Source organism: Saccopteryx leptura, chromosome 2, assembly GCF_036850995.1.
Source record: "Saccopteryx leptura isolate mSacLep1 chromosome 2, mSacLep1_pri_phased_curated, whole genome shotgun sequence".
Classification (NCBI taxonomy): Eukaryota; Metazoa; Chordata; class Mammalia; order Chiroptera; family Emballonuridae; genus Saccopteryx; species Saccopteryx leptura.
In genome coordinates this window covers 111,749,965-112,035,241 of record NC_089504.1, presented here as the reverse complement: position 1 = coordinate 112,035,241, position 285,277 = coordinate 111,749,965, and the positions used below count along the sequence as shown (strand labels likewise).

Here is a 285,277-nt window from a genome sequence, read left to right as displayed (position 1 = left end):
CTTAAATAAGTTTTATTGGTTTTTGTCAGGTATTATTTAATATTTTTTCATTAATATTTTAAAACTCTTATAATTTGGTTTTGTGTACCTCTTTTATTCTTATGCATGAAATAAACTACTGTTCTGTATATATTTTTTTATACTTAAAACAGTCCTTACAGCAGAGAACCAGTTGTTAAATTATTTGAAACCCATCACTGCCTCCACCCTATCACATCAGAGTGGTTAACTCTCACAGGACTGGCAGTTGAAAACCCCAGCTCTAGAGAAACTTTCAGAGTTAAAATGGTAAAGGTAGCATCCCCTCCTTCTCTCAGAAATTACCTAGTAACAAGGATAAGACAGATAAAAAAGGCAAAATCCACTTTCACCAAAAACAAGACACCTAAAACCCTGAACTAAAGTATATGCCAAGTATAATAAAGGGAAAGAAGACTTTGATTAAAGATGTTGGTGCTACAGATGTCAGAAAACATGGACAAAACACAGTTCACACAATTAAGAGACTTATCTTAAGGACAAAATCAACAATTCATTTGAAACAAGGGAATCAAGTACTCAGATTGACAGCACTGCCTCCCCTCAACCTGATTCATTGTAATATTTATTATAAAAGAGAGGTTGAAATAGGAATGTTCAAACATGGCCTGTATACGGGAAGCACTCTACTTTAGAATAAATGTTGAAAACTTGGCTATAATAGACTCTGCAACATGGGCAGCCCTGCAACTCCCAGTCTGTCTCAGAAGTAGACGCTGATGGAGCTCATCCACACAGCCTTTGTGTCACGAGGAAAATTCCTGTGAGGCTGGAACAAGATCCAGCCTCTCCTCTGCAGAAAACTTCAGCAAATACTATACAGGGGTCCTCAGGTTATGACAGTCTTGACATATGATGTTTCAAGTTGACAACACTCACTCCCATAAAAAAAACTTTAAAAAATTGAGGTGTGTTTCAGCTTATGCTGTTAATATCGTACTTACAGACTACGTGGGCAAACTAGTTCTAGACTAGCCTGTGGAGCATCCTGCAACAGATCCTGTACCCTCTACATCAGCTACTTCTCGGGATGAAACACCTATAGTACAGATAGAATCATGTCCAGCATCTCCTGCATGTTCCTTAGGCAACCCTGATTCACCTGACCCAGTATCTCCAGCACCTTCTGCAGCTTTCTCCTCCCAATAGGTCACTCCCTCCTACATTGCAATGCCCCTTCCAGTGTGCAAGCCAACCACAGGAATAAAGGTAAGGAGGGTTTTTTTACATTCATTTTTTTCTGTTACTACAGTACAGTGTACAGTACAGTATATTTACGTCCTTTTCCTTTTTCTGTGGCTTAGTTGTGTTTTAATGATCTAGATTATGATTTACAACTGTGTTAGGATAGGTAAGTGACTAGGTTAGGGTATGTTTTGACCTACACCAAAATTTAGGTTATGTCACTGTCATAGGAATTGTGTCATAACCTGAGGAGTCCCTGTATTTTGGAAAATCTCTCCTCCTTCAAAGATGAGTAGTTCATCAAAAAGGAACCATTATACAAAGGTAAAAAAAAAAAAAAGAAGACAAGGATGGGGGGGGGGGGATTGGCATATTAAATTCTCACAAAAAAATTGTTGCCAAAGGAAGGCCTATTAGATTATCATCGGATTTCTCAGCAGAAACTCTACAAACTAGAAGAGGGTGGACCCCAATATTTAAAGTTCTGAAAGAGAGGAACTTCCAGCCAAGAATACTATACCCATCAAAGCTATCCTTCAAATACGAAGGAGAAATAAAAACATTCACAGATACAGAAAAGATGAAGGAATTGATCATCAGAAAACCCCCACTTCAGGATATACTAAAGGGCGTTTTCCAACCAGATACAAAGAACAAAACAAAACAAAACCACAAGTAAAAGCTCCACCAAGAACACAATAAAACCAAATTTAAACTGTGACAAAAACAAAAAAAAGGGGGGGGGGAGGCCCTGGCTGGTTGGCTCAGTGGTAGAGGGCCGGCCTGGCATGCAGGAGTCCTGGGTTTGATTCCTGGCCAGGGCACACAGGAGAAGCACCTATCTGCTTCTCCACCTCTCCCCCTCTCCTTCCTCTCTGTCTCTCTCTTTCCCTCCCACAGCCAAGGCTCCATTGGAGCAAAGTTGGCTCAGGTGCTGAGGATGGCTCTGTGGCCTCTGCCTCAGGCGCTAGAATGGCTCTGGTTGCAACAGAGCAATGCCCCAGATGGGCAGAGCATCACCCCCTGGTGGGTGTGCTGGGTGGATCCTGGTTGGGTGCATACGGGAGTCTGTATGACTGCCTCCCCATTTCCAACTTCAGAAAAATACAAAAAGAAAAAAAAAGGGGGGGAGAGGATGGAGATTAACAGTAGCAAAGGATGATGGAGTGCAAAAGCACTCAAGATAGTGTAAAACAATGAACATGGTAGGTACCCTTTTCATTACTTAATGGTAACCACCCCTGAAAAAACCACCACAGAAGCACATGACTTAAAAAAGGTACTAACAGAGGAAAGAAGTATGAATTGCAACCAAACAAAAACAAATGATAGAAAAACAAAAGAGAAGAATCAAACAAGATATAAAACTAACAGAAAGCAATTTATAAAATGGCAATAGGGAATCCTCAATTGTCAATAATTACACTAAATGTAAATGGATTAAACTCACCAATAAAATGACACAGAGTAGCAGAATGCATTAAAAAAGAAAATCCAACTGTATGCTGCCTACAAGAAACACATCTAAGCAACAAGGATAAAAACAAATTCAAACTGAAAGGCTGGAAAACAATATTCCAAACAAATAACATCCAAAAAAAAGCAGGTGGAGCAATACTCATATCTAATAATGCTGACTACAAGGCAGCAAAAGTAATCAGAGACAAAAATGGTCATTTCATAATGATTAAGGGGACACTGAATCAAGAAGACATAACAATTCTTAATATATATGTACCAAACCAAGAAGCACCAAAATATATAAGACACCTACTGATTGACCTAAAAACAAAAACTGACAAAAATACAATCATACTTGGAGACCTCAATACACCGCTGACGGCTCTAGATCATTCATCCAAACAGAAAATCAATAAAGATATATTGGCCTTAAACAAAACACTAGAGTACCTGGATATGATAGACATCTACAGGACACTTCATCCCACAGTGACAGAGTATACATTTTTCTCTAGTGTACATGGATCATTCTCAAGAATTGGCCATATATTGGGCCACAAAAATAATATCAGCAAATTCAGAAAAATTAAAATTGTACCAAGCATATTTTCTGATCATAAAGCCTTGAAACTAGAATTCAACTGCAAAAAAGAGGAGAAAAAATGCACAAAAATGTGGAAACTAAACAACATACTTTTAAAAAATGAGTGGGTCAAAGAAGAAATAAGTACAGAGATCAAAAGATATATGAAGACAAATGAAAATGACAATACCACATATCAGAATCTCTGAGATGCAGCAAAAGCAGTAATAAGAGAGAAGTTCATATCACTTCAGGCCTATATGAACAAACAAGAGAGAGCCCAAGTAAATCACTTAACTTCACACCTTAAGGAACTAGAAAAAGAAGAACAAAGACAACCCAAAACCAGCTGAAGAAAGGAAATAATAAAAATCAGAGCAGAAATAAATGAAATAGAGAACAGAACAACTATAGAAAAAAGTAATAAAACAAGGAACTGGTTCTTTGAAAAGATCAACAAAATTGACAAACCCTTGGCAAGACTTACCAAGGAAAAAAGAGAAAGGACTCATATAAACAAAATCCAAAATGAAAGAGGAGAAATCACCACAGACATCATAGATATACAAAGAATTATTGTAGAACACTATGAAAAACTATATGTCACCAAATTCAACAATCTAGAAGAAATGGATAAATTCCTAAAACAATACAACCTTCCTAGACTGAGTCATGAAGAAGCAGAAAGCCTAAACAGACCAATTAGCAGAGAGGAAATAGAGAAAGCTATTAAAAAACCTCCCAAAAAATAAAAGTCCTGGCCCAGACAGTTATACTAGTGAATTCTCTCAAACATTCAAAGAAGACTTGGTTCCTATTCTACTCAAAGTCTTCCAAAAAATTGAAGAAGCAATAATTTCAAACATATTTTATGAGGCCAACATAACCCTCATACCAAAACCTGGCAAGGACGGCACAAAAAAAGAAAACTACAGACCAATATCTCTAATGAATACAGATGCTAAAATACTAATAAAAATACTAGCAAATCGAATACAACAACATATTAAAAAATAATACATCATGATCAAGTGGGATTCATTCCAGAATCTCAAGGATGGTTCAACATATGTAAAACAGTTAACATAATACACCATATCAACAAAACAAAGAACAAAAACCACGTGATCTTATCAATAGATGCAGAAAAGGCATTCAATAAAATACAACACAATTTTAAAACACTCAACAAAATGGGTATAGAAGGAAAATATCTCAACATGATAAAGGCCATATATGATAAACCATCAGCTAACATCATATTAAATGGCATAAAACTGAGGACTTTCTCCCTTAAATCAGGAACAAGACAGGGTTGTCCACTCTCTCCACTTTTATTTAATGTGGTGCTAGAAGTTCTAGCCCGAGCAATCAGACAAGATAAAGAAATAAAAGGCATCCATATTGGAAAAGAAGTAAAGGTTTCACTTTTTGCAGATGATATGATCCTATACATTGAAAACCCCAAAGACTCCACAAAAAGATTACTAGAAACAATAAACCAATACAGTAAGGTCACAGAATACAAAATTAATAAACAAAAGTTCATAGCCTTTCTATATGCCAACAACAAAACATTAGAAAATGAACTCAAAAAAAAATCCCCTTCACGATTGCAACAACAACAACAAAAATACCTAGGAATAAACATAACAAAGAATGTAAAGGACCTATATACTGAAAAATACAAAGCATTGTTAAGGGAAATCAAAAAAGATACAATGAAATGGAAAAATATTCCCTGTTCTTGGATAGGAAGAATAAATATAATCAAAATTACCATATTACCCAAAGCAACATACAAATTTAATGCAATTCCCATCAAAATTCCAATGACATTTTTTAAAGAAATGGAAAAAAAGTAATCAGATTTATATGGAACTATAAAAAACCCCGAATAGCCAAAGCAATTCTAAGGAAAAAGAATGAAGCTGGGGGCATTACAATACCTGACTTCAAATTATATTATAGAGCCACGACAATCAAAACAGCATGGTACAGTACTGGCAGAAAAATAAACACTCAGAGCAATGGAACAGAATAGAAAGTCTGTTTTATTTCCAGAAATAAAACCATATATATATGGTCAAATAATTTTCGATAAATGGGCCAACAACACATAATAGAGAAAAGAAAGCCTCTTCAACAAATGGTGCTGGGAAAACTGGAAAGCCACATGCAAAAGAATGAAACTCGACTACAGTTTGTCCCCTTGTACTAAAATTAATTCAAAATGGATCAAAGACCTAAATATAAGACCTGAAACAATAAAGTACATAGAAGAAAACATAGTTACTAAACTCATGGACCTTGGTTTTAAAGAGCATTTTATGAATTTGACTCCAAAGGCAAGAGAAGTGAAGGCAAAGATAAATGAATGGGACTACATCAGACTAAGAAGTTTTGCTCAGCAAGAGAAACTGACAACAAAATAAACAGATAGCCAACTAAATGGGAAATGATATTTTCAAACAACAGCTCAGATAAGGACTTAATATCCAAAATATACAAAGAACTCATAAAACTCAACAACAAACAAACAAACAATCCAATAAAAAAATGGGAAGAGGACATGAACAGACACTACTCCCAGGAAGAAATACAAATGGCCAACAGATATATGAAAAGATGCTCATCTTCATTAGTTATTAGAGAAATGCAAATCAAAACTACAATGAGATACCACCTCATACCCGTTAGATTAGCTATTATCAACAGGACACTTAATAGTAAGTGTTGGAGAGGCTGTGGAGAAAAAGGAACCCTAATCCACTGTTGATGGGAATGTAAAGTAACACAACCATTATGGAAGAAAGTAGGGTTGTTCCTCAAAAAACTGAAAATGGAACTACCTTATGACCCAGCAATCCCTCTGGGTATATACCCCCAATACTCAGAGATATTGATACATAAAGACACATGTAGCCCCATGTTCATTGCAGCATTGTTCACAGTGGCCAAGACATGGAAACAACCAAAAAGCCCTTCAATAGATGATTGGATAAAGAAGAAGTGGTACATATATACTATGGGATACTACTCAGCCATAAGAAATGATGACATCGGATCATTTACAACAAAACGGATGGATCTTGATAACATTATACAGAGTGAAATAAGTAAATCAGAAAAAACTAAGAACTGCATGATTCCATACATAGGTGGGACATAAAAACAAGACTAAGAGTCATGGACAAGAGTGTGGTGGTTATGGGGGGGTGAGAGGGAGGGAGAGGGGAAGGAGCACAAAGAAAACCAGATAGAAGGTGATGGAGGACAATCTGACTTTGGGTGATGGGTATGAAACATAATTGAATGACAAGATAACCTGGAGATGTTTTCTTTGAACATATGTACCCTGATTTTTTATGTCACCCCATTAAAATTAATAAAAATTTATTTAAAAAATTGTTGCCATTAAGCAAAAGAATTTTATTTTATTATTTTATTTTATTAATGTTATTTTATTTATTTTATCTTATTACTGGGTTGACATGGTTCACCAAACTACACATTTTTCAAGTGTACCACTCAATATAACACCATCTACACCCCACATCATGCCCCCACCACCTACCCCAAGCAGTCTCTTTCTGCCTCCTTCCCCTTTTTTCTCCTCCCTCTACATCTACCCTCTCTTTCCCTCTGGCTATTACTACTCTTTTGTCTGTATCTATGTGTTCTGTGTATATGTTTCTTAGCTAGTCTTTTTACTTTCCTTGATCCCATCCCCTCTTCCCCTTTCTTCTAAGAACTGACCATCTGTTCCCTGTGACCCTGCCTCTGTTTTTATTTTGTTCCTCAGTTTATTGTGTTCTTTTGATTCCCCATATAAAGGGGATCATATGGTATTTGTCTTTCTCTGCCTGGCTTATTTCACTTAGCATAATAATCTCCAGGTCCATCCAGGCTGTTGCAAAGTTATGTTTCCTTCATTTTTAAGGCTGTGTAGTATTCCATTGTGTATATGTACTATAGTTTTTTTATCCACACATTCACTGATGGACATTTGGGCTGTTTCCAGATCTTGGCTCTTTTATTTTTTTTACTTTTTTTTAGGGAGATGCCGCGGACCAGTGCTGCTCCTAATAACAGTGCGGAATTAAGGAAACACACTTATCAAAACAAAAATGATGGGACTGGGAGGGCTCTTCAAAATGCCTGGCAGTATCCGAGTGCCCCATAGCCCCAGTTTGCTTTATTATATAGCCATATGCGAATCAAGGACCTTGATACAAAGTTGCACATCCAAGGCTAAGACAGGAACTCTCCCAAGGCAAAAACAGGATACATTAGTGAAATCTACCAACATCTGAAACAAACAAAAAGTCAGAGGAAGGGCATGTATATTGCTTCCAGCAACCCAAGGAAGCAAGTAGAGTGGGTGCAAATACTCAGCATCATAGCCAAATATGGAGATGGACGGGGGAGAACTTAGCCTTTTGCTAAGCCTCGAATCTACAATGGCTTTTTGCCATTTACGGTCCACAACAGGGAGATCTTGGCTCTTTTAAATAACACTTTAGCAAAAGAAAATTTTAACTCCACATGTAGCCATAAACTTCAAAAGTTAAGGGTGTAAACTGGAAGAGGACTGTCCCCAGAACCCAACCATGCTGGCACCTGACCTTAGACTTCCAGCCTCCAGAATTGTGAGAAATAAATTTGTTTTTTATAAGCTACCCAGTCTGTGGTGTTCTGCTAGAGCAGTCAGAATGGACTTAGACTTCAGGGTTAACTGTAGTTGCCAAAAGTTAGAAGCATTCTGGGTGTCTACCTCTAGGAAAGTGAATACGAGGATTATGCATATTCTTAGTGACTGATGAGAGGGCCACAGAGCAATGAAGATGGATCTTAAGCACAGTGTCAGGTGAAAAGGAATTAGCCATATGATCAATAAATATCGTGAATATATATAAAAAAGTATATACATTAAAACGTACACATTTTACAAAAACAAAAAATGGTCCACATTTACCATATTTAAAAGGTTGCCTGAAATGTTGGAGAGGCTGTGGAGAAAAAGGAACCCTCATACACTGTTGGTGGGAATGTAAAGTAGTACAACCATTATGGAAGAAAGTATGGTGGTTCCTCAAAAAACTGAAAATAGAACTACTTTATGACCCAGCAATCCCTCTACTGGGTATATACCCCCAAAACTCAGAAACATTGATACGTAAAGACACATGCAGCCCCATGTTTAGTGCAGCATTGTTCACAGTGGCCAGGACATGGAAACAACCAAAAAGCCCGTCAATAGATGACTGGATAAAGAAGATATGGCACATATACACTATGGAATACTACTCAGCCATAAGAAATGATGACATCGGAACATTTACAGCAAAATGGTGGGATCTTGATAACATGATACGAAGCGAAATAAGTAAATCAGAAAAAACCAGGAACTGCATTATTCCATACGTAGGTGGGACATAAAAGTGAAACTAAGAGACATTGATAAGAGTGTGGAAACAAGATAGAAGGTGACAGAGGACAATCTGACTTTGGGTGATGGGTATGCAACATAATTGAATGACAAGATAACCTGGACTTGTTATCTTTGAATATATGTATCCTGATTTATTGATGTCACCCCATTAAAAAAATAAAATTATTATAAAAAGAAAAAAAAAAAGGTTGCCTGTAAAGAAGAGAAGAAGACAATAAGAAGGAAAAATAATAATAACTAAAGCTAGCCCAGCTGATAATGTGGCAAGCACTGATGAGTATGATTAAGTCAACTTTCTTAATTCTCTAAACTTGAAATTTTTTTTAAAAAAATCACAAAGGAGCTCAAATATAAATTGAAAGAAGTGGGAGGGAAAAATTAAGCTATTTTAAAAGTGAAGGAAGATCTGGAAATGGCACAGAGGAGAATAAACCATTGTTAAGGAAAAAACAAAAAATATTTTAAGAGTCATGGAATACTTAAGAAAAGCAAGTAAAATGAAATAAAAATGAACAAATTATGTAAAAGAATGATAGAAAACTATGTAAATGAGAGACAAAAGGCATCCAATATATACACAATCAAAACAGAAAACCAAGAAAAGAATCTAGATATTGGAACAAAACAAAAGCTGAAATATATATTTTGAGAGACTTTCCAGAAATAAAGGAAGACCTAAATCTATAGATATAAAGGACATATAAGATCCCCAAAGAAAATGATGGCACAGAATAGTTCAACTAAGACCTGTTCTAGTAAAGCTACTGGATTTTCAAAGCTAATACAAATCTTTTGGGTATCTAGATTAAAATGATTAAGATATTTGTAAGGGGCCCTGGCTGGTTGGCTCAGCGGTAGAGCGTCGGCCTGGCGTGCGGGGGACCCGGGTTCGATTCCTGGCCAGGGCACATAGGAGAAGTGCCCATTTGCTTCTCCACCCCCCCCTCCTTCCTCTCTGTCTCTCTCTTCCCCTCCCGCAGCCGAGGCTCCATTGGAGCAAAGATGGCCCGGGCACTGGGGATGGTTCCTTGGCCCCTGCCCCAGGCACTAGAGTGGCTCTAGTCGCGGCAGAGCAATGCCCCGGAGGGGCAGAGCATCGCCCCCTGGTGGGCAGAGCGTCACCCCTGGTGGGCGTGCAGGGTGGATCCCGGTCGAGCGCATGCAGGAGTCTGTCTGACTGTCTCTCCCCATTTCCAGCTTCAGAAAAATGCAAAAAAAAAAAAAGATATTTGTAAGGGAAAAAATATCAAAACATAACCCAAAGAAATTTATACCCAAGAATTTTATACCAGAAAAACTTGAAGTACAAATGGAATAAGGAACATTTTTGAATGTGCAAGTAATATGGTTTTCATGAACCTATTTTAGGACATAAGTTGAGAATGAACTTCAACCAATCAAGAAATTTAGGGGGGAAAAATAACAGTGATTATTTATTTCATTTATTTATAGAAGTAAGTATAAAACAAATGTGAGAATTATGGTCATAGAACAGAGAATAAATGTTATGAAATCCTGTCAATATAACAATGAAACAAGCAATAGAAATTGAAGGAGAAAAGAAATAAGATAAACATTGCAGAAAATGATATTAGGGAATAAAGAGGGGAGGAGCAGGAAACTGCTTTAAACAATACCTAAGAATAGTTATAAAGTTATTAAAGTATCCACTAAAACAAAAATACATGCCTTTCAAGTTAAAAAAATAGCCTACATAAAGAATATCTTGACAATATAGTGAAAAAAGTTAAATGAGCAATATAAACTTAAAAGCATAATAAAATAGACTAAAAACATAACTTTCATTTTAATAAGTGTGGAAAAATTAAACTTGCCAATTGGAAAATTTTCTCAAATGGAATTTCTAATCAAAGGAAATTTCTAATCAACCCCCAAGTTTATGCTATATAAATAAGATAATGAAAACAAAATGATTTAGAATGAAAATAAAGGATAGATCAGGGGTCCCCAAACTATGGCCCGCAGGCCGCATGCAGCCCCCTGAGGCCATTTATCCGTCCCCACCGCACTTCCAGAAGGGGCACCTCTTTCATTGGTGGTAAGTGAGAGGAGCACATTGACCATCTCATTAGCCAATAGCAGGCCCATAGTTCCCATTGAAATACTGGTCAGTATGTTGATTTAAATTTACTTGTTCTTTATTTTAAATATTGTATTTGTTCCCGTTTTGTTTTTTTACTTTAAAATAAGATATGTGCAGTGTGCATAGGGATTTGTTCATAGTTTTTTTATAGTCTGGCCCTCCAACGATCTGAGGGACAGTGAACTGGCCCCCTGTGTAAAAAGTTTGAGGACCCCTGGGATAGATGAAGGCATACCAAGCAAATGACAATTTTTATCTCCAAGCATAATTCAAGAAAATGAAAACATTAAATAAGACAAAGACAAGTGCTTTATAACAATAAAGTATGATGCAAAATTAAGATCTCACACTATGAATATGCACACACCAAATAACATAGCATTTAAATTCCTAAAGCAAAAACTACAAGAAATTTAGTGAGAAATCTACAGAATCCATGACTAATTAATTGACCTCTCACACAGAACAGATCATGTGGTCAAAAATAATAAAATAAGGACAGAGAAGACCTAAATAACATAATTAATAAGGTAGATTATATGTATATATGTTTATATAGTTATAAATGTATATAGATATATGAGAAAATGGGAACATATCTTCTTTTCAAACACTCATAGACGAATCACAGAAATTGACTATACATCAAAATGGGCATCAAACAGGCCTGGGGATATGACGTCTCACAGGCGAGGGAAGTGCTCCTCCATTATCAGCCTCCTTTTAGTATAGCTGGCTTTTCTTTGACATCCTTTATGTATTGAACTTCCAGATATAAAGGAAAAAAAATTGAAAATCACTGTGACACACATGCTTCAACAACAATGTACAATTATTTATTTTAAAGAGGTAAGCCCATGTGCCAAATGTATGGAATGAAATGCTATAAAGCAGAAGTATCTAGTAGATGACCTAAGTAATCTTGATTAGCTAGAACACAGAAACGTTTCAAGGGCTATCTCTGCCAGCAAGGAATTTGAGAAATGAGGTATAAACATGGATATTTGCTGTAGGGGGGGTCCAGCAGTGAAAGAAGGGGAAATACTTCAATACTAATAATTCAAAACAAAAGAGAAGTCTGATGCTCCCGGCATCAGGCCAGTTTGTGATTCTAGCTGAGTAAGATTCTTATCCTCATGTAAGAATGGAAGTTAGTGTGGTTATCAACGTTTTCCATGCCTGTGCCGCTTACCATCACCAGATTGGACAAAGACAAAGCAGTGTGTGCAGTTTGGGTTTATTTTAATGTAGTCTAAATTATGAGGACTCGTTTGAGAGAATTTTATTGTTGTTTGTTTGTTTTGTTGAAGAGATGTTTGAAGTCAGGGATTTGGGAGGTTAAAAGGCTTTCAGAAGCCCAATTTATTCAATACTAAACACACGGGGGCCTAAGAGATTGTGCTTTCTTGCTGGTCCGATGAAACCTCTGAATAGACTAAGCTTGAAATCCGAGGGGAAAGGAACTTTTGTTGCAGGAAATAAAAATTTCAGGCTTGTACCAGGCATATGAATGGAGTTCATGGCAATTTTTTTAAGCTTAATGGAGTTAAAGATTTTGAGGAATTGCCATACTGTTTTGGTAGAAATAAAGTCTAAATTTCAAAAGACATATTTTGATGAATATGAAGCATACTTTTAAGTTTCTGAGGCTGTTTTTGGTGTGCAAAACTCAAGATATGTTTTAATTACCAAAAATCTCTTCTACCTGTGCAGCTTGGTTAATTTCAAAGACCTGAAAGGAATTGTGCTATTAAAAAAGACACAATTTAATTAGAATTTGAGAAGTGTCATATGAATCACAAAATTGTCCTAAATTTCATCCACACTGCCTCGCTTTCACGGAGCTGCTTAAATACAGGCTGATGGCAACTGTCAATAACAAAAATTTGGAGCAGAAATTCAGCTATTTATTGCTTGAATACAATCCAGATGTCTCAAGAATTGCTCAGTTGAATATGTAACTGTTTTGTCATTGACAATCAAAATTAATCAATGAGTTTTTGCTTTAGATAAGTACCTTTCAGGACCAGAAATACTCTGACATCATCTGCATGTGAAATCTTGCCAGACAGGCAGACACTTTTGGCTGCAAGGAATGGGCATCTGTCCCCAATTCAATGCCAGCAATGCCAGCTCAAAGCCCAGCTGATTCAGATAATTGTAGAATCTGACCTTGAAGCAAAGAACTGGAAGCAGTGTGGGAAATACCTAAATATTGCTTAGCATAATATTTTATAAGGAGTAAATGAACAATACAAACTCTTAATTATTAGTCTGTCCCTTAGGGCCTTGAAATTTCTAGCATATTATAACAACAAGGCCTTCGAGTTAAGCCTAACCAAAAGATATGAGTCTTCCCGACTTTTGGTAGGCTATATGTGCATTTTTTATTTATAGTTGAATAAATTATTTTGAAGAACTATGTATGTTATTCTAAAAAAAATTCATAGTTTGGAATATCACTAGGAGAGTATTCAGACTGTATACATATGGGATTCTGATTACCCATAAAATGTGGACATCACTATTATGAAGAATTAGGAAAGACTTCTCGTGTGAACATGACTAGCTATAGTAGTATTTTTTCTTTTTGTCTTTAAAATTATTTAAGAGCTACAAGAATAAAAACACAACCTACATCCTCAACCCCACCCCCCAAATCACAAACTATTTTCTTTCTTTTGAAAACTAGGATACAAATATGCTTCTCAGATTCTAAAACATCCATAAAATTTGCCAAAAGTAGCAGAGATAGAATAGAAATTGTGTGGGAGAAAGAAGAAATAGAGATAGAACTGAATAGCAAGAAGGCCCAGCTAGACAGTGTTAGCAAAAGGATAACTCCTGAAGGTAAGGAACACACTCTGAGTTACAAAAACTTTATTCTTTGTTTGTAAAAGAGGATGTGGAAATGGGGCAAGCAAGCCATGCTGGCAACAAGAGACCCTGTATCCCATTTGATTCAAAAAGACAGTGCAAAAGAGGCTGCACAAAGGGCACACAGGAGAAGCAGATCTGCTTCTCCACTCCTCCCCCCCTCCTTTCTCTTACTCTCTCTCTCTCTCTTCTTCTCCCACAGCCATGGCTGGATTGAAGCAAGTTGGCCCCAGGTGTTGGGGATGGTTCATGGCCTTGCCTCAGCTGCTAAAATAGCTCAGTTGCCAAGCAATGGAGCAACGCCCCAGATGGGCAGAGCATTGCCCCCTGGTGGGCCTAATGGGTGGATTCCTATCAGGATGCATGCGGGAGTCTGTCTCTCTGCCTCCCCACTTCTCACTTAAGGGGAAAAAAAAGAATCACACAGATAATTCATATCTGCAAGAAGCGATCTGTTCTGTGGCAGCAGAGAAGAGACCCCTGATCTTGGTGAAAACTAGCTCCTTCCCACCTATGCTAGAGCAGGGCCAGGAAAACACACTCCATTCAATGATGAGATATAAGAAAGGAAGTAGGTAGCACAGCACCAATATAAAACAACCACAAGAGAAATTTGGGGGGAAAGTGGACAAAATTTAGCATATAAAGAACACTTTCTTTACCAATAAAATGTTGCTGTGGCAGATAAATTTTTTGAAAAGTCTATTTCCTTGAATTGGGGGAGGGGGTGGATGAGGCAATCACCTGTATAAAAAGAAAATTATAAAACAAATGCAGTAATTTAAGGAAGATACAGTAAGATAACTGGAGGTAGTGAAATGAAAGAAGAATTCAGAAGAGAAACAGTAGAAAAAAAAACCCATCATGGAAATGAATACAAAATTAGAAGGAAAGTGAGAAAGAAAAGACACTTGAGGAAAAATAGTAATTAACATGGAGAAAAGAAATGAGAAAAACAAGCAAAATAAAATGAAAAATCAAGTAAAAGGGGTAAGAAACAAAATAATATAGAAAACAGGCAAAGGAGGATTTTTTTTTTCAACTTATAATTGGTGCCCCTAAAAAAAAGATGCAAAATAATGGAATAAAACAAATATTTAAAAATATAATTGAAAAAAACTTTGCTCAATTAGAAGAAAACCTACTTCTCTTTATTGAAAGAACATATTCTATGCCAGGGACATTTTACCAGGTATAGCTACTAACTACAAAGAGAAGAAAATAATCTTTGGGAGAAGGTTACAAATAATAAGTTACTTATGGCCCTAGCTGGTTGGCTCAGTTGTAGAACATTGACCCGGCGTGTGGATGTCCAAGGTTGGATTCCTGGTCAGGGCACACAGGTGAAGTGCCCATCTGCTTCTCCCCCACCCCTTCTCTCTCTCTCTCTCTCTTCTCCTCCCAGTCATGGATGGATTGATCCGAACACATTGCCCTGGGCTCTGAGGATGGCTCTGTGGAGCCTTTACCTCAGGTGCTAAAAATAGTTCAGTTGCACACATGGACCCCCAGAAGGACAGAGTACTGGCCCCAAATGGAGGTTGCTAGATAGATCACCGTCAGGGCACATGCAGGAATCTGTCTCTGTATCTCCCCTCCTCTGACTTAATTTTTTTTTAAATCACTTATGAAGGGGAAATGGGCTCTCAGATTTTTGCACAGCAACACTCATTACAAGGAGACCCTGGAGTAACATATACAAGATACTCCAATAAAAAAAATGAACACAAAGACTTTATGTCTAGCCAACTGGCTTTCAATATAATTCAACAGACAGTTTTTAATATGCAAAACCCCAGGTAACATTGTACCTATTAGCTTTTCTTAAGAAAACTACTAAAAGATGAACTTTAGACTAAAAAAAATGGCAAAGCTACAGCAAAAGGATTGCAAGTGAACATTGTAAAGTCAAATGGAACCCTTCCATTGAGCCCTCTGAAATTCATCCACAGTCAGCCAAATTCCCTATACCCTCAACCCGAATATTTCATTCACCTTCTTGCTCCAGAAACCTGGCTCTCTCCCCTGAGGATACTGCTTCCCCTGCAACCATGTTGTGTAGTGGCTATTTCTTCTCCCAGAGTCCTCATACACCGGGGCCCATGGGTGGGGTAGGTCACCTCTTTGCTCTTAAACTGTCACTTTCAGACTTTTCTCACTCTCCCCTCAAAATTCTCCACCTTTAAATCTCATGTTATCAGATTAGTTCACCCAGTGATACTCATTTATGCTGCCTTCTATTGGCCTTGGTTCATGCTCTCTTGTTTTTTGTGGGGTTTTTTTTTGGTATATGTTTATTTTTATTAATAATTATTAATTCCATCACTTAAATTTTTTCTTTAATTTACTTTTCAATTATAGTTGACATAAAATATTATGTTAGTTTCAAGTGTATTAAATAGTGATTAGACATTTACATACCTAACAAAGTGATCACCCCAATAAGTCTACCATACATAGTTATTACAGCATTATTGACTATATTCCTTATGATGTTTTTTAAATTTTTTAATTTTTAAAATTAATTTTAGAAATGAGAGGGTTGGGGGAGACCAGAAGGGAGAAAGAAAAGGAAGGAGAAACAGTGAGAAACATCACTTTAGTTGTTCATTGACTGCTTCCTATATGTGCCTTGACCAGGGATCTAAGCTGAGCCAGTGAGTGATTCCTTGCTCAAGCCAGAGACCTTGGGCTCAAGCCAGTGACCTTACGATCTTGTTAATGATCTCACGCTCAAGTCAACAAACCCACAAGCTTAGCACCAGCAACCTTGGGGTTTCAAACTAGGGCCCTCAGCATTCTGGATTGACGCATAATCCACTGTGCCACCACTGGTCAGACCCCATGACTATTTTTATACCTGGCAATTTGTACTTCTAAATCCCTTTCACCCTTTCACCCATCCCTCCAGTACCTCTCCCATCTGGATACTGTCAGTTTGTTTTCTTAATCTATGAGTGTTTCTGTTTTGTTTGTTTGCTTTGTTTTTTAGATTTACATATAGGTGAAATCATATGGTACTTGCCTTTGTCTTATTTCACTTAGCATAATACCCTCTAGGTCCCATTTGTTGTCACAAATGGTGAGTTTTCATTCTTTTTTATGGCTAATAATCCATTGTGTGTATGTACCAATCATCTTTACCCATTTGTCTATCGATAGACACTTAGACTGCTTCCATATCTTGACTATTGTAAATAATGCTGCCTTGTTTTTCAATGATATTAAATCCAGTCTAATTATCTCACTTTAGTCTTAATTATTGATGATTGCAATAAATATTTTAGGTAATACTTCCAACACCATACTCTCTCAGTTTTTTTTAACTCCTCTACTCAAATGATGTTCTTCAGGATATGTCGGTCACTCACCCCATAGTCACGATCTAGACCTTGTCATTATCAACAGCTTCATAATCTTAATTTCATCATTTTATTTTCTTGTGTGTGTGTGTGTGTATGTGTGTGTGTGTAAGAGAGAGAGAGAGAGAGACAGGAAAGGAGAGAGATGAGAAGCATCAATTCATAGTTGTGGTACTTTAGTTATTCCTGATTGCTTCTCATATGAGTCTTGACTGGGGGTGGGGGTGGGTCCAACCAAACCAGTGACCCCTTGCTCCTCATGCTAGTGACCTTGGGCTCAAGCCAGTGACCTTGGGCTTCAAGCCAGCAACCTTTGGGCTCAAGCCAGTAACCATTGGGTCATGTTGATGATCTCACACTCAAGGCGGTGCCCTCAGGGTTTTGAACCTGGATCCTCGGTATCCCAGGTCAATGCTCTTATCCACTGAACCACCACCAGTCAGGCATCATCATGCTATTTTCAGACATCTCACTTATTATCTTTCAAATTTACTTTCTTTCATAGCCCAACTCCAACAATCCTTTGATCCCTAATCAAGGGGAAAAATGACACATATAAACAGTTATTCATTTTGGCATTGTTCTCAACAGATGAATATTAGAAACAAACTACATGTACATCTTTAAAGGCCTGGTTCAACAAGTTATTTCAGGAAAGGGGCAGTTACTGGAAACAGGAAACAGGTAACTGTATGGAGAGGACTGTCTGATGGGAGCTGCCACCTTCAGACCAGAGGCAACCAGCCTCTGCAGACTCAGCATTAGGGAACCATGGAAATAAGTTCCAAATCTCTCTTTCCACTCTCTCCTGTTTTGGATAAGAAAATGGCAAAAATAAGTTGTGGCAAATCTAATCTCTAGAACAGGGGTCGGGAACATTTTTGGCTGAGAGAGCCATGAACACCACATATTGTAAATATAATTCCATGAGAGCCATACAACGACCCGTGTACGTTACACATTATCCAATAAAAGTTTTGTGTTGTCCCAAGTACAGCTGTGATTGGCTCCAGCCACCCACAACCATGAACACGAGCGGTGGGAAATGAACAGATTGTAATACATGAGAATGTTTTATATTTTTAACATTTTTTTTTATTAAAGATTTGTCTGCGAGTCAGATGCAGCCATCAAAAGAGCCACATCTGGCTCGTGAGCCATAGGTTCCCGACCCCTGCTCTAGAATCTTCAAAATTTGTTATAAAGAATAAATTTGATCTCAAAATGCTTACAGGGAAAAATGGCTACATTTTTGTTTTGTCTTGTTCTTTTGTTCTAGGGGTTTGTTTTGTTTTGTTTTTACAGAACAATGTGTATACTATTCCATTTTGCAAAGCTGCTGTATTGGATGAAATCTTTGAGCACCTTCTCAGACCACGACCACTCCTTTGATGAGCTCCTTGAGTTGGCCAAAGTTGAAACCCTGGGCCTACATGGCCTTTACTCCCTCCACAATGAGCCCTATTGGCAGTGAACCGTCACTCTAGAGTTGGATGGAATGCCGCACTGTGGAGCATGGGATCAGCGTCCTGAGTGGCTTCTAAGGGCTGAAAATATAGGGAGTTTCTGCCTGTGGGGTGAAACTTAGCCAGAGGGAAATGAGTGGCAGGAGGGATCTGAGCAGAAAAATTCCCTCCTTCCCTTCCTTCCTACTCTGGGTGTGGGTTCTTCTTTCAGCCTTTCCAGAGGAGCCTTGCATGCCAAGTGGGCACACTTGCCTTGCCAATCCAGCTGTGAAATGGTGGCCAGTACGGTGACACATCACATTGCACATTGCTTTGCCTCTTTATTACCTTTCATCAATTGTTTCCTCGTTGTCAGCATCTGCAGCTTGCACTTCCCAAATAAAGTGGCTATACTTTAATCCTTGTGTCTGGTTCTCCTGTCTAGAGGATCCAAGCCAAGAACATGAGCAAACTAGATATTGAGGCTATATCTGCATTTTTGGTGAATTTGTATACACCTAAGCCAGTGGTAGTCAACCTGGTCCCTACTGCCCACTAGTGGGCATTCTAGCTTTCACGGTGGGTGGTAGTGGAGCAACCAAAGTATATATAAAAAGATAGATTTAACTATAGTAAGTTTTTTAATAAAGATTTATTCTGCCAAACTTAGCGAAAATCCAACATAAAGTACTTGGTAAGTAATTATTATTATATGCTTTAACTTGCTGTAACTCTGCTTTATAAATTTTATAAAGTAAAGTTACTTCCCTACTTTATAAATCACCATTACTATGGAACCAGTGGGTGGTTAGAAAATTTTACTACTAACAGAGATACAAAAGTGGGCGGTAGGTATAAAAAGGTTGACTACCCCTGACCTAAGCCCTTGTTTGGAAATGCATAGAAATGTAGCAAAGATACACATCAGACCTTAAACAGTGGTCTGCTTCAGCAGCTTACATTTTTTACTGATCGTGTGTTACTTTTGTATATTGAACTATATACCATAAAATCATGAAATATCAATATATTACCAACCCTAGCGTTTGCTTCCCTGCTTTGCTCTTTTGCAGGCTTTAGTGTATTAACAAATCATTGTATTTCTCAGGCAAAATTAGTCTATAACAGTCCTAAATTTTTCAATCTGGGTGTGACAGTTGATCACTCCCCCTACTCAGAGGCTGTCCGACACAGCCACCGCCACCACGCCAGCACCCCCTCACACTTCCTCCTTGCTGGCAGACCCCATTATGTCTGTATTTACCCTTCCAGTGGTTTCCCTTGTCATCTTGGGAGTGTGAGGAGCAGCCCTCTCTGCACTCAAAAAGGTACAGAAAAGCCAACCAGAGCTATGATATCATCAAGGCGACCGTGAGATCCCCCCCCCCAAAGTCTTGATCTGTGAATAAAAAATGAGCTCACTGTTTGACATTTTTAATTAGGTATTTATTAATTGTCTTCAAAAGCATCCTTGGCTGACTGTATGTATATGTATGTATGTGTGTGCGTATCTAATTTTATACACACTACTGTATACATACATTCATGTATAATCTGGTGTCGTGTATCTCACTAGAGGCTGAGGTAGTATTTATCTTATTTCTCTCCCTACTCTCAACCCCTAACATGATACCTGCTCATGGTAGGCACTCAACAAACATTTCTAGAATTGAACTGATTAGATCCATTCATCTCAATCTACAATTTACATATTACACATCTGGTAGTAATTTAAGTAGTATCAGAGAAGGGAGGGTACACAAAATAAAAATCAAATCACTTTTTATCCAAAAAGTTTAAGGCTATCCATAAAGTTACTGTCAGAAACCATCATCGAACTGCATTATTTAAATCCTTATCATATTGCCTTGGATATTCTAGAAGATAGCAACAAACTTGAATGCAAATTGAAAGATTACACTCCTGTTTCCAAATATTTCCAGAAATCACCAATTAAATACAACTTTAAAAAGAATTCTCTTCTTAATATGGTAATCTTAGTGTGTGACGTGTGTAAGGCAGATATTACAACAACAGAAACTGACAAGTCACCAACAAAGAATGAAGGTTGGTGGTGGAAGTAGCAGTTGCCACATGTGAGAGCCATGACCTAGATCAAAGCTTTCCTCCTAACCCTGGTCCGACAGCCTCCCCTTGTAGGAGCCCCAGACTGCAGTGACAAACCGCCAGCTGTAAATTACAGGCATGAATGGGTCGACACAGCCAGATGACGTTCATTTACACAATTTTTTTTTGTCTTGGGACCTGTGTGCCAGGATATGTTCTATGTGCTTGGAATTCAGCAGTGAATCAAAGGGATCAAGACCTCCGGCCATATGGAGTTTATGTTCTAGAACTGGGGGAAGTGGCTGGGAGGGGCAGTTACCAAAATTTTCAAAAATTCATTTTAGCCGTTAGTTTTCTAGCAAGACTAACTCTGAAAAATAAATAAATAAATAAATAGAACTTGTCAAAGCAACAAAGTTCTGTTATTTCCTTCCCCCATCACTCTTTCTAGTCCTGCCTGGTCCTGTTTCCATTGTACGTGACAGGTTTCTCACCCTTCACCCCGAACGAATCTCAAGCTCTTGGGATGGAGTCCTCTAATCTATTTTCTTTTTGTTGTTGTTATTTCCTTTTTAAAAAAAAATTATTGGTTGATTTTAGAGAGAGAGAGAAATATTAATCCCTTCCTATAAGTGCCCTGACCAGGCGGCGGGGGGGGGGGGGTGGGGGTGGTACTGGCAGCCTCTGTGCATTGGAATGATACTCTAACCAACTGAGCTATCTGGCCAGGACTGCTGTTGTTATTTTCTAAAAAGCGAAAGGCAGAAACCGTGGGCCAAACTGAAAACATGAGGTTAGTGTGTTCCAAAGGAAAATTTATTTTAAATTGCCTAGGTGCAGGGGGGCTGAGACCAGCAAAGGGTGTCAGCCCCGAGGGATGGATTGAGAAGGGTTTATAGGGATTAGTCAAAGGGAATTTGGCAAAGGCAGCTGCATCTGACTCAACCGTCCCTTATCAGCATCCAGCTGCAAGGGAGGTCTGAGTCGGATTACTGAGTAAGCAAGTCCTTCTTCCTCCTTCAGGCCTGCATTGTTCTTAAGAAAGATGGTGGCTAAGTAGCCTATTTATCTATGAAAAAGCTCTCCAGATGGTTCAGATAATGAGCCAGCCTGCTTCGGTCCTTTCTCTCTTCCTTGTTCCCACCTATCAAAATCTAACTGATTTGTGTCTTTGTCTCCGGGACATGGTCACTGCTAATGTGTTACCTTATTGTAATAACTTCATAATACACTAGTACTCTTTCATATTTGCAGAGTGCTTTTGTGTTAACAGTTTCAGATGTATTAACAGAGTGTATTCACATACAGTAACAATTTTGTTTACATCGCTACCTCAGGAGACAGCAGGTTTTATTTTCCTTTTTGTACTCCTAAAGAGACTGAACCTCAGTGAAGTTGAATCCTTTGCCCAGGATTGCTCAGCAGAGTCTGCACGCGAATCCTTCCAGCTTCGTAACTGGGCTATTTCCCCTGTCTTTTTGTGCTGTTCTCTTCAGATAAGAGTTGGGATTGTTTTTATAACAGTTCATTATAACTCTAATATTGGAAATGCCAGGTACCAGAGTGGGCTGATGGAAAAGATTCCTGTACTGAGTCTATCTTTAGTGTCTTAAGTCAACTAGATAGATTTTCTGTTCCACCTTAAGGTAGAGCCAGTGCCACCAGACTTATTATCAAGTAATTGAGGACTAATTTCGGCTAACTAATACAGTCTATGCGCCAGTGCACCTGGGCTAGTTCTGTCCCAGTGCTGCTGCTGTCTCCCATCTGAACATTCTAGCTGTGGCGAGCCAATTGCTCCTCCCACACGCAGCCCTCCATGCAAAAGTCAGCATCCAGATGGTCCCACTCCTTCCTCCCCTCTTCTCATATCTGATATTGGTAGGGCGACCATATAACGTATTGTCTGAGCCAGAGCAATTTTGAGAGAAAAAGAGGACATTGTTAATAGTTATGGCAGCAAAGCTGCTGTAAACCAGGACTGCGCTGCGTAACGCAGGACCCTGCTTTTCACTCCCAAGTAAAAGGGGAAGACTTTTAAAGAAACAATTGACCGAATTGTTGTTCTTCCTTGGTCTGTTCCTAATAAAGGTTCCAGCACATACAAGTGTCTTCTTACATCACACCAAAAGCAAATATTCCTGAGAAGTTGCATGCTGTCGAATGCACAGGAACATTTGCTAATTAAGAAAACTGGCCCTGGCCGGTTGGCTCAGCGGTAGAGCGTCTGCCTAGCGAGCGGAGGACCCGGGTTCGATTCCCGGCCAGGGCACACAGGAGAAGCGCCCATTTGCTTCTCCACCCCTCCGCCGCGCTTTCCTCTCTGTCTCTCTCTTCCCCTCCCGCAGCCAAGGCTCCATTGGAGCAAAGATGGCCCGGGAGCTGGGGATGGCTCTGTGGCCTCTGCCTCAGGCGCTAGAGTGGCTCTGGTCGCAACATGGCGACGCCCAGGATGGGCAGAGCATCGCCCCCTGGTGGGCAGAGCGTCGCCCCTGGTGGGCGTGCCGGGTGGATCCCGGTCGGGCGCATGCGGGAGTCTGTCTGACTGTCTCTCCCTGTTTCCAGCTTCAGAAAAATGAAAAAAAAAAAAAAAAAAAGAAAGAAAACTGAATTTTTTGGAAAGATTAAAAAAACCCACCTTCTCATCTCTTATGTAAGGTTGTAGAATTTAAATTTTCTCTAACAGTTTCTTACTAGATAGTAATCTACACTGGTCCTGGTTGCAGGTAGTAGAATATTGCATTCTCACAGAACCCTGTGGGTGGAGCCAAGTCACACAGAGACACCTGATGGGATTCCGCCTCCTTAAGGCACGGAACTACACAGAATGATACTCACCCTGGCAACAAACCCATACAGAACATTTACCATGTGTTTTAATATTATAAAATGACATACACTCATTGTGAAAAAAAATGGAAAAATATAGAAAAGTTAAAAGCAGGAATGCAAATCATCCATAATCATCAGCTCACAAATAACTATTACTAAAATTCTGGTATATTTATTTGAAAATATCTGTACTTATATAGCTTTGTTTACTTCTTGTGGTCATAATATAATAAAATATATTTTGCCTTTCACAAATTATATTACATGTATGTCCTCGTGTTATAAAAGTTTTTCAGCGTAATTTTAAGTAACTGCGCAGTTATCCATAATGTAGAGAACTTGTTTATGTAACTATTACCAACGTGTAGGCCATTGAGGTTGTTTCCAACATCTTTTATAAATAATGCTACAATGAACACTTTATATTACAAGTTTTTCTGTACTTCATGTTATTTCTTGAAGCAAGAAATTATCTTAAAATATATTAACGTTTATAAGATTCTTCTTAAATATTACAAAATGCCTTCCTGCAGGTTTTTAGCCAGTTTATACATCCATAAACAATGAACATGACCTTCACCAGCACAGAATATTTTTATATGTGAAACATCATATGTTTTTCTTATTGCATTTTCTTGTTTTTTATTCATATACTGAATAACTGATTATATTTTTTATCCCATAAATTATTTGTTTGTATCATTTTTACACCACAATTTTTACTAATAACACAAGTTAGAAATATGTATAGCACCCTGGCCGGTTGGCTCAGTGGTAGAGCGTCGGCCTGGCGTGCAGAAGTCCCAGGATCGATTCCCGGCCAGGGCACATAGGAGAAGCGCACATCTGCTTCTCCACCCCTCCCCCTCTCCTTCCTCTCTGTCTCTCTCTTCCCCTCCCGCAGCCAAGGCTCCATTGGAGCAAAGATGGCCTGGGCGCTGGGGATGGCTCCTTGGCCTCTGCCCCAGGCATTAGAATGGCTCTGGTCGCAACAGAGCGACGCCCCGGAGGGGCAGAGCATCACTCCCTGGTGGGCAGAGCCGTCGCCCCCTGGTGGGCGTGCCGGGTGGATCCCGGTCAGGCGCATGCGGGAGTCTGTCCGACTGTCTCTCCCTGTTTCCAGCTTCAGAAAAATACAAAAAAAAAAAAAAAAAGAAATATGTATAGCATACTTCAGAAAGTTCTTGATGTTCATATTTTATAAAACTTACAAAATGATACACTAAGAATTATTTCATGAATTATGGAATAAGAACAATATACAATTTTCTACAGAAATAATTTAAAACATAAGTATATAAGCAACAAAATAATGAAAACCAGTTGATCCTAATATCAATTTCCATTCTAGGCAAGAATTGGCAAAACTGAGTAAGGGAGGCAGCTAAGTCAGTGCTCTCGGTCCTCGTGTGTGTGTGTGTCAAATTCTGTAGTCACTGGTTAGTTTTCTAAATGTCTTCCTTAGTGTATGAATATTTAATCATTATGCCTCCTGCTGTCAGAGCTGAAGCAGGTATTATTGTGATCTTTACAGATAAGAAAACGAGTTCAGTAAGACACATAACTTGCTCAAGATCACAAATCTGGTAAGGAATCAAGCCCTTTTCTGATTCAAAACTTCACATTCTTTCCATTAACATGCTTTTTACCTGAATCAGATGTTTAAAAAGCATTTAGGAAAAGGAGGAAGCAAGAGACCTGAAAAATTTACTAAATTAGCAGCCATTAAGTATTAGAGATGCTTTAGCCAGACTACGCTGTGTGTCAGTAACATGAAAATGTTCATTTCATATGCTCTAGATTATAATTTTCAATTTTTATAAAAATTCCCACCCATCCACAGCCTGATTCTTTTAGCTACTGTTTTACCTGAAAAGCAGTAGAGCACAATGGTTAGGAGTGCAGGTTCTGGAATCCATCTGCTTTAATCCATCCTGAGCTTTAATCCCAGCTCTTCTGTTTGCCACCCTGTAACCAAGGAACATTACTCAAATGTTCGGTGCCCTCAGTTTTCTCATTTATATGAAAATAAAAGAGGGGGGATATGATCATAGTACCACATAGAGTTGTAGGGAGGAATAGGTGAGATAATACAGATAAAGCACTTGAAGCGCTGCATGGCACAAAATAATCAAGTAATGCTGGTTGTTTTTGTCATTATATGTATTCATTTGTTTAAACTCTTGAAAACCCTGTGACCCAATGACAGTCCTACTGTGATTCCCCTTTATGATGAAAAAAAAAACACACACAAAAAAGTGATACTGATTATGAAAACATGACATATGATACTGTTCAAACCTAAAATAGAAAAATAGATTCCTGGCTATAGGTGTTAACCGGATTTGGAAAACATAAAACAATGTGTTTCCACATCAGTGAAATATAAAAATATAAAAAGTTAATAAAAATAAATTACATGTCACTGTCAAAGTACAAAAATAAGTAACATCAGACACTAACATGAAGTTTTTGTCAACATGAAATGTGAAAGAAATATTGTAGAGATCTTTAATGGTTTTCTTTGTATCGTAAAGTCTCAGGAAAAAGACTGTCACCAAACCTAGAGGAGTGACAGGGATGCTGACAAGTTGCAGTCATTGTCTTTTGTGCTATTTAAATACAATTCATCTCTATTCTTAACAGGCCTGAATGGTTGATCTCAGATACCTGTCACTCGTATTGGTAAATAATAAATACATTTAAAAGTTTTTCTGCAACAATATACATCTTCAAAAGTGCACACACATCCACTTTTTTTTAATCAATCTTTATCCTGAGAACAGCATAAATCAAAATCCTAGAGGAAGTCAGTATAACTAAATTATTTTTATGAGTGCTGTCTTTAAGAAATAAGACATTGGGGGAAATAGTAGTTATACTCATCTTCTTCCACCTCCTTCCCTAAGATAGGGAAGACCTTAGCTAAGCCCTGTCCTTGGAACCCCCAGGCCTGGCTCAGAAAGGAAAGTGAGTGGGAGCTAAAGACTGTTGCAATGTGGAGAACTAGAAGAACTTACCAATGAATGGCAATCCATCTGTGAGATGCCTAGAGAAAGAGGAGATGGTGGTCAATGAGGGAAGAGGAAAAATGCAGATGTTGGGGGGGGGGGAATACGAGGGATGGATATAAATAGAGAGCTAAAATGTATGCAAGCCACAGCAGATAGGTAAGATACACCTATTTCAAAAGGAAATTATACTACTGAAGATCCCTGCGTTATGATGGAAACGAATAAAATGGCTTTTTTTTTTTTAGCATAAGAGAGACAGAGACAGAGAGAAAGACAGGAAAGGAGAGAGATGAGAAGCATCAACTTGTAGTTGCAGCACTTTTGTTGTTTATTGATTGCTTCTCATACATGCCTTGACCAGAAGGTTCCAACTAAGCCAGTGACGCCCTTGCTCAAGCCAGCAACCCTGGGCTCCAGCCAGCAACCTTGGGCTTCAAGCCAGTGACCATGGGGTCATGACAATGATCCCAGTCTCAAGCTGGTGACCCCATGCTCAAGATGATGATGCTGCGCTCAAGCTGGCAACCTTAGGGTTTCAAACGTAGGACCTCAGCATCCCAGATTGACTCTCTAACCACTGCACCAGCACGAGTCAGGCTCTTTTTTTTTTTTTTTTTATATAATTTTATTTTTTTAATGGGGTGACATCAATAAATCAGGATACATATATTCAAAGATAACAAGTCCAGGTTATCTTGTCGTTCAATTATGTTGCATACCCACCACCCAAAGTCAGATTGTCCTCTGTCACCTTCTATCTTGTTTTCTTTGTGCCCCTCCCCACCCCCTATCCCTCTCCCATTCCCCCCTCCCCCCCGTAACCACCACACTCTTATAAATGTCTCTTAGTTTCACTATTATGTCCCACCTACGTATGGAATAATACAGTTCCTGGTTTTTTCTGATTTACTTATTTCGCTTCGTATCATGTTATCAAGATCCCACCATTTTGCTGTAAATGTTCCGATGTCATCATTTCTTATGGCTGAGTAGTATTCCATAGTGTATATGTGCCACATCTTCTTTATCCAGTCATCTATTGATGGGCTTTTTGGTTGTTTCCATGTCCTGGCCACTGTGAACAATGCTGCAATAAACATGGGGCTGCATGTGTCTTTAAGTATCAATGTTTCTGAGTTTTTGGGATATATACCCAGTAGAGGGATTGCTGGGTCATAAGGTAGTTCTATTTTCAGTTTTTTGAGGAACCACCATACTTTCTTCCATAATGGTTGTACTACTTTACATTCCCACCAACAGTGTATGAGGGTTCCTTTTTCTCCACAGCCTCTCCAACATTTGCTGTTACCTGACTTGCTAGTAACAGCTAATCGAACAGGTGTGAGGTGGTATCTCATTGCCGTTTTGATTTGCATTTCTCTAATAGCTAAAGAAGATGAGCATCTTTTCATATATCTGTTGGCCATTTGTATTTCTTCCTGGGAGAAGTGTCTATTCATATCCTCTTCCCATTTTTTTATTGGATTGTTTGTTTGTTTGTTGTTGAGTTTTATGAGTTCTTTGTATATTTTGGATATTAGGCCCTTATCTGAGCTGTCGTTTGAAAAAATCATTTCCCATTTAGTTGGCTTTCTGTTTATTTTGTTATCAGTTTCTCTTGCTGAGAAAAAACTTCTTAGTCTGATGTAGTCCCATTCATTAATTTTTGCCTTCACTTCTCTTGCCATTGGAGTCAAATTCATAAAATGCTCTTTAAAACCCAGGTCCCTGAGTTGAGTACCTATGTCTTCTTCTATGTACTTAATTGTTTCAGGTCTTATGTTTAGATCTTTGATCCATTTTGAGTTAATTTTTGTACAGGGGGAGAGACTGTAGTCCAGTTTCATTCTTTTGCATGTGGCTTTCCAGTTTTCCCAGCACCATTTATTGAAGAGGCTTTCTTTTCTCCATTGTGTGTTGTTGGCCCCTTTTTCAAAAATTATTTGACTATATATATGTGGTTTTATTTCTGGACTTTCTATTCTGTTCCATTGGTCTGAGTGTCTATTTTTCTGCCAATACCATGCTGTTTTGATTGTCGTGGCCCTATAATAGAGTTTGAAGTCAGGTATTGAAATGCCCCCAGCTTCATTCTTTTTCTTTAGGATTGCTTTGGCTATTCGGGGTTTTTTATAGTTCCATATAAATCTGATGATTTTTTGCTCTATTTCTTTAAAAAATGTCATTGGAAGTTTGATGGGAATTGCATTAAATTTGTATATTGCTTTGGGTAATATAGCCATCTTGATTATATTTATTCTTCCTAGCCAAGAACAAGGTATATTCTTCCATCTAATTATATCTTTTTCGATTTCCCTTAACAATGGTTTATGGTTTTCATTATATAAGTCCTTTACATTCTTTGTTATGTTTATTCCTAAGTATTTTATTTTTTTTGTTGCAATCGTGAAGGGGATTATTCTTTTGAGTTCCTTCTCAGTTGTTTCATTGTTGGCATATAGAAAGGCTATTGACTTCTGTATGTTAATTTTGTATCCTGCGACCTTACTGTATTGGCTTATTGTTTCTAGTAGTCTTTTTGTGGATTCTTTGGGGTTTTCGATGTATAGTATCATATCATCTGCAAAAAGTGATACCTTTACTTCTTCTTTTCCGATATGGATGCCTTTTATTTCTTTGTCTTGTCTGATTGCTCTGGCTAGAACCTCTAGTACCACATTAAATAAGAGTGGAGAGAGTGGACAACCCTGTCTTGTTCCTGATTTAAGGGGGAAAGCCTTCAGTTTAGTGCCATTTAATATGATGTTAGCTGATGGTTTATCATATATGGCCTTTATCATGTTGAGATATTTTCCTTCTATACCCATTTTGTTGAGAGTCTTAAACATAAAATTGTGTTGTATTTTATCGAAAGCCTTTTCTGCGTCTATTGATAAGATCATGTGGTTTTTGTTCTTTGTTTTGTTGATATGGTGTATTACATTAACCGTTTTACGTATGTTGAACCATCCTTGAGATTCTGGGATGAATCCCACTTGATCATGATGTATTATTTTTTTAATATGTTGTTGTATTCGATTTGCTAGTATTTTGTTTAGTATTTTAGCATCTGTATTTATTAGAGATATTGGTCTGTAGTTTTCTTTTTTTGTGCCATCCTTGCCTGGTTTTGGTATGAGGGTTATGTTGGCTTCGTAAAATGTGTTTGGAAGTATTGCTTCTTCTTCAATTTTTTGGAAGACTTTGAGTAGAATAGGAACCAAGTCTTCATTGAATGTTTGATAAAATTCACTGGTATAGCCGTCAGGGCCTGGACTTTTATTTTTGGGGAGGTTTTTAATGGTTTTTTCTATTTCTTCTCTACTGATAGGTCTGTTTAGGCTTTCTGCTTCTTCTTGACTCAGTCTAGGAAGGTTGTATTTTTCTAGGAATTTATCCATTTCTTCTAGGTTGTTGAATTTAGTAACATAAAGTTTTTCATAGTATTCTACAATAATTCTTTGTATATCTACGGTGTCCGTGGTGATTTCTCCTCTTTCATTTTGGATTTTGTTTATATGAGTTCTTTCTCTTTTTTCCTTGGTAAGTCTTGCCAAGGGTTTGTCAATTTTGTTGATCTTTTCAAAGAACCAGCTCCTTGTTCTATTAATTTTTTCTATAGTTTTTCTGTTCTCTAATTCATTTATTTCTGCTCTGATTTTTATTATCTCCTTTCTTCGGCTGGTTTTGGGTTGTCTTTGTTCTTCTTTTTCTAGTTCCTTAAGGTGGGAAGTTAAGTGGTTCACTTGGGCTCTCTCTTGTTTGTTCATATATGCCTGAAGTGATATGAACTTCCCTCTTATCACTGCTTTTGCTGCATCCCATAGATTCTGATATGTCGTATTGTCATTTTCATTAGTCTGTATATATCTTTTGATCTCTGCACTTATTTCTTCTTTGACCCATTCATTTTTTAAAAGTATGTTGTTTAGTTTCCACATTTTTGTGGGATTTTTTCCCTCTTTTTTGCAGTTGAATTCTAGTTTCAAGGCTTTATGATCAGAAAATATGCTTGGTACAACTTCAATTTTTCTGAGTTTGCTGATGTTGTTTTTGTGGCCCAACATATGGTCAATTCTTGAGAATGATCCATGTACACTGGAGAAAAATGTATACTCAGTCACTTTGGGATGAAATGTCCTGTAGATGTCTATCATATCCAGGTGCTCTAGTGTTTTGTTTAAGGCCACTATGTCTTTGTTGATTCTCTGTTTGGATGACCGATCTAGAGCCATCAGCGGTGTATTGAGGTCTCCAAGTATGATTGTATTTTTGTCAGTTTTTGTTTTAAGATCAATAAGTAGCTGTCTTATATATTTTGGTGCTCCTTGGTTTGGTGCATATATATTAAGAATTGTTATGTCTTCTTGATTCAGTGTCCCCTTAGCCATTATAAAATGGCCATTTTTGTCTCTGAGTGCTTTTCCTGTCTTGTAGTCAGCATTATCCGATATGAGTATTGCTACACCTGCTTTTTTTTGGATGTTATTTGCTTGGAGTATTGTTTTCCAGCCTTTCACTTTGAATTTATTTTTATCCTTGTTACTTAGATGAGTTTCCTGTAGGCAGCATACAGTTGGATTTTCTTTTTTAATCCATTCTGCTACTCTGTGCCTGCCTTTTTATTGGTGAGTTTAATCCGTTTACATTTAGTGTAATTATTGATACTTGTGAGTTCCCTATTGCCATTTTATATCTTGCTTTATGTTAGTTTTGTGTCTTGTTTGATCCTTCTCTTTTGTTTTTCTATCTTTTGTTTTTATTTGGTTGTATTCCATACATCTTTCCTCTGTTGCTATCTTTTTTATCTCATGTGCTTCTGTGGTGGTTTTTTCAATGGTGGTTACCTTTGAATAATGAAAAGGGTCCCTACCCTGTTCATTGTAGTGAACTATTTTGTAAGTACTTTTGCACTCCATCGTCCTTTGCTACTGTTAATCTCCATCTTCTCCCCCTCTTTCTTTTTGTTGTTGTCACAGTTTAAATTTGGTTTTATTGTGTTCTTCTTGGAGCTTTTACTTGTGGCTCTGTTTTTTTTTGTTCTTTGTATCTGATTGGAGAACCCCCTTTAGTAATTCCTGGAGTGGGGGTTTTCTGATGATAAATTCCCTCATCTTTTCTGTATCTGTGAATGTTTTTATTTCTCCTTCATATTTGAAGGATAGCTTTGATGGGTATAGTATTCGTGGCTGAAAGTTCCTCTCTTTCAGGACTTTAAATATTGGGGTCCACTCTCTTCTAGCTTGTAGAGTTTCTGCTGAGAAATCTGATGATAATCTAATGGGCCTTCCTTTATATGTTGTATTCTTCTTTTCCCTGGCTGCCTTGAGAATTTTTTCTTTGCTGTTGGTTTGTGTCAATTTCATTATGATATGCCTTGGAGTAGGTTTGTTGGGGTTAAGAAAACTTGGAGTTCTGTTTGCTTCTTGAACTTGAGGCTTTAGTTCTTTCCACAGGCTTGGGAAGTTCTCATCTATTATTTGTTTGAGTATGTTCTCCATTCCATTTTATCTCTCTTCTCCCTCTGATATACCTATTATTCTTATGTTATTCTTTTTGATGGAGTCAGATAATTCTTGTAGGGCTATCTCATTTTTTTTAATTTTTGAGTCTCTTTCTTCTTCTCTCTGTTGTGCCTCAAGTTGCTTGTCTTCTATTTCACTAATCCTCTCTTCTATCTGACCTGTTCTATTAGCTAAGCTTGTTACTTCGTTTTTCAGCTCGTGAAATGAGTTTTTCATCTCTGTTTGATTTGTTTTTATAGTTTCAATTTCCTTGGACATATATTCTTTGTGTTCATTGAGTTGTTTTCTGAGCTCCCTAAATTGCCTTTCTGTGTTTTCTTGTATATCTCGGAGGATTTTTAGGATTTCTATCTTGAATTCTCTGTCATTTAGCTCCAAGGTTTCCAATATATTAAATTTTTTCTCCATAGATTTTTCCTCATCTAGCTGTGTTACCTCTCTTTCTTTTGTATCCATGATATTCGATTTTCTCTTCCTTAATGGCATCTGAGGGTGGTTTTTTTGATAGTATTAATGAGATTTAATAAAGAATAAAAAGTTTAAAAAAAATAATAAAAAAAAAATCGAAAAGAGTTGTTTTTTTAAAAAAAATTAATAATGAAATAAAGAAAAATAAAATAAAATAAAAATTTAAAAAAAAAAAAGGAAATTATTTCCCCCCTCCTTTTTTCCTCTCCTCTCCTCTCCCCTCTTTCTTGATAAAATCTTGTGGTGGACTATGAATTATAACAAACAATGCCTGTGATGGAGGGCCTGAATTGGGGAAAAGTAATAAAGGGGCAAAAAAAAAAAAAAAAAAAAGAAAGAAAAAAGAAAAAAAAGAGAGTATGGACCCACAAAAAGCAAATAAGGAAAAAATTTGGGTCAAGAATAAAATGATTTGCTTTTAGGTGTTGGTTGTCTAAGAGTTATGATGAGAGGATTAAGAGGAAAACGGAAAAATGGGGGGAAAAATTAAAAAATTACTATTGTATTTAGTGGAACAAGAACTAGATAATATGGAGAGCCAGGGATGGGAGCACTGCTAGTGAGTTAAAAAGGTGAAGTAAAAACCCCCCAAAATGCCACAAACATAAGTTTGAGTCCCAGATAAGATAATTTTTTTGTTATTGAGGTTTGAATGAGAGGAGATGTAAAGGAAAAAGGAAGAAACTAATATAGAGGGAGAAAAGAAAGAGAGAGAGAGAAAAAAAAAAGAGGGAACCACTAAAAGAAGAAAAAAGAAAGGAGAGAGAGAGAGAGAGAGTTAAGGGTTTTGGAGTGCAACCCTCATAGAGAGAAAGGAAGAGAAGAGAAAAGATAATGGGAGATGTAACACTTATGGGTAGTGTAGTTCAAGGAGAGGAGAGAGTAAGACCGGTAGAGAGTTAATCGGCCAAATTGGAGGAGGAAAAAAAAAAGTATCAAGAATGAAGATAAGAGAAACAAACGAACAAATATAATAAAATGGGATAGGTTATAAAGTCTGCAGATTATTCTTGATTTTGAGAGGTTATCTTCTTGCTTTTTCTTTTCTCTCCCTCTTCCTGGTCGGTGACTCTGTACCCCGGGTTTTGCCCCTTTGCCACGCTCAGGTGGAGGTTTGCAGTTGATAAGTCTCTATGGCAATGTCATGTATTGTGCTTTAGTCTCGTTGGCAGTCGAGGCTATTAGCATTTATAGGCTCCGACAGTGAGAGAGTCCGTGTTCCTGGAGCCTTTCTCCTAGTCTTTCCTTCCTCAATTAGTAGCCTGATAATCCAGCTATGGGGTTGCTGCTGCCTCTGCCTGGATAGTAAGAGGCTCAAAGAGCTGGCAACTCCCCACTCTATTTCCACTCAGCACAGGGCTCTGGGTAAGGCTCAGTCAGTCAGAGCTGCTAGCTCAGTCAGTCAGGCGGGCTTTCCACCCACTCACAGACCTCTGGCTCTGCCACTCTGTCCGGTAACACAAGCGGGTGCCCACCTCCGGGGCGCTTGGAGAAAACTCTCACTCACTGGCTGCGCACGCAGACCAGGATATCTGGCCAGCAGTCTCACGCTCTGAGTGAAACCCCCGACCGCAGGGAAAAGTTGCAGCGTTGGAATTGAGTCTCGCTCCGTCCCCGTGCGCGGCTTTTGCAAGGCGCTGGGGCGGCCCGAGATTCCGCTTTGGCCCACACAAAGGCCCCTGACTCTGCTCCTCTGTGCGATGACACGGGCGCGCACTGCCGAGGCACTCGGAGGAATCGCTCACTCCTTATCTGCGCATGCAAACCAGGATATGAGGCCGGCCGCTTTCCCTCTGAGTGAAACACCCTCGGCAAGGAAAATCTCCACCATTGGAATTAGTTCTCACTCCCTCCCGTGCGTGGCTTTCCCAGGGCGCTGGGGCTGCCCAGAGACTCTGCCCTCGGCCCACAGAAAGGCCTCTGACCCTGCCTCTCCGTGGGGCAACACGGGCACTGACTCCCGGGGCCTAGGAAGAAATCTCTCGCCCACTAACTGCGCACCAACCAGGAGACCGGGTAAAATGGCCGCGCCGCTTGTCTTTCTTTGTTTGGGTTTGGCGCGAGTGTTAGCTTGTATTGCCCGGGTTGCCACAGGATCAGATTTTCCTCGGCTTGGATCTCCGTGCCACAGCCTGGTTCGGCCGTTTGTATTCACCCCCTTTGCCCGCCTCAGTTTCTATATTCACAGTTACCAGAGAAAGCCGCCCTGTTTAGGTTAGTGAGGAAGGCGGAGCATTTCTTACTCCCTATTTCCTTCGGGGTTTGGTTATATATTTAGCCAATTTTTCACTCAATCATACCTTTGGGTGTATTGCGAAGCATCTGGAAGCTCCAAGTATAGGTTTTTCTGTTTCTGGTTGAAGATCTTGTTGAGTTTTGGGGGAGATTTATCGGTATCGCTTCCTACCCCGCCATTACTCTGATGTCATCTCTTCTTTTTTTTTTTTTTTTAAGAGAGAGTGAAGAGAGAGTAAGAAGCATCAACTAATATTTGCTTCACTTTAGTTTCCTTTTGATTGCTTCTCTCATGTGCCTTGACCAAGGGGTTCAAGTCAGCAACCCCTTGCTCAAGCCAGTGACCTTGGGCTCAAGCCAGCAATCCTGGGCTTTGAGTCAGAGACCTTGGATTATGATGATCCCATGCTCAAACCAATGAGCCTGTGTTCAAGCTGGTGTCCTTGGGGTTTTGAACTGGGAACTTCAGCATCCTGGGTGGATGCCCTATCCACTGTAACACCACTGGCCAGGATGAAATGGCTTATTTCTAAAAGCACTGCACTATTAAGTATGAGACAAGAGAAATAGAGTATAGCAAAAAATACAAAAGTGAGATTCTTAGATAGCTTATTGTTTTGTGTTTCAATAATTACATGCTGCACAGCAAGCAATCTACTTATCTAAATATATGAACTTGACCTGTGGTTTCTCCTGCTTATGATCTACAGGAGTGATTTAAGAGCTAGGACATCTATAGTTGCAATCTGGAGAGGTGAGTGTTACCATCAAACAGCTTAGCTACTGTTCTTGGATGTGACCTCCATGTATCTAGAGGACCATTTCACTTCCTAAATTCACTTCAGCTGTCTTAAAGATTGTTGAATTTCAAGTTTGCATTGAGTCTCCCTGAGAAGTGAAATATTGTCTATAGAGAAGGAAAGAAGATGGGATGAGTGAGGATGAAGAATGGACCATGTGAGAGAGTAGATTTGCTAATACAGCTTAGAGAGACTGACTTGTTCCTCCTGATGGAGACTCGTCAGTGACCTGACCCCCTGAAGTGCCCTGAGTACCACACGATTTCAAACTTTCAGATATAGCACAGTGTAATAGCTCCCTGCATAGCAAGAACTTGTTTGTCTCCCCTTCCAGACAGTGAACTTCTGTTTTGTGTGCACGAGAGAGAGAGAGAGAGAGAGAACAAGAGACAGAACAAGAGAGAGAGAGAGGGAGAGAGAGAGAGAGAGGAAAGATGAGAAATATCACCGCGTTGTTGCTTGACTTTAGTTGTTCATTGGTTGCTTCTCCAGACAATGAATTTCCTGAAGGAAGTAATAGAGTCTTCTCTGTCTTGTATTCCTAGCTCCTAGCACCGAGCCTGGCACATCACCCTTAATATCTATTTACTAAATAAAGGAACAAAATGCTCAGATATATTTTTTTAATGTATGAAATTATTTTGCTTATGAAACTTTCTGAAGACCTATAAGTAAAGTGAAATGCACATTTTTGTGCTCAAAATCTCTTCCACCCCCATTGTCAGTCAGTGGAAATTTATGTAATCTGATTATTTACTATGTCACCAAATCTCCAGAGTTGGACACAGACTGGAGGGTTGAATCCATTAAAAGAGACAGAGGGGGATTGTAATACTTTACACAAGTGATAAATTAATACAAATAAAGGTAAAGGCTATTAAAAAGTCACATCTTGGAATTAACCCTGAAGTAGGCATTCTTAACTGGGGTGCATGGATTAGCAAGTCTGAGGATGGACGTGAGCCACAGGAAAAAATCACAGTCAAATGAAGTATATGAATACAGGGGTAGGCAAAAGTAAGTTTACAGTTGTTCACATGGAAAAAGACATGTAAGTTATGATTGTTACAATAGCTTTATTAACTCTATTTTGCATAGTTACAATTCTAAACCTACTTTTGCTCACCCGTATGTGCGTTTTGAAAGGTAGGCAGTCCATATCTCTCAGTAGATTCTCAAAGGTGTTATGACCCAAAAATAATACAGTTCATTAATGCAGGGAAACACTGGCAGAAACATGAAAAGAAATGAACACACAGATGTCCACCACAGCATTGTTTGAAAGTGAAAAATTGGAAACAGTCTAAATGGACTTCAATTAAGGGAGTGTCAGTCATGTACATAAAACATGTGATATGCAGCATACATTGCACAGCATATTGTCTAGGGGAAGAACAGATGAACACACAGCATGTATCATATGTTCTCATTTATAGAAAATAATATACATCTATCCAGGCATGAAAAATGTCTGGAAAGACAGTCACCAGATGATAACAGTTATTGTTGATAGTGAATGTTTTTGTTTTTTGTTTTTACACGATCTGAATTGTTTAATATTTTCGAGTGAGGCTGTTGTCATTTTAACAAACCAATAATACTGTTTTCAAGAATTGGATGGGTTAGTCAGAGTAGCAAGTTTCAATCTTTTTCAACTCATGGCACACATAAACTAATTACTAAAATTCTGTGCAACACCAAAAAAATATATTTTTTGTAGATCTGACCAAAAAATATATATACAATTTTTATTCATTGACACCAGATGGCTATGTTGTCTTGGCTGTTTTTTGTCATCCTTTTATTTGACACTCTAAGGGAAAAGAAGTCAGTGTTCCTGACTAAATAGTCAGGTATTGCATGTTTTAAAAACTCTTGTCCCTGGCCAGTGGCTCAGTCGATAGAGTTTTGGTCCAGCATATGGACGTCCCAGGTTCAATTCCCAGTCAGGGCACACAGGAGAAGTGACCATCTGCTTCTCCCACCTCCCTCTCTCCCTTCTCTCCCTCTCCCCCTCCTGCAGCTAGTGACTCAATATGTTTGAGCATGGCTCCAGGCACTGAGGATAACTCCGTTGGAGCACATCAGCCTCAGGTACTAAAAATAGCTCAGTATTTGAGCATCAACCCCGGATGGGGTTGTTGGGTGGATCCTGATCAGGACACATGCCGGAGTCTGCATCACTATCTCCCCTCCTCTCATCTAAAAAAAAAAAAAAATTCTTGCAGTAGAATGGTAAAAAATCACTGAGTTAGAGAAATGTAAGAAAGGCAGAAGCATGATTGGCAACTAACAGAAACTTGGAAATTATTAATCTTAAAAGTCAGCTTCAGAGAGGTCCCTGCTGCCTTCCAAGTAGACGACAGAGTGGGAGGAATCATAAGACTGACGCAGCATGACAATTCCTATGGCTGGGTTCAGGCACATTCAAAAGAAGTAGTGACTGGCCTTGGAAGTTCCCAACTCTGTACAGCTCACTGTGAGCTGGTCTTCCTGTGAAGACACAAGAGCTCCATACAAGAATTAAATAAACCATGTGTGTCAGAGTTAGAGACAATTGCGTATCATCACATGTGGCCGTGCCAGTCAGCCTGGCATGTGGCATAACCAGTTCCTGCAAGGACTCACGCTGCTCATCCTCTGAAGCAGGTTAGGCTCTTCTTTCCTCCTAAGTGGACAAAGACCTGCTTTCAAACTTATGTTTGAAAGGTTCACTGTGAGTGAGATTCAAACTCTTCTCAGAAAGTCTACCTACGGATGTATATTTGCCAGAACTAGGTGCGACCCTCTCAATGTCTCTCATTGAAGCTCTCTGGTTTGCTGTCACAGGAATCTGCCCCCAAAGCTATGCATTTTTAAAATGTTCCTTTGCTTGGTGTGCCCAAGCTTGTACATCCTGGAGTAATATTTGAGATGGGTGAGAAAAATGCTTTTCTTTTGCCAAGTGAGAGTACAATTATGAAAGGGAAAACAGTTTGAGGAGAAAATCTGTATTAGAAAGTTGTGGATCTGGAAAAATTATTCAGTTAATCTCTTTACTTCCTTTAATTCTCATTTGTACCCCAGTTTGAAGACTATTGCTTTAGCCTACCTCATTCATTCATAGATATGGAAACTAAGGCCCAGTGCAGCAGCCCAGCCAAGACTAGAACCTAAGTCTTCCAACGTGCAGACCAATGGGTTTTCAGCTCTACCACACTGCCTTTCATTGTAACCTTGGATAAATCCATTCCCTTGTCAATGCTTATTTTTCTCATGTGCAAATGAGAGGGACAGACTAGTTGATTTCAATGCTGTATACCTTTCCTTTTCTCTTCCTGATCGGCTCTCCAGGCTTCACTCTGCTCTGGGCCCCTCAAGGTAGATATGTTTAAACTTCATCACACTGGGGCCCTAGACCTCTAGCTGCTGGTTGGGTGCAGCCAAAGGGAGGACCTGGCAGGACCTTGGAAAGCAGATGGGGAGTAAGATTGGACCATTTGTTCACCTGGCCCCTTGCTTGTTACTGTGCGATGCCTGTGACCTGCTCTTGATGGCCACAAACCCGATCCAGCATTCTTTTCATTCAGCTACCCTCTCCAGGTGCTGCTACCTTCTTCCTCCCCTCTCTCATTCAGGCATAGGGACAGTAACATTTTCTCAGGTCATTCCACCCTCTGGTCCCCTCACTCACATCCTGTCCCATCAATTTCCTGTGTAGATTAAATCGTTTATGCAAGAAGGGAGAGGGACCAGAGGCAACTTAATATTCTCAATTTCCTTCCTTAATTCTTTAAAAGTTTTTTGAAAGGGCAAATCAATGATGTCACTCTGCACATATTTTCAAAATCTTGACCAAGCTAAATGTGAAAGCAAGCTATAAACAAAACAAAAAAAATTTTTTTAAGTGAGGAAGGATTTTTTTTAACTTATTCTTTTGAAAAATTTTAGACTTAGAGAAAAGTTGCAACAATAGTATAGAGTCCCCATATACTCTTCACTTAGCTTCTCATAACATCAACATCTTACCTAACCGCACGCAGTTCATGGTCTGCATTGATACAATACAATTAACTGTGTTCAGGCCTTATCCAAATCTTACCAGTTGTCCCATTAAATGCCCGTTTTCTGAACCAAGATCCAGTTATCATGTCTCCTTATTTTCATCCAATGTGTGACAGTTCCTCAATCTTTATCTTTTATGACCTTGACACTTTTGAAGAGTATTTGGTCAATTGTTTTTTAGAATGTACCTCAATGTATGTTTGTCTGTTTTCTCATGATTAGTTCAGGTTGTGCATTTGGAGCAAGAATATGATAGAAGTGAGGTTACGCTCTTCTCAGTGCATCATTGTAAGAGTCTTGATGTCACTATGACTTATTACTGGGGAATTTGATTTTGATCATTTGGTCGTACAGTGTTGGCCAAGTTTCAGCTCTATAAAGTTACTACTTTTCTCTTTGTAACTGAAACTATCTTGTGAGGAGATCCTTTGAGACAATTGTAGATATCTTATTTCTCAACATTTTTACCCTCACTACTTTTAGTGCCTTTTACTGATATTTGTCTTTGCCTTATGGTGATAATTTTATTTATTTATTTATTTATTTATTTATTTATTTATTTATTTATTGAGAGAAAGAGGGGGGAGAAGTGGAAAGCATTCACTCATAGTAGCAAGGATAAATACAGAAAAAAAAACCCACAATTAAACTTCTTCTAAAAGGATTTTCAGAAGGGAAGTCCAAGACAAAGGAACAACCACTTAGTTTTCTACCATAAGGGAAAGAAAATTTGTATAAAACTTAATTTTTTCTTTTATCTTTTTATAAAAAGATGATGCTATCTAAGGAATAGTAACCTTGTCAGCACACAAATACCCCTGTTACTAAAGGCAGGATTTATGTTTTTATAGCATGCCATGAGGCCTACTAGAAGTTGAGTGCTATGAGTATGCTGTTTACAATGCAATTTTGTGTCTAATTAAGAATCTGGGTGAAAGACAGCATGAGAGAGAACATGAGTCATCCCAAAACTATCAGGTAAGCAGGGGGTGGTAAGGAGTGAGGAAAGCATATGCTCAATTCTCAATTTACGTCAACTTTTATGTCGCAGAAATATTAAAGTATATCAGAATCGGCTCTATGATACTACTTTAACAATGGATCTGAAGAGCCACATCTCTCATGTACAACGCTACTGGGATTTAGTCATTAGAATGCTTTTTCAGGACTTTCATAATTTAATTTTTACCAAGAATCATATCCCCTATTTCAGAAGGGCATTCGAGGGCAAGAGCCCCAGGGCACCTTCTGAGACACAAAAGTAATATCATCATTTCCAAGATCATCACCGATGAACATTTCCTGTAGCCATCCTTTCGTTACACTGTTATTTTAAGGGTTGTGCAGTAAATGTGTTGCTAGCCAACTGAGTGCTCAGCACCATGCCTGGAACAATGTGATGCTTTGGAGTAGTCAACAGGAAGTAGAAGAAATCCATTTATAGCTGTCTCTATCCATTTTCAAGTATTTTGTTGCTATTTAATATGCCATAGTCTCCTACTCTAGATTTCCTTGAGATCAGTATAATAAAATAAAATGTGGGAGGTAATGTTACAGATAGATTGCCTGAAAGAACCATTCAAACCCTTACTCCAAGTCCTGAGTTAGTTAGCTAAGGACACTGAAACTCAGAAGAGGGGCGACCACACAGAATGCAAAGGTAGCATTCCACACTACAGACAGAATGCAAAGTTGGCACTCAGGGCTCCCTAAATGATATCTGTGCTCAGCTTTCTGGAATACTGAAAAAACTAAACCTCCCTAAGAATAATATGGAGCCCTTTTTTATTTTTTTACTCTATAAAAACCATTTATATAAAAAAAGATGGGCTAAACCTCTGAATCAAAATACATGTTTACTAACCTACTCCACAAATATTCATAGGATACCAGATTCTTCTCTAGGCATTGGATCCAGAGCAATGAACAAAACAGTCATGGAAGCTGTCTTCGTGACATTTATAATCATGAGAAAACGCGGAAGTCTCTCTGGTTTCTTATCAAATATATTCATTCAATATACAGTATATTTATTGAGCTGGCAGTCCTCTGTTTTCATCAGTGAACAAAACAGACAACCTGCTGCCCTCATGAAACTTCTAGTAAAGATAAATAGACAATGCACACAATAATTGTGTGAACAATATGATCTGCACGGTGGGACAAAAGTAGGTTTACCATTATGAATACATTAAACAGTTTTTTCTTGTATTATTTATTCATTATTGTATTATTTTCCACACAAACAACTGTGAACCTCTTTTGCCCCAGCCTGCATTCAAAGGAGATAAGTGATGCAGATGAAAAGCAGAAGTAGAGCAGAGTGTACGGGCCGGGTGTGCTATGGGGAGGGAGCACTCCATAAACGCAGAGTCAGCAGCAATTTTAAGTGGGGCAATCAGTTCATCCAGAAGATATTTGAGCAAGATTTGAAAGAGATGAGGGAGACAGCCCCTCAGAGACCTGGAGCAACAGCATTCCAGGCAGAAAGACTGGCTATTCTTAAGGCTTTGAAACGGGGCCATGTCTGATATATTCAAGGGAGAAAAGGAGACAAGTGTGGCTGCAATGGGGTCCATAGGTTAGGCGAGAAGAGTAGGAAATGAGCCCGGAGATGAAATGGGCACAGGTCCTGAAAGAGCTTGCAGACCTGAGCTCTTAGTCTGAGAGAAATCAAGAGCCATTGAGGGGTTTTGAGCGGAGGAGTGACTTGAGTCACCTGACTCACCTTTAATAGGACCACTCTGCCTTTTTGTCAGACAGACTGGAGGGAGCAAGTGGAGAAGCAGGGAGAGGCGCTTGGAGAAGGGGGGATGGTGGTTCTGACACAGTGGGAGTCGGGAGACAGGATGTGAGATGAACGTGAGGGCCCAGGGTCTGAGTGTGCTTTGAAGGGGACAGCCAACAGGATTTGCTGAAAGAGTGAGCTGTGGTATGAGAGAAAGAGGAGCTGGGGCTAACTCCAAAGCGTTCGGCCTTGTGGAAGGAAGGAGTGTTCAACTGAGATGAAAGATCGCAGGTAGAGCATATTCTAGGGAAAGGATCTGGAGCTGTAGGCATGTTGGGTTTGAGATGTTTATGTGAATATCAAGTGTTAGGTCTGTATTTGGGTAAATTATCTGAGCGGGGGCCTTAAATTTGGAAGTGACGTCAAATATAATTTTTATTGTATGTGATTAATATGAAAATATACTTTTTTTTTTGTATTTTTCTGAAGCTGGAAACGGGGATAGACAGTCAGACAGACTCCCGCATGCGCCCGACCTGGATCCACCCGGCACGCCCACCAGGGGACAACGCTCTGCCCCTCTGGGGCGTCGCTCTGTCGAGACCAGAGCCACTCCAGCGCCTGGGGCAGAGGCCAAGGAGCCATCCCCAGCGCCCGGGCCATCTTTGCTCCAATGGAGCCTCGCCGTGGGAGGGGAAGAGAGAGACAGAGAGGAAGGAGAGGGGAAGGGGTGGAGAAGCCGATGGGCTCCTCTCCTGTGTGCCCTGGCCAGGAATCGAACCCGGGACTTCTGCACGCCAGGCCGACGCTCTACCACTGAGCCAACCAGCCAGGGCCTATACATATTATTTTTTAAAAGAAAACATTATATAGAATAAAACTGAAGTTCTCCTTCACTCTCTTACTCCAAACCCACTACTGTCCCCAGTAGTAATCACTATTAAGGAGCAATTGTGCATTAAGAAACTAAAAAGACTCGATGCACCATACCTGAGAACCAGAACCAACCACTGTTTTTTATTTCCACATGTATTTTACCACATAAGAAAAAGAAAAAGTGTTTTAGAATTGCCTAAGTATTTATGAATAGAATTTTTCCTGTTTACCTGTATTCCCTTTACCTACATAGTACTGCAGTAATTTTCAGAATGGCTACTTTCTACCGTGATGGTGGTAAACAGTGGTGGGATTCAAATATTGTAATTTAACAACTAGTTCTCTGCCTTAATGACCGTTCTAAGTATAAAAAACAATATACCAAAGGTAGTTTATTATTTTGTGCATTTAATACTTAAATAAGAATAAAAGAGGTACACAATACTAGATTATGCTATAAGAGTTTTAAAATATTAATAAAAAAACTTAAATAATATCTGACAAAAAAACAATAAAAATGTTATTTAAGATATTTCCAGTGACAGTTTGTCACCCCCTGGTTGTTTGGCACCTTTTCTCTTTATGTTATATGTTTGTTTACTGAGGTAACAAACGCGAGGGAATTAAAATGTAGTAGTATTTCATCAAAGGTATAATGAGTTTTATTAAATGAATAAACATTACAAACATAGTTCCATCATATTTTGTTTACCTATGAATGGAATGAACTTTACTATGAGTGCTTACGCTGTTATGCAGATGAATGTTAAAAAAAGAGTAAAGAATGTAAATTTGTGATTTCCACATTGGGCCGCTTCCCAGGTGCCCACCTTAGAGAGAATGATTACAAGTGCCATTTTAACAACTGGTTTGCCGAACTCAACAAAAAAGTAGCTATCGGCTCTGCCGAACCAGTGCAAACCGGCTGAATCCCACCATTGTTGGTGAAGTAACAATATTATACAGCTGTTTGGAATAAACAATGTACTTAGATTTGCATGCCTTTACGTGTGAGATTAAACTGATTTTTAATTAGTTTTATATTGCATATTTTTAGAAATCTGGAATGTATCTGAGCTAAGCAGTACTCTCTATTTAAGGACTATTATTGATTATATAGTACAGGATACATTTTAAATGCCATAGTAATAATTTTCTAGCTCTAAGCTTTCATCCTAAAATAGCACAAAGTTTCTACACCTTCCATTAGAAAAAGATAACCTTCAGAATTTGAACTAATGCATTTCTGTTTTGTTGAGTTGGCAATTACTCTATGGAAGGAAAGTTATGATGACTCCTCAAATATCCATTTTCTTATGAGTTTAGAGCTTCAGCAGTAATAAAATGCAGTCTCCTTCCTAGGAGTTCACTATTTCTCCTCTGAAATCAAAGAGAAAAAAAGTGAGGAGCTTTTCTATCATTTTGTTTGATTTTTGGCAGAGTTCTCTCTGCAACACGTATCAGAAACCTCCACACGTCTGGATAGACAAATGACTTACCCCAGTCAGCTGCTGGTTATGCGGTCACTGAGCCATTAGGGAAACCAGGAAACAGGAAAAATCAGGAGAGAGTACAGCATGCATTCTCAAGAAACTTACAGTCCCACTGAGCTAATAAAAATTTACCTGTAGGAAAAAAATATCACTGTGAGTTGTTCTCAGACCAACAGAACCAAGGTATTTTGCTGTGAAAAAAAGAAATAATGAATGAATGTTCTCAACTGAAAGTTTACTCTATGAATTTTTCTTGAAACTTTCATACTAACTACTGTCTTTTTTTCTACAGAGATCCAGCACATAGCAAAGTAAATAAGTCCCAGAAACAAGTATTAACAGAAAAACTGAGGATCAGCTCATCATACTTAGTTCAACAACTTGATTTCGCAGGGCACATGAGTTCCTACTTGTGATTTTACTTTGCATCTATTTTTGCTGATAAAATATTCTTATTCACAAGATCAAATAAAATATATTAAGCCTGAGTGGTGGTGGTGCAGTGGATAGAATGTTGACCTAGAATGCTGAGGACTCAGGTTCGAGACATTGAGGTCGCTGGCTTGAGCACAGGCTCACCAGCTTGAGTGCAGGCTCACCAGCTTGAATAAGGGATCATAGACATGACCATGGTTGCAGGCTTGAGCCTGAAGGTCACTGGCTTGCAGCCTAAGGAAGGCACTGGCTTGAGCCAGGGGGTCACTGGCTCAGCTGGAACCCTCCATCAAGCACATAGAGAAAGCAATCAATGAACAACTAAAGTGCCAAAACTGCTCGTTAATGCTTCTCATCTCTATCCCTTCCTGTCTGTCTGTCCCTATGTGTCTGTCTGTCTCTCTAAATAAATAAATAAATAAATAAATAAATAAATAAATAAATAAAGTATATTAAAATGATTTGGCACATAACTGACCTGTGCTGGCTCAGTGGATAGAGCATTGACCTGGAATGCTGAGGTTGCTGGTTCAAGGAAGCCTGGTCAAGACACATGCAAGCCTGACCAGGCAGTAGCGCAGTGGATAGAACGTCAGACTGGGATGCGGAGACCCAGGTTCAAGGGTCCGAGGTCGCCAGCTTGAGCACAGGCTCATCTGGCATGAGCAAAAAAGCTCACCAGCTTGGACCCAAGATCGCTGGCTTGAGCAAGGGGTTACTCGGTCTGCTGTAGCCCCACAGTCAAGGCACATATGAGAAAGCAATCAATGAACAACTAAGGTGTCACAACAAAAAACTAATGATTGATGCTTCTCATCTCTCTCTGCTCCTGTCTGTTTGTCCCTCTCTCTGACTCTCTGTCTCTGTAGATTAAAAAAAAAAGACACATGCAAGAAGCAACTACTAGGAGTTTATGCTTCCCACTACTTCCCCACTACCTCTTTCTCTCTCTCTCTCCTCTCTAAGAAAAAAATAAAATGTATGTGGCACAGTCCAAAAAACTGTGTCGCCTGAAAAATTTGAAATCATATTCTGTAATTCTTATTTTCATAAGCAAATGGGCTCAAAGAGCAAAGCAAAGGTTATATCTAATGTCTCTTTCCTCCTCCTTCTCTCCCTCCCCCATCTTCCTCTTCTCCTCTACCCTCCAGTGGCAGTTTTCCTCTGGGTTCTCTTTCTCTCCATCCTTCTTCTGCATTCCATTCAGTCACCACCCCAGTTCATACCAGAGCAACCCCAATAACCTTCATACTGATTCCCTTCTTATAGTTCCTGAGCACTCAAATCTATCGGTCACCCTTCTCACGGACTCGCCTTTCTGCAACACAGATCTTTTTCAAGCCCTTTTCCTGTTCAAAATATTTACTGATTTCTTATTTCATTTAATAATGTCCAAAAGTCAGAGTCAAATTCTTTAAAATACAACAATGTCTGGTATTTGGTTAAATTTAAATGCAAAGTTTTGTATATACATAACTATGTACAACCAAGCACTCAAAAGAAATTTGGCAAAAGATCTCTCACATTAATGGCATCAGTAGATCACTTTAAAATGAATGTGGGCTTTTAAAATAATAGGCTCTCCTTTTGGAAATGGTGGGTGGTACTTACTTAAACTTGTTTTCTGTTCCCTTAAGGAACAAAGGTTGATTTATCTTGACATCTATGGATTGAATATCAGTATTCCCATCACTTAGAAATGATCAGCTTTTATTTTTCATGAATTGTCCTGCCATTGTAGGTTTACTAGAATCAAAAACAATTGTGTTTTAAAAGTGTGTTTGTTTATCAGGACTGTTGAAAATCAGAGCAATCAGGATCACATAACTGGATGCTTGCTGTCAAAAGAAAATATGACTGGTAGTGTTATTTCAAAGAGCCCTGAAATTGCCTAAGTGTTTATCATATTGTTTTGTTGTTAATTATAGAAGTTAAAATATGTTCTGCAGAAGTCAATAAAGAACTTCATACCAAATAATTATCACCCCTTTAGGGTAGCATGATAGAGTACCACTCTGCTCTGTATAGGTTGTTCTACTCATTTTTTAATAAGCATGGATACTTTTAGAATCTGGAAACACGTCTATTTTAAAAAATCAACTTCAAAGCATTCTTCTAAGAGTCATATGAACAGCTAACTTTGCAATTTGGTGTTTGTTAAATATTTTGAAAAATGACTATACCGGCTTGTCCCCGCTAATGAGTTAGTTTCTTTATTTATTTTAGAGAGAGAGGGAGGGAGAGAGAGAAAGAGACAGGAAAATAGATCTGTCCCTGTATGTGCCCTGACGGGATCAAACGGGCAACCTCTGTGCTTCAGGATGATGCTCTAACCCAGGGATCCCCAAACTATGCCTGCGGGCCGCATGCGGTTCCCTGAGGTCATTTATCCACCCCCGCCACACTTCCAGAAGGGGCACCTCTTTCATTGGTGGTCAGTGAGAGGAGCATAGTTCCCATTGAAATACAGGTCAGTTTGTTGATTTAAATTTACTTGTTCTTTATTTTACATATTGTATTTGTTCCCGTTTTGTTTTTTTACTTTAAAATAAGATATGTGCAGTGTGCATAGGGATTTGTTCATAGTTTTTTTTATAGTCCGGCCCTCCAATGGTCTGAGGGACAGTGAACTGGCCCCCCTGTGTAAAAAGTTTGGGGACCCCTGCTCTAACCAACTGAGCTATCTGGCTAAGGCATGAGTTAATTTCTAAATGACATTTTTCAGTACCTGTTTGAAATAGTCACCAGGCTCAGAGCTCAACAATGGAGAAGTTCATTCATTCAATCTAATGATTGTTGAATAATTTGAATTTAGAATATTATCTCAACCATTAATTAGTCATTCCTCAAAACAGCCTGATGGGAGAGGTGAACACAATCACCCCTGTCTCAAAGTGAAGCCAGCCCCAGTGCTCCACAGAAGAGTCAGATCTCCAGTTACGCGGTTATGACTGCCACATTTTCAGGGCTACGGCACGTCCAATAAAAGACGCAAGCATGAAAATTAAAAACAAAAACAGAAACAAAAAACCCAATGGTTCCATCTCATAAGCATTTGAGTTTAGATTTACTAAAATTGTATAGTATTGATAAGTCTTGAAAATCTTTATAAATGCAACATCAGGTCTATTGTACCACTTTTCATGGCAACCAAAATATAAAATACACAGCATTGTATCTATTCTTTTAAAATGTTCACAAGTCCCCCCAGATGTACTAACAGGAGTGTCATAGAGAATATGTATTATGCCCAGGGCTCCGTGCTGGAGCCATAAACTGGGGTGAGGCAAGAAATCAGACACCTGCAACTGTCTTTGCTCTGAGGGACGTACAGTTGGATAAAGAAACCAGCCCGATGCGTGTGAAACTTAAGAATACTATAGGAAAACGTTTAAATGTGTATATTCCCAACTTTAGAAGAAGCATTTTCTCTTACATCTTTCTCCACAAAAACATGTTTTATATAGTCATTTTATTTAAACTTAAGGTACACGGTACACATGTTACTTTAGAAGGTTGGAAATTGGTCCTGAAATTATTTCATTATTTAAAGAACATTCTCTTGAACTCTCCCTTTCAAGAAGAAAAATTTGGAGGCATAATCTAAGAGAAAACATCTTGAATGATTAAAAAATGTTCCTAGCTGACCACGGAAAGCTAACAAAGGTAATGAATCCGTGTGTAATCATTTTGCACTACACTAAGCCATCTCACATAATATTCTGTATGCTCTCCTAAAAGACTCTCTCAAACATGCACGGGTGCTGCTTTTAATGGGAAAACATTCTCAATACCTCTCCAATGAGTGTAAATCCTGTTCACATTCTTGTCTGCCCCAGTTTATGACTTCATAAGAATTTATTCTGCGTTTTAAGCACACACAGACTGTCCTGATTCCCTTTTTTGGCTGGTAGAGCCTCTTCAGAACTCTTTAGGGGGGAAATGGCTGTTTCTGTCTTGATCCCAGGGCAAAGTCAAAATGAAAATAACAAACATAAATGGCCCAACCTCCTTCACGTCACCTCCGACTTCTCATTCAAAGGGGTACTTGGGGCGGCAGGTGGAGTTATAATTATAGATTAGAAAAAAGCCACGTCAGCAGCTGCTGCCTCTGTCTGTTCCCAGCTATAACCGTCATCAGTGGGCAAACTGGCATAAACAGGCTTCCACAAGTGGAAAATCATTTAACCCCTGTACTTGTCTGAGTCCGCTCAGTAGCCAGAGAACAGAAAGAAAATCTGACTGTGCATGAGCGAAGGGTGAAACCGGGAGTGCACCCCAACCTGTCAGGGAAAGTCTGAAGATTTTCTTTCCTGTCGGAGACTCCAAATCAAACAAATAGGTTAGTACACAAAGAGTGTACCTCTGCGTTTTCATTCTGACCTTTCATCTATCTGGTCTTTGTTTTTCTGACAGAGCTTAACGAGGAGGCTGAACTGTTGTTCCATGATAGAAAGCTATTTGAGGATTGTTGTTTAAAACTACTATGAGAACAAATTATGAAATGCACTAAATTTATTATGGTTCTCTTGAAATTTTGGCTGTATTCACATTAGACAAATAGACAAGGTAAAGATGGAAATATGAAACCGGTTTTGTGGCATGAGTCCCATCCTTTCGTAATTCCACTTACTCATGCCAAGAGGCCTTGAATTTTGTTTTGTTTTTTTAATTAAAATCAGTAATGTTGAAGGCTTAAGTTTGTGATTACAAAAAAATAATAATAATACTGTGAATATAGTTCCAGAATTTTATTTCCTTGGGGAAATGTGCAAATTAGAGTTGGATTGTTTTCCAAACTCTGAATAAAAGCAGAACATTTTCTTATTTTTAGTAAAATGTGTCCTGTCGGCTACTTTATACAAGAAAATTGGCTAGAGGATTTATTCCTTGTGCCTCACACAATGCTACCTAAATCTCTATAATTTCCATCTACATTGCTCCATAAGACGCTCCTCATAAATCCCTTTGAGAAAACCGGAAGGTTTCAAAAAAATATCTTATTCTGTCTGTGTGTGCTCCATGTTAGAGAGTGGTTGAGCAGGATTTTCAAACAAAAATTAGCTTTGAGTCATCTTCTCAAAACTTAAATGTTTAATTTCTCAGTGGAAAGCAATGGAATTCCCGAGAACTCACTGAAAACTGACCGATGGGGCCCAGCTCTCATCCCCACATCCATGGAACAGATCCAAGTGGAAAGAGTCCTAAATAATGGCCTCATTTTCTTTTGTTCGGCTCCAAACTGAAAGTGAACCATCCCTAAGCATTCTGTGCTACACTCTTCAATGGGAAAGAGCACCTTTCTTAGAACCACTGCGGCCCAACATCCTGTCCACCTTTTGAAGTACCTAGAGTGTTAACTATGCCCTGGGTGCTCTATTTGAGAGGCACTCACATCCAACTAAAACCAGCAAAAATAACCCATCCATTAAGTCTCACAAGGGGCATGCTTCTTTCTAACAATATCTCCTGATTTCTGAGAGCCATAAATTCCCTTTAGGAAGTTTAAGGGTGAAATAAATACCTCTTTACATTCTTTAGCAAATAAAGACCCAAAGAATAAGTTTAGCCAATGCTTTTGAAAATGTCAGTCACTATAGCATATTAATACCCTAAATCTTCCTGTGGGTTAAGAAAGGAGAAAGTCTATGATAAGAAACATTATAACATATCCATATATCTCATTTACTCATTCAAATATTTATGGAGCAATAGCTATATAATCTAAAAATAATACTTAGAAATTAAGGCAAGCTTACAATATCTAATGTTACTCTTTCCAGAGGTGCTTTCCCTCTTTTATTTCACTAAACAATTTAGCACCAAAGTGGTGGTTATCTCTAAATCCAAATTGTACAAACCGAGAAAGGCATAAAAAGGGGAGATGGCTGACTGGTGGTTGGTGTGGGTTTCCTTTAAGATGCAGATTTATGCTGGGTCTTAAACATGGCTTCTTACTTGTATTTTGTCTTCTTGCTCTTCTAGAAAAACATTATCCAAGATGACTGTCACTTACTCCAGTAAAGTAGCCAATGCGACTTTTTTTGGATTTCATAGGTTACTCCTCAAATGGAGAGGCAGCATCTACAAACTACTATACAGGGAATTCATTGTTTTTGCTGTTTTTTACACAGCGATAAGTTTGGTGTACAGGTACTTTGCTTTGCATGCCTCCTACAGTGGCCATAAAATGTCACGTGAGAAGAATACAGTCTCAAAAATCTGAGCCCTGTGGTTACTGCTGACTTTTGCATATGTAACTTCCTTGGCAAGATTCTTTCTGTTGCCTTCTCCCTGGAGTAAGGTATTTTAATCCACACCAACCATTTTTAGGATGTTAAATAGACTCTAACCATCATGTTCAGGGGGTTCTCATTCGAGCCCCACACAAAGTGATCATGATGAGGTATTAGCCGTGTGTCAAGAATGTTGATATGGGCACAAAATGGAAGATTTTATACTTAGATCCTTGCTACATAATGATTTAGAATGACAAAGCCCAAACATGAATAATTATGTGTGCCTCTCTCAACTATGTCGCTCATAATTTAAATTGAGAGCTTGTACCAACTACCTATATAATTAACATGTTTGTGAATAGTGCCTACCAGGCATAGACACCTGGTACAGGAACTTTCCTTCCTTTTGCCTGGAATGCCTAGATCTTATCCACGATGGTGCACACCAACCTTACCAATACCTCAACCAAAGAAAAGACCTGGAAATGAATTTATTTTCTTTATATCTTCTAAGTTTGGAGCATGTTATATTTATAAAAGATGTTTATTCCTTTTAACTTCACAAACTATGTCAGATTGACAAAATTTGAGCACTATTATGTCCAAGAAATACTTTTATGACTAAAAATTATAGTCTGAATAAAATTTTATCAGCATTATAAAAGAGAAGTTTTATGAGTTTCTTTTTAATTTTTATTGTTTTTAGCAAGAGAGAAACGGAGAGAGAGAGAGAAAGAGAGAGAGAGAGAGAGAGAGAGACAGGAACATCATTCTGTTCCTGTATGTGCCCTGACTGAGGATCGAACTGGCAACCTCTGTACTTAGGGACGATGCTCCAACCAACCGAGCTATCCAGCCAGGGAGTGAGATTTTTAAAAATTAAATTGATCCCATACATTTTTTCTCTGAAGAGAATGAAAACTTAAAATAAAAATGCTAAAGGTTTTTGAGGCTGTATTTCCACCTTTTCTATGTACATCAGTTTGTTATTTTCCTTCTGCATACAAATGGACAAGTTTGTATAGCATTGCTCTCACCCATGTTCTTCCTTGCAGCAATGGGACCCCATTTAAAGAGGAGGGATATTAATTTGGTTGGCTGATAATTATCAAAAGTAGAATAAGAAGATCTATTTAGCTAAATATCCAACTTACTATTCCAAATAAACGTATATATTGGTATACATTTTGGAAAAATGTCTTTAAAGGGAATGTTTTATTTAAAATCTCTAAAATTTTTTAGATGTGTTTTATAATATTTTGACAAGTTATTTATGTGTCATCTAATCTTTTAGAATATGAGGTGGAGGAAGACACATGACGTTAATTGTCTCTGTTCATTTTTACTAATGTGAATTTATTGCTGCTACTGCTGCTTAGAATAGAACAGCCCTTAGAACAGTTGCATTGTAGCCAGAAATGCTCCATTATCTTATTTATACAAAATTATATGCATATATTTTCTTCTAAACACCAAAGAATTCTTACACTTATAACAATAAACATTGGTTCAGACATTATTTATTTTTTGAAGTCCAACTATAAATGTTTGTTAAAATAGATCCTTATATCTTGATCAAAGGTATACCAAGAACTATAGGCTGAATTTGTTAAGAAAGTCATATATTCATGTAGAAAAATATAGACATAGTTTTCTACTCATGTCTACTAATGACACTAAGTTCTTTTGATCTTATTAAAAACAAATAAATATACTTAGCAAAAATCATAAGACAGAACCAAAATTCATTAATTATATTATATCTCTTCCTATTTTTGTACGGATTTGACAAAATAATCACTGTTCTACTTTCTAACTAATAAAATTTCTAAGTGTCTATTACTTAAATATTTTTTCCTTTGGCCAATTATTAATATTAACAATTACTTTGTTATTGATGAAGTACAACACCATGTTATGTAGTCTTATATAATAGATATTCTTTAATCCTCATAATATCCCTGATGCATAGATTTTATTATCCCCATTTGCAAATGAGGAAACGGAGACTCAGAGAGATTTAAAAATATGCTCAAAGTCCAAACTTATAAATGGCAGATCTGGAATTCATAGCCGGCTATCCCTGACCCTATGGTCTGTGTTTTGCTCAATTAAATCCTTTTCTACCATTTCTATTTGAGTATCAGAAACCATTCTGGCTGAACCTTTCCATCAGCATGACCTTGATTGGACTGTGTAAACAGGTGATGCCTCTCTTGTCAGCTTTTCCTGACTTCAGAATTTCTGATACTTCCTCCAAAGCTGAGGCAAGAACTCCAGGCCCAGCCCACACCCCATACTCCACACCCCCTTTTTGTCAGCACCACCTCCCAGTTCTTCATCTGCAATCAATTGGTGACTCACTGTTACCTCATTAGTCCTCTGCATCCTTTATCAATATTCTACTGACCCAAACAGGCCTTTGAAGCATGTTAACATGGACATTTCCAAGGGACTTCTTTCTTCTGTGGAACAGATTTTGATCCTTATTATTAACCTGCCTTGAGACATTTCTTCTGACTCTGATTCTCCTCCCTACAACACAAATATTAAGAATAGTTCTATTAAGTGAATTATTTGTTTAATGATACTCTAAAATGGATTTGGGTCAGATCTATAATATAAATTTTGATATTTATATCATATATAATATATTATATAATATAATAAACCCACCAAATATAATAATAAAAATTCTACTTCTAATTGATAATTTTATTATTTCATATTTTACTTATATTTTAAATAATTGCAGACTTTAAAATAAAATTATAATATCCCTTGAATTACAACAGAGAAAATCAAGAATGTTCTGAGTAGCATATGCAGGAGAAAGTAAAATCAAGATGTCAAATTCAGGGTTATTATTTAATAAAAACTTAAAAACTATAATCCTCTGAATCAAGACATTCTTTTTTTCTCTTTGAGAACACCTGATAAATAGTTGAAAAACAATCTCTTTTATGAGTTATTGTGCTCCAAATCCAATGAATAAATCATCTAAAAGTTTAAATATATAAAGTATTTAAAAATGAAGTGTTTAATAAATCTAATGGCCAATAACATTTATGTACATTAGCACTTGAAATATTCAGCTTTTGAGGTACATCAGCTCAGGTAGTAAAGAAAAAGTTATTACTCCTTTTTTAAAAAATTGATTATTTGTGCTTAATTGTTTGCACTGAATATCACTTGCAAAGCAGGTGCAGAAGTATAATATCATAAAGGGCTGTGCATTTTATTTTTGCTCCAGATTGTTACTTACAGGAGCCCAAAAACGTTACTTTGAAAAATTATCAATTTACTGTGACAGATATGCTGAACAAATCCCAGTAACCTTTGTGCTTGGTAAGTATAGGTCACACGCAGAATGCAGCCACACAGCTGTCTCCGTTAGGATGACACCAATGACTCTGCATGGGAGTGTTTCCAAGCTGAGAGGCATGCCTGAAAAGCCACCGCTTGCAATAGAAGGAGAATCTTCCATAAGGGTCGCCTCCAGGGCTGCTTTCGCTAAATTAACACCAAACAAGTGTGAGGTAATGATCTGCTATTGGACATTGAAGCTTCCTGTTCACTAACCTTCCATTTTTGCTGTCAATATTGGAGTTCTAATACCCACTTACTGGGTGCTACAGCATTGCCAGGCACAAATTATATATTTTTTTTTCTGGAGGGCAAAATCATAAGGTATGGAATAGCAACATATAGTATTTTTACACCGCAGCCCCTAAAAAGGCTAAAATTCTGCTTAAAGCATCAGTGTTGACGTGTCTGCTCTGAGCAATTGCTTTATAGTTTCCTGTTATTCTACAGGGTTTTACGTTACTCTGGTAGTGAACCGATGGTGGAACCAGTTTGTGAATCTGCCCTGGCCAGACAGGCTGATGTTCCTCATCTCCAGCAGTGTTCACGGCAGCGACGAGCACGGGCGCCTGCTCAGACGGACGCTGATGCGCTATGTCAATCTCACATCCCTGCTCATCTTCCGCTCGGTGAGCACCGCCGTGTACAAACGCTTTCCGACCATGGACCACGTGGTGGAAGCAGGTATTGTGAATGGCTTTTCCTTCCATGGGCTCCTCTCAACCTAGATGGGAACCTTCAAAATTCCTTTGAAAATCCCTTTTACTTATTTACTCATTCAAGAAACATTTATTAACTACTATGTGTCAGAAAGAGTTTTTAGAGGCAAAAATGAATAAGACATGGTTCTTGCCCTCAAAGAGTTTCCTTGGGGGAGGGTAGAAGCAGCAGTCACATGGCCTTCAAGTAAATATAATAATTATAGTCATATTTATTTAGACCATATATAATATTACCTTACATTTTCTACCTCTTTACAGTTTATTCATTTTCATAAATACTATTCCCCCTTGGACCTTAAAAAGAGAGAGAGAAAGGTAAGAAACAGATCCAGAGAGATTATGACCTGCTCTGGATCACACAGCTCACAGTTCTAATTCCAGCTCCGAACTCCTAAGTTAATACTTTTCCTAAAACATAAGGAGATTCTGGTAGGAACCAGCAGTGGGTTTTTCAATCTAAGCAGACCCTGAGAGGCGGCTGTAAAAGGCCACCTTAGTGTGCATCTGTTATCTCTCCTGTTCCTCAGAGTAGATGCAATTATTCTGTCTGGGCTCCTAGCCATACTATGCTGAGTACAAATTATGTTGGAAGGATGGTTCTCCTTGGTGTGTTAATATTTAGCAAAAAAGTTGTTAGTTAAACCAGCTTTCAATGAAATGGGAATTAAATGAGATAATTCTCGGTACGTGCTAACATAAATTATTATTGGTTGTTGTGCTGCGTTCTTAATAGAACTAATAGGTTGTTAGAATGGATTAATGAATGTATAGAAGATAAAAGAATCATGAGATGACTCTATCCTTATATTGAGTAGGCTCTCAAATTAGGTTGCTGTGTCTATTCTCCTTCTCTGAAATGTCCTTGAAAATCAATTTTTCCAAGTGAGAGTGGGGGAGATACAGAGACAGACTTCTCTGCATGTGTGCCCACCAGGATCCACCCAGCAACCCCTGTCTGGGGCAGATGCTCTGCCGATCTGGAGCCATGCTCGCAACTGAGCTATCTTTAGTGCCTGAAGTGGAGGCTCGGCGGAGACATCCTCAGCACCTGGGGCCTATGCTCTCAAACCAATTGATCCATAACTGCAAAAGGGGAAGAGAGGAGAGAAGAGGGAGGGGGAAAAGTAGAGAAGCAGATGGCCACTTCTCTTCTGTGCCTTGACCAGAAATCGAACCTGGGACATCCACACGCTGGGCTGGTGCTTTACCACTGAGCAAACCAGCCAGTGCTTGAAAAATAGATTTTAAAAAAATTTTATTATTGATTTTAGAGAGAGAGAAAGGGAGAGAGACAGAAAGAGAGACGTCAATTTGTTGTTTCATTTATTTATGAATTCATTGGTTGATTTTTTTTTTAATGTGCTCTCCCAGAATATAGAACCTGCAAACTTGGCGTATCGGGTCCATACTCTAACCAACTAAGCTACCCAGCCAGGGGGAGAATTTTTTTTTTTAAGAATAGTATTTTTTGGCCCTGGCTGGTTGGTTCAGTGGTAGAGCGTCGGCCTGGCGTGCAGAAGTCCCGGGTTCGATTCCCGGCCAGGGCACACAGGAGAAGCGCCCATCCGCTTCTCCACCCCTCCCCCTCTCCTTCCTCTCTGTCTCTCTCTTCCCCTCCCGCAGCCGAGGCTCCATTGGAGCAAAGATGGCCCGGGCGCTGGGGATGGCTCCTTGGCCTCTGCCCCAGGCGCTAGAGTGGCTCTGGTCGCGACAGAGCGTCGCCCCTGGTGGGCGTGCCGGGTGGATCCCGGTCGGGCGCATGCGGGAGTCTGTCTGACTGTCTCTCCCCGTTTCCAGGTTCAGAAAAATACAAAAAAAAAAAAAAAAAGAATAGTATTTTTTGTTTGCTTTTAAAGGAGTTTTGTTTGTTTGTTTTGGCTTTGACTACTTGGATGGGCGGTGGCGCAGTGGATAGAGCGTTGGACTGGGATGCGGGGGACTCAGGTTCAAGACCCCGAGGTTCCCAGCTTGAGCGCGGGCTCATCTGGTTTGAGCAAAGCTCACCAGCTTGGACCCAAAGTCACCGGCTTGAGCAAGGGGTTACTCGGTTTGCTGAAGGCCCATGGTCAAGGCACATATGAGAAAGCAATCAATGAACAACTAAGGCAGGGGTCCCCAAACTACGTCCTGCGGGCCGCATGCGGCCCCATGAGGCCATTTATCCGGCCCCCACCGCACTTCCAGAAGGGGCACCTCTTTCATTGGTGGTCAGTGAGAGGAGCATAGTTCCCACTGAAATACTGGTCAGTTTGTTGATTTAAATTTACTCATTCTTTATTTTAAATATTGTATTTGTTCCCGTTTTGTTTTTTTACTTTAAAATAAGATATATGCAATGTGCACAGGGATTTGTTCATATTTTTTTTATAGTCTGACCCTCCAACAGTCTGAGGGACAGTGAACTGGCCCCCTGTGTAAAAAGTTTGGGGACCCCTGAACTAAGGTGTCGCAATGCACAACGAGAAACTAATGATTGATGCTTCTCATCTGTCTCCATTCCTGTCTATCTGTCCCTATCTATCCTTCTTTCTGACTCTCTCTGTCTTTGTAAAAAAAAAAAAAAACACAGAGTAAGAGTTCAAATTCTTACCCTTCCACTTACTTACTAGCTATATGATCTTGTGTGGCATACTTGCAATGCTTCAGTTTTATAATCTACAAAATAAGTTTTTATTACTTTATAATACCACCTATCTCATATACCTCATTGGCTTGTTGTGAGGAGTAACCAAGTTAACAGCTGCAAAGTGTTTAGAGCAATATCTGGTACATGGTAAATGTTACATGAGTTCTTGCTAGTAATGAAATAATTCTAGTACAACATTATAACATAGCCCTTTGGTAACTTCAGAAGACTCATTGATATGACAGCCCAAGTATTCCTGGACTAAATGACCAGGAGGTTGGGAAAGTCAAGGCAGAAATAAAGAAAAAGTGGTGCAGAAGATACTGGAGTTAGAGATGTGAGAAAGTAACAGGATGCAATGAGCTCATTAAGGATTCAGGTGGATGTTACTAATGGCCTGGCCAATGCACAAGTATATGTATTATGATGTAAAGCCAGTAGAAACTTCAAAAAACTTAACTACCACGCCTCTTCCAAATTTAAAAGTTGAGTGCTGCTTCAAAATAACCAAGTTGAAATTGCTAGTTGATAACTTAGTTTTCTTAGCTTAATATTTATAGGGTCAAATGCAATAAGAATGACCATATCTGAAGAAAGACCTAAAAATAAACAAGAAAAGTTTGATTCATTCCAATTTGATGAGTAAGAGCTAACGTTTACTTAGATGAATAAAGGTGATATTTCTGTAGTCCTGATGATCCTTGAAATGAAAAGAGTACATTCTGACAGAAACCCGATGCCAAGCCCAATTCTCAAAGCAAATCCCATCCTTTTAGCATCATCTTCTTATTAAAAGCAAATCAAGAGGAAGCCAGGATGGCTGGCAATGGAGAGGTGGGGGGGCCTCTGGTCAGACCTGAGAGCTTAAGAAGGTTGAGTTGGGCTCAGGTCTGAGGAGCAGGTAGACAGGAAGAAGTGAGTAGGAGAATGACAAGATTTCATTTCCTCTGGGTAGAGTTTTCATAATCCCAAAACTCACTCCTTGTCAGATTTGTGCAAATGCTTGTCACCTACTTGTGTCCACCCTTTTTTTGCTTTCTGAGGCATTGGGAATATTAGAATACCCCAACCCTTTCGAGGGAGTCTGAAAATTAGTCATTCCCGTTTTGAAGTACATTTGAAGAACGGTGTCTCAAGGGGTGAGCCACAGACCCACAGGCCCTTCACATCTTGACTAACTTGAGTTGTTTTTTAAAATGCACATTCCTGGGCCCCAGCTCAGACTGACTGAATCAGAACTGTTGGGTTTAAGGCCTAGGAAACCTACCTTTAAACATGCTCTTGTGCTGCTTTTTTATACACTGAAGTCTGAAAAGTACTGAGCCTTTTCTGGGATGCTTAGTTTTGAAAACCTTTTCTCACCCTTAGGGTAAAAAGGTCTTGGCAACCATCAAGTAATTCATTACTGTTAACAAAGTAGCAGCGATCAGGAATTCAAGGTTTGGGCCATGCTAGAGGCTCCAGAATTATAGAAGGGCTTGGGGTCAGCAATCTGGTCAGAAGCTACTGTCTGGGGGATTTGCATTAGACCTGATTAAACATACGAATATCATTCTGACTTGGTTTTGTTGGTTTGTGGGGAACTGCTGAAGGAGGAAGAGAACGGAGGGAGGTAGGAGGGAGCCAAAGCCTTTGCAAGCGCCCTCTGGGGGTACCCCTGATTACTGCAGGAAAAGGGCCCTAACTGCTCTCATTTCGTTCCTAAATGTTTTTTGAAATAGCGGGAAAAGTGGCAGTGAAACAGCTTGTGCTCCCAGGAGCAGAAGTTGTGTGCTATGTAGTGGGGCAAAAGTCCCAAGCCCCGGTTCCCGAATCTGGGGGAGACACTTCAGAGATGGGGTCCTTTCTGGCTGCCCCGGACAGCCACATGGGTGGGCACCTCTCTGTCCTCAGGCAGCAGTGACTCATTTCTCCATCAGAGAAGGCTGACTCAGTCTGCACGTGGGGTCAGTTTCCAAGCTCTCCCAACTGGACACATGCCTCCGCCACTCTCTGACTGTCTTTTGCCTATGCCAATGTTTCTGGGAAGGACAGGAAGTTCAAGGATGGCGGGAAATGTTTGGCAGGTCCCCTGAGCCCAGAGCCAGGGCACCTGCTCGGCTGGAGGGCAGAGAGAGCAGGGAAACAAAGCACAGGGGCCCAAAGGGGTGGGGCAAAGGCAGGACGCTACGCTAAGGGCTCGAAAAACACCTCTTGTCAAGTGACTCCCTCACAAAACAGCACCCGTCTCGGAAAGGACCTGTTCTCAAACTTCAGTGTGCATTAGATATTATTAAAAATCAATACTGCTAAAAATGCTGATTCCAAAATGCCCCCCAACCCCCGTAGAGACTCTGATTGAGTAGGTCTAGGGTGAGGTCCAGGAATGAGTAGTTAACACGCTTCTGGAGGCTCTTGAAGCAGGTGGTCCCTGGATCCCGCTCTGAGAAACACTGGGCTTTCAGATAATCAGGGTTTCTTTCCAACCTCTTCTGCTTGCTCCAGGGAGGGTCCCAGCCACAAAGGCTCAGGGCTGCCGGGGAGGAGGTGACTGGGGAGGTGGGGAGAAGGAGGACCAGCATCTCCTGCTGAAGCATCCAGCAATTGCCTGACTAAAGCCTGATGAGCGAGGCCACTCACCTGCTAATCCCTGAATTTACTTTGCTTGTAAATTGGAGAGTCATGTTATATCATTCTGGAAAATGAAAAGGACCAAAATGCGTATGACTCGAGAAATACCTATGCTTCAGTATTATTTTTGAAAAGTATTTTTTTATCAATTTTAATGGGGTGTCATTGATAAATCAGGGTACATATATTCAGAGAAAACATCTCCAGATTATTTTGACATTTGATTATGTTGCATACTCCTCACCCAAAGTCAAATTGTCTTCCGTCACCTTCTATCTGGTTTTCTTTGTGCCCCTCCCCTCCCCCCACGTTCTCCCTCTCCTTCCTCCCCCCCCCCCCCGCACCCTCCCCAGGTTACCATCACATTCTTGTTCATGTCTCTGAGTCTCATTTTTATTTCCCATCTATGTATGGAATCATATAGTTCTTACTTTTTTCTGATTTACTTATTTCACTCAGTATAATGTTATCAAGTTCCATCAATGTTATTGTAAATGATTCTATGTCATCCTTTCTTATGGCTGAGTAGTATTCCATAGTATATATGTACCAAAGCTTTTTTTTTTTTTTAATTTTATTTATTAATTTTTAGAGAGGGAGAGAGAGAAAGGGGGAGGAGCTGGAAGCATCAACTCCCATATGTGCCTTGACCAGGCAAGCCCGGGGTTTCGAACCGGTGACCTCAGCATTTCCAGGTCGATGCTTTATCCACTGCGCCACCACAGGTCAGGCAGTACCAAAGCTTTTTAATCCACTTGTCCACTGACGGACACCTGGGCTATTTCCAGATCTTCGCTATTGTGAACAATGCTGCCATAAACATGGGGGTGCATTTCTCCTTTTAGACCAGTGCTATGGTATTCTTAGGGTATATTCCTAAAAGTGGGATAGCTGGGTCAAAAGGCAGTTCGATTTTTAATTTTTTGAGGAGTCTCTATACTGTTTTCCACAGAGGCTGCACCAGTCTGCATTCCTACCAGCAGTGGGGGGTTCCCTTTTCTCCACACATTCTCGCCAGCACTTATTCTGTGTTGTTTTGTTGATGAGCGCCATTCTGACTGGAGTGAGGTGATATCTCATTGTGGTTTTAATTTGCAATTCTCTAATGATTAGTGATGTTGAACATTTTTTCATATGCCTATTGACCATCTGTATGTCCTCTTTGGAGAAGTGTCTATTCATTTCTTTTGTCCATTTTTTGATTGGATTGTTTGTCTTCCTGGTGTTGAGTTTTACAAGTTCTTTATAAATTTTGGTTATTAACCCCTTATCAGACATATTGTCAAATATGTTCTCCCATTGTGTAGTTTGTCTTTTTATTCTGTGCTTATTGTCTTTAGCTGTGCAAAAGCTTTTTAGTTTGATATAGTCTCATTTGTTTATCCTGTCTTTTATTTCATTTGCACGTGGAGATAAATCGGCAAATATATTGCTGCGAGAGATGTCAGAGAGCTTACTGCCTATGTCTTCTTCTAAGATGCTTATGGTTTCACGGCTTACATTTAAGTCTTTTATCCATTTTGAATTTATTTTTGTGAATGATGGAAGTTGGTGGTCTAGTTTCATTTTTTTGCAGGTAGATGTCCAATTTTCCCAACACCATTTATTAAAGAGGCTATCTTTACTCCATTGTATGCTCTTATCTCCTTTGTCAAATATCAGTTGTCTATAGAACTGTGGGTTTATTTCTGGGTTCTCTGTTCTGTTCCATTGATCTATATGCCTGTTCTTATGCCAGTACCAGGCTGTTTTGAGTACAATGGCCTTGTAGTATAACTTGATATCAGGAAGTGTGATATCTCCCACTTTATTCTTCCTTTTCAAGATTGCTGAGGCTATTCGTGTTCTCTTTTGGTTCCATATAAATTTTTGGAATATGTGTTCTATATCTTTGAAGTATGTCATTGGTATTTTAATTGGTATTGCATTGAATTTATAAATTGCTTTGGGTAATACAGACATTTTAATGATGTTTATTCTTCCTAACCATGAGCACAGTATATGCTTCCACTTGTTTGTATCTTCCTTGATTTCTTTTATGAATGTTTTATAATTTTCCGAGTACAAGTCTTTAATCTCCCTGGTTAAATTTACTCCTAGGTACTTTATTTTTTTGCTTGCAACAGCAAAGGGGATTGTTTCCTTAATTTTTCTTTCTGACAGTTCATTGTTGGTGTATAAAAATGCCTCTAATTTCTGAGTATTAATTTTATATCCTGCCACCTTGCTGAATTCATTTATCAGGTCCAGTAGTTTTTTGACTGAGACTTTAGGGTTTTCTATATACAATATTGTATCATCTGCAAATAATGATAGTTTTACTTCTTCTTTTCCAATTTGGATGCCTTTTATTTTTTCTTCTTGTCTGATTGTTGTGGCTAGAACTTCCAGAACTATGTTGAATAAGAGTGGTGAAAGGGGGTACCCCTGCCTTGTTCCTGATCTTAAGGAGATTGCTTTTAATTTGTGCCCATTGAGTAGGATATTGGCTGTGGGTTTTTCATAGATGGCCTTTATCCTGTTGAGGTATGTTCCCTGTATTCCCACTCTGCTGAGAGTTTTGATCGTGAATGGGTGCTGGATTTTATCAAATGCTTTTTCTGCATCTATTGAAATTATCACGTGGTTTTCCTCCTTCCCTTTGTTTATGTGATGAATCCCATTGATTGATTTGCGAATATTGTACCAGCCTTGCCTCCCCAGAATAAATCCCACTTGATCATGGTGTATGATTTTTTTCATATATTGCTGAATATAGTTTGCTAATATTTTGTTGAGGATTTTAGCATCTATATTCATCAGGAATATTGGCCTATAATTTTCTTTCTTTGTGTTCTCTTTGCCTGGTTTTATGCTTCAGTATTACAAGTTAAGTTTCTCAATTTTGTTTTTAAAGCAAGAGAGAGAGAGACAGAGACAGGGACAGAAAAGGAGAGAAGTGAGATGCATCAACTCATAGTGGCATCACTTTAGTTGCTCATTTCTTTTCTCATATATGCCTGGACTGGGGGGCTCAGGCAAAGCTAGTGGCCCCTTGTCCAGACTGGTGAGCTTGGGCTCAAGCTGCAACCTTGGGCTTCAAGCCAGTGACCTCTGGACTCAGGCCAGTGACTATAGGATCATGTCGATGATCCTAAGCTCAGGCTGGCGACCCTGAACTCAGGCTGAAGAGCCTGTGGTTAAGCCAGCAACCTCAGTTTTTCAAACCTGGGACCTCAGTGCACCACCACTGGTCAGACTAAATTTCTCAATTTAAAAATAAAGTTTTTCATTTATGCTCACACAAAAATAGAAATAATATAATTGAACACTAAATAATGTCTAGTATGATGAAAATTCCTTGAATTGGTCTGTTATCAAACAGTTATTTACCAGAGGAATGGCAATATAGTGTCTGTTATTTTGTCCATTGGCTACAAACCTGCCCTGGAAAAATCTGATAATTCCAGTCACCTGCCCTAGAAGGTGTCACTCATCCAAGTCAAGTCAGGTGCACAATTCCAGATCTTCACTGGTGCAATGAATGGACTTAACTGGGTGCTTACACTGTGGCGTGGTGCTAAATTCAAATATTTTATCTAGTGTTTCACAGTGATCAGGAGATAAAAATATTTCTCTTCCAAATTTACTCACCAGAGCACAAAGATAGACAATAGGGAATTATATCCATTCCTCTAAAAAAAAGTTACTAAAGCTGTTTCTAAATCTATATATGTGTTTGCTCGTTCAACAAAGGTTAGTGAGTGTATCCTGTATACCAGACACTGTGCTGAGCGCTGGGGCAGAGCTGTATGTGAGGATGGGTGGTGTGGCCTCGTCCTTGGAGGATCAGTAAAAAGTTTTACAAATCTTTCTTACATGAATCATTCTCAGAGACAAACACAAGTATAGTTACAGCTGAATTTCAAGTCTCTCTATTGCATTTCTATTTCTCTAAAATAATTTTCTTCTGTGCCCGTAAGACTGGCTGGAAGACAGTACAATCTGAGGGTAGGGCACTCTGTCGTTCTCTTAAAGCCCTGGAACCTTTACATGAAGCTCCTCATGCTTCTTCTGCATCCACAGAGAGCTTGATGAGACCTCTTGAGAATTTTTATTGGTGCTTATTGTTAACAGACACTAATACAACTAAGCAAGCTCTCAATTGTCAAGTGGCTACTGAGATAAAAACTCTCATTTTCGAGGCACTGATTGGATGGGTAGCCCCATTGAGTTTCTGGCATATTGAGATAATTTCTTCTGTGATCTTCTCTCACTAAGAAAAACCAAACGGATTTTGTGTAGTATGTACGTTCTGCCCTGTGGTCTCCTGTTCAAGTTTTCCCTGGCACATTATATGGCTCAGGGGCTTCTGGGCCTCTTTGGAACCTCCAACTGCTCTGTGTTACAGGAGAGAGGATGAGGGACAGTGTATTCACAGCTGCGCCAGTTTGTCCTCTGTTGGCTGAACTTTTACAGGCTGAGTCACTTTCCCTATAGTCTCACATGATGAGCCCAGAAGAGACAGAATGTCATCCTGTGAGTGAAACTCGACTCACCTCTACACTCTTGCATTACGTAAGTGAGAAAGTGCACAGTAGAACCAGCCCTCGATGTGATGCCATGCGTGGGCAGTCTCAGCTGGTCAGTGTTGGGAGGTTCCCTGCAGTTCTGTTTTAAGAGTTAAATCAAGGCTATCCTCTCGGTGTTTCTCAAAGTGTGACAGAAGACCATATTCACTGAATCATCAAGGCTACTTATTCCCATTGCAGGTTCCCAGGCAACCTATGGAATCAGAATCTCTGGGCTTTAGGACCTGGGCTTTGATCCAGAATCCACATTTTAAACAAGCTCCCCGGCAATACTGCCGGATTTTGGCCAGGACAAAAATGCTGACATGGCCAACTTGCCTGTGAGTCTATGCACAGGGTCATTGTTCCCAAACAAGTTGGAATCATTAGAGATCTTAAAAACACTAATGTCTGGCTCTCACTCCCAGAAAGTAGGTTCAATAAGAACAAGGTGCGTCATGGTTTTTAAAGGTCCCCAAACCATTCTAATATGCAGCAAGATTTAGGAACCACTGACTAGGTGCATCTATTAAACCCTCAGCTTTCTCTGCAAATTGGCTCAGATCTATTCACCGAGGATAAATGAAATTCCCGACACCCTGGGCAGGTGAGGCATTAAGAGCACTGATTTTGTGTATGGTGTTTCCTGTGTGTCTTGTGTAGAAAGCAATGAAGTGCCAAATAGGATGCCCTTTAGGAATGAATTATGATGGATTAGAGATGTTCTACTCACGTCAGGAAAATGGTGGCGTTTCCGTTTGTTCAGCACTGCTACTCCGAAAACTGATTTTACTCAACCATATCCTATTTTGAGCTTTTCAAACTGTGAGTTGTAACTTATTCTTGGTCTTTTACATCATTTTAATGGCTTAACCAGCATTTTTAAATTGATTGATTTTAGAGAGACAGAGAGAAGAAGGGAGAGAGACAGAAAAAGGGAAGCATTTACTTGTTGTTCCACTTAGTTGTGGCGTTCATAGGTCACTTCCCATTATGTGCCCTGACCAGGGATCAAACCTGCAACCTTGATGTTTCGGGACAACGCTGTAGTCTAACTGACTGAACTCACCAGTATTTTTAATGGGAGGGAATGGAATGGAGTGGAACAGAACACATCAGAAAGAACAACGTGTAGAAGAACCAGTCACTCTTTTGTGAGCCCCAGATATCTCACTGTGGTGCGTAGTAAACACTGACATACAGCCTTACACCAGGCTTCACAATGTGATTTTTATCTCTCAGTCGCATTTTGCCTCTTGATTTTCCCACCAGGCAGGGATTTCTAAATCTCTACCATTGACTTTAAGGGACAGCTGTAGTTGAATCCAGTGGCTTCATTCCATTCATTTGGAAAATACAAAGATGAAAATGATCCAGGCACAGTGCAGTGTTCCTGAAAAAGTCATCTCTCTGAGAAGGGCTCAGTGGCTGAACGCACAACTTTCCCTTTCAGAGAGAACTGGCAGCAAACCCATTCTGCCTCCAGATTTTGAGCTGCAGAGCTTTTAGTTCTTCTGGTAATAGAGCCTCATTTGCACACTCTGCTTTAAAGGCAAAAGACATCTGCCTTGGCTTCAGCTGAGAAAAAACAGATCAACTGCATAGACAAAATCTATGAGAAATGAAATATTATTTATCAATGGACTTAATTGGTCCTTTGGTTTACAGACAATAAAATTGCTCCATGAGGTAGCAGACCTCAAACCACAATTCAAATTGCAAGTAAATGCAAACATATGTATTGTGTGTGCGCATATATTTTTTTATTTATCTTGATTTGAAATATTAAGGAAGGTTTTTTGGGATGAGCTGTAGGAAAATTGCTGAGCAGAGCTGAACCAGCCAGAAAGCCAGAAGGAAAGATATAACAAGAGAAAGTCTAAGCAAACGCAATGACAAGATACAGTAGCAATGTTAGGGGTACGGCCAGGGCCAGGGGGAGTGTGGCATGAAGACAGACATGTGAAGGAGACAGGGCAATGTGAGGACCAGCCTACAGCTAATGCTGCCAAACTGTGGTTAACATAGCCTCAGAGATGAGGGTAATAACCACATTCTGAGAAAGATCACCGGTCTCTGGTTAAAATGGCCTGAAGTGCTGATGAGGATAACATTTTATTTGATAGCAAACACTCTTTGGATTGATTTCACCAATAAGCTAGAGGTTTTCTTTCAATCAACCAAAAACTTGATTTCCAAAGATGGGGTTACTTTGGATAAGAGGTGTGACTCTGCAGGGATATCAAAAAATATTTTGCCTATACACTCTTGGAGGACATATTGCTGCCTGCCTAGTTAATCACTCATCTTTCACAGCAAGGTGCTCAATAAATTTGGGCTAAAATTAAAAACCACCAGCTTCCCTTGCTCTGTACTGGTGAGTGTGCTACGTGGTGAGGAAGACCTAACTTTAGCTTTGGTGTTTGCACTAAATAAACCCTCACTTTTCATATTCGCTTTTGGTTAAGGAGCCAAGAGAAGACTTGCCAACACAATCTGATCCATACTCCTGAATAAACAATAACCAGAGGTAAAGTTATTCTTTGGTCAAATGACAAAGATTGCAGCCAGTATATAAATGGGGTTATTTTTGAAAATTGCACTGTAATTCCAAGAATATTACTGTTAGGTAATTTATATGAAATGCCCCAGAATAGGTTTCCTGGTAAAGAATGACGCGCTACAACAAGTCTTAAGCGTAGAGCCAAAAAAGGTAAAGTTTATCTATTAACTTCTCGTAATAAGAATTAATCATACTCTGCAAGTCTTTTTTTTTTTTTTTCCCAGAAACAGAGAGAGAGAGTCAGAGAGAGAGATAGACAGGAACGGAGAGAGAGATGAGAAGCATCAATCATCAGTTTTTTGTTGCGACACCTTAGTTGTTCATTGATTGCTTTCTCATATGTGCCTTGACCGTGGGGCTACAACAGACCGAGTAACCCCCTTGCTTGAGCCAGTGATCTTGGGTCCAAGTTGGTGAGCTTTGCTCAAACCAGATGAGCCCACGCTGAAGCTGGCGACCTCAGGGTCTCGAACCTGGGTCCTCCACATCCCAGTCAGACGCTTTACCCACTGTGCCACCGCCTGGTCAGGCATACTCTGCAAGTCTTTAAAAAATAAATACAATTATCTGACTCATACAACAATTTTGAAATGCACTGAGAAACGAGAAAAATATTGTCAGGCTCATTTTCATTTTTGACCTCCAAAGAAAGTCCCATTCGCCAGACAAGGGCAGAACCCCAACAAGCTAATATAAATAACATGACTATTATCTAAAACTAGTCTCCTGTCAGTAAATATTGGCTTCGTAGTTGCTAACTCTATTTACTTCTAATACAAATAAACAGAATCTTCAGTGGGCAGGGCAGTGGTTTTCAAGCATTGCTGAAGGTCAGAATTTCCTGCAGAGCTTGGTAAACAAGCAACTTCCTGAGCCCAGTTCCCCTAAATCATCCAAGAAGATTGAAAAGAATGCTGGTGCCTGGACCTCACTGAGTCTAGACCAAGTGAATCAGTCTCTGGGGATAATAAGATCAATGTATTGGTATTTTCTAAAAGTATCCACACGAGGCCCTAGGTGCAGGCCTGGGGTCAAAAGTCCTGCTCTATTGAGTGACTTGGTAGGTGAGGGTGGGGCCCAGCCTTCTCCGGGTATATGTGTCACATGTGTTTCTGATACCCATGATCCTTTGACCTCATTCTCAAACACACTGGCCTACATGGTGTGAAAAATCTAGGTAACGCCAAAGCTCTATGGGTTGGTGGCTTTCCAAAGGAGCAAGCCTCGCGTCTCTTTTGGCTTCTTCATGCCGTAGCAACACCTCTAAAGTAAAACTCAGTCTTCATGGTTAGGAGGGAGGATCACTTCCAACAAGATGGCCAGATTCATAAGCTGATTAAGATGCTTAAGAATAAAAAATGTGTTACCTTTGGACAAAAGTAGATTTTTATCTAAATATGTTTTCAGAGTTTCATAAATAAGTGATTGCTTTGCAAAGACAAAAGTAAGTCAAAATTATTATCTCATAAAAATTCAGTTTTAGAAATAATTTTTAATTCATAAAATATTATGTATACTAAATCATAATGAACATTTAAAAGTCCACTTAAAAAGTCAAAGGGGTAAGTATAAGTATAGTCATGGCAACATTATTTTTAATAACAAAAATTTTAAAACAGGTTAAATGTCTATTCCAAAGAGGGCCTAGTTAAATAAATATTGTACACAATTAACTAGTATGCAGCCATTAGGAAGAATGGTACTGCTCTCTACATATTTTAAAAAATAATATCTCCAAGATATAATTAAAAATAGAAGCAAATGATAGATAGGTATGTACTATAAAGCCATTTGTGTTTTTAAAAACTGGGCTGTCTGAAATTTGTGATACTTTTCTAGAGAGATAACAATTGACTGGTTGTAGTGATTTCTCTCAGCGAGGGAAACGGGCAGAAAAATGAGCCTCATTTTCCCCATTCATATTCCTTGGGCCCTTTTGGATTTTTGTACCATTTGAATTACTCAATCAAATTTTTTAAAATAAAAGGTTAAATGTAAACTGTAAGCTTTTTAAGTGAATCTTTGTAGGAACAAACCCTGGTACATACTAGTAGATATTCAATAAATGTTTGTTTATCAAATACACCTGCTACATTATTCCTTCTATTATCCTTTTCTTGGTGTGCAGGTGGGAGGGGGTGTAGATAGCTAAAGTTCCACATAATGCATTATGCCTTAGCACTTATTGAGTGCTAAGAATGTGCTAGGCATTGTTTTTGTTTGTTTGTTTGTTTTGGGGTTTTTTTTGTATTTTTCTGAAGCTGGAAACGGGGAGGCAGTCAGATAGACTCCTGCATGCGCCCAACCGGAATCCACCCGACACGCCCACCAGGGGAAAATGCTCTGCCCATCTGGGGCGTCGCTCTGTTGTGACCAGAGCCACTCTAGCACCTGAGGCAGAGGCCATGGAACCATCCCCAGCGCCCGGGCCATCTTTGCTCCAATGGAGCCTTGGCTGCTGGAGGGGAAGAGAGAGACAGAGAGGAAGGAGAGGAGGAGGGGTGGAGAAGCAGATGGGCGCTTCTCCTGTGTGCCCTGGCCGGAATCAAACCTGGGACTTCTGCACGCCAGGCCGACGCTCAACCACTGAGCCAAATGGCCAGGGTCGGCATTGTTAATCTCTTGACAGGTGTCCATCATCTCAGGTAATTCTGCAACATTCCAGGAAAGTACATATTATCATCTCTCTTCTACACACAAGAAAATGAGGCTTAGAAAGGTCTCTATAAACTCAAGAAAATTGTGTTATATGCACAAACAAATATATATCCACCCAGACTCACAAAAGTAAAGAAGCACCTTTCAAGTAGATGCAGAGTGTTGTGAGGGTTTTTAAAATAATGTGCTCTTTATCCTCCCCAAGGAACTTGGCAGGGGAAACATTTATGTATAATATACCATAATACAAAAGAAAACTCCATGGTGGGGGCTTTGAAGGAGAGAAATCTCAGGAAGGAAGGCTTCGCAGATGAGGAGCTGGTTGATTAGAACTTTTTTTTTTTTCTGTATTTTTCTGAAGCTGGAAACGGGGAGAGACAGTCAGACAGACTCCCGCATGCGCCCGACTGGGATCCACCTGGCACGCCCACCAGGGGCGACGCTCTGCCCACCAGGGGGCGATGCTCTGCCCCTCCGGGGCGTGGCTCTGCCGTAACCAGAGCCACTCTAGCGCCTGGGGCAGAGGCCAAGGAGCCATCCCCAGCGCCCAGGCCATCTTTGCTCCAATGGAGCCTTGGCTGTGGGAGGGGAAGAGAGAGACAGAGAGGAAGGGGGGGGGGTGGAGAAGCAAATGGGCGCTTCTCCTATGTGCCCTGGCCGGGAATCGAACCCGAGTCCCCCGCACGCCAGGCCGACGCTCTACCGCTGAGCCAACTGGCCAGGGCCATGATTAGAACTTTGAAGGTGGTGGTCAGGAGAAAAGCCATGTGGTTCCTGTGTTTCACTCTATACCACGTGCTTTCTATACATTCTCATTTTTATTCTTGTAATGCTAACAATTCTAAGTATTCTTGTTCCCAATTGTAGATGAATAAATCAAAACCTAAAAATGAAACCTTCCTCCGATGTTCTAGTCCACACTTAATGTCGCCTTCCTCCCTACCGGCCATCTCTATTAAGGATTGCCAACATGCATTGCCTCATATAGTGATATGTCAGTTGTGTGTTTATGCACTGTGTTTGTGTTTGTATGTGTGTGCTTATGTATACACATTCCTTATCTCTAATACAAGTATAAACTACTTGTCATGGGAATCTCAATACTTTTTCTTAATTCCCCTATTAGTCACTGACATAGTAGACAACGAATTATTCATGATAATGTATCAGTGCTTACCTAAGTCTGTACAATCCAGCTATTTTTATTTTGTGTAAAGGTTTTATGACATCAGATGAAAGAAAATTATTTGACCATCTCAAATCTCCTCACTTGAAATACTGGGTTCCCTTCGTCTGGTTTGGAAATCTGGCAGCTAAAGCCCGGAAGGAAGGTAGAATCAGAGACAGTGTTGATCTGCAATCACTGATGACTGTAAGTACATTGTAACTTGTCAAAAAAATAAGATGCTAATCAGAAACCAAGAGGGACCTGGAGTGACAGATTGCACCAGGATGAATCTGTTTTAATTCAGAACCTTCAACATGCAGGACAAGGACAGCACTCAGTTTTTAACTCAAATTGATTGGCAGTGGTTGCTTGGAAACTGTATTAAACAGAATTAGGTTTGTAATATGCTCTGTAAGAAAGTGTCCCTTGATTGATTAGCAATGTCTGCCAAGGGCTCTGAAGGATCTGGTGCACACACGGAGAATTTGCATCCCTGGCTCCGAGACCTCCCCAGTCACTTCCCCAGATTGAAACATTTCAAGGTTAAGCCAGCTTTTCAGATGCTCCAGGAAACAAAATTGTGTTTTCATTCAACAAAATAACCCTAAACTCACCTGAGAAACAAATTAGTGTAGGTAGCTTTGTGCCATGAAAGCCTCCTGCCTGGACTAAGCTAAGAGAATGAATGATCTAAAGATAGCTCCTAAATGAATGTGAACTCTTCTTCCCAGTCTCAGAAAATAATTTATGTGAAAAATAAGTCAATGGATTCCAGTCCTTCCTGCTCCAAAGAAAGATAGACTTCCTGTCAATAGAAGCATCCTCATTTGGAGTGGATTGGGGTTGGTTTACATTGATTGATTTCTTTTTTCTAAGATCTATAGCAAGCATGTTTTCAAAAGAGAGAAACAAACAAAAATATCTGCTCTCCTAATAATTTCTCAAAATGGCTAGAAATGACTTATTTAAAATATTAACCACTGTCTTCTCATCACCACTTTGGGCTAATGTCATGTTGGAAATTATGGATTCAATAAAGTAAGAGTTACTTCTATAAAGTCCTGATTTATCTTAATATGAAAATATATATTCAAATATAATATCATTATTGAATGATAAATATTCATTGCTTATTATTTTCTGAATTTTCCTTTTGGAGTGGCCTTCAGAACCAATTTATTAGCCTTACAAAGTCAGACTCAGCATTTTACAGACATAGTCATAAAAGACATGGCCACATTCTTAACTCTAGTAAACACTGGTTATCACACTTCATCTTAGTTACATGGTTTATCTGTTTCCGGTTTAGGAAATGAACCGATACCGCTCTTGGTGCAGCCTCTTGTTCGGTTATGACTGGGTTGGGATCCCACTGGTTTACACCCAGGTATCACTTACTGTGTGCATGACTTCCTTCTACTTGCCCACGTTGGCACCTCCTGTGGGCAGCCAGTGCTGTGTTCTCACTTGAGTTTCTCTCTATTCCAGGTTGTCACTCTGGCTGTCTACACCTTCTTCTTTGCGTGCCTGATTGGACGCCAGTTTTTGGATCCCACCGTAGGCTACGCGGGGCATGACTTAGATCTTTACATTCCAATCTTTACTCTCCTCCAATTCTTCTTCTATGCAGGATGGCTCAAGGTAGCTACCAGTCTCAGTGTCATGAGACCCACTCTGTAATCTCTGCCATGTTCCAAACTCTGCATGCTGATCCCTCACTCAGTGAAGAAAGTCATTTCTGAGTGAGTCAAAGGTAGATTTAATGTTTAGTAGCTCAGAGATACTATTGCTTTTAAACCAGGGATTAACCTGTCAGGGATGTGGTAAGTACCGTATTGCAGCAACTAAAGCCACTCATTTATGCAAGGAGATTACAAGAAGACTCTTTGATGGCTATTGATTTTTTAAACCTTGGTGTGCTCCCATTAAGATTACAATAGTGTAAGTAAAGTAATGACTGTACCTGCACTGATGTTATACCAGCGTATACCACAATAAGCAACTCAGTGGGAAAAGAGAGTAAATAAGAAGTCTTGCTTATTAGACTTAAGCATCAGTATTGTATGATCATCCTGGTTCTGCTCGACTCTCTCGTAGCTGCCAGTGCCTGAAACCCCAGTAGCTGTCCCACAACATTAAACACAGCCCATTTTCAAAACCAGGATGAGACTCAGAAAAGAATTTATGAAACTCAAAACCAGAAACACCAGAACTAATGATAATACCTAGTTCACCAGTAAATTAAAACCAGGTTAGAACAGTGAGGATGACTTGTCCAATGGTCAGTGTAAAATTTTATTTTTTCCCACCACCACCTCCTCTCATCACTCCCTAGATGTAAGTATAAATCAGAGGTCTGATTCTTCCATTGGGAACTTCCAAAAGTGAAGTACAGTCTGTGATAAAAAAAAAAAAAAAGGGATGGGGCCTTTGGCTCTATGAGGTTAATTGAAATCTAATGACAGTTTGAAGATGATAGTAATAACATAGAATTTCCAAATGTTTGACCTTCCAAACAGCTGCATGTTAGAGTGCACCTACCTGGAGGTTGTGGCATTTTCTTTGTAAATGCTTTCACTTTCATTGGTTTGATCTTAACCAGAAAAAAATAAATTATGTCAGAATTTCAAACTATGCTCCAAAGAGTAAAGGCATATCTTTTCCTTTTTCTTTTCTTTGTAACAGAGACAGAGAGAGGGACAGTAGAAAGGGAGAGAGATGAGAAGCATCAATTCTTTATTGTGGCACCTTAGTTGTTCATTGATTGCTTTCTCATATTCATTGTGACCGGGGGGCTACAGCAGACCGACTGACCCTTTGCTCAAACCAAATGAGCCCGTGCTCAAGCCAGTGACCTCGGGGTTTTGAACCTGGGTCCTCTGCATCCCAGTCCAACACTCTATCCACTGCACCACCGCCTGATCAGACTAAAGGAATATCTTTTACCAATGGTAAAAATACTTTTAACCAAGTGACAGTGATTCTTATTTTTGCTCAATGTTTAAGACAGAAAGAGCAAGAGAGACTAATGACTCTCATTTCCCATTAAAGAGCAAACTCAATTTTTATAAACAGGAAACTAAATCACCAAAATTGGCCCAAACGCTTAATCATTCTGGTCTTTTATTGCCCTTTGTCCTGACTCATGCTGAGCTTTCTTGTTTTTGCTTTGTGTCCACATGGGGTACTAGGCCAGCCTGTACGGAGCAGTTTGTTCCTGCCTTCTGACATGTGCCCTAACTATTAATGGTTTTTTATTTTGTACAATACTTTTAGAGAAAAAGTATGACAACATCATCTTTGCTCTGTTAAGAGATAGACAACCCCTAAGAGAAGTAAGTTTGTTTTACTATGGATTGTATCTCAGTTTCTAAACAACTGTTTTATCTTGACAATTATATTGTTTATAACTCTTTTCTTTTCCTTTTTTTTTTTTTTTTTTAGCAAGAGAGAAAGGTACAGACAGAGAGACAGAGACAGACAGACAGGAAGGGAAAAAGATAAAAAGCATCAACGCATAGTTTTGGCACCTTAGTTGTTCTTTGATTGCTTTCTCATACGTGCCTTGACCAGGGGCTCCAGCCAAGCCAGTGACCCTTTGCTCAAGCCAGCAACCTTGGGCTTCAAGCCAATAACCTTTAGGCTCAAGCCATCAACAATGGGGTCATGTCCATGATCCCATACTCAAGTTGGTGAGCCCATGCTCAAGCCAGCAACCTCGGGGTTTCCAATCTGAGTCTTCAGCATTCCAGACCAATGCTCTATGCACTGCGCCACCCCTGGTCAGGCTTTTTTTTTTAGGTAAGAGGAGGGGAGATAGTGAGGCAGACTTCCACATGCACCCCTACTAGGATCCAACCAGCAACCCCGTTTAGGGCCGATGCTCAAGTACTGGGTTATTTTTAGCACCTGAGGCTGCCATGCTTGGACCAACTGAGCTATTCTCAGTGCCCAGGGCCAGTACTCAAACCAATCAAGCCACTGGCTACAGAAGGGAAAGAGGAAAATAAGAGGGAGAGAGAAGGAGAGAGAGGAAGAGAGAAGCAGATTGTCACTTCTCCTGTGTGCCCTGACTGGAACTGAACCCAGGATCTCCATACACCAGGCTGACCTTCTATCCACTGAACCACTGGCCAGGGCCTATAACTCTTTTCAAAGTGTAGGAAATCCATCTAACCTTATGAACAGTATATTACTCAATTATTTGCTCGAAATGGAGCCTCCAAGAAAGTGAAAAAAAATTTTTTTGAGATAGTTAATTCAAAGACATAAATATCATTTTAGTAGTTACATGTAGACTCTACTATTATGCCATAAAAGTGAAATTCTGGATATAACAAAAATATTAACAAGCCCCATCCAGTGGCCCATATAATTTAAGGAAAACCCCAGGCAGGAAAGGATAGATGGCCCCTTGGAGCTTGCAGTAAAGGACTTTGACTGGACGTCACTGTGAAGTTGGTTCATTCAGGCCCTGACTAGAACTGTTTCTTAGAATAAGGGAGACGGTGGTTCTCAACCCTGGCCACTCACTAAAACTTCCACTACCCAACAGTAAGGCCTGGGTTAAAAATCACACCCTTTAAATCAGAATTTCTGGGGAAGGGATCCAGGTATCACTTATTTTAAAAACTCTCCAGGTGATTTTGATATTTGGCCAAAGTTAAAAACAACTGCTTTAAGTGGTCAGACTGAAATCCTAAAAAAATAAATAGGTAGATTTTCTACCAAATACTCTCAGAATCTAGAAACCACGAATCAATGGTGCCTTTATGTTATATATTTGTAAGATTTTCCCATTTAAACCCAATGAAAAACCACACACACACACACACACACACACACACACCCAAAGGGAATGACTCAAAAATGAGAACAACAGGTGAGTCATATTTGGCATAAAAATCTCTCATCAATAAGGCTATTCGGACCTGTGGTGGCGCAGTGGATAAAGCATCAACCTGGAAATGCTGAGGTCGCCGGTTCGAAACCCTGGGCTTGCCTGGTCAAGGCACATATGGGAGTTGATGCTTCCTGCTCCTCCCCCCTTCTCTCTCTCTCTCCTTTCTAAAATAAATAAACAAACAAAAAGAAGGCTATTCGATTCAGGAACATGGTAAGAACATAGAATATTGACCAACTCTTAGAAGATATATGATAAAAAGCTCCCTAAACTTTTTCCAGTGGGAAAACTAACTCATTAGATGACAGTAACTCTTTTAGGGTAAAACTAAAGACACTCCTGCTTTATAACTAACGAGCTCTTTGATTCATTCATTTAACAGTTGTGTCAAATACTTATGAAAACTCTTTGTATTATTTTCTTTAATTGTGATTTAAGTCTTCCTTTGCTATTTCAGCCTTTCCCACACTTACATTTTGTCTGGTCAGCTGGGCCTTTGTAAATTCCTTAGGAGCACAGAGTGTGTACTCCTCAAAATGCCTAGAGCAATGCCCCGTACATTGGCAGTGTGCCTTCAGTGTTCATTGGTTTGATGTGTTCCTGAAAGTCAACTATTTGACTCCTAACAGTACATGGCTTCTCTAGCATTGAAACTGCATTGTCACCAGCTAAAGAGACAGATCTCCCGGAGAGCCTGCCCGTGCAGGTGTATCACTCACTCATGGCCTGAGAGTCGAGACTGGTTTGCTGATCAATATCCATGTCCACAGAACAACCCGCTCCCCTCTAGGCTTCATATTATGAAAGTGACAAAAGAAAGCAGAGAGTGAAGCAGGAATCATCTTCAACCTCAGTCTTTGTCCGCACAAGCATCGTGACTGACTGATTCTGCATTCTCCACTGCAGGTAGCTGAGCAACTCATCAACCCTTTTGGAGAAGATGATGACGATTTTGAAACTAACTGGTGCATTGACAGAAATTTGCAGGTGAGATGAGATTTTCTTTCCTTTACAAACATCAGTAATCGATTACGTGTGATGCTTTAAATGTAAACAGACTCTGAATGCAGGGCCCTGAACTTCAGAGCTTTAGCTACAAATAAAGGAGGTTTGGCTCTGCTGTACATTGTCTACGGTCCTTTGGGAACCTCACAAGTCCTGGATCTTAGTTCCAGTGAAATTTAGCCCCTTTTAAATAGAACTTCAAGCCAGTTTTTTTTTTTTTTGTAAGTTTTATTAGTAGTGTTATACTAATAGACTCTTCCATCTCAGAACAGGACAATATTTTAATTCAGTCTTTTTTTTTTTTTTTTTTGACAGAGACAGAGAGAGAGAGGGACAAATAGGAACAAACAGGAAGGGAGAGAGATGAGAAGCATCAATTCTTTGTTACAGCTTCTTAGTTGTTCATTGATTGCATTCTCGTATGTGCCTTGACTGGGCGGCAACTGCAGAGCAGAGTGACCCCTTGCACGAGCCAGCAACCTTGGGCTCAAGTCAGCAACCTTAGGCTTCAAGCCAGCGACCTTTGGGCTCAAGCCAGCAACCCTGCGCTCAAGCTGGTGAACCTGCGCTCAAGCTGGTGAGCCCACACTCAAACCGGTGACCTCAGGGTTTCGAACCTGGGTCCTCCACGTCCTAATTCAATGCTCTATCCACTGTGCCACCTCCTGGTGAGGCTAATTCAGTCTTTAATCTTGTTTTCCATTGCCACCCAGAGTGGTTAACAATGATAGAAAATGACAGTAAGACATTATGTGATGTGAGTTCCCAAACTTATATCATATAGGTTCCTGCAGTCAGATGTCCAATAGCTGGACACTGGGAGCATGGGCCACATTGGCCTATATCTCAATTCTGCCTGAATTGCATCAAATGGACCTGAGGCCCTCACCCTGAGAGGATTTCCATTAAGAACCAGCATAATTTTCCTTTTAGGTAGGACTCTCCTCCAATCATTCTCTACCCTGAGAACCACAGACTGTGCAAAGGCCCCAGCTTGTCCATCTCTTTCAAGCCCTCACTCAGCTCTTAAACAGGTTCAAACATTTCACCCTTGGTCACTATTGGTTCACAACCTGGTCCGCCTACCCAGGGGGCAAGGAGAGACTGAAAAAAGAGGCGGGCCACTCCAGATTGATAAGAGGCAGGTTTAATAAGCAAGGGAACAACAGTATAAGGTGTGTGCTGGGCGACCACAAGGTGAGTAGATCGCTGTAACCACCTAACAGAAGCTTAAAAGTTTATATCGAGGCCTTCACTGGTGGGTTGAGTCATGTACAGTGTATCATTCCAATGGTCTCAACAACACATTGCTCTCTCAAGCCTGCGTCTGGGAAAATGACTCCCACTCTGCCCAGAGTATACGTTCTAAGGACAGGGCAGCGGGGCGAGCAATCTCCAATTGCCCAGACCCAGCTCCTGGGTCAGCTGGCAGTCATACCCTCTCCACACCTCCCTCAATAATCACACTGCCAGTCTGCTAGGGAGGAAGCATGACGCCTAGGCCACTCACTCTTCGTAAAAACTTAATTCCTGGGGGATTAATGATTCACTCATGCATCAGTTTGTCAAACCCGAGAGAAGAGACCACTATAGCCCCAAGCAAGATAGGGTATTGTAAACTTTCCAAGCAAACAAAAGCTCAAAGTACATAAGAAATTATGTGAAATATAAATGTGTTTATGGAAGCAACAGAATGGGATACTGAGAACCTTCAGCTCCCCGCACTATCCGGGATTTATGGCTGCTGTCAGGGTAGCCACTAGACAATAAGGTAACTTTGAGCAAAGAAGGAAAAGGTGCTTCTCATGCCTCCAGGTAAGAAGCAGCTCCACTTTGAGGCATGTGGCTTGATGAACCCAGTCTGGGCAGTTTTACAGCCCCACTGACCCCCCCCCCCCCATTGTCAAGTGCTCTCATGCAGTCAATGGCAAGTACAATTCTCTGCAGCGGCCCTGCTTGCAGCAAATAAGAACTACAGACATTTGTATATTCGCTCATCAGTCATTCCATCCTACTCCAAACTCCACCCACCCTCCAGAACTCAGTCTCTTCCTTTATACCAGGGGTCCCCAAACTTTTTACACAGGGGGCCAGTTCACTGTCCCTCAGACCGCTGGAGGGCTGGACTATAAAAATAACTATGAACAAATCCCTATGCACACTGCACATATCTTATTTTAAAATAAAAAAACAAAACGGGAACAAATACAATATTTAAAATAAAAAACAAGTAAATTTAAATCAACAAACTGACCAGTATTTCAATGGGAACTATGGGCCTGCTTTTGGCTAATGAGATGGCTAATGTGCTCCTCTCACTGACCACCAATGAAAGAGGTGCCCCTTCTGGAAGTGCGGTGGGGGCTAAATGGCCTTGGGGGTCGCATGTGGCCCACGGGCCGTAGTTTGGGGACCCCTGCTTTATACAATTCACATCTGAATTATTCTAACACTGTAACAATGAGTTTAGGTCTCTCTTTTGGCTGTGGATGAAATGCACATGAGCTTACCCAAGATGAAGAAGGATATTTACTGGGACGATTCTGCCGCTCGGCCACCATATACACTGGCAGCTGCTGACTACTGCATACCCTCATTTCTGGGGTCGACAGTCCAGATGGCGTAAGTACATTTAAAAAAAAAAAATCATCTATATTTTAAAAAGAATTAAGTCTGATCTTTTTTTTTTTGCCCTGTTCTTGAAGTGACTTTCATTACAACTTTCAATTATTAATATCTCATACATTTCAGATATAATTAATATGCCCAAGGGAGTTAGTAAAAAGATGTAGTTTCTGATTTAAATATGGTGTGTGTGTGTGTGCTTGTGTGTGTGTATGCATGCACACATGTGAGCGTGTTTGTTTTGGGGTAATTTGCATTTTATATTGCTTTATACCACAACAAACTTTTCCAATATTTATGAAACTATTCTTTTTACTTTACTTGCAATTTGAAGAGTAGTTTAATTACTTAATTATGCAGTCATTTATTGTTTAATTCTGGCTATCATAATTGAATGTATTTTTTAACAAGTATTTATTGGGTATGTGCCATGTGCAGGCACTGTGTTAGACTACTTGAAGACAAGAGAATCTTAAGGAATAAAATGAGTTTTATCAAAAGTTTTCCCTAAAATTATAATTCAATCCAGCTATGTTTAGCATACAAATAAGTCTCTGTTCCGTGATTTTAACATAACAGTCTGTCCCTATGTACAGCAAGCTTTAAATAAATGGGCAGAGGCCTGAAGTAAATCGTGCACAGTTCTTGAATAATTTTATTAAATCTGATCATGTATTTGATTTTGGAGAAATGTGTGAATATGGGGGAAGTTTAAGTATATCTCCTGAAGGCAGATGCTACAGTTTCCAAGTAAATTAAAAAGAATATAGACAAATTTAGAAAAGTAAAAGATGTCTTCCCCAAAATTACAGAAAAAGGAAAAACTGGTTCAATTTTTTTATAGCTTTCAGAAAAACAATGGCTTGTTGTTCCCTGAGCTCCACTCTTAGCAGATTTGTGAAACAAGTTTATATCCTGTAGTTGCTACTTGTGGCCCTTCTTTCCCTTCCCCCATAGTTTCCATCATCTTTCTCTACTGTTTAAAAAAAAATTCAACTGAGTAAATTTTAAAGATTTTATGTCTTTACTCAATGATTCATGAATCAGGCAACATTTAATCTTAGCAGAGAGAAAGAAACTCCAAGGAGCTGTACAAATTATAGGCAGAAGAGAGCAGGAACAAGGAAGTTGTATTGGGCAAATAAGCAGGTTCATTAGTGCAAGGTTACTTCCCTTTACGGAATAGCAGGGACCTATCAGCAGATTATCTAACTAGTGCTGTTTAGGTGATTCCTGATTGACTGGTTTAAGATTACATTCCTGGGAGAGCTAAAACAGTATTTAGTGCCTCCATTTGGTGATGTAGGGCTTACCATAAGCTCCCCTATTTGGCACTTGTTGCCTTGCTTTACAGTACTCTCAGGATATCTACCCCCAATCCCATTTCTGTAAGGCTTGACTCTTAGCTGAATGTCTCCTATGCCTCCTAAATAGCAATCTGTGGTGCTCATCTTCCAAAGGAGCCCCTGAGGCTGAAAACCCTTCAAGACCCAAAGAAAAGGATGACAAAGTACACTTGCAGGAGCTGTGGTATATAATAGGACAGTTTAGGAGCCAGGAAATTTGCCCTGTCCTCAAAAAAACCTTAGAGAACATCGCCTATTACAATCTAGACTTGCTTCTGCTTCTAGAGACTGCTGAGCCTGGACCTTCTTGTCCAGGGCTTCTTCCAGGTTAGGGAGCTCAGACCCACCCTGCCCCACCTCCAGCTGCTTGGTCAGTCTTCATGAACAGTAATTTCTGCTGTTTGTACTACTCAGCATTTTTAATGCATTCTGCAGTAGCAGTTTCATGGATGTCTGGCAACCTTCACAATTTTGAAAATTAATAGATGCTTCTCTGTGAATTTGTTTTATGCTTTAACCTTACCCTCCACTGATGTGAAGTATTTGAAGATCTTACTTGTCAAAGAAGAGAGACCAGCACCATTGATAGGGTCACGGGATTATTGTGATCTCTGTTTAGTCTGCAATGCTACGTGTGGTCCATTTCTAGTTCCGCTCAGTTGTTTTTGTGTAATGGTTAACATGATTTTTTTTTTTTTGGTCTCAAGATTTTTATCTTGATCCACATATTCACCCTAATTATCATAATTTTACATTCCTATGTAAGTGTTCACTTTCTTTAGTAAATATTAAAATGTGTATTTCTCTTATTTCTAAATATAGAAACATAAGAATTAGGGCTTTACAAGACTTTAGAGAAAATATATATCCCAAAAGGTTATTGGGAAAACTAAAAAAAATTATAATTACAAATACACTCTAGATATAACTATAGGGCATTATTACTGTCAACTAGTACAGGCCTCTTAATTATGAATGTCAAACTTAGGTACAGAAAGATTAAACAAAGATAAGCTATTTTTTATATTAAACTGTAACCCTGGAAATTTTGGACAGAAAATAAATGCTTGAGAGAAAATCAAGAGATACAGTATTTAAGAATGCAACAGCCTGACCAGGCAGTGGTGCATTGGACTAGGACCCAGGTTCGAAAGCCTGAGGTCACCAGCTTGAGCACGAGCTCATCCAGCCTGAACGCGGGCTCACCAGCTTGAGTGCGGGCTTACTGGCTGAGCATGGGATCATAGACATGACCCATGGTTGCTGGCTTGAAACCTAAGGTCACTGGCTTGAGCCCAATGTCACTGGCTTGAGCAAGGGGTCACTCAGTCTGCTGTAGCTCCCCAGTCAAGGCACATATGAGAAAGCAATCAATGAACAACTAAGGTGCCACAACTATGAGCTGATGTTTCTCATCTCTCTCCCTTCCTGTCTGTCTGTCCCTATCTGTCCCTCTCACTGACTCTTTCTCTGTCTCTGTCAAAAAAGAAAAGAATGCAACAAAAAGTTGTCAGTTGTCAGAGGGAGTCTTTTAATTAAGATGGCCTATTTGCTAGCATGAGAGAGACAGGCACAGGCAAAGACCAGAGCCTATTAAGAGAGGTTTTCATAAGACATTTAAATGAACTTCATTAAGTCCAATTGATCAAAGAAACCATTCGGCAAAAGCTCACTTGATCTCGACTTTTCTGTGTGAATGAGAACCACTGAAGGGCAGCCTTACAACCCAGGAAAAGTCCCTGCAGGAATATAGGCATTTGGAAGGCAGTGTTCACAGGAATGCCCTCTTTGATCTATTAATGTCAATTCTTTCCATGTTTGTGGTATTAGACAGAATGTCTCTGGTTGCCTGTGATGGAAAACCAACTCAAACTAACCTTAGCAAAAGGGGTTTCTTGACACATCCAGAGACTAACTTAGCTTTGAGTGGGGCTGAATCCAAAGGAAAGGATGTCACCAGGGCTTACTACTACCATCGCTGTCCCTCAGTTCTGCTATTCTCTTTACTGGGTTAGCTTTCAGGCAGCTGTCCCCTCTAGCTGGTAAAATGACATGGTGGCAGCCAGCAGTCCAGGTGTATACCTATCTTCTCAGCAAATCTTATGGAAACGCATAGCTCTTTTCCAACTCTCAAAACTAAAGTACTGGGTTCGCTGTGATTAGCTGGGCTTGGCTAACATGCTCATTCCTGAACCAATCACTATGGAGAGGGAGACTCAGGATTCTGATTAGCCAAGGCTGGCTTTACTGTCCATCTTAGGACCAAAGGGTGTCATCAGCCCTAACCAACTATATGGAATAGATAATATCTTAAGAAAAATCAGGGTGCTGTTACCAGGAAGGGGATGAATGGTTTGCTGGGCTAGCAAAACAATAAATATCTTCTAAAATCGTAAAAGATAATTCCCTAAGCATTGAATTTTTCACTCACCAAATACAAGGTCAATATCAAGTGATCCATCTGACTGAGGTTCAGGTGGAAGGGAAGATAAAAGTAAGGATTATGGTAGCACAGGTGGTTTTGCTGATGATGGCTGAGCCCCTGAGCTCTTCACATCAAGTGAAGACCAGGTGTCAGCACAGTGGATGCAGACATTTCAGAGAGGTGTTTTTTCTGCTTGGCGAACATATAAAATCCTTTCCTAGGTAAGATTTTTTATTATTATTATTATTATTCTCTTCAAGGTGTATGTTCCCAGTGTATTTAATTCAGAAATCAAATTTCTCTTATCTTTTCATACCAACATTTCAGGTTCGTAATTACAATTCCTATGACCCAGAAATCCTACCACCATGGCAATGCCCTTCAATAGCTGAGCAAATGTACTATCAAGGGCAACCTGAGAAATTACTCTGCCTCATTTTCTTTCACATTCAGTGCACTATTTATTTCCACATAACAAGGAAACTCCTTGGAGATAATATTTTTGTTCTCTGTGTTCAGGAACATGTTCAAAATATTGCCCTATTTTCTGTGCATATACCAAATATACATTACTGAAATAAGTTTAAGGTTTTTTTCCCTTTATTTTCTCAAGTACAAATTTAATACATCATATTTTCCCTTATATCTTCCCATATGAAATGCACTCATTCATTTAGACAAGTAAAAAAATTTTCAAGGTCTGTGATATGTTAGGTTCTATGCCAGATGTTCATGACAGACCAAAAATGAAGCTGCCTCTTAAGCTTACAGACATAACAAGGAGACGAGTTATAATGTGGGAAATGAGAAATGCACAGAGCTCTATGGGAGAATGAAGATACATTTCACCCAGCTGCGCGGGTCAGCAAAGGCTTTTTGGAGCATGTGTGTGTGTGTTGGGGGGCGGTGTCTAATATGCATCTATAAGAATTAATAAGGAGCTGACACACAAGTAGGAGTGTAGGCACTTAGCAGAGGGTACATTCCAGACCAATGTGATCCAAGACAGAAAGGAATGATAAATGATGTTTTTAGAGTAACAATTTTTTTTTCATTTCATTTATTGGAGCATTGTGGATAGATAACCTATAAGATATTTAAAGTATACCTTGTGGTAGTTTAATATTCATCTACACTGTGAAAGCATTTCCCCCATATAGTTAACTAATAATACATCTATCACCTCATATATTTAACTTTTTTTAGGGCAGGGTGAGAAAATTTATGTTCTACTCTCAGCATATTTCAATTATACAATACAATGTTTTCAACTATAGTCATGTTTTACATTAGATCATCAGGCCCTATTCATCTCATAGCTAAATTCTTATACAAATGTCTCCTTATTTCCCCACCCCTCACCCCAGGCCCTGGCAACTATTTTTCTACTCTCTGTTTTTATTAGAGTAACAATTTGATAGCAAAGCAGAAGAGCTGAGAGATGACTCTGGAGAGGGAGGTAAGGGCTGATTATGGAGGGTTTAATAGTCTGAATAAGCACTCTAACCTTTTCCCAAAACTATGAAGAGACATGGTCACATTTGTGTTTTAGATAGGTTAGCCTGGTAGGCGGCTACAAAATGGGTCACTAGAGGTAAGACGACAGCCAGAGAGACCTATCAGCAGACTGTGGGTCTAGTTTTGATGGGAGCAGATAAGGGCCTGAACTAGGCTGGCCTTACAAGGGATATAGACAATGGAGATGGTATAAAGGGAGGATTCAAGGAAGGAGTTCAGAACAACTGGGTGACTGGTAGTGAACAAAGGATGAGCGAGAGAAGAATATTAGGAGCTGCTCAGATGAAAAGATAATGAGCTCCCTTGTGTGTGTTTTGAACTTGAGGCATCTCTGGGCAATTCACAGATGGCCAGCAGGGAATGCATTTGAGTGTTGTCAGTACATGGGTGTCATCAGAACCATCAGAGTGAGTGGGAGCACCCAGGAACAGTGTCGAGTACAAAAGGTAGATTAATACCACTTAATGGGTGGTCAGAAAATAAGGAGTCCTTGAAAGAGTCAGTGTAGAAATGGTCAGTACGGATATAAGAGAAGAACCCAGAGAATCCCTTTTTCTAGAGGGAAAGAGTATGAAGTTTCAACATAAAACCTGAAAAACATCATAGGAATTTGCATTGTAAGGTCATGAGAGAGTTAAGTAGAGTTTTGAGCAGAAGCTAAACTGCAGTAAGGTGAGGAGTGATTGGGGGGTAAGGATATCAAGACTGCCAGTGTAAATTAGTCTTTAAAAATAATCGAGCCTGATCAGGTGGTGGCGCAGTGGATGGAGCATCAGACTGGGACGCGGAGGACCCAGGTGAGAGACCCTGAGGTTGCCAGCTTGAGCCCAAGGTCACTGGCTCAAGCAAGGGGTCACTCAGTCTGCAGTAGCCCCCAGTCAAGGCACTTATGAGAAAGCAATCAATGAACAACTAAGGTGCCGCAACAAGGAACTGATGCTTCTCATCTCTCTCCCTTCCTGTCTGTCTGTTCCTATCTGTCCCTCTCTCTGTCTGTGTCACACACAAAAAAAAAAATCTGATTGCACCTGGCCTGTGCTGGTGCAGTGGATAGAACGTCGGCCTGGAACGCTGAGGTCACCTGTTCAAAGCCCTGGGCTTGCCCTGTGAAGGCACATACGAGAAGCAATCAATGAACAACTAAAGTGAAGCAACTATGAATTGATACTTCTCACTCCCCCACCCTTCTCTTTCCTCTATCTGTAAAATCAATAAATGAAATCTTTAGAAAATATATAATTCTATTGTGGAAACATTCAAACATATATAAAAGTAGAGAACACACAAGTCATCATAAACCTTCATAGACCCGACTTCTATTTTCAAATTACGGCCAACCTTGTTCTAGCCATACTCCCACACACCTTGACCCTCTCTGCCGCTGGATCATGGTGAAGTAAATATAACCACAATTTCATTCACTAGAAGATAAAAATAAGACAAAATTTCAACCTCACAATAATTCCTTTATTCATTAAATACCATGTACTACTTTTTTTGAGAAGCCTCATTGTGGGAGGAGACAAATGACACAGTATCCAGTATAAGACATGAAGTAAAGGACAATGGCATAGTTTTATTTGTTTTATCACATTTAAGTATGGGAGCACCAAAAACATTTTTAAAGGGTAAGCTTCCCCCTCCACCCTGCTACCATTCCTTAGAATGACTTGAACCCTCTCTGCTGAATTTCACTGTATGCCCCGGTCTTGTTTGGACAGACCCACGAAGACTCCTTATGGTACTTGCTGGACAACTGTCCACTGTATGATTTGGCATAGCTTTCATCAGGGAAAAATTTATCTCAGACATCAGTGGTAAAAATAGAAAGATTTGCCTCTTCTGAGCAACTCTTACGCTATTTATCTTACAGACTGTGAGTTGTATCATTGCTGGTGATCTCCTTTTAATTGTGGCTGCTGAAAGCTAAAAATCAAATTTGGAGCCCACCTTTAGTAGGTCTGTTGAATTTGGGGGCATGTATTTCTAGGTACTGTGTCTGCTGGGCCTCATTTTGTCATTGTTTCTTATTGCAGCTCTCCTATAATAGTTTAATTTTACATATTATTGCACTGTGTGTATTTTTATAAGCCACCTCAAATCCTTTATAAGATGAAGCAAGATGTAATAAACAAAATGATAAATCTTCTTGCTCTGGAAAAGGAAGGGAAAAAGGCAGGCTGAGCAGAAGGAGCCCACTGAGGGTGAGAAAGGCACAGGAGCCAGGGAGGTTGACAGAGGGAGGTCCCAGAGACAACAGGGGAAGGCAGGGCTGGGCTGATGGCCAGGAGGGGTGCTCAGCACCTGAGCGGGAGGGCAGGCTTGGGGAGGGAGGTAGTCAGGGGCGGCGGGGAGATGGGGCCTGAGCAGCTCATGAGGCAGGCGGTGTTCACACCACATCTGTCATCACCATGCCTTAATCCAGAGGAAGCTCTAACCAGTCCCATCCTTATCTGTCCAATCTGAGACTAAAAAGCTTCTCTTTTAAAGCTATAGTTTATCTTTTTAACAATGAATGAGTGCTGAATTTCTATCTCCCAATCTTTGTATGGGCATATTAAAAATCAACTTTCAAATGAACACTTGAATGAAAAAGAAAGCCAGTTGAAAATCTGAATTTAGCACTCAAAATAGAAAATTATTTATAAAAGTAAATATATACCTGTCTTGAGCATTTAATAAATAGTGTTGATTATTGTATGGCCAGTCCTCTCCCCTTAAAAAACCATCCTATGGCCTGACAGGGTGGTGGCACAGTGGATAGAGCATCAGTCTGGGATGTGGAGGAACCATGTTCGAGACCCCGAGGTCACCAGCTTGAGCGTGGGCTCATCTGGTTTGAGCAAAAGCTCACCAGCTTGGACCCAAGGTCGCTGGTTTGAGCAGGGGGTTACTCGGTCTGCTGAAGGCCCACGGTCAAAGCACATATGAGGAAGCAATCAATGAACAACTAGAGTGTCACAATAAAAACCTAATGATTGATGCTTCTCATCTCTCTCTGTTCCTGTCTGTCTTTCCCTATCTATCCCTCTCTCTGAGTCTCTCTCTGTCACTGTAAAAAAACAAAAATAAAAAAACACCATTCTATGAATTAACTGAGCAATGAAAAAAAAAAATCTTTTCTATTTGAATTCTTTTCCCATTACACGACTGAGATTATTCCATTTGCATCTGATCATTGTGTTCTTTTATCAAACTGTGAAACATTTTCTGATCTGTTGTTGTTGTTTAAGATTTTATTTATTGACTTTAGAGAGAGTAAGGCCGGGCAGAGGGTCAGCAGGAAGCATCAACTCATAGTTGCTTCTTATATGTGTACTGGCCAGGCAAGCCCAGGGTTTTGAACTGGCAACCTCAGCATTCCAGGTCAGCGTTTTATCCACTGTGCCACCACAGGTCAGGCCTGATCTGCTGTTTTAATTAAGGCATCTTTTCATTTCTTTAACAATGGAGACACTGTCAACCAAAGTTAAAAAAGAAAAATACCTAAAAACAATCAATAGAAGAATTGTTTATAACAGTGGTCCCCAACCCCCGGGCCGTGGACCGGTACTGGTCCGTGGGCCATTTGGTACTGGTCCACAGAGAAAGAATAAATAACTTACATTATTTCCGTTTTATTTATATTTAAGTCTGAACGATGTTTTATTTTTAAAAAATGACCAGATTCCCTCTGTTACATCTGTCTAAGACTCACTCTTGATGCTCGTCTCGGTCACATGATACATTTATCCGTCCCACCCTAAAGGCCGGTCTGTGAAAATATTTTCTGACATTAAACTGGTCCATGGCCCAAAAAAGGTTGGGAACCACTGGTCTATAAGATGCACAAGAAAACACTCCCAAGCTCTAAAATGAAAATGTGTCTTCTTTGGGAAACAGTAAACACTTAAGCTTTATAAACCTCACTTCACCGAAACAAACTTAGAATGGTTAGACACAGACTATTATTGCTGACAATAAGTTTCTGTTTGAAACAAACAGCAAAAAATAATGTCCAGGCCTAGCCGACCACACACTGCAAGCTTGAGATAGAACACTTGTCTTCATATTATTCTGTCCTGAGTCACTCCAAGATTCTTACAATTTTTTAAGTTCTTGGAATTATTCATTAGCACAATTTGGTAAGTCTCTAAGTAATAGAATACATGGAAATTAAATACCTGAGGTCTCATAACTCCCTTTAATCCTGACTTGAAAATCAAAACAATCAACTGTAAAAAAAAAAAAAAAAAAAGAAGAGCAATAACCTTGAAAAGCACTAGAAACCCCCAATAACATGTCCATACATAGCTAGTGAAGAACTCCAGATTCTGGAAAGAAAGGCTGTAGCTGGTTATGAAGTGGATCCCTCAAGCCTGTCGTGAGGGTGTAGGTACACACATGGACTGTGCTCATTCTAACTGGACTAATCTGAAGGCACGCCTCTGCCTGTGAAACTGACACTGTTGACTACAACCCTGTTTAAAGAACACTGTTTTCTTGGGCCTTCTGCCATGATTCAAACATGTCAAAATTTCCTCACACTTATAGTGATCTTAAGGAATGTGTCCATGAAGGCAGTTAGGAACTCACTTAGTAAAGAGAAGAAATATTCAAATTTTTACAAGAGTTCCTTCTAGTTAGGAGTTGAGGAATTTATCTCGGAGTTATATGTTACTGTGAAACTATAGCCACTTACCCAGAAATAATAACTTTTACCTGTCTATCTTCATTCCAAAAGTTCAAAGACTAATAGCACTTATACAAAATATGTACTTAATGTGCACAAACATTTGAAATTATATAGATCAGAAGCATTCTTAGTGATATTAGTTAAAATATCCAAAAATATGTATTTTAGCGAGAAAAACTTTATTAAAATTTGGTTAGATATACTTCTAGATGAATTCAGTAATCCTTTCTTAGCCAACTATATTCAAATATTTTCACTTTACAAGACATAATATTGCATGTTTGTGCCATAAACAACCAAAAATGTCTTGAATTCTGAATTACTAACTTGATCAGAAATTTATTCTGGAAACATTGATTTTCACTTAATGTACCAGAGAGGAAGGAGAGACTAAACCTCCCAAAAAGATGAAAGTGCACTAAGTTTATAATTTTAGAACTTACTCAGGGGTTCTCTCGCCTGCCGACATGGGCTCAACGGTGGGACTCTCCTTCTGAATGGTATGAGAGGTAGAGATGGCTCAATTTTCTTTTCTAACTAAACTACAGAACACAACAGTATTGAAAAGTGGGGGACATTGAGTGAACCCCTGTTTGGGCCACAGTTTCTCCTCCCACCAGCCAGCGGAGTCCAGAAGAGCATCCCCAGAGTGGGAACGGGAGGCTAGATTTGCCTGTATAAACCAGATTTGCCATAGTGCTTGCTCCAAAGTAGCAGAGAGGTAACAAAGAGGCAGCATTAGGGCTGCCAGCTCCGAGCCAAGCACTCCTCTTATAATGCTCCACTGGCTTGACAGTGTCCCCAGCAAGGGAGTAGAGAGGAGGGATGGGAGGATACAACCTTCTGTCCACTAGGATTTTCCTCACAACACTTGGTCCCATGCCTCCCGGCTCAGTGTGAGGGTTACCTGGACTATCTTATAATCCTTGACCACAGTTTTGATAGTGATTCTGCAGTGCAGAAAGTTACAACAGCGTTTGCCTGTAATGGGTTTGAAGGGTACATTTTGCTTTGCCCATGAATAAATGCTCCTCCACGCATAGTGCCTTTTTGCTCTGATAGTAGATTTCCAGGCAAAATATCGGCTCCCTCCAAGGCAGTTGCCTAACTTGGAATACACTAGCAATTTGCAAACAATAAATCTGATGTGAGAATTTATATTAAATATAATTTTCCTAAATTTCTCATTTTAATCCTGTTAAAATGACCTCTTATTATTTGAATTTGAATTGTCAAAACACCACTTTCAAAGAGAAAAATGGCAAACATCATCCGGTTTTATCCCTAAATCTTTTGAAGCGCTATATTTATCTAATCACACTAGAGAAGACAGTTGCTTTGCAAAAAGCTTGCTTTGAAAAATATGCATTCGGTCTGTGAGTGTCATCCGAGCTGTTTTGGTCTTTCCATATTAGGCACACCCCAGGAAGTCTAAAAGTGGGCCACCATCTTCAGCCATCCTATCGCCTGCCTTCATTGTCATGGCAACAGGAGGCAAAAAGTATTCTTCAGCACCCCTTACCAGCCCAAGCATCTTTGCAAGAGCCCTTAATTTAATCATTGTGGCTGCTGCTCTGAGATGTATCATTGGCAAGGAAGACTGTGGCGCTGATGGTTTTGTAGGTGCTCAACAGATCATTTGAAAAATTGGGCAGTTGTTTTTTTTTAACACTTGAGATTAAATAAGAATACAGACACCAGTCCAGACAATAAGATGACCTGTAGAAATAATTCATGCTTTCTCTCCTTCTACACTAAACTATAACCAGCTAGCCTGACAAGCTTAACATAACCTATTCTCTCTCCTGAACCTACCCTTCTCCCTTTCAAAAATAGCCCAATGCATAACACAGCCTTTCTCATGCTCACTTTTTCTATATCTTTGTTGTGGGTGGTTTATAATGTGCAATAAATGTATACTACAAGGTTTTGTTATGTCTGCAAATGGCACAAGATACAATATTGAGAGGCAAGGTCAAGGCAGTCCCACCACCTGATCAGCCCTATCTTTCTTCCCTCGAGTAATCCAGCTGCCTGTCACCCTTCTGTTTCCTCTGCACTCACCCAGTGCCCTAGCCTTACATTAAATGGCTGTCAAAGTCAACCCTTCTAATGTGTCAGTTGTTAGGTGACAGCTTCAAGATGTAGTAAGTTTTTAAAGAACACTCCTGCAGGAGAGCAGGGAGTGACCTGGAGGCCAACCATGTGTAAGAAGTCAATGGTGATGTGAAAACCACCTCTGAAAGTTTGCCAGTCACTGAAAGAGTTCTTTTTATAGCCTTTCTGCTCTTCAAAGCTTTTCCACATATAGATTACTCCCTTTGAACTCCCAAAAACCTTGTAAGGCAGGTAGAGTAAAGGAAACTTGTCACCAGCTTACCAAGTATGATGCTAAGTCACAGAGAGGTTAAGTGGGCCTCCTAAGGTCACACAGCTGGTCAAGGTCAGCCTGGGCAGCAGTCCTAGATCCACAAGCTCCCAAAATAAATCATTTTTCTTACCACAGAGGTGATTCTCAAATTCCATCACTAATGGCTGCATGGCACTTTCCATGAATGTCCCCCTAGCTCTAATTACCTGACCGTCTCAGTCCAAGTGAATCCCAGAATATAAAACCCAGCTTTTCTGGCTGACCTTCTCTAATAGGTAGCAAGATAATGAGGGTGCTGGCATTCTATCATATAATATTTCTGCTATCATTGTTTGGGGGCATTTTAAGTGGTATTATATTTGGTCCTCAAAACCGTACTAACACTATATACTAAAGGTACACTTTTAAAGTCAACTAAGGAGAAGTAGAAAGTCTAAAAGGACCTAAAAGGTACACCCAAGCCTTCCAACTGGGAAATAAACAATCTTTTCAAGTACAGTAAGTCCTTGGGTAATGTCATCCCACTCAATAACATCATTTTATTTTAACACTTATGAGATGCTGTAAGAACTTAACTCTTGTTTATATCAATTAGCCTGTAGTAAAATGTGTTTTCTTATCTGTCATTTCACTTAAAGTCACAGAACCTATTGATGGCGTTAAGTAACTCACTGTCTCCCATTCAGTATGCTCTAAGCCAGGGGTAGTCAACCTTTTTATATCCACCACCCACTTTTGTATCTCTGTTAGTAGTAAAATTGTCTAACCGCCCACCAGTTCCACAGTAATGGTGATTTATAAAGTAGGGAAGTAACTTTACTTTATAAAATTTATAAAGCAGAGTTACAGCAAGTTAAAGCATAAAATAATAATTAGTTACCAAGTACTTTATGTCGGATTATCGCTAAGTTTGGAAGAATAAATCTTTATAAAACAACTTACTATAGTTAAATCTATCTTTTTATTTATACTTTGATTGCTCTGCTACCGCCCACCATGAAAGTTGAAACACCCACTAGTGGGCGGTAGGGACCAGGTTGACTACCATTGCTCTAAGCCTTAAAATATTTTGTTCTAAAACCACAGTTCTGCTGTCGTATTGGGAACCAAGACTATCAGAGGAAAGAGATGGGCATGGTGTGTTGGCGATGAGTCCTTCACAAAGGTTTCATTTAGGAGGAAGTTCATTGGGTTCATCATGGGGGCCGGGTTTGCACTGCTCTCTGGCAGCACAAAGACCAGAAGGCTTCCTTCAGCACTGCAGCATGAGATTCAGAAAACTGCTTCCCGATCACAGACCACCAAGTATTCTTCTAGAACCCTATTTTCTGACTAACAGTGTGGAAAGTTTCCAAGTCAAGTATCTTATTCTAAACATTTCTGTTTGACAATACTCATTAATGTTGCTTTCCATGTAGCTCATCCCTCTCGGACACTGCTCCCAGATGACACAACTCTAGCTATGCTCTCCATCTCAAAGACGACCCAGAGCTCTCCACTGCCTCCAGGACAGGGTCCAAACCCCTCAACCTGGCACATAAGACTTTTTGTACCATGATCTGAGGCTACCTTTCTAGCCTCCCGCCTGACACTAGCCTGTGTGTTTCATACAGACTCTAGTATTTTCTATTCCCCACAAACAACCCTAAACCATCTGCTTCCTTATTTGTTCAAATCATTTCTTTCACCTGGAGGACTCTGTCCTTTACCCATCCGACTCCTACTCAGTATCAGAGTCCAGCTCAAAAACTGTCTTTGTTCCAAATTTAGCTATTTGTATGCCATTGACCCTCTTGAGCAACCCAGGTTTAAATTGCGTAGGTCCACTTACGTGGCAATTGTATTTTCCTTATGATTTTCTTCATATTCTCTTTTCTCTAGCTTACTTTATTGTAAGAATAAAGTACATAATACACATAACATACAAAATATGTGTTAATGGAGTGTTTGTTACCAGTAAGGTTTCTGATCAACAGCAGACTATTAGTAGTTAAGTTTTAGTGATAGGAGGCTTTTCAGTGCCCCCAACCCCATGCTGTTCAAGGGTCAGCGGCACATGCCTTCTCCTTCCGTCTAAGTTGTGTTACACAGTACTTAACACAACAGATTGTTCGGGGCAGATGCTCAATACATTTGGTTGGGCAAGTGGATAGACGTCCTGCACCCACACCACTGTCTCACGAGGCAGGAAGATGCCACAGGGTTCAACGTCAGGTGGTGAACTGGTAGGTCATCGGCAAGGGCACTGGCCTTTTAGCAGTTCACTCTTTGCACCTGGTCTATTTTTGTCCAATGTGTGGCCCAGGGCATCACTGTTTTGCCTCAGTTGAATGTACACTGCTCACAAAAATTAGGGGATCAGGGAACGTGCAGATAGTCCAGTACTTTCAGCCTTTTGTATAGTGCATTTTCACCAATGAAATAAAAGTTGGTTTTGCATCTCTTCTGCATAATTGAACAACTTACTTTGACTTGTCATTTGCTTTTTTGATGTTGTTTAAAAAAAATGCTTCTTTTTTTTATCGTCACATATTCATTTTGAAATATCCCCTAATTTGTGAGCATTATACACATCGACCCCATCAGTGCATAGTGAGAAAGGTTTTTTTTGTTTTGGTATGTTGTTTTCTTATTCCTGAAGTTTTGAAGTAATACATTCTTCCTAGAAGGTTTTGTCATTCTTACAAGCTGTGTGGTTTAGAAGGAGCTAAGGAAAACACAGGATCCCAAACGGAGGGCAGAGGCCCGGCCCCCTGGGTTCCCAGAGCGTCTCCAGGGAAACGATCTCAGTGAACCCCTGCGCCTTCGCTCCTCGGTGTCCTCCCTCACCACATAGGCCCCTGAAGTGTGATTGCAGACCTGACCTAGTGAAACCCAACCAGCAGGGTCACTGGGGCCGCTGAAGCCTGAGTCTGCGTTTCTCACGTCCGTGTAACCGAGTCCGAGCAGTGCCGAGCGGAGAGTGGGCCAGCAGGCTATCTGGTAGCCAAGGGCACTGCTGGGGCTTTAGAATAACAGCACGAGGTTGTAATCGGATGCCATCCCAGGAAATTTAGCCAGTTAATCATCTCAATCACCCATCTTTTATTTATTAACACGAACACGAGGAACAACGTTTTCTTTTGATGGCTCCCACTGCCCTTCCCAGTTAACACCAGTATTACGCAGTCTTTACTTTTTCCTTATGTCACATAAAATGCACCTGGCCTAGTTAAAGCATTGTGTCACCGTGGATGTCAGTGTGAAAGTTGGACTGGGTCGGCCAGATCACTGTTGCTCCCAGAGCCAACAAGAGCGCTTGTGGTTGAAGAGCGAGACTTCGAGTAGCTCTTCAAACTTCATTATGGCTGTAACTCCGCAGAGAGGTGAGAAAAGTAACCGTGTAATCTGAGGCAGGAGTAACCTCACTACCCCATAGCCCTTCTCATTATCTCAAGTAGACATTTTATTTCAGCCTTAAAGGAGGAGATTAAAAATGGTAGGATATTTTTGTGTCTGAAATGTTAAAAATTCTCAGTAATAGCAGATCCATCAAACTTAATCACACTGGGAGCCCAACCATAGCGTGAGTCCACACCACCTCGATGTGTGTCCTTGTTCCACAAAGTTCACACTTAATATTTTAAACATTTTTTAATTGATTTTAGAGAGAGAAAAAAAAACATCAGTTTGTTATTCCACTTATTTATGCATTCATTGATTGATTCTTATATGTGCCCTGACTGGGGATCAAACCTGCAACCTTGGTATGTCAGGATGATGCTCTAACCTAGTGGTCCCCGACCTTTTTTGGGCCACGGACTGGTTTAATGTCAGAAAATATTTTCACTGAACGGCCTTTAGGGTGGGACAGATAAATGTATCACGTGACTGAGATAAGCGTCAAGAATGAATCTTAGACAGATGTAACAGAGGGAATCTGGTCATTTTTGAAAAATAAAATATCGTTCAGACTTAAATATAAATAAAACGGAAATAATGTAAGTTATTTATTTTTTCTCTGCGGACTGGTACCAAATGGCCCACGGACCGGTACTGGTCTGCGGCCTGGGGGTTGGGGACCACTGATCTGACCAACTGAGCTACTCAGCCAAGGCCAGGGTTCATGCTTCTTTTTCAGGCTTTGTATCAAGGTGATTAAAGACAAATGGCTTTGGATTCAGACATCTGGGTTTGGCTCTCACTAGCTACATAGCCTTTATAAGTTTCTCTGGACCTCAGTTTTCCTCATCTGTAAGATGTGCACAGTAATAACAATACCAACTCATATGATCACTGTGATCTTTAGATGAATTTAATGCATGGAAGGTCAGTAAATGTCAGCTCTTATTTGCACTGTCTTGAATTTAAGTATGATCCACTGTTTTGGCAGTTTTCTGTTTTTGTCCTCCATCCCTTCCTTCCCCCAAGTGAATCATGCCCCCTTCCCTGACCTGTTTTGGGAGTGTTATGGGTCCTGAAATACTAAAACCTTAATTTATCTGTAATAAGGGGAAAAGAACACTACTCCCTTATTAGATATGAAGAATACTTTATCTTTTCTTTTTCAATGTTCAAATCTCTAGATCAGTGAGTCTGAAAGGGGGGTTAGGAGACCACTACAGATCCCAAGATCCAAGTCCTTAAGGTCAAAACTATTATATTTTTATTGAGAAACAATTGGCATATATTACTGTGTAAGTTCAAAGCAGACAGCAGGATGTTCTGGTTTATAGTGTGAAATGACTACCACAACAGGTACAGCTGACAGTCACCTTCTCATATAAATAAAAAGAAAAATAAAAGAAGAAAAGAATAAAGGAAAAGAAACTTTCTCCTTGTGATGAGAACTCTCAGGAGTCACTCTCTTAACAGCCTCCCTGTGTATCAGACAGCAGTGCCGGCTGTTGCAAAGCCATTTAAAAATGTTATTTTCTTTTTTCACTCGTTCTTTCCTGAGTGTAGAGGGGAATTTCCCAGGGGCTACCTGCTATGTGATGATGGCCTCACTGAACAGTTAACGGAATGTGTGCTTGTACGTGCTTGTGTTATCTTATATCCCTGTTATCATTTATTTCTATTAGAGTAAATAGCAACAGCTGTAACCCACACAAAGATCTCTTTGGGATGCTCAATAATATTTTTAAGAGTTTAAAATGATTCTGTGACCAATAACTTTGAGAACCTCTGCTAGACTATTTCAGTCAAAGTGAACCTCCTTACCCATCTCAAAATCTGGAATGCAAACATACCAAACGTTGAGACTCTGCTTCCAAAGACAGGCAGGCCCCTGAGCGGCTCCACCTACCGTTTGTCCTTCTGTGTTCCAGGTTGTCCGAGTCCGACTTCCCCGGCGAGGAGTGGCTGTGGGACTCCGAGAAACACGGCCACCGCCATTCCATGATTAGACGAGTCAAGAGGTTCCTGAGCGCCCACGAGCACCCGTCCAGCCCGCGGGGCCGGCGCTTCGGGAGGCAGGCCAGCGAGAGCTCCACGCTCTTCCCCCCGTACGACCTCAGCCCGACCAGGGACCTGCTGGACGTGCCCGCCCTAAGCCCCCGCCGCGCCGCCGCCTCCCGCAGGCAGTTCTCCCCAGAGGGCAGCCTCAAGCTGCACTCCAGTCTGGGAGAACTGTCCACGATCAGGGAGACCAGCCGGACAAGCACCTTGCAGAGCCTGAGCCCACAGTCCAGTGTGAGGACCTCCCCCGTCAAAATGCCGCAGGTCCCCGAGGTACGGATCACAGCACCCGGGCCCACGTCAGATGACCACCATGATTCCACTGCCTCCATCCAGAGCTATGAGTTCACTGGGGTCCAGCCAAGCAGCGCTGGGCAGCAAGAAGACCCCGTGGGACTGATTCTGTTCCCCTCAGGGGAGGGGACACCTCCTCAAGGCCCCAGCCGCCAGACTGTTTCAGCCAAAGCTGAGACCGACATCTTCAGGTTTGCTTCTGAGCAAGACCCTTTTGAGGATGGCACGTTCCCGAAAAGGTGGAGCCTCCCGGGGTTCCTGGAGTCCAGCCATACCTCCCTGGCGGGCCAAGGTCTGGAGCCCACGAACCCTGAGCCAACTCTGTTACTTGACACAGAAACATCCTCAGAGGCCAGTGGAATCAACTTTGTGGCTAGCTCTCAAGCCTCTCCTGATGTGCTGTATCTAATGAAAACCCTAGACACCAAGGAAACGGATATCATAGAATTCACCAATGAGCAAACAAAGGAATCGCCCAGAGGAAAGCCAGAAAGTTCTAGGAACTCGTTCTAGTCTAAATTCTTTCCCAAAAGTTCAACATTGGTCCCAGAACATACTTGAGTGCTGGTCAATTTTTTAGGAAACAATCATACTGTATAAGCTATTTAAGACTTTGAAGGTCATAAGCATTATGACCCGGACATTTTCAGAACTAAGAAAATCAAGCACATTTACAAAGTGGCTTTTGTGGACATTACACAGACGTCAGTGATGTATCTTTACCAAATAAGGAATCTTAAACATATGTATGGTTTATCAATTCATAGAGTGCTGGCTTTGAAAAGCACCTTATGGATCATAATTCAGTCCCCTAGTTTTGCCAGTAGGGAGACAAAGGATACCCTATTTGTTTCTTCTTTTCTTTTTCCTTCTTCAATTATAAAGACAGGAAGGTGGATCATAAAATGCCTCAACTCAAAAGCCGCATTCTAATTATGATTTTTGTTTGCGACGTGCTAACCACTTCCCTCCCACTTTCTAAACTGCCACTTCCATCTTCTTCAGCTTCGTCCACATCAGAAAGCTGCATCTCTCTCCAATTTCCTGTTCTACTATCACGACTTCATTTTTCTCTCTTTCCCCTTTATTCTCCCATCCGCTCCTCCTTCCCTTCTTCCTAGCCTTGCTCCTTCTCTAATGACTCTAATCTAGCCCACCTTGAAGGTTATAATATTTTCTCTTACAAACTCTGTTGCTTACTTTCCATGGTGATTTTCAACATCTGAGGGATTGGCAAAGCCTCCTATAGAGTAACCAAAGATGTCAACAAATCCAAACTGGCACACTTGACCTCCCGATGGGAAGGAGGTAGGAGTTGCTAGTGCCTGCCACACCCTCGGCAGCCTTGGTCATTTCTTTCTGCATCTATTCCTAGGTCTTGAGCACTGGAGAAAACTAAAGCCAGAAGGGCATGAAACTTAAATAATCAAATGCTGTGGAACCAAAGAATAACAAAGCTTGAATGTGTTTAACCCAAACTCTTAAAGCAAAAGAATCACAACATGGGACCAGTCACTCTGTCTACCAGGTTGTTTGGGATGAGGTAGGCTATTCGAGCTGGAAGGCTAATGGGGTCCAGGACTGCACACTGAGGGTGGAACATGGACTAGCTCACTGCAAAGTGCTCTTGGGGTGGCTGTTTGTTGGGGGTTCTCATATCGTCTGGAAGGCCATGTCTTATGAGTACTGGTCTCACTATTTCTGTCATGCAGTGAAGCTAGGCTGCATGTGGTTTAAGAGATAAAATAACCCTAATAGCTACTATTTAAGTGCTCACAGTGTTCCAGGCAGCAGCGTGGAAGTTCACAGATGACCTCACTAATCCTCACAGGATCTTTTTTTGTTTATTTTGTTTCTTTGTTTTTTTTGTGTGTGTATGTGACAGAGACAGAGAGAGGGACAAATAAGGACAGACAGACAGGAATGTAGAGAGATAAGAAGCATCAATTCTTCACTGCGGCACCTTAGTTGTTCATTGATTGCCTTCTCATATGGGCCTTGAGGGGGGGGGTGCTACAGCAGACCGAGTGACCCCTTGCTCAAGCTACCAACCTTGGGCTTCATCTGGTGAGCCTTGCTCAAACCAGATGAGCTCATGCTTAAGCCAGCGACCTTAGGATTTCAAACCTGGGTCCTCTGCATCCCAGTCCAACACTCTATCCACTACGCCACCGCCTGGTCAGGCTCTTCACAGGATGCTATGAGTTGATATACTATTGTCTCTTACTCAAGAGGAAGAAAACAGAGGCTTTGGAGAGGTAAAGCAACTTAACTAAAACCACATCGCCAAGAGGTAACAGGGTTCAGATTCAAACCCAGGTTTATCTGACTCCAGAGCCCATACTCTTAGTCATATACTTCCTCACTGTCCTGAAGCTGCCAGCGATTTGCCTAGCATTCTGGAGAACGCCCTAGAGAACTATGCCCAAATTGTCCAGCTTTGGAGGCTTCCCTGAGTCCTCCTGTTAAAGAGTACCTGCAGCCTTTATGCATTCAGACAGAAGGGCATCGCTCTACCTTTGAACCCCAGCCAGCCTTGATCTTCTTCATTTTTCTGAAAGAAGAAAATTAGCAGGACCCTCCTTTCCCCTCCCCAACTCCTCCTGATATGCAATGTCATAATTAGCACATCCAATGGACCACCCCAGCTGCTTGACAGCAATGGCAATTACTTTAATTAGCCTTTCTGCAAGGACTGAGAGGAAATAGTATTGGAAAAAATACTATACATTGATGGTTTTCTATGTTGGTCAATACTGTTACTACCTGGGAAGGCCCTGCTAGTCCCAAAGCATCACATACAGACCATGGGCTCAAACCCCAATATGCACTTCTAAAAGGCCAGAACCTTAACCCTCTCCCAGCCTCTCACTGCTTCTCTTAGATGTTTCAACTTAAGTCCCTCTCCTCTCTTCTCTTCTCTTTGGCTTCTCTTTATCTATTGCTCAAATGCAAATGTTTCTACTGCACTGCTTTTGAAATGTAATCAGTGTTTGTGCTAAATCCAAGGTGATAAATTATACACAAATAGAATATACATTTTGTGGAGGACTAAGGGAGTGTTTGCTTATTTCTGCTTCTGTCCACCCCTCATGCACCTTTGTCTAGAGAATTATTTAATTTCTTTGATATCTCATCAAAAATCCATGGTGGCCTCCCATCTCTTCCTTGCGCTGAAAACTGAATGATTCTCTCAACGAGCCTATCACCTAGATTTCTAATTTTTCCACTGGAACAAGTGTAAAGTGACACGTAATTACTGTTTAATTGGCATTTATTTGCCAATTAAACATTACTGATTACTGTAGAAGGACATTATCTGATTTCTTAATGACACTTAGCATCCCCTTCATATACTTCTTAATTGTGTCGGGACTCTGCTTTTGAATATGCCTTTTCAAGTTCTTTGCCCTTTTTTATAGATTCCTCCTGTTGGTTTTCAGGAGTCCCCTCTATATTTTAGAGTAAGAATAGACCCTTGGCCCTGGCCGGTTGGCTCAGTGGTAGAGTGTCGGCCTGGCGTGCAGAAGTCCCGGGTTCGATTCCCGGCCAGGGCACACAGGAGAGGCGCCCATCTGCTTCTCCACCCCTCCCCCTCTCCTTCCTCTCTGTCTCTCTCTTCCCCTCCCGCAGCTAAGCCTCCATTGGAGCAAAGATGGCCCAGGCTCTGGGGATGGCTCTGTGGCCTCTGCCTCAGGCGCTAGAGTGGCTCTGGTCGCAACATAGCGACGCCCAGGATGGGCAGAGCATCACCCCCTGGTGGGCAGAGTGTCGCCCCTGATGGGCGTGCTGGGTGGATCCTGGTCGGGTGCATGCAGGAGTCTGTCTGACTGTCTCTCCCTGTTTCCAGCTTCAGAAAAATACAAAAAAAAAAAAAAAGAATAGACCCTTGATGGTTTTGACGTTGCATCAGTCTTTCCCAATCCTTTGGGTGCCTGGTAAATGTGTCCCTGGTGTTCTTTACTGAATAGGAATCCTTAATTTTTATATAATCAAGAGAAGTGGGGTAAGGAAGGGCAGTACTAATGCCTCTTGGGTACTTGGGTGTGCAGGCATTTCCATATATAACTTTAATCAATTTTCACAAAGTACTATCACCCATTGTATAGAAGGAAAGAGAGAAGTTTTGCTGAAAGTTTCACAACAGTTAAAATTTCAATCTGGGATTTGAACCCAGGTCTCTTATGTTCATTGCTGATTCTATGATTCTACACTGCATACAAAAACAACAACACAATGAACAACAGACTAGTCCCACTGCCTTAGCCTTGCAAGGCTGGTGGGGAAGCTCAGGAAGCCAGCATTTATTGGGCATCAATCGTGTGCCAAGTGCTATGCACACAAGATCACACTTACTTCTCGTAACAAAGTGTGAGGTGTCATTACGTCCATTTTACAGACAGGAAAACTAAGGTTCAGGGAAATGAAATAGTGTGCTCATGTCACAGAGCTGGTAACTGACAGAATTGGGATTCAAAATCAGGCCTGGGCCTGACCTGTAGTGGCGCAATGGATGGGGCATTGACCTGGAACACTGAGGTCGCTGGTTCAAACTCCGCGCTTGCCCGGTCAAGGCACATACAAGAAGCAATCAATGAACAACTAGAGTTAAGCAACTATGAGTTGATACTTCTCTCTTTTCCACTCTCCCTCTCTCTCTAAAATCAATAAGTAAAAATCTTAAAAAAAAATTTTTTTGGATAAAAAAAAAAAAATCAGGCCTGCACATAAACCATGAGGCAAATGCATCATTTCCCTGAAGGAAAGCCAAACACTAGAGGTCATTTCTCTATAAACATCTTCCTTGCAGTTACACCTGTTCTCCTGACCCCTTCCTTCATCAGAGACAGCTTAAACTCTTGGATATAACATAGGCTTGCATTCTGTCATTAGTCAAAGCATGTTTGGGTGCCTGAAGCAAGTCTGTGGACCCAGTGCAAGAACACCAATTCCTTTTCCTCTGTGCACTTATGAGGTACAGCCATGCATCCCTCAGGCCACTCGAGTCTTATTAAATGTGTGTCACCTGTAGGAATTCAACTGTGAGCTTGACCAAGGAAAGAGAAGCACTTACATACGTGCGTAAAGGAAAGACCCTCCCACGTCTACCCTTCTCCGAGGGAATATATACCTCAGAGTGAATGGGGGGTGGAAAGTGGAAATCCCACTCGGTCAGCCTCGATTCGGAGGTGCTGAGAGTGATTCTGGTGTTTAAAGCTACAGCACTATAATTTCTCAAACAACTTAGTTCTTAAACACAAGCCCACTACTTCCACTGCAGCTCCACTGAAAAGTCTTCACTAATTTTCAGCATCTAAGCTTGTGGACTTCCTGAGAAGTGCCCAACATAGTTCCTTTCTAAGAGACTTGCAAATGGTAATTTTCACTCTATTAATTTTCTCATTATGTGTGAATGTTGGGGCTAACTTTTACATAAGGTCACTGATATGCTCATAACCCCAGAGTTTGTAGGGGGGCATTCCAGAAGTACCAGTTTCCATGAAGAAAAAGTATAACAGTAGAAGTGATTAAAGCAATTTTACTGAATCTGTTTCTTTTGTCTTTTTTTTTTACATTGAGCAGAATAAGGTTTAGTTCAGAATAAGTTCCTTTACTTAGCAATCAGAGACAAAATTAGAGCTAAAACTTTGGTCTGCAGCAGGAAACTACTGGCTGGTATTTTGAATCTGATTTTCTGAATGTTCTTGCCTAGCCAGAATTCTCCAATATGCCACAGTCCCCACCACTCCCTACTCTCCTCCGTAAGGCCTGCTTTACTCAGTTGTGGCCTACTTGATCCTGGTGGGTCTCTTGAGTTTTCGATTTGTTTACTAAAGCATCACTAGCTCCATGGAGACCCCAACCACTGTCTGTTCTGTAAACTGTATAAGGAGGGAACAAAGGGGAGGCAAAGCCAAAGCCTCAGGTCACCTTTCCACTTCCTGCTCTGATCTCCCAGCAGCCCCTGCTGCCACTCAGGCTGTGAGAGCTGGATTCTCTTCTCTTTCTGACCTGCCTGTCTGGGTAAATGGTACAGTCTCAGTACTCGCCCTGGCTCGATGACAGTGCAAATCATGCAAGACGCAGGGACTCCCGGCACTGATCAACCTCGCTTGACCAGGCCCCATTGGCAGCAGGCCTTGCAGGGATGTCAGATCCCAGACGACCCAGAAACAGCCTGTCGTTTCTGTGTCATTCCCAGTGGAGTAACTCGAGCCTCTGCCGTCGGGTTCACACCGCCACAGCTGCTGTTCGCAGTAGCTGGCACCTGGTTGTCTCTTGCCATGGGTAAAGGCAGCCTGGAGCCTGCTATTTCCAGACGTCACCCTTGGGATCCAGCAGTCACTCTGAGGTCAGCTCCAGAGCAAGTGGCATGAAGCTCTGAATAGCACGGCCAGCTGCACAGAGTGGGGAGATGAAAAATATACGTTAGTAAGTAGAGGACGAAGAAAGAGCTAAGAGTTGGTGTAGGTAGGAGACAGCTGGGAAGGAGATCCAACTTGCTCAATGCTTGGGAAACAAAATATCTAAAAGCCACAAAGGATCAGAAGTTGATAAGAGACAGGATCTCAGGAGGAGCACCAAGCACAAGAGGCAAGGACATTCTTGTGTGGATGGACACTGGCTTTGTGTGGAGCCAACACCAAGTCCAGAGTCACTTTCCTCAGGATACACATCCAGAGATACTCAGCCTGTGGGAGAAACCCTATGAAGTCTGAACACACAGAGGAGGAAGCCTAGCCTCAGCCCAGAAATGACCCTCTCCTTCCTGACCAGGCGGTGGCACAGTGAATAGAGAGTCAGCCTGGGACGCCCAGGACCCAGGTTCAAAACCCTGAGGTCGCCAGCTTGAGTGCAGGCTCACCAGTTTGAGCATGGGATCATAGACATGACCCCATGGTCACTGGCTTGAGCCCGAAGGTCACTGAGTTGAGCAAGGGGTCACCAGCTCAGCTGCAGTCCCCCAGTCGAGGCACATGTGAGAAAGCAGTCAATGAGCAACTAAGGTACCACACAAAGATTTGATGCTTCTCATCTCTCTCCCTTCCTGTCCCTGTCTTTCTGTCTCTCTCTCTCTTAAAAAAAAATAAATAAATAAAGGAAATACACTCTCCCTCAGCTTCCCCTTGGCCTCTGTGGGGTCTGGCCGCAGCCACCAGGGCATTTCTCTGCAGCTGCTTTGCCTCTGTCACCTGAAGCCAACGGATCATGTGACCTCCGTGCACAGCCTTTGCAAACGCCACTCTGTTGTCACCCCATCAAACACACAGTAAAACTTGGATATGAACAGAGTTCCTAAGATCTGGAGCTGTCTGTAATGGATGGCGACCTCTAGAATTTGGAACTACTGATTCACACAATCCCATCCCTCCTGGAATCAAAAAAGAGCAGATGAGCATCACGTGGGCATCTCGCCCCCCTGTGTGATGCCAGCCGGGTGCCAGGAACACACCTTTCTAGGGAGTTTTTCAGCGATAGCATGTACTCTGTGGGTCAGTGGGGAAGGTTATGTAAGATACACCAACCACCTTCTGGTCCCCACAGTGCACCAGGGGTGCAGAGGGCAGACTGAGCCTACTTTCACTTTCTATCCCACACTTCAAACATGTCCTGGTCAACCGTTCTTAGGAAGAGACATTGCTGAACATAACGGGTAAAAATGTGAGCTCTTGGAATGAGATGGCTTGTCTGAAAATTCTGGCCCCACCACAGCTTCTGACAAGTTCCTTAAACTTTCTGTGACTTGGTTTTCTTGCAGATAAAGTGGAGATAATAATAATAGCTGTTACTGGGAGTATTTAATGAGCCATTCACACAAAACTCTCAGTGCATTGTCTGTCATATAGTAAGCACTTCGTGTCTGCTGTTGTTAGTAAATCACTATGTTATTTAATGGTATGGTGATTCTGACGCAGGCACTGGGTTCTACTGAGGCTCAGACACTTGCGAGCTGTGGCACCTAGGACGAGTTACCTGATGTGCCTCAGCCTCAATTTTATCAACAATAAAATTCATTGCCTGACCAAGCGGTGGCACAGTGGATAGAACATCGGACTGGTATGCGGAGGACCCAAGTTTGAAACCCCAAGGTCGCTGGCTTGAGCACAGGCTCATCTGGTTTGAGCAAAGCTCGCCATCTTGAGCCCAAGGTCGCTGGCTCAGGCAAGGTGTCACTCAGTCTGCTGTAGCCCCCCCCCCCATCAAGGCACATATCAAAAAGCAATCAATGAACAACTAAACTGCCGCAACGAAGAATTGATGTTTCTCATCTCTCTCCCTTCCTGTCTATCTGTCCCTATCTGTCCCTCTCTCTGACTCTCTCTGTCTCTGTCACAAAAAGAAAAAACAACACACACACACAAAAAAATAAAATTCATTTATGCTAGTTCCTTCTTCATCAGGTTGTTTTAAAGATTAAGTGAAATAGTGGGTGTAAAGCAATTAGCACTGTCTGATGCAAACTTGTAACTGCGTAATTGTTAATTATCTTTATTATTAGTTGTTGAGATGAGCCTGACTTTAGAGCAAAAGTAAATTTTGAGAATGTTTAATGCTGCTTCTTTGAAGGTATAAAAATGACTCCTTGCTGAACCAAGGATCTAGGTACAGAATTTCTTCAATATCCTGCTTTAGACCAATTTGACAAAACAGAATATAGCAAACTCTACTTGCAGAAGCAGAGGCCAAGGAGGAGAACAGAAATGGGGGAGGGGCTCCTCAAATGGCCCCGCCCCGCCCTCCTGGTGACAGCACTTGAGCATGTGGAGCAGAGAAAGCCCCAGGTCGGACATCCGGCTCCATCCATCTAAAACTGTGGGTGTCGTGATGTTCATCCTGCAGGGCTCCCAGATGGACTTGAAATTGCCTCCGAGGGGGAGATTTGAGTCATAGGCAGGGCTGGGGAGTAATCAGGACCACACCTACACTGTGTGGGGACCCTGTCTATGTAAACAATTTGTGACTTCAAATCAGCATGCCCTTTCTGGAGGCCCAATCTCTCTCTCTCTCTCTCTCTCTCTCTCTCTCTCTCTCTCTCACACACACACACACACACACACACACACACACACACACATAAATAAATAACCACACTGGTCCCCTGTTGTGATCCGCTCACCAGACAGGCCCCGCCTAGGACGAGGGCATGGTACAAGCTAAAGGACAACACTGTAAGCCTCAGAACATTCTGCTGGCGTGCCACTGCCAACCTCCATGAGTCCCAGTACCGGGGAGGGACCTGAATGTGTGAAACTTTAAAGGAAGGTGCTCCAAGAATGGAGGGGCTTGAGGGATGGGAGCAAAGCTTGCTAGAACTCTGAGTCTTACATCTAGGATGATAACAGGGAAAGTAAGAGAGGGAAGTATGGGTGGAGTAGGGGAGAGGTGGGAGGGTGTCCCACATAACCTCCGGTCTGAGCACAGCTGGGGAGCTTCAGCCTCACCACATCTGGGGGCCCCTCAGTGCCAGCTGGTCCTCTTGTTGAATCAACGTGAGATTATGGAGTAGAGAGTCTCTTCCCCAGCAGGACACTAGAAACAGACCTCAGAGGCTGCTGAAAGCCCCTCAGGCCAGTTACAGTAAATGTGTTCACTTTGGGTCTCCATGTCACTGATCAGCCAGTTCCTAGAACCTTGGGGTGGGAAGGAAATGTTGGTGTCACTTAGACCAGTGTCCCATCTTGTGAAAGAATTCTCTCTACGCTATCCCTGCCGAGACCCATCTAGCAGGACTCCCTCCAGTGAAAGACCATTCACCTGTCCCAAGGGGGCCCACTGGGAACTGGAACATCACACTCCAGACTGAGCTGAAAGCTGCCTTCTGGCAACCGGACCCCACTGGCTCTCGTTCTGCCTCAAAAGCTGCCTTCTGGCAACCAGATCCCACTGGCTCTCGTTCCGCCTGAGGGCCCAATCTGTAGCTCTTCCTTTCCCATGCTCGGGACCAGCCTCGGACAATTGAAAAATGCCATTATGCTGCTTCTAACACACACACACACACACACACACACACACACACACACACACACACTTATTTTCTTGAGACCAAATCTTGCCAAACCAAGACCCAAATCATATAAAGATCATGAGATTCTCTACATCTCATGATCTTGAAACTCTTCCCTGGCTGGATCTCGCTCTGCTGGGAGTGTCATGACTTCACAAAGGCCCTACTCAATGTGTACCCAGAAGCAAGCACAAGGCTCCCCACGTTTTTGTGTTTTGTTTTTTCGCCAGCGCACAGTGGAGCAGCATCACCAGCTTCCTTGTAAGGACACTCAGTTTCTATTCCTGTCTCCCCATCAGGAGGGACCGTGCCTGCTCCCGCACCACTGTTCCCCAGGGACTGGTCCACTGCCTGGCACTGGAGTACTTGTTTTACAAATGAGTGGCATTTTGAGAGTACAGGTTTATTTTTTTATTTGTTTTGGTTGTAATAGTTAATGTTGATGGAGAAATAGTTTTATTTTGGGTATATTAAACCCCATCCACGTAGAGATATGAAATAGACAACTGGATATTCAAACAAGTCGGGCTGAGAGGAAAGGTCAGGGCTCGAGAGAGATCACCAACCCACAGAGAATAAAGTCATGCTACTGCACGACCTTGCCTAGGAATTCACCTCTTTTCATGTGGCCTACCAGACAGAGCCAGCAACAGTGGAACAGAGAACATGGCCCCTCCGGCACCCTTACCTCCCACCCCGAGCAGCAGAGACCTCAGGCTCACTCACCTTCCTCTTCTCTCTCCCCGCCTGGGAGAGTCCCCGTCCCACACCCAAGGGAGAATGCCTGTGCTCCTTGCCCACGGGAACGCCAGAAGAAAGATTTGAATCAAATGTGCATTCCTGGTAACAACAAAGTCAGTGTCTGCTAGAGGAAGTCAGCAACTTCCAACCCTAAAGTTGATTTCTTTTTCAGCACATGGCTGGAAACTTAGAGGTCAGCAGCAAGGAAGAGGCATTTCTGCACTTTCTCCCCACATCTGTCTACCTGAAACACGAATCCTGCCGTCCCAAGGAATGGCAGACTCCCGGGGCCAGGAGTGCCCTCTGGTGGTCATGATAACACTGATGTTTGTGAGAATAACACCATCAGCGAGTTAGTGATCATGATAACTAACACTGTGAGCATTTACCATGGACCAGACTTGTCACAAAATTTCCCCTCGGATTATCCCATGTGGCGCTCATTCTAACTCTATAAAGTCCTGCTGTTCTTCTATTCTCCCCATTTTACAAATGAGGAATGTGATCAAGGCAGTGATGTGACACTCAAAATCACAAAGGAGAGAGGAGATTGGCTGGTCTCCTCCTTCTGGTCATCTGTCCCTGTCTAACTCCTCAACGTAGACTAAGAAATCCCAGAAGGAAAGGGGGAATTTAAATATACATGTTTTTCATTATAAAAGTAAACCCTTCGGAAAAATTGGAAAGAAAAATTACGTGCCCATTATCAAAACCACTGTTAGCATTTTGACATGCTTCCTTCCAATCCTTTTTTTATCCTTTCTCTTTTTCATAATTGCAATCCAAGTATCATATATATTCTCCATTGAAGAATATTTTTAAAGATGGTTTCCCTTTAAGAATTTTCTATTCTTAGATGTGATTTCCACATTCCTTTTTTAAGTCAAAACGACAGGAGTTTGTTTGCTTTGGGGACATCCAGGAAGAGTGTGGCCCATAGTTCCATGCCAGATTTGCAGACTCTCAGCCTGCCTCTGTGTGCTTCCCAGAGAGCCAGGGCTGTATGGTGGCTGAGTGTAGACTGCAGCCTCAGGACAGGTCACAGGGCCAGTTGAGTACACTGCCCTCGGGGCAGGTGTCCCAGAGAGAACATTTGTGGCTGACTCACTTCCAACAGAGGTTAGAACAGAGGCTCAAAGCAGGGAGGCCCCGGAGCAGCCACCCACAAAGGCCTAGGATTCTGGGGAGGCTTTCCTGTGACGGCCACAGGGACATGTCTATGTGGCAGCCCTCTCCATGAATGGGTCACTTTTCTGCACTCTCTCCTGGAAGACTGCCTCCCCTGCCAGAAGCCTCTGGCCCTCAACCTTAGCACTAAGACACCCGCCACCGATGCAATCCCTGCAGGGCTGCAGCCTCAGGACTCAGACTCCCAACCTTACCTCTCACAAGCTCTGTGGAGTTGTTAGGAGAGGTAAATGGACATTTAGGTGAGTACTGAGCACTTAGAAAGAGCTCGAAAGTGGTGGCTGTTGTTCTAGAAACCACCTGCATATAGAATGTTCTTGAAGAAAAGTGCGGAGCAGCCGTCCATGCGGCACGTAGCTAGAGGCCGCATGTAAACCACTGATCACCCCTCTGAAATGACTGAATTCCTGCATCCTCTGAGTTCTGAGCAGGTGCCAGGGGAGCAGAGAGACAGTCTGAGTTCTCCTGCTCCTCTGCCTCTCCCCCGTTCCCTGTGCTATTATTCCCCAAGAACACAAGAAGGACTATACCAGGCGTAGTACTCCAATTGTGTAAAGACTTGAACTGAAGCAATACGATGAAGCAATAGTACTGAAATAGGGCCCTGGCAGCTTCCTGTTGTACCAGGTGTTACCACCTTATTCCTGGATTGTGGAGAGGTCAGAAGTCCTAGGAGTGGGGCCAGGGAAGCTGGAGCAATGAGAAGCATACTCAGCAGTCTCTGGACAAGAGTTCTCACCAACTGGTGTGGAAGCATGTTGACATTTGAACAACCAATATGGCAAAACCACCATGTACCTCGGATTTATCAGCAGTTCAGACCCTGAGAAAGTCAGTGTGGGACCCCCATGAAGAATACAAAGGACCACAGAATGGATTAAATTTATTTGGTGCTCATGCCCTGTTCATAGGGTGATTGGGTTGAGCTTTAGAGCCCAGGAAGCTACTCAAGTGTTAAAACATCCCTATCCACATCATTCCTTACTGCTTGCCTTACTGGTGCAATAGGAGAAAGGGACCTAGAAATTGAACGATCCCAAGTTAAACACCATGGTGAATTCCTGAGATCAGAGCCAATGCTGAGATAGCCACAGTACTGAGCTCAGAAATGCACCAAACCCATTGTCACAGCCCAGCACTAGCCTTTCATGCCCAGTCATTCAGCCATTCATTCCAGTAATATCTGTTAAGCCCACATAGGTGCCAGGTGCTATTCTATGGGTTGGGCATACAACAGTGTGCAAGACCAAGGTTTCTGCACTCATATGGCTCAGCCTAGTGAGAAGCCAGACATAAAGTCACAATAAAGGGTGCTTGAGAAAAACGTCGTTTTGTTTTAGCGTGAATTCTGGAGTATTAAGTTGGCAAAGACCTTGACCTGGCCTTCCTCTTATGCAGCCCCCCGAGACAGTGAGAGGGGCCAGCATGACAAATGGAAAGAGAGTGCATGGGCTCTGGAAAGGCTAAGGTTGCATATCAGCTCTGCCATTCACTAGGGCAACAATTTCTCTAAGCCTCAGTTCACTTACTTGCAAAACGGCGATAATAACACCCAATGGCTGGGTTGTCCTGCGGCCTATAGGATACTGAGCTGAAAGTATCTTGCATGCAAAACATGCTTGAAAAATAGTTGCTATTATTATCCTTCTGTTATTGATGTTATTATTAGGTACTGGGCTGGGATTATTCCAGGGAGTCCTATTGGCTGCTCAAGTGAGTTGAGCCCTGAGCCAGCTCTGGAGCTGTTTCTCTCAATTCCTGGGGCCCATCTGGTCTCCTGGTTGGGTGTTGGGAGGGCCTAAAGCTGGCTAGGCCAACCCCATATCCTCTGGTTCACTGTCTTAACTCCTCCTCCACCTGATGGATAAAGACAGAATTTAATCCTGTGGAGGATCCCTCCCGTACAGGGATTTGCTTCCTTACAACAAAAATTGGCTTTTTTTTTAAATGGCTTTTTACTGACCTTGAATGGTATTCTTTGACATGCTGGCAAGACGTTCTTGTTTGAGCATGACAATGTCTCATGTTTTCTCTTCCAGTGAAGAGAGCAATCCCCTCACACTGGGTACCCCCAGCCGGGGAATGAACTAACACTTTATAAATCCTTTGGTCAAATGCATTGGTATATTTGTCCACAAACCCACAGATAATGAACTGTAAGTCAGGCAAATGAGCAGAGTGGCTAGGTGTGCACAGGCTGTGCCTTGGGACGGAGCTGGCTTGCTCCTTTGTCAAACTCAGGGCCTTAGAAAGAAAGAATGCTTCTCTAAAAATAGGACAGCTGGAGGCTGGCCACATCAGCAGATAGTCCTCCCAGCTTTGGGGCAGGCCAGCTGACGAAGCTTTCATCTGGCAGCCCCAGATTTCTTACAGCTGTTTTCCAGACCAAAGGCCCCTGGGGATGCTGGCCTCACGCCACACGTCAAGTGCTTTTCACCGAACACTGCACATGAGGCAGGAGTCGGCATAATCAGCCTCAGTCAAAGCCTTGCTGGGCTCCAGAAAGGATCAGCAAGGCTTGGAGGCCGTAACTGTAAGCACATGCCAACACCCAGCAATTTCCTCACTTCACTTTGCATGTATGTAAGTCTTTTCCTTTTTTATTTCTATTAAAAGTTGGATTTTCTCTCCCATTAGAAGCCAGGGATAGTATAGCATAGTGGTTAAAGGGGTGTGCTCTGGAACCCAACTTCTTGGGTTTAAAGCCTGGTGGGGTTTTATGTAATTAATAAATTTTATTTTTTAGGAGCAGTTCTACTTCCACAGAAAAATTGAGCAGAAAATACAGAGTTTCCATATAATCCCCCCACAACTCCTCCTACCGGGGTCATCCAGTGCCACAGTGGTACATTGTTACAATCAAACCTACATTCCCCCGGCCGGATAGCTTGGTTGGTTGGAGCATCATCCAGAAGTGCGGAGGTTGAGGGTTTGATCCCTGGTCAGGGCATGTACAAGAAGAGGTCAATGTTCCTATCTTTTCTCTCTCTTGCCCTTCCTCTCTCTCACTAAAATCGAGAAATAAAAATTCAAAAACCTACATTGACACATTGTTTTCTCCCAAAGTCCATGGTTTACTTTGCAGTTCACTCTTGGTGTTGTACACCTAAGACTTTGAACAAATGTATAATGACATGTATCCACCATTGCAGTATTTTACAGAGTAGCTTTAGTGCCTGAAAAATCCCCCGTGCTCTGCCTAATCATCTCTCCCTTTTCCCTAACAGGCAGTCGTGATCTTCTTACTGTCTCCATAGTTTTTTATTTTGCAGAATGTCATACTGTTGGAATCAGACAGTGTGTAGCCTTTTCAGATTGGCTCCTTTTACTTAGAAACAGGCATTTATGCTTCTTCCATGTCTTTTCATCGCTTACTTGCTAATTTCATTTTCTCATGCCGAATAATATTCCATTGTTTCGATGTACTACAGTTTATCCACTCACCTACTAAAAGACATCTTGGTTGCTTCCAAGTTTTGCCAATTATGAATAAAGAGGCTATACATATCTGTGCTCAGACTTTTGTGTGGACATAAGTGTTAAACTCCTTTGGGTAAATACAAAGGAGCACAATTGCTGGATCCAACAGAAGAGAATGTGTAGCTTTTAACAGACTGCCTTTCCTAGTAGCTGTGCCATTTACAGTCCCACCAAGAATGAGTGAGAGTTCCTGCTGCCTCCCAGCCTCATCAGCATTTGGTGTGGTCAGGGCACTGGATTTTTAAGACTACTTTTGCTTTCTCTTAGCTTTTGATGACCTGAGGCAAGTCACTAAACCTCTCCACCTTGGTTTTCTAGTTTGTGAAACCTGGAGAATAGTAGCACTTCCATTACTAGGTTGTTGTGAGCATTAAATAAAGTAACCCACGTAAGGTATGCAGGGCAGAGCTAGCATGTGCAAATTCTCAATATGCATTAGCTATGCTGTTTGGAGTAGGTTGGATTTCTTTTCTAAAAACACAATTCTTGGGTACCAAATAATGTTTAGGTTAGGGGTGGATTCCACAAATTTATTTTTTACTAAGAGTTGAGCCCACGCCATTTACCATCTTGATGACTTTATATAATAGTCTCATTTGAATATCACTATGGTGCTACAGGGTTGATACCAGAATTAGTATCGATTTTAAGATAAGAAAATAACAGCCCAGAGAGGTTGAATGGACTTATATCCAAGGTCACCCAGCTCAGAAGAGGCTGAGTTGGGACTTGAACCTGAGTTTATGTGATATGGAAGTCCAACACTTAGCCCCCTAGGACACTGCCAACCAGCATTTGTGCTTGGGAATGTAGATTCACAGGGTTAGAGTCTTTCCAAGCCATTCTCTAACTAAGCAAGAAGCCAGGCCTGTGTGCTAGTATTAATTGCACTTCACAGTTGCCATATCAAAATGATTATGTTAAAGTTCATGTCAACTGTTTTATTCTTCTGACGGCTCAGCCACCCTCTGGTCTTTGCATATGTCGCTCCACACTTCTTACCCCTTTTCACCTGGCCAGCTCACACAGAGCCTTCAGTTCCTGGCTTAGACATTATTTCCCGTGGTAAGACTTCTGGGTTGGGTGCCCTCCTTTGCTCACTTACACCCTGTTTTTCCCCACATTAGCCCAGTACCTAATAATAACATCAATAACAGAAGGATAATAATAGCAACCATTTTTCAAGCACGTTTTGCATGCAAGATACTTTCAGCTCAGTATCCTATAGGCCGCAGGACAACCCAGCCATTGGGGTGTTATTATCGCCGTTTTGCAAGTAAGTGAACTGAGGCTTAGAGAAATTGTTGCCCTAGTGAATGGCAGACCTGATGTGCAACCTCAGCCTTTCCGGAGCCCATGCATTCTCTTTCCATTTGTCATGCTGGCCCCTCTCACTGTCTTGGGGGGCTGCACAAAAGGAAGGCCTGGTCAAGGTCTTTGCCAACTTAGTACTGCAGAATTCACGCTAAAACAGAATGTTTTTCTCAAGCACGGCCTCCCCACCCACGTGCTTCACCCTCACATACATTTGTAGCTGAGTGACAGTCTCACAGTGGGAGGTCCTGTTGCAGGTCTGAGAACCCGAGGACTACCAAGTTGTGGGGCACACAACCCTGTTAGGCTTGCTCGCTGGCTTACCAGCTGCAAGCACTTTGTACAATTAGTGCATGAGCACATGACAGCACTCTTTTTTTTTAATTTATTGATTATTAGATAGATGAGACAGACAGAGGAGAAATGGGAAACATCAACTTACAGTAGCTGCTTCCCATATGTGCTTTGTGTGGGCAAGCCCAGGGTTTCCAACCGGCAACCTCAGCATTCCAGGTCGACACTTTGTCCACTGCGCCACTACAGGCCAGGCTAACAGCACTCTTATATGGATATGCATGCTTCCCCTCGGGGCGATGAGAGCAGATAGCGCCCCCGCCCCCCCCCCCCCCCCCCAGCTAGGCACGGTTTGTTTCCTGATCCCTTGCCCTCCATTGCAAAAAACAGTTTTCCTTTGTTCTGTTTTATTTTGTTTTCTTCTTTTGACTTGCCTGTTTTTGCAAGCCTCCAATGAATGGAAAGGCCCACCGTCCTCCAGCTCCACAGTTCCTTTACCATCTGCCCAAATTCAATGCAAATCTGCATGGCCACAACCACCAGCCTTACACAAGTCCAACCCTCCTGTCTCCAGATGAGGGAAAGGGGAGCTGGAGAGGTTCAGCATCTGGCCTGAGGTCACACTGCAATTAGGGAAAATCAAACACAGACCTTCAGAATCTAAATCTGGGGCACTTCCCATAATACCACCCCACTCATCAGTATGGCTTAATCTAAGCAAGATTCAGCACAGTGTTCAAACGGGACCCTACTGTCAGAAAGATACGTAAGATAAGGAAGTGTTGAAGCAATTCCACTCCTTCAAAAAACAGATGCGAGAAACTTTCCAACAAGAGAAAAACACAGAGCACATTGGACTTCTGGGGAGTCTGGTGGGTTTGTGGCCTTTCAGATCTCCAATCTACTCACATAATTCCATAACTTCTCTGTTGTCATTCTTTCCTATAAATCACTTCCTGAGGGAGCATTGCAGATGTTTACAAGCAAAACCTGCAGCTGGTGGTCTTTCATAAATTGCTCCAGAGCCCCGACTTCTCTAAGATGGCACCTGCTAGACTGAACTTGGATCAGAGAAATCCTGAAGATAGAGAGGGGTAAATGAGGGAAACGTATAGTGTCAGTCCCACCCCCAGTTTCAATTCATCTCATTCTGCTGTCAGCTCAGCAGTAGGTGGGGAATGAGAGATGATGTCAAAGAGAGACATGTCACAACCTCCGGCAAAGCCAAGGTACCCTTACCTCGTTTTGGTCTGAAGGCACACCAGGGCCACCAAAATAAACTTCACTGTCCTTGCTCAGTGGCTGCTCACTGCTCACCAGGCTTTCTGAAGGTTAATTAGCTATCGAAGGTGTGAGGTTGCTCCATCCATCCCAGAAGGTTCTAATTTGGCAGCAGTTTAATGGTGTGCCCTGGGCAAATAGTGACATTCATTAAAGATGTGAGTTGGTACCAAGCAACTACTGATAAGAGGAAGTTTGCAATGGGAGGGAGGAAACGTTGACACTATTGGGTTCCACGGTGCTCTGGGTATTTATTGTCATTTAATCCTCACCATGACATTGCTATTATCATCACTTGACAAATGTCAGAAGACTTTCTAAGAAATTCAGCAACGTCACCCCAAGGTCATACCGGCAGGAGACAGTAGCACTAAAATGCCACCTCAGCTCCACCTCCTGCCAGCCTGCGCACACCACATGTTCCTGGGCGGAACGGCTGGTTTTCCACTGAGCCTGCCCTGTCTTCCTTGCTGGCAGAACCCTGGTGGCATTGAGGCAGCAATGTGCTCAGCTCCTGGTGCCCCCGAGTTTGGTAGCATCTACCATCTGCTGAAATCACCTGCAGCTACTGGGCCTGATGCTTGAGCTGCAGTTCAGAATCTGTTATCTCATAGAAACCATTTTACACATAGCAGTCCGTCCGTAAGACTGTGATCACTGTTTATCACTGTTCCTCTGTTGTTCTCCAGGTTATGCCAACTCTTACAGATTATTAACCGGAGATACCACCAACAGCACTGTTTCTACTGAAAAATGTGCTATAATACCCACCCGCCCCCTGCTCCCTATCACTCCCCCACCAACAAAACCAGCAACTTCCAAGAGATTTCATGAGTCCTTTATAAGGTTTATAGTCAATTCAAATTTCACAGATTCAAACCCAAAGCTGCATTCACATTTATTATAATTATATATAATAACCATTTATTTGGAAGATCCAAGACTATCAAGAATCCCAAAGCAGCCTGATCAGGCAGTGGAGCAGTGGATAGAGCGTCGGACTGGGACACAGAGGACCCAGGTTCGAAACCCCGAGGTTGCCGGCTTTAATGTGAGTACATCTGGCTTGAGCACGGGGTCACTGGCTTTAGCTGGGTCACATGGTTGCTGGCTTGAGCCCAAAGGTTGCTGGTTTGAGCAAGGGGTCACTCAGTCTGCTGTAGCCCCCCAGTCAAGGCACATATGAGAAAGCAATCAATGAACATAAGGTGTCGCAATGAAGAATTGATGCTCCTGCCCTGGCCGGTTGGCTCAGCGGTAGAGCGTCGGCCTAGCGTGCGGAGGACCCGGGTTCGATTCCCGGCCAGGGCACACAGGAGAAGCGCCCATTTGCTTCTCCACCCCTCCGCCACGCTTTCCTCTCTGTCTCTCTCTTCCCCTCCCGCAGCCAAGGCTCCATTGGAGCAAAGATGGCCTGGGCGCTGGGGATGGCTCTGTGGCCTCTGCCTCAGGCGCTAGAGTGGCTCTGGTCGCAACATGGCGACCCCCAGGATGGGCAGAGCATCGCCCCCTGGTGGGCAGAGCATCGCCCCATGGTGGGCGTGCCAGTGGATCCCGGTCGGGCGCATGCGGGAGTCTGTCTGACTGTCTCTCCCTGTTTCCAGCTTCAGAAAAATGAAAAAAAATGAAAAAAAGAATTGATGCTCCTCATTTCTCTCCCTTCCTGTCTGTCTGTCCCTATCTGTCCCTCTCTCTGACTCTCTCTGTCTCTGTCAAAAAAAAAAGTCTTAAAAGTATAGTTAATATGAGGTATTTCTATATTATCCAATCTACTTTATCAAATTGAAAAAAATTTCCCTACAACTGAAAAAATTTGTATTCCAGCCAAGAAGATAAAACAGTAGCTGTAGCCACTTGACACGGACAGTGCTGCATCTTCCCAGAGGGGACTGCCAGGTGTCACGAGAGCCCAGACTTCCTCAACCTCGGCACTATTGACATTTTGGGCCAAATAATTTGCTGCGGGGTCTGTCCTGGGCACTACAGGGAGATAGTAGCATCCAGGCCCTATCCATAAGATGCCAGGGTCACTCCTAGTGTGACAACCAGAAACGTCTTCAGACTTGGGGCCAGCTCCCCCCCACACTGGTGAAGTACTGCGACAAAGGCTGGTGAGCTGGATAACCACTTACTGACGGGGCTCACTGCACCTGACAAAGCCATGACCCACTCCCGCGAAGTAAGTGGCACTGACCCGTGTTCTATGAGCAATTCTACCCACCCATTGCAGGGAGCAGACGGTCACTGAGATGGCCTTTGGCTGCAGTCATGGGCAAGGCCTATTCTCCGTGCCATGAAGAAGCTCAGCCTCCGAGAGGAGATCTTTCATTGCTGGGTGCTAGAGGTTGTGAGGCCGTGCCCCTGAAGGCCTTCTCCTGCCCGGGCTTGCTCTCCCTCACACACAGGCTACGGAAGGCTGTCAGCAGTCCCACTCCCGTCCGCCTTCCCCAGGCTCCCTGCGACGGCGCGAGAGTCAGTGGAGCTCCTGCAGGGTTTGTGTTTCATTTTGCTGCTCACTTTTGAAGCCCCTTCTCAGAATGACTGTCTTAGCACAGCTGTTGCTATTGAACAGTTTCCTGCAGTTCGGCATGAAAGAGAATCTAACTTCACAGAGCACTTTGGGAGACTTCTCTGGAATCTAGCTTGGGACATGCTGAGAGAGCGGACTCAGACCATTTCATAGTCGTAGGGTGAACTGGCATTGTGCCCTGGAAAGCACAAAATTGGAGCTTATCCTACAGGTTACCAAGTAGAGCAACTGCGAGTTTTTTCCTGGGTTCTTCCAACCAGATTAAATGTAGATATAGATATAGATATAGATATAGATATAGATATAGATATAGATATAGATATAGATATAGATATAGATATAGATATAGATAGAGGGGTGAGCAAAAGTAAGTTTATAGTAGTTTGTATGGAAAATAATATCACAGCCTGACCAGGTGGTGGTGCAGTGGATAGAGCATCAGACTGGGATGCAGAGGACCCAGATTCAAAACCCCAAGGTCACCAGCTTGAGCATAGGTTCATCTGGTTTGAGCAAGGCTCACCAACTTGAGCCCAAGGTCGCTGGCTTGAGCAAGGGGTCATTTAGTCTGCTCTAGCCCCCCCTGCCAAGGTACATATGAGAAATCAATCAATAAACAATTAAGTAACCGCAACAAAGAATTGATGCTTCTCATTTCTCTCCCTTCTGGTCTGTCTCTTCCTATCTGTCCCTCTCTCTGTCTCTCTCTGTCTCTGTCACAAAGAAAAAAGAAAGAAAGAAAATAATATAACAAACTTTGATGTACTCACAACTGTAAACCTACTTTTGCACATGCCTGTATACATATCTGTATACATATTTTGAGTCTTAGAACCACTCACTCTCTCTCTTTTTAAAATAAAGATGTTATTTATTCATTTTAGAGACAGTAGAGAGAGAGAAAGGGAAGGAGGAGCAGGAAACAGCAACTCGTAGTTGCTTCCTGTATGTGCCTTGACCAGGCAAGCCCAGGGCTTCGAACCAGTGACCTCAGGGTTCCAGGTCGATGCTTTATCCACTGCGCCACCACAGGTCAGGCCCCACTCATTCTCTGAACTCAATGATAATCAACAGTAGAAGAAAAATCTATATACTCATAAGTAATTATTAAGTCACTGGTTACCAGCAATTTGAGTTTCTCAAACTGAGAAAATCATTCATTCATTCATCCATCCATCCATTCATTCATTCATTCATTCATTCAAATACTCCAGAAGATCAGGTACATTTGTTTGTTGTTCACCACTTATTTGTTGAATAAATTAATGCCCACTTTGTTTGAGATGATATCACTAATGCTAAAAATACAGCAGTGAGCAGGAGTGGTATAATCCCTGGCCTCAGGGTCATGTTTATTGTCCATCAGGGGAGCAAGAGAAAAAAGAAATAAATAAAGCAATCACACATTGTGGAAAGAGCTAAAATGGAGAGAAGCTGGAGAAGAGAAGGGGGCGAGCAGACCTCTGAGCAAACACCTGTTTAGCAGGGACTTGAAGATGAGGAGCTGGCCTGAGAAAATGTGCAGAGCCCCCCCAACACACACACACCGTGCACACACACCGCACACGAGCACAAACCGCACACACATGCACACACATGCACACCTCATATGCACGCATACATGCATGCACGCATACACCCTCTGCTTCAAGGGAACATCTCAGAGCTGAGGGAAGACTTTAGTGAGAGGTTCTGAGACTTAATTGTTTACATTACTCTGTAAAAAGAAGGTAAGAAAACACTCTATTTCCCATAACAACTGTATCTGCCATAACACTGGGCAATACGTATGACAGAAGACCTGAACTACAGAGGATACTGGAGGTGATTGAGAAAGAAAAGCCTTCAGGGGCCTAACCCTGGGCTTACTCCCAAAAGTGCAGATTTTATGATGATGGGTATAGACATATTTTTTTAGATAGGAAGACAAAGAGCTTCATGATTAAAATACCATCTAGAAAGGTAACTTTATTATTGCTGATTCTATATCTGAAATTGTTCATCTCTACCACTGCGCTTTTCCCCAATGAAAGACAACTTTTCTGTGCAAAATTACATACATACTATATGTCATCTTGTAAATACATTACAAGTACAATCATCCACATAACACTCTGGGTTTTTACACAAGGTACTATCTGTAGCAGTACTAATAGAGGGTAAGTTAAATGTGTGTTCTTTCCTATATGTAGTGTGCTATCTTTAAGTATTTTTTAAAAATAATTGTACGTGTGCAAATAAATGCCTACTTCACTGGCCAACTAGCATCAGCTCATTTATTTCTTCTCACTGAACACCTATCAGGAGCCAAGCACTGAGGCAGAGACCAACAGCCCAGCAGGGAGCAGGGCCCAGGTGACCTCTGCCCTCATGGAGATGCTAGTCCAGTGGCGGCGGGGGGGGGGGGGGGGGGATGGACAGCAAACAAATGTTTACAGCGAGGAGTACTGACAGCACATTATGAAATCACTAACCCCATCTGAGAGGTCAGGAAACGACGTGTGAAGTGGGATGGCACAAATGAGTAAGAGTGAGAGAAGTTGGTGGTGGCAGTCAAGGGGGCTGGCTCCATGTGGGAAGGCCCTGATGGGGAGGCAGGTTGGCACGCTGGGTGACACAGCAGGAACCAGAGGAGGAGGACAGATCCCCTGGGGGTCCTGTAAGGCTCGCTGAGGAGTCTGGATTTCATTGTACGGGGAGTGACAACGCTTGCATGGCCCCAGAAGAGGCGCTGAAGCTGACAAATGAGAAATGAATAGAGCGGGGCCAGTGAGAGCACAATGGAGATGAAGAGGCCACTGCTCTTTTCCTGAAGCCACAAGGTCTCAGCCCTGTGCTGCCTGCCTGGATAGCTCGGTTGGGAGCATTGTCATCATATGCCAAGGTTGTGGGTTCAATCCCCGGTCAGGGTACATGCAGGAACAGATCAAAGTTTCTGTCTCTCTCTTTTCCTCTCTAAAATCAAATAAATATTAAAAAATAAATCTCAACCTTAGGAACCATGAACAAAGGAGGGGGTAGGGAGGGTGATGGGCACAGAGTCCTTTGGAAACCGGCTAGGGGCTCCATCTTTCATGTAAAAGGCCTTTCTCAACTCTGGTTCTCTTAGCTACCTGCTCCTATTTTAGGGGCTGGCATTAAAGTGCTAAATGAAAGTTCAGTGCACGAGGGCAAAGTTTATCAACTGGTGTGACCTAACTCCAGGAAGAGTGCCCACTACACATATACACACACCCTGATAGGATTGCACGCTCTTGTGAGATCAGGGTTCTATGTTCTTAGCAACCGGATTACCTGAACCTAGAACATACTAGGTGCTCAATCAGTGCTTGATGTTATTATTAAACCCCTCTGAGCCTCCATTTTTCTCATCTGTAAACCAGGGATGAAAATACTATTTACCTGGCATGTGTTGTGAGAAGAAAGAGTATATGTAAAGTAAAGCACCTGGCACAGTGCTTAGTTTCAGCAGATTAGTTATAAATAATGGGTAGCAATAATGATCATCATTATCATTTCTAGAGATGACAGTGGGGCAGTTGCTTCATAACCATTTGTGGTCACTACTGGCCACACTAAATATAGAGGCAAAGCACAGTGCCTTTTGAGAGGCTGGTTATTATAGTACAAATCAACAAAGCAAGGAGAGGATTCAAGATAATAGTCCTTGACGTTCACTGTGTAGAAAGCCCAAGGACACTGGCTTCAATGTGACTGGCTAGGAAGAAGGCAGGTAGTGACACTGCACCAAACAGCTCTGTAGGACAGCCATTCTCGTGGAATGTTCTTCTGCTGCTGGTCAGTAAAGGCAGCCGAGGACATTAGATGGTGTGCCACGCCTCCCCCCAAACCGGACACTATCCGGAGAGCAAGCAGGCTAATGGGTTGTTTCTTTTGGACTAGAGCTTTTACATTTAAAGAAATGTATGTCTATTATTTTTTAAAAACAGTATAAGGGGGTGTAAATAGAAAAGACAGTTTTCCTATCACCCCCAAGCCTTCGAGCAGATTCCCAAGAGATAATCACTGTTATTTCTTAGATACTTTTATGCATATACAAGAACATAGGCACATTTTCTACAGATGGGATTATAAACTGCTCTGAAACTTGTCCCCCCACCATTTTATCTTAAATATCTTTGCATATTAATATGTAGTTTTCCCTTCTGATTTTTTTAGTGAGAGAGACAGAGAGGGGGGACAGACAGAAAGGAAGAGAGATGAGAAGCATCAACTCATAGTTGTGGCACCTTAATTGTTCATTGATTGCTTTCTCATATGTATCTGGACCAGGGGGCTCCAGCCAAGCCAGTGACCCCTTGCTCAAGCCAGCAACCTTTGGGCTCAACGACCAAAGCATCATGTCTATGATCCCACACTTAAGCTGGTGAACCTGTGCGCAAGTGGATGAGCCTGTGCTCAAGCCAGTAACCTCGGGGTTTTGAACCTGGGTCCTCAGCATCCCAGGCTGATGCTCTATCTACTGCGCCACCACCTGGTCAGGCTTATCTCCTAATTTTTAACAACTGCTCAATAAAGATAATGTAATAAGCCATCAGATATGGATGGCTTACCATAATTTAATTTTATTTCTCACTTACCTAAATCCAATTGGTGCTAGGGAGTGTTTTGGGAGGCAAGAGGTGTTCTGATCCTAGCATTTATTCAGGAATCCGGGACCTGCCAGTTTCCACATGTGACGTCCACATACTTGATGTCTTCTAAGGTCACTGTGGGTGTCGATATCCAGCTAGCAGATGGGAACAGAGTGTAGAGGAAGGTGAGGTTTCTTTTAAATGAGCGAGGCCTAGACGTGACTTATATCACCTCTGCCCACATCCCACTGGCCAGAATTAGGCACCCTGCCTGAGATAGGTCCTAGAAAAGGTCCCAGCTGGGCAGCTGCTTCTGGCAATTCCAAACTGTGACCAGGAAACACAAGCCTTTGGCGTGGCAGCTACCTCCATCTGCCACAGATGCAATGAAGGGACTTGTCAGTCATTGAAGCTTTAGGAAGCTGGCTTTCCTCCTTTTTCTGCTTTTCTACTTGTCTTTTTACAAAGGCAATTTTTTTTATATCTTGTGACAGAGATAGAGAAGGACAGATAGGGAAAGATAGACAGGAAGGGAGAGAGATGAGAAGCATCAGTTCTTTGTTGCGGCTCCTTAGTTGTTCAGTGATTGCTTGTTCATTGATTGCTTTCTTTTTTTTTTTCTTTTTTTTTTTTTGTATTTTTCTGAAGCTGGAAACGGGGAGAGACAGTCAGACAGACTCCCGCATGCGCCCGACCGGGATCCACCCGGCACGCCCACCAGGGGGCGACGCTCTGCCCACCAGGGGGCGATGCTCTGCCCCTCCGGGGCGTCGCTCTGCCTCGACCAGAGCCACTCTAGCGCCTGGGGCAGAGGCCAAGGAGCCATCCCCAGCGCCCGGGCCATCTTTGCTCCAATGGAGCCTTGGCTGCGGGAGGGGAAGAGAGAGACAGAGAGGAAGGAGGGGGGGGTGGAGAAGCAAATGGGCGCTTCTCCTATGTGCCCTGGCCGGGAATCGAACCTGGGTCCCCCGCACGCCAGGCCGACGCTCTACCGCTGAGCCAACCAGCCAGGGCCTGATTGCTTTCTCATATCTGCCTTGACCGGGGGGCTACAGCAAAGGGAGCAAACCCTTGCTCAAGCCAGCAACCATGGGGTCATGTCTATGATCCCATGCTCAAGCCAGTGACCCTGCTTTCAAGCCAGCAACCTTGGGGTTTCAAATCTGGGTCATTTGTGTCCCAGTCCAATGCTCTAACCACTGCGCTGCCACCTGATCAGGCTATTACCTACCCCTTTGTTATATAAGTAAAAATACCTTTTGTAATTCTGGTTTTATTGAGACACAGTATAGGGCAGAGACTAAGGATAAGGGAAAACAATATAGATTTATCCCACTCAAATACGAGCAACACAGCATTCCACAGATGATCATTTAGTCAAACATTCCCCTATTAATGGACAGTAAGGTATGTTCCCATTATTTTGTCATTACAACTGATGGAGAAATAAGCAAATATATATTTATACACTAGTATTTTTTTTCTTCTTTTCCAAGTGAGAGGAGGGAAGACAGAGAGACAGACTCCTGCATGCACTCAAACCAGCATCCACCAAGCAGCCCCCATCTGGGGCCATGCTTGGAACCGAGCGATTTTTAGTGCCTGAGGTAGAGGCTCCACGGAGCCATCCTCAGTGCCCAGGGTCAATGCTCTCGAACCAGTCGAGCCATGGCTGCGAGAGGGGAAGACAGAGAGACAGAGAAGAGGGAGGAGGAGGGGTGGAGAAGCAGATGGTCACTTCTGTGTGCCCTGACTGGGAATCAAACCTGGGACATACACATGCCAGGCTGACACTGTACCACTGAGCCCACTGGCCAGGGCCAGTGTTATTTTTATAAGAGAGTGTAGTCCAAAGTTGAATTTCCAAGTCTACATGGAGGAATGTGGTATGGTGTGTGTGTTTTATTTATTTTTAAAGTTTTTATTAAGTGTATTGGAGTGCATTTGTTAATAAACTTACATAGGTTTCAGGTGTCAAAGGCAAATTGTAAAAGTATAGAGAACCATTACCGAGTAAGAATGAAGAAATGGATAGCTGTAGAGTATGTACACTGGTTCAGACTTGAACCAGACCTGGGGGGAGGGAGGAAATGAAAAGCCTTAAAAGGATACATGTCTTTGACCCAGAAATGCTTGTAAGGACATTTTTTAAAGAAATTAGTGGATTACTGCTCACATTGCATGCATGAGGATATTTCCAATAGTGACACACTGTAAGCAACCTAGATACCCAGCAATAGAGAACTGTTTGAATTATGGTACATCCATGTAACGGACTCTGCATATGTTTATAATTGTGTAGTACCTGCGAAAATAAAAAACATATCCATGCATTATGATAAAACATAATAATCCTAAACAGTATAAGTAAATTCATTTAAAAAACAAATTGATTACTTGTAGCAAAAAGGCTAGACGTCATAGATTAGATTGTTTACAGTAGTTATCCTTGAGTAGTGTGACTATAAATTTTCCCCCTTCTTCTTTTACACCTTTTATGTAAGGTCTCACTGTTTTATCATTTGGGAAAAAAAAACAACCATAAAGCTATTTTCAGCTTGAAACAAACAAAAAAATATAGATAAAGGAGATTGGGTTCTAAGGGATTGAAAGCAAGTATGTGAGTCAGACCTGGCCTCCTGGACCCTGCCTGTCTGTTGCGCCTGTCACCCGACACTCAGGTTGCTATCAGCAGCACTTTTCTCTGTTGAAGTGACTGGCTTTTGTCAAGCCCTCCCCAGGTTATAACTGGAGGGGAGGAGAGGCCTCAGGGCAGTGAGCAGCAGCCCCATCAGTTGGTGGCCTGGGGCTCTCCGTGCCTCCAGCCTCCTCATGGGGAACACCATCAGGGCCCTCCTGGCCTTCATTCCTGCTGACTGCTGCCAGAGCTATGTAGTCGGACACTTGCGGGAGATGCCACTGGACAAGATGGTGGATCTGAGTGGGAACCAGCTATGGCGCTTCCCCGTGCACGTGTGCTCCTTCCGGGAGCTGGTCAAGCTCTACCTGAGTGACAACCACCTCAGCAGCCTGCCCCTGGAGCTGGGGCAGCTACAAAATCTGCAGATCTTAGCTCTGGATTTCAACAACTTCAAGGCTCTGCCCCAGGTGGTGTGTACTCTGAAACAGCTCTGCATCCTCTACCTGGGCAACAACAAACTCTGCTATCTCCCCAGTGAACTGAGCCTGCTCCAGAATCTCCGGACCCTGTGGATCGAGGCCAACTGCCTCACCGAGCTGCCAGATGTGGTCTGCGAGCTCAGTCTCCTGAAGACTCTGCATGCCGGCTCCAATGCCCTGCGTCTGCTCCCAGGCCAGCTCCAGCGCCTCCGTGAGCTGAGGACCATCTGGCTCTCGGGCAACCTTCTGAGTGACTTCCCCCCTGTGCTTCTTCACATGCCCTTCCTGGAGGTGATTGATGTGGACCGGAACAGCATCCGCTATTTCCCCAGCCTGGCCCACCTGTCAAGTCTGAAGCTAGTTATCTATGACCACAATCCTTGCAGGAACGCACCCAAGGTGGCCAAAGGTGTACGCCGCGTGGGAAGATGGGCCGAGGAGACGCCAGAGCCTGACCGCAGGAAAATGAGGCGCTATGCTTTGGTCGAGGAAAGCCAGGACGCGCCAGCACCTGCCTTGCCTCCTCCACTTCCTCCTACCGACTTCTGAGCACCTTCAGCGGTAGGTCAATACCACCTCCAGCATCTTCTGGAGACTTCTCCAGTAGAGTGCCGATTGCTGTGGGACATTTAGGGTAGCTCTGCCAGTGAGGGCCTATAAAGTCAAATGAAATCCTTAAATCACCCCAAGAAGAAACAATTTCTTAAAAACATCTCTCCCAAAGACAAATTGTGAGCTATGAGCAGCATAACAACTCACTTGCCAAAAAATCAGTCGCTCTGATCAGGTGTTTTGACACAGTAAAGAACAAGAAGGACTGAGACACTGTGGCCTCCTCCACTCTCCAGAGAGGGCTGGTCATGAGGCTTGGAGCTGCTCAAATCAGGTATTTGTTATAGAACTCACCTAAAAGGACTGTCTCCAGGCCTTTGCAGGACTTGCTATGAGTGACCATAAACAGTATGAAAATGTTACTAATTCAGGTCACTTTAAAAGGACATTTCTCCCTAATCAGTCAGACTCACAGAAAGACCTTGTTGCTGCAAAGGCTCAAAGAGCTTTCTCCCTTTAGCGAAGGCTGTTGTAGATCCCGGATGGAGAATGCCTCCTGGTGGAGCCTAGCTGCCACTTTAAACTTGACTGTGGTTCATGCTGACTCAATTCATTTTCCCTGAAAGGTCTGACCCAAGGTTTGCTCTCAACTGTTGACTATCACTGACAATGCTAGAAGTCATCTAGAAAGTGGAACCTCTCTGTGTCAATATAGTTTCATTAAAATCAAGCTTAGTCTTACCTGACCTGTGGTGGCGCAGTGGATAGAGCGCTGACCTGGAACACTGAGGACACGGAGATTGCTTGGTTCAGAACCTGGTCAAGGCACATACGAATGCTTCTCGCTCCCTCTCTCTCTCTCCTCCCTGCCTCTCTAAAGTCAACAAATAAAATCTTTAAAAAAAGAATTGTAACCCTGGCTAAACAAGCTCTTGGAAATCTGAATTGTAGGTTGTGGTGTATATAGGAAGTGTCTGCCTCTTTAGCCTCAGTATCTCTGCCTTTGTTCTGATTTGTTTTGATTTTTGTAGATAGCACCTTTAATGATCAATGTAAAAACCTAGAAATTTTGGCCATTTTTAAAATTATGTAAATTGTGACCTTATTCCCATGAATACATCAGCTTTAAAGAAATTGCTGTCAAGTGGGTGTTTTGATAACAGTTCTTTATGTAAACTTTTTCAGCAATCAAGGACACAAAGTATCATATTAACTAAAACATACTATATAGTAATATTTAAAACATTACTTTTGCCATAAAAGCATCTTAACCCAGCCAAGTTTGGTTTTTTTTTGTTTGTTTGTTTTTTACAGAGTCAGAGAGAGGGATAGACAGGGACAGACAGACAGGAACAGAGAGATGAAAATCATCAATCATTAGTTTTTCGTTGCGAGATCTTAGTTGTTCATTGATTGCTTTCTCATATGTGCCTTGACCATGGGGGCCTTCAGCAGACTGAGTAACCCCTTGCTCAAGCCAGCGACCTTGGGTCCAAGCTGGTGAGCTTTTGCTCAAACCAGGTGAACCCGCGCTCAAGCTGGAGACCCCGGGGTCTCGAACCTGGGTCCTTCCGCATCTCAGTCCGGCGCTCTATCCACTGCGCCACCTCCTGGTCAGGCCAAGTTTGGTTCTAAAATGGCATTACTGCCCTGGCAAGGTAGCTCAGTTTGTTAGAGCATTGTCCTGATACACCAAGGTTGCAGGTTCAATTCCCGGTCAGGGCTCATCAACCAAGAGCCTGACTGGTGGTGGCACAGTAGATAGAGTATCAACCTGGTACGCTAAGGTCCCAACTTCAAAAGCCCAAGGTCACTGACTTAAGCAAGGGGTTACCTTACCTGGCTCAGCTGGAGCACCCCTGTCAAGGCAATCAATGAACAACTGAAGTGATGCAACTATGAGTTGATGCTTCTCATCTCTATCTCTGCCTCCCTCAAAAAAAAAATCAACCAACAAATGCATATATCAGTGGAACAAATCAATGTTTCTCTCTCTCTCCCTTTTCCCTACTTCTCTTCCTCCCTTCTTCTCTAAAATCAATAAAAAAAAGAAATCAAGCCCTGGCTGGATAGATAGCTCAGTTGGTTAGAGCAGTGGTCCCCCACCCCTAGGCCACAGACCAGTACTGGTCCGTGGGCCAATTGGTACCGGTCCGCAGAGAAAGAATAAATAACTTACATTATTTCCATTTTATTTATATTTAAGTCTGAACGATGTTTTGTTTTTAAAAAATGACCAAGTTCCCTCTGTTACATCAGTCTAAGACACACTCTTGACACTTGTCACGGTCACGTGATACATTTATCCGTCCCACCCTAAAGGCCGGTCCGTGAAAATATTTTCTGACATTAAACTGGTCCGTGGCCCAAAAAAGGTTGGGGACCACTGGGTTAGAGCATCATCCAGACATGCAAAGGTTGTGGGCTCAATCCCGTTAGAGCACATACGGGAACAGATCGATGTATCTATCTCACTCTCTTCCTTCTTCACTCTCTAAAATCAATTAAAAAATATTTTTCAATCAAATGACATTACACTGCAGACTATTTTCATGTTTTCCTACCACAAATATTTCTTGCTAAACCAGAGAAACTTTAATAACACATAATCGTGGGTTTTTTTTAGATTTTATTGATTTTAGAGAGAGGAGAGAGGAGTGAGAAGCATCAACTCATAGTTGCTTCTCATATGTGCCTTGATCAGGCAAGCCAAGGGTTTTGAACCGGCAACCTCAGCATTCCAGGTCAACATTCAACCCACTGCACCTCTACTATCTCCCAGTCTATAGAGTATCCGCAACCCATAGATTAGACTTTAATCATTAAATGTAATAGTTTGTCAAACATTTAACTCCTTTAGTGATGAGTCCAGATTTCTGTTAGCTAGGATTTAGAGTCTATTTTCTCATTCCTAATGATTGAAACTAAACTATACTCGGTTGATGCTAGAAACTTTATGCCAGCAGAACGGCCTTCTGCCCTGTATCAAAAACCAGCCTTGCCTGACCAGGTGGTGGCATAGTAGATAGAGCATCAGACTGGGATGCGGAAGACCCAAGTTCAAGACCTGCAGGTCGCTAGCTTGAGCACTGGTTCATCTGGTTTGAGCAAAGCTCACCAGCTTGGACTCAAGGTCGCCGGCTCAAGCAAGGGGTTTCTCGGTCTGTTGAAGGCCTACGGTCAAGGCACATATGCGAAAGCAATCAATGAACAACTAAGGTGTTGCCAACAAAAAACTGATGATTGATGCTTCTCATCTCTCTCCATTCCTGTCTGTCTGTCCCTATCTATCCCTCTCTCTGACTCTGTCTCTGTAAAAAAAAAAAAGAAAAACCAGCCTTATGATGGCTTTAACTTTCTTTTGATCCTGTCTTCCTCCTCCCAAGATGAACGGGGCCCACCTTCTCCAGGGTAGCCGCAAGCTACAGCCACAAAGCAAAGTGAAGCCACGTGATTTACGGAGTTCTCATCTAATGAGCTGTCTGAATCAAATGTCAAATTATAAACATTCTGGCACACAGTCAAGCTGTTTTCTTCTCAAATAATCAATACATAATAAACATTTCTCAAACAATATGGTTAAGAATTCACCATAGATTTTGCTGCCCCAAAATGTTTGCACTATAGGGTTTCAATTTTATCAAGTAACTATGTAAATGCACTTACATTTCTATTACCCTCTGATGTTTTCTTGAAATTCTGACAATTAGAAAGTTAAAAAGGGGAAAATGTTGAAGCACCAAATGTAGATTTACTTATAATTTTAAGTCCTGAAACTCAAAGTATTATGCATCAGAGGAAAATCTTTCAGAAGTTTGAATCGAACTTGAGCTTCCATAAATATGAACTAAAACCTTTAATATGCATTGTGTAAATGAAGCAAGTTGTTTTTCTCTTTTGTTAAAAAGCAGTATCACTGTAATTTCACACTTAAAAAGTGGGCTTGAAAAATAAATAAAAAGTGGGCTTGTGCCCTAAAAATCAACTAGACTTAAATTTTAACTAAAAGCAGTGTGGTGTGATAGTTAAGACAACGGCCTTTAAACTACCTGAGTTTAAATCCCAGGTTTGCCACTTAATGGTTAGTTACTGTCTGTGTACCTCAGTTTTCTCATCAATAAAATGGTAAGCTTCAACCTCTCAGGGTAATGATTAAACAAATTACTGTGTATAAAGTACATAGAAAAGTGTCTATCAGGTGATAGTTGATGTTTACATACAATGGTCTTTTATACCATGCAGCACAATACTTATATCTATCCTACAATCAGTATAATTCCTTGCTTGAAGAAGCATAAATGCACTAGAAGGAAAAAGCTTTTATTTTTCAATAAAATTCTCAACATTATTATTCCTTGGCACTACACCCTATGTGTCTCAAGGGGCAGGAGCCATAAGACTAAAGTCATATGTGTGTATCTGATTGACACTTTACTCTCTGGCTTTTGCCACTGTAAAAAGAAAAAATGCATACACCCTATAATCTCATACCATAGAAAGGATATTAATACTATTAAAAAACAACCAAATTTACATCTTCTTTCCTTCTGGACTGTCTACTTTTGGAGAACAGGAAGCAGGTGGTACTCATCTTTGAATCCCCAGTGCTTGGTACAATTCTATCAATTTACCTTAGTTTTGGAGATTTTTATCACGCACTCAGCCCACAGGCATAGTGCTACCCTCAGGGTCTTGTGTAAATTAATTCAAACAACATTTTCAATATTCGTTAATACTGTAGAGCTCACAATTTAAAATTGAGGAATCAGACCTGTGTTCTGCCTCCCAGGAGCACGCCTGTGCCTCCCCCTGCCCACGTTTACCAAGGACATGCATCTCCTAAGCTCTAAGGGACCCCACGAGACTCGCAACAGATGCTTGCAACTGGGGAGCAACAAGCAGCAGCTCCTCCTCCCAGGCTAACCCCCTGAGCCTGTCTCCAAGGCCCCCTTTTCTCAAACCTTCCTTTGAGCTGACTTCAGCCCCGCCCTGGCTTCTTTCCTTGAACACATCTAGGAGCCAAAGCAGCCCTGCCTAGCCTCTCCTGTTGCTTCTTCTAATCTAAGCCCTTCCTTATTTCACTGTTCCCAGCTTTAGTAAGCATACTCAACCATGAGTAATCTGAAATCAGGTTTGCTTTCTTTTTATTGAGAATCTGAAATGTTCTATAGTGATTCTAATTTTTAAAAAGGTTAAGTCCTCTCTACACTTCTGTTCTATGGATATTCTAACACACTGGAGCATTTACAAGACAAGGCTGACTTTTAGAAAATAATTCTATATGGAGAGCATTCTGTTGACTTTTTATCAGTCAGGGTCCTCTCACTAAAATCAATAGAAAGCCAGCCTGGCCTGCGGTGGCACTGTGGACAGGGCATCGACCTGGACTGCCCAGTCAAGGCACATATGACAGACAAGCAACGAACAACTGAGGTGCAGCAACTATGAGTTGATACTTCTCACTCCCTACCCACTTTCTCTCTCCGTAAAATCAATAAATTGTGACCTTTAAAAACAGATAAAATTCATAGGAATTAGAGGGGCCTAGGTTAGAATTTCACCTCTGAATCTAAAGATTTTAAAACTTGTTAACTTGGAATACTCTTTGGCCATGACACAATAAAATCTGTAAGGGCTTCAAAGGATATGACTTCAAAGAGAGAAAGGAGCATGGTTGTATTGCTGGATGTAACAATCAAGCTTCCAAGTTTTCTATCTTTAGATAAATTTTAATTGGTGTAACCGGTTTAAGACCTTTGGAGAAAATGTGCCCAAGTAAACTTTTAGATTAAAATTCTACTGCAGGTCATCTGGCCCCCCAGGAGAGGTTTAAACTTACCTCTCCCACTGAAACATCTGCAGGTTTTCTTGGGTCAGGATATGCTCACCTGCTCCACATGAGTTGTGGGATATAAATTAATGTTATCATGTGTGAGAAAGTACTGCTATTTTTTAAAAATTACACAGCGCCCTGGCCGAGTAGCTCAGTAAATAGAGCACTGTCCTAGTGTGCCAGGGTCGTGGGTTTGATCCTCATAGGTTAGGATATATACAAGAAGCAACTAATGAATGCACAACTAAATGGAACTAAGTGGAAGGAGTTGATTCTTCTTTCTCTTCCTTCTCCCCCATCAAATCAATGGGGGAAATTTTTTTTTAATTACACAGCAAACAATATTAATGTTCCTAAAAGTAAAAAAAAAAAAAAAAAAAAAATCAGTATGTCTCTCTTTAATGACCTCAACACTTTTCTCCATGTGAATGTTGGAAGACAAAAACTAGTATCACAACAAAGAACACCAATTTTTTTCCTTTTTAATAGCTTCTACAAAGTGTATTAAAATGTTGAAACAAACTTTCTGATAAAAACAAAACAAAAAAAATGTTGGCTTATCCATGTTTCTTTGAAAATCCTTTTGCTCCTCTCTGGGAATAAAATTCCTTCCATATTGCTAACACAGACAGCGAGTAAAAACTTGTAACCTATTGCTGTGCTTCTCATTTTATTACTTGCACATTCTGCTATACACTGATATAAATAACCTCTAAATCTAAATTAATCATTAAACTCAATACATACTTACACCCATTCTCATTCTTTCTCTACATTCCATTTGCCAAAAACAAAAACCCTAACAAAAACAATGCTTAAGTCTAACAATACCCATTTTCTTTAAAAGAACATTAACTTATAAAGCATCAGAGGTAAAAAGCAACTTGCAACATTAAAACTATGACTTTCAAACTTAAAAGTAACAGAAACAATCTTAACTTTTTCCTACGTAAGTACTAAAACTATACAAAATTAAATGAATACTAGACTGTATGTTCACTAATAGGTTAAGTTACATATAATTAAGACCATAAGATTAGTGTATGTTTATCACACTTGACTTGGATTTATATTAATCAACATAATTATTTCAACCTGACCAGGCGGTGGCACAATGGATAGAGCGTTGGCCTGGGATGCTGAGGACCCAGGTTTGAAAGCCCAAGGTTGCCGGCTTGAGTGCAGGCTCACTCAGCTTGAGCGCAGAGTCACCAGCTTGAGCATGGGATCACAGGCTCAGCTGCAGCCCCCCAGTCAAGGCATGTATGAGAAAGCAATCAATGAACAACTAAGGTGCCACAATGAAGAGCTGATGCTTCTCATCTCTCTCCCTTCCTGTCTATCTGTCCCTGTCTGTCCCTCTTGCTCTCTTGCTAAAAAAAAAAAAAAAAAAAAAAAAAAAAAAATCATAAATTTTTAAGGATAAGTAGTTAAGCTGAAACAACTCTATACTAAAGTACAATCATTCATACCCATTATGTTACAAGTAACAAGTCACTAAGAAAGGTATTGTTCAAAATTTTATTCTGATGCAGTATGAGAAGTGGTCTTTTAAATCACTGAATCTTATGGAAAATAAACAGCAAATAAATTAGCCCCATTAAAGTAAAAGGTCAGCTAATGTCCAAACTTAAGGATAGAAGAACCACAAATCAACTTCGATTCTACAATCTTCTTTAAGAAGTCGAAGTCTTTCAAACAACTGCAATGAACTGGTCCAGAGCATAACAGCATAAGGAATGCTTAACAGGGATGGTGATCAGGGACACGTTTCCTGCAAGAATTACACAACACAAACTTAAGAAAAAATCAATGGTAAAAATGAAAAGCATGTTTATAATCAAAAGTTTACATTAAATACAAACACAGCTAGAATCCTACCTAATTTTATTAAGACCATATAACCCAACTCTTTAATAGGTTTCTACCTCAGAATAACCCTTAATATCATTTTATTAATCTGTAAATTTGAGGATCTGCAGTAATTTAGCAGTTCTTGACTTCTTGTCCAAGCTATTTAACAAGTATGTTATTTCCCAGAAAATGGTTAAAATTCATGTTTCCAACTAGTAAGTTGTTAGGAAATTTTGTGTTAGGGCGTTTTACTAACTCAGTCAAAGACGGTTACTCCCAACCAAAAGTTGTAAAATGACAACAAGGCTTTGGGGCCTCCAGTTGAAAATCTCTGGATCACTCTTCTAAATGAAGGAGGCCAATGCCAAACAGGTAAGGTGGTGATGGGGTCAAGTATTTTGCCAACAGTCCCTTGCATCTTAGGTGTTAAAACTTTTATCCCCTGGTAATCATACAGTCAATGGCTCAGGAATGTGGCATGGTAGGGATACTAGTGCCATTTTTTACTTGATGCCTGTTAAAGAGGCTAGGGCCTAAGAAACACTGCTTCTAGAGGCAAGCACAACAGTTAAGAGAAGCAGGAAAGCATAAAAATAGACCCAAGGAGTACAGTACACTGGATCATATAAAGAAATAAACCATACCAACCTCAGTAGCTTATGGGAGTATGACTAGGATGCTAAAAGGTGCCAATACAGAAAAAGTAATCAAGTAACTGTCAAAGGGCACTGATCTGGAAGAGGTGTCCTCTGGATACCATTAATTAGTATGAAAAGAAATCCACAGCCTAGTATATCAGAATTTCTAATACATTTAATAGATACTTAAAACCTCTAAAATAAGTGTTACCAGATCAAGTAAGGTATTACAGTGTGCACTTCAAAGGTGTTTGAGGGAACTGAAATATTGTGAATATTTCTGAGTGAATGTGATTATGTAACCTTGACCCCAAGTCAGAAAGTTAAACTGAACTGTTTCCTCTTGCTATCATTCTGCTTAAAAGACAAAAGAATACATAACTTCATTTAGCCATCTTTGGTGGCACTATTTCCAAAAAGACTGTCAACTTCTCGTTCCCTCACCAATTTTCCATTTCAAAATATGGAAAGCTTGTAAGGGAAGTGCTCCTCATTATCCTATTCTCCCAACACCAGAAGCAGAGAATCTCTAGATTTTTTAGCCCAGTCCTCTTTCCACTACATTGCAAAAGACTTAATTACCATTTTATCTGTTCTCTCTATATCCAAATCACTATTTTCTACTCTTCTTCCTTTAATAGTATTAGGATAGCAGCCACTCATAGAAACCCATGAAGAAGAGTACTGCAGGGTCCTGCCCAAAAACATCCTTTGTAACCAAGTGCATTTAAGGCACAATTTCCTGGTAACATTCCTACTTCCCTCCTGTTACTACAGATGAACTTCCTATGCTCCTATCTAAAACCAACTCTGGCTCCTGTCCCTTCTTGCAGATACTCAGTGAACAGCTTCCCCTCGTCTGCATCAGTCATTTCCTCACTCTAGGAAATTGCTCCACTTAAACAAACTGAAGTTTCAAAGTAAAGATCCATACTCTTCTAGCTACTATCCCTCTTTTCTGCTTCCATTCACAAGACTCCTCCAAAAAGCAGTCTACATACATATCCTCCAATTCCTCTTTCCCACCCCCCTCCACTATACTAAAACTGCTTGTCAAGATTACCAATGGCCTGTTATTAAAGCTAAATTTTAAGGTCAATTTTATCTTACTTGACTTTTTTGCATCATCTTGGTAGTTGATCTTTCCTCTTCCCTAAATCCTTCCTTCATTTGGCTCCTGAACACATATTTCCTTAGTTTTCCTCCCACCTCAGTAGCAACCCCCAACAGCACCCCAACCTTTAGTTTATTATAGAAAACTTTAAATGTATATAAAAGCAGAGATTTCATCATGAATCCTCATGTAGCCATCACCTAGTTCAAGTAATTACCCAACTTTACATTCCAGTGTCCTTCGCTGGTTGCTTTAAATCCTCCCAAACTTGCAAGTGGAATTCTCCAGTGCTCAGTCCTTGAAACCGTTCTCCTTCTTTAGCTGCTACATTCACTCTCTTGGGGACTGGACTAGTCTAATGGCTATAAATACCACAGAGAGGCTGACAACTCCTAAATTTATAACTACAGCTCCAACTTCTCTGCCAAACTACAGACTCAACTACCCAACTCAATCGTTAAAAGGCATCTTGAAATCCCAAATTGAAATCCCCTTCTTCCCTACAAAAACCTTCCCCATCTCAGATAAGAGAAACTCATTATTTCCCCCTAAAAAAACCTTGAATTATTCATAATTCTCTTTCCTCTCACACCCTGTATCCAACCCATAATCAAATCCTGCTGGCTCTACCTTCAAAATACTTACTCTCTTATCAACTACTTCTCATCACCTTTATACTTCCATCCCTGGTCCAAGCCACCATACTCTGCCCTCTCCCTACACCACCACTAACAGGTAAAATAAACAGTTTTGCTACCTACTAGTAGGAACAATTAAAATTATTAACTGAATTTTTAAGTTAAGATTTTCTGGCCACTTGACAGCTTTCATATGAGTTTTAAAAAGAATTTTACACCTTAGAAAAACTGCTGGTATTGTCAGAACATGTAAGGAACTCTGCTCATTATGTGCTTAAGAATGTCAATATGGAAAAGTGTACCCAGGACAGAAAATGACTGGGGCTAACCCATCATGGTAAAAAGATATCAGTTCTTACTACTACACACCCCTTCCCACAAGCTCTCAGGTTCTTGATCTTTCCAAGCCTAGCTCTTTCTGTGCCTTTTCAATCCTGAGAGCTACTCTATCAAATATATGGTAATGGACAATGATTTGACTTTGGGTGATGGGTAAATAATGCAATCAATAGTCACAGGCTATAGAGATGTATACCTGAAACCTATGTACTTTTGCTGATGGATGCCATCCCATTAATTTCTAAAAAAAGGGGAAAAATAACTTGCATAATACTTTTATCTAAGCAAAAAATGGCTCCACTTCCATCAACTACCACTATTAAATATACGCAGCTATTTTCTGTTTCCATGTTAATAATTTCTTCTAAGCAATGTTTTATAAAGTACAATAATACCTGGGTGCTGCTTTGATAATGTTGTCAACACGTAGAATCACCTCTGCTGCTTCAGCTGCACTCAGAAGAACTTGCCGCTTCACTTGGAAACTTTCTGTTATACCCAGTATTGCCATATCGCCAATCGTACCTTCCTTCATATCTGAAGAGAAAAAGCATTTACTAAATAAACAACTACAGTTTTAGCAAGTATCAAAACATCACTAATAACTTATAAAACTAATCCTGTGACGAAAATAAAATTACACCTACTCAACTCCATTACTCAAAAAAAGCCTTAAAAAAAAAAAATCAAAACCCTAAATATACCAAATACAGATTATTTGTATTAATGGTGAGCAACTATGTCAAATTAAAAAATTTATATAAAATACTAGATCACTTATCTTAATGTACATATATATTAAAATTATTACAGAAAAATTTACTCATCACTAATTACCATGAATTCTTAAGAACGTGCAGAGAATTTATTAAGTCATCTATTTCTCTTCTTGTAAGAATTCTATTTTATCATCATACAGACCATTATTCTTCAGCTCTCTTGTCCAGTGGCAAGATTACTCTCTAAGACTGTTCCTGTAAGAATAGTTTGTTGGGATATTTTTCAATCTGAATTAAATCTGCCCTTTTGGCCACTTTTATTTATATATCAGAGACCTGCACTTAAAAATGTCTCAGAAAAAGTTTACTGTGAGATTAGGAGTCAATGCTGATTTTGAGATACAAGAAAGTTTACATTTATTTCAGAATGTAAGTACTGTTTATGTACTTAAATTCTACAGTTAAAATACAACAAACTAGTTACAACTCTTCTAACTAGATTTATATACCCTTTATGGAATAACAAAGTTTTGCAGTGTTGAGAATATGAAGTAAAACATTTTCCTAGAATATGTAACGCTTACAAAAGGGCCACAGGAGTCTTTAATTTGGTTATCATGAGAATTCATCTTCAGAAAAAAAAAAAAAGGGATAAAGAGTCACTCTAACTACAAGATCTCCACTGATTCCTTACCTAGCCCGGCGGTCGTGTTGCCTTCGCTGTGGGCTGCTCGGAGCTGCGCCACCAGGTCTGCACTGTCATAGCCTGCGTTGTCAGCTATAATCGTTGGCAACTATGAGGTGAAGAAAACAAAGGGTTAAGGTCTATTCTAATATAGCTCATTTATGTGTAACTAAAATAGCTTTTCAAAATTATGTATTTGGAAAAATAAAACTCTACTCTTCCTTTTAATTACTGCTCGTAAAGAAAATAAACTCCAGAATCAAATTTAAAAGCAGTGTGAACCAAACAGTTCTTTTCAAATCCAAAACAAACATATTCTATCCACGTTAGAAAAATATACTTTTTTTCCCCCCTGTATTTTTCTGAAGCCGGAAACGGGGAGAGACAGTCAGACTCCCGCATGCGCCCGACCAGGATCCACCTGGCACGCCCACCAGGGGGCGATGCTCTGCCCCTGGGGAGGGGGTCGCTCTGTTGCGACCAAAGCCACTCTAGCGCCTGGGGCAGAGGCCGAGGAGCCATCCCCAGCGCCCAGGCCATCTTTGCTCCAGTGGAGCCTCGGCTGCGGGAGGGGAAGAGAGAGACAGAGAGGAAGGAGAGGGGGAGGGGTAGAGAAGCAGATGGGTGCTTCTCCTGTGTGCCCTGGCCGGGAATCGAACCTGGGACTTCTGCACGCCAGGCCGACACTCTACCACTGAGCCAACTGGCCAGGGCTAGAAAAATATACTTACTTAAAAACCATCAATGCCAAGAAAATATAACTTCAGATTTCTTATTTTAAACTTACCATTCTCAGCGCTTTAGCGTAAGACTCCATTGCAACAGCTTCTTTACCTGGTGTTCTACTGGCCAGCTGTGTCACAGCATGAGCCATCAACATCTCAGAACAGCCTATGGATGAAAAATCCAGTAAAATAGCATTATGCTTAGTTATCTCCAAGACTCTAAACCACTGACTTCCCTTAAATGTCAACCATTTTAAAATTAAGTGCAAAGGCAATATATACTTTTTATTAAAACCACTTATAATTTATACTATACTTTTCAGAAATAAAATGTTTTACCTCCTCCATAAACTGTTCTAGAATCCTTCACAGTTTGGGCAAGAACACAAAGAGCATCATGCAAAGATCTTTCCGCTTCATCTAAAATTTGTTGCGTGGCTCCACGAAGAACAATAGTACAAGCCTCACCTAATGTTAAAAAATAACATTCGTATGTCACAATGAACACTTAATTATAAAACATAAAATCTGCCTTCTATTATTTATGTAGATGTTAGTTTTATAACTTTGTTTTGAAAGGTGACATGTCTTCCACTGGTGCACAAATTTTTCTAACGATCCATGTTCATAATAGTTCTAAGTTATCAAAAAATCAATTATGTTGAAAATACACTGGTTGCAAAGGTATGATTAATATAAGGTTGACGTCAAAAGATATCAAAATCAACATATATTGTACTTCACAATAACTAAAACCTACCATTTTCTAGTAACTATGTAACTGTTTGTTTCAATTCAACAGTGCCTAGCAAAGAGTTAGGAGCCCAAATAACCAGGACTCACACCATCACTCACCAAGGGCTACCCCAGAAAAGTGAATGAGCTTGTCTTCCCCAATCATGACTTCCTCAATAAGCTTACAACTTCCAAGCTTCACTAGTTCTGGGTGGTCAAAGGTAGAGGCAATTTCACCACCTACAAACAAAAATTAAATGCACAACTGGTTTAAAATTTGTTTTTTAATAAGCAGTAATGAACAGATAACATTTTTTTAGGTTGATTGCTTATTATATGCCAAACACTCTTTGAAGCACCTCATATGAATTGGATGATTAGTCTTTACAGCAATCCTAATGAGACAGGTCCCATTATTATCCCACTTAAAAATGATGGCTTTGGCTGAATAGCTCAATTGGTTCAAGCGTCATCCCAATACACCAAGGCTGCAAGTTCGATCCCCCTAGTCAGAGCATACATACAAGAACCAACCAATAAATGCGTAAGTGGAAAAACAAATCAGTTCCTCTCTCTCTAGAACCAGTCAGTCAAAGAAGAAACAGTAAAACTGAAGCAAAGAGTTTAGTTTCCCATCCAAAGTTACACAGATTGAACAAATACAGTAAAGCTGGGATTCAAATTCAAGCAGTCTATAGCTTCACATCCTTATGTATACATTGTGTACTACTAACCCCCAAAGGTTAAGTTGAAACTTTAAAATTTACTTGTAAGTCTGAGTTTAAATAGATTCTCTTCTGAATCTAATCCAGAAGACCAGCATTCTTACAACACAATTTCCCAAAACAAAAATGAAAATATCTGACCAGTCCTATTATGTCAACAGATGTACACACTCTAGGAACAGCTTAAACAGTGAGCACTTGATATTGCTAATTATCACAGTAACTAAAATATCAGAAAACCCCAGTAATGCCTAGAAAAGGGGGAAATGTATATTGGGACTTTCCTAGAGCAAACTTAACTGAGGTGTCAGAAGTAAGTTCATTTTATTCCATGTCTTATTTCTATTCCTATTTTCCATCTTCCATGCCATAAACTGAAAGGACCAGCAATTTCCTTTCCGGGTTCTTTAATTAAACAAAAGGTAGAGATTCCCATTTTAAAACTCTCCAAACAGAATTCAACATTCTCAGTGGATTTACATCTCAAATCCCACTCTCCTTAATTCTCATTGCCAGATTCCAAACCAACTTTCCAACCTATTCACATTCATTTTCAAGAACCTGAAAATTAAGAGAATAAAGGTCTTTAATACTTAAGTTTCTCCAAGGCTACTTAGAGGTTACTTTAAAAACCACTACTACAGCCTGGCCTGTGGTTGCACAGTGGATAGAACAGCAACCTGAAATGCTGAGGATGCTGGTCCTAAACCTTGGGCTTGCCTGGTCAAGGCACATACAGCAAGCAATCAATGAACCACTAGCCTGACCAGGTGGTGGCGCAGTGAATAGAGCGTCAGACTGGGATGCAGAGGACCCAGGTACAGAACCCCAAGGTCGCTGCCTTGAGCAAGGGGTCACCCACTCTGCTGTAGTCCCCCCAGCCCCCATCAAGGCACATATGAGAAAGCAATCAATGAACAACTAAGAAGCTGCAATGAAGTATTGATGCTTCTCATCTCTCTCCCTTCCTGTCTGTCTGTCCCTATCTTTATGTCACTAAAAAAAGGTGAACAAGTGAAGCAACTATGAGTTGACACTTCTTGCTTCACCTACCCTCCTCTCTAAAATCAATCAAGTCTTTAACCCCCCCTCAAAAAAACCCCACCACAATACAAAGGACAAGTTGCACTCTACATCATTTTGATTTAGATACCTTTTCTGTAAACATAATTTTTATTCCACACAACTGGGATTGATTACATCACTCATACCTCCTCTGAAGGGTGTTGGAGTATACTAACTTTTCATCATACATTGCTGGACTGTTTCATTTATTTCAACATTTATTACTTTCAGAAATTTTTAAAAATGAACAAAAGCAATGTTTAAGTACTTGACCCACTCTCTAGGATATAGTTAACTGTTCAGTGAAGATTATTATCATAACTGTACTACAATACATAATAAACTAGGTAAGACATAAGATTCTTTTAAGCTCTATACACTTCATGAATAACACAAACTAGTGGATTTGTGAGAAATAATGTAGTGTGTACCTTTAAAACACAACAAAAAGGAATCTACGCCAACAGTAAGTAAACCTGGCATATAATGTATAAAAATAATGAACAAGATATGCAAAAAGCATTAATCAGATTTCAGAATAACTGTTTAAAGTCTAAATTCCTTAAAGGGATGTCTCTGTACACTCAGCAATGAGTTACATATCCAGTTGACACTTCAACATGGTTTGAACTGCATGGGTCCACTTATAAGTGGGCTTAAAAGAACCTGTGCAGTTCAAACCTGTTATTCAGGGTCAACTTTTTCCACTGCAGTTGGGTATGAAGGGCCAACTCTAAGTTATTATAGAGTCAAAAGTTATGTGTGGATATTCAACTGCCCAGAATTGGGACTTGCCACCCCAACCGGCCCCATGTAGTTCAGGAGGCAACTGTACTAAAACTCAGGAAATGCAAGAGTGATTATTACATTTGTTAGAAATTCATGACTTTTTCACCTGACCTGTGGTGGCGCAATGGATGAAGCATCAACATGAACAAAGGTCCCTGGTTTGAAAATCCCAGGCTTGCCCAGTAAAGGCACACACAAGAAGCAACAAATTGATGCTTCCAACTCCTCTCCCCCCGCCCTCCTCTCTCTAAAATTCAGTAAAATCTTAAAATAAAAATTAATGCTTGTCCTCCATACCTGTGACAAGAGCCAGACGTTCCACACCTGCAAAATCTGCATGTTCAATAGCCATAACACCAGCAGCACCAAAGAGCTGTTCAGGATAATTATAAATTAACTGCCTATAAATAAAATACATAAATACATTGTTACTTCACAACATAAATAGACTAAAAAAAAGGGAAGTTTATCTCAACAATAATCAAAGAAATGCAAATCAGAACAAGATACAATTTCTTACTCATACAATAACTTATAAATTGTAACACTAGTGCATCTATGCTAATACTAAATTTTTTTTTCTTTTTCCTAATTTAGTGAGAAGGGACGGCAGAGACAGACTCCCGCATGAGCCCCAACTGGGATCCACCCAGTAAACCCACTAGGGGGTGATGCTCTGACCATCTGGGGCCCTTGCTCCTTTGCAACTGGAACCATTGTTTAGCACCTGAGACAGAGGCCATGGAGCCATCCTCAGCGCCCAGGGCCAACTTGTCCCAATCGAGCAATGGCTGTGGGGGGGGGGGGGAGAGAGAGAGAGAGATAGATAGAGAGAAGAAGAAGAAGAAGAAGAAGAAGAAAAAGAAGAAGAAGAGGAGGAGGAAGAGGAGGAGGAAGAAGAGGAAGAGGAGGAGGAGGAGGAGGAGGAGGAGGAGGAGGAGGAGGAGGAGGAAGAGAGGAGGAGGAGGAGGAGGAGGGAGATGGGCGCTCCCTCCTGTGTACCCCGACTGGAAATCGAACCTGGGACGGACATCCATATGCCGGGCCGATGCTCTACCACTGAGCCAACCAGCCAGGGAGCTTTCACTTTTTTTATAATGCTATTGGTAGTATAAACTGGAAAACAATTAAACAGTAACACATTCAAACCATATCAATTTTCATATGCTTTAATTCCACTCATGAAATCTACAGCAAGAATTCTGTTATACAGAATAACAAAATTTGCCAGTGACCTCAATGCTCACTAGGAGTATGTGTACAAATTACAATTTTTAAATCATAAAAAGTTTGTAATTTTAAGCAAAAATACTATACACTGCTAAATTTAAAAAGTGAATTACAAGTTTATAGCATATGATCACAACTAAGAGAAAAAGTGAAACTAGAACAACACACACACAAGTCAAAGGAAAGAATTCCTAAGGTAAGACCCTCGATCAGGGGTCTCCAAACTTTTTACACAGGGGGCCAGTTCACTGTCCCTCAGACTGTTGGAGGGCCGTACTATAAAAAAAACTATGAACAAATCCCTATGCACACTGCACATATCTTATTTTAAAGTAAAAAAACAAAACGGGAATACAATATTTAAAATAAAGAACAAGTAAATTTAAATCAACAAACTGACCAGTATTTCAATGGGAACTATGCTCCTCTCACTGACCATCAATGAAAGAGGTGCCCCTTCCAGAAGTGCAGCGGGGGCTGGATAAATGGCCTCAGGGGGCCGCATGCGGCCCGCGGGTCGTAGTTTGGGGACCCCTGCCCTAGATTCTGTTTCTCCTTAATATTTTTCTATTTTCCCAAATAAGCATGTTACTTTCACAATAGGAGTAAACAGAACATCTGTTTTCAAGTTTGTAAATTTAAAAAAAGAAATTATAATCAGAATAATGTACTGCTAGGTAAAATGTGTCTTATCAGATTCATAGATTAAAGAGAAGATTAGAAACTTAACTTTAAAGAGCCCACAAACATTTGACTTAAACAATTATTTCTCACCAAACATTATCTCTCAAGAGTTAACGGCAGCCATTTCACTGAAATGTGCTGTTCCTCTTCGTCTTTTCCCCAGACAATCCATAAAAGTCTTAAATACTGACACTTAACAATACATGAGAAAGGTTTAAACACACTTTTTCATACAAATTAAAAGCCTTAAGTCTTAATATTGTCATCTCTTCATTCTTGTTTTATTTCTATGCTATTAGTTTTTAGCTATTTCAAATTCCATCATTTAATACAAAATTAACTCTCTCCTCCAAATATATGTAACTATAGCCAAATCTAATAACATAATACCAAATCAAAAGACTGTTACTGTTAACGTAAAATGGTTTGGTAAAGTATAATTACAAAATATCACTAAAATCATTGTAATACAAATGCCTTGCTGCACAATTTTATCTGGAATAAACAGTAGTTCCTAAATAAATCACTAACTCAATAAGGTATTTCCATAAACCTTTTCAGGAAAAAAATCCTTTCTTAGACTGTTACAAATATTGTTACCACAAGAACATACAGACCTGTTAATAAAGCAATTTATCCCATGTTTAAGAATTCGTTCAACCTTCTCCTTCATTTTTTCCTTTTCTGCATGTTCTATTTCAGCAACCTTTGCTGTAGAATCGACTCTTACACGGGAACCAAATATCTAAGACAGAGGAAAGCAGCAAAACATCACTTTCACTACTCTCCAGAGTCCGATAGCATGTGTAAATATTGTTCTGTAAAGACACCAAAAAATGTGTGTGTACACATCCATATATAGTCTAAGCCAGGGGTCCCCAAACTTTTTACACAGGGGGCCAGTTCACTGTCCCTCAGACCGTTGGAGGGCCGGACTATAAAAAAAACTATGAACAAATTCCTATGCACACTGCATATAGCTTATTTTAAAGTAAAAAAACAAAACGGGAACAAATACAATATTTAAAATAAAGAACAAGTAAATTTAAATCAACAAACTGACCAATATTTCAATGGGAACTATGCTCCTCTCACTGACCACCAATGAAAGAGGTGCCCTTCCAGAAGTGCGGCGGGGGCCGGATAAATGGCCTCAGGGGGCCGCATGTGGCCCGCAGGCCGTAGTTTGGGGACCCCTGGTCTAAGCTTTGTGGTGCAACTGATTCCCAGCCCAAGTTTATATAGCAGCTAACCATCAGTTTCAAGAAATGTAAACATACCTTTATTTTGTCTGTATCCATACCGGTATTTGCAATAAGAATCTTAGCATTTTCAATTCGCTTTGGTTGATTTACTCCAATTTTTTTATCCAATAGGAACCCTAAAATGTAAGGAAAGAATTGTATTAAATAAAGGCTGAATTAATAATTCTTACAAAGTTGTTCACTTTATCAAATTACTTTCAAAGAACACATTTAGGTCTAATTTAAAACTTTAATGCTTAGACTTGACTTAGGGTGGTGAACAAACAATACAGTGTCACACAATAGTGTACAGATGATGTGTTGTAGAACTATGCACCTGAAGCCTGTATAATTTTGTTAACCAGTGTGACCCAAAAATTCAGTGAAAAGAAAAAATAAGACTTTAGTGCTTAAACTAAGCCTAAGCTCCTAGACCCTATAAAGCATTCCATTTGAACAATATCACAAAAATCAATTTAGCATGTCATTTAAAAAACAATATGTGAAACAAAAAAATAAAATAAAAACGTATGAAACAAAAATTTAAGAGCAGAGCACAAATATTAAAAGTATGGTATTCTGAAATGCTTATTTCAGATATAAAGTATACTATGTACATACAGAAGGATATAGGTTGCAATGTAAAGATATTAAGTCCACTATCATTAGCTTAAACCAATGCAAGACAAAACAAGCTGTGAAGCTTCAGATACACAGGATATTGCTAGAGATTACTGAAATTTTTAAAGAACTGAGGCTGGTGATAAAAATGACAAAGTCATGGATAATGGAGTCAGACAAACTTGGCCCCAATCATGTCCCTGCTGCATATAGGCTGCATACAAAACCTTGGACAACTTAAACCTTCCTCATCTGTAAAATGAGAATATAATCAGTGGCATAGATATTAATTACCTGCCTAGGGCCCTGCAGATTTACACCTATCACCTGAACACAGTACTGTGTCTCCCCCCAGGCTTCCTTTAGATGTACATATAACTTATTTTACTAAACCATTATGATCTTGGGTTTTCTGCTCTATTTTAAGTAAAATTACTGTTAGAATGCTGGCACAGAGCAGACATTCAAAGAATGGTAGCTATCCTTGTTTTATCTTTCCCTACCACTAGGAACATGAGAAATGCTACAGAGCTCTTGCAGATAAAGTCAACCAAGAATATTTTCAGAATTGTTACTCCCTTGGAAGACACAAATAACACGCAGCAACACCGGGAATCTAAATAATTGGTAAAGCAGAAATTTTAAGTATAACTTACTCCTTTCTTTTATTCCTTACAGAAGAGAATGCCTACACCATCTTCTATAGGCCATTTTGTTACATAAATACAATGTAAAGGTATTTGGAAAATTCCTACTTTATAAACATATACTAGTACTAGGGAAATAGCTATTGCCAAGACTCACTTATCACTCTTTAAGAACACCAAGAACTATATCTCAACATCTACCAACTAAATCAGGGGTCGGGAACCTTTCTGGTTGAGAGCCATGAACGCCACATATTTTAAAATGTAATTCCATGAGAGCCATACAACAACCTGTGTACGTTAGGCATTATCCAATAAAAATTTGGTGTTGTCCCGGAGGACAGCTGTGATTGGCTCCAGCCACCCACAACCATGAACATGAGTGGTAGGAAATGAATGGATTGTAATATATGAGAATGTTTTATATTTTTAACATTGTTATTTTTATTAAAGATCTGTCTGCGAGCCAGATGCAGCCATCAAAAGAGCCACATCTGGCTCACGAGCCATAGGTTCCTGACCCCAGAACCAAATGATTTAACACAGATTCTTCCTGGAAAACATATGCAATCCTGAAAAAGCACCATTTGAAAATAGCAGATTTCTAATAAAAGAAACTATAACTTCTATTAGTGAAAATATCCTCAAAGTATAAAGCAAAATCTAGATACCATCAGAGAAATGCTGGGATGGTGTGAGATGAAGGACATTGTCAATTTAACAAATAGATGATAAAAATGGGTGCTCCCCACCCCAGGTCCATGTTTTTCCTCTCCCTTACTTCCTCCCCTCAAAACACAGTATCTTTGACTCTTTCTCCTAAGCGCCAAAGGCCCTTCTTTAACCTCTGTAACGTGGTTCCTGAGCCCATTTCCTCTACCTCTATGATGTTCTAAATATAATGTTACAATTAAAGAAAAAAAATGGCAAAAATGGTTGCAATATAATTCCTGTCCTAAAGACAACTTTCCTGGCTTTGTCAAATATTATGTCTTTTTTTTTTTTTGTATTTTTTTCCTGAAGTTGGAAACGGGGAGGCAGTCAGACAGACTCCCATGCGCCCGACCAGGATCCACCCAGCACGTCCACCAGGGGGCGATGCTCTGCCCGTCTGGGGCGTCACTCTGCCGCAATCAGAGCCATTCTAGCGCCTGAGGCAGAGGCCACAGAGCCATCCTCAGCGCCCGAGCAAACTTTGCTCCAATGGAGTCTTGGCTGCGGGAGGGGAAGAGAGAGACAGAGAGGAAGGAGAGGGGGCGGGGTGGAGAAGCAGATGGGCGCCTCTCCTGTGTGCCCTGGCCAGGAATCGAACCCGGGACTCCCGCACGCCAGGCCAACGCTCTACCACTAAGCCAACCGGCCAGGGCCTTCAAATATTATGTCTTGACTAGATAAAACAGGATTCAGTTCTCAACATCTCATCAAAGCTTGTTTCCCCATATTCAACATATATACATACCTTCATCTAAATAGGAATCCGCCAGACTTCCTCCTAGCTTCTTGATGATGTGAATTGCCTCCAAATTACCAGAGCCTTTCAATCTCAAAACAGCTTCTACAGCTAACTTAGTAAAGTGATCTTTGTGATGAGTAAGAAGTTTTGAGGATAATGTTGTTCCTGCAATGTTCATTAAATCTTGGCGGAATTTAACTTCATCAGAACTAAAAAACAACCAAACAAAAAAACTCATACGACTTTCTTAAAATGAAATGCTTAATTCTTAAATGTTTCTTCAATTTATCAACCCTACTTTACTTCACAAAATTTATTCAGATACTCATGTCAATAGATGATTTCACCCCAAAGAGTCAGGGCTTATGTGATAAGAATTAAACCTCACCAGTAAATCAAGAAATGCTAATTAAAGGATACTATTTTCCCCACAAAAATGACAGACTACTAAAAAAGAAAGACAAGCACACAAAAGCATACCAAATGTTGTCAAGAATGTGATGAAACAGGCACTATTATAAAGGTAGGAGTGGAAATTAATACATTTTTTCTGGAGAATTACTTGTAAAATACCTTAAAGCACTCATATTATCTTTGAACTCAGCAATACTTCTTTAAACCTTTTTCTGGCTAACAACTTTGTCACAACATAAAACTAAACATTGTCAAAACATGATCTCTAACTATAAATAGGTAAATTATACTGCAGTGATATGATCAAGTGCCTATCTCAGTTAAAAATATTGTAGATCATACTTACACCCAAAAATGTGGATGTTGTTCAACTACATTAAAGAGGGCAATAACCCTATACACAACACTACTATTTGTTTCACTTACTGTCATTATCTGGGCAAAAAATGAAAACCCACACTTTAACTTCAGTGGCTACCTCAGGAGGTGATGTGGGGTTTTTTGCTGGGGCAGGATGAGGCAGCAAGATCATGTTTGGGTATGTCTTCCTTGTTCTCTAGACTTCGTGCATTGAGCATAGTTTGAACAGAATGTCGAAACAGTAGTATTTTGGTATACCAACCCATGATCAACTGCAGAATTCAAAAGAGCCTGGCGTGCCGCCTTTGTAGCTTCTCTCCAACCCGCAATGATGGTCTGTGGATGAATCTTTTTTGCAATTAAAAATTCTGCTTCCTATTAATAAACAGTGGAAAAATGCTTGTCAATAGTAAAAATGTGGGATGGACATATTACTGACATTTAACCACAGTAGCAAAAATAACTAATAATATCAAGCTGGCCCTGGCCTGTTGGCTTAGCAGTAGAGCAACAGCTCAGCATGTGGATGTCCCAGGTTCGATTTCCAGTCAGGACACACAGACAAGTGACCATCTGCTTCTCCACCCCTCCCCTTCTCCCTTCTCTCTCTTTTATTCTCCTTCTTCTCTTCCCGCAGCCATGGCTCAGTTGGAGCAGGTTGGCTCCAGGTACTGAGAATCATTCCATGGCCTAGCCTCAGGTGCTAAAATAGCTCAGTTGCCAAGCAATGAAGCAACAGCTCCAGATGGGAAGAGCATCACACCATAGGGGGCATGCCAGGCAGATACAGGTCAGGGCACATGCAGGAGTCTGTCTCTGCCTCCCCGCTTCTCACTTAAAGTAAACAAATAAATAAAGTAAAATAAAATCAAGTTGAAATAGCTCAGGTAGTCTTACCCTTAGTAATTCTGCTGCTAAAACTGTAACAGAGGTAGTGCCATCACCAACTTCATCATCCTGAACCCGTGACATATCTTAAAAAAAAAAAATGAAAGAAATTATTACCTCACTTATATTTTATTCTCCCTTTTGTTTTATTTTTAATTTTTTAAATTGATTTTTAGAAAGAAAGGCAAAGACAGACAGAAACAACAAGCTGATCCTGTATATGCCACTATCCGAGTTTGAACCCACAACCTTTGTGTATTGGGACAATGCATTAACCAACAAAGCAATCTGGACAGGCTGATTCTGCCTTTTAAATTACTTCTCTGTAGCTTACTTAATCCTCCAACTACAGTATACTCACTACTAATCAAATCTTACTTATCTAGGTTTCCTCAACTGATGAATTCTTTGGAACTTTTCAGTCTGAATGCAATAGTTTTACCATCAATAACTCCATGGCTCTCCAGAAGCCTGTATTTTTATAATGACAGTAAGTAAAAAGTGGACAACAGTTAATCAAAAGTACAGTAGGCCCTGGCCGGTTGGCTCAGTGGTAGAGCGTCGGCCTGGCATGCGGGGGACCCGGGATCGATTCCCGGCCGGGGCACATAGGAGAAGCGCCCATTTGCTTCTCCACCCCCCCTCCCCTCCTTCCTCTCTGTCTCTCTCTTCCCCTCCCGCAGCCAAGGCTCCATTGGAGCAAAGATGGCCCGGGCACTGGGGATGGCTCCTTGGCCTCTGCCCCAGGTGCTAGAGTGGCTCTGGTCGCGGCAGAGCGACACCCCAGAGGGGCAGAGCATTGCCCCCTGGTGGGCAGAGCGTTGCCCCTGGTGGGCGTGCCGGGTGGATCCCGGTAGGGCGCATGCGGGAGTCTGTCTGACTGTCTCTCCCCGTTTCCAGCTTCAGAAAAATTAAAAAAAAAAAAAAAAAAAAAAAAAAAGTACAGTTAGTCAACAAAGCCTATTTAAAACATGTTTCAAAAAGTTAACAAAACAGTATCCTCTTCAGACTTACCAACTAAAACTTTAGCTGCTGGATTGTCAACACCAATGTTTTTTAGAATAGTTGCACCATCATTGGTCACCATAAGAGAGGCATCTCGTCCAGTGCTTAACAAAATTTTGTCCTGAAAGAAACATGTTTGGCTCAAATTAAAATCTAGGTACCTCTTGACAACACATGGGCAAATCAGTATTGGCATACACTGCTAATAGCTAAATATCATGAATGGCTGGCTATAAGGCAGTATTCAGTCAAATGTTTTCAATGCATACACCCCACAAGCAAATCTTGGTATCTACTCTTAAAAAAAACACTAGAACGATAGAGATATGAACAAGGTTGTTGTAGTACTGGGACAGCCAAAACAAAAGAAACAAATTGTCACTCAATACAACCATAAATGTAAACTATAAAATGATCAAAAGACTGAATATTACTTTACACTTAAAACAGGAGAATTTTAAGAAAGCAAGCTGCAGCCATGGCAGGTTGGCTCAATGGTAGAGTGTTGGCCCAACATGTAGAAGTGCCAGGTTTAATTCCCAGCCAGGGCACACAGGAGAAGCACCCATCTGCTTCTCCACCTCTCCCCTTCTCCTGCCTCTCTGTCTCTCTCTTCCCCTCCCACAGCCAAGGCTCCATTGGAGCAAAGTTGGCCCGGGCGCTGAGGATGGCTCCATGGCCTCTGCCTCAGGTGCTAGAATGGCTCTGGTTGCAATGGAGCAATGCTCCAGATGGGCAGAGCATCACCCCCTAGTGGGCATGTCAGGTGGATCCCAGTTGGGCGCATCATGCAGGAGTCTCTCTGCTTCCACACTTTTCACTTCAGAAAAATACAAAAAAAAAACCCAAAAACAAAAACAAAAAACCCCCAGCAAACTGCAGAGAAGCTACATATAAATAAATCTATAAGCCTGACCAGACAGTGGCACAGTGGATAGAGCGTCGGACTGGGATGCAGAAGGACCCAGGTTCAAGACCCCGGGGTTGCCAGCTTGAGCGTGGGCTCATCTGGCTTGAGCAAAAAGCTCACCAGCTTGGACCCAAGGTCACTGGCTCGAGCAGGGGGGTTACTCGGTCTGCTGAAGGCCCACGGTCAAGGCACATATGAGAAAGCAATCAGTGAACAACTGCGATGTTGCAACGAAAAACTGATGATTGATGCTTCTCATTTCTCTCCGTTCCTGTCTGTCTGTCCCTATCTATCCCTCTATCTGACTCTCTGTCCCAGTAAAAAACTAAAAATAAATTTAAAAAAATTAAAAAAAATTCTATGATAAAGTATTATGACTATATAAAAAAATACAGAAAATAAACACATTTATATAAGTGAACAAAGATAACAAAAGATTTACATTCCACTGGTATCAGTGGTTGTCAGTGGGGACGGAAGTGGGATCGAATGGGACATCAGCCATACGGGTACTGTTTTAATTTTTAGTAAGGAAAATATACCTATGTCTTACCTGTGTAATTAAGAGTTAAGCATCCAATAAAGTACATTAATTACTATGTACATTTCCACTAAGGGCTCTAAAACAGTATCAAAACATAAAAACTCCATTTTTCCTACCATGCCCTTGGGTCCCAAGGTGCTCTTCACCAAGTCTCCAATAGCGATGGCACCAATAAAGGAAGACTGCAGTAAAAAATCAAAGAGATTATCCAAATCAGTTCTAGTCTTAAAACTGTATTAAAAGCACAACTGTACCTTTAAGAGAATGAAAACAAGGTTTACCTGCCGAGCTGTCTCTGCTCTCTCTTCATCAGCTCCAGCCTTGAAGATGTTGACAGGTGCCAGGGAAAGGGACGCCTAAGGAAAATCAAGGACCAGTTTGAATGCCAATGTTCTTTTTAAATTTCATTTTATAATTTTTAAATTAGAGGTAACATTCAATATTGTTTTTATTAATTTCAGGTGTCCAGCACAGTGGTAAAACATTTAATTTAGAAAGTGATCCCAGGGTAAGTCTAGCACCCATCTTAATGCCAATATTCTTTAATACGTATTCTTAGATGCCTTTCATTAGACTTACAAGTAGGCAGAACAGAAAATATTAATTTACGGAATAGAGTGCTTTCTCAAACAAATGGAGCTCTCCATCAGCCTGGCAGTCATTCATTTGAGGAAAAAGAAGGCGGGACTCCTAAATGCTGTATAAGAAGGCGACCCTGCATCTTGGATCTACATGTGCTCCAGAAATAAAAATTACACACTTAAGAGGCTGACTGTTCAGAATGCCAAGGCTGGCGGTGACCGTAACCTAAGGGTACGGCAGGCAGGGTTTGTAGGCCGCTCGCCGGACAACCTCGGGCGGAGGAGAGCGCGCGGCGGCGCGGCCGCCACCGGGCCGCTCCCTGCCCGCCGCCCCTGGCTCCGCCCCGAGGGAGGCGGGGCCTGCCTCGCCGACCCGCCCGGGGCACTAGAAATTTCCTCGCTTTAACTGAACCCCAGGCCTCACAGTCCTGGGACTGAGGAGAGGCCAAGTCAGAACAGGACGCCGGCCTGGAGGCCCCCGCCTCCGCCTGGCCCGCCCGGAGAGCTTAACCGGCGGGCAGGGAGCAGGCCACACTCCGCGGCCCGCACCATGTGCGGCGGTTCCGGGGGACAGACACAGGGAACCCGCGGCGCTGGAACGACAATAGGAAGCAGCGGGGCGGCAGACGCTCGCGGGGTATGGCGGTGCAGCGCCAGCAGGCTCAGGCTCACCATGGTTCCGAGGAGTTGGCCACTCACGCTTCTCCCTCACAGCTCGCAGCCGGGATCCGAGGGAAGAGAAGCCGGATGTGACGACACACGCTCCACCGCCGGGGGCGGAGCCTCAGCCCGCACGCCGCTGCAATGTTGCCGCGCCCCCAGGTCGCAAACGCCGCTCTCCCCACTGGGGAGGCGGGGTCTCGACTCACGCTCCCCGCCCTGCAGCACCACCGGCTTGGGAGGAGGAAGGGGACGGTCTGACATTTTGCTAGGGCGGCCGTATTGGGAGCAGACACCCTAAGAATAAAAAAAGTTCTTGGCTGCGGGGCTTGCGCATAACGCAGTTCTTTATGCACGTTTTTCTTAAATTTAATCTTTAACAGCCCTGGCCGGTTAACTCAGTGGTAGAGCGTCGGCCTGGCGTGCAGGAGTCCTGAGTTCGATTCCCGATCAGGGCACACAGGAGAAGCGCCCATCTGCTTCTCCACCCCTCCCCCTCTCCGTCTCTCTCTTCCCCTCCTGCAGCCAAGGCTCCATTGGAGCAAAGTTGGCCCGGGCGCTGAATACGGCTCCATGGCCTCTGCCTCAGGCGCTAGAATGGCCCTGGGTGCAACAGAGCAAGGCCCCTGATGGGCAGAGCAACGCTGCCTGGTGGGCATGCCGGGTGGATCCCGGTTGGGCGCATGTGGGAGTCTGACTGCCTCCCCGTTTCCAGCTTCAGAAAAATACAAAAAAAAAAAAATTCTTTAAAAAATTTGATTTGTCCTGGCTGGATGGCTGGGCTGTTTAGAACATCCTCCTGAAGCGCGAGGTTGCTGGTTCAATTCCCTGTCAGGGCACATACAAGGAATAGGTGTTTCTCTTTCTCATTCTCTCTCAAATTAGTAAACATTAAAAAAAATTTTTAAATAAAAATAAACATTATTAAATAAATTAAAAATTTGACTTAATGTGCACAATACGCCCAAACTGCGGTTCAATTCCAGGTCATACAAGTGGAACAAATCGATGTTTATCTTCCTCCATCCCTCTCTCCGCAATCAATAAATTTTTTTAACTTTTTTTATTATAAAAATGAAGTATCACATATACAGATTAAAGTATTATATACTAATAATGAAGAATATAATTTACCAATCTCATCAGTTCCTCTACCCAAAGGCCACCAGTCGACTTTTTCAGTTTTCTTGGTGGGGGCTACTTACCAAAAAAAAATTCCTAAATAACATTTTATTGGTATTTTAATATCATTAATTGAGTTTTACGGAGGAAGACTGACATTTCTTTTACTGAGTTTTAAAACACTTTTTAATTGGACGTTGGCTCTCCAGGACAAGGTTAGTAAGCCCTGATGGAGATGGAGACGGTTACTTGATCTTTGCCCTGCTTGCTCTTTCCCGAGGCTTTGCCATTTCATTCCTCCTTCTTCCCACTCCTAGAGATGATTAATACTCTTAAATGTCTTGGTAGAGATTAAGATCAATCCCAAACATTTTTGTTGCTCTCTAAATTGACTCTTTAAAACAAAGTAAAATTTTGTGCTTAAAAAGAATTCGGGGGTGGGAGGGAGTAAAGAGGGACAAATATAGGTGTTGGACAATGATTTGACTTTGGGCGATGGACACACACCACAATCAACAGTTCATATGCTACAGAAATGTTTACTTGAGGCCCTAGCTGGTTGGCTCAGCAGTAGAGCCTTGGCTTGGCATGTGGAAATCCTGTGTTGGATTCCAGGCCAGGGCACACAGAAGTGATCATCTGCTTCTCCACCCCTCTCCCATCTCTCCCCTCCCCGACTCCTGAATCCATGGCTCCAACGGTTTGAGCAAGTTGGCCCCAGGTGCTAAAGATGGTGAGTGGCCTCCCCTCAGACACTAGGGTTGCCGAGCAACGAAGCTGCAGCCCCAGATGGGCAAAGCATCCAAGCTAGGGGGCTTGCCTGTTGGATACTGGTGGGGTGCAATGCAGTAACCTATCTCCCCTCCTACTTAATAAAAAAAAAAAAATTACCTGAAATGTATGTACTCATCATATTGATCAATGTCATCACATTAAATTTAATTTTCTAAATAAAAATTTTTCAAAACTTTAAAAATTCTATTCAATTTCTATCATGTACCAATACCCTTTTCTCCCCTTGAGTGATTGATTAGAAAAGCCCTTGAATTTTTGGCAACTGTTAATATTGGTAGATGTTTTAAATTTTTAATTGTTTCTACTATTCAGATATACTCTGGGGGTTATTTTACACTACAGACTGAGAAATTACGGAAACCAAATCCCACCCTGCCTACCATGTTTTTGTATGATAAAAGAATGATTTTTACATTTTAATTCATTTATTTATTTTGATTTTTACATTTTTAAATGGTTGAAAATAAAAGACTATTTCATGATACATTAAAATTATATGAAACTTTGTTTTGGTGTCCATAGCTTGGTTGGAACACAAGTATACCCATCTATTTTTTATACTGTGCAATACAATATTTATACAATGGCAGAGTAAGTGTTGACAGACAGTATAAACCATAAAGCCTAATGTGTTTATGATCTGATCCTTTAGGAACCAGCCTGTGTAGTGCTGACCCTGGTTTACACTATTCCCAAGGCCCAACATGAAAAGGGATGTTCAGACTGGAAAAATTGTTATTTTATATCTACCAAAATTTTGTGTTTGTGGGAAAACACGCTCTTCTTTCAGGAAATGTCCTTGAACAGGTGCATCCCAAATCACACACTAGAATGAGAAGTCACAATAATGAGAAGCTAAGATTCCTGCATGATACTGAAAACTCCTATTATTGTGGTAGGCAAATCATATACCTGGAAATATGTCCTCTGGCAAGCAAGTCTGAGATTGTGAGTGGAGAAACCAACCCTGCCTCCCTGTTGGGCTTTGGAGTGGGGACAGGGCTCCCCAGAGGCTTTTGGATGGGGACAGGGAGGCATGCTCTGCCATTTGTAGCTGAGACAAGAGACATCCAGGAGGAGACCCCTATGAGAGGATTCAGCAATTTATCCTATCTTCATTGCATGGTTTTTATTGTTGTTTAGCAAGAGAGACAGATAGGGACAGAAATCAATTCTTTCTTGTGGCACTTTAGTTGTTCATTGATTGCTTCTCTTATGTGCCTTGACTGTGTAAGTACCGCGCGCTGACCGATTGCACCACTGGAGCTCCAGTTGACTGGAAGGCTCCAGCCCAGCTGTGACCCCTTGCTTAAGCCAGCAACCTCTGGGCTCCAGCTAGCGACCACGGGGTTGTGTCTATGATCCCATGCTCAAGCCAGTGACCCCACGCTCAATCTGGTGAGCTAAGCACTGGCAACCTCTGGGTTTCAAACATGGGTCCTCTACATCCCAGGCCAACAGTCTCTCCACTCTGCCACTGCCTGGCCAGGCTTCACTGCATGTTTTTGACTTGTCCTCTTACCTTCTTTGGTGTCACCTCATGCCCCGTGGTTTAAAGGCTCAGCCTTCTGGAACCAGGCTGTGTATTGGATTTCAACTTTTGCATTACTAGTTTTGTAATTTGGGGTGAGTTCCACAGGCCCGCCCACCCTGATCTATACCAATGTGAGAAATAACAAAATTATTTGTTTTAAGCCACAAAATTTTAGGGTGCTTTGGTACACAGCAATAAATAAACACTCCTTTAACAACACCTTTGAATAGACATTTACTATTTTTTTCCATTTCTATAAGAGCCTCCTCATCAGTCTCCCTGTTTTATTAAAATGTTCTCTAATGTATCCTCTATTTTGATATCAGAGTAATCTTTCTAAACTATTATATCTCCAATGTTTAAAATCCTTCAAACTCTCTAACCTCAATTAAACTAAAACTCCTTAGCATTCTACAGGTTCCGATGTCTCTCATTTTTTTACTTCTTCTCTCTCTCCTCACCCTGCCTTTGCATCCCATGCTCATCATATGGAACCCTTGCCACCACTGAACATTATGGTGTTTCCATATATCTGTGCATTCACTATTCCTTCTCCCTAAGACATCCTCTCTTCTCCTTCTCTAATCTATAGACTATCATCAAATACTTCAGGGATTACCTTTCCCATGCTTTTCTCAAAAACCTCCCTTCTCAGGCTGAGTTAGATGCCCTTTTTGTGTGCCTCTATCGCACCACTCATAAGAACTGATAAAACTGTCATTTCTCCTAAGCTATATATCTAGTATCATTCTAGTGATAATAGAGAAAAGTTATTTCTTATGGCTTAGTCCTCTGAGGAGGGAAAGGGCATTGCCCCCATTAGAAGGTTATTTTGAACTACAAATATTTTGAGGACAAGGCTGCTATCTTTATTACTAGTACAGGGCCTAGTTCATGCTCATTCATTAAGAAAGAACATGTTAATAACTACTATCTTCTAAGCAATTCAAAGAAAAAAAAATAGAAATAATCCAAAGAAGTTCTTAACTTCTGAGAACAAATACCTAAGTCTTCCAAGATCTAGTCATTGCCACATCTTTACCAATTATGTGTTCTGTGGTGTCTGGCACATAGTAAGAACCCAATTATTTGTGGACTTGTCTTTCCCCTTCATTGTTTAAATAATTTCCATCTTGAGCTGTATCCAAATATGCTTTTCAGAGTTATTCAGTGACTAAAAACAAGTTTGGAGACCTAGAGCTGAAACCTACTAATTTCAACAACCATGCAGGTAAAACTGAGAGTCTGTCAAATACTTAAAAATTTCATTTCACTAGACAAAACAAAATCCTGAGCCCATTATATGTTCACTTTGAAATGGAGGCAGTAATATGAGACTAAGAAATAAAACCTTTTATCATAGTTTCAAGAAATGTGTGAAATATAAATATAGTAAAACTATAAATAGGTATCCAACCAAACTTTTATTGGGGTTTTATTGCAATCTACTTTCAGCAATGAGGGGAAAGTAATCATAAGACCGCCGACCAGATTTTATTCAACAAAGCAGTGTTTCATGAATGCTTAAGGTCAGTGTATAGTCAGCTCAGCTTCCAGCATCAACTTGAGTACCTCATCATGGAAATATAGGCCAGAATGACAACAGCAAGCCATCACAAGATCCTAATTATCTAAGATTAAACCATATTTTACATATAATTTTTGGGACAGTATACCGATACTCTACAATAAATAAGGATTTAAAAAAAGTGTTGCTTAGCCCTTGTTGAACTAAATTCAATTATTAGCATATTCTTTAAGTACTCCAGTTAATAAAGGCTTGATAATATTTCAAAAACTCTGACTTTTCCAAAGATAAAAAATTAGTCATTTGTTATGACAAAAATTAAGCTATAAAGCACATTCACACTTGTCTTGAAACACATGTTTACATCATATATGAAATAACTTCTCATGCCTGGAGACATGGTTCATATGGCAAAAAGTCATACACAGATGACAACTAAAGGGTGATCCTCCCATCTATCTCCACATCCTCCAAAAAGCCACACTCGGCCTCAGTGTAAAAGTCGGATTTTATTGCCATGCTACAAAATGTATGAAGTTGGCACTGATAGGGAGAAACAGAGAACAAACAGTAGGGAGGGAGAGAGGGCAAAAGATGTTGTTACATATACAAGGTTTTAATCAACAGTGGTAAATTTTGCCAATATTAAAAATGCAAACCAAATTTAAAATGCTGATATGAAACAGCATTAAAATACAATTTATGCATAGTACAGTATCACTTATGTCTTTTATTAGAGAAATGTGGAATGTGTATAAAAGAAAATAACCATGGGGGTAAAATTCGTATGTCATATACAATTTGGCAATGGTAGTCCCACTGTTAGACAATTTCTTATAAAAGAAAAAATTAAAAATCTAATAGGCTACCTTTATACAAAGTTGCTATATTTATGCCTTTATGTAGGAAAAAAACATTTATAATGCAAATTAGGACATACAATAATCTTACAATATTATACAATGTAATGAAAATAAAAACATAACACAAAATTTGTCCTTTATAAAATGTATATTTTGCATTTCCTAATGCAAATGTGGCACACCGGTGACTACTGTACTATTAATACCAGTCTGTCATAGATTTGCAATTGTAATGACACTACTAAAGAATTGTGTTATACCCAAAAAATGAGGAAGAAGGAATGGGGAATAGGGATGTAAAGAACAGGAAAGATAGATATGGTGCTGGTTTGGGCAGAGTATATATATATATTGTGGTATGTCATAAAATAGTTAATTTTTCAAGCCAAAAACATTTCCTATACATTCTGGGATTTCGTACCAATGCCTTTATTCAAATTTGGCAAACATCAGGGAAAAGGTGATTAGTACCATATACCTCACATTTCAGAAATATGAATGAGATGCCAATATATCAGTTACTTCTGAATGTTGTCTCTGGTGGTATGTCTATTTCAAGGAGATATATATATATGTATATCTATGTATGTATATCTACAGAGATATACATACATATATATTTACACATACACACATACTACACATTGCACAAAACACTTGGGCATTATGGGTTAGGAACAGCACAGGGGAGAATGGAAAGACTTTTTAGCTTAAAACTGTTACCTTGAGGCAAAAATATGGTGGCACATTATTGGGAAATTATGAAAACATAAGGCCCCTGTCCCATTTTCAATAGAACATTATTGAGGTACATTTTTATATGTTGTGCCACAGATTTCTTTGGGAGGGGAAATAAACACTAGCTTGACTTATAACATTGGACTGTGGGGTCAACATCAATATCTATAAAAACAAAGATTGCTTGGCAAATTTTTCTAAGTCCCAAATGTGATCTATTCTGAATATACTGGGAAGTGAAAAGCTTTTTGATGAGTCTTCAAGAGTAAAGTGCATATCTCGTCACTCCACAGCAGCAGTAAATAAAAGGAACTATTTGCCAATCTTCCTGGAGGGAGAGAAGGCACCATATTTTCATTTTTAAAGGAAGATGAAACTGGGAAATAAAACACACTAAGAAAAAACAGTCAATATCCGCATCAGTTTCCAATCCTGGTCTGGGATAAAAGCTGTTATGATCTATATGAATAAAAGAGGATTCTATTTGGGAAAATATATGAACAATGATTATATTTCCAAAACTGAAAAGTGGGATCACATGGTCTATCAACAGAACAAAATATCTAAAATTAGGTCTGTCTCAGAAAATCTGAAACACATGGCCACAATTATATCCCAATAAAATATCTCACTCTAAAATGTACCTAGCAATAGGTACATCTTTCCAAGACAGGGCTTAATGCCCACTACTAGACTATTGCAAAGGACAAGGAGTGTTCTACATACTTTTTATTAAATAGGAATACAGGTGATTTCCAGAGACATCTAGAAATTAACACCAGTTGTATGTATACATCTTCCTAATACTCATAGTACCTAAATCAAATTATTAGCAGACAAATTGGTCCCATTTTCATTTTTAAAGCACACAGTATTTAAAGCATAAACTGCAATGATTATATTGGAGTTACCTAAAAAATATATAAAAACTAATTAGAATCTGGAAGGAGAAATGAAAAGGATGAGAAAAAGAAAATAAAGTATCCAACCTCCAAAATGAATAAATAGGTCAGCCCTTCCATTTGGAGGTTAATGTTCTGGTCTTGACTGCTTATTTCAGAGAAAACCATGTGCACTACAATAGTTCCATCACAATTCTTACTCCACATTACAAAAATCAAAAATCATATAAATTTGGCACGATTAGCAATCTACTCAGAAGAAAACATAAATGCAACAATATATTAAAAATGGAAACTGCAAATCTATACCACTGCTCTCTTTTTAGAGAACAGTGAACACTTTAGTAAGCACCAAGTTCACAGAAGGAAAAAAAAAACTGCTATGCACACAACAATGGCACTGAAAATAACAGACACCTTTAATAATTTATTTTCTTTATAATGGTCCCATTCTATTATTTAGCTAATCCATTCACTGCCCTATAACTGGTTGAATGCTATATGACCAAAAATTTTTCATGCTAAAATAACCTTAGTTACATCTGGTAGATCCAGATCATAATCTCAAACTTCCTCATATTTAGAGAAAACGGTAAAATATTTTGCAAGGTTACCTGACCTTTTCACTCTCGTCTTCTCTAGTGATTGGGAAACTGGAACATTCTTGATTTTCCTAGAGTTAGACATATGACCTCTTGTCAGTTTATACAAGCTTCAATTCATTTTACATCCTAAATTATGACATAATCGCATTGCTACAAGACTTGCACTGTACCTGCTATGCTGGCAATAATCCTAACATTCCATCGAAATCAGGGATAAGCAAATATCCAGCTCTGAGTGAAGAACAGCAGAGCTAAGGAGCACTACCGTGGGCAAAGTACAGTTGCAGCCGTGTGACTTGAGGGATCACTGCTAAAGTGCTGGGGAGGGTGCCCACAGAGAAAACTCAGTACCTTTAGGGGACTCTGCACGGTAAAAGTAGCTTCAGGTATTTTCTCAGCTGCTAAAGAGATCACCTATGGACACAAGTAAAATTTAAAACTGAGAGGATGTTTTTATCAACTTGAAAAGTAAACAGCATATAAATAAATACTGGACAAGGGCAACCCTGTTATAGAATAACAGTAAGTTCCAAATGAACCTTCAAAACCACAATTTGACAAAAATGCAAACTAAACAACAATAAACACATAAGCCAATTCTAAAACTATATACAAACTCAAACATTTTAAATTGAAAAAGACATTATGCAACAAAGTAAGACATCCCAAACACCAAAGGAAAACAATTGAAGGTAAATGGCAATTCAATGGCACAAATGCCTCCAGAAACAATGTTATTGTTAGTAATCCATAGGAGAGACACTTTCAAGAGATCATGGTTCAGATTTTCAAATGTTTTAGGGTAAAATGACCTGAGACTGATTCTTGAGCCTACTGTAATTCTGACTAAGAAACCTGGGCATGCCCTTCCAATGACATCATGAGATGAATAAAGAGAAAATCTTCTCCGCTTCCTGCCGTTCAGCACACAAACAGCAAACCATCCTCATGGACACAGAACTTTCTAGTAAGCTGAAGGCAAAGGAACTGACTGGTATATAAGGAGTGTGGTACTTCTATTTCCTTTACAAATAGTTTGGCTCAAGTCAAAAAGCCTACAATTACTAAAATGAAGGATTCCTCATCTTGCGTGCTGGACGCCACATACCACGAACAGTGAATTTACAAATACTACTTTCAGAGCCTAGAGTTATCTGTTAGCAATGCACATTATCAAGAGGCTTTATGAAATGTTTTAAATGCCAACCATGACTTAGACATGAATGATATGCATAAGTCCAGAATATTGACACAAATCAACCAGCATGTCACTCACTTCAACTCTCATTTTAAATAGGCACTGTGAAAATGGGAGTGCTGCTGTACAGTAATGAGTAGTATATAATGAAATTAGTGTTCTTTAATGAGTACCTGCTCTACATTAATTCCCTTTAGTTAAAGAAGCACATGAAATAGTAAAAAAAAATTTCATCAGTCTATAAAAGGAGTTAGTGTTTAGAAATGAAAATGAAGCACTTGCATCTTCATTTTTTAAAAATTCATAAAGGTGCAAACAACGTAATGCTTCCCAGGCTCACATGGGCAGATCAGTACTATTATGTCTAGTTTTCCTAGATGTACCATCATCCCGTGGTAGTGCTTTCTGCAAATTTGACATAGCAGCAGTTTTCTCAATGTCTATCACAGCATACAGCTCTGTGCGCCTGGTAGGGGTCTGTGGAAGAGGAGTTGTAGGCGTTTTTGGAGTCTGAGGGTTGTCGGAGTCACTGCCACCTTCCAAGTCAACCTGTATGTAATTGAGCTGCCTGTGTTCTAAACTCGGGCGCCGGATATCAAAATTAAAGACTGTCGGTATACAGTCCCGACGCCTTGAATATTCTATTTTGTGAGCACTTGCTGGCACGGTTACATTCTCTGTATTTACATAGTTATGCATTGGATCTAGATTATTATGGTAGCCGTTTAGAGATGGGGTCTTTGGTCCTAAATTGTCATCTTCATCCCTACTTAGCTTGCGGGCTTCCCAAACAGGAGGCAAAGATGGTAAATTTTCATAGTTTAATAATGCAGTTCTTCTCTGAGCTGAGTTGTTGATATTCTGGGTATCTGAGGTACTGGTGGATGTCAGACGACCTCTCCTGACCCCTGAGGCACTAGGGATAGATAACCCATTTATATTTTCATACACCAGCTTGTTAACAGAGGGCGCATCTCTTCGCTCATCACTGTCATATCCAGTGTCCCATTCTGTGTTATTTGCACCACTTCCACTGGCTTGATCTCTTCCAATTTTCTCCAGTTTCTCTTTTTCCATTAATTGCTTTTGAACAGGAGTTGGTCCTAAGACAAATCTGACTACTTCGGGTTCAAGATGAACCTGAGGGTCCCTGTCCTCAATACTACTTGGTTCTTCTTTTGGAGTGTTGCTCTCAGCATTAGAAATCCTTGCCTCCAGTGGGATATGCACACTTGTGCAATTTTTCCGCTCCTCTTGCACACCTGTAGTGTTAACATAGGTGTGTACCTAAAACAAAACAGTAAAGTGAATGAGTAACTTGACCCCCCCAAAAAAAAACCATGCAAAAACTTGAGGTTTCTGCACCTGGTTTTTACTAATATATACAAAGGGTGTAAGTTTGAGGAGAAGGGAATATAAAAATGTAGTTTCCTAATTTAGTAAAAGAATAACTACTTTGCCTGACCGGTAGTGGCACAGTGGATAAAGCATCAACCTGGGATGCTGAAGTCCCAGGTTCAAATCCCCAAGGTCACCGGCTTGACTGTGGACTCATCTGGCTTGAGTGCAGGCTCACCAGCTTGAGGCACAAGGTCGCCGGCTTGAGCAAGGGATCACAGACATAACCTCATGGTCACTGGCTTAAGCCCAAAGATAGCTGGATTAAAGCCCAAGGTTGTTGGCTTGAGGAAGGTGCCACTGGCTCAGCTTAAGCCTCCACCTTCCCCCCGTCTAGGCACATATGAGAAGCAATCTGTTAACAACAAAACTGACACAATGATGAGTTGATGCTTCTCACCTCTCTTCCCAAAAGAATAACTAATCTAAAGTGCAACATTATACTTGATAGTGAAACATAAAAAGCATTCTGTAAAAGAAAAATATATAAGGAAAAAATAGAGATTATCATTTTGGTACTGTTCTAGAAATTCTCATGAATGCATTAAACCATGATTCAGAAATAAATATTAAAAAGATTAAAATTTATCATTATGTACAGATGATTAGACTATATAAAAAATAAACTCTATTAGATTTAATAAAGAGTTCTATAAAATGCATAGCTATAAAATAAATACTAGCTGCTAAGAAATAATCACTAAAATGATAAGGAAAAGCTCAACAGTATTTTGGGAGACAATATAAAAAACATTTTTAAGTCTATACATAAAATTAGAAGAACTAAAAATAAAATTCAAAGTTGAGAGAAATGTAATTACAGTAAATAAGAACTCATGTACTGTGTAAAGAACATGAAAAAGTGATTTTTAAAAAAATTAAAACTTCTTACTGAAAAATAACTTATTAAAGCATAGACAATGTTTAACCAGATACTTTAGTCCTCAAATGAAAAATAGTCAGGAAAATTACATAGCTCTATAAAAATATTAACAACAAAATCAACCTTCCTGCTAGTAGTCCACTAATTATAAAAATTACTTATATAATTTAAGCAGTAGCATAAATTCTGAATGAATGGAGGTTATTGTAATGGGAACTGGCCATTAGTTATGTCTGTCTTTATCTTTAGATGCACCGCTCCTGTGAGCACACAAACTACTGTAATGCTGTTTCCCCCAGTACCTGTACATATTGCAGCCTACATCAGCAAATATACACTATTTCCTCTGATTCTTCACTACAAAAGTCTTATACAGACAATGAATGCTAAATTCAAACTGACTAAAATCTTCAATTCCACACCTAAACTCCACAAAAGCCATTATCCTGTTTGATAGAAGCATATGCTTACTTGTTCCTCAGCCACGAGCAAAGGATGTGTAGACTCTTCACCTACTGAAGGCAAGCGTGCACTTCCCACAGACGGATGTCTGCTGGAAGGATGGGAGGAAGCATCTCCAAATGAGGGATATCGGGGATACCCATTAGGTAAGTTCTGAGCAGCAAACCCTGGAGCTGAGTTTTTGTTTATCGATTTAAGAAGAAAAGCAGGACACAGAGGCAGGGGAGAGAGAATAAAAATGAGTGAGAATCCATCTGCACTGATAGGATTAAGGCAGGCGTTTCTGACAAGACAACAGAAACCAGGGCACAAAGAGCACGCCCCTATGCCAACTTTCCATTCATATTTTAGATAATACGGAACATTTAATTATCATATGTAAAATATTAAACATGTATATAATTATGGCTAACAGCTTTTTAAAACTGACGACCATTAAACTTACATTAGTTAATAGTGATCTCTAACATTTTATAGATTAAAGCCCCATAGTTTATAGCAGGGGTCCCCAAACTTGTTACAAAGGGGGCCAGTTCACTGTCCCTCAGACTGTTGGAGGGCCAGACTATAAAAAAACTATGAACAAATCCCTATGCACACTGCACAAATCTTATTTTATAGTAAAAAAACAAACAAACAAAAAAAAACAGGAACAAATACAATATTTAAAATAAAGAACAAGTAAATTTAAATCAACAAACTGAGCAGTATTTCAATGGGAACTATACTCCTCTCACTGACCACCAATGAAAGAGATGCCCCTTCCGGAAGTGTGGCAGCCAGATAAATGGCCTCAGGGGGCCGCATGTGGCCCGCGGGCCATAGTTTGGGGACCCCTGGTCTACAGTTTACAAACTATGGTTTATAGTGTTGATTAAATGCCATTTTAGAAGGAAAGTATATACTTACTTGTAGGTGTTCGAGGTGTTCTTGGGACTTCCAATTCTGTCTGGTGATTATTCCTTTCAACAACTGGCTCTTCCACCACATTTATACTATTATTTTGCATAATCTCTTGCAACATGTTAAATAATTCTTCTGCACGGGCACATTTAAAGGCAAATATTCCTACAAATATAAATCAGAAGGAACAATGGTTACCACATCTTTAAAAATTATATAGGAGCACCTACCTGTCAAAGAATAAAATTGTAAAATAAGAATTCTACGTACCAATAGCAAGAAAGCCTTTCAAAATAAATGTCTGATAAATTAATGATATCCCCTGTTTCAAAACATAAACCCAAATGAAAGCCTACAGAATAATTTGCATTTGTCTAAGGGAGATGGTCCAAAATAAGGCAGACAAAAAGATGGGAAGTGTACATTTCAGTCTGCCTTTTAACAGTAGGGGGAGCCCAACTCATCATTACCAAGGTAATCCTTTACCATTTGACAGGCCCTGATTCTGTTACCATGCTTCATTATAATAATTTTATAAGGCAGGAATTATCATTCACCTCTAATAGATAAAAGACAAAAATTTTAAAAATATTTCTTAAATTCATTTTAGAGGAGGGAGAGGTAGAAGGAAGCATCAACTGCCATATGTGCCTTAACTAGGCAAGTCCAGGGTTTCAAACTGGCAACCTCAGCATTCCAGGTCAACGCTTTATCCGCTGTGCCACCACAGGTCAGGCAGAGAAAAAATCTCATACTTGACAGAGGTAATGTGCCCAAGGCCTTTCAAATTGTATGTAGCAAAATAATCAATGTACTGTTCAACTCCAAGATTTAGGTTCTTTCCCCAACAAGTTATAACAGTAAATACAGTCAATTTACTGGGGCTAATCATTTACTAAAAATCTTAAAGCTAATATGAGTCAAAAGTCTGGACATAGAGAATTTACTTAATAAATGCTTGCTGAATGAATACATGGTTTACAAAATCCCTTTTCTTTTTTTTTTGTTTTTGTTTTTTGTTTTTTTTACAGAGACAGAGAGAGAGTCAAAGAGAGGGATAGATAGAGACAGACAGACAGGAACAGAGAGAGATGAGAAGCAACAATCATCGGTTTTTCATTGTGGCACCTTAGTTATTCATTGATTGCTTTCTCATATGTGCCTTGACCGGGGTGCTACAGCAGACCGAATAACCCCTTGCTCAAGCCAGCGACTTTGGGTCCAAGCTGGTGAGCTTCTTGCTCAAACCAGATGAGCCCGCGTTCAAGCTAGCAACCTCGGGGTCTCGAACCTGGGTCCTCCGCATCCCAGTCCGACACTCTATCCACTGTGCCACCACCTGGTCAGGCCAAAATCTCTTTTCTTAGCAAGGGCACTGTTTGGGTAATTTTTCCTATCAGGAGAAAGTAACATATTAAACATTGTATACAGAATAACTGAAAGGATAGTATAAATATTTCAAATGTGACAAGGTTTGTAGAAAAAAATTAAAGGTTCTACCTACCTTGTCCAGTTTGACACCGTCGACCACTTTCAAAAGAAAAGAGATTCGAGTCATAGCCATAGCGTCGTAGGCAGAGGTAGTGCCATTTTACCGAGTCACGTTTGCGAGTGTATAAAATCAGTTCTGTGTCTGTGAGCTCCATTATGCCAGAACCTAACTCATTCCCATCATCATCCACATTAATGACCTGAACAAGAAAGTTTAATTAGTGAGAACCTACTGCTTCCACTTAATAGTCACACATATTTCACCAATTTTTCAAGGAAATGTGCTGTGTGAATTGGCTCAGTTACTCGCTCCTTTGCTAGTTCACACATGAACCAATGTGCGGCAGGACTATGCGGCAGTACAGCACATGAACCTGCTCATCTCTGCAAGGACTCAGATTCCCACTGAGGGGTAAGTTCATATTAATATAAGGCCTTGCACTACTGAGTTTCAGAAAATGGCCAGAATCTACGAAGAATAGATAATCACTTAGGGAGAACTTACTATACCCACTTACTGGAACTGGGCAATGTGTTTTACATATATTTTTCCCATTGAATCCTCATAATACTACAAATTGCAGGAAATACTGTTTTTTCCATTCTACAAAATTGAAACAAAGTCTTAGTGATAATGCAACCTGCCCAAGGTCACAAAGCTACAGAGCTAGAAAGCAACAGGGCTGTGACCTACACCTAAGTCTGTATGACCCAGAGACTATGATTTATAGCAGACTGATTTCAGATGACAAGGACACTGCATAGCTGTGGATGAGTAAGGAATGGAGCATTTGGCCTCTAGGTAACAGAACACCAAAGAAGTTTCAAAATGATGAAAAAAAAAGATTAATTTCATGTCTACTGCAGGGTGGATCACAGTGGTGACTCAAGGTACAGTCCAGTTAAGAAATTATCCAGGAATGAATCAATGGCTGGAGGCCTGTCCCCACCTAAAATGCCTATACAATGGCATTTTAGAGAAAGTATACCAGAACTGTGTGGCTAATTGAATAGAGATGACAAACAAGAAAGTAAAAGAGGATTCCACACTGTCAGTAAGAAAACGTCATCATCACTTGTTAAACAAGAAAAGGCAGAGTGAGCAAAAAGAGAAATAAAACAGACTGGAGATAAAGTGAAAAGTAATATATATATTATATATTATTATATATATTATAATATATTATTATATATATTATAATATATATATTATATATATTAAGTGAAGTAAAAGAATATCCATGTAGGCACAGAGAGATATAATTCAAGCAGTGTTACTGACCTTAAACTTGTTCCGATGATTATCTGGGACAGTGTCTATATCTGGACAGCTACAACAGCTACCCATGGCTTCTTTCAGAAGACCATGTGAGTGCTACATGAAAAGATAATTCGGAAAATATCATTAGACGTAGGATATAAAAAAATTATAAAATAAAAACAGGTTTTAGAAATCATTTAACACAAGCCCTGCATTATTTTGATGAGGAAAAATTAAGCCCAAGAGGCTGACCTGTGGTAGCGCAGTGGAGAGAGTGTCGACCTGGAAAGTTGAGGTCACCGGTTCAAAACCCTGGGCTTGCCAGTTCAAAGCACATTCAAAGCACATACGAGAAGCAATCAGTGAACAACTAAGGTGAAGCAACTATGAGTTAATATTTCTCCCTCTACTCCCCCTTTCCTCTCTCTGTAAAATCAATAGATAAAATCTTTTAAAAAAAGAAGATGGTGATGATGAAAAAGTATACTAGCGTATAAACCAAAAGAAGTGATAAATAAAATAGTAAAATTAATTAAGACTCATTTGGTATTTAGCTCTAACAATATGCCGCCTAAGTGTCATGGCACAGAGATGATGAAGTCATAACAAGTGCTCCTGAAGAACCATGGTCTAAAGGGAAAGATAGAGGTGTGCAGATAACACATTATGACAACCCTTGTATTCGAACATGAGAAGAGTTCTGTAGGTACAGAAAAGGGAGTAACTAATTGTGTGGGTTAGGCAGGGCAGGAGACACCATTTGAACTGGTTATTAAAAAAGGTGAGCAAAAACAGTGTGCTAGGCAAAAAAAAAATAGAAGTACTTGAGATGGATAAAATAGTGTGTGCAAAGACAAAGGTTGTGAAAGTTGCACTGTGTTCAGGAGAAAGCGAGGCATCCAGCACAATTAGAGTTGAGGGTAGGAGGTAACACAAGCAGGGGCTAAACCAGAAAGCATCTTAAAGAAGGCAGGGATTGGGGACTCCAACCAACTTGAAGTTAGCCTGTCTTCAGTGTCCCCAGTCAAAGGGACATACCTCTATCATGGCATTTATTTATTCTACTGTAATATTTAACTGTCTTACCACCCACTGCACTGTGATCTTCTGAAGACAAGAACCTGCCTTCTTAATTTCCTAAGGCACTAAAGTATACTGCTTGACATAATACATGTTCCATAGTGTTTAATTTTTAAAAGTTAATAAATGTTTAATAAATTATAGGATGAGAAGGAATAAAAAAAAGTATCTTAAAAATTAAAAAAATTTATTGATTTAAGAGAGAGGAAGGAAGGTGGACAAGAGAGAGAGGGAGAGAGAAAGAGAGAAAGGGAGAGAGAGAGACAGATCAGTTTGCTGTTCCATTTATTCATGCATTCATTGGATGATTCTTGCACGTGCTGACTGGAGATGGAACCAGCAACCTTGGCATATTGGGAGAACACTCTAACCAACTGAGCTACCTGGACAGGGTCTTTAAAAACATTTTTAAAGCAGAAGGATCAATGATAGAAACAAACAAACAAACAAAAATGGCTTCTAGAAATAACATGTTTACCCTCATTGCTGACCACCACATAACTATAAAGAGCTAAAAGTTTACAATGGGTATGGCTTTGGTCTCAAAAGATGGTGCCTTGGCCCTGGCAGGTTGGCTCAGTGGATACAGCATCGGTCTGGCGTGCGGATGCCCGGGGTTCGATTCCCAGTCAGGGCGCTTTCCCTCTGACCTCTCTCTCTTTCTTCCCCTCTTGCAGCCAGTGGCTCAATTGGTCCAAGCTTGGGCCCTGGGCACCGAGGATAGCTCAGTTGGTCCAAGCGTCAGCCTCAGGTGCTAAGAACAGCTTGGTTGATTTGAGCATTGACCCCAGGCAGGGGTTGCCAGGTGGACACTAGTCGGGGTGCATGTGGAAGTCTGTCTCACTCTCCCCTCTTCTCACTTAAAAAATAATAATAATAAAAAAGATGGTGCCTCAAAAAAATGTTTTAAACTATTTCTCAAAAAGAGCAGAAAAATCATCCTTCCACTTGCCACCTTCACAGGCTACCTACGGCAGCACCTCCCGTGTTAGCAGGGATATATGAGTAGTGGTTCAACCTACTTGGGTCTCTATGCTGAATGCTTCATTATAATAATAATTAATGAGAAGCTGAACATGCGACACAAAAGTCTCGTACGCTATACCAAGGAGAATGGATTTTATCCTACACATGATCAATGCTACTAAAGAATTTTAAGGAGGAAAGTGGTGGTCAGGACTTCATTATAAATATATCCATCTGTAAAATAAAGTTAGAGTTTAGCCCAAAAGAAGGGAAACCAGTTAGAGACCACGGAAAAAAGAAATATGCTCAAGACCTAAAGCCAGGGAAGCAATAGTGGGGACAAAGATGACAAAGATGAATTTAAGAAACATTTACAAAGCCAAGTCCATGTCACTGAGTGGCTGGCTCGGCACAGGGAAGGCAGAGACGGTTTCCAGCGAGGCAGAGAAAGGGTGCGGACCTGAACAGCTGAGATAGGAGAGCCCAGTGTCTTCAAGCGCAAGTGATGGTGATCAATTCAGTTTTAGAGATGCCAAACTGAGAGTCTAGAGAACAATAAAATGGAGATACACAATAGAGAGTTAAGGACCTGAGTATGGGTTGGAAGGAGGTAAAATATTAGTACATATGTGGTATTTAAGCTACAAAACAGAAGACACTGCTCAAGGACAGTATAAAAAGTGGTCTGTGGTTGAAATCCTAAGGAATACAAATGTATAAGTATTGGAGTATATAGAAGTAAGTGAAGAAGAAAAAAAAATGTCAGAATAGTACAAAATAAGAAAAAGTGTTAGGAGAATTCCGTTCTTAAGAATAATAGAGGCAGAAGCCAAGCTGCAGTGAGCAAATGAAAGGTAAGAAAAGAATCCCCCACAGCATGAAAACTGTTCTTCCAAGAACAAGGTGAAGAACTAAAGAATACAGCACTAGGGCCCTGTGCCTTGGCTCAGTGGTAGAGTGTCAGCCTGGCATGCAGGAGTCCCGGGTTCGATTCCCGGCCAAGGCACACAGGAGAAACGCCCATTTGCTTCTCCACCCCTCCCCCTCTCCTTCCTCTCTGTCTCTCTCTTCTCCTCCTGCAGCCAAGGCTCCATTGTAGCAAAATTGGTCTGGGCACTGAGGAAGGCTGTGGCCTCTGCCTCAGGTGCTAGAATGGCTCTGGTTGCAACAGAGCAATGCTCCAGATGGGCAGAGCATCGTCCCCTGGTGGGCATGCCGGGTGGATCCCGGTCAGGCGCATGCGGGAGTCTGTCTGACTGCCTCCCCGTTTCCAACTTCAGAAAAATACAAAAAAAAAAAAAAAAAGAATACAGCACTAGGGCATGAACAGACATGGTTTCAAAAGAAAATATGATACTTGAGTTATGTACTGTTTTAAGATGATACAGATTTCTGCAGGTTTTATAATCATTAGGCCAGGTAAGGTTTTTAAATATAGGAAAAAACAAAGGCAAAAGAAGGGAAACAAAGGCTGGATCAAGACAGAGGGGAAAACTAAAGAAGCGCTCCAGGGCCAGGACTGAGACATCTGAGCAGAGGAGTGGAGGAATGCCCCACCCTCTCAGGAGAGAGGGGAGAAAATAAGGATGTGGGGAGCACAGTAGAGAAGCTGAAGGAGAGGCACATCTATCATCCTAAATTTCCTTTGTAAAATAGAAGGCAAGTCTGCAAAGTGAAGAGAATGACAGAATTATTCATTGAGGAGTTACCCAAGCAATGGTGCAGGATTAAGTAGGCTGTGCTGAGAACTCAGAGACTGCGAAGAAAGATTATGTTGTTTTTCTAGCTGCGCTCAGCAGTCCAGACTGTAGAAAGTTCAGCTGATCCAGGATCACGTTAAGAGGACAAGAAAATTAGAGGATATTGTCAAAACGGGGGAGGCGGGTAGTGGGGAGGAGGTTTAGAAGTGATAGATCATCTGGTCTGGTCAGGAAAGAAGTTAAGAAGAGGGCTGACTCCTGACCTGTGGTGGCGCAGTGGATAAAGCATAGACCTGGAGTGCTGAGGTCGCTGGTTCAAAACCCTGGGCTTGCCTGGTCAAGGTACATATGGGAGTTGATGTTTCCTGCTCCTCCCTTCTCTCTCTCTCTCTCTCTCTCTCTCTCTCTTTCTCTCCTCTCTAAAATGAATAAATAAAATCTTTAAAAAAAAAAAGAAGAGGGCTGACAAAATGGGAGAAAATGCGGGCACAAAGGAACAGGAGGCTTCAGTCAGGTTGAAGAATAGGTTCAGCATGAGGGAGACTGAAATAGCTGAAACAATGGCCGTTGAGGTCAATTTCCAAATAAAAGAGGACTTTTTTTTTTTTTTTTTTTGTATTTTTCTGAAGCTGGAAACGGGGAGAGACAGTCAGACAGACTCCCGCATGCACCCGACCGGGATCCACCCCGCACGCCCACCAGGGGCGACGCTCTGCCCACCAGGGGGCGATGCTCTGCCATGACCAGAGCCACTCTAGTGCCTGGGGCAGAGGCCAAGGAGCCATCCCCAGCGCCCAGGGCCATCTTTGCTCCAATGGAGCCTTGGCTGCGGGAGGGGAAGAGAGAGACAGAGAGGAAGGAGGGGGGGGGTGGAGAAGCAAATGGGCGCTTCTCCTATGTGCCCTGGCCGGGAATCGAACCCGGGTCCCCCGCACGCCAGGCCGACACTCTACCGCTGAGCCAACCGGCCAGGGCCAAAAGAGGACATTTTTTAATGTGGAGTTTTCTCCACATCCCTGACCCCTCTTCCTGAACCACAAACTCCTAGGCAAGGAGATGTATGACCTCTACTATTTGGAGACCACATTTGAGTTATAGCAGACCTAATAATATGCACTAATACTTTAAACCAAGGGTCCCCAAACTTTTTACACAGGGGGCCAGTTCACTGTCCCTCAGACTGTTGGAGGGCCACCACATACAGTGCTCCTCTCACTGACCACCAATGAAAGAGGTGCTCCTTCCAGAAGTGTGGCGGGGGCCGGATAAATGGCCTCAGGGGGCCGCAGTTTGGTGACGCCTGCTTTAAATAGTTGATGAGAAACCCTGTGATCTAGTTATCTCAGCACCAAGTTCATAACTCAGCAAAAAACATTAATAGACTTACTATGCTCCCTTAAGAAGGCAACTTTAAAAAGTAACAAGGGTATATTCAATAACAAAGAGTAGCTACTGTTTGGGAGGATCAATATTGCAATACATTTGCTAAGTATTTTAGAAAACACTGGCCCTGGTAGGGCAGTTCAGTTGGTTAGAGCATCTTCCCCACATGCCAAGGTTGCAGGTTCAATCCCTGGTCAGGGCACATACAAGAATCAACCAATGAATGCATAAATAAGTGGAACAAATCAATGTTCTTTTTCTCTCTCTCTTCCTTCCTCTCTCATTAAAATCAATCAATCAATCAATCAGTAAAATTTTTAAATAAAAAACTTTCTGCAGCACTAAGTTCCCTTCTAACTCCACACATTTTTCAATAAATAAATAAGTAAACATTGTCTTAATTTAATTAAAGCTATTTGTCCTTATTCTTTAGGGGCAGGAGGTGACAGCAAATCAGCAGGCAAAGTGACTGCATTCAAGAAAACATTTTTAAGAGAGAGCTATATAGTCATAGTAGGAAATTTTAACTTCTGATTGACATCAATGGATAGAGCTTCCAGAATCAACAAGAAAACAGCAGTCTTAAATGATACACTATACCAGATGGATTTAATTGAGATTTTCAGAGTATTTCATGCCAAAGCAGCAGGATATATACATTCTTTTCAAGTGCACAAGGAAGTATTTTTTTTTATTTTAAGCGAGAGGAGGGAAGATAATGAGACAGACTCCCTCAAGATCCCCAACCAGGCTCCCATTTTGGGAAGATGCTCAAATCAACTAAGCTATTTTTAGTGCCCGAGGGCTATCACTGGGACCAACCAGGCTATCATACCAATCTGCTCATACCAATCTGCAGGAGGGGAAGAGGGGGAGAAGAGGAAGAGGGAGGGGAAGAGAAGCAGATGACTGTTTCTCTTGTGTGCCCTGACTGGGATCAAACCTGGGACTATCCATACACTGGGCCAATGCTCTATTCACTGAGACAACTGGCCAGGGCCATGGAACACGTTCTAAATTAGACCACATGTTAGGACACAAAACTAGTCTCAATAAATATAAGACTGAAATCATATCAAGCATCTTCTCTGACCTCAATGGAATGAAACCAGAAATAAATCACAAGAAAAAAACTGATAAAACACAAACACATGGAAGCTAAATAACATGCTACTAAACAAAGAATGGATTAACAATGAGATTAAGGAAGAAATCAAGTTTCTTTGAGACTAATGAGAATAAATACATAAGGTCTACCAGAAAGTTCTGTCCGTTTCTATCACAACAATTTTTGACACGTAAGCACATGTTTATTTGGCGCATGTGTGCCTCTCTATTTTTATCACTTAATGTATACATACTGACATAGCAAATTAACTAAAACAAAGTTGATTCACGTTAGTCTTATGTGTGAAGTGATAGTGTACCCATGGCTACTGATAAAGTTCATTTATGCCACTATAATTTTTACGAATTTCAACAAGGAAGAAATGCTACAGAAGCATGTCTGTCGCATCCACCATATTCCCCGGACTTAGCACCCTTCGACTATCACTTGTTTTTGTCCTTACAAAATTTTTTTAAGGGCAAAAAATACAAAACTGAAGAAGATATCAAACAAGTACTGGTTCAATTTTTCGCATCAAAAGATAAAACATTTTTCAAAAATGGGATATACAAATTGCCCTCACGCTGGCAAGAAATCATTAATAATAATGGCAATTATATTATTTAATAAAGTTTATTGATAGTAAAAAAAATTTGTATTTTGTTTTATTCCAAAAACAGACAGAACTTTCCAGTAGACCTTATACAACCACCTAAAATCCATGGGACACAGTGAAAGCAGTCCTAAGAGAAAAATTCATAGCAATACAGGCCTAGCTCAAGAGGCAAGAAAAAATCTTAACTAATCTAACCTTACACCTAAAAGAACTAGAAAAAGAACAACAAACAAGCCTAAATTTAGTAGAAGGAATAAAGTAATAAAGATCAGAGTGAAAATAAACAAAATAGTCTAAAACACAATACAAAAACCAATGTCACCAAGAGCTGGTCTTTGAAAAAATAAACAAGATTGATAAACCTTTTTTTTTTTTTTTTTTAAGATTTATTGAATGAGCATAGGTACCTCACTTTAGTTGTTCATTGATTGCTTGTCCTATGTTCCTGGACTGGGTAAACCCAGAGTTTTGAACCCACTACCTCAGTGTTCCAGGTTGATGCTCTGTCCACTGTAGCACCACAGGCCAGGCAAGACTGATAAACCTTTGACCAGACTGATTAAGAAAAACAAAACAAGATGAAAGGACCCAAATAAATAAAATCAGAAACAAAACAGAGAAGTAACAACTGAAACCACAGAAATACAAAGGATAAGAAAATAATACATACAAATTGGACAATATGAAACAATGGATAAATTCCTAGAAACATACAATCTTCTAAAACCAAATCAAGACAAATCAGAAAATCAGAACACGGGAATTGCAATTAATAAAATCAAGGCAATAATAATAATTAAGAAGACCCCAACAAACAAAAGTCCTGGACTAGAAGGCTTCACAGGGGAATTTTACCAAACATAGAAAAAAGAACTAACACTAATCCTTCTTAAACTATTAAAGAAAGTCCAGGAGGGAAGACTTCCAAGCTCATTTATGAGAACAGCATTATCCTGATTCCAAAACCAGATAAAAACACTACAAAGAAAGTAAACTATAGGTCAATGTCCCTGATGAACATACGATACAAATATCCTCAACAAAATATCAGCAAGTCAAATCCAGCAGCAATACACTAAAAAGAAAATACACCATGATCAAGTGGGATTTATTCCTGGAATGCAAGGTTGGTAGAATATTCATAAATCAATTAATGTGATACACTACATAAACAAAATGAAGGATAAAAATCATGTGATTTTTAGGTGCAGAAAAAGCATTTGACAAAATCTAGCACCCATTTATGATAAAAACTCTCAACAAAATGGAAATAGAGGGAACATATCTTAAACATAATAAAGTTCATATATGACAAACCCACAGCCAACATACTGATTGGGCAAAACGTAAAAGTATCTCCCTTAAGATCAAGAACAAGACAGGGATGTCCACTGTCACCATTCTTATTTAAAATATAGTGCTCAAAAAATTAGGGGATATTTCAAAATGAATATAAAGCTATAATATATCCCGAATTTTTGTGAGCAGTGTAGTACTGGAAGTCCTAGTCAAAACAAGCAGACAAGAAGAAGAAATAAGACATCCAAATCAGAAAGAAAAAAAGTAGAACTCATTATATGCAGATGACAGAATATTGTATGTACAGAGAGAACCCTACAGACACCACCAAAAACTACTAGATCTGACAAATGAGTTCAGTAAAGTAAACAGGATACAAAACTTATATTGAGAAATTGGCAGCATTTTTTTGTATTTTTCTGAAGTTGGAAACAGGGAGGCAGTCAGACAGACTCCCGCATGTGCCCGACCGGGATCCACCCAGCATGCCCACCAGGGGGCGATGCTCTGCCCATCTGGGGCATTGCTCTGTTGCAACCAGAGCCATTCTAGCGCCTGAGGCAGAGGCCATAGAGCCATCCTCAGCAACCGGGCCATCTTTGCTCCAATGGAGCCTTGGCTGCAGGTGGGGAAGAGAGAGACAGAGAGGAAGGAGAGGGGGAGGGATGGAGAAGCAGATGGGTGCTTCTCCTGTGTGCCCTGGCCAAGAATCGAACCCAGGACTCCTGCACGCCAGGCCAACGCTCTACCACTGAGCCAACCAGCCAGGGCGTGGCAGCATTTTTATACATCCATAATGAACTATCAGAAAAAGAAACTAAAAAAGTAATCCCATTTACATTGCATCAAAAATAAGTAAAATACTGCCTGACCAGGTGGTGGCGCAGTGGATAGAGCATTGAACTGGGATGTGGAGGACCCAGGTTCAAGACCCCAAGGTCGCCAGCTTGAGATCAGGCTCATCTGGTTTGAGCAAAGCTCACCAGCTTGAACCCAAGGTCGCTGGCTCAAGCAAGGGGTTACTCGGTCTGCTGAAGGCCCACGGTCAAGGCACATGAGAAAGCAATCAATGAACAACTAAGGTGTGACAATGCACAACAAAAAACTGATGATTGATGCTTCTCATCTGTCTCCATTCCTGTCTGTCTGTCCCTGTCTATCCCTCTCTCTGACTCTCGCTCTGTCTCTGTAAAAAAAAAAAAAAAAGAATATAAAAGACCCATACTCAAAAAATTATAAGACAGTAAATAAATAAACTGAAGAAGATACCAATAAATACACCATGTTCATTGACAGGAAAAATAACATCATTAAAATGTCCATACCACACAAAACAATCTCCAGACCAAACACAATTCCTATCAAAACTACAATGGTACATTTCAGGGAACAAGAACAAATAATTTAAAAATTTGTATGGAACCAAAAAAAAAAAAAAAACCCCCAGAAAACTCAACAATATTGAGAAAGAAGAACAAAATTGAAGGTATCATGCTACCTGATATCACACTATTCTACAAGACCCTAGTAATCAAAATATCATGGTACTGCCCTAGCTGGTTGGCTCAGTGGTAGAGCGTCGGCCCAGTATGTGGAAGTCCCGGGTTTGATTCCCAGCCAGGCACACAGGAGAAGCACCCATATGCTTCTCCACCCCTCCCCCTCTCCTTCCTCTCTCTCTATCTCTCTTCCCCTCCCACAGCCGAGGCTCCACTGGAGCAAAGTTGGCCCAGGCGCTGAGGATGGCTCCATTTGCAATGGAGCAATGCCCCAGATGGGCTGAGCATCGCCCCCTGGTGGGCATGCTGGGTGGATCCCAGTTGGGCACATGTGGGTGTCTGTCTGCAGCCCTCCACTTTTCACTTCAGAAAAATTAAAAAAAAAAAAAACAAGAAAGCAAACAAACAAAAATCATGGTACTGACATAAAAACAGACATACAGATCAATGGAACACAATAGAAAACCCAGAAATAAACCCACGATTTTATGGTCAATTAATATCTGACAAAGAAGGCAAGAACACACAATGAGGTAAAGATAGTCTATTTAATAAATGGTGCTGAGAAAATCAGACAGATACATGAAAAAAAATTGAAACTAGACCACCATCTTACACCACATACAAAAATAAACTCAAAATGAATTAAAGACTTAAATGTAAGACTTGAAACCATAAAAATCCTAGAAGAAAAATAAGCAGTAAAATCTTGAACATTGTTTCTTCTGATATATCACCTTGTGCAAGGGAAATAATAAAAGAAAAAACAAACAAATGGGACTACATCAAACTAAAACATTTTTGCACAGCAAAGGAAACCATCAACAAAATAAAGACAACCTAATAAAATAGAGAACATGATACACCTGATAAGGGGCTAATATCCAAAATCTATAAAGAACTCATATAACTCAACACCAAAAAGATAAACAATCCAATTCAAAATGGACAGAGATACTTGAAACCATGTCACCGCAATAAATTAAAAATAAAAACATTGTAAAAACAAAGAAAACAACATAACTTTTAACAATAAAAATAAAAATAAAAATGGGTAGAGGACCTGAACAGACATGTCTCTAGCCTGACTAGTGGCGGTACAATGGACAGAACATCGACCTAGGATGCTGAGGTCCCAGATTCGAAACCCTAAGGTCGCCAGTTTGAGTGTGGGCTCATCCAGCTTGAGCACAGGCTCACCAGCTTGACCATGTCATCACCAGCTTGACCATGTCATCTCCAGCTTGAGTGTGGGATCACTGACATGATTCCATGATTGCTGGCTTGAGCTCAAAGGTGGTTGGCTTGAAGTCCAAGGTCACAGGTTTAATTAAGCCCATGGTCGCTGGTTTAAGCAAGGGTCAGTGGCTCGGTTTGAGGTTCCCCACCCATTAAGGCACATATGAGAAACAATCAATGAACAACTGAAGTGATGCAACTACAAGTTGATGCCTCTCATCTCTCTCCCTTCTGCCCTCCATCCTTCACTCTCTTTCTCAAAACAAACAAAAAACCTGTGGTACATATATACAATGGAAAATTGCTTGGCCACGCCCTGCCCAGTTGGCTCAGTGGTAGAGTGTCAGCCCAGCGTGTGGATGTCCTGGGTTCGATTCCTGGTCAGGGCACACAGAAGCACTCATCTGCTTCTCCACCCCTCCCTCTCACATTTCTTCCTTCTCCTGCAGCCATGGCATGGTTGGAGCGAGTTGTTCCTGGGTGTTGATGATGGCTCCATAGCCTCTTCCTCAGGTGCTAAGATGAGCTTGGTTGCTGAGCAATGCCCCAGATGGGCAGAGCATCACCCCCTAGTGGGTTTGCCAGGTGAATCCTGGTCAGGACGCATGTGGAAATCTGTCTCTCTCCCTTCCCTCCTCTCACTGAAGAAAAAATTACTTGGCCATAAAAAGGAATAAAATCTTACCATTTGCAGAAACATGGATGGACCCACAGGGTATTATGCTCAGTGAAATAAGTCAGAGAATGATAAATACCATGTGATTTCACTTATATGTGAAATCTAAAGAACAAAATAAATGAACAAATAAAATTGAAACAGACTCATAAACACAGAGAACAGACTGGTGATTGCCAGAGAGAAGGGGGTATGGGGGATTGGGAGAAAGAGGGGAAAGGATAAAGAAGCACAATGTAAAGTATAGCATAGGGAATATAGCCAATAATATTGTAATAACTATTTATGGTGCCAGTTGGATACTGGAAATATCTGAAGGGTCACTTTATAAAGTGTATGACTATATAACCACTATGCTGTGCACCTGAAACCAATACAAAATAGTAATGGAAGTAAACTGTAAAGAAATAATTAAAATGAAGAATTATCAAAATATCTTGCTTTAAAAATATAATTTGTGTGGCCCTCGCCAGTTGGCTCAGTGGTAGAGCATCAGCCTGTAGTGCAGGAGTCCCGGGTTCGATTCTCGGCCAGGGCACACAGGAGAAGCACCCATCTGCTTCTCCACCCCTTCCCCTCTCCTTCCTCTCTGTCTCTCTCTTCCCCTCCTGTAGCCGAAGCTCCACTGGAGCAAAGTTGGCCCGGGTGCTGGCGATGGCTCTATGGCCTCTGCCTCAGGCACTAGAATGGCTCTGGTTGTAACAAAGCAATGCCCCAGATGGGCAGAGCATTGCCCCCTGGTGGTCAGGCACATGTGGGAGTCTGTCTGACTGCCTCCCCGTTTCCAAATTTGTGGACTTAATGATTTTTTTAAGGTAAACTTCAACTTACCTAGATCTGGCCATTAATATTCTTAGCCTCTGCTGCAGCACCAGGAGTTTAATCATACTTCAAAATACCATGTTTTCTTTATTTGATGACTTAACCTAAAAAAGTCAAGAATTTCTTCTTTTAAAATAATTTTACTGGCCCTGGCTGGTTTGCTGGTAGAGTGGTAGAGAGTCAGTCTGGCATATGGATGTTCTGGGTTCGATTCCTCATCAGCACACACAGGAGAAGCAACCATCTGCTTCTCCACCCTTCCCTCTCCCCTTCTCTCTTTCTCTTTCTCTCTCTCTCTCTCTCTCTCTCTCTCTTCCCCTCCCGCAGCCAAGGCTCAATTGGTCTGAGTGAGTTGGCCCTGGGCACTGATGATGGCTCCATGGCCTTGCCTCAGGCACTAAAATGTGTAGCTCAGTTGCTGAGCAATGGAGCAATGGCCCCAGTTGGGCAGAGCATCGCCTGGTAGGGGGTTTGCCGGGTAGATCCTGATCAGAATGCATACAGGAGTCTGTCTCTCTGCCTCCCCGCCTCTCATGTAATAAAAAAACCATCATCATCATCATCATCATCCTAATTTCCCTTATGAGACTTCTGGCAGCACTGTTAGTTCAAATTTAAACTCAAATGTCCAAAATTTGATTAAAAATCATAATATATAAGATATATATTTTATATTAATATGATGAGTAGATATTATTAATATGGCCTTTTCAAAAGAAAAAGTAAAAATACAGTAGTCTGAGCTCTATGATATTTGGATATCAGGCCTTGAAGACACTGATTCTGGCTTCTCCACTATAGCTATGACTTTGGATAACCCACTTCTCTGTAACTTTTCTCCTCAGCCTGAAATGAGAAGTTAGACTAAATTACTTCCAAGATTCCTTTCCAGCTCTAAAACCTCTTTATAGCCAGTGGCAGGCTAATTCTCCACTCCAGTCACTTTTCTTAAACCTCCCATCACCCTTTCAAAGACTTGACTCTTTCTAGAATCCCCCTCTGTATCTTCCTATTCTACCAGATCGCCAGAACCAAATCAGAGTCAGTTATCACTAAAAATTCCGTCAGAACAAACACGCCATAGAGTGACAGGATATCGTAAGTCATAGCAATCAATTACAATCTAGAGTTTCAAGAGATATCAACATAGTCTTGAAATTTTTCTGGTAAATTTATTTACTTTTTACAGCACACAAAAAAATTAAACTCACTCAACCATGGGTACTACCATTTACTGCTAAACTATATCAGGCATTATATTAGAGGTTTTGCTAATAGTCTCATTTTAATGTATATATTATCTAGAGTTAACAAATGATATCCAAAATGAACATTTCCAAAACCATGAACCCATAATCAATCAAAAATTTCAACTCTAGATTTCAAACCCGCACATAAAATCTGCAAGTCCAACCAGATGTTTGCTCGCGCCCCTTATACAGTGCTGCTACACCCATATTAGAGTGGGGAGCAACCCAGTGCCTCTTCCTTAGCACACCCTTCCTTTCTCCAGAAACTTACCACACATCATACTCTGTCTCTGGCTTGTACTCCATTGCTTTTATGTGAATACATATTCTGTTTGTTTTTCCATCTCTCTCTTTTAAGAAAGTTTAGCCAATCAACTGAGGAAAATCTTTTCCTCTTTATTTATACCACTTATAAGCATCCCACAACCCCCATCCTGAAATAAGTTTAATCACTGTAAATATAATTAAGAGAATGAGAGTGATCTGTCTATACCCTATAGCAAGAGAAAGGCCTAAGTCTTGAAATTAAAAATATTAAATAAGCAGTGTATCATCCTATAAAGCTCTTGAAAAATATTTAAAAGCTTTGAATAGATTCTATGGAAACTTTTTATTCTGTCCTACCTTCAGATCTTTTTTCTTTTTCCCACTTATTTTATATTAGTAATATACACATTAACATAAAATTTGCCATCTTTCCCACTTCTAAGTATACATTTCAATACTGTTAAATGTGTTCAATACTGTTGGGTAACCAATGTCCAGAACTACTTCATCTTGCACAATTGAAACTCTACCCAGTAAACAACCCACTCCCCTCTCCCCAAATCCTGGTAACCACCACTCTACTTTTGGTTTGTATTAGTTTGACTACTCTAGACACCTGGTATAAGTGAGATCATACGATATTTATCTTTTGGACCTGCCTTATTTAACTTAGCTTAATGTCTTTAAAGTTCATTCATGTTGTAGCATATGTTAGAATTTCTTTCCTTTCCAAGGCTGAATAATGTTACATTGTACATATATACCAAATTTTGCCTATCCATTCATCTGTTGTTGGAAATTTATCCACCCTTTGGCTGTTGTTAATAATGTTGTTAAAAACATGGATGTATAAATATGTCTTGGAGACCCTGTTTTCAATTCTTTTGGATATAGACCCAGTAGTATTGCTTTTGGGTTACCCTATTAATTAAACCATATGGTAATTCCATTGATAAATTTTTTTGAGAAACGACCATACTAATTTTGGCAGTGGCTACACTATTTTCATTCCTACCAGCAATACAAAAAGATCCCAATTTCTTCACGTCCTCATTAACATTTGTTTTGTTTTGTTTTGTTTGGTAACAGCCATCCTAATGGCTGTAAGGCGGTATCTCACTATAGTTTTGATTTGCTTTTCTGTAATGATTAGTGATGTTGAGCATCTTTCCAGTGCTTATTGGTCATTTGTTTATCTTCTCTGGAGATATGTCTATATAAGATCTTGGCTTGCTTTTGAATCAGGTTGTTTTCCTGTGGTTGAGTTTTAAAAGTCCAATTTGTCTATTTTTGCTTTTGCTTCCTGTGCTTTTAGTCATATTCAAAAAAGCAGCCAAATCCAATGTTGTGAAGCTTTAGTCCTATGTCTTCTTCTAAGAATTTTATTGTTTCATGCCTTATATTTACATCTTTGATTTATTCCGAGTTAATCTCTGAATATGGTGTTAGCTAAGGGTCAAATTCATTCTTTTGTTGTGGATAACCAGTTTTCTAAGTACAATTTTTTGGAAAGACTGCCTTTGTCCATTGAACTGTCTTGACACCACTGTCAAAACTTATTTAATCATGAGGGTTTTGGTCATATGAGAGCTTAGTTCTGGGTTCTCTATTCTATTCCACTGATCTATGTCTGACTTTACGCCAGTATTACACTTTTTTGATTATCCTAGCTTTGCAGTAGGCTTGAAATCTGAAGTGTAAGTTGTCCCATTTTGCTCTTCTTTTTCAAGGTTCTTTTGGCTACACAAGGTTCCTTGAAATTCCATATGAATTTTAGGGTAGGTTTTTCTATTTTTGAAAAATAATCAGTGGGATTTTGATCAGGAGTGCACTGAACCTATAGATCTCTTTGGATAGCACTGACATTTTAACATTATTACATCTTGTAATCCATGAATGCAGAATGTTTTAGTTTTAATTTCTTCTTTAATTTCTTTCAGCAATGTTTTGTGGGTTTTTTTGTTTGTTTGTTTGTATTTTTTTTCTGAAGTTGGAAACGGGGAAGCAGTCATACAGGCTCCCGCATGCGCCCGACCGGGATCCACCCGGCATGCCCACCAGGGGGCGATGCTCTGTCCATCTGGGGCGTTGCTCTGTTGCAACCAGAGCCATTCTAGCACCTGAGGCAGAGGCCATGGAGCCATCCCCAGCGCCCGGGCCAACTTTGCTCCAATGGAGCCTCGGCTGTGGGAAGGGAAGAGAGAGACAGAGAGGAAGGAGAGGGGGGCGGGTGGAGAAGCAGATGGGCACTTCTCCTGTGTGCCCTGGCCAAGAATTGAACCCGGGACTCCTGCATGCCAGGCCGATGCTCTACCACTGAGCCAACCGGCCAGGGCTCTTTCAGCAATGTTTTATAGTTTCACTTTGTACAAGGCTTTTACCTCCTTAGTTAACTTAATTCCTTAGTATCTTATTCTTTTTGATGCTACTGTATATAAAGTTGTTTTTGTAATTTCCTTCTTAGGTTGTTCATTATTTGTGTATGGAAATGCAACTAATTTTTGCATGTTGAATTTATATCCTGCTACTTTTCTGAATTCACTTATTAGTTCTAAGTCTTTTTTTGTGGAATCTTTAGGGTTTCCTACATATAAGATCTTATCATCTACAAAGATTATTTATTCCTTTCTAGTTTGGATGCCTTCTATTTCTTTTTTCTTGCCTAACTGCACTCACTAGAACTTCCAGTGCTATGCTGAATAAAAGTGGTGAAAGTGGACCTCCTTATCTTGTTCCTGATTTTAGAGGAAAAGCTCTCAGTCTTTCTCTATTGCGTATGATGTTCACAGTTGGATTTTCATATATGGCTTTTATTATGTGAAGGTAGTTTTCTTCTATTCTTAGCTTTTTAGTGTTTTTATTATTTTAAAAGGCGCTAAATTTTGTCAAATGTTTTTTCTGCAATAATTGAGATTGTGTGATTTTTATCTTCCTTCTGTTAATATGGTGTATTATAGTGACTGATTTTTGTATGTCATACCATCCTTGCATACTAAGAATAAATTCCACTTTGTCATGGTGTATAATCCTTTCAATACGTGGCTGATTTCAGTTTGATAATATTTTGTAGAGGATTTTTTAATCAATGTTCATAAGGGACAGTGATCTGTAGTTTTCTTGTAGTGTCTTTGTCTGGCTTTGGTATCAGGGTAATGCTGGCTTCATAGAATGAATTAGGACATGTTTTCTCATCTTCAGTATTTTGGAAAAGTTTGAGAATTGATGATATTAGTTGTTCTTTAAATGTTTGGAAGAATTCACCAGTGAAACAGGGCCTTTTTGTAGGCAGGAGACTTCTGATTACTGGTTCAATCTCTTTACAAGTTATAGGTACACCAAGATTTTCTATTACTTTGTGATTTAGTCTTGGTAGGTTCTGTGTTTCTAAAAATTCATCCCTTTCATCTAGGTTACTTAATTTGTTGGTATACAATTGTTCGTATCACTGTCTTATAATCTTTTTTACTTTGGCAGAATCAGTAATGATGTCCCCACTTTCATTTCTGACTTAAGTAATTTGAGTCTTTCCTCTTTATTTCTGAATCCAACTAGCCAATATTTGTCAACTTTGTTGACTTTTTCAAAGAACCAATTTTGGCTGCATTAATTTATTCTTGTCTTTCTATACTCTATTTAATTTATCTTTGTTTCTAAACTTTATTTCCTTCCTTTCTGCTAGCTTTGGTTTTAATTTGTTCTTCTTCTCCTAGTTACTTAAGTTATAATTAAGTTCTTGGTTTCTTGTCTTCCTTGGGTTTTTTTGGGGGGGGAGGTTTGACAGAGACAGAGTCAGAGAGAGGGACGGATAGGGACAGACAGACAGGAAGGGAGAGAGATGGAAGCATCAATTCTTCATTGGGGCACTTCAGGTGTTCATTGATTGCTTTCTCATATGTGGCTTGACAATGGGGCTACAGCAGACAGAGTGACTCCTTGCTCAAGCCAATGACCCCTTGCTAAAACCAGATGAGCCCACGCTCAAACTGGCGACCTCAGGGTCTCAAGGTTGGGTTCTCCGCGTCCCGGTCTGACACTCTATCCACTGCACCACCACCTGGTCAGACCCTTGTTTTTAATGTAAGCATTTATAACTATGAATTCCCTTTAGCACTGTTTTATTCATGTCCCGTAGTTTTAGCTTTTCTTTGTTTTTCTTTTTTTGTGGGTTTTTTGTTGTTGTTTTTTTTGAGAGAGTGAGTCAGAGAGAGAAAGGGAGAGAGAGTGAGAGCATCAACTCATAGCTACTTTCACTTTAGTTGTATATTGAGTTTCTTGCACATGTCTTGTCTGGGGCGAGTCAGTGTCCCCTTGTTCAAGCCAGGGACCATGGATCTTTTGCACCAGTGACCCTTCTGGGCTCAAGCTGGTGAGCTTTGGGATCTTGTGGATGATTTCCCTGCTCAAGTCAGTGACCCCACACTGAAGAGCCTGTCCTCAGGGCCAGTGACCTCAGGGGTTCGAACCTGCTATCTCAGCATTCGGTGTTGATACTTCATCTACTGCACTACCACCGGTTAGGCTGGCATGTTGTGTTTTCATTTTCATTTATCTCTTAAGTATTATCTAATTTCCCTTGTGATTTCATCTTTGGTCCACTGATTGTTTAAAAGTGTGTTTTTAAATTTCCACAATTTTGTGAATTTTCCAGTTTTCCTTCAGTTGTTCATTTCTAACTTCATCCCCTTAAGGTTAAAGAAGATATGCTGTATGATATCTTTTAAAATCTATAGACTAAATTTGTGCCCAACATACAGTCTATTCTGGAGAATGTCCCATGTCCACTTCAGAAAAATGTTTATGCTATTACTATTGGGTAGAGTGTTCTGTCTAGTTAGTCTATCCATTATTGTGAATACAGTATTAAAGTCTCCCAACTATTATTATAGAATTGACTATTTCTCCCTTTAATTCTGTCAGTTTTTGCTTTGTATATTTTGATGATCTGTCATTAGGGACAGTGTTTACAATTTTCTTGCTCTGATAATTATTTTATTAATATATAATGTTCATCATTTCTTTTAACTTTGTAAAATTGAAAGTCTACCTTGTTTGATATTAGTATAATCAACCCTGCCTTCTCTTAGTTACTATTTGCACATGATAACTACTTGTTTCTCTGATCCTCGTGATTCTCTTGTATATAGATATTTTTATACATGCTAATTTCTCTTTTGATTGGAGAGTTTAATCTATTTACATTCAAAGTAATTACTGAACTGGAGAAACAGCTGTTATTCTGCTATTTGTTTTCTGTATGCCTTAAGCTTCTTTGTGATGGTTCACAAAAATAAATGATAATGTGCCTGGCCTATGGTGGTGCAGTGGATAAAGCATCGACCCAGAATGCTGAGATCACCAGTTCAAAACCCTGGTCAAAGCATATACAACAAACAATCAATGAACTACATAAGTGAAGCAACATACTTTTCATTCCATCCATCTTTCTCCTCTCTCTCTAAAATCAGTAAATAAATCTTTAAAAATAAAAACAAGGCATTATTATATCATCACTACCAGTAAAATCCTCTCTTGTATCACAGAGAAGCCTTTTGCACTATAAGCACAGAATCCTAAAACTTAACACCATCCTCATAACAAGAGTTACATTAATAAATTTAGTAAAACTATCCTAAATTATTCCAATATAATTTTTGCAGACTGACAAGCAGCGAGAACACTGAACTCTATTCATCAGTGTGATTATAAATTTGGTGCTCAGAAAGGTTTATTTGCTCTGTCAGTTCCCTAGCACTGAGGGTGAACTGGCCTATACTACAGTAGTTCTGTTCAAATATAGCCAGAACAAAATACCTATAGTTAGAAGCTTAGCAACATAACTCTAAATTTTGGGCACAGCTAACCGCCATATTTAATTACATTAAAACAATCAAACCCTAGTTGGATAGTTCAGTTGGCTAGAGCATCATCCCGAAGCCCAGAGCTTGCCGGTTCGATATCCAGTCAGGGCATGTGCAGGAACAGCTCAATGTTCCTCTCTCTGTCTCTCTGTCTTTCTATCTCTTTCTCAAATCAATAAAATAACTACTTTAAAAAATAAAAGTATTTAAAAAAAAATCAAGAGACTGGCATTCAAAAACCTGTTCTTTGTACCCATGGTCTGGCTGCACTGTTTTTAAGCTACTAGGTAGGTCTTTATTTATTGACACACATTAGTTTTGGGCTTATTCTTAATACTGCTAAGGATTTTTTTACTATTTATATTATTCTAAGGAAGAGGAATTTAAAAAAAGAAAAACAAAAAGCTAAGGAGGGAGATTTCTCAGTACTTTCTGCTAGTCACCTAAACCAGAGCCATTCTGTGAAAAGAAAACGTGCAATATAGTTCCCTTGTTAGCTAAAAATTTAAAATACAAATATACATATAAAAACAAAAGTATCCAACTATCTTTAAGTACCTATCCATGACTTTGGTTGTAGCTATATATTACTAAGTAGATTTTTTTTTCCCTTTAGGTTTTTAGTCTACTGATGGCAACTTTTAAGTATGCAATTCATAACCATCCACCTTTATTAACTCTCAAAAGAAATTAAAAAACCAATTATATTACTTACAAATCACTTTAATATCTGGTGCTTTACTTTCTGGAAATTCTGTCTAATCTAAACTCCTTATATTGTAATTTAAGTGAGATTCCTCTCATTCCTGTTTTCCCTCTAAGAGATGAGTAGAACTAGGATGATCAAGGAAGACTAAGGACATGCTTACATGTATTTAAATGGCCATCAATTCACTTTCCTATAGGTAAATATAAAATATTACATTAATAAAGTAACATTTCTTTGTTTCAGATATAGTTGTTTGAAATAACAAAAGGTTACTTAGTAGATAAAAATGACTTGTAAACGCTATGAATATTAAGGAAAATAAAAAATGAGTTCATTCATTTCTTCATCCACACATTGAAGCATTCAACAAGTATTTTCTGAGCACTGACTCTGCCAGGCATTGCGTTAAATGCTAGAAATAAAGATATCCATTCCCTGAGTCCAAGGAGCTTACTGTTCAGTGATGGAGACAGACAAGAAAATTAATATTATACATGGCAGATGCTGACCATGCGCCAGCACCACAGAACATTTAACTCAGAGCAGAAGGAAAGAGAGAAGTGACGAGAGAGGCTACCTAAGAAAGGTGACCTCTACCTTGAGTCCTGAAAGGCTGATGGGAGGTTGCTAGGCAAGGGCAATCCAGAACAAGAAGACGACACGCAAAAACACTGAAGTCTGCAAGAACACGGCCTGTTCCAGAAGATCACTGAAATAAAGGGACCTGATGGGAGAACAATAGGAGTCAGGCGAGAAAGCAGGCTCACACGATTTCATGAAGGGCCAGTTTGCACTACTGAGGGCAGTTCACATTTTCCTTCTTAATCCTAATGATACCACTAATGTCCTGCCAAATACTCTCTTATAAAGGCAGAATTTCTAGAATACATACAAGAACTTCCAACTCCTAAAAATAAAATTAATGGTGTTTTATTATTTGTGATGCCCAAAGTCTCACCTAAAAATAACAGCATACATCTATAAACACAAATATTCTCCCAACAGCATCTAGGTCTGCAGTGAGTGTCATTGAAAGACGACAACATAAACCTCAGACACCCCTTCCAGACCTAGAAAAAAATCACCCACTTTAACATCATACTTCACAGTGAATTTAACAAAGTCACTTTCAGTTACACATTTTAGCTTTTAGGAACAGAAATATAAGAATCTATATATCTGTATATCTTCACCTACCATCTATCAATCAACAATTGTATGTACTTAGCAAACACTGATAAAACAGCTTGCTAAAATAAAACAAGAAAAAGCTAAAATGAAAATAGATATAAAACATAACTCTGCCTTAATTCAATCCTACAGTCATCTACAACCTTGGAATCTATTTATACCCAGAAACCCTGGTGATGAAATTTACACAATTAAGTCAGAGTGTGCCCATAATCTCTGCCCTAGGATATAAACACACACCTACAGATGTTAAACCCAGCAGATGAGTCAGCCTGCCTTAGCTAATTTAGTAACGGAATCAGCAACAATGGCAAAACTCCCAGCACCTTAAATCTCAGGAAAAAATATCTTAAAGAAACTCTTAGTTTAGTGCATAGTTACAATACAAAAATATGTACAAGGAAATCAAATACTGTCCTCCAGCAACATCAAAGTGATAGATCATGGACCTCTCGCCTCTAAAAATTCAGACTGCATCGTAAAAAGACAAGTGATTGTAAGAGAGCACGGAGAAAAAACAAGCATTCTCCAGACAGCATTTATCACCAATTCTGAAAATTGCAATGCACATATTGATTTTACAAAGATAGTACATTCAATTTTCTATATTGTATATCAGAATCTTATGTTTGTATTCTTCAACTCAGTTATTATTTCTATATATTAAACCAGATAATTGTGTCAAATTAACAAATGATTGCTAAACCCTCATAATAAATCTCTAGTTTATAAATTTACTCTTAGACACTAGTCTAGTTTAGTAAGGACTAAACTCTGGTATAATAAATATTTAACTTATGAGGTTTTACCTAACTGAGCAACAGTACACCCCAAGAATTCCTTTGTTTTCATGGCTTTACTCTTTTAAAACAACAAAATACTGAACGCAAGTCACTCTAACCTTATACTTCATGTTAAATAAATATATTTATTCAATATCAATATCAACCAAGCTATAACAATTAACAAACCAAATCAAGACATGCTGGAAAATCTCTAGGCATCTTCACTTTTTATATAATATGCTTAACCTAGAACTAAATAAACAATTAAAAATTTAAAGAAAAAAGTAGGAAAGTTTGCTGGTTTGAGCCCCGGTCAGGGCACACACAGGAACAAATCAATGCTCCTGTCCCTCCCTCTCTCTCTCCCCTCCCTCTTCCTCTCTCTCTAAAATCAATAATTAAAAAAAAAACATTTAAAAAAGGGTAATTTTCAAAACTGAATATACAAGTGCATAAGTAAAATATACCAAAAATTTGTATTTCCAAACTCAGGTGGTTATCATGCTTGTTACTAGACTCATATTAAAAGCCTAAATATTGACTGTGTGCATATAAAATGTATACATACACACAAACACACACAAAATAAGTTAAGCCAAATGCCAAGCAACTCCAACCCTCAAAACAAGATATGTCATAAATAGCTTAACGAATTCTGCTTTTAACTCAATCTGTATACAATTGAGATTGTATTAAACATATTCTCAAAGGAAAATAAACTGATTATTTTCTACTTTTTGAGCAAAGCATTAAAATTGTTACAATCTAGTAAACTCATTGATTCAACTATACGACTAATAAAAATGTTCAATGAAAAAAAATGTTCAATGTATGCATGTGTGTTTTCTAACACTTCCCACCCAAAACATTAAGGAGGAATGTTTACATCAGAGTACATCTATCCATTTGATGTTATTTTTAAAAGGCCATTAATAAGCGTTGTTTAAAAATGACCAAAATAAATGTTCATGGTATAAAGTTAAACGGAAAAAAAAGGATAAACCTGATCTTTTAAAATGCAATATGGTTGCCTGACCAGGCGGTGGTGCAGTGGATAGAGCATTGGACTGGGATGTGGAGGACCCAGGTTCGAGACCCAGAGGTCACCAGCTTGAGCGTGGGCTCATCTGGTTTGAGCAAAGCTCACCAGCTTAGACCCAAGGTCGCTGGCTCGAGCAGGGGGTCACTGAATCTGCTGTAACCCCATAGTCAAGGCACATATAAGAAAGCAATCAATGAACAACTAAGGTGTTGCAACAAAAAACTGATGATTGATGCTGCTCATCTCTCTCTGTTCCTGTCTGTCTGTCTCTATCCCTCTCTCTGACTCTCTCTGTCTCTGTAAAGAAAAAACAAAACAAAACAGCCTGACCAGGCAGTGGCACACTGGATAGAGCGTCAGACTGGGATGCAGAGGACCTAGGTTTGAGACCTCGAGGTTGCCAGCTTGAGCGCGGGCTCATCTGGTTTGAGCAAAGCTCACCAGATTGGACCCAAAGTCGCTGGCTCGAGCAAGGGGTTAGTTGGTCTGCTGAAGACTCACGGTCAAGGCACATATGAGAAAGCAAGCAATGAATGACTAAGGTGTCACAATGCGCAACAAAAAACTAATGATTGATGCTTCTCATCTCTCTGTTCCTGTCTGTCTGTCCCTGTCTATCCCTCTCTCTGACTCTCTCTCCGTCTCTGTAAAAATAAATAAATTAATTAATTAATTAATTAATCAAAACAAAACAAAAAACAAATAAAATGTAATATGGTTTTCTGAATTGGATCCTGGAACAGAAAAAAGACATTAGTGGAAAAACTGGTGAAATCCAAATAAAGCTTATAGTTTAGATAATAATATCATACTAGTGTTAATTTCTAAGTTTTGATAAATGTAGCACAGCTGTGTATGATTATTAGAGAAAGCTAGGTAAAGGGTATATGAGAATCTCTGTACTATGGTTCTAATTTTTCAGTGATTCTTCTACCCTCTACATGAAATATATAAACTGGGGGGGGGGGGGTGTAAACTAAAACATACTAAAATCTTAACACTGGTTCACTTGGTGGTAAGACGGAAGGATTTTTCTCTTTATATTCTCAAGAGTGTGAATTGCTTTTATAATCAACAATAATAAATTATTAGCTAAAGAATATACAAATCAATATTTTATTAAAGGCTTCGTTAGAAAGAAATGCTATAAATGTTTAAGCAGAGCCCAAAGGCAGGTTACAAAACAGGTTAGGGCAGAGTGTGGCCAAGGGAAATTGCCAGGAGAATTTAAGTAGGCAAAACCTAATTAGTAAATGCTGGAAATCTGCCAACGCACAGAACTTAACATCTACTCTTAAGCTAAAGGTGCCAGCAGCCAGCAAAGTTATTCTCAGAATTCATGTCTTAGGGGAATGTCCCAAAAGGCCCCCCAATGCTAAGAATTTATGGATATACATAGCCTGGGTTTATTACAAACAAAAATACTGCAGTTGGTCATCTGGTGCACAAGTGCCCACTGAGAGATTCTAGAAACATTCTTCAGTACCACAGTCTGTTCTCTCTGTTTTTTCTCCTCCACTATGTCTTGCCTCTCTAACATTTCTGAACAACCTATTCCCAGTCCTTAGCTCTAAGGCCTAAATATGGCACTCTTGTGTCAATGAGCAACATGGGTGGAAAGATCAGGGTCTAACCACCACTGGGATTACAGTATCAAATCCTATTTCAGATGTTTGACAGCTGAGTATCAAAAAAGCTTTCTTTCTGTTTTTCCCCCCTAATACTTTCAGGACAAAATATGTTCTAAGCAACTCTATTAAGCCATAAGAAAGGAAAATTAATCAACAAGTGTTCCCCAATCAAAATGAGAAAATACATTTTGTCCTTTAAAAAAATGCCAGTGGAATCAGACAGACTGCATTTTTTTTTTTTTTTTTTTTACAGAGACAGAGAGAGTCAGAGAGAGGGATAGACAGGGACAGACAGACAGGAACAGAGAGATGAGAAGCATCAATCATTAGTTTTTCGTTGCACATTGTGACACTTTAGTTGTTCATTGATTGCTTTCTCATATGTGCCTTGACTGCAGGCCTTCAGCAGACTGAGTAACCCCTTGCTCAAGCCAGCGGCCTTGGGTCCAAGCTGGTGAGCTTTGCTCAAACCAGATGAGCCCGCGCTCAAGCTGGTGACCTCGGGGTCTCGAACCTGGGTCCTCCACATCCCAGTCCGATGCTCTATTCACTGCGCCACCGCCTGGTCAGGCAGACAGACTGCATTTTGATAAAGAATCTATTCCAAGCTGTAACCAGGGAGCTCTGTGTGTGTCGTCAGTCTGCCCCTACTGAAATAGGCCTACGTGGCCAGTTCTGAGTTTTGCGCTGTTTTTTAAAAACAGCTTTTAACTCTCATTCTCAGCTGACAGTGTAGTAGGTCGCAGAACTGTCACTTAACAAACATGTATGTACATTTCTTGTGTTTTTATTTTTAGTTTCTTTTCAGTCCTTGTAAACTCTGTAATCAGACACCCAAGCCTATTAAAACGACATACAAAATAAAGCTATAAATTCACAGACAAAAGTATTGCATGTTAAAGTACATAATCTTTACTTCAAGGACTTCATAACAATTTTAAGCACCAAAAGCCCTTTGCTTACTTTGCAGTTCTTAGGGCATGTTTAATAAAATACACGTTTACCAAAACAGTAATCCTTAGGTATGGAGGCCACTATATTGTTATTGTTGTTATTTTGAATACTGAGATATATACTGTTTTTCATCAAACCTGAGACACAATTGATATTAAGGCTGATATTTTATATATCACTAAGGTATATAAGTTGCCAATTAAACTATGACATGTCACTGATTCAAAGATACACCCAAATTTCAGTGAATAAAATTGGAAAATATCTCAGATATAAATCAACAAAATACAATAGACAGTCAATGAAAACTATCAATTCATTACAAATAACACTAATGAAAGTATGTAAAAAAAATCTTTTCCTTGCTTCTTAGCAGATGCTATGACACAATTATAACCAAGTGACAGGGTACTAGAGCATCTGAGACCCACTGTCCTGAGGCACAGTAAATACTCCTCTAGAAAACAATCTTGCAGTGCAGACTGCTGGGAAGTATTTTCTCCATTCTTAAAATGAGGAAATAAAGTAAAAAAAAAATCATCAGAATTTTACTGGAAGCCATATTTAGAATTTCTAGTTTCCCTGCCAACTGTTTTAACAAAAACAATATGCACTCTTCCCCTGAAGTTTTTATGGTTTGTTTTCCTTCAGATTTGTACTGATCTTAAACTTAGGATATCACTCATCTATGGTAAAGGTAATTCTGAAAAGCTATATTCAAAAGTACAAATAAGGTCACTGGAGCTAGTCCCTCTGAGCACAACTTACAATAAAATATAATTTGAAAGAAATAGTGAGAATATCTCCTTCCTTCCTTTTTATTAAAAACAAATGTTTATGGCAGCATTGTTCACAATAGCGAAGATCTGACAACAGTCCAAGTGTCCGTCAGTGGAAGAGTGGATTAAAAGGCTTTGGTACATATATATCATACTATGGGATACTACTCAGCCATAAGAAATGATGACATCGGATCATTTATAACAACATGGATGGAACTTGATAACATTATACTGAGCGAAATAAGTAAATCAGAAGAAACTAAGAACTATATGATTCCATACATAGGTGGGACATAAAAATGAGACTTAGGTCCTGGCCGGTTGGCTCAGCGGTAGAGCGTCGGCCTGGCGTGCGGGGGACCCGGGTTCGATTCCCAGCCAGGGCACATAGGAGAAGCGCCCATTTGCTTCTCCACCCCCCGCCCCCTCCTTCCTCTCTGTCTCTCTCTTCCCCTCCCGCAGCCAAGGCTCCATTGGAGCAAAGATGGCCCGGGCACTGGGGATGGCTCCTTGGCCTCTGCCCCAGGCGCTAGAGTGGCTCTGGTCGCGGCAGAGTGACGCCCCGGAGGGGCAGAGCATCGGCCCCTGGTGGGTAGAGCTTCGCCCCTGGTGGGCGTGCCGGGTGGATCCCAGTCGGGCCCATGCGGGAGTCTGTCTGACTGTCTCTCCCCGTTTCCAGCTTCGAGAAAAAAAAAAAATGAGACTTAGGAACATGGACAAGAGTGTGGGGGTTACGGGGTGGGGGGGAGGAGAGGAACGGGGTTGGTGGAGGGGAGGGGCACAAAGAAAACTAGTTAGAAGGTGACGGAAGACAATTGGACTTTGGGTGATGGGAATGCAGCATAATCAAATGTCAAAATAACCTGGAGATGTTCTCTCTGAACATATGTACCCTGATTTATCAATGTCACCCCATTAAAATTAATAAAAAAGTTAATAAATCACTTCAGAAAACAGCCAGAATATCTAAGAAGATATTTTATTCTGATCCACTTCCAAATTGTTTCTGTACCAATAGACTGAAAAGCTATCTAAATAAATCCTCTTCTTATAAAATCTGTGAACTTAATTCAACAGGTGTCCTACAAAGAATATTAGTCATAAAATCATGTAGATAAAATAGTTTTGTCAAAGCCTTAAAAATTTTTAATTTTCATATGCAAATTCCAAATCTGAATTCTCTGCAACTAAGGCAAGATTTTAATTCTCATTTAATTGATAAATGGCCTCTACTATCTAAATATATTTAAAATAGTACATCAGAATCTAAATTCCTCCAGTATTAGGCCGTATCAATTTCTGATAATGCCAGCAAGGCAGGTGACACAGTGAAAATACCATGGGCTTCAGGGTTAGAGAGCACTGAGTTATCTAACTTCTCTGAATCTGTGTTTCCTCATAGGTTAAGTTTTGAAGGGGTTTTTGTTTTGTTTTGTTTTGTTTTCCTAAAGATTTTACTTACTGACTTTTAGAGAAAGGAAGGAGAGAGAGAAAAGAAGGCAGGAGTGGGAAGCATCAACTCATAGTTGCTTCTCTTATGTGCCTTGACCAGACAAGCCTAGGGTTTCAAACGGGCAGCCTCAGCACTCCAGTGGTTGCTTTTATCCCCTGTGCTACCACAGGTCAGGCAATAGGTAAAGTTTTAAACACCACCACCACTACTTGCTTCATATGGCTGTTAAGTTTGGAGGCTGTTGCAGTAAAAACAATGTGGGATAATAACTAATTAGGGTAGTGAATAATGAAGAGGACACATTAGAACAGAATTTAAAAGTTATCAGTATATATAAATAATACTCAATATTAACTAGACTGGTAAGAAAAGCAGGAGTCAAGGACAGACAGATTCCATTTAGGTGACAGTAAGCTTACTGAGCTAAGAAACACAGATTTCCAGTAAACATCTCCACAGCATTATGTTGTCTTCCCATTACCTAAAGTCAAATCATTTTCCATCACCTTATATTTGTCCCTCTTTGCATCCTTCCCCCAATCCCTTTCCCCTCCTACATATCGCCCTCCCTCTGGTAACCACTGCACTCTTTATCTATGTCCATGAGTCTCAGTTTTATACCCCACTTATGTATGAAATCATAGTTTTTAGCTTTTCCTGATTTAGTTATTTCACTCAGTATAATGTTCCAAGTTCCATCCATGTTGACGTAACAGATACTATGTGATCATTTCTTATGTCTGCATAGTATTCCATTGTATATGTATACCACATCTTCTTTATCCAATCCTCTATCGAGGGACACTTTGGTTGTTTACAAGTCTTGGCCACTGTGACTAATGCTGTGATGAACATGGGGGTGCATGTGTCTTGATGTACCAATGTTTTAGAGCTTTTGGGGTAGATACCCAGTAGAGGGCTTGCTAGGTCATAACTTAGTTCTATTCTTTATTTTTTGAGAAACCACCATACTTTCTTCCATAATGGTTGTACTAATTTGCATTCCTATCAGCACTGAATGAGGGTTCCTTTTTCAACACGGCCTCTCCAACACTTGTTATTGCCTGTCCTGTTGATAACAGCCAATCTAACAGGTGTGAGGTGGTATTTCATTTGCATTTCTCGAATAGCTAGTGAAGATGAGCATCTTTTCATATATCTCTTGGCCATTTGTATGTCCTCTTGGGAGAAGTATCTGTTCAGGTCCTCACCCCATTTTTTATTTCGACTGTTTGCTTGTTTGTTGCTGGGCTTTGTGAGTTCTTTATATATTTTGTGTATTAACCCCTTTATATATTTTGGATATCATCTCCCATTTAGTTGGCTGCCTATTTGTTTTGTTGTCAATCTTTTTGCTGTGCAAAAGCTTTTTAGTTAGATATAGTCCCATTTATTTTTGCCTTTACTTTCCTTGCCTTTGGGGTCCAATTCATAAATTGTTCTCTACGGCTAAGGTCCATGAATTTAGTACGTATGTTTTCTTCTATGTAATTTATTATTTCAAATCTTGTATTTAGGTCTTTGATCCATTTTGAATTAATTTTTGTGCAAGGGCAAACCACAGTCAAGTTTCATTCTTGTGCATGTGGCTTTCCAATTTTCCAAGCACCATTTATTGATGAGGCTTTCTTTTCTCCATTGTGTGTTTTTGGCTCCTTTGTAGAAGATGATTTGTCCATATATATGTGGCTTTATTTCTGGGCTCTCAATTCTGTTCCATTGCTCTGTGTGTCTGTTTTTCTGTCAATACCATGCTGTTTTGATTTTCAAGGCTCTGTAGTATAATTTGAAGTCATGTATTATAATACCTCTGGCTTCAGTCTTTTTTCTCAGGGTTACTTTGGCTATTCAAGGTTTTTTATGGTTCCACACAAACCAAGTGATTTTTTTTATCCATTTCTTTAAAAAATGACATTGAGATTTTGATATGCATTGCATTAAATTTGTATACTGCTTTGGGTATATGACCATTTTAATTATGTTGTTCCTTCCTATCCATGAAGATGAAATATTTTTCCATTTCATTGTGTCTTTCTCAATTTCTTTTACTAATGCTTTGTAGTTTTTAGTATATAGATCCTTTACATTCTTTAACTTTATTCCTAAATTGTTGTTTTTTTCTTGCAACTGTAAAAGAGATTATTTTTTTAGTTCATTTTACGAAGTTTCACTGTTGGTGTATATGAGAGCAACAGACTTCTGTATATTTATTTTATATCCTTTGACCTTACTGTATTGGTTTATTGTTTCTGATAGTCTTTCTGTGGAGTCTATGGGGTTTCCTATATACAGGATCATGTCATTTGCAAGAAATAAAACCTTTATTTCTTCTTTCCCAATATGAATACCTTTTATTTCTTTCTCTTGTCTGATTGCTCTGGCTAAAACTTCCAGCACTATTTTGAATAGAAATAGAGAGAGTGGGCAGCCTTGTCTTGTTCCTAATTTTAGAGGAAAAGCTTTCAGTTTTTCACCATTGAGTATGATACTGATGGTTTGTCATATAGGGCCTTTATTATGTTGAGGTACTTTCCATCTATGCCCATATTATTGAGTGTTTTAAACACAAAGGGATGTTGTATCTTATCAAATACCTTCTCTGCATCTATTGATGGGATCATATGATTTTTGTTCTTTGTTTTGTTGATATGGTGTATTACATTAATCAATTTACATATCTTGAACCATCCTTGTGCTCCTGGAATAAATCCCACTTGATTGTGATATATTACTTTTTTTAATGTGTTACTGTATTTGTTTGTTAAATCTTTTGTTTAGGATTTTTGCATCTGTATTTATTAGAGATATTGGTCTGTAGTTTCTTTTTCTGTATTGTCCTTGCCAGGCTTATGAGGGTTGTGTAGGCCTCATATAATGTGCTAGGAAATACTGTTTCTTCTTTTATTTTTTGGAAGACTTTGAGAAGGATAGGAATCAAATCTATGAATGTTTGGTAAAATTCACTAGTGTAGCTGTCTAATCCTGGACTTTAATTTTTGGGGAGGTTTTTTTTTTGTTTATCCTTTATTTTTCCAAAGCCGGAAACAGGGAGAGACAAGTCAGACAGACTCCCGCATGCGCCCGACTGGGATACACCTGGCACACCCACCAGGGGGCGACGCTCTGCACACCAGGGGGCGATGCTCTGCCCCTCCGGGGCGTCGCTCTGTTGCGACTAGAGCCACTCTAGCGCCTGGGGCAGAGGCCGAGGAGCCATCCCCAGCGCCCGGGCCATCTTTGCTCCAATGGAGCCTCGCTACGGGAGGGGAAGAGAGAGACAGAGAGGAAGGAGAGGGGGAGGGGTGGAGAAGCAGATGGGTGCTTCTCCTATGTGCCCTGGCCGGGAATCAAACCCGGGACCCCTTGCACGCCAGGCCGACGCTCTACCACTGAGCCAACCGGCCAGGGCTTGGGGAGGTTTTTGATAGTTGTTTCCATTTCCTCCCTGCTTATGGGTCTATTTAGATTTTCCATTTCTTCATGACTCAGTCTAAGAAGATTGTATAGTTCTAGGAATTTATCCATTTCATCTAGATAGTTAAACTTGGTGACATATAATTTTTCATAGCATTCTACAATGATCCTTTGTATATCTATGATATCTGTGGTAATTTCTCATCTTTCATTTCAGATTTTGTTTATATGAGTCCTTTCTCTTTTTCCCTTATTGAGTCTAGCCAGGGGCTTGTCAATTTTATTGATTTTTTTTCAAAGAACCAGCTCTTTTTTGTATTAGTTTTTTCTATAGTTTCTCTGTTCTCTATTTCATTTATTTCTGCTCTAATTTTTACTATTTCGTTTCTTCTGCTGATTTTGGTTTGCCTTTGTTCTTCTTTTTCTAGTTCCTTAAGATGTGATGTTGTTTACTTGGGATCTCTCGTTTCTTGATATAAGCCTGTAATGACATAAACTTCCCTCTTTTATTTTTTAAATTTATTTTGTGGCAGAGACAGAGAGAGGCAGAGAGGGACAGACAGACAGGAAGGGAGAGAGATGAGAAACATCAATTCTTCTTTGCGGTTCCTTAGTTGCTCACTGATTGATTTCTCATATGTGCCTTAACCAAGGGTCTACAGCAGATAGATTGACCCCTTGCTCGAGCCAGCGACCTTGGGCTCAAGCTGGTGAGCCCTGCTCAAACCCGATGAAACAGCATTCAAGCCAGCGACCTCAAGATCTCGAACCTGGGTCCTCCGTGTCCCAGTCTGATGCCCTATCCATTGCACCACTACCCGGTCAGGCAAACTTCCCTCTTATTACTGCTTTTGATGCAGCCCAGAAATTTTTATGTCTTGTTTTCATTTTCGTTTGTCTATATATCTTTTGATCTCTGCTTTTATTTTTTCTTTGAACCAATCAATTTTTAGAAGAATGCTGTTTAACTTCCACATTTTTGTGGATTTCTTTACTTCTTTTTTATTTTTTATTTTATTTTATTTTTTTTTTGTATTTTTCTGAAGCTGGAAACGGGGAGAGACAGTCAGACAGACTCCTGCCCACCAGGAGCGACGCTCTGCCCACCAGGGGGCGATGCTCTGCCCCTCCGGGGCGTCGCTCTGCAGCGACCAGAGCCACTCTAGCGCCTGAGGCAGAGGCCAAGGAGCCTTCCCCAGCGCCCGGGCCATCTTTGCTCCAATGGAGCCTTGGCTGCGGGAGGGGAAGAGAGAGACAGAGAGGAAGGAGGGGGCGGGGGTGGAGAAGCAAATGGGCGTTTCTCCTATGTGCCCTGGCCGGGAATCGAACCCAGGTCCCCCACACGCCAGGCCAATGCTCTACCGCTGAGCCAACCGGCCAGGGCCTCTTCTTTTTTGCAGAAGAATTCTAATTTCAAAGCCTATAGTCAAGAGAATATGCTTGGTATAACTTAAATTTTCCTGAATTTGTTGATGTTAGTTTTGTGGCCCAACCTGTCTATTGAGAATCTTCCATGTACACTGGAGAAAAATGTATACTCTGTAGTTCTTGGATGAAATGTCCTATAAATGTCTATTATGTCCATTTGGTCTAGTGTTTTGTTTAAGGCCGATATTTCTTTATTGATTTTCTATTTTGATGATCGATCTAGAGCTGTCAATGGTGTATTGAGATCTCCAAGTATGATTCTGTTTTTGTCTGCTTCTATTTTTAGATCAGTTAGTAGATATCATATATTTTGGTGCTCCCTGGTTTGGTGCATGTATATTAAGAAGTATTATGTCTTCTTGATACAATGTCCCCTTTATCATTATGAAATGACCATCTTTGTCTCTGGTCACCTTTATTGTCTAGAAGTCAGCATTGTCAAATATGAGTATGGCTACACATGCTTTTCTTTGGGTATTATTTGCTTGGAAAATTGTTTTCCAACCTTTCATTTAGAGTCTAGTTTTGTCCTTGCAGCTTAGATGTGTCTCTTGAAGGGAGCATACAGTTTGGTTTTGCTTTCTTATCCAATTTGCCACTCTGGGCCTCTTTATTGGTGCATACAATCCATTTACATTTAGGGTAACTATTGACACTTGAGGATTTCCTATAACCAATTTATGTATTGCCTTCTTTGTGTGTGTGTGTGTGTGTGTGTGTGAGAGAGAGAGAGAGAGAGAGAGAGAGAGAGAGAGAGAGAAAGAGATAGTGTGACAGAGAAACAGGGAGGGACAGATAGGGAAAGACAGGAAGGGAGTGAAATGAGAGCATCAATTCTTTGTCATGGCTCCTTAGCTTTTCATTTATTGCTTTGTATATGTGGCTTGACCAGGGAGCTCCAGCTGAGCCAGTGACCCTTTGCTCAAGCCAGCGACTTTGGGATTCAAGCCAGTGACCTTTGGGCTCAAGCCACTGACCATGGGATCATGTCTATGATTCCAAACTCAAGCCAGCAACTCCATGCTCAAGCTGGTGAGCCCATGCTCAAAACAGCAACCTTGGGGGTTTCAAACCTGGGCCCTCTGCGTCCCAGGCCGACACTTTATCCACTGCACCACCCCCTATTAGGCTATGTATTGCTGATAGCTCTGTATCTCATTTGGTTCTTCTGTTTTATTCTTCTGTCAGTTGTTCTTGTTTGTAGGTATTCCATATTCTTCCCATTTCTTCTTTTTTAAGCTATGTGTTTTAGTAGTAATATTTTCATGGGTGATTACCATTAGGTTTTTAGGAGAAAAATGTCAGATTTACAAAAATCCAACATCCTACGAGTGCTTCTGCACGCCATAATCCTTTGCTATTGCTGATCTTTATCCTCTCCTCTTTTATGTTATTATTGTTGCAGATTATCCTTGTTTTTATTATGACCTTGTTGGAGCTTTTACTTGTAGTTTTGTTTTGTTCTTTGTATCTGTTTGGATAACCCCCTTTAATAGTTCTTACAGTGGGAGTTTTCTGGTGATAAATTCTCTCAGCTTCCCTTTCTCTGTAAAAGTTTTCATTTCTCCTTCATAGTTGAAGGATAACTTCAATGGATATAGTATTCTTGGCTGGTAATTCCTCTTTCAGTACTTTAAATGTTTGGGTCAACTCTCCTCTGGCATGCAGAGTTTCTGCTAAGAAGTCTCATGGTAAGCTAATGGGCCTTCCTTTATATGCTATCTTCTTCTTTTCCCTGGCTACCTTGAGGATTCTTTGTCATTGATTTGTGACAATTTCATTATGATATGACTTGGAGTGGTGTGTTTGGGTTGAGGTAATTCAGTGTTGTTTGCTTCTTGGATTCAAGGCTCCAAACTCTTTCCATAGTCTTGGGAAGTTCTCATCAATTATTTGTTTGAATAAGCTCTCCATTTCCTTTTTCCACTCTTCTTCTTCTGATATACCCATTATTCTTATGTTGCTCTTTCTGATGGAGTTAGACAATTCTGTAGAGCTCTCTATTTTCTAAATCCATGAGTCTCTTTTTCTCTTGTAGTATCTCTAGCTGCCTGTCTTCAATGTCACTGATACTTTCCTCTATCTGGCCTGTTCTAATTAGCTAAACTTGCTACCTCATTTTTCAGTTCATGTATTGAGTTCTTCATCTCTACTTGGTTCTTTTTTAAAGTTTCAACCTCCTTAGTGAAGTACTCTTTTTGTTCACTAAATTGTTTTTTTAGTTCATTAAATTGCCTATCAGTGTTTTCTCGCATCTCACTGAGTAGTTTTAGAACTTCAACTTTGAATTCTCTGTCATTTAACACCAAGGTTTCCATGTAATTGAGATTTTTTTCTCGAGATTTTTCATAATCTGTCTACATCTCTCTCTTGTTTATCCATGGTATTTTATATCTTCTTCCTTGATGGCATTTGAGAGTGGTATTGTTAAGAACTCTAACAAGAAACAACTAAAAAATAAAGAATAAAAATTAAAAAAATACAGTGAAAAAATAAAATTCTAAAAATAATAGTAAGTAGAAAAAACTACAGAAAACAGAGCAAGAACCAAGGGAAAAAAAGGGGAAAACATGAAATCAAAGACAAACAAAACACCACAAAAGAGTAAAACTACAAAAATTTGAAAAAAATGAAATTATATAAGAAAAAGAAGAGTAAAATAAAAAGTACCAAAAATAAAATGCTCACAAAAAGGAATAAAAATTAAGGATAATGGAATTCAAATGGGAAAGTGAAAGAAAAAGGAAAAAGAAAAAAGAAAAAAAAATGTATTCCTTTCACAGTTTTGAGAGGTTATTTTTTTCCCCATTAGGTGTCACTGTACTACAAGTTTTCGCTCTAAAATTCTTGGGCAGAACTCCACTGAGACTTTGCTGTCATAACAATGCAGGCAGGGCTGCAGTAGTATTGGTTGGTAGGGCATTTTGTGAGGGCTTTACAGTTTCAGCTTTACGGCTTTGTGGCTTACGGTATTACGGCTTTAGCAATGGTGGTTTCAGGCCTCCAGGCACTCTTCTCCATGTCTCAACAGACCAGGGGATCAGTCACAGAGCACCTCTGCCTCTCAGGAAAGAGAGTGGACCCTGAGAGTCAGCTATGAGAAGTCCATCATTACCACTCCTGTACTATGAGGGGAGAGAGGCAGGATCAGGGAGACTGGGGGACCACACTTTGGTCTTCTCCGTGACTGTGCAGAACATGGGCTGCGGGCAGAGCGTGGGGTACAGGCCGAGCACATGCCAAGAGCCAAGAGCCACAGGCAGTCCATGGGAACCAGAGCTGTGACCCTGAGCTTGGATGCGCCCAACTTAGTACAGTACCTTCCCCTCTGCCCCTCGGATCTCTCCGCTTCTCCTGGCTCAAAATAAAACTCAAGGAGAATAAGCCTCCCTCCCTCAGTTTAGCAAGAAAAAGGAAAAATCCAGTCACTCCAGCTTCTCTCCTTTCCAGATGTTTTATCTTCCACCCCACCCCGCCCCCGCCCCTTATCAACCCATTCCCACCTTCAGTTCATTCAGTGTGAAGATCTTTCAGATGCAGCTGTGAGCCCAGCTGGGGTTCCTTCGTTGAATTATAGTTGTGTTCAATTTGTTGAAATTTTAAGGGGAGAGATCAGGAGTATCTTTCACACTGCCATTTCTCTGATGTCACTCAAAAAAAATTTTTTTAAAGAAACAAATACAGGTATAGAAGTAAGAGAAAGATCTAAGTTGGAGATATGGACCTCAGAAACATTAGCTAATGGATGCCAGACATGGGGCAGGATGCAATTGCCCACTGAAAAGTAAAACCTATAGAAACATCTAACCACCAACATTTAAGGGAACTGCAGACAAAGAGAAGCCCAGAAAGTAAACTGAATAGGCACTGTCCAAGAAGCAGGAAGAAGATCCCCAAGAATGTGGCATCATAGAAGTCTAAGGAAGAGAGTGACTCAAAGTGAAATCAGGTAAGAATAATGTCTAATCAGTAAGTCAAGATTGCAGAAACAATAGAAATTTAGTTTGGAGAAAAAATCTTTAGCAGTAAGCAAGAGTAGGTCAGAATAGTCAGCCATCTTTAAATATTTCTGTTTTATGAAAAAATAACTTGATTTGCTCCTGAAACAGAAGTTGGACCAAACCATAAAGTCTATGAGAATAAAACAGACTTCCATCTATTTAACAAAAATTGTTTCCTTTAAATAATGAGTTCCTACCCAGTAGCAATTTTCAGTAGATTCCACTACTGGTTAGGAAACTGTATGAGATGACTTGAGGTTTTTTTTTTTTCAATTGAAGTAAATTTCAAGGATCAAACTAAACCTTAAATACTTTACATTTAAAAGAACAAAGGAAAGGACACAACAAAAAAGCTTTTAAATAGAAATATAAAGTAGTGGTTGTATAAAGTTTTAAAATTTAGATTAAATTAAAAGTAAAACACATAAAAAGGATAAAGGGATTTTTATAAACTTGTGAGTCCATAGTAAAACACTTAACCTGATATAAAAACTTTTATGATTGATTTTAGCTCTAATACTTCTGTTATTTGTCATTAAAACCTACCCTACTGAGTTCTTATAACTTTACTACTAAAAAACTATGTTATTTCTTTTCTTCATTTTAAAGCTCAGGCACATCAGTTTGTTTTTATGTTTGTTTACTTGGTTTTATGCTTCTTTTTGTGTTTGTTTTATGGCAAAAGTTTGTAAAAATTATCTGCAATGTTGGATATTTTCCATTTGACCCCCCGGGACCACTGTGCTCCCTGCCCTCGAAGCCTGCCTTGCATGGAGCACCAGCAGACCGGGGTGGCTGTGGCTTCATTCCCTACTGAAGTTTCTCTACTGATGGCTCCAGTCAGGCAACCGTCTCCTAAACTTACACCTCTTGCTGGTTCAGGTAATCACTGCCTTCCCCCATACTTTTTAGACTGAGGTGGTAACAGCTCCTGCTGTTACTACTAGCTAGCCAGTCATCAATGCTGGCTGGTTTCCTTTAATCTGACTAAATTCTGCAAATAATCCTTTCATTAATTTCTCTTCTATTAACATTGTTAGTGTGGTTTCTTTCCAGAACCGACTCATAGTTGTTACTGACATTTTCAATACAGTAATTATGTATTGTGCTATACCCTCTATAGAAAATAATGTATGAGCCTGACGATGTGGTGGCGCAGTGGATAGAGTGATGGCCTGGGATGCTGAGGACCCAGGTTCAAAACCCCAAGGTTGCTGGCTTCAGCAAGGGGTCACAGGCTCGGCTGGAGCCCCTGCTCAAGGCACATGTGAGAAAGCAAGCAATAAACAACTCAAGTGCCACAACTATGGGTTGATGCTTCTCATCTCTCTCCCTTCCTGTCTGTCTGTACCTGTCTGTCCCTCTCTCACTGTCTCTCAGAGAGAGAGAGAGAGAGAGAGAGAAGAAAGCATTGCATCAGAAAAGAGCTATGACTATCAGCTTTTACATTTGTCAAACTAAATTCTGAAGAAGGAAAAATAAAAATTACCAAACATAAAAATGGATAAAAGGGCCTGACCAGGCGGTGGCGCAGGGGATAGACCGTCGGACTGGGATGCGGAGGACCCAGGTTCAAGACCCTGAGGTCGGCAGCTTGAGTGCGGGCTCATCTGGTTTGAGCAAAGCTCACCAGCTTGGACCCAAGGTCGCTGGCTCACGCAAGGGGTCACTCGGTCTGCTGAAGGCCCAGGGTCAAGGCACATATGAGAAAGCAATCAATGAACAACTATGGTGTCGCAACAAAAAACTGATGCTTCTCATCTCTCTCCATTCCTATCTGTCTATCCTTATCTATCCCTCTCTCTGACTCTCTCTCTCTCTGTAAAAAAAAAAAAAAATCCTGCTTCATCGAGGACCTTCTTAAATAAAACTGAATAATTTCTTTAAAAAAACTCTGACTGCAGGACAATGAAGAATATAGTAGTTCAGTTTGGTGCCACTGCCTTATCTGTGCTACAGTGTTAGCAGTTTTACCACTATCACTATTGCAGAATCATTGCAAATATCAACACAGTGAAAAAGACCCCCCCAAAAATCTATATTATGAAAATAGTCAGGACCTCCCAAACCACTGCTTATTCTCAGGAACCCACACAGGTCAACAGAACATATTTTGAAAACTGCTCAAAATTAGATATTCCAAATGTAAGATAATATCACAAGAATATCATACCAAAAGATTAGCAATTTTAGATGAAATAAACTCCTTAAAAATTAACTAATTAAATCTGATTCAAGAAGAAACAAAAATATAAATAGTCTTATAATCTTAAAAAATTCAACCAGAAATCAAAATATCCTCCCATAATGAAATTCTAGTTCTAGAATGGGTTCAAAGATGAATAGTGTTGAACATGCAAGAAAGAAAATTTTATAATACTCCAGAGAACAGTTAAAGAATACCATCTCTGAGTCATTATTCTGAGACTAGTATAACCTTGATACTAAAACCCAATAAAATAATAAAATTATAAGCTAATGTCCTTCACAAATATTGGTGCAAAAAGTTTTTTTTCTTTTGAAAGAAAGAAAGAAAGAGAGGCAGTAAGTGAGAGAAAGAAAGATGCACCAACTTGTTGTTCTACTTAGTTGTGCCACTGACTGCTGCTCAAATGTGCCCTGACCTTGGCTCAAAAGGGTGACATTAGGGGTGGAGCCAGCAACTCTGGGCTGGTGACTGCCCCCCCCACACACACACACACCAGCACTCCAGAGCAGCGCTCTATCCACTGCAACACTGGCCGGGGCTGGTACAAAATTCTTAAAATTATCAGCAAACTGAGCATTTAAGATGTCAAAGGTTGGTTACCAAAGTAATTCTCCAACTAATAAATGAAAGGGAAAAAAATATCATTATTAACAGATTTGAGAAAAATCTTTTGAAAGCTTTCTCTCAGCAGATAAGGAAGTTATAAGGCTGTTTGGGGAGATTCAAGAAGACTGCAGGACCGGCCCCTCCATCCGAGGAAGAACCCAGCAGCAGTACCCAAGGAGAGAGGGAGCATCACAAAGGTGCTACCACTAGCACTTTTTCCAAAAGAAAAAAATTAGGGCCAAGAATCCTAACCAAGTTTTTCTTTTATGTTTCATATTAAATGCAGTCATTTACAGTGTGCCATCACATTGCTGTTCTGACTAACAAATTTATTTGGCATATAATGTTGCCCCCACCTTACTACTAAGCATCTGTATTAAATGAAAAAGGAATGGTACAACTGTTCTTTTACCATAATTAGAATATCTGGGTGTTACGTTTTCCCCTATCTCATTGGTACCCACACAAGGGCTCCCTACTTAAAGGAGGCACTGCAGTTTTCATTGGCACAGATATTAAGCAAGTTCAGTAAAACCCATCTTATCCAATTCAAAACAGACCTAAAGTTAGTTCGTTAAATCAGGAAATTAAATATATGTTTATACCTTAAACATTTTATTTTAGCTTAAATATATAAAAAGAAATGGACTATCTGAACTTGGAGCCAGAGACTTTTTTTTTAAATGGGGGCTGCTGATTGAAATTCTGTGCTATATTTCTTATGTAAACCTTACCTAAAATGTATGTTTATTTGAAATGGATCAAAGATTTCCATATCAGGCAACATGGTAGGTTGGATGCCCAGACTGGCTATACTACCTGAATCTAAAATGGGAAATAAAGTCTTTAAAAAATATTTTTAAACTTCTTAATCTGACATAAATGTACAGAGAAACTCTGGAAGGTGGCTCTTGACTGTAAGGTTACCTCACAACGCTGCTCTGAAAAACAGAACGCTGGGGACAGACTATATATTGTGAGGCTCCCCAATAAGGGGCTGAAAGTCCAAAAGGCTACACCAGCAAAGTACATCTAAATGAGCTTTAGTAAGGCAATCTAGAGGCGACAGCAAGCAAACTTGCCTGCTTGACCTTGGTGCTGGTAGAAGGGAGATAATTATCTCCTGTGAGAATTTATAACTACAAGCCAACTCTTAAATGAGTTTGTGGAGAAGGAAAAAGATGGAAAATAAATTAAGAAGGTCAATTATATGTCTAATTATGGTAAGAGTCCTGCTTCCACAATAACCAAGAAAAGAGGAAACAATGGTTATGCCAAAAAGGGCCACAGTCCTGCACAGTCTATTCACTGTTTTACCTGCATCAGACGCATGCCTCAGGACAGGCCAGTAAGAAGGGTGGCACTGGAAACATAATAAAAGGGCCACAGTCTTGCACAGTCTATTCACAGTTCTACCTACATCAGACACATGCCCCAGGACAGGCCAGTAAGAAGGGTGGCACTGGAAACACCATAAACGCCCAAGAGACATTTTCAAAGCAAGTGTCTTCAATGAATATGAAGTTCGCAAACTCTATGTGGGTGTCTTTTCAGCATATGATGCTAGGAAAATTGGATACCCAAGTGGAAAAAAATGAACCTGAAACCCTTACCTTACACCTGTACAAAAATTAACTCAAAATGAATTAAAAACCTAAACACAGACCTTAAACTATAAAATTATTAGAAAATGATACAGGGGGAAAATATCATGATATTGGATTTGACAATGACTTCTTGGATATGACATCAAAAGCAGGCAGTCAAAGTAAAAACAGACAAATTGGACTATATCAAAATGAAAAACTTCTGTGCATCAAAACCTATGGAATGGAGAATATATTTGCAAATCTTTTATCTGTACAGGGTTAATACCCAGCATATATAAAGAACTACAATTCAGCAAGAAAAAAATAAAAAAAAACGGCAATGTGAACAGACATTTCTCCAAAGAAAATATACAGATGGCTAACAAACATATGATTAGATATTCAACATCACTAGTCATTAGGAAAATGCAAATAATCATAAAAACGAGGTACCACCTTATACCCATTAGGACAGCTAAAATAAATAAATAAATAAACAAACAAACTCCCAGAAAACAAGTGTTAGAGAGACTATAGAGAAATTGGAACCTTGCGCATTGCTGGTGGAATGTAAAAGGTGCAGCCACTGTGGAAAACAGTATGGTAGTTCTTCAAAAAAATTAATAACAATTACCGTATGATCTAGAAATACCACTTCTGGGTCTATATCCAAAGAATTGAAAGCAGGGTTTCAAAGAAATATTTGTTCATCCATGTTCATAGCAGCATAATTCACAATAGCCAAAAGGCAAGAGCAACAACTTTCCATTGACAGATGAACAAATGTAGTGTTTACAAATACAATGGTATATTATTGAGACTTAAAAAGAAAATTCTGACACATGCTACAATGTGAATAAACTTTGACAACATTATGCCAAGTGAAATAAACCAGGCATAGAAAGATAACTACTGGTATGCAGAGTAATGAAACTCATAAAACCAGAAACTAGAGTGTTGGTTGCCAGAGACTATCAAGGAAAGAGAAACAAGGAGGAGGAGTTTAATCAGTTTCGCAAAATGAAAAATTTTAGAGCCCTGGCCAGGTAGCTTTAGAGTATCATTGTGATATCAAGGTTGTGGATTCAATCCCAAGTCAGTACACATATGAGAATCAACCAATGGGCCCCAGCTGGTTGGTTCAATGGCAGAGTGTAGATCTGGCGTGTGGATGTCCTGGGTTCAATTCTTGGTCAGGGCACACAGGAGAAGTGACCGTCTGTTTCTCCACCCCTCCCCCTTCTCTCTCTCTCTCTTTCTCTCTCTCTCTCCCTCCTGCAGCCATGGCGCAACTGGTTCGAGTGTATCAGCCAAGGCGCAGAGGATGATGGCTACATGGAACCTTCGCCTCAGGCGCTAGAAACAGCTCTGTTGGGAGCATGGCCCAAGATAAGCAGAGCATTGGCCCCAGGCAGGGGCTGCTGGGTGGATCTTGGTCCAGGCACATGCAGGAATCTATCTCCTCTCCTCTCACTTAGAAAACAAAATTTTTTTTTAAAAGAACCAATGAATGCATAAATAAGTCAAACAACAAATTGATGTTTTTTCTCTCTCACGCCCCTCGTTCTGCTCTAAAATCAATAAATAAATTTAAAATAATCTTTAGCCTGACCAGGCAGTGACACAGTGGATAGAGGCATCAGCCTGGGATGCTGGACTCAGGTCGAAACCCAAAGGTGGCTGGCTTGAGCATGAGTTCACTCAGCTTGAGCATGGGATCACAGACATGACTCCATGGTCACTAGCTTGAGCCCAAGGTTGCTGGCTTGAGCAAGAGGTCATTGGCTCGGCTGGAGACCCCCATCAAGGCACTTATGAGAAAGGAATCAATGAACAACTAAGGTGCCACACGAAGAATTGATGCTTCTCATCTCTCCCTTCCTGTCTGTTGGTCCCTGTCTGTACCCCTGCCCCCCACCCTCACTGAAAAAAAAATTTTTTTAAGTTCTGGAGAGCCTAACCTGTGGTGGCGCAGTGGGTAAAGCATAGACCTGAAATGCTGAGGTCACCAGTTTGAAACCCTGGGCTTGCCCAGTCAAGGCACACAGGAAGCAACTACGATGGAATGCTTTCCACTCCTCTCCTACCGCCTTTCTCTCTCTCTCTCTCTCTCTCTCTCTCTCTCTCCTCTCTCTAAAATCAATAAATAAAACCTTTAAATAAATAAAAATGTTAAAAATAGTTCTTGAAATTGGCTGCCCAACAATATGAATATAATTAACACTACTTAACTGTACACTTAAAAAATATGTAAGATGGTTAATTTTTTTTAAAAAGCTAACCAGGCGACTGTGAGAAAAGAAAATTATAAGCCAAGCTGATTCATGAACACTAATGTAAAAATCCTAAATAAAATTTAAGCAAACCAAATCCAATAATTTCTAAAAATGATAATCTATCATGACTAAATTAGGTTATCCCAAAACTGCTTAGTTAACCTTATTTTAAAACCAATGTAACTGACCACAGTAACAGATTAAGGAGAAAACATTTTGATCATCCCCTGAGTTACACAAAAACCTTTTTAATAGAACCCAACTGTCTACTTATGACTTAAAGCAACAAACAAAACTAGCACCCTGGCTGGTGGCACAGTGGATAGGTTGCCAGCTCAAGTCTGGGGTCACCGGCTTACTACGGGATCACCAGATTGACACCAGAGTTGCTGGTTAGAACTTTAGTCAGGGCACATGAACAAGACAAAAAACAAAACTTTGAGTCTCTGCAAATACTGGTTCAGGGGCAGACAAATAGACCAACGATACAGAAGAGAGATTACACAAATAAAACTCCCCATGAATAAAAACTTGATTTATGACATAGAGAACTTACACATCAAGGAGGATTATTTTAATAAACAGTGCTGGGATAACCAATTATCCATATAGAAAGAGTAAATTTGCATCCTATACTTTTCACAAAAACCAATTCCTAGGAGATTTAAGAATAAATGTGAAGTTATTTTTTGTTTTTTTAATGTGTTGATTGATGAGAGACAGAGAGAAACATCAATTCATTGTTCCACTTACTTAGGCATTCACTGGTGGATTCTTGTATGTGCCCTGACCGGGGATCAAACCTGCAATCTTGGACAACATTCTAACCAACTGAGCTATTCAGCCAGGAAAAAACCATAAAGGTTTTAGTTAATAGAAAACGCCATGAGTAGTTATCAAGGTATACACAAAAAATGGCAAATAACCAACTGAAGTCAAAGATAAAATTATTTTAATCTTTTAATTTCCCTCCATATTTTTATAAATTAAATAGCGATCACATCAGAGCAAGTAGGCTATCTGATTAAGAAAAAATAATATGATGGCAATGTAATATAGAGCCTCCAATGTTCTAACTACTTCACATCCTAAATATATTATACATTTATGCCCTCATTTAAGATCAGTAAATTACTGTAGGAGTTTAACAAGAATTAAAATAAAACCCAAAACCTCATGGTTCATTAAGTGTCTATCAATACCTGTGTCTATATCTCATTTCAAATATTAGCATGATGCCCATGGTAAAATCTAAATAGTGCTTCAAATAAGTAGAATATTGGTATGACCCTTCCTCTTGCTCCCTGAATCATACTTCTGACCAAAGGCCTCTCTTTGGATGATTCAGGGAAGAAATATGTACCTAATACATTACAATTAGATCTCCTTTGGAAAGGGGAAGAACTAATTCTTTAAAAAATAGACAACACTATATAACCAGTGTCGCCCAATAAATTCAATTAAAAAATAGATAACATATTCTTAACTCTTTTAAATAATTCTGATATTCAAAGTGCCATGAAAATAAGCACAACACAAGGAATATATTACTCACTTAGGAAACTATAACTATAAAAATATGACTGAAAGGGATGAGTTGGAAAAAACATTTGCCTGAAGATAATTTTTTTAATATTATGAAAGCATGTGTCCATCAAGCAAAATAAATTCATTCTCATTTCATCCACCACCAAAACACCCCCCTTTTTTCCAAAAACACATAAATACATAGTAGATATTTTCAATCCAAACTGTAAGCCTCCGACTCATAGGGAAATGAAATTATTTCAACCACACAAGTTCCAGCACTCAGACCCGCAGTTCTTACAGGCCGCCCACACAGCACTTTGTGAGCATGTGATCTGGAGGAATGATGCACAATCACACCACATTCCGTCCCTCAGCTCACACATCAAGAACTTGCCCTCTCAGCCGCATTCTTCTCCAAACAGCCATGGTCACCTTAGCAACCCTATGCTCCCAATATGGACAGCTGGTCCATTTAAAGTCAGCCCTTCTTGGCAGGGAAAATGCTCATTCTTCAAATTGGAGGAGAAAGAAGAGGTTTTCCTTTCAATACATATTACAGGGGCTGATTCAACTTGACCAGCACTTTTGTTCTGTGGCAGCAAGTTGTCTTGAGTTTCAACCTATTCTGAGTTTGTTTCAATCTAATGCAAATGGCTAAAAATAAAATAAAGGTAGCTCATATGGAATTGTAAGTCAGAGTAGATCATGAAAAATAAAGTTATCTGAAAGAATTGTATTCTTTTATAAAATGATAAAGCTATCTACATTTTTTAAAGTTTAAATTTACTTAATGTGAACTGTAACATCTGAAGCCTTAATATGAAATAAGAAATCAGAATCAGAAGACCTTTTTTACCACTGTAACCTACTTTTGAACAACAAAACCACTGCTAAACTTGAAAGTCCTGTAAATGCAACCTACTCAATAAACTGTGAGTCAATGGATCTACCCTACCACCTACACGTAAAATCTCACAATCTTTCCAGAGGCTCAAATGTAAAGTAGGTATTAAAACCAAAAGGTTAGTATATCTGAGAATTCTCCAGACGTAGAATGACCTAGAATAGCCCTGGATTACTCAAAACCAATCTTGATCTTATGCTTATACCACAAAAGCTGGACCTGGGCCAAATCAAGTCTCTTAAGATAAAAGGTTTATAGTATAGTTTGCCTGATTGCTACACTACAGATAAATAATTTGGCAGGAAAGGATTATCATAATTCTGAAATATATGAGATCAAATTGTTTGTTCCATACAAAGGGATTCTAATCTCCCAGCCATCAAAATTAGACACCTAATCTTTAAGAAAAGTATATAGGGCCTGACCAGGCAGTGGCACAGTGGATAGAGCCTCGGACTGGGATGCGGAAGACCCAGGTTCGAGACCCCAAGGTCACCAGCTTGAGCACGGGCTTATCTGGTTTGAGCAGTCGCTCACCAGCTTGGAGCCAAGGTCGCTGGCTCGAGCAAGGAGTTACTCAGTCTGCTGAAGGCCCCCGGTCAAGGCACATATGAGAAAGCAATCAATGAACAACTAAGGTGTTGCAATGAAAAACTAGTGATTGATGTTTCTCATCTCTCTCCGTTCCTGTCTGTCCCTATCTCTCTCTCTCTCTGACTCTCTCTCTCTCTCTGTAAAAAAAAAAGAAAGAAAGAAAAGTATATAGGGGCCCTGGCCAGTTGGCTCAGTGGTAGTGTTGGCCTGGTGTATGGATGTCCCAGGTTCGATTCCCAGTCAGGGCACACGTGAGAAATGACCATCTGCTTCTCCATACCCTTCCCCTTCTTTCTCTCTCTCCCCCTGCCCCCTCCTGCAGCCATGACTTGATAGGTTCGAACTCGTTGACCCCCGACCCCTGGGAGCTAAGGATGGCTCTGTGGAGCCTCTGCCTCAGGAACTAAAAATAGCTCAGTTGGGAGCATGGCCCCAGACAAGGGTTGCTTTGTGGATCCTGGTCAGAGCATATGTGGGAGTCTGTCTCTCTGTCTTCACTCCTCTTGCTTGAAAAAGAAGGAAAAAAAAAAAAAAGAGAGAAAGAAAAGTATATAGGAATGTTCAAAACTAAAAGACATCTAAATTTATGGCCTTAATTATAAATGATAAATATTTATGAAATAATTTTTGATATAAGTGGTAGACAAAATCCATATTAATAAATCTTAATTAAAAAACAGTTTATAAACCTTAAGGCTAAGAACTACCACCTACATCATCCGTTGATTTTATTTTTGTTTGTATGTGTATTTTTTAAACTTCTGAGGCAATGAGGTTCTTCCTGCTTAGAAACTTTTTTCATGTTAAAACTATCCTAGTAATTATATCTTCTATAAAGAACCTAAAGTTAATTCCACTGTTGGTTTCATCATTTGTAAAACGAGAATATTATCTGTCTTACTTATGCCATGTGTTAACATAAAGTGAGAATAATGAAATTATTATGCCATAGAAAATACTCAAAAACTTAGAGAAACTAGAGAAAGACTGTGTTACCTGACGTCTAATCCTTTAAATTATTTTTAAAAAGAGTAGGGGGAGTATTTAACAATGCATACAATACCAAATCAGTATCACCTTCAAGAGCTTCCTACCAAAGATCTTATAAATACTTGTGTTGACATATACATAACTATTTCTTTCAAAAAGCCTCAACAGTGGCTTCACTTTTAGCAGATGTGAATTCTCTTACCCTTTCCCATTCCACTATGGAATCAGTTCCACATTCCTCCTAGCCTCAGACCTAAGGAACTAAGTGCCCCTAAGATCCTCCTCTTACACAAGAAACTGATCCCAATAAGGAACCTTCAGCTTTTTCTACCTAATGGTAACCCCTCCCTGATCTGACCACTGTTGTCAGTATCCTCCAAATGTCATGGTCTACCTCAACCTCCCAGAGGAGTCTCCCTCTCTCTTTCCTCTTCACTATAAGGAGGCATACCATCACCACAGACGGGAAGCTTCTAAAGTTCCCACTCTGACAATTTCCAGTTAGGGGGTTCTGAGAGAAGTTGCTTCTGCTGATACTCTGATAAACGGATGGAACTGTTTCTGCATCTGAAACTTAGAAGCATTTGTACTGTGCACAGAGTACGGTCTGCTTCAAAGAAGTAACAGAAAAAAAGATGATGAATGCTCAAATATAATACAGTGTAGAAATTGGAGACTATAATCATTAGATTAATTAATTAAGAAGTAATATTTAATGCAGAGATTCTATAATATTACCAGTATCTTTCAATTATTCAGCTTTTGTAGGCTAACACTGAGACCTAAGCACTTTTTAAAACTTATTGGGGTGACATTAATCAATAAAATCAAACAGATTTCTGGTGTACAGTTCTACAACACTCCCCTTTCCCTCCTGTAATCACCATACTGTTTTCTGTTGTCAATGAGCGCTAAGCATTTTAATACTGTTTCTAGCAGAAAAAAAACATGTTTTCTTTAGGTCCCACAATTCTTTCCTTTGCTTGTTACTAACAGACTCTTAGCCTTCTAAACAGATGTGTATGTTTCCTCTAATATTGTACAGCACCTAATTCACCTTCTTGAACTTCAATTCTAATATAAAAAACGAGCACAAGCCAGTTGGTTCAGTAGACAGAGTGTTGGCCCAGTGTATGGACATCCCAGGTTCATTTCCCAGTTAGGGCACACAGGAGAAGCACCCATCTGCTTCTCTCCCCTTTCCTCTCCCCGTTCTCTCCCTCTTCCGCTCCTGCAGCCAGAGGCTCAACTGGTTGGAGCATCAGCCCCAGGCATAGCTTGTTTGAATCTGTTAGCCTCAGACATTAAAAATAGCTCAGTTGTGCATGACCATATGGTGGCGCAGTGGATAGAGCACTAACCTGGGACGCTGAGGACCCAGGTTCGAAACCTCAAGGTTGCCAGCTTGAGCACGGGCTCACCACATTCATTTGGAGCGCAAGGTCACTGGCTTGAGCAAGGGGTCACTGGCTTGAGCAAGGGGTCACTGGCTTGGCTGGAGCCATCCCCTGGTCAAGGCACATATGAGAAGCAATCAATGAACAACTAAAGTGCTGTAACTATGAGTTGATATGCTTCTCATCTCTCTCCCTTCCTGTCTGTCCTTCTCTCACTAAAAAAAAAAAAAAAAAGAACAAATTGGCTTTTCTTAAATGCTCATTTTATTATACCTTATACATTTAAGAGATTTAACAGCTTCATTTTAATAAACAACCTAGAATACAATGCAACAGTAGGACAAAACAAACTGGATGAACACTCAGCCAACAACATGGCCAGATCTTAGAAAAAAAGGAGAGAGGAAGGTGGAGACTATAATCATTAGATTAAAATCTAATGTATCATTAAAACACAGAAAAATAAAATAATAAAGCCTTTTACAAGACACAAACAGGATTCATATCAAAACATTATAAGGTCATTTATATAGGGACTCGTTATAAAAAACAACAGAATAGTCCTTTAATGAACCAATGATGATAAATATGACACAAATGAAGGAACACCATTAACTTAAAACTCTTATACTTGAGGTTGAAAACTAATGCTTTACACAAAACCATCTCGTTCATAATAAACATTTGCCCCAAAATTTAAACAATAATTTTTTAAATTGTGTTAAATATATATTATAAAACTTAACATTTTAACCATTTTTAAGTGTACAGTTAATAATTTTTTAAAGATGTCATTGTCCTTTTAATATCTTTGTGAAAAGCAGGGAGATACATAAATGTGAGTAATCTTGTTTTGATTTTTTTTCTACTCTAAAAAAATTATAAAACCAGAGTATTTGTAAAAAGAAATATTTACTGAACACTCATAGGGGAGCCTTAAGAGTACTACACATTATGCTCCATCATCATTATATCACACACTGTATTAACATCAAAGACTTAAGTTTTATTTGCCAAAAGAAGAGACAAAGATGTAACAGATTAAGTTCATTAAGTCAGATCTTTGGAAGTTTCTGTTTTTGCTGTAAGCACTGTGGTCCAGGAAAAGAAAGGTCTGGCTTTCTCCTGAAATTTTGAGCAGTGCCCTGGAAGATCAGATAGTGCACACACAGGTTCAGGAAACTCTCCCTTAACCCCCAAAAGAGTTTCACAAGAAACTTGAAAATAAAAACTATCAGTGATTTGCCCTCCCTTCCTCCTCATCAGTCCCTTCATTTTTAACCCTTTTGTTTTCAGTTATCAGGATAAAGACTGACCTGATTAACTAAGTCTGTGGAAGACTCAAAACTATGAAGAAAAGATAAGTTTGAGAGTGCAAGTTCCCTTCAGGATATAGGAATATAAAAGGTGAATAGTGAGAAAGAGTTATTGATCTGAATAATTAACTATATAAGCACTTCTAGTTAACAGACTGACTTAATCTGTAGTGATAGCCACTACCTATACCAAAAAGTTCCTGAGAATATTTAACCAAAGTAACTTCTTAAGTCAGCCAAGCGATTGATTTTAAGTTCCAGGCATAGGGTAAGCACGCCAATAAGGAGATTTTACTATTTACTCAATTGAACATTTTATTCTTCAGAAGTCAAGAGTATGAACATGTAAATTTCAGTGATGATTCAAAATCCACTGTAAAGATGATCATTCAGCACTTTTTTACAATACTAGATGTTACTCAATCTTTTATTATCTGGTAAAAAGCATTACATTTTTAAACTAAATATAGCAATTATGTAATTTCCATAGATGGAAACATGGCCAAATAATTTCCTTTACTTAAAGCCCCTAAGAGAGAGTCTATGAACCTTCTACTCAGCAAAGTCATTTGATGTACACTGAGGTAACAGGTGAATGGGCCCCAATGGAAGAAGAGAATTTTTTCATAAAATGGACAAATCCACTCCTACCAACACTAAGAATGAGCTCTGACCATGAAAAGTAGTATTTGAGTTACAAAGGTGACTACTTTTATCAACCCTTTTAATTCTAACTTCAAGTAAGATGAACCTGTGTCTTGCTAGCAAATTCTGAGGTAATAAAGGTTTGTTAACAAATTTGTGAGAATCTTGTAATTATCAAAAAAAGATATGAAATAAATATAAGAAAAAAATTTTTTAAATCAAGAACAATTAAGGCTTTATTCAACTATATTTATTTTATTACTATATAAATAATTTCTTACCTTGTGGAATTCTCTTCTGAGAAAAACAGATACAACTTTGTTCCTAAAAAATTTTCAAGTAGAAAAGTTGAAATGTTAGCTTCAAAATAGAAAGTTACTTGAAAATAAAAAGTTACAAAATGCTAACATAGTATATACTGAATAGTATAATATTTGGTATTACCAAAGCTTAAGTAAGAAACAATAAGTCTAATAATAAAAGTACTTCATTATTTTTATTAAAATATTTATTATATAATTTATTACTTTTTTCATTACAAAAATACTGACTATCAAATCATTTTTGCTACATACATAATGATGTGTGGTACGTTTTAATATTCTAAAACATCAATACTCAATTGGGTTTTACATTCTGAAGGGTACTTTTTAGGTATAGTCTTCATCAGTGGTTTTCAACCTTTTTACACTTGGGGACCGGTGACTCTGCCTGGCTGAAAACAGAAATACCCAACGAATAAAGTTTTATCTTACAACGTATAACAGTGCAACACAGTACAAGCTAGTTCTCGATTTCCAAACTCTACATGTATGATGCATTAATATTACATGTTTGTTCAAATGGTTTTTTTTGTCTATTGCACATGATTCTTAAATGCTCTGCACGGTGCAAAAGGTTGTTCCAAAAAGCGTTCAAGTCCAAAGGTATCTAAAACAACCTCAATAGTATTTTCATCAATGATACAGGCTGATAAGTGCCAACCACCCTGAGCATAAGCGAATTCAACCAAGATCATTTGTTCTATAATCTTCATACAACATCAGGGTGTTAACTCTTTCGTGGACTGGCATGAAATTTCTGACGGACCAACACTGGTCCACGGACTGGCAGTCAAAAAACACTGATCTACATGTTGTAAAATTCATCCTCTTAATATGCAAAATACAGTGGTTTTCACTATATTCTCAAAGTCATGTAATCTGTACCACCATCTAATTCCAAAACATTTTCATCACCCCACTAAGAAACTCTGTACCAAAGCAAACATTTTCCTCCCAGAGACAAACATCTAAAACAATTTAATTTTAAAAATATATACAAGAAACACACACTTTACAACACTATGGTCAAAATTATGCTTTCTTCTAAATGTGTAGAACAAGACTGGTAGGAAAAAGAGATACACAAAAATTTTAAGAATAATTATGTTTGAATAACGGTATTATAGTGACTCTTTTTCATGTATTTCCTCTAACGCTATGACTTTATTACCTTTATTATTCTTAAAAGGTACAGTACAGACATACATTTTCTAGAATTATATGCTAGAATTTATACTATAATCTATGGTACAGAAAAACAGAAATACAAATTGACACTTTAAAAATGTACACTAACCTTTTTATTACATGTTTTTCAAAGTAGATAAAATAAGTATAAAATTAAAAAAATGTTTGCCACACTTACTAATCTGGTTGAAAAGCCACAGCTGCATTTTACTCTATGACAAATAGGCTGTTTCATCACTTTGCATCTGGGCATCTACTTCTTAATGGTCATTTCTGAAATAAAGATGTAGAATTAAGAACATAGCATAACAAAAACATGAAACCTTTAAGGACAATTATCTAAATTTCAGTGACTACAGTAAACTATCAAAACAGTTCTTGAGCAACCTTCTACTAAAAAACATTAACAGGACTGAGGATAAGGTGGGATAGATGGAATACAAGCTATTGTTCCACAGGCCCAGAATTCAATAGTTGGTTCCAAGTACTAAGTATAAAAATCCATAACCTCAACAGTGTGGTGATGGCCAGAGGGGTGAGGGCTAGTCAGAGGCGGGGAAAATGCGGGATAGAAGAGACACTGCTAGGAGCAGTGGGCTCATGATACGATGGGCAGATGGTGGTTTGTTGAGTTTTACACTTGAAATCCATAACCTTTTCAGTCCTCAAACCCTTTCACCCACCACGGTCTTGCAATTCCTAAGAATGCCATGTATAGATTGGAAAAAGAAAAAAGGAAGCTATAGAAGCCCTAAAACTGCACATTTAAAAACAATAAATCGGCCCTGGCCGGTTGGCTCAGCGGTAGAGCGTCGGCCTAGTGTGCGGAGGACCCGGGTTTGATTCCCGGCCAGGGCACACAGGGGAAGCGCCCATTTGCCTCTCCACCCCTCCGCCGCGCTTTCCTCTCTGTCTCTCTCTTCCCCTCCCGCAGCTAAGGCTCCATTGGAGCAAAGATGGCCCGGGCGCTGGGGATGGCTCTGTGGCCTCTGCCCCAGGCGCTAGAGTGGCTCTGGTCGCAACATGGCGACGCCCCGGAGGGGCAGAGCATCGCCCCCTGGTGGGCAGAGCGTCGCCCCATGGTGGGCGTGCCGGGTGGATCCCGGTCAGGCGTATGCGGGAGTCTGTCTGACTGTCTCTTCGTTTCCAGCTTCAGAAAAATGAAAAAAATAAAAAATAAAAATAAAAATAAAAACAATAAATTAATTTCTTGTTATTCTTGTTTATTTCTTCCTCACACCTATAAAGTTAGCTCCAGAGATTTTTTTTTTATACAGAGACAGAGAGAGAGAGAGTCAGAGAGAGGGATAGATAGGGACAGACAGGAACAGAGAGAGATGAGAAGCATCAATCATTAGTTTTTCGTTGCGACACCTTAGTTGTTCATTGATTGTTTCCTCATATGTGCCTTGACCATAGGTCTTCAGCAGACCAAGTAACCCCTTGCTCGAGCCAGCGACCTTGGGTTCAAGCTGGTGAGCTTTGCTCAAACCAGATGAGCCCATGCTCAAGCTGGCGACCTCGGGGTCTTGAACCTGGGTCCTCGCATCCCAGTCCAACGCTCCATCCACTGCGCCACCGCCTGGTCAAGCAGCTCCAGAGATTTTTGTTGGTTTTATTTACTGACATTTTTTCAAGCACCTGGAACAATGACTACCATGTGTTAAGTGCTAAGTAAATATTTATTGAAATAATGAATAAATTGATGAAATAACTTGACAGTATTTCAAAACGGGAAAATGTCAAAATGCCATCTCTTCCACACATACAGCATTGATGTTAATGCCAACTACATCAGCTTTATTGCTTTGTTCTCCAATAAACAAAGCCCTTACAATCAAGACATGATCCCAACCTTCAAGGAACAGAACAAAGACATATGTCACTTCATAATTTTGTTTGTGCAACTTTTAGGAAAGACAGCTGGAAGGGGAACTGCTAGATATGCAATTTTGCTCATACTGCCAAATGGTGTGGGTAAGGGTCTTTTTCTTTTTAAAATATGTGTGTTCTTTGAGGTGCTGGTTCTGAAGACCACTTAAGAATATAAAAGAAAATATTTCATAAGACTGAAAAGTTGACAGGTCTCAAAAATAACCCTTAAAGAACCCAAGGGTTCGCTACTTTCCATACAGTAGCTAAATCAGTATTCCACAAAATGCTACATTTTTGTAAAAATAAAAATTGGGGGAGTAGAAATATTAATACAGACTTTTTTTTCTTTCAGAAGGAAGCAAAGGAAGGATAAACTGAAACCATTTTTAAATGGTTATCTATAGAGAAAATAGAAAACAGGGTAGAAGGGATAGAAATGAAAGACCACTCAGAATATATCTTATTTTACAGTTTTTACTTTCAAGACATGTTTTAAGATCAACTGATACTGACGTTCTGAATATCAAAAAAATGACTACTATTGATTAAAACAAACACATAAAAAATTCATGGTCATCTTTGGAAGTTCCTAGGGCACTTACTTATCTGAAAATTGATAAAGGGGAATAATCATGTATTTAACCTGGCTTTCTTGTATGTACAATACTCCAGGATAATCAAGCACTCAATAAATGAAAACTCTTTTTTTTATAGGATTCCAAACCTAAATGTAAAAGGAATAATAGGATTAGAAAAATCATCATTTTGTGATCCCTAATGAAATATAAATATTTTAAAATGATCAATGATTGTTAAAACCATTAGATAAAAGGCTGACAGGACTCTATAATGGATAAATCAGGTCGACAAAACTTGAACCCAGTGATTAATTTTAACATTATTAAAAATGGGTCAACCAGATATGTGCAGTATTCCTCACTATCCATCAAGTGTTCATCCTGGGAGCCTCAGTTTCAAATGAGATCTGCAGTATTACCACTCCTACCACCATGGTCCAAGGCAACTCATTTCTCATCTGCATTGCTATAATAGTTTCCTATCTTATCTCCCAGATTCCCTCTCCCTTGCTCACCCCTCAACAAATCAGATTAGTCCATAAAAAAAAAATCAGGTCATGTTATTCTTCTGCTCATTTAATTGGATCCACCTCACTAGTCTAAAAGCCAAAGTCCTTATAAAGGCACAGTACCATTATCTGATATTTCCCTTTCCCATCTCTAACCTCATGTCCTACCACTCTCCCTCCTGTTCAGGGTATTCGCTATTCTAACTACATTGGCCTCTTTCCTACCTTTAAAGGCATTAGGCATGTTCTCAATGTTCTCAGGGCCTCAGGATTTGTTTTGCCCGCCCTCGGCCTATGACACCAGATATCTCTCTGGCTTATTCCTCCTCCACCTCACTTAGGATTCAATTTTTACAAGTTATCTCATCAAAGAGAGGTTCTGGGACCCTAAGCAAGCCCAAAACCTGTCTCAGATTTCCCTACCTGGGAGACAATGGTTAGGAGAAATCAGTTATAAAGTTTGAAGGTGACAATCATTTGAAACACAAAAGTCATCACTTCTTATATCTTTGTGTCTAAACATCTATAAAACTATGCTGTCCCTTTTAAAAGATTCTACAGTCCCAACTTCAAACAATTAATGGAGGATACAGCTACCATAGTATGCCTTTTTTTATTGTTTTGTTTTTAAATCATCTAGATTATAACACTAGAAAGGAAGAAGGTAATGATTTGAATTAAATGCATCCCACTAAAAAAACAACTAACAAAATAAATGGCATTCCCTTTCCTCTCATTCCTTTAAGGATTTCTGTTAGAGATTACATGATAAAGTTCCAAGTAATCTCAGGAAAAGTTTAATACTTTCAAATATCTGTTGCCTTCAGGCATCATGACCACCAGAAAGAATCAAAAGAACTCACTCAATCTAACATGACTAGACTAGCTATGACATGGTTGGGATGTTTGAACTTAATTATTTTTCTTTAAATAAACAAACTCCCCCTGGGTCTACTCTGTTTTAAGCATCCTATGGCTGACAAGCTTCAGGGGCTTAACAGAGATAGCCAAGGGACAGAGAAACCAGCAAGTAAGTATGACTCAGTGATCACATTTAATAGTCTCTAAAGACCAAAAAAACAAGGATACCAGTTCTGGCAAGAGTTTTCTAAAATTGCTCCAAAACTGACTTATCCACATACCTTTCATCTGAACAATTTCTTTTCACTTTAAGATTCACAAAGCACTTGTTATATGCCTACCTGACCCTAGGTGCAAAAATAAACCAAGAGTACAATGAAGGAAATTAGCAGGGGTTATAAGAGTTGGATGATGAAATTTAATGTTAAAATCTGCTTTGTTTGGGGAGAGGAGGGAAAAACACTGAGTATTTTTTGCAGAAATGTCCCCAGTCATTTGGAAATTGGACTTGAACAAGTCCAATCACTTAAAAGAAGGCTAGTGGTAAATTATATGTGCACAACACATAGATATAGATAACAGGAGAGTAAGTCCCAGAGGGAAGAGGGAAGAGGTTGTGTAACGGGGAGTATGTTGTGGGGGGTGAGGGTGTTATATTGGGTGGGACACTTGAATCCACATTAACACAATAAATTTAAAACTTTAATTTAAAAATTATATTAGAAAAAGGCTAGTGCTTTGAAAGTAACCTTTATTGAGCAAATTCTGTGTGCCAGATATAATATTTGCATTAGCTCACAATTCTCAAAACCTCCCTAAGGGAAATGTTTTAACAAGGCACACAGAGTTGTTAAATATCTTGTCCAAACCAGAAGGAGACAGCACCTGGATGCAAAATCTGTCTTTCTTTCTCACTATTATAATCTGCAGTAGACTGGAATAAAATTATTAGTCACAAATACCACATTTGCCCCAGAGGAGTAACACAAATCCAGTCTGCTCGTTTAAGAAATTTGTTCTATTCTTCCAAAGTTGCTTTAGATAACAGGGCAAAAGAGGAAGGCTTACTGTTATACATCAATAAAAAAACAGAGACATTAAGGAGTGAATATGCTACACTTATGTCTAAGTGAACCGAGTAAGAATAAGCTAGGCATAGCACCTTACTAATTGGTATTCATTCACAATTAACCTAATGACCTCTAAGTCATGGCTAATCTATTACACACTGAGAAGTCAGGGAAGAAATGTTAAGATTTACTAGAGTGGGAACAGTTATTCATCAAAACAGTTTCTGTATTTTTTCTGGAAGTTTGAAATACTTCTCTCTCTTTCTCTCTTAATAATAGATACAAATAAATACATATATTAAATTATTCCATCAATCTCTTAAAATTTACAACAAAATTATTAAAATTATGATTAGTAATTTTTCTTTTCTGGAAAATTCTTTCATGCAGAATGACACTGGGGAGAGTAACACTGGGATTAGTTCTTTATTTTCAACAGAATCGGATTTTTAACACATCATTATCAGAAAACAGTTTGTAAGACTATTTTCTTTCTAAATTGTAAGCTTATTGGTTATAATGAGATGCATGCACTACCCATTACACAGTCAAAGTAATGTCCTTACTGTAAAATAAAAAGGCAATTCGTTAACTATCAAGACACACACTACCCAAAAGTGTGGACTTGCTACACACTAATTAGGTCCTCAGTTATTTGGAGAAGGTGGAAATTCTGTGGAACAAATTATACACAATGATTAAAAACATGCCATTTAAACAACTTACTGCTTTATAGAAGAGAAACTCAACAAATTGGTGGTTTAAAATTTCTTAAAGGCCTAAATATATATACACACTGGTTTTCTAAGTAAAAGTATCCCCCACTTTTTGAAAGTTCCTGTTAGACCATTTCGCTTTTACAAAAGACCTACATGAATACAATAAATCCTCACTTAAAACTGTGGCTAGGTTCTTGAAATTGTGGCAAAATGACATGCAACAAAACCAATTTTACCAAAGGCTAATTGATATAAACAAGAGTTAAATTCCTACAGCATATCCTCAATGTTACAATGAAATGATGCTGAATGAAACATTGTTCCAGGATCTGCAGTACCTGTTTTGCTAACTGAAAGAAATCAAAGAGGATTTTCACTTTTATGAAAAAAAGGCAAACAGTAAAAACAGCATTCAATGTTTGTCTTGCAATGAGCCGTCTCATAAAGGCAGTGTGTACCCCAAACAGCCAGAGTGGCACCACCAAGCTCCTTGCCTGTATCCACCACTGCCACTTCTTACATTCAGAAGGAATCTTGAAAGCTGCTGAAGTTGGCCCTGGCCGGTTGGCTCAGCGGTAGAGCATCGGCCTGGCATGCGGGGGACCCGGATTCGATTCCCAGCCAGGGCACACAGGGGAAGCGCCCATTTGCTTCTTCACCCCCACCCCCTCCTTCCTCTCTGTCTCTCTCTTCCCCTCCCGCAGCCAAGGCTCCACTGGAGCAAGGATGGCCCGGGCGCTGGGGATGGCTCCTTGGCCTCTGCCCCAGGCGCTAGAGTGGCTCTGGTTGAGACAGAGCGACCCCCCCGAAGGGGCAGAGCATCGCCCCTGGTGGGCGTGCCGGGTGGATCCCGGTCGGGCGCATGCGGGAGTCTGTCTGTCTGTCTCTCCCCGTTTCCAGCTTCAGAAAAATACAAAAAAAAAAAAAAAAAAAAAAAAAAGAAAGCTGCTGAAGTTACCATTGGTCCTGTTAGTAGCAAAGCAGTCTCTTTTAGTCAGTATTCAATAATGAATAAAATGGCAAGTCTCTTGACTAAGTGTACTGATAGAGATGTACAAAGCATGGTATGTTTTCATATCATTCGTTTACTATGTTAGCATTATTTTAGTTCTATGTATTATTTGGTATGATTTGGTAGGTTATTTTTTGGGTCTGGAAACACTCAAATTTTTTTCCATATAAATTAATGTAATTGCTCCTTCACTTTACGCCTTTTCAGCTTACAAAGGTTTTATAGGAACGCTAGTTTCAAACAGTGGGGAAAACCTGTCTTGATTGAATACAGGGAATTTTCAGCATAAATGAACTCTTATCAAAAAAATCTCCCTCACAATCTTAATTCACTACACTGATGATTAATAATAATGAAGAGCCTGACCAGGCAGTGGTGCAGTGGATAGAGCGTCAGACTGGGATGCGGAGGACCCAGGTTCGAGATCTCGAGGTCGCCAGCTTGAGCACAGGCTCATCTGGTTTGAGCAAAAGCTCACCAGCCTGAACCCAAGGTCACTGGCTCGAGTAAGGAGTTACTCGGTTTGCTGAAGGCCCATGGTCAAGGCACATATGCGAAAGCAATCAATGAACAACTAAGGTGTCGCAATGAAAAACTGATGATTGATGCTTCTCATCTCTCTCCGTTCCTGTCTGTCTGTCTCTGTCTATCTCTCTCTGTCTCTGTAAAAAAAAAAAAAAAGAAAAATGGACAGACAGAAAGGAGATACTCTCCCAAGACACAAATTATAAATAATATAACCTTATTTTTAAAATATCTTTAGGATTTTGGTATTTTCTTTCTCAATAACAAAACACTTTGTATGCTATCACTAAGACTAAGTACAATAATAGGCTGGTCTGGATAGTTTTGAAATCAATATTGGGATATCAAAGAAGGAAAGGCCAACATCTTCAACCAGTTTCCAACAAACTGAAAAGTAGAATTCATCTCATAAAAGGACCTTCAGTAAATCCATATCCCAAATATTCAATACAAGCTGTCTCTGTTTTCTCTGAACTGCAGCTATAAAATTGTTTCTCCTAAAATCCACAAAAGGTATAGTTTCAGCCATTAGATAATTCAAAGGAATTCAGTGGTCCTCCATAACTTGTACCTCATTCATGATAAAGAACTAACTTAATAGTCTATATTTAAATAGCATGTAGGAAAAACATGCTAAAAAGGAGGGTGAGAAAGACAAAATGTCATAAATTGGCCATATTAAAAGAGAAGAAAAAAGTTTTTTAAGAGATAGAGACAGAGAGAGGAACAGATAGGTCTGACAGGCAGGAAGGGAGAGAGATGAGAAGCATCTATTCTTCATTGCGGCACCTTAGTTGTTCATTTGATTGCTTTCTCATATGTGCCTCAACCAGGGGGCTCCAGCAGAGTGAGTGACCCCTTGCTCAAGCCAGCGACCTTGGCCTTCAAGCCAGCGACCTTTGGGCTCAAGCCAGTGACAATGGGGTCATGTCTATGATCCCGTGTTCAAGCTGGTGATCTCCCGCTCAAGCTGGTGAGCCCACACTCAAGGCGGCAACCTCGGGGTTCGAACCTGGGTCCTCTACGTCCCAGTCCAATGCTCTATCCACTGCGCCACTGCCTGGTCAGGCAAGAACAGATTTTTGAGAGTAGGAAAAAAAATAAACATGTGAAAACATTTTATATTTTACAGGTGAAGCAACTAAAGCAGCTTATAAGCAAGGAAAGAACTGAAGTTCATATTATAAGTAGTATTTTCCCCCAGAATTATTTATTCCAAAAAATCTATAATAGGTATTCTAACTTGGCACATATATTAACATATATAACCAGAACAGAGTGTAATGTTGAAGAGTTTGAATGAATGCATAAATTCTGAGTGTATATAAGTTAAGGGAAGTTAGAAATGGACCATGAGTCCTTTAGGAATGACAGAACTGCAGTAAGTGATCCATGTCCTCGGGTATGGCTCTTTAGCACAGTCTAGGCTAGATGGATCTCTGCTCTGGCATTACTTTAGTAGATGACTAAATTCATAATTAGCTAATATCAATAAAGATAAGAAACTGTGTATGTGCCAACATTCTGTTTTCAACCTAGTAGCTTAATAAAAGGACTATTGCCCATTTGAGGATTGCTAGTACACTAAAACAGTTCATAAAAGAGGCCTAACTCTCAAGTAAAGTAGTGGAATAGCAGAGTATATAACATCAATTGTATTTATACAAAAATCCTTTGTATACAGCCTGCATTGGACCAAACAAAAATTCATAGAAAAATAAGTTCTTAAATTAAAATTTATATCCTATCAGGATATAAGATCAGGAGGGGAGGTTAGCACAAAAAGCACAGTATATTCAATATTGAAAATGTAATACTTAAAGAGGAAAATTTTTCTCCTCTTTTAATTTCATGGACATTTACCTTATATCAAGTATTTCTCTAGCATGTAACCCAAAATTATTGATTAGTCTACAAGAGTATGTGTGCAGAAGGACACTCGATCTACTCACTTTAACAAAAATTATAGCTGCCCATTTAATCCCAAAGGTACAAGTGAATAAAATAACACCATTATAAAATGCTGCTTTGGTAGCATAGAAAAATCTGCAGTACAGACTTGCACTAAAGGAATAATTAACAAGAAATTTATGTAGAAATACTCTAGTATGACTGACATCATAGTAACTATGGGAGTTTGTCTTTATGAGTTTTACACCAAAACCAAGTTGGATATATCCCAAATTAAAAATTCCTGTTTAGCCCTGGCTGGTTGGCTCAGTGGTAGAGTGTCGGCCTGGCGTGCAGGAGTCATGGGTTTGATTCCCGGCCAGGGCACACAGGAGAAGCGCCCATCTGCTTCTCCACCCCACCCCCTCTCCTTCCTCTCTGTCTCTCTCTTCGCCTCCCGCAGCCAAGGCTCCATTGGAGCAAAGTTGGCCCGGGCGCTAAGGATGGCTCTGTGGCCTCTGCCTCAGGCGCTAGAATGGCTCTGATTGCGGCAGAGCAACGCCCCAGATGGGCAGAGCATAGCCCCCTGGTGGGCATGCCGGGTGGATCCCGGTCGGGCACATGCGGGAGTCTGTCTGACTGCCTCCCCGTTTCCAGCTTCGGAAAAAAATGCAAAAAAATAAAAATAAAAATAAAAAAAATTCCTCTTTATTATTCCTAGATATCACTTTTTTTTTTTTAGCTTTCAAATTGAAGTACACAAGTCAATTTAAAATACAAACTGATACAAAGGCTTAAAACTTACTGTTTACTCTAGATATAGCAATTCTAACTTTTAAAAAAGGCTTTGCCCTGGCTGGATAGCTCAGTTGGTTAGACTAGAACATCATCCCGAAGCACAGGTTCCTGGTTCAATCCCCAGTCAGGGCACATACAGGAACAGATGGATATTCCTGTCTCTCTCTCTCCTTTCCTTTCACTTTAAAATCAACAAAATAAACATTAATAAAAATTTAAAAATAAATTTAAAAGGCTTATAATGTGAACTTCAGTTCTTCCTTTGCTAAAGCAGAAGGAGAGTTTCATTGTTTTTCAACCACTACAAATAACAAAAGATGTAAAGAATACCACTTTGTAGAATAATATATTCTCTCATTCCTTCAATATGTATGTTTGCCCCTGCCCCACCGCTAGTGTGTGTGAGTGCGCAATGTTTCTACCTCCCTGCCTTGGTCTTAGTCATGCCATATACCCTCTCTCCTTTTTGTTGACCTGTCTCTCTTACACTCAATAACTGGATTCCAAACACTGATATTGAGCATCGTTCCAATACACAATGGTTCCATGTTCGACCTCCAGTCAGGGAACATACAAGAATCGATGTTTCTCTCTCTTTCAAATCAATCAATTAAAAACAAAATCACTGTGATAGAGCATTGGCCTGGCGTGTCGAAGTCCCGGGTTCAATTCCCGGCCAGGGCACACAGGTGAAGTGCCCATCTGCTTCTCCACCCTTCCCCCTCTCCTTCCTCTCTGTCCTTCTCTTCCCCTCCCACAACCAAGGCTCCATTGGAGCAAAGTTGGCCTGGGCGCTGAGGATGGCACCACAGCCTCTGCCTCAGGCACTAGAATGGCTCTGGTTGCAACAAAGTAATGGCCCAGAAGGGCAGAGCATTGCCCCCTGGTGGGTATGCTGGGTGGGTTCTGCCTGGGTGCATGTGGGAGTCTGCTCTCTGCCTCCTCACTTCTCACTTCAGGGGGAAAAAAAATCACTGATACTCAGAGATGGAATTTTATTAGGCTGTAGCATGTAGCAAAGTGAATTATAGTAAGTCACAAAATGAGAAAAATAATAAAAAATTATTCAATTAGTTAAAAATAGATAAAATCAAAGCCACAAATTTCCCATTTCCTTTAAAATGCCTAAATATATATACATACCATACATAAGATTTTAATAAACTTAGTAGAATCAACCAACAGATTTATTTACAGGATTTCAAGCAAAATATATTAGGGGGGAAAATTATACAGCTTAATACAGTGGTTATGAGCAGTCTTTGGAATCATAGCTCTGAGTTCGTGTCCCAGTTCGTGTCCCATAGCTCTGAGTTCATGACTATGATCTCGGGTAGGTTACTTACTTGCTCTTGGCCTATCACCTCATGTCTAATGTTAGGGGATGATGTGTGATACTGCTTTGAAGAAACAGTATAAAAAAAGAAAAGAAAGAAACTTAGCATAGTGCCTAAGCACACAGGGAAGGCTCAACATGTATTGATACTACATCTAAAACAGATGCAGTAGACATCTTTCTTTCTGTCTGCCTATCATCTGAACTTTCCCTTCTTAAGTTTGGGAATTTCCCCATTTTGTGATTTCAGAAGGGCAAATAGTTTTCCATATCTTAAATTTAAGAACTTGCCTTCATCTTATGATTTCTAAAGGTCACTTTCTCACATGTCCTATACAGGGGCTCTGCCAAACACACATGCCCAGCCCAAACTAGAAATGGCCAACTAGTGAACGGGAAAAGTAGAGACCAGAAGAAACTCTCACACTAATGGTAGAATAATTGCGGCCAGGCCAAGTGCAGGGCAGAGGTGGTAGCATTTAGAGTCATCCAGAGCTAGTGTCACTGGGGCAGCCTGTGGCGTCTGTCAGTCTGTCTCTAGATGGTGCCGGCATCCTCATGGGAATCATTGTGCAATGTGATTTGGGGCATTATTTCTGGCTGCTTAGTCCTAAATCTGGTTCTCTAATCCTTGCAACAATTTGATGAACCACTGAGCTCTACCAAATATCCCTTTTAAATACATGATATGCTTGAACTGGTTTTCACTGACACTCAGAATCTGACCTATCGGGTAGGGGTAGCATTTATTTTCACCTGCCCCACCCAGACGGAAAAAAAATATTATTCTTAATCTTTCTGAAGAAACACAAAAATGTTGTGCACACTCAATCAATTGATTTATCCTGTGAAGTCTTGGAAAATTTATTTTTATAAATCTGGATAATCACTTTCCTAATCTAGAATATGAGAAATGTCTAATCAATTTAAAATGTATTTCAAAGGAACACAGAAGAGAAGTGAGGACACAGGAAAGCATCTGTGTGCAAGAAGTAACTACCGTTGAGTAAACAGATTACTCCAGCAGGCACCGCCTGCACAGCTGTCTTCCCGCGCACGGTTACTCCAGCAGGCTCCACCGCCTGCACAGCTGTCTTCCCGCGCACGGTTACTCCAGCAGGCTCCACCGCCTGCACAGCTGTCTTCCCGCGCACGGTTACTCCAGCAGGCTCCACCGCCTGCACAGCTGTCTTCCCGCGCACAGGTTACTCCAGCAGGCTCCACCGCCTGCACAGCTGTCTTCCTGCGCACGGTTACTCCAGCAGGCTCCACCGCCTGCACAGCTGTCTTCCCGTGCACGGTTACTCCAGCAGGCTCCACCGCCTGCACAGCTGTCTTCCCGCGGGAGATTTCCACCTGACCTTCTACAACCAAGCAATTCCCTCTGCTTCTTGGGGGTCATTTTTTTTTTAAGATTTTATTTATTCATTATAGAGAGGGGAGAGAGAGAGAGAGAGAAGGGGGGAGGAGCAGGAAGCATCAACTCCCATATGTGCCTTGACCAGGCAAGCCCAGGGTTTTTTTTGTTGTTGTTGTTGTTTTTTTATATTTTTTTTTGCATTTTTCTGAAGCTGGAAACAGGGAGAGACAGTCAGACAGACTCCCGCATGCGCCCGACCGGGATCTACCCGGCACGCCCACCATGGGGCGACGCTCTGCCCACCAGGGGGCGATGCTCTGCCCATCCTGGGCGTCGCCATGTTGCGACCAGAGCCACTCTAGCGCCTGGGGCAGAGGCCACAGAGCCATCCCCAGCGCCCGGGCCATCTTTGCTCCAATGGAGCCTTGGCTGCGGGAGGGGAAGAGAGAGACAGAGAGGAAGGCGCGGCAGAGGGGTGGAGAAGCAAATGGGCGCTTCTCCTGTGTGCCCTGGCCGGGAATCGAACCCGGGTCCTCCGCACGCTAGGCCGACGCTCTACCGCTGAGCCAACCGGCCAGGGCAAGCCCAGGGTTTTGAACCGGCAACCTCAGAGTTTCCAGGTTGACGCTTTATCCACTGCGCCACCACAGGTCAGGCCTTCTTGGGGGTCATTTTAAGATCAAAAATTTTTTAATTGTTATCAAAAGGCCTTAAATATTCCTTTTTTTTTTTAACAACTCAATTGAGTTGTTACTTCTCACCCGTCCCCTCCTCTCACTGTAAAACCAATAAATAAAATCGTTAAAGATAATAATAAATAATTCATGTAACAAAACTATTCAATTCTCTTATAAAACAGTACAGAGCAAGTCAGTGCCTTATTGCCATAGGCTTATTTTTCAGTGTGTAAAACACACTCCCTTTTCTCTGCTGGATTTCTCTGCGGGGCTATTTTATAGTTCAGTATTATCTTTTCCACTATCTAGAACATTAAAGCTCAAATACATTAATTTTATTTACTTATTTATTTATTTTAATTTGTCAACATGAAGATGAAAAGATGAAACAAAGTTTATAGGGAGGGTGAAACTGGGGGATTAAATGTGTTTTTTTCTCCTAAATCTCAGGAGCAAGTTACCATTCAGAGTTGAAACTATGGGTTTTTTTTTAACTTTCTTTAAAGATTTTATTTATTAATTTTAGAGAGAGGAAAGAGAGAGAAAAAGGGAAAAGGAGAGAGAAAGAGAGAAGTGGGGGAGGAGCGGGAAAAATCAACTTGCTTCTCGTATGTGCCTTGACTGAGGCTTCAAACCAGCTATCTCAGCACTCCAGGCTGACACTGTACCACTGAGCCACCACAGGTCAGACAAAAACTATGTTTTTCTAAAAAACCTAAATTCAAAACTATGTTTTAATGAATAAAAAAAAATCTTAAACTAAACCAAACATAGCTTAAAATAAAAGTCATTGTCTTTTCATATTAAAATTTAGAAGGGGTGGGAATCAAGCACTAGAAATGTATATTGTTGTCTACTATCTACCTAGCATTAAAAATACATACAGTAAAAAAACACAAGACAAGACAAGGAAAGAAGAAAGAAAGAAAGAGAGAGAGAGAGAGAGAGAGAGAGAGAAAGAAAGAAAGAAAGAGAAAGAAAGAATCTATCTTAGGGCTCCTGACAATGTTAGAGAACAGAAGTAGTTCAGGCCTTGAGAATCAGCAACTTACCCAAGAAGCCTGTCTTCTGATTCCTACCTAGCTAGGTAATGTCAGTAAAACATCTTCAGCTTGTCCTTCAAATAAAGCTAATTGAACACCATATGATATTAATCCTTGCATTTAACATAAAAAAAGTAAGTCCAAGGCAAGTGATTTCAAAATCCAACTGTTAATATTCTTTAAATAAAACTCTGATTTAGGCCCTGGCCGGTTGGCTCAGTGGTAGAGCGTCGGCCTGGCATGCAGGAGTCCCGAGTTCGATTCCCGGCCAGGGCACACAGGAGAAACGCCCATCTGCTTCTCCATCCCTCCTCCTCTCCTTCCTCTCTGTCTCTCTCTTCCCCTCCCGCAGCCAAGGCTCCATTGGAGCAAAGTTTGCCCGGGCGCTGAGGATGGCTCTGTGGCCTCTGCCTCAGGTGATAGAATGGCTCTGATTGCGGCAGAGCGACGCCCCAACATGGACAGAGCATCACCCCCTGGTGGGCACGCCGGGTGGATCCCGGTGGGGCGCATGCGGGAGTCTGTCTGACCGCCTCCCCGTTTCCAACTTCGGAAAAATACAAAACAACAACAAAAAAACCTCTGATTTATGTTAACTTATAAATACCCTGGGCTTTTAGATGTAAATAAGAGTCATCAAAAAAAAAGTAAAACCGGCCCTGGCCGGTTGGCTCAGCGGTGGAGCGTCGGCCTGATGTGTGGGGGACTCGGGTTCGATTCCCGGCCAGGGCACATAGGAGAAGCGCCCATTTGCTTCTCCACCCCCACCCCCTCCTTCCTCTCTGTCTCTCTCTTCCCCTCCCGCAGCCAAGGCTCCACTGGAGCAAAGATGGCCCAGGCGCTGGGGATGGCTCCTTGGCCTCTGCCCCAGGCGCTAGAGTGGCTCTGGTCGCGGCAGAGTGACGCCCGGGAGGGGCAGAGCATCGCCCCCTGGTGGGCAGAGCATCGCCCCTGGTGGCCGTGCCAGGTGGATCCCGGTGGGGCGCATGCGGGAGTCTGTCTGACTGTCTCTCCCCGTTTCCAGCTTCAGATATAATATAAAAAAGAAAAAAGGCCTGACCTGTGGTGGCGCAGTGGATAAAGTGTCAACCTGGAAATGCTGAGGTTGCCGGTTCAAAACCTTGGGCTTGCCTGGTCAAGGCACATATGGGAGTTGATGCTTTCTGCTCCTCCCCCCTTCTCTCTCTCTTTCTCTCCCCTCTCCATAATGAATAAATAAAATCTTTAAAAAAAAAAAAAAAAAAAAAAAAAAAAAAAAAAAAAGAAGAAGAAGTAAAACCTCTTTCAATGATGTTTAGAAGTTCATTCTCAAAATGTGTTAAAAAGTAAAATCATTCTTGCCTGTGTGCTAAGGGCTATTTCATTAATCACCAATTATAACTTGCTGATTATTATTTTTCTGTATGCCCTCAGAACACAACTTATACCTAAAGCCATGAATTTAAATTTCTGCCATTTAACAGAAAAAAAATTTTTGCTGGTCATAATCTATGTGCCCTCAAAGGACACTATAATCCCTTATGGAAAAGTTCCTTTGCATTTGGTTATATTTTAATAAACATAGCAGGAGCTTTCTAGTAAGGGGAGTAAGAAAAAAAGTTTTAACAAAATCTAATCTTCTTTAAATGAAGCATGGCCAAGTCAGCCTTACAAACTAGCTGTGTTTGCATTTTATAAGAGCCCTATAAGCAGCAGCTTTAAAAAAAGACCTAAGGCTAGCTCTGGACTACTGCCTTATTATGAAGAGTAATTTATGCTATGAAATAAAAACAGTAACAGCCAAAACACTAAAAACAAAAAACAAACAAACAAAAAAAGAGCTAACAGAACAGAAAATACATAAAATCCAAAAGAGAACAGGGAGAGAATATGTGTATGAAGAGGCAAAAGAAAGTTTACAGCAAGTATGGCAACCCAAGGCACATGTACTGCTATTTCTCCTCTTTCAAAACTGGCCACTTGGCCCAGGCCAGCGGCTCAATGGATAGATTGTCAGCCCAGCGTATGGACATCCCTGGTTTGATTCCCAGTCAGGGCACACAGCAGAAGCGACCATCTGCTTCTCTCCCTCCCTCTCCCCCTTCTCCTTTCCTTCTTCCTCTCCTGTAGCCAGAGGTTCGATTGGTTCAAGCATGGTCCTGAGCACCGAGGATAGCTGGATTGGTCTGAGCATGACAGTCTCGGGCACTAAAAATAGTTCAATACTCAAGCATCAGCCCAAGATGGGGTGGGGAGAGTGCCAGGTGGATCTCTGGTCAGGACACAAGTGGGAGTCTGCCTCACTATCTCCTCTTCTCACCTTAAACAAAACAAAAACTGACCAACCCAGTAACAGGCGACAGTTCATACTATGAAGTTTGGCAAATGCATAAGAAATCTCTAGAATGCTATTACAAAGCAATAGGAGTTGTCACACCAAACAATATATTGGCATTTCTGGTTTGAAATGACTGAGGATGGTTATGGAGGAAAACAATTAAGGAGGAAAAGAATAGGTAAAACAGTAACAGTAAGAGCCTCAAATATTTACTGAGCTATTTCTTATTTTATAGATCTAATAAATATATACCCTCTTTCATTCAATCCTAACAGCAAATTTCATAGCTATTTATTATGTGCATTTTATATATAGAAAAACTGTGGTTTATAGAATTTTAAACCACCAACTTGCCAGAGTCACACATACAATAAGTGTTAGAACTGGGGCTCTAACATGGACATGAGCACTTTACCTCTCTTTTTAATTAGCTGATCGTGGTATTCAACAACTGACCTACCCTCTATCCATCCACCCATGTAAATCCACCAGAACAGATTTTTTTAAATAAAATTTTAATTATTTAAGTAATAACATGTTTCTAATTGAAAGTCTAGAAAATATAATAGATGGACTAAACTTCATTTCTTTTTATTGCTTTTATAATTAATATTTTAATGAACATCTGTACATATAAATCTCTGTGCACATTTTTATTCCCTTTATAAAGCATTATAAATGGAATTCTGAGTCAAAGAGTTGTGAATACATTCTGCCAGAACACCTGATTTTAATATTACTGAAACGATGAAGAAATGATGGCTCTTTGAAAGAAACAACCACGCCTTCTTCTCCTTTTTATCCATAATGCCAAGGCACATGAGCAAGTATTCAATGGTTGCTGAATAAATGAAGGGTTTTCTACCCTCAGCACAGTGTCTGAAGGAGAATAAGCAGAATGAAATTCTCCCCAATTAGAAGACTGCAATCATGCCAAATATCAAGTCCATTAATGGGCTGCAAAAACTTTTTTTCAGGGAGAGAAGAGCATGAATATTGACACTACCATTCAATATATTTCCTATGTTTAAAGAGTTTAGATATCTTAGAGTTTAAAAATATAGTATTTTAGTACATTTACAACAAACTGAAGACATTGTTTTTCCCAGTTTAAGTTATTTTCTAATTTCCGTAATCCATTATTGCCCATGAAGCTCAATTAAGAACATGTTAGTATACAAAATTAAAAAAGCTAAATATTTTAATAATAGCTACATTTGTCATTTCATTTAGATTTTTCTAACAAAAGTCAGCACTTACCATAATCTGGTTCTAATGCTATTATAGAAGACCATGTTCTCATAAAGATGAAAAAGATTCACTACAAACCAATGTTCCAGGCATTGATCTTGTACTTCAGATGTATTAATTTAATCCTCACATTATATGGTAGCTATTCTCTCTTTTACAGATAAAGAAACTGAATCATAGAGAGGCTAATAAACGTGCTAGTTTTTCTGAACCCAGACATTCTGACCGCAATATCTCAAATCCCTATACGTAACTTACTCCCGGTAACAGGCAAAAAGTATTCAACAGTTTCTGGCACAGATTTCAGTGAACACTGGTGATGAAGGGCACAATGACAGTATGTTTGCCAGAAAATGAAAAACTCAATCAATCCAAAGGGATTATTCACTTAGTAAATAATTATTTATTACCTATTGTGGACTACAAACTAACAAAATGTTCTTTCAATGTTGAGAAACACTAGGTCTAAAAAAGAACGATCAAAACAGATCATATAATGCAGATGTCTAGTATAGACAGAGAGATCTAACATCATAGAATAAAACAGAATTATTCAGAGGTGTCATGGCACAAAAGGGGTAATTAACTTGCCTAGGAAACTCAGGTTGCAAGAGGAGAAAAATACTTCAACTGCACCTTGAATAACAAACCTTTATGGAAATTTCTCGGTAACAGTCCACCTCCCCAATCCCTTCGGATGAAGGGCCAGGTTTGCACTGCTGTAAAAACTGCTGCCGTAGTACAGAACGTGTAGAGGGCCGGGACTGAGGGCTGCAATAGGTCTTAGAAATCAAACCCTTGCAACACAAAGGGAACCAGTGATAAAAAAGGTGCCCATCTATCAAGCTTAATTTTATAGCCAATATAGCTATATAACTGCCTTTGTTTGGCATACCTGTACTTATATTTCTAATTTAAAAAAACTCAAATTTTAAAAATACGAAGAAACGTAGGAGGAAAGCAGGCTTTCAGTTAAGCATGACTAACCTTTACTCCTTACTGATACCTCACCTTAAAAAGATAGAGTTGACTTAGAAGTATAAAATCCATTAAGCGTACAGAGAATGAGGAACGACACAACAACAAATTAAAGAAGTCAACAATATTTGGGAAGGCAGAAAGAGAAAGAAGTGGTAACTAACCTAAGACCAAGAAAGGTGAAACCTAAACCTGAGAGGAAGAGCCATCAAGAAGCAAGCTGAGCCTGAGCAGGCAGTGGGGCAGTGGACAGAGTGTCAGCCTGGGACACAGAGGACCTCGGTTCCAAACCCTGAGGTCACTGGCCTGAGCATGGGCTCATCCAGATTGAGCGTGAGCTCACCAGCTTGAGTGTGGGGTCACTGGCTTGAGCATGTGATCTTAGACATGACCCCAAGGTTACTGGCTTGAGCAAGGAGTCACTGGCCTGGCTGGAGCCCCCCACCCCCACCCCAGGTCAAGGCACATATGAAAAAGCAGTCAATAAACAACTAAAGTGCCACAATGAAGAATTGATGCTTCTCATCTCTCCCTTCCTGTCTGTCTGTCCCTATCTGTCCCTCACTCTGTTTCTGTCTCACTAAAAAAAAAGAAGCATAGCCCTCTGGTCAAGGCACATATGAGAAAGCAATCAATGAACAACTAAGGTACCGCAATGAAGAATTGATGCGTCTCATCTCTCTCCCTTCCTGTCTGTCCCTATCTGTCCTTCTCTCTCTCTCTCTGTCACCAAAAAAAAAAGCCCACAGGTTGAGAACCGCTGGGCTAGGGGGAAGGGACAGTTATAGCTTAATAGGAATGAAGTTTCAGTTTGGGACAATGTAAAAGTCCCGGAGATTGATGGATAGTGAGTGAATGTGAATCTAGTAAATCTACTTAATGCCACTGAATTGTACACTTTAAAATGGTTACAATGAGTGGTAGAGCATAGACCAGTGTGTAAATATCCCGGGTTCGATTCCTAGTCAGGGCACATAGGAGAAGCAACCATCAGCTTCTCCACCCCTCTGACTCCCTGCTCTTTCTTCCCCTCCTGCAGCCATGGCTCCAATGGTTTGAGCGCATTGCCACAGGCACTGAGGATGGCTACACAGGCTCCCTCAAGTGCTAAAATAGCTCTGTTGCCGAGCAATGGAGCAATGGTCCCAGATGGGCAGAGCATCACTGGGTAAGGGGCTTGCTGGGTAGATCCCAGTGGGGGCTGCCTCCCCACCTCTCACTTAATATAAATGAATGAATGAATAAAATAGTTATAATATTTAATTCTATCAAATCATCACAATTAAAAAAAAGAGAAAGCAGCAAGCTAGAGAGATTCGGGTACTAGAAGCATAATGAAGACAAAAACACAGAAAAATGTTGGAAACCAGACAACTAGTTGCAAGGTCATTTAAGTGACTCTGAAAACCAATCTTACGCCCATTTCTGATGAAGAGTCTAGAGTTGCAACTCTGAAGCAAGTGGATCAGACCCTAATCTCAGGAACACAAGTCACAAATGAAAGAAAGCAAGGCAAAATACTTTACTGAATAGCAGGAGTTATGTGAAAGTCTGCTTCTAAACAAAATGCAGAAGCATTGAAGAGGAAAAGAATGGATTACCTGATGTGTCCAACAATACTGAAAGCATTTTAGATTTGTCAGAGAATTATGAATGAACTAATAACAGACATAAAGTACATAAAATTTTAAACCAAAATAATTATTTAGGAAAACAATGAGGTGGACATAAAAAAAAGGAAATATAATCATAGTGAATTTTGTAACTCAGCTGTGAAAAAATGTCTACAGAGTCATAATTTTATTTACTCCAAAAATCTGGTATCCTCTGAAACAAAGATGAGAGAAAGAGAAGTATGTGTAAATGTTTACAGGTAGTGCAGGGATTAAAGTGCCTAATCTTTTTTTTTTTTTTTTAGAAAGAAGTCAGGAGGACTGTGCAATGTAAAAAGCCAACAAAGAGCAGAACTGACTTAGAAAAATAAAGGCACATATCAAAACAGAACTAAAAATAAAATTAGAAGCTAATTGCTTCTAAAAATTGGGAACTGGAGGTAAGAAAAGAGATGGCTTTTTATAAGCCTTGAAATTTGACTTTTAAAGCCATGCATGTACAAATATTTTATTTTTAAAGAGGTAGAGCAGATTTTGTCTTCATTAAGTATACCTAATTCTTTCCAAACTATTATATTAATTTTTGTCAACCAGAATTTTAACTAGTATTGAGGTCAATAATACTAAATACTTTTAACACAATAAACTGATACTGTATGCAATTCACTGGAGAAATACTTTGGGCATGTAGCAACTCGAAAGCCTAACTCAGTGGTCGGCAAACCGTGGCTCACAAGCCACATGTGGTTCTTTGGCCAGTTTAGGAGTACCTAATTAAGTTAATAACAATGTAGCTACCTATATAATTTAAGTTTAAAAAAATTGCCTCTCGCCTGACCAGGCAGTGGCACAGTGGGTAGAGCGTTGGACTGAATGTGAAGGACCCAGGTTCAAGACCCTGAGGTCACCAGCTTGAGCGTGGGCTCATCTGGTTTGAGCAAGGCTCACCAGCTTGGACCCAAGGTCACTGGCTTGAGCAAGGGGTCACTCGGTCTGCTGAAGGCCCATGATCAAGGCACATATGAGAAAGTAATCAATGAACAACTAAGGTGTTGCAACAAAAACTGATGATTGATGCTTCTCATCTCTCTCCATTCCTGTCTGTTTTTGTCCCTGTCTATCCCTCTCTCTGACTCTCTCTCTGTCTCTGTAAAAAAAAAAAAAAAAAAGGCTCTCAAAAGAAATTTCAATCATTGTACTGTTGATACTTGGCTCTGTTGACTAATGAGTTTGCCAACCACTGGCCTGTTTGAAATCACTCCATTAACACAGTATTTTATTTATTTATTTCCCCTTAAGAACATATATTTGGATGTGTTTTTATAAAAGCTCATATTATTTTTAACTCTTAAATCAAATCCAAATTTTGACATTTTAAATGACTATCATTTGTAAGCACCAGTGATGGTAGAGCTGAACTTACCAGAGTCTACAGTCTGAATGTCAAAGTACAAATGGACAAACTGAAAGGCTACACTTCATGGCAAAAAATACAAAGTAGTAATTTGATAAAAGAAAACAGGAAACAATCTTATCTGCAAGAACTATAACAACTTGTGAGAAAGTCACATTCTTGTGGGCACAAATTCACCAACTAAATATAACCTAATTAACATATATTTTCTACAGTCAAGAACCTTATTCCAGAAAAAAGAAAGTAACTTCAAAGCACAAGGTTAAAACACCATGAGCAACTACATCAGAATCTATTGATTTTTTAAAATATTAATGAAATTCTTTTCATATAAAAACTATGAAACTTTGTTAGCTTTTTCAACAGTACTAATGGACTGTGCTGATATATAACATGTAGTTGTTCATTTTCACGTATCAACTATGTATCAAATTTACAAATAATTAAACAACTATTACAAAGGCTTAAGAGCATTAAAACCACATCTGTTGACCTGTGGTGGCGCAGTGGATAAAGCGTCGACCTGGAAATGCTGAGGTCGCCGGTTCCAAACCCTAGGCTTGCCTGGTCAAGGCATATATGGGAGTTGATGCTTCCAGCTCCTCCCCCCCTTCTCTCTCTCTGTCTCTCCTCTGTCTCTCCCTCTCCTCTCTAAAATGAATAATAATAAAAAAAACCACACCTGTTATTTTATCGACACATTTTAGATCTACATAATGAAATGAGAAACAGATTAAAAAATACAGCAACCAAAGAAAATCTCAAAAATCTCTAAGTGCTCTCACATGTCAGGGAACATGAGAAAGAAATGCATCCAGACAAGTCCTGAACTCAGGGACTCTGAAATTTAGCAGTGCAGAGAGGGTGAGAAGTGTGTAGTGATACTGAAGGCAAGGCTAAGACATAGGGAAAAAAAAAAGCAACATAAAACAGTGAAATGACAGCATACTAAACTATAAAATACAAAGTAAAAGTATAAATTAGAGAAGAGGAAGATAATAGTGGGCTTGAGAAAGAGTAAGTAGGCATTAATCTAGGTGAGCCTCAAAGAATCAGAAAAGCATTTGAAGAAATAAGGGAAAAATATCAAATGTCATTCTCTCCCTCTAGATTTTGCTATATGCTTAAAATGTTTTCATAATAAAATTCTGGGGGCAAATATATGTAAAATCAGAAAAGGAAAATGACTGCCTGACCTGTGGTGGCGCAGATTAAGTGTCGACCTGGAATGCTGAGGTTGCTGGTTCAAAACCCTGGGCTTCCTGGTCAAGGCACATATGGGAGTTGATGCTTCCTGCTCCTCCTTCCTTCTCTCTCCCGCTCTTTCTCTCTCTCCCCCTTCTCTAAAATGAACAAATAAAATCTTTAAAAAAAAAAAGGAAAATGATCTGAAAGAGAACTAACCTAGAAAAGGAAAAATAAACAAAGTAGTAAACAGAGGGGAATGATCCACAACTTCAAAAATAAAAAACAAAGGGGGGAAAAAAGAACCATTCTATTTCCTGTTTATCAATAAATGTTCACATTATTTTGATTAAGCTCATTCCATTATTTGAGGGAGAATAAAAGAGTAGGAGCATTATAATCTCACTTACACAATGAAAGAGTGACAAAAGTTTTGTTTAGCAATGAAAGAGTGACAAAAGTCAGGTACAATTTCCTGACTCCCAGTCCTATAATCTATCCATTATCCTATACACTACTTTATGTATTAAGTATTTTACACTAGACATACTTCATTATCAACCTCAAGCTCCCATAAATATGAAAAACATTAGAATACTATAGCTACTATTTTAAAAAAAAATTGCCCTGGCCAGTTTGCTCAGTTGGTCAGAGCATGGTCCTGAAACACCAGGTTTGCAGGTTTGATTCCTGGTAAGGGCACATATGGGAAGCAACCAATGGATACACAATCAAGTGGAACAACAACTGACTGCTTCCCCCTCTCTGTCTTGCTCTCTCTTGTCCCCTTTCTCTATCTAAAATCAATAAATTTTTTAAAGTTAAAAAAATGTCCATTTTAAAATGTTCTGCAATACATAAGAGCCAAATGTGTCTCGTTTAAACCACAAAGCTTTTATGACCAGACCTTGTGGCCTTTCTGGTAAATTGAGCTGTTACTATTCCAGTGTGCCCTCTTGTCAACAGGCCATTTACTGGTCAGAAGGAGAGAGGGTGATATGCAAATTTCAAGGCTAATCATAGATAGTTCCAAGGAATTCATATACAAAACTTTTTCAATGCTTTAATTTAAATTATTTTGGTTGTATGCTGACAACTGCATAGATAGGAAATGAAATGCAAAGGAAAACATACTTAATATATCTAAATGAAACACTATAAAATTACATTCATGAATTGCACTAGTAGTTACGTCACATTAGTCACCAATTTACAAACTTTCTCAGGAATTACAATTAATGTTACTTTTAACCCCTTGTTGGGCAAATGAGTTTGTAAAATTTGTATTTTCTGAGGTGCTCACTTTTATTGTTAAAAATGGCTGCCCAGATATGTGATCCGTGAAACTGCTAATTGCCTTCCTGATTGGGAAGGGCCATTGTTATGCTAATGTTACTGGAGGAGGGATTTCACACCAAAGTTTTCAGAAGGAGAAGAAGGAGGAAGCCATGTTTTTGCAGAGTTGGTGCAGAGAGCAGGAGATGGGGAACCAGAGGGGACTGAGACTGGTGGGGCCTTTGATTATAGGAAAAACCGGAAAAGATTCTCCTGGTGTGGAAGTGGAGAACGTGTGAGTGCGTTTTGAGCCCCGTGTTTGTTTCTCCTTGCCAGCCAGCTGTGAGGCTAAAATAAAGGTGTGGGCCACCAGTTTTTGGCTTCGCTGTCCAAATCTAACCTGAACCTGCACCTGCCTGGCAGCAACGGCGGCCCCGACTACTGGCCATACACACCTAAACTAAATTTTTCCCTTCTTTAAATTAATAAGACCATATTCGTTTTTTCCACATTCACAAATGGGTATCTGTGTTTATCAGTGTATGCCAATCAACATTCATCATAAACTGAAAAACACTCATTGGTCCAGCATCCAGGAGCCCTGTCCTTTCTGTTCTGTCTCTCCTGCTTCTGTTCTCCCCCACCCAGAGGCAGAGGAGAGTCTCAGGCTTTCCCATTACACCTCCATCTGAAACCCCCCAGAACAGTAGCCAGAAGCTCCCTCCCCCTTCCACAGAATCCACTACTGAATTAACTGATCCCATTTACCATAGCACACAGAAGGGTGTAACTAAGTTTCCTCCCAATATTTTTATGTGTTTGTGTGTGATTGGGAGGAGCAGGGAGTTTTGAATGGAGGCACAAAAGAGCCAAGGACAACCCTCAGCCCTCTAAGGCAGCTGTGGCATAGTACAAAAAGCAGTGCACCTGGAGTGGGGAGAGTCTTAATCCCAGCTCTGCCACTTTACTTTCTTTGTTGAGTGACCACATTCACCTAGGATTTCAACTTGCCATGATTAGCCTCCAAAAGCACTTCCGGCAAACTACCTTAACAGCCTCTGATACTAGCCATGCTCTCAATCCCTCCACTAAGCAGCCGTGTCGTGGCGAATGAATCATTATTTCTACTTACCTTTCAATAAATATGTTATGTGATTTTTAGCATACATCTTCCTGATTATGTCTGCCTTAGATTAACATTTAAAATTATATTACTTGAGCCTTTTGACAAGGAAATAATTATAGTGGACATCAACAGCAAACCAGTAACTGGAATCAGTGTTGTATCAATCACGTTCAGAAAATCAATAATGGATAACAATATTCAATAAACTACTTCATTAGCCACTCAAGAATTTATTCTCTTTAATTCTCTGAAAATATACCAGTTCATATGTACCCATGCAAAAACACAACATGGACTATTATGTAATAAATTATTAGTATGTCTCAATGATCATGTATCAGACTAGTTATATATTTCAACCAACAAAATATGCCCTAGTGGACACTTGGACACCATTTAACTTTAGTTATATTTCAATATATCCCCTAACAAAAATTCTCTCAGTCATGGTTTTGGCTTAAGTTAGATAAAGATTCACAGAACAAAAGTCCAGAAACAACCTCTCTTGCATTTATGGCTAACAGCTTTACAACAAAGACGCCAAATTCATAAGGAAAAGATAGTTTTTACAATAAAAGTTGATGAAGTATTCACATGCAAAGATAAAAAATAAATGAATAGGCCTTGGCCAGTTGGCTCAGAGGTAGAGCGTCGGCCTGGCGTGCAGGAGTCCTGGGTTCAATTCCTGGCCAGGGCACACAGGAGAAGCGCCCATCTGCTTCTCCACCCCTCCCCCCTCTCCTTCCTCTCTCTCTCTTCCCCTCCCACAGCCAAGGCTCCATTGAAGCAATGTTGGCCTGGGCGCTGAGGATGGCTCTGTGGCCTCCGCCTCAGGCACTAGTATAGCTCTGGCAGAAACAGAACAACACCTGAGATGAGCAGAGCATTGCCCCCTGGTGGGCATGTTGGGTGGATCCCAGTCGGGCACATGTGGGAGTCTGTCTGCCTCCCCACTTCTAACTTTGAAAAAATACAAATAATAAATAAATAAATAAATAAATAATAATAAAAAAAAACTGGACTGAGACCTTTATCTCACAGAATATACAAAACTCAAAATGGGTTACCTGTATATAAAATGCAAAAACTAAAATTATAAAAATCATAAAAGATAATAGAAGAGAAAATCTTTGTGAATTTAAGTTGGCAAAAGTTTCTTAGATATGACTCCCTAACATAATTATGTCTGATTTAGATTAACATTTAAAATTATAAGAATATATTAGTAATTATAGCTTCTACTAGACACAGGCTACAAAAGCAGATACTGGCAAAAGAGATATCCAATTCTCCTTCAATACATCTCTTTTCTGCCAAAATCAATTACTTCTTTAGCCATTCCCAACTTAAACATAGTACATTCCAAAAATGATTTGTTGAGCTGTTGCCTGGGAGTCATGAATGGCTTTTGGCCTCACAGATTCAGTTATAAATGGTGGTTAGGTGATTAAGTACAGTACAGGTACATTATAGGGTTTCGTGGCCTGACAACCACCACGATGTATTTCATTTATTTATATTTTGTCTTATTCATTAAAATGGGGTCGGGGATCCTGGCTGAATCATGGCATGTAACAATTTAATGAATTATTTTTAGTGCTGCATCTTCTAAATAAGCCTTTTTAGTTGAAAAAGTTTCATCTTAAATCGTGGCCAACCACATCAACTCAGCTTAAAAATAAGGTATGAAAAAAAAGTGTATTCTTAGATATTCTTTAAAATGAATTTTATAATGCAAAGAACAACAAAGTAATAGTATGAGTAAATCACAGAAAATTAAAATTACTTTATCACCATAACTGCAAAGAATTTCTAAAATACATTCAGAGGTCAAGGACACATTTTTGTTTTAAGGATAACAAAAATACAAGTAAACTGTTAATACCTTCATTTTTCCCCCAACTCAACCACCAAAAGTAAAAAGAACTTCACATCTGTACCAGTGTTCGTTCATACTCTGACATATGAGACAAAAACTCTACAAAACTATTCCTCAACATTATTCATATCCCTATGAAGATATACAGTCAAATTCCCTCAAAGTGCGATCCAAAACGGGGAGGAGAAATGCTTCCTCTTTAGAGAAACAGTAATTGTGTATGTGTCCATATATGACAGCCTAATTCATATTTATAGCTGGATCTAAAATTCTTTATTAAATTATTATTGAATTAACTGGTCCTGCTAAATTTCAATCATAAAAATAAGAACATGACCAAAGGATGTTCTAATAACTACTTATTTGAAAACTAGAAATGTATTTCCTTATCATTGTCATGTGCCTTTATACATTCATTCCAGATAAAACTTGCTAACATACCAAGGAAGCATTTTATCAATTCCTATATGATGATCAGTGTGAACTGGTTAAATCCAAATATATGAGAATCACCAGAATGCAAAAACTTCTTGGTGTATATTAATAGACAGTATCCCGATTTTTAAATTTTTATTTATTAATTTTTAGAGAGAGGAAGGGAGACAGAGAGAGACAAAGAGAGAGAGAAACATCAGTTTGTTTTCTATCTATTCATGTCATCACTGGTTGATTACTGTATGAGCCCTACCAGGGATTGAAACTGCAACCGCAGCATGTTGGGATGACACTTGAACAAACTGAGCTACCTGGTCAGGGTCTCCCTGAATTTTCACAAGCACCATAATTATCTTTTTGAAACTCCTACATCCCTAAGACTTCCAGGACATCTTCACTCTAGTTTTCACTGGTCCAATCACTAGCTGCCTCTCTTCACAGCAGATTCCTCTTCCCCTGGCATGGCTCAGTGTTTCCCAAAGCATGGGATGTATATCCACGTCAGGTGGCACATATATAATAAAGAATCATGTCATGAGAAAATTAGCTTGTCAAGTTTCAAGCCTTGTAATTACAAGGTCGTACTGGCTTGTTTTGTTGTTTTGTTTTTTCTTTTGTATTTTTCAGAAGTAAGAAGCAGGGAGGCAGACAGACAGACTCCCATGCACCTGTCTGGGATCCACTCGGCAAGCCCACTAGGAGGTGATGCTCTGCTCATCTGGGGCATTGCTTTGTTGCAACTGGAGCCATTCTAGCACCTAAGGCGGAGGCCATGGAGCCATCCTCAGCGCCCGAGCCAACTTTGCGCCAATGGAGCCTTGGCTATGGGAGGGAAGAGAGAGATAGAGAGAAAGGAGAGGGGGAAGGATGGAGAAGCAGATGGGCACTTCTCCTGTGTGCCCTGGCTGGGAATCAAACCCAGGACTTCCACACGCCAGGCTAACGCTCTACCACTGAGCCAACCGGCCAGGGCCCTTACAGGTTTTGTTTTAACTTTTTTTTATTTTTTTATTTTAGAGAAGAGAGAGGAAGAAAGAGAGAGAAAGACAGAGAAATATTGTTACACTTATTTGTGCATTCAATAGCTGACTCTTGTTAGTGCCCTGCTCGGGGATCAAGCCTGCAACCTTAGAGTATCAGGACAACACTCTAACCAATTAACTAGCTGGCCAGGGCAGTCTTACTGTTTTTCATTTCATTCTGGTTTTTTGTTTGTTTATTTAAATGGATAGTTGCAGACTAGAGGATTTAACAGCAACATTATCTAGCTGTAATTCAATACTATTATTTGTTGTCATCACTTTCACTTTCCATTGCCAACTATTTAAAGTAAGTGATATTAGTTTGCCACTTAAGGTACCAATATAAAGTTTCCCTTTAAAATAAGTATATTTAAGTAAAAGAGTCATTTAAATCAGTGGTAGTCAACGTGGTCCCTACAGCCCACTAGTGGGCGTTCCAGCTTTCATGGTGGGCGGTAGCAGAGCAACCAAAGTATAAATAAAAAGATAGATTTAACTATAGTAAGTTGTTTTATAAAGATTTATTCTGCCAAACTTAGTGAAAATCCAACATAAAGCACTTGGTAACTAATTATTATTATATTCTTTAACTTGCTGTAACTCTGCTTTATAAATTTTATAAAGTAAAGTTACTTCCCTACTTTATAAATCACCATTACTGTGGAACCGGTGGGCGGTTAGAAAATTTTACTACTAACAGAGATACAAAAGTGGGCGGTAGGTATAAAAATGTTGATTACCCCTGATTTAAATAAAGATAACGGCATTTTGGAGTGGTTCTCAAAAAACAGATGTGTCAGAAATACTGTTCTGACCCAAACTGTGGCAGTTTTTAAACTCTTCTTTCTCCACATTTTCTTGCTTCTGTTATAACCCCAAATTCGCAGCTAAGCTCCAGATTTCAATATAGAACCAGCATACATAACTCAATACCTCCGAGTAAACCCCATTCTCTTACGGATCGCCCCCCACCACCACCTCCATCCTCACCATCCAAAGCTAGTCAAATCCTCCTTTACCACCACTCACACATACTCAAAACTTGACAGTATCTTTGACCCATCCTTCTCTATTCCTTGTTTTATTTATTTTGTATGTTCTAGCAAATCATATAATCTCTCAAAGATAGTTTCCCATATATAAAATGGGTAACATGCTTATGTTGAAGGATTTAGGAGGATAAACTGATATAGATGCCTTTAGACACTCTACAAATGTCAGTTTCCAATCTTCAGCCTGAGTACAAAAATCTTCTCTATCAGAGGTAGAGCTCTGGCCCTGAAAAAGATCATTTCAGAATATAAATGACACATGGTACTAAAACTGATTTATTGTCTGAATCTCCTTCCAAAGTCTAAGGAACTTGAAGGCAGGGTCCCTACCTTTTTGGACTTGTATCCTCAGCCTCTAAAACAAAGTAAGCATTGGCTTAAGTACCTTTTAAGTTACCAAATGGGCATATACGCTCTTACAACAATAAAGCATTCATTGCATTACATGGTGGAGAAATATCAAAAAATGTACAAAAACTATTTTTGTCCTGGAGAAATTTTAAAATAGTAAGAGATGCCTAACAATAAAACAAAATACACAGATTTAACACAAGAAGACAATTTTTAAAAGCCCACAGATTGATGGGAAAATTTGTATAAATAGCTGAGGTCACAAATGAATACCAACGAGATGCACACAAAAGTTAGAATTAAATGTATTTAATCAGGGAGGCTGATTTTTAATTAGCAGAATCTTTCAGAGTATATACAGCTAGTATCTTACAAAGGCAATGAAACAGTATACTTAAAGAACAAACATCAAAATGACAAGTGCTATCGTTTGTCATTTTAGCAATAATCAGCTAAATTTCATAATTCAGATGAGGGCAGCATATTTTAATAGGTTCAAAGGTCATTTTAAGCAATTTTTAAAACCACATTAGATTTTAATGGAAGCTTATCAAATTCCTGGAGTCCACAATCCATCTTAATTATCATAAATGGCCTGAGACAGAGTAAGACGAAAAGGGCCGATATCCAAATGTCTGAATACTTGACTGAAAGGCTCTGCTCAAGCATACCCAAAGTATGTTAGAGGCAACTTTCTAAGTGCACAAATATAACAATTATTTTTAAACCAACAATTTTAGAAAAATAGTAGTTGCTAGCTTATATAAATATGACACTAGGTTTGCAAATGTCAGCAGTTTTACGATCCTTTTCTAAAGTAATAGTCTCCTTCTGTTTTGGTTGGTATCTTAATTTGCCTTTAGTGTCAAAACTAAACTTGCCAACACTATTCCTCTCATAACCTCAGGAATTCCATTACCAGTTTTCAGCTAAATTAAAGGAAAAGAGATGTATTCAACCCATGGCAGAAGTATGCACAAAGTGTTTGTTGATGCTCATAAATAGACTGAGAAATTTAGACATGTCTGAAAGACAACGGCTGTATAGTCAACTGTTTTGCTCCACAGTGGAAATGAATAGAAAGAGAATTATTGCTACTACGTCAACTGAGACCAGCACAGACACCTTTAAACCAACTAGGATATAATAGAACATTCTCTTTAAGTCAGAGTCTCTGTGTATGTTTTCCATTCAGGGAAGAATGGTTTGAGTACCCTTCAAAAAAAGCCACATGGAGCTAAAATAATGAATGCATAGATGGGTGGAACAACAAATTAATGTTTCTTTCTCTCACTCTCTCTCTCCCACCCTCTCTCTCTAAAATCAATAAAAAAAATTTACAAAAAATAAACAGACAAAAAAACATACTGATAACTAGTTTTTTGTCTTACCACTGCAAATTTTCTTTTCATTCAGTTCCCTCTAAACACCTTACTGACAGTTACAGACATTGTCACTCTTCGTCCCGCTACATCTCCAGCAAGCCATAACTCATCTCAACTCACCTGAATCCCAGATATCAAGATCCCATGAAAGGGACTAATAAAAGAAAGTTACTATGAAGAAAGATAAAGGAAAATGCCATCTTTCCCATTTCCCTGCTCCCTCCCCCCTTACCCAGTCCCAGCCCTGCAAAGTAGCAACAAAAGGAATGAATGAACCACCTTAAGTTCATTCTATTGCTATTTATCACCTGTTACCCCTAACTCACTCAGTTCATTACTCCCTCTAGGAATTCTGCTCCTTGAGCATCACCCTATGTAACTCTATTCCCCTGCCTCAGGTAATGGAACTCACAACCGAGGGCCTAGATTTTGGGGAGATCCAGTTCCCTAAGACAGGGATGCAGCAGGATGAACTGAGTTTCCACCAGTTTTGTAAACGGTGGTTCGAATATAGTGCAATATAATGGGTTACATCATTTTTATTGCTTGACCTAGTAAGTTAAACACCATTTTTATATGACTTCTTGAAAAACAGGCTCTTAATTCAAAATCCCTATTTTTAACTCATGATTTCCCCTCCTACTACCCCCAGTCACAATCCTGTTTAAACAATTCATTTACAAGATAGAGGCTACCTATAAAAAAAGACTAAAATTACAGTAAATACTAGTAATTAAAACAATAAATTTTTGACAAAGTAAACAAGTGAATGCAAGTAGCTTGTGTAACATGAGTAACCCATGCTTGCAATCACATGATGAATAAAAATAAATCTAATATTATAGCATATTACTCAGCCATAAAAAATAATGAAATCTTACCATTTGTGAAAGCATGCAATAGAAGTTCATTCTATTGCTATTTATCACCAATATTTATCCTAGAGGATATTATGCTAAGTGAAATAAGTCAGGCAGAGAAAGACAAATTTCACTAATATGTGTAATCTAAAGAATAAAATAAATGAACAAAATTGAAACAGTCTCAGGGATACTGATGGTTGCCAGAGAGGAGGCGGATTGGGGAAATGGGTGAAAAAGTTGAAGAGATTGAGGAGTACAGATTGGTAGTTACAAAATAGTTACAGGGATGTAAAAGTACAGCATAGGGAATAGTATAGTTGACAATATTGTAATAACTATATATGGTGCCAGGTGGGTACTGGAAAAATCAAAAGAACACTTTGTGAAGTTTATGATTGTCTAACCACTATTCTGTACACCTGAAAGTAATGCAAAATAATATTAAAAACAAACTGTAATTAAAAAATAAAATAGCGGCCCTGGCTGGTTGGCTCAGCGGTAGAGCGTCGGCCTAGCGTGCGGAGGACCCGGGTTCGATTCCCGGCCAGGGCACACAGGAGAAGCGCCCATTTGCTTCTCCACCCCTCCACCGCGCTTTCCTCTCTGTCTCTCTCTTCCCCTCCCGCAGCCAAGGCTCCATTGGAGCAAAGATGGCCCGGGCGCTGGGAATGGCTCTGTGGCCTCTGCCCCAGGCGCTAGAGTGGCTCTGGTCGCAACATGGCGACGCCCAGGATGGGCAGAGCATCGCCCCCTGGTGGGCAGAGCGTCGCCCCTGGTGGGCGTGCCGGGTGGATCCCGGTCGGGCGCATGCGGGAGTCTGTCTGACTGTCTCTCCCTGTTTCCAGCTTCAGAAAAATGAAAAAAAAAAAAAAAGCCTGACCTGTGATAGCGCAGTGGATAGGGCGTGGACCTGGAATGCTGAGAGTGCCAGTTTGAAACCTTGGGCTTGTCTAGTCAAGGCACATACGAGACGCAGCTACGATGCTTTACGCTCCTCTCACCTGTCTTTATCTCTCCCCCCCCCCCCAAAACCAATAAATAAAAATATTTTAAAACTAAAATAAAATAAATCTAGTTATAAATAGCATATAACTAATAATCATATTTTTGCAAAAGTAACTCAGAAAACTAATATTCTAACTTTAGGAATGAATACTCCAAGAAAAACAATTTTGGTAATATCTACCAATTTTTTCTTTTTATTTTTTTTAAGCAAGAGAGAGACAGACAGACAGGAAGGAAGAGAGATGAGAGGCATCACCTCGTTGCGGCACCTTAGTTGTTCATTAATTGTTTCCTCATACATGCCTTGACCAGGGGTCTACAGTAGAGCAAGTGACCCCTTGCTCAAGCCAGAGACCTTGGGCTCAAGCCAGCAACCTTTGGGCTCAAGCCAGCGACCATGGGATCATGTTTCTGATTCCACACTCAAAACGGCGACCCCTTGCCTGACCAGGTGGTGGCGCAGTGGATGGAGCGTCGAACTGGGAAGGACCCAGGTTCAAGACCCCGAGGTCGCCAGCTTGAGCACGGGCTCATCTGGCTTGAGCAAAGAGCTCACCAGCTTGGACCCAAGGTCGCTGGCTCCAATAGGGGGTTACTAGGTCTGCTGAAGGCCCACGGTCAAGGCACATGTGAGAAAGCAATCAATGAACAACTAAGAAGTTGCAACACGCAATGAGAAACTGATGATTGATGCTTCTCATCTCTCTCCATTCCTGTCTGTCTGTCCCTGTCTATCTCTGCCTCTGTAAAAAAAAAAAAACAAAAAAAAACGGCGACCCCTTGTTCAAGTTGGATGAACCAGCATTCAAACAGGATGAACTCGCACTCAAGCCAGATGAACTCACACTCAAGCCAGTGACCTTGGGGTTTTGAACCTGCGTCCTCAGCGTCCCAGGTCAGGTATGTATACAATACCTGCTGCCACATAATAAAAGCAAAAGATAGGCAACAAGCTTAAATTATAGTTCATTCAATACAATGGATATGATGTAACCAATAAAAGGAGTCAATATGGTTGTAAATGTAGGAAGAAAACTTGCTACAAACAGCAATGGCCCCAGGGAGGTAAGGAAAAGAGACTTGCTTTTCACAATGAACCTTTCTATATCTTCCTATTTGGGGTCATGTACATGTATTACCCTATTGTTAAAAAAAATAAGTTAAAAATTTGTTAAAGAATCTAGACCATTTTCTCTGATCCTCTGATACATCATATACACTTTTACTATCCTCATCTGCAGGCAACAGTAAGACTGAGAATCTAAGCTACTAGGGGTTCCCAATAACCAATATACACTGGGGTAGAGGGCTCATTTCCTCCTCAGGGCAAACAACTATGGCAATTCTGCGTGATTCAAAACAATGTATAATAGGTGAAACAAACATGCAGAATTTGTCTTACCCAAAGCAATCTTTATTAGAGAAATAAAACTGGATGCAATATAATTTTGTCAGCACTCTAAAAACCATCCTTCGTCAAAGGAAAAAACTGTCTGGTTGGAATTTCTGGTGAGGGTCTAGATCTCAATGGCTACATGTACCAGAAATATTTTGTAAAGAACCTAACAAGAGCCTGACCTGTGGTGGTGCAGTGGATAAAGCGTCGACCTGGAAATGCTGAGGTCGCCGGTTCGAAACCCTGGGCTTGCCTGGTCAAGGCACATATGGGAGTTGATGCTTCCAGCTCCCCCCCCCCTTCTCTCTCTCTCTGTCTCTCCTCTCTCTCTCTCTCTCTCTCTCTCTCTCTCTCTCTGTCTCTCCCTCTCCTCTCTAAAATGAATAAATTTAATAAAAATAGAAAAAAAAATTAAAAAAAAAATTAAATTAAATTAAAAAAAAAAAAAAGAACCTAACAAGTGCGCAAACCATTTTTGAATCTAAAAGGCAGTTCGAAGCAAGGGGAAAAGAAGGACAAAGTCATGGCCATTAAGTTTGAAACCACAAGAACAAACTTGTCAGACACTAACTTTTCTAACAGAATTTTTCTATCTCTTACAGTCCAAGTAGGACTGAACATACTATAGTTGTCCCTCAGTAATTAACACTCAAGAAACTGATTGAAACTATTTTTCAAGCTAATTTTTAAATGTTGCTATTTAATGAGATTTTGGGTTCTGCTACTACATACAGAGATTAATATAACAGCAGCTAATACTAAGCTGATCCCCCTCTTCTTTCTCTGGTTCAAAATCATTACAATCTCACTGATTATAAAACCAGAAAACTATGAAAAAAGGTATTGAATGGGGGAGTACATACATGGCAACATTTAGAAAGAGGATCATACTTATATTTTGTAAAAAAAAAAAAATCCTTTTATTGGCTCTCTTCTTACCACCATTACGACTTGACCATGTAAGCACACTACTATATGAAAAAATTTTAATTTTACAAACTTAATGATCATTTAAACAAACAAAAAAAATCAAACTATGTAGCCCAAAAGTTTGCTGTTGCAATCAATTACAGTCTCATGAGGTCTAGAATATACCTCAGTGAATGAAAGATGCTAGGCAGCATATCAAAAAATCAGTGCATTCCTTTGCCAGACTCAAACACTCAGACTAATGCCAAAAAAACAAACAAATAAAACCTGACCTCATGCCTAACCAAGCAGTGGCGCAGTGGATAGAGTGCCAGACTGGGACACAGAGGACCCAGATTCTCCACCCAGAGGTCGCCAGCTTGAGCACAGGGTCACCAGCTTGAGTGTGGGATAATAGACATGACCCCATGGTCGCTGGCTTGAGCCCAAGGGTCATGGCTTAAAGCCCAAGGTCACTGGTTTGAGTCCAAGATCGTTGGCTTGAGCAACCGGTCTCTCACTCTGCTGTAGCTCCCTCTCCCCCTAAAGGCACAAATGAGAAAGCAGTGGATGAACTAAGGTGCCACAACGAAGAACTGATGCTTGTCATCTCTCTCCCTTCCTGTCTGTCTGCCCCAGCTGTCTCTCTCTCTGACTCTGTCAAAACAAACAAACAAACAAATAAAAAAACACAAAAAAAATCTGACCTAACATAAATGTACACTTAAGAAAGCAGGAGGTAAAAACTGCCTCAGAATTAGTATTACATATATTGACATTTACAAAGAAAAAGGACAAGAATGTTATCAACTGACAATTTTCACTTTTATTCTATATTATTTTATATTTATGGCTCAACAATATCTGAGGTATTTGATACTCAAAGAGTAATGCTAATCATAATATTAATTACAATCATATCAAAGTCAGGGATTAACAACTACATAAATGAACATTTAAATTCATATCAACAGTTACCAGTGTTGAGTCCAGGACCATCTAAAATTGGAACTGAGAGTTACTTAAGCTATTTTCAAGATTTAAAAATAGCTTGATAGCCTAATAAAGTGGATGAAACAGAGCTTTGTACACTAAGATAACCAAATTTGAGGGGTGGAGTTAAAATTTAATGTGGTAATACCAATTTATCTCATAGTGATTAGAAGCTTTGGTTGTAGTTATAGTCTTCAACAGTGAAACTAGAAAACCCAATGAAAAATTATGTAATAAATGTATTTTATTTTGTGGAAAAAGTCTTTGAATTCTAACACCTGAAAAGTAGTGGTAATAGTGTAGTTTAGTTTCTTTAATGTTCTAGAACAGCAAAATGCAAATGAAAAATATATACCAGACTCTACATTTTTTTTTTTTTTTTGAGAGAGAAAGGGCGAGTGAGAAGCATCAACTCATAGTTACTTCACTTTAGTTGTTCAATGATTGCTTCCACACATGCCTTGGGGGGGGGGGGGGTCTAAAGCCAAGCCAGCGACCTTGAGCTCATGCCAACGACCTTGGGCTTCAAGCTGGCAACCTCAGGATTTTGAACCTGGGACCTCAGCATTCCAGGCTGACACTCTATCCACTGTGCCAACACTGGTCAGGCCAGACTCTACATATTGATAAAATGTTTAAATTTATCAGGAAAAGGTTTGGGTGTGCTGGGGAAGGACAGAAAGATACTTATGAATTACAAAAATATATATCAATATATCCTTTACTGCCTGGCCTGTGGTGGCATAGTGGATGGAGCATCAACCTGGAGTGCTGAGGTCACTGTTTCTAAATTCTGGGCTTGTCCAGTCAAAACACACAACAAGCAAGCAATTAACAACTAAAGCGAAGCAACTATTGAGTCAATACTTCTCACTCCCTGCCTCCTCTCCATAAAATCAATAAATAAAATCTTTTTTTAAAAAAAGAAACTTTACATATCCTTTTCTTGAAATCCTAATGGCTCAGTTGATGCTTCAAGAAATAGCAAGTAATAACAAAGATAAAGATGACTGATCAGATCCCAAACTATGAAGGAAACTTAACAGGAGGAAGAGTCTATGTGCTCTCCAACTCTGTTTTTCTTCCATACACTCTTTTTTTTTTTTGCAATTACCTCAGCAGTTACAACTCTGTAAGATCTTAGCCACAGTTCTCACCTATACATATCCAATATAAAAGAAAACAAATTATGTGTCCTGGCTAGATACCTCAGTTAGTTGGAGCGTCATCTCGATATGCCCAGGTTGACGGTTCAATTCCCAGTCAGAGCAAATACAGGAAGCAACCAATGAATGCAGAAATGAACAGAACAACAAATTGATGTTTCTCTCTTTCTCTCACCTACTCCCTTCTATAAAATCAGAAAGTAATTTTTTTAATTTAAAAAATAAAACATCAGCCTCACTAGGTGGTGGCGCAGTGGATAGAGCATCAAACTGGGATGCACAGGACCCAGGTTCGAAACCCCAAGGTTACCAGCTTGAGCGCAGGCTCAACTGGTTTGAGCAAGGCTTGCCAGCTTGAGCACAAGGTTGCTGGCTTGAGCAAGGGTTCACTTGGTCTTCTGTAGCCCCTCCCCCCCAGTCAAGACACATATGAGAAAGCAATCAATAAACAACTAAGGTGCCACAACAAAGAACTGATGCTTCTCATCTCTCTCCCTTCCGGTCTGTCTGACCCTATCTGTCCCTCTCTCTGTCTCTCTCTGTCTCTGTCACAAAAAAAGTAAAAATAAAAATAAAATAAAACATCAAATGATAAGTCTAATTTTGACCTTGGAATGCACCCTCATTTTTTACACTGTGTTAATGCAAAAGAAACACCAAGGAGCAAAATGAAACTAGGACTCAAGATGTGAGATAACTGCAAGAACATTATTCCAAACATGACCTGAAGACCACGCAAGAAAACTTAATGACTGGGTAAATCATATGGCATCTAGGCATCTAACACCCGCTGCATGTGAACCCATACAATCTAGATACAAATCCTGGGGCTCCATCACTTATTACCTGCCTGACCTTGGGAATGTTACTTAATTCTCTGAAGCCTCAGTTTCCTCATTGATAAAATGGAAATACAACAATAATTTAGTAGAAATTCTTTTAACAGACCTCTACTTTATCAACTTATGGAAGCACAGCTCATCAATCCATCCATAAGTCACTCCCTGATGCCTAGCACAGGCTGATCACGTGCGCCTGGTACAGTCTCCTAAGTAGACCACTTTCTTAATATATCACCATTCTTTTGCTCTCACCAAATGAGCTGGATGCTTAACAAGAGCCAGCTGTTTGTTCCCAAACCAGTGTATGCCAACTGAACTTGTCACTGTAATTATGTAATTTAAGATTATGTAAACCGATGAAGTATGAGTGTGAAAGGGGTTATTTCTCTGAAATTCTGTTGAGAAGTTCAAAAAGATTCAAAGGCTAATTATATTTTAAAAGTTATTATGGAATTAGGTGTATGTAAAAGCTTTAAAAAGAATAAAGAAAAAGCATAAAACCGTAGAGTTTTATTTAACATACTGACAGTGCCTTTTAATTGTCTCTTCTATAAGAAAGGGATATGATCCTGGCCAAATAGCTCAATTGGTTAAGAACGTCATCCCGAATCAACAAGGTTGGGGTTCAATACCCGAACAAGGCACACATGGGAGGAAATCAAAGAATGCACGACTGAGTGGAACAACAAATGAATGGCTCCCTCCCCACCTCCTCTCCCTCCCCTCCTCTCTTTGTCTCTCTAAAAATCAATTTAAAATAAAATTAAGCTCTGGCCAGATAGTTGGTCAGAGCATCACCCCGGATAAAGGAGGTTGCCATTCAATTACCCTGTCAGGGCACGTACAGGTGCAGCTCAATGGTCCTGTCTCTGACTCTGTCTCTCTCTCTCTCTCCTCCCTGCTTCTCTCTCTCAAAAAAAAGGGGGATATTTTAGGGTACTTAACAGATAATGCCTCATGGGTTTGGATTATGCTAAAAAGACAATCCAGAATTTAAGGACCTATGCACAAAGAAAAACTTTGATCCTATAAGGGGGGAAATGGTGAAAGAATGTATATCCAAGTTAAAATTTTAAATATGTATTTTTTTTTATTTCTTACTAACCAGGGAATCTTTTCAACTCCCTACTCAACATCATATACAAGACCTTCATATGCAGCTACCACAAAAAAATATAGGAATATTACAAAAACTAAATAAATAAAACATGTAAGCATAGTGCCTGGTACTTAGTAATATTCAATTAAAAACTTCTGCTTTACTTTAAGGGTTTTGTTTACTAACCTGATGGCCCACACTGCTCTAAGAATATATATAGAAAAGTAAAAGGTGCACACTGTCCTAGTTATTGTTATTTTTGTATTCATGTACATTACTAATACTCCATACATTATTAGCCATATAACTTCTGTGGTAGCCATCAAAAAAGTGAAGAGAGCCAATACTCCAAAGAACCCCAGGAGAGTGTAGTCACCCAGAGTTACACTCAACTATAAGGAAACGTTACAGTGATGCACTGAAGTGTGAGCAGGAGCTGACAGGAACACAGAAAATGAATGAAGTGCTGGTGAGGTACCAGCGGAGGGAACAGCAGCTCTTTGAAGAGGGAGCAGACATGGGAAAAGGTCAAGGATCCAAACTGAGGAGAGTAACTAGAAGACAGTGGCAGACCAAAGAGAGAAGCAATGTAGAAACTGCAATCATTCTGTAGGCAGCAAATCTGTAAACTCAAGAGGTGACAGGTAAAGTAAGATCTGGTGATTCAATCTCTTGCTCAGAACTGTTGAACACTAGCACAGATATTAAATGCTTTCCCAAATTACTTAAAAGTGAAATCATATTTTTAAAAGTTCATGTCACTTTGACATTACAATCAATTTTACTCTTCATGGAAAACTGTTACATAAAGAAATGCACTCTGAAATTAGAACAATGAAGTACCTTTTCCACCTACTAAGTTGGTGGTAGGGGGAGAAACACTAATACCCAATCTAACAAGGATACAGTGAAATAGTACTAACAGAACCATCCTTTTGAAAAACAATTTTTTTTAATTTTTATCTACTGATTTAGCAAGAGAGGAAGGGAAAGAGAAAGAGACGGGAACAATGATCTTTTCCTGTATGTGTTCTGACCAGGGGTTGAACTGGCAACCTATGGGCCAGTTCTTTAGGGCAATGCTCTAAACCAGTGGTCCCCAACCTTTCTTGGGCCATGGACCGGTTTAATGACAGAAAATATTTTCACGGACCGGCCTTTAGGGTGGGACGGATAAATGCACAAAATAAAATTATGTAACCGGCATAAAAACTGTGGTATTTTTAAATACACTTGTCAAACTTACGAGACAAGCGTCAAGAGTGAGTCTTAGACGGATGTAACAGAAGGAATCTGGTCATTTTTTAAAAAGAAAACATCATTCAGACTTAAATATAAATAAAACGGAAATAATGTAAGTTATTTATTCTTTCTCTGCAGACCAGTACCGGTCCGCGGCCCAGGGGTTCGGACCACTGCTCTAAACAACTGAGCTATCAGGCCAGGGCTGAGAAACAATTTAACCAAATGTTTCAAGACTAACCAAACCTCTTCCGCTCAGTATCACAAATCTGGGAATCTGCCCTAGGAAATAACTAAAAATACGAAGAAATCTATATGCTCAAAGATGTTTTCTGCAACATTCCTTATAATATCAAAAATTAAATATGGTGACAGAGAACATACTTTAATATAATGTTAAGTTTTAAAAGAGCAGCAAACAAAACTGAACATATACTATAATGACATAAAATTTTATATGGAAAAAGCTGTAAAAAACTCCAAAATAATGACTACATTTGTTTCCTCTAACCTTTTAAAAATGTTATTTTACTTTAGAACTAAAACAATTACATATATTTTTAAATATGCATCTCAAAAGGTTATATACTGTGTGATTTCATTCATACAACCTTCTCAGAATGGCAAAACTAGTAGTGGAGTATGTGTGTGAATACACAGGGAACACTAGAAAGTTTTTGATTGTGGTAGTAATTACACAAAACTATACATGGAATAAAATTTCAGCCATACACAGCCATATCCACAGAAATGAAGGTTTAAAAAACAGTTATATAAGCTGTGGCCAGTTGGCTCAGCAGTAGAGCATCGGCCCCGCATGTGGAAGTCCCGGGTTCAATTCCTGGTTATAACACATTGGAAAAGTGATCAACTGCTTTTCCACCCCTCCCCCTTCTCTATCTCTCTCTCCCTCCCTCTCTCTCTCTCCCTCTCCTACAGCCATGACTCAGTGGTTTAAGAGAGTTGTTCCTGGGTACTGAGGATGGCTCCATGGCCTCGCCTCTGGTGCTAAAATAGCTCGGTTGCCAAGCAATAGAGCAGTGGCTCCACATGGGCAGAGCATCCCCTGGTAGGAGGTTTGCTGGGTGGATCCAGGTTGGGGAGCATGCAGGAGTGTCTGTCTCCCAGCCTCTTACTTAATTAAAAAAAAAAAAAAGTTTTATATATATATATTTATATATATATATATAGTTTTTAGTCTAGTTAACAGTAATGTATCAATATCAATATCTGGATCTCATATTGTATGATTGCTACATAAGATATCACCGCCGGGGAAACTGAGTGAAGAAGATGTAGGGCCATACTACTTCTGCAATGTCCTGGGTCTCTATCTCAAAAGAAAAATTAAAAACAAAGACCAAAAATAACATGCACTTGCATGTATAATATTAAGCTTTCTTTTGAGGGGGTGGGAGATAAAGGAATGCAAAATGAACCATGTAATATGTTATAACTTCCAAGGCACTACAACCCACTAACTATTCACAAAACCCTATAGGAAGCAAATGGTAATCTTTAGATTGAACATAATTTACTTAGGTCAGGTTTGAATAAAAGGCTTCAATTTAATGTCAGTCAATTTTCAGAAAATGCTTAACTGAATAGTTTTGAATCTCAAATCCGCTACTTATATAATCCATTAAGCAATACCCCTCAGAATTTTCTCCCTTGCCAGAAAAGTTTCAACAAGTATAAATAATATTTTTCTTAAATATATTCAATTTAAATATATAAATAATACAAAAGGATATTACAGTTTGCCTCTGGACTGTGCTACATGACAGCAACCACATCTATCTCAATTCACCATTTTAACCTCAAAGACTACATGTTCATGAGATTCTAGTAGGCTCCCAATGACTATTTACTGAATCATCTAGTCAATGGATGAATTCATGTTCTAGCTAAAAATTCACTGACCAAATTCCTCCAGCTTTAACTGAGAATGGAAGGTAGAAGGAAAGAAAAGAGGGGTAAATTTGGATAGGGTCCAGCTTCTACCAATTTACCAGGACAAAAATGACATCTGTCAACATTACACCCTAGTATCAATTCAAAAGCTGACCTCCAGAAAACCTTAAATCATTTCCTCGGATCACCCACATCTTAAAGCCATGTCTAGAAAAAGAATTGAGCCAGTATCAGAAAACCTGCCTCACTAATTTTGATCACATAATGCTTTCAAGAAAGCCAAATTTTCTTTGCTACGTGCACATCCATCAACTTTTTGATCTGAAAAATCTTAGCTTGTTATACAAAATATGAAAGACCCCTTCCCACATGAGCTTTAAGCTCTCAGCAGCAATATATATTATATATACATATACGTTACGTATTATGACTATATTCATATCTAAATATAAAATATATAAGTAATGCAATTATATTAGACCCACTATCTTTTAAGACACTTAAGTCAAACAGCAACTCACGAGTATATTTATTCATTCAACAGTTCAGGTAGTGACAATATAACAATGAACAATGTCTGACCAGGCAGTGTTGGCCTGGGACGCGGAGGTCCCAGGTTCAAAACCCCAAGGTCGACGGCTTGAGCATGGGTTCATCCAGCTTGAGTGCAGGCTCAGAGCACAGGGTCACCACCTTGAGTGTGGGATCATAGACATGACCCCATGGTCGCTGGCTTGAAGCCCAGAGGTTGCTGGCTTGAACGCAAGCTTGAGCACAGGCTCACCAGCTTGGGCTGAGGGTTGTCAGCTTAAGCGTGGAATCATAGACATGACCCCATGGTGGCTGGCTTGAGCAAGGGGTCACTGGCTCAGCTAGAGCCCCCAGACAAGGCACATATAAGAAAGCATTCAATGAACAACCAAAGTGCCACAACTATGAATTGATGCTTCTCATCTCTCTCCCTTCCTGTCCTTGTCTGTCACCTCACCTCAAAAAAAAAAAATAAAATAAAATAAACAACATAAATTGTGCCTAAGTTTACAGTCTGTCTAGTAAGTTAAAAGGCAACTACAGCTAGTAAAAAAGAATCTTAAGAAAACCAGGGTGGTGCAGTGGGTAGAGAATGCTGCAGTGGATAAAGAATGCTGAGGTCGGCCTGACCTGTGGTGGCGCAGTGGATAAAGCATCGACCTGGAAATGCTGAGGTCGCTGGTTCGAAACCCTGGGCTTGCCTGGTCAAGGCACATATGGGAGTTGGTGCTTCCAGCTCCTCCCCTCTTCTCTCTCTCTGTCTCTCTCCTCTCTCTCTTTCTCCCTCTTTCTAAAAATGAATAAATAAATAAAAATAAAATTAAAGAAGTAAATCTCCTTTAAAAAAAAATAAAAAAAAGAATGCTGAGGTCGCTGGTTCGAAAACATGGGCTTGCCTGGTCAATACACATACGACAAGCAATCAATGAACAACTAAAGTGAAGCAACTATGATTCGATACTTCTTGCTCCCATGCCCCATAAAATCAATAAATAATAAATAATAAATAAATAAATAAATAAATAAATAAGAACAGTCTTAAAAAAGGAATTAAATAAAACTTCTAGAAATAGGAAAACATAATACATAAAATTTTTAAAAACTCAATGAACATTATCTAAAACATAGGCAAACTTTGAGGACACTATGTTAAGTGAAATAAATCAGACACAAAAGAACAAATATTGTATGATTCTCTTACATGAGGTACCTAAAATAGTCAAATTCACAAAAACAAAGTAAAATAGTTATTGCCAGAGGTTGGTAGAAGGGAGAATGGGGAATTATTAAACATAAGTGATAAGAAATATAAAGGGCTTCAAAGATGCTGATAGTGTTCTATTTCCTATGCTAATTAAAGGTGTATGGTAGTTCATTTTATAATTATGTAAACTACATTAATTACATTATATGCTTTTGTAATAAAAGTAAATTTTAAAAATCAACAAACACAAAGGCATGTGGCAAGGGCTAAAGGGACCACATATACAGTACAGCGATGGGCATACAATGCAATGTATAGATCAGGGGTCGGGAACCTTTTTGGTTGAGAGAGCCATGAACGCCACATATTTTAAAATGTAATTCCAAAAAAAAAAAAAAAAAAAAAAAGTAATTCCATGAGAGCCATACAATGACCCGTGTACGTTAAGCACTAACCAATAAAAATTTGTTGTTGTCCCGGAGGACAGCTGTGATTGGCTCCAGCCACCTGCAACCATGAACATGAGCAGTAGGAAATGAATGGATTGTAATACATGAGAATGTTTTATATTTTTAACATTATTTTTTTTACTAAAGATTTGTCTGTGAGCCAGATGCAGCCATCAAAAGAGCCACATCTGGCTTGCGAGCCATAGGTTTCCAACCCCTGGTATAGATGATGTGTCATAGAGATGTACACCTGAAATCTATGTGATCCTATGGACCAATGTCACATCATTAAATTTAATTTTTTAATTAAAAAATCAAAACAAAAGAAAACATAATTAAATGACCAATGATCACTCCCTAAAAAATCTAGAATACTTCACAAAACTAGGTCTTTGAAACTGAAACAGGCCCTAGTCAGTTTGCTCAGTGGTCGAGTGTTGGCCCAGCATGTGGATGTCCCAGGTTGATTCCCGGTCAGAGCACAAGGGAGAAGCGACCATCTGCTTCTCCACTCTTCCCCTTACCTCTCTTCTCTTTCTCTCCCTCTCCCTCTCCCTCTCTCTCTCTCTCTCCCTCTTCTGAAAAATTCATATAAATTTTTAAAAATAAAACCCTACTGGCATCATCAAATGTCCTACTAATGTAACTATAGAACCAGCTCAAACTGGTCCTATCCTGTTTCTAACAAGACCCAGAACCAAAGTTTAAATCTTGGATACACCACTTGTGAACACTACTCATGAGTAACACTTGTGGAACCCTTAACTGTTCCTCCCCTCACCCCACCCCCAAGAACCAAAAGAACACAGACACAACCAGAACCGGAACACAGAACCCTTTGAGAAGCCAACTGTCCCTTGTCCAGGAAGATCTGGTGCTGCAATCCCTGAAATCTTGCCCCAAACCTGGGTGGGGGAGACAGATTTGAGGCTTGCCTTTTGGTTTCTTGCCCAGTCAACCTCGCAATATAAGCTTTTTCTTTTCTCAAGGGCACATGAGGTGCCATTGTATTGGCTTATGCCCGTGGGGCAGTGAGCTCATGCTGAGTAACACAGCAAGACTGTATCTCTAGACCTCTAAGCAAGCATATCACTCATTCCTGCCATTCATAGTCCTTTGTAAGAAAAAGTTAAGTACTGTTACAATGAGTGAATTCTATACTTTTTTGATGAGAAACAATATTATTCAACAAAATTCTTTAAAGGAATAACATCCGTAAAGCCCTAGCTGAGTGGTACAGTGGATAAAGCATTGTACCAGCACTGTGGTCACAGGTTCGATCCTGGGTCAGGGCACATATCAGAAACAACCAATCAAGTGCACAACTAAACATAACTAAGTGGAACGAATGAATGCTTCTCTCTCTTGCTTGCTCTCTCTCTCCTCGTCCCTCCCTTTCTCCTTTTCTCTTTCTCTCTCAAATCAATGGGGGAAAAAAATCTTTAAATGTCTAAAAAAAATGAAAAATAACATCCTTAATATCTAAAGCAGCAAACTTCCAGTTTTATTTAAAACTAAATGACAGAGGGCCTAAGCTATTTCAACCTAACATGAACATTTTGCTTTAGGGAGTCATACATTTCTATATAATTCTATAACACTCCCAATTTTCAAAATTACCTAACCAAAAACACTCAAAGGAAACAAATGTTAAGCCTTAACTAACAGTCACTTAGGCGAGGCTGCACCTAAGTCCCCCCACACTCACACACGCTAAGTGAACCAGGGAGTCAATAAGCTTCTCATACAACTGAATGCAATTTCAATAAAGGCTTATGCTAATAATTGGTTTGTGTCCCCAGGAGGGACCTCTGTGGCTCCACTTACATAACCCATTACGCAAACTGCTGAACTATTCTTTCTCTAGAAAGCATTTGAATACTGATATTTGTACAAGGTTTACTTGCTATGCTAAATAAAGTTTTTCTTGCAGTAGCTTCAAGGATCACTCCTGCAGAAGAGGTGAAAAGGAAAGCCAATTTCTGACTCTACTATGTCAAAGGCAAGTTATTTATCTTGTTGACTAATCAACAGAGTAATGACTAACAGCAGCACCCGCAGGCGGCCCCCACAGTTCGCCAGCTTCCTCCTGGGACTCTGGTTGAGAAACAAAGCCTTAAACAAGTAATTTGGAGCAACTTGTTTGAACTCTACTGAAAACAATCTGAACTGTCCCTTGAAATGTGCTATAAGTAGTGTAAAACTTAACAAAATTAAATTCAATGGTGGTGAGAATCACAATACAGTTCCTGCCCTGTAGGGTAATACAAGGGCAGACCACCACAAACCGAACTTGAATATGCATTAATATGTTGGTTGAGTATTCTCCCTGAAATCCCTGGTTCTGTTGAAACCAAGATTATCAAATTTCACAGAACCATCATCTTAAAAAAAAAATCGAAGGTGCTGGCCCTGGCCAGTTGGCTCAGTGGTAGAGCGTCAGCCTGGCATGCAGAAGTCCCGGGTTCGATTCCCGGCCAGGGCACACAGGAGAAGCACCCATCTGCTTCTCCACCCCTCCCCCTCTCCTTCCTCTCTGTCTCTCTCTTCCCCTCCCGCAGCCAAGGCTCCATTGGAGCAAAGATGGCCCGGGCACTGGGGATGGCTCTGTGGCCTCTGCCTCAGGCGCTAGAGTGGCTCTGGTCAGGACATAGTGACGCCCCGGAGGGGCAGAGCATTGCCCCCTGATGGGCGTGCCGGGTGGATCCCAGTCAGGCGCATGCGGGAGTCTGTCTCTCCCGGTTTCCAGCTTCAGAAAAATACAAAAAAAAAAAAAAAAAATCAAAGGTGCCAACTTTATTTTGCCAAGGACATTTAAAAAGAAAATAACTACCACCCTGGCCAGGTTGCTCAGTAGACAATGCATCCACCCAGCCTACCAGAGGTCACAGGTACAACACCCCAGCATCCACATACTCCCATCAAGGTACTAGGAGAGGCAATCAATGAGGACACAACTAGGTGGAACAACTAAGTGAATGAGTTGATGCTTCTCTATTTGTCTCTATTCCCCCCTCCTTCTTCTCTCTCAAATCAGTGGGGAAAAAAAGAAAACTACCAATTACCATCACCATTAGTTTATAAAATAAGTAATATGCTTATTAAGCCCTGGCCAGATAGATAGCTGTTGGTTGGAGCGTCATCCCAGAGCGCAGAGGTTGTCAGTTCAAACCCTGGTCAGGCCACATACAGGAGCAACTCAATGTTCCTGTCTCTCCCTACCTCTCTCAAAAAGAAATAATATGCTTACTACAAAAAAGGTGAAAGATAATTTTAGAAAAAAATTATTTTAAATTCAACAGATTTAGCTTTATGAAAAGCTAATTCACGTCAGACAAGTGAAAAAGTTGTCATGAACTGACACCACTCCATACAGTACAGCATTCGGCACAGGTCTAAGCAGCCAGCTCCCACTTGGAAAAAGAAAGCAACAGTAGGACATGCCCAAACAAAATATTAACCTATTCAATAACGAGGAAATAGTTTAGGGACTCTCCCGAGGCTGGAGACCAAGAAGTAGACACAGGTCTGTCTAATTCGAGTCCGAGTTCCTAACCATTATACCAAGTTTCCTCTAATATTCTTCCAGTGCTATAAAGATCCACCCTAATCCAATCACCTTTGTGACCAATGAGAACCGAGGAATTTCTAAGACAGCTGGCAGGAGTGAGAGGTGTACTCCCTAGCCATCATTCAGACTGAAGCTAAATGGAACTCCTGACCTTTGCCTCATTACTACCAGGCTCACTACAACTAAGCCAACCAGCCCAGACAAAGCACACACAAACCCCCTGCCTCCAACAACACTGACACAGGACTCTTAGGACATTCCTAAGTGCCTGTGATATAGTGAAAAAACGTATTCCTGAAGAACAAAATGATTAATTTCAAGAAGAAAATAAATACTTCCATGGTAACTCAGTCTAAAATTAATAGACTTACCCTCAAAAAAGTTACAATGGTAAGCCTCATTTCGCAAACTATTACAATCTTTTATATATTAATATACAGATTCACCCTATTTAAATATCTAAACAGAAAACCACACAAAATTCTATAAATCTATAGTTTCCAAATTAAAATAAATTTATATATGTATCATTATATGATAGTTAAAAGTATCTTATCATTCTATCCAAGATAATCAGAACATTAAAGACAAAACTATTCACGTTAATCAAAAGTATTTACTAGAGAGTTAGAAGAAAAATATGTAATTAAATACTATTTTCTATGAAAGGCACTATAAGCAGCCAGTAGTAATAAGAGGCACAAAAGCTATCTTTGAGTATTTAGAGGTTCTTAACATTGAAACCAAAACTGAAAGTCATACATATGTCAGAAATTTGCTTACAAATCAAATCCTCACATATCACTTGCGAGCCAGTGTCCAAAAGAAACAACAACAGCTCTTAATTTTAAGTAACCAAAGACTGACAGTCTAGACCCAATGAGTGAGAAATAGTTTGCTGTCCCTAAAACAGGGCAATAGTAACTTAGTATTCTTGATAGCAATGGCAAGAAAATTTTATTCCCAATTGGATTTTCAATGATCAGCTTCTCTCTATACCATCTGAACCTGCAATGTAAGGGAGCAGTACACAGATTATCAAGTTTTTTACCCACTATATAAAGTTATCTATTTAGTGTCTTTTCTTTCTGTTTTTTAAACAGATGCCATCTAGTCCTGGCTGAGAAGCTCAGTTGGTTAGAGCATCTTCCTAATATGCCAAGTTTGGGGGTTTGATCCCCGGTCAGGGCACATACAAGAATCAACCAATGAATGCATAATTCAGTGGAACAACAAATCAGTGTTTCTCACCCCTTTATCTCTCTCTTGAGAAATCAACAAATATTTTTTAAAGTTTTTTTCTTTCTCCTCTAAACTCTTAATTCTTGTATCTCTTTATGTAGACTCAGCTACTAGTACATGCATTGTATTACTGTCTGCCCATGTTTAATAAACGCCAAGCACTGCCCTCTCAACAGCTACAAACCCACATTTCCAAAAGCTACTGGGCATTTCCAGGGCTTGGCAAGTAAGTAAAAAAAGTTAACATATTCAAAACTGACCTCATTATGCATCCCATTGCCCGTTTTTCTAGTAATAGTACCACCACAGCCATCACTCACACTTAAAATGAATATAGCCTTCAACTTCCACTTCTCCAAACAATCCCTCCTCCACCCACCTACTAAATCATCCCAATGCCATTACACTTGCCCAGTATTTATACTACTGTTGACCCCTGAGCAATGTGGGAGTTAGAGACACCGATGATCCCTGCAACAGTGGAAATCTGTGTAACTTTTGACTCTCTAAAAACTTAAAAGCCAACTGTTGACCAGAAGTGTTACCAATAACATACACATCTGATTAACATACAGTGTGAGGCAAAAGAAGGTTTATAGTTATGAATATGTGAAAGTTGTATCTCTTTATGTAGAGATACAAGTTTATTCTTGTATCATTATTTATTAATTCTATTATTTTCCATACAAACAACTGTAAACCTATTTTTGTCCCACCTTGTGTATTTTGTATGTTATATGTATTATATGCAGTATTCTAACAATAAAGTAAGCTAAAGGAAAGAAAATGTTATTAAGAAAATTTATATCTACAGTACTGTACGTATTTATTGAAAAGAATCCATATATAAATGGCGCCACGCAGTTCCAACCCATGTTTTTTTTTTCAAGGATCAACTATTGAAAGTCAGTTTTCTACAACAAAAAATTCTACACACTAGACTTTTAGACCTTAGTAGTTTTTCATTACCTCCCAAATGCTGAAGTCCTAACTATAGGCGTTTAAACATATTCCAGTTCCAAATTAAATTCCAACCTCACCTCTTATTCCCCAAAATGAACCTTATATTCTAGGTAATCTGGTCCACTAACTTTTCTCAGAATATACCATGATCTTGTATTGGAAAGTCTTCTTCTTTTACCTATTACCAACCCCTAAATTTTCGTCTTAAAAAAGTCTTACCGCTGCAATGTTGAACTCAGGCTACCAGTTTATTTGGAGGTAGCATGATGAAGGGGAAACACACATGCTTTGGTATCAGGCAGACCTGGATTCAAATTAAGGCTTTGTTACATTTTAGTTATGTAGTCCCCAAATAGAGAGCCTAGTGCTCACTTAGTGCTCAATAAATAATAGCTCTCCAGAGCTAACTTCAGAAGTGTCACTACCTGCCCTCTGGTGGTACAGTGAGTAAACCACTGACCAGGAATGCTGAGGCTGCAAGCTGGAAATCCCCGGCTTGCCCAGTCAAGGCACATACTGAAAGCAACTACTGCAAGTTGATGCTTCCCGCTCCTCCCCACCCTTCCTCCTCTTTCTCTTTCTTCTCTATCTAAAAAATAAATAAAATCTTAAAAAAAAAAAAGTACTACTATACCTCCACCACTCCCCATAATTACTCCAGTTAAAAATGAGGTCTTGGCTGGTTGGCTCAGCAGTAGAGAGGCAACCCAGCGTGTGGAAGTCCCAGGTTCAATTCCTAGTCTGGGCACACAGGAGAATTGATCATCTGCTTCTTCACCACCTCCCCCTTCTCTCTCCCTTTCTCTCTCTTTCTTTTGATTCGAGCACATCAGTCCTGGGCACTAAGGATGGCTCCTTGGAGTCTCCACCTCAGGCACTAAAAATAGCTCCCTTGCGAGCATGGCCCCAGATGAACAGAGCATCGGCCCCAGACGGGGGTTGCTGGGTGGATCCCAGTGGGGTGCATGTGGGAGTCTGTCTATCTCCTCTTCTCTCACTTAAAAAATAAATGAACCCATTATCCTTTCATATAACTGCAAACTTTAGGTCAAACCTTTATATTTACCTATACTTCTTTATGTTGTAAAGTTTTATGCAGACATCTTACATCTCTTTCTAGATTTCAGTTTTCTAAAAACCAAAGACTTAATCCTTGTATCCTATATAGCCTAATAATGATTTTCACGAAGCACACACCACCACTTCCAATTAGAAAAATTGTTTAATATGTTTAAACAATACAATTCATCTCTTCATGATTTCTGATACACCTTAGAAAATTATTGCCAAACCATGAATCTTATTTGTTAGGGCTGTATCTTTATTTGCTCCTACATGGTTGTCTAACATAGAAAATGTTCAATATTAGTTGAATAATATAATTCACAATACAATGTTCAGTATCTATTTTTTTCCACTGACTTGACAGAGAAAGAAAGGGAAAAAGAAAGAGAAGGATCAACTGGTTGTTCGACTTACTCGGTCCACTCAGTTGTGCACTCACTGGTTGCTTCTCACATATGCCCTGACAGGAGATGGAGCCCACAACCTCAGTGTGCTGGGATAATGCTCTATCCACTGAACCACCCAGCCAGGGCCTCAATATCTATTGAACTGACTGGAACACAATAAAATTTACAATATCTAAGGCTATCTGATTTTCTCCAAATATCTTTTTCTGCTATTACAATTCTTGAAATATTTCCCTTCAAAACACATTAACATCAGTACGGATCCATAACCATATCTAACATGACTCATTTTCCACATTCTCTTAATAACAATATTCCAACTATATGCTCTAAACAACCACTTCAAATGGCTAAGGAGTTACAGTTTCTATTTAACTGTAAATGCTTAGCAATTATACTTCCCTCCACAATCTTTTCCAAAAACTTAAAAAAATCATCAAACCTTTGCCTGTTGAAGATCAATAACCCTGAAATAAATTTTCTTTTGCACAGGAGAGCTCACTGACCTTGTCACTTCAGTCTATTTTCCCTAATTCCTATTACCAATCTCCCCTGCCAGTGGTGGGAGGAGAAAGAGTGAGTGAGATAATAACCCAAAAACCTACAGTATAAGTCCTAATATAAGCACAGATAAGAAATGCAGGAAAGCGTCACTTGCATCACAAAGGCGGTTTGTGTACACTCCACATTGCAAAAACACTGGTCATCTGCTGATAGTCACAATCTGCAGTAACTGCATTCTCTCACGATCATAAATGAAAAATCACTATTAAATGTGGAAAACCTTTACTTCCTACAAACCTTTCAGCAGTAGTTTATTACCTAAAATATGTTCATTAAAAATACCTACATTACTTTCTCATTTAGGAAATTCTCCATTTATCCAAGCTAAACATTTCATAATTTAAGGGATTTTTTAAAAATAAATAAAACAAATCACCTCTGCCCACCTGTATGAACTCTGCATTGCAGCAACAGCTATAACAGTATAAGGAAATTCTCAGGAGTTACAGAGAACAATTCTTCTTTTAAAGTTAAGGAAAATGACAGTTTCAAATATGAAGATAATGTATACAAACTTGGGGGAAGGGAAAGAGAGTGTAATACCGTAATTCCCCAGCCCTCTGCAATCCATTCGTGCAACAACCGCAGACTGAACACATCATACAACTGTGACTTCAGCCACAGGAATCAGGAATACAAGTTAGAGAATAGCATCAGTTTTTTACGTCTGCAGGAAAATTAAGAAACTTAATCTGAACCGATCGTCCTCAAGTTGTTTATTTTAAGAAGTGACTTTAACAACAGCTTGAGCAAGCTTTCCAGTCACTAAAGATTATGGGACGCACGCTAGCTCCATACTGACCTGTCCAGAACCGATCCCAAGCGCAGTCCAAATCGATCCCTGGCAACCCCTAAACGCCTCTGGATGAAAAGCTTTGCATAAAATCCCCGGCCCCTACCCATGCATCGCCCCGCCCTGGGACTGAAGAGGCAACACCTCTGGGACACAGGCTAATTACTGAGGCCGAAGGCAGACCCAAAGGACGAAAAAGTCGGGAACTGGGTCCCAAGATTGAGTCTGGTGTCCAAGTTCCCAGCCCCACCCTGGTCGGACACAGAAAACCAAATCCCGCAGGCAGCGCGAAGATTTGGGGGAGCTGAAAAGAGGGGATCGGGTGGACCGCGGCCCAGCCCATCCCCATTCTCCGGTCCCAAAAGCAACAACAGCCCCGGGAACCCCATCCCCGGCTCCGCCCCGCCCACCCCACGGCCCCGCCGCTGGCTCCTTCCTGCCCCGTGGGGTCGGCAGTCCGCGGCGGCCGACAGCCCCCTTCCCGAGCCCCGACAGCCCAGCCCGCAGCCCGCAGCCCGCAGCGGGCAGCGGGGGCCCGAGAGCGCCAGTACCGACAGGGCCCGCAGCCGTCCCAGGCCGTTCCCCCGGCCACTCACCGTCGGCCCGGGCGCTGGGAGGGGTCAAGGCGCGGGCCGGCGGATCCCCAGGCTCCGATCCTGCCAGGAGCCACTGCTCCGAGGCGACCGAGCCTCAGTGGTTGTGCCTACAAGGCCCAAACCTTGGAAAAGCACTTCCGGGGGAGCGGGCGAGGGAAGAGTTTTGGCACCGGAACTGCTCGCGGGCTAGAGCGACCACGGCCTCCCGGACCCGGCGGGGCGGGGTCTCTCCCGCTGGGCGCTCGCAGGTCCGCCCCCAGACTCGTCCAGTGCTCCTTCTGCCCCGCGGCCTCTGGGTTTCCCAGGCTGCCGCTGCTCTTCGGCTTGTTGCATTCCAGCCACCTAATTTTACGTAGAAGAAAACCGAAGCTCGGGAAATTTAGATGACAGGGGCCCAGCCTATTCCCCCGGCCTCTCCTCTCTCCTGGATACGCACTACTCCAATGGGCCTCCCTTAAAGAGAATGATAGTTAACTTTAAGACTTACTACCTGGTAGCCACCCTATTAAGCGTTTCAGATGCTCAACTCTGTTAATCATCCCCAAACCCCTTGGGATTGGTGCTATTATGTACATCTTGCAGGAGAGGAAACCAAAGATACCAAATTCAATACCACAAACGTTGGCTCTTGATTTTAATTGGTGTTATGTTTAAAAATCTCATCTACTTCTAACATGATTTTTAAATTCTTTAGGTGCAGGAAGCAAATTATACTCCTATATTCCATCATCACTTGAAACTTCAACAGAGGCCAAGAGCTGGGGGCTCAGGGATCATATTGCCTGGGTCCTGTTATTTCCTTTTTACTTTTTTATCCTGGGCAAGTTGCTTGAACTCTCTAAGCCTCAGTTTCCCCATTTGTAATATATCTGATATGTCTCTGTATGTGTGTATACATAGGTAATCATCTCTGGATTACTGTAGGAATTCAAAATGAAAATGCATTCTAGCCTGACCTGTGGTGGCGCAGTGGATAAAGCGTCAAACTGGAACGCTGAGGTCGCCGGTTCAAAACCCTGGGCTTGCCCTGGCCGGTTGGCTCAGCGGTAGAGCGTCGGCCTAGCGTGCGGAGGACCCGGGTTCGATTCCCGGCCAGGGCACACAGGAGAGGCGCCCATTTGCTTCTCCACCCCTCCGCCGCACTTTCCTCTCTGTCTCTCTCTTCCCCTCCCGCAGCCAAGGCTCCACTGGAGCAAAGATGGCCCGGGCGCTGGGGATGGCTCTGTGGCCTCTGCCCCAGGCGCTAGAGTGGCTCTGGTCGCAATATGGCGACGCCCAGGATGGGCAGAGCATCGCCCCCTGATGGGCAGAGCGTCGCCCCTGGTGGGCGTGCCGGGTGGATCCCGGTTGGGCGCATGCGGGAGTCTGTCTGACTGTCTCTCCCCGTTTCCAGCTTCAGAAAAGTGAAAAAAATAAAATAAAATAAGATAAAAAAAAAAAACAAACCCTGGGCTTGCCTGGTCAAGGCACATATGGGAGTTGATGCTTCCTGCTCCTCCCCCCTTCTCTCTCTCTCTCTCTCTCTCTCTCTCTCCTTTCTAAAAAAAGAAAAAAAAGAAAACACTTCATTCTAAACACTTCAGTGTACTGAGTACCACCACAGGACTGAATAAAAGTACGATTCTCATACCTCATCAGTAGGAACAAGTTTCTTCTGATGGAGTAATTTGGAAAACTTGGATTAGCAATAGACAACAGAAAAGGTTAGTTAAGGAAATAAAAGACGAGTAGAGGTTTTTGAATTGAGAAAAATGAAGGTAGGTGAGCCAAAGAATGTCCCGTGGCCAGCCTGGGTACTTGTGACATGGTGAGCCAAGACAGTATGAGAACCCACAGTCAGTTGCCAGGCAGGGAACTAAGGGAAAAAGGAAATGATAAAAAGGGATTCCTCAGCAACAAAATCCAGAAGGCATCAAACATCTGAGGCAGATTCTGTATCTCAGGCCAGATTGGGGGGGGGGGGGGGGTTAAAGCCTCAGCATGCATACTATCCGCAAAACAAATTTACAGGTATCTCTTAAAACTGTGGGGGAGGAAGATTTAAAATTTTTTCTACTTAAAAAAGCAGAGGAAATGGAAATAGTTTACAGCCCATTATTAAGACTTTAAGATGCAAACAATACCATTGCCTTTGACTTTATTTAAAGAGCTGTCTTGTTTATTTCTGTGATCACAGAAGTGTTTGTAAATACTTCCCTAATTCCCAAATTTAAGCAGCCTTTGGTGCCTTGGAGTGTGAAGGAGTTAAAAACAGAGCCTGAGTTGGCAGGACTCACTAACTTCTCTTCCCACCAAGGGCTCAGAGGAAGAGTGAGAGGAATCCTGAAACACAGACATTCTCAGGCTCCCCGAGGGACACAAAGTGCTAAAGGTTTGTCATTGAGCTTGGTCATCTAACTAATAAATGGTGCAGTCAGGATCTGAATGAGGGCCTATCTCCTCAGATGCTTTTCACCATCATGCCAGTGGTTCTCAAACTTGAGAGAGCATCAGAATCACCTGGAGGTCTTGGTAAACACAGATTGTAGGACCCCGCCTCCATGGTAGCGCTTCTCTGAGCTCTAATCCCTGGACTACCATCAACATTAAATTATTAGGCCCCACTCCACACCTTGTGAATCAGAAACTCTGGGGTAGAGCCCAGAAATCTGTGTTTTAACAGGCTTTCCAGGTGATTCTGGTACATTCTCAAGTTTTAGAACCATTGCACTCTACTCTCTTGTCTCCCACATATTCTTTTCTAATTGTCCCCAACAAGAATAAGTCTACAGAAGCAAAAGTTCTACCCGTTGAATTAAATGACATATTGAAGCATTTTTATTTATGTTTTGCTTTCAATGGGAGATGAAGGTAGAAAAAAATTAATATTAATGTGGGATAAGCATCCTAGAAGAAAACATAGGCAGTTAGCTCACTGACATCTATCACTGTAATATCTTTGCTGATTTATCTCCACAGGCAAATGAAATAAAAGACAGGATAAACAAATGGGACTGTATCAAACTAAAAAGCTTTTGCACAGCTAAAGACAATATGAACAGAATAAAAAGACAAACCACACAATGGGAGAACATATTCGACAATACATCTGATCAGGGGTTAATAACCAAAATTTATAAAGAACTTGTAAAACTCAACACCAGGAAGACAAACAATCCAATCAAAAAATGGGCGCGAGAAATGAATAGACACTTCCAAAGAGGACATACAGATGGCCAATAGATGAAAAAATGTTCAACATCACTAATCATTAGAGAAATGCTAATTAAAACCACAATGAGATACCACCTCACACCAGTCAGAATGGCGCTCATTAACAAAACAACACAGGATAGGTGCTGGCAAGGATATGGAGAAAGGGGAACCCTCCTGCACTGCTGGTGGGAATGCAGACTGGTGCAGCCACTGTGGAAAACAATATGGAGATTCCTCAAAAAATTAGAAATGGAACTGCCCTTTGACCCAGCCATCCCACTTATAGGAATATATCCCAAGGACACCATATCACCGACTGAAAAAAAGAAATGCACCCCCCATGTTTATGGGATTTTTTTTATTATAACTTTAAATTTGTACCTAAATTTTACCAGATAATCCTGGGTTGGGGGTGGAAGTAATCTTATCTGCGAACTATTTTGGACAAGGGCTTTACATTCATTTTCTAAATTAACCTTCACTACACGGCAATGAAGTTTTATGGCCTTAATTTTACAGAAGAGAAAAACTGAGACTTAGATGAAGTAATTGACTTAAGGCCACATTCTTATTAAGGGGCAGAAATCCGGATTGTCCAAACAAAGATCCCTCTAATTCTAAAACTCATGATTTTTCCACTTCGTGGCAGGAGCTTGAAGAACCAAATTCCAGTGTGGGCTTTACCACCCCAACTATGCAACGTTGAGTAAGCAATTTAATCTCTATTTCAATTTCTCCATCTATAAATAATGTTATCATAAATCTGCCCCTTCTGGAATGTTAGAACAAATGAGGAAATAAAAGTGTAAGCACTTTGAGCTTTTTGAAGAAAAACAGTAAAAAGGTAAGTTATTATAGAACTGTATATTTAGCAAAGTGTTGCTGTATGAGCCTGAGCATTGAATCTTTCCGGTTATCTCTTAATTCATGCATAAGAAATTCAAAGGTTATACTTGATGCCAAAGAAAAAGTTGTTTGACTTTATTTGTCAGTGTCTCCTGGAGGTTAAAGAAGATGACAGATGATTTTATGCATCGCTTTTCAAAATTATAGGGAATGTCTCAGCAGGTTCATTGGCTCCAGGTTGTTGCCAAATTGCTGGCCCACCCTCCTCTTAGAGATGTTTTCTCCAATTTCTTGTCTTCTCCACCATCCTGCCTCTACCCACTAGGTAAAGACTTAAAATTCTTCTTACTTTATTTTTTTCCCCACTTACTTTATTATATAGAAGGATTTAACACTCAGTCCTCCTCTCAGGCCAGACTCCAGGCCTGTGTTTATTGACAGTCATCCAGGTTGCACAATTCCAGGGGGTACCATTCACAAATACAGTCTGAATGGTGCTCAAGGCTCTGCCAATTGCAGAGGCCACAATAGGAATGGTCCCCCTGGAACTGGGCAAAGCTGTGGCCCTTTCTTTGCATAGCTCCTACCCCCAAAGGTGTTTTCCATTAAGGTGTTTTGTTAAACAAAAGAGTCATCTACTTGGATATTACCATTTGCCAAACCTTAAAATAATAGTATTCTTTGTTTTTAATTTTTTTATAGCGGGCCTGATCAAATAAGTAAATCACCAGGCTTAAGTCCTCGGTTCTACACTCTGCTATGGCATCTTTTACTCTCTCCTGTGACACTATTGCCTATTTTTCCACTAGACTTGTGAGTTTTGTGAAGACTCCATCATTTTTTTTTTTTACTCCATCATATTTTGTCTTTTTTTACCATGTGTCTATGCCTTGGCACAAGTGCTTGAAAAGCATCTGCTGTTATGAATCACTGCATAGGGTCCTCCTATGTAGGTATTAGTATAGTTGGCAGAGATTTGACAAATGGCCCTCAAGTGTGTTGTTTGACCCACAGAGTTTGTACTAAGAAATATATTGAGCCAAATATTTTAAATTGAGAAATGTCACGTTAAAAAAAAAGTAATCCCCGTTTCTGGAGTCCCTTGAAAATTTAAACACTGGCCAACTGGGCATGCATCCCACAAGGCACCAGTGTCTTTAGCTCAGATGCAGCAGTTTTATCCAGGTTGTACAGTGAGTTAGCCTCACTCACATGTGACATCTCCATGGCGGACCCTGAGTTTGGAGCCACTGGTGTGTAGGATCATACGAATGTTTCAGAGAAACACGTATAATATTTTGCCTTATAGATTTTACAGGTGTGCATTACTATTTACCCCAATGTATTTTGAGGTAATTTTAAATTTTCTGGGTTAGAAAATTGTGTGGTACCACGTTGTGCCATTTCTAAACAAGCCAGGCAAGTGCAGACATCAGATTATCATTACCGCCAACATTTTAATGGAGTTATAGCTAATGTTATTTGTTAACTGTCTAGGAAATAGAAAAGACAAATAATAGCAAATACTTGAATAAGTTTCATAACTAACTTTATGGAGTGTGATGCTCTTTTTTTTCTTCTTTCCGGATGGAGAAACATAAGCACAGCTAACTAGTTCCGGTAACTAGCAAGTAATGTAGCCAGGATTAGAAACCAGGCAGTTCGTCCCTACAGACATGGTATTAACCATTAAATGCATATTTACTGAGCCTTTCCCATGTGCTGTGGTCGTGACTGCCTCCCAGCTGAAAGAGAGGAGCAGATGTAAGGAAGAATGCATGTATTTCTTCCAGGCCTTTCCTAGGGTGCTGCAATAAACCCACACAGGTCCTTCCCATCTCTCTCTCCCTCCCAGCCCAAGTCATACTGACATGTCTATAATCTTCAGTTTTGAAGTGCACACACTGCCAGACATTTAAGACTCCCTTTAATTCCATTATAATTCTCGCACAAAGTTTGTTTTTATTGCAAGTTATTATGAAGAGTCCTGTGCATGTGGTGAACAAAAGGTGTCTTTCAAAAACAATGGAAGCAATTTGAAGCAATATAATACTGACTGAAAACCAGTATCTGTAGTCAAATTTTGCTTGTGTGGAGAAATGAGAGACAGCAAGGTTGAATTAGAGCAAAAATGTCACAGGAGTGCAGAGAAAGCTCAAAAATGGAGAACCTAAAAGAAAATGGTCATCAATGTTTAGCATATTTAACATATAATTTTTAATTAAATATTTTAAAAATATTGGAACTGACACCTCCCTTTAAAAAGGTTTAAAGAAGTAAACCTCTATTGTTGCCCAGATTGAGCTGTTTCTTTGAGTCTCAGGAAATTAAGACGTTGCATTTCACCTTTACTCTTTATTATGAAGATATGGCTCATCTTAACTCTGCCTCAGTTTCTCTTTCTGCAAAATATGCATGATAAGTGCATCTTTATACAGTAGAGATATTGTGAGTCATAGCTAATAAATGATCATAAAGCACAGTTCTTTGAAGTATAAAGCACTGCATAATTACTAAATACTATAATAATCATTCTCATAATAATAGTAATTTTCAACCAACACATCAACCAGACCCAGATGCCTTTACTCAGCTCCCAATTAGACAAAAGTGTATGTGCCAACTATGAAATAAAGTAAAAATCTTAAACCACAGACTAGCTCCACTCCCTTCTTCTTTCCTATGCAGAATATGAAGTTAGTCTGCCAGAGACACGTCTCAGTTTCATCACTTACTAACTGTGTGATCCAACTTGCACAACACAGTGAAAGGTTTCCAGCCTTTTTTCCTAGCCTCTTTTTCTTTAACTGTAAAATGACAATAATAATAATCCCCACCTCTATTAGGTTTGGGTCCAGGGCTCCCTTAGGTTCAATGACCCTTTAAAACTCAAATTCCCTTACCCAACCCTACCACTAGGACAACTTCTTCATTAATTAAGCATCTTCCCTCACCCGACCACTCCCTCCCCATAAGCAACTCTTCCGACCCTGTGAAGGTTGTGGGAAGTGTCCTTGGGACAAAGCCATCAGGAGGGACCTGAGGGTTGGGAAAGGGAGCCAGTCTGTGACCAAAGGCAACAAATCAAGATAAACTAATCTGAACATGTCCAGGTGCACCCAACGCCATGCCAGCAAATGCCTGCAGCAACCCCTATATCAGACACCCCCTTCCTGCAGCTCCCGGCTGCTGCCCCTAGGGTCTCAGCCGTCTATTTTACAGATGTATAAATAAACTTCTTATAAGACTCATCAGGCCTGTGCGTCCCTCCTTCAGCCAACCTAACATTTGGTGCCGAAACCTGGGAGGCTCTCATGAGGGCAGGATCAGAGCAGCGCTCTGGTCCTCAACTATCCTGAGTTTGCAACATGGAGAGTGGTGGGCAGCGGCAGCTCCTCCCAGGCTTACCTCTGAATCCTGCTCAGGGTTGCAGGGCCAACCTGCTCTGGTTCCCTCCCCGGAGACTCTCCTGAGCCAGCCAAGGAGGACGCCAGACATCGGGAATTTCTCCTCTCCATTGCTGACTTCTCAAGCCAAACTGGTCATCAATTCTGGTGACCCTATGATCCCTCTCACTGGGTCTTCCAACTCAACTCACTCTCACTTGGCTTCAGCCCTCAACTCAACTCAAAAGTTCTAGTGCTAAGCTGGAAGACTCTCTCAATCTAGGACCCTTTAGACTTGGGGACGCCAACCTAAGAGATTCCTCTCACTCACTCAGGGTGGCTCAGCTATTGATAGGGATGCCTGTCCATAAGGAGTCACTCTCAGGGGTTGTAGTCAAGTCAACTACCCTTGATGCTATTCTCTTTCTCTCTCATTGTGAGCAGAACACACTCCACACCTCCAAAATCCACTCCCTTAGACTGTCTCCTCAAAAATTTCATTCGTCTCAACCTTTAGGGAAACATCAAACCAAAACACTTTATTTTCTTTTGCAACACTGTCTGGCCTAAATCTCAATGGCCAGAGAATGGCACTTCAGACTTTAAAACGTTACAAGACCTCAACAACTTTTGTCAGCACAGTGGAAAATAGTCAGAAATTCTCTATGTCCAGGCCTTCTTCACCTTTCACTCTAGACTCTCTTTCTCTCTCTCTCTCTCTCTCTCTCTCTCTGTCAGTCCTGCTCAGCCTATCAAATTCTTCTC

General features: G+C 40.2%; 4 protein-coding genes and 1 long non-coding RNA gene across 10 annotated transcripts; 2 read left to right on the top strand and 3 right to left on the bottom strand.

Annotated features, from left to right (window-relative positions):
• The first annotated feature begins 49,146 nt into the window (after positions 1–49,146).
• On the top strand, positions 49,147–99,609 carry BEST3 (bestrophin 3). 4 transcript variants are annotated; one of them, XM_066368545.1, is made up of 10 exons: positions 49,147–49,370; positions 51,014–51,181; positions 54,521–54,615; positions 55,084–55,317; positions 71,580–71,734; positions 72,840–72,917; positions 73,019–73,171; positions 77,340–77,420; positions 79,909–80,060; positions 97,708–99,609. In XM_066368545.1, the coding sequence occupies exons 2-10, from the start codon at positions 51,030–51,032 to the stop codon at positions 98,642–98,644; spliced, it is 2,037 nt and encodes a 678-aa protein (XP_066224642.1). In that variant the 5' UTR covers positions 49,147–49,370; positions 51,014–51,029; the 3' UTR covers positions 98,645–99,609. The 4 variants fall into 4 exon arrangements, with proteins under 4 accessions (XP_066224642.1, XP_066224645.1, XP_066224644.1 ...); XM_066368548.1 differs by lacking the exons at positions 51,014–51,181; positions 54,521–54,615 and adding an exon at positions 54,626–54,806; XM_066368547.1 differs by lacking the exon at positions 54,521–54,615 and having other exon boundaries at positions 51,086–51,181.
• Positions 99,610–103,654: 4,045 nt separating this feature from the next.
• On the bottom strand, positions 103,655–123,720 carry LOC136393085 (uncharacterized). Its single transcript, XR_010749032.1, has 3 exons — positions 123,567–123,720; positions 116,394–116,564; positions 103,655–104,529 (listed from the first exon to the last, which is right to left on the bottom strand). It is a non-coding gene; the product is annotated as an uncharacterized lncRNA (long non-coding RNA).
• Positions 123,721–126,347: 2,627 nt separating this feature from the next.
• On the top strand, positions 126,348–131,217 carry LRRC10 (leucine rich repeat containing 10). The gene has a single exon (XM_066368541.1). The coding sequence runs from the start codon at positions 126,393–126,395 to the stop codon at positions 127,227–127,229; it is 837 nt and encodes a 278-aa protein (XP_066224638.1). The 5' UTR covers positions 126,348–126,392; the 3' UTR covers positions 127,230–131,217.
• Positions 131,218–133,532: 2,315 nt separating this feature from the next.
• Positions 133,533–154,458, bottom strand: CCT2 (chaperonin containing TCP1 subunit 2). The gene is made up of 16 exons (XM_066368539.1): positions 154,345–154,458; positions 153,373–153,447; positions 153,208–153,273; positions 151,647–151,758; positions 150,642–150,718; positions 150,007–150,119; positions 148,977–149,179; positions 146,286–146,386; positions 145,623–145,750; positions 143,389–143,492; positions 140,633–140,752; positions 140,117–140,245; positions 139,840–139,943; positions 139,062–139,161; positions 138,044–138,185; positions 133,533–134,839 (listed from the first exon to the last, which is right to left on the bottom strand). The coding sequence occupies exons 1-16, from the start codon at positions 154,345–154,347 to the stop codon at positions 134,809–134,811; spliced, it is 1,608 nt and encodes a 535-aa protein (XP_066224636.1). The 5' UTR covers positions 154,348–154,458; the 3' UTR covers positions 133,533–134,808.
• A 5,479-nt stretch (positions 154,459–159,937) lies between these two features.
• FRS2 (fibroblast growth factor receptor substrate 2) lies at positions 159,938–277,219 on the bottom strand. 3 transcript variants are annotated; one of them, XM_066368536.1, is made up of 9 exons: positions 277,086–277,219; positions 222,914–223,008; positions 221,506–221,548; positions 182,413–182,507; positions 170,037–170,129; positions 168,768–168,954; positions 167,270–167,428; positions 166,370–166,533; positions 159,938–164,904 (listed from the first exon to the last, which is right to left on the bottom strand). In XM_066368536.1, exons 5-9 carry the CDS (start codon positions 170,100–170,102, stop codon positions 163,954–163,956), a joined length of 1,527 nt encoding a protein of 508 aa, XP_066224633.1. In that variant the 5' UTR covers positions 170,103–170,129; positions 182,413–182,507; positions 221,506–221,548; positions 222,914–223,008; positions 277,086–277,219; the 3' UTR covers positions 159,938–163,953. The 3 variants fall into 3 exon arrangements, with proteins under 3 accessions (XP_066224633.1, XP_066224634.1, XP_066224635.1); XM_066368537.1 differs by lacking the exon at positions 277,086–277,219 and adding an exon at positions 276,499–276,538; XM_066368538.1 differs by lacking the exon at positions 182,413–182,507.
• Between the last annotated feature and the right edge of the window lie 8,058 nt (positions 277,220–285,277).

Coding starts and splice junctions, on each gene's coding strand:
- LRRC10 (XM_066368541.1), top strand. CDS start 126,393: ATGGGGAACACCATCAGGGCCCTCCTGGCCTTCATTCCTGCTGACTGC.
- BEST3 (XM_066368545.1), top strand. CDS start 51,030: ATGACTGTCACTTACTCCAGTAAAGTAGCCAATGCGACTTTTTTTGGA. Junction 55,318..71,579: donor GGACCACGTGGTGGAAGCAG/GTATTGTGAATG, acceptor TTTTGTGTAAAG/GTTTTATGACATCAGATGAA. Junction 72,918..73,018: donor TCCCACTGGTTTACACCCAG/GTATCACTTACT, acceptor TCTCTATTCCAG/GTTGTCACTCTGGCTGTCTA.
- CCT2 (XM_066368539.1), bottom strand. Junction 150,120..150,641: donor TAGCAGCAGAATTACTAAGG/GTAAGACTACCT, acceptor GTTTATTAATAG/GAAGCAGAATTTTTAATTGC. Junction 140,246..140,632: donor CTTTTCTGGGGTAGCCCTTG/GTGAGTGATGGT, acceptor TTTTAACATTAG/GTGAGGCTTGTACTATTGTT.
- FRS2 (XM_066368536.1), bottom strand. CDS start 170,102: ATGGGTAGCTGTTGTAGCTGTCCAGATATAGACACTGTCCCAGATAAT. Junction 167,429..168,767: donor ACGGTGTCAAACTGGACAAG/GTAGGTAGAACC, acceptor TTATATTTGTAG/GAATATTTGCCTTTAAATGT. Junction 166,534..167,269: donor AACACCTCGAACACCTACAA/GTAAGTATATAC, acceptor ACAAAAACTCAG/CTCCAGGGTTTGCTGCTCAG.